Here is a 252,252-nt window from a genome sequence, read left to right as displayed (position 1 = left end):
CACTGCTTCTTGACACTTAACCCGGAAGCCAGCTGCTCCAATGTGTTGGAAGAAACACCGTACCCCTGGCGCCGTGTCAGCTTGCATGCGCCTGGCCCGCCATGGGAGTCGCTAAAGCGCGATGGGACAAGGAAATCTTGGCCTGCCAAACCCTCTCCTAACCTAGACGACACTGTGCCAATTGCGCGCCACCTCATGGGTCTCCCAGTCACTGCCAGCTGTGAAACACCCTGGGATCGAACCCGGGTCTGTAGTGACGCCTCAAGCCATGTGATGCAGTGCCTAAGACCACTGCACCACTCTGGAGGCCCCCGTAAATTGATTTTAACAAACAATTGATCCCCCAAAAAATGCGGCCCTCCGTTGAATTTAAAAATCCCAATGTGGCCCTCGAACCAAAAAGATTGCACACTCCTGCCCAAGAGGTTTTGTAACTGATTTAGCCTACTTGTCAATCCATATCTGAATATTTTATATCCTTTTTATTGTACGCTGTTAATAGCTAATCACTTAATGTCCTACTACAAGGATGTGGTCAGGTTGACACACTTCTGAGTCAATAACACAGAACACACACACCACAGATTGCGAGGGCAAGTACAATGAGCAGTTGGGGAAATTAAGTCTGCTGTGTGGGTTGCCCGATATACACAAGCACACACTTCATTTAGTTTAATGTGTAGTCAAGGCTTTTCCATTAAAATATTATTGTGCCTATCTTTCAGACCTGACAACCAGACTTGGTGGGTGTTTCCACCAAATTGTTCCAGGCCTGGAGTGGCACGCTGGAACTTCCAGAGGCTTGTAGACCTGAAGCAGTGTGATGTGGTCCAAAAAATGATCACACACGTAAACACACTCACTCAATCGCTCACTCTGTTTTGTTGTATCATTCGTTGTAAAATTGTGCCTCTCTCTTTTAGATCTGACAACCATATTGCAACCTCACAGCTGCAGTCATCTGCCCCTCCATCTGCTGCAGCGACAGGTGATACAGGTCATTATCACATGCATGTATGCACACTCTCCCTCACTTGGGGCTCTATTCAATCACGTCCGCTTTAGCCGACATCCACATAGCGGTTGTTTTGGCGGTGTCTGAGGTGGGACTGTGTTAGAGCTGTGAAATCCACAAGCGGCTCCTGGCGTTATACCTAAAGCCGACATTGCCATTAGCTGCACCGAGTTGCATCAACAGAAATCTCATGCAGCCCTGTTTACAAGTTTGAACACTGGAATGTGAGATGTAATCTACAACTCGATTAGGCTAATAGAAATCCTCATGATTTTGTTTAATGATTTTGAATTTGTGCATCATTATATCTATAGCCTTCACTTTCTCGTTCTGAACTTGTAACACGAGTAGGACGGGTTTGGCTTCATGACAATAATCAAGAGCTGCTGCTTACTGATTTGACAGATCCAACTCAGTTACCCCTCAGACACCACCAAAACATCAGCTATACGGCTGTCGGCTCTCGCCGGTTGACACTTGATCTGATTGGATCTCGGCCTCACACTCATCCAGTCTGTTTAGTTGTATGATTTTTGTCAGTTAAGAAAATTGTCTCTCTCTCTTTTAGATCTGCCACCCCCAGCATTTCAGCTGCAGGCACAGCAGTCCTCTGCTGTGGTATTTCATTTACCGGCTGCACCAGTTCCTACTACACTGGCGTGAACGGAGAAACTTGTGAGAATTCCCAGATGGATACAGGTAATTCAGAATTATATTACATACGCTGTATGTTATATTACATGAGCTGTAAACGAACCGCCCTTGCTGTCTCTGCCTGGCCGGCTTCCCCTCTCTCCACTGGGATTCTCTGCCTCTACCCCTATTACAGGGGCTGAGTCACTGGCTTACTGGTGTTCTTCCATGCCGTCCCTGGGAGGGGTGCGTCACTTGAGTGGGTTGAGTCACTGACGTGGTCTTCCTGTCTGGGTTGGCGCCCACCCTTGGGTTGTGCCGTGGCGGAGATCTTTGTGGGCTATACTCGGCCTTGTCTCGGGATGGTAGGTTGGTGGTTGGAGATATCCCTCCAGTGGTGTGGGGGCTGTGCTTTGGCAAAGTGGGGGGGGTTATATCCTACCTGTTTGGCCCTGTCCGGGGTTTCATCGGATGGGGCCACAGTGTCTCCTGACCCCTCCTGTCTCAGCCTCCAGTATTTATGCTGCAGTAGTTTATGTGTCGGAGGGCTAGGGTCAGTCTGTCACATCTGGAGTATTTCTGTTGTCTTTTCCCGTGTCCTGTGTGAATTTAAATATGCTCTCTCTAATTCTCTCTTTCTCTCTTTCTTTCTTTCTCTCTCTCGGAGGACCTGAGCCCTAGGACCGTGCCTCAGGACTACCTGGCCTGATGACTCCTTGCTGTCCCCAGTTCACCTGGCCGTGCTGCTGCTCCAGTTCCAACTGTTCTGCCTGCGGCTATGGAACCCTGACCTGTTCACCGGACGTTCTACCTGTCCCAGACCTGCTGTCCCAGACCTGCTGTCCCAGACCTGCTGTCCCAGACCTGCTGTCCCAGACCTGCTGTCCCAGACCTGCTGTCCCAGACCTGCTGGAACTCTGACCTGTTCACCGGACGTGCTACCTGTCCCAGACCTGCTGTTTTCAACTCTCTAGAGACAGCAGGAGCGGTAGAGATACTCTCAAAGATCGGCTATGAAAAAGGCAACTGACACTTACTCTTGTGTTACTGACTTGTTACACCCTCGACAACTACTATGATTATTATTATTTGACCATGCTGGTCATTTATGAACATTTGAACATCTTGGCCATGTGCTGTTACAATCTTCACCCGGCACAGCCAGAAGAGGACTGGCCACCCCTCATAGCCTAGTTCCTCTCTAGGTTTCTTCCTAGGTTTTGGCCTTTCTAGGGAGTTTTTCCTAGCCACCGTGCTTCTACACCTGCATTGCTTGCTGTTTGGGGTTTTAGGCTGGGTTACTGTACAGACATTTACATTACATTTAAGTCATTTAGCAGACGCTCTTATCCAGAGCGACTTACAAATTGGTGCATTCACCTTATGATATCCAGTGGAACAACCACTTTACAATAGTGCATCTAAATCTTTTAGGGGGGGGGGGTTAGAAGGATTACTTTATCCTATCCCTGCACTTTGAGATATCAGCTGATGTACGAAGGGCTATATAAATACATTTGATTTGATTTGATATAGTTACTGTCACTATGTGCATCACTCTTTCAGATCTGCCATGCACTCCACCATTGCCCAACAGCCTCACCCAGAAGTGCATACACTGGGCCTATCAAGACTGATAAAGCAGAGATGGTCGGCTGACAAGGAAAAATAAAATAAAACACAAAAAAACATGCACACACTCTCTCTCTGTCGCACACACACACATTATCCCCCAATGTAAAGAAATTGTAATTACTTGTTTATTTATGTATGCTCGAGTTTATTTTAGGATATCTATCTATCCATTGTCAATATTTACATAGTTACTCTAAATATCTATCAAATCAAAATGTGATTTATAATATGTACAGTTTGAGGAAATTCTGTGTGCTTTTCTCGGAGTTGAAAAACATGCCTCACTCTTACACACACACACACACACACACACACACACACACACACACACACACACACACACACACACACACACACACACACACACACACACACACACACACACACAATTAGACCCAATGTAAATACATTGATTCTTTTATTTATCCTCCATTTTATTTGAGGATTGTGTGCAATAAAGTACATTGACAGTTAAAACAGTTCGGTTTATAGGATATTTCTCTAATTAAAATGAATGACTGCAGTGGTAGACTTGATTAGTGGCCAATGATTTGAGTGGCCAATGATTTGAGTCTGTATGTTGGCAGCAGCCTCTCTATGTTAGTGATGGCTGTTTAACAGTCTGATGGCCTTGAGATAGAAGCTGTTTTTCAGTCTCTCGGTCCCAGCTTTGATGCACCTGTACTGACCTCGCCTTCTGGATGATAGCGGGGTGAACATGCAGTGGCTCGGGTGGTTGTTGTCCTTGATGATCTTTTTGGCCTTCATGTGACATCAGGTGCTATAGGTGTCCTGGAGGGCAGGTAGTTTGCTCCCGGTGATGCGTTGTGCAGACCTCACCACCCTCTGGAGAGCCTTGCGTTTGAGGGTGGTGCAGTTGCCATACCAGGTGGTGATACAGCCCGACAGGATGCTCTCAATTGTGCATCTGTTAAGGTTGTGAGGGTTTTAGGTGCCAAGCCACATTTTTTCAGCCTCCTGAGGTTGAAGAGGCGCTGTTGCGCCTTCTTCACCACACTGTTTGTGTGGGTGGACCATTTCAGTTTGTCCATGATCTGTACGCCGAGGAACTTAACTTAAAAACTGCATGCAGATGAAAGAAGGAGAGACCGTTAGTACCAATAGACATTGCAGGTGAAGGTAAAAGGAGAAGTATAGGAGGAGGGAGGCGGGGTTAGCTTTACCTGCTGAAATTATGCTACATTAGGAAAATTGCATGGCTCATTTTTGTTTGTGTTAAATGCAGTATGACATAGTATTTAAGCTGTAATATAATTTAGTATATATATTTATGTTACCTTGTACACAAGTGGTAGAAGATTCATTTATAGTTCATTTTTACATTTTACATTTCAGTCATTTAGCAGACGCTTTTATCCAGAGCGACTTACAGTAGTGAATGCATACATTTCATACTTTTTTTTTCTCCCCATACTGGTCCCCCATGGGAATCGAACCCACAACCCTGGCGTTGCAAACACCATGCTCTACCAAGTGAGCCACACGGGACCAGGCCCGTGTGGGCCTCTGAGGCAGAACGTAAAGCCTCTGAGGCCGAACGTTTTAGATGTGAGAATAACATTCCTAGGCCAGACACTGAACAATAGTGACATAAATTACTAATGAGATCGGTTGATGATTAGGTGTACCACCAGTGATGATAAATAGGTTTGTAAAGGTCACAGTTGGAGAGACTGAACATAAAGCCTCTGAGGCAGAACGTTTTAGATGTGAGAATAACATTTTGTGACAGATTTAACAATTAAAATGAAATGTTCTAAATTGAGGAGCATGGTATTTTGTGAAAAATACACATATGTTTTTGATTATCAAAAATCTCCTCTTACCATGAAGTCTGCTTTCTCCCCCAAGCATCATCATTTTTCCAACCTTTCCCATTCAGTAATACAATCCAAGGTCTACATCCTCAACAGTCTTGATTTTTAATGCCAATGACCTGTTGGCAATCTGTGCCTCGAAACAAAGATTGTGTTTACAGTTCCATCATTTAGAAACAGCAAAACGGCAGGAGTCTGCTCAGGATTGTGCTTCAACCAGGTTATCTCGTAATGGTAAGAGATATCGCAGTGACAAATGGCGATATCTCCAAGCTGGACCTCTCAAAAGACTCTCACAGACTCCTCCACAGACTGCCGTGGCCTGACGATGAACACGGTTTGATAGATAGACACATTAGGCCATTTTTTATTACAATCAAATAAAAAAACATGTGTATAATCAAATCAGGCTATTCATCAAGAAGACCCTCTGAAAATCCCATACATTTTACTGACAAATCATCAAGATAAACCAAAGAGATGACATTCTCTGTGTGCTGTTACTAGCAGAATTACAGGTCACAGGTTACAAGTTACAGTCTGACAATGGACAGTTTCATGTTCACTGGTAAAACCTCTAGTTCCGTGAAAGTTCCACTTCCTTTCAGATGTAGACCACTTTTATGAAAAAAAAGTGTTATCAGCTAAACTTAGGTTTACCATTTGCAAACCTTCAGTGTCCTACTTTAAAACATGATTTTATTTTAAAAAATGCCTCTAAGCCTCCTAAAATACAACAAAAAGCTTTGTCATACGTGGTAGCATGCATAGTGTGATGGTTTGGTGTTGGTTAGGTGTTGTACTCTCATTGGTGAAACAACAGTTGCTTCTGAGTTGGTGTGTTATGGACTGGTCTTGCAGGAAGTTGCAGCCACAGAAGTGTGTGGGTTGTAGGCCTAAGTGACCTTTCTCTCTCTCACTTCTGTTAACCCTGGAAACAAAACCACCAAAAGAGCTACTGCCTTTGATTGAAACAGACAAAGCCAGAGACAACGACGAAATCAAAGATTGCTTGTAACTTTCCAAATAGGCTAGGTAACGCATCTGTTGGAGTGTTTTTTTCTCTCTTAGGTTTTGTTGCTTTTTTTATCAGTTTGATAAAACAGTTGAATTGTCTCCAAAGTCTCAATAGATGTAAATATCATTGTCATCCTTATAATAACAAAAACCTGGCATTCTATTCCCTGTGTAGTGCATTCCTTTTGACCAGAGCCCTATGGGGAGCTCTACAATAGGGTGTCAGGGCCGCATACACAATGTCCATAACCTCGTTACTGAAACTGGGATAAAGCCAGTTGGTGGAGAGACCACAATGTCCCTGACCCCTGAACAGCTTATGTAGAGCTGGAATGCAATTTTTTTCCCCAATGGGAATTGCCTTTCTGACCCATGTCTGCACTTGTCAAAATGCCCATGTCCACTTTTATATAAACTTTTTTTCATGTATGTCTCTTGCTGTATTTGTGATTTTACATTGTATATTGTTTGTTCTGTCCTGTTTTTGTTAATAAGAAAATTTAAAAAAAGCACTGCCATAAATTGATCTACCGCCATAAAATAAAATAGCAGCCAATCGCATGTCTTTTACTGATGACGTAGCTAAAAAAGGTCAAAGTTCAATCACACATGCCAAGAGAAACAAACAACGGAACATCAACAAAGACCAGAGCGAGGTGACAGGAAATCCAAATTCTTATTTACGACTACAGTTTAGGTCCAACGATACTTTTGGGAGCGACACAGCAAGAAAAGTGGAATCAGCCACTTATAAGCTCACTGACTCAGTGGTCACGACGAATGCAGCTGAGAGTGAAGGTATGAGGCGAGGTGAAATGCTTTGGGTAGCTAACGGACGGTAACTTATCACCTGCGAGTCGTCGTAATCAGCTAACGTAACTAACTAGCTAGCTAACGTTAGTTGTCAAACCAGCTCTCAAACCGATGGGATCACGACCCGTTCGTTATATATTACATTGATACAGTCAGTTCAGTCATTTAACTAGCATAAGTGACACAACAAACTTGATTCTCTCTTTTCTTTCAACATTCCCAGAGTCTGAGTTTAGTTTCACATGAGCTGGCTAGCTTTCTGACTCTGGTTCTCTCGAATCTAGCCGATATAACTCAACTCTTGAGATTTAAGATGGAGGTGTGCGGCGACTCGTGTGGCCGTGGGCGGACTGGAGCCCAGACATCACATAAAATGAAGTTTATTTTTTATCAACAACTACTGCTTTCAGTAGGACTATTCTTTACCAGGGTGCGGAAATCAGTAGCTAGTTTGTGATAACGTCGTTGTATGTGACGTCGGAGCTCCAGTCACCGCTCAACTCTTATCGTAAATCGTTGAGTTTAGTCGGCTATCTCCAACCATGCCTGTTGACGACGCTAGCTAGCGTACATTGCCTTCCCTGCCAGCGGGCCCAGTAAGAAATGTTCCCTTTTACGTAAACTTCACCCATGAGTCCGATTAGCCTGCCTAGATCCCATCCAGGTTAACGTTAGATAACGCCAGCTTCTTGTCCAGCTTTGACAGTGTAACTTAGCTGCTTGGTATTTGCACCTGTCAGGCGTAGCTAACGTGATAGTAACAACAATAAATGCGTGTTTCACGTTGCTAGCTCTCGGGCCGTTGTGTTTTTAATTACATCACACATAACTAAGCTGTAACTGTAATTTCTTCAGCAGGATGGCAGGTGTTTTCGATATTGACCTGGAGTCGGACGACCTTAGCGATGCAGAGGTGGGGTTTGAGGACACTTTTTTGGGGGGGTTAAATTAGGGTACCTAACTAACTTGTTGTTAGTGTCAGATCAAGGCTGTGTTCAATGTAGTGAAGAAAAAGCCCAGACAATTGCAGCTAGTATAAACACAGCATATAAACTACAAAGAATGTTCCCCAAAATAAAAGATGAATGCATGTTCTGTGATATTAAATAATGCCATCTTCAGTCTATCAGCAGTGACCCTTCTTCACGTGTCTACAGTGCATTAACTTTGACATCCTCTCTTCTATCCCTCTTGTGCTCTGTAGGATGACATTTGTGACTTCACCGTAGCAGAGACAGACCTGTAAGTGGAACAATGAACTTAGTCACTTGTCCACCATTCTTGCTTGAGCCTATATTTTTTACTGAATCATATAAACTCACCCTCACTCATTCCCCTCTTTCTAACTCTCTCTTATCCCCTCTCTTAGTGTTCAGACAGAAGAGATAGAGCTGACCAGTGCCATTGTCAACAGAGACAGTGAGAGGATTGGACCAGACAGCTTTGAGCTGCTAAGTGTGCTGGGCAAGGGGGGCTATGGCAAGGTGTGTGTGTGTGTGTGTGTGTGTGTGTGTGTGTGTGTGTGTGTGTGTGTGTGCACACGTCAGTCATTCAGTGCGTTTCTAAGAATTTCAGTTCCACAATGTACTTGGATATACACCAAGCTCTTGATCAGAAACTCAATCCATTTGTCATCGATCCTATTTAACAATTGTATTTCTACTTGCAGGTTTTCCAGGTCCGGAAAGTGCAGGGTACACAGACGGGGAAGATATTCGCCATGAAGGTTTTAAAGAAGGTACGTACGATTCCTCTTAATAATTTTTTCGCAACCAAAAGTATGTTCTAAACATTGCCACGGTACCAGGGCAAAATGTAATATATCTAAATATACAACTTTCTCCACCTCCTTCCACCCATCCTTCCTTTCACTCATCCCTCTCTTTTTCTCCCTGCCAGGCGAAGATAGTGTGTAACGCCAAGGACACAGCCCACACGCGTGCAGAGCGGGAGATTCTAGAGACGGTGCGGCACCCCTTCATCGTGGACCTGCTGTACGCCTTCCAGACCGGGGGTAAACTCTACCTCATCCTGGAGTGTCTCAGTGGTGAGAGAGGGATGGGAGGGAGGGAGGAAGGGAGGGGGACCTGTTGTATGCTTTCGACCTCATCCTGGAGGGAGGGGCTCTGGGTAGGACAACCATGTCTCTCTCTGAACCCTTGCACTTCAACTTCGACACTTCTATCGCGTTATCTCCCTAATCTTGTTGTTTTTGTTTGTTTATCAGGTGGAGAACTGTTCATGCAGCTGGAGAAAGAAGGAATCTTCATGGAGGACACTGCCTGGTAAGAGGGAGAGAACCTGAAGCTGAGCATATCATTGGGAAAGGTTACAAGTGTGAGGCTGAGGCCATAAACAGCAGTTAATTTCCATGTGAACATTTGTAGAAGAGGAGGAGAAGATGAGAATAGCTTGACCGTATGTCTTGTGCATGCTTACGAGGAGGAGTGTTAATACATGTTTTTCCTTCTTTGACAAATAGTTTTTATCTGGGTGAGATTGTGCTTGCTTTGGGACACCTCCACTCAAACGGAATCATCTACCGAGACCTGAAACCAGAGAATATCATGCTGAACCACCAAGGTGTGTCTGTCTGTTACATAAACTCAGCAAAAAAAGAAACGTCCTCTCACTGTCAACTGCATTTATTTTCAGCAAACTTAACATCTGTAAATATTTGTATGAACTTAACAAGATTCAACAACTGAAACATACACTGAACAAGTTCCACAGACATGTGACTAACAGAAATGGACTAATGTGTCCCTGAACAAAGGGGGGGTCAAAAGTAACAGTCTGTATCTGGTGTGGCCACCAGCACTGCAGTACTTAATGCAGCATCTCCTCATGGACTGCACCAGATTTGCCAGTTATTGCTGTGAGATGTTACCCCACTCTTCCACCAAAGCACCTGCAAGTTCCCGGACATTTCTGGGGGGGAATGGCCCTAGCCCTCACCCTCCGATCCAACAGGTCCCAGACGTGCTCAATGGGATTGAGATTCGGGCTCTTCGCTGGCCCTGGCAGAACACTGACATTCCTGTCTTGCAGGAAATCATGCACAGAACGAGCAGTATGGCTGGTGGCATTGTCATGCTGGAGGGTCATGTCAGGATGAGCCTGCAGGAAGGGTACCACATGAGGGAGGAGGATGTCTTCCTTGTAACGCACAGCGTTGAGATTGCCTGCAATGACAACAAGCTCAGTCTGATGATGCTGTGACACACCGCCCCAGACCATGATGGACCCTACGCCTCCAAATCGATCCCACTCCAGAGTACAGGCCTCGGTGTAACACTCATTCCTTGGATGATAATCGGGAATCCGACCATCACCCCTGTTGAGACAAAACCGCGACTTGTCAGTGAAGAGCACTTTTTGCCAGTCCTGTCTGGTCCAGCAACGGTGGGTTTGTGCCCATAGGCGACGTTGTTGCTGGTGATGTCTGGTAAGGACCTGCCTTACAACATGCTTATAAGCCCTCAGTCCAGCCTCTCTCAGCCTATTGCGGACAGTCAGAGCACTGTTGGAGGGATTGTGCGTTCCTGGTGTAACTCGGGCAGTTGTTGTTGCCATCCTGTACCTGTCCCGCAGGTGTGATGTTCGGATGTACCGATCCTGTGCTGGTGTTTCTCGTGGTCTGGCACTGCGAGGATGATCAGGTGTCAGTCCTGTCTACCTGTAGCGCTGTCTGAAGCGTCTCACAGTACGGACATTGCAATTTATTGCCCTGGCCACATACCTTCTTGCAGCATGCCTAAGGCATGTTCACGCAGATGAGCAGGGACCCTGGGCATCTTTCTTTTGGTGTTTTTCAGTCATTTAAGTCATTTACATTTAAGTCATTTAGCAGACGCTCTTATCCAGAGCGACTTACAAATTGGTGCATTCACCTATAATATCCAGTAGAACAACCACTTTACAATAGTGCATCTAAATCTTTTAAGGGGGGGGGGGGGGGTTAGAAGGATTACATTATCCTATCCCAGGTATTCCTTAAAGAGGTGGGGTTTCAGGTGTCTCCGGAAGGTGGTAATTGACTCCGCTGTCCTGGCATCGTGAGGGAGCTTGTTCCACCATTGGGGTGCCAGAGCAGCGAACAGTTTTGAGTGGGCTGAGCGGGAACTGTGCTTCCTCAGAGGTAGGGAGGCGAGCAGGCCAGAGGTGGATGAACGCAGTCAGTAGAAAGGCCTCTTTAGTGTCCTAAGTTTTCATAACTGTGACCTTAATTGCCTACCGTCTGTAAGCTGTTAGTGTCTTAACGACCGTTCCACAGGTGCATGCTCATTAATTGTTTATGGTTCATTGAACAAGCATGGGAAACAGTGTTTAATAAACCCTTTACAATGAAGATCTGTAAAGGTATTTGGATTTTTACGAATTATCTTTGAAAGACAGGGTCCTGAAAAAGGGATATTTATTTTTTTGAGTTTAGAAATCAATGTCACTGAGATGAAAATATGATATTTTTTGTGGATAATTGATCTGCTATGGATTGGCTTATTGTTATCATTTACAATTGGCAGATATTGTATCTCTGTCTCCCAGGACACATCAAGCTGACTGACTTTGGCCTGTGTAAGGAGTCCATTCATGACGGTGCTGTCACGCACACCTTCTGTGGGACCATAGAGTACATGTGAGTAGTGTCATACTGATGTGAGATAAGGATGCTGTCTCTGAGTCAGCTGTCACTCTGAGACTGCACTTTCTTTGAATGACAGTAGGGGTTGCTGTAGTAATCATAGTTCAGATAGGTCTGGGTTCACCTAACTAGTTATAGTACAATTCTCCCCCTCCTCCCTGAAGTTAACTGTGCATTTAAAAACATTACATTTGTCCATGGGCTGCATGGTCTTCTACAATTATCCTTACACTAACTAAACTGGGCTCCCGAGTGGAGAAGCAGTCAAAGGCACTGCATCTAATGTGCAAGAGGTATCACTACAGTCCCTGGTTCAAATCCAGGCTGTATCACATCCGGTCGTGATTGGGAGTCCCATAGTGCGGCGCACAATTGGCCCAGCGTCGTCCGGGTTTGGTCGGGGTAGGCTGTCATTGTAAATAAGAATTTGTTCTTAAGCCCAGTTAAATAAATAAATCCATGTTTTTTTTTCAAACTTTTTATGTGAGTGAAGTCATACCGTATCAAAAAAAATAATCACGACAGCTATGATGGTACAACTTTATAAATGCTGACAGATATTTTGTTCAATTGACGTGATCTTTTTGTGTCGGTAAAATGAATCATACGAGACTCTTAAGAGCAAATATTGATATAATAACCATCATATTGAAGTAAACTTCGGAGTCACGAGATGATATGGTGTGTGTGTGTGGTCCTCCCACTACGACTCAGAAAAAACATGCAGTTTATTAGGCTACAGATGAAATGACTTATGATGAACTCCCCAGGGTGGTGAAAGTTCACATTGATGTTGATGCTTCTTTCCAATAAATAAAGAGTCAGATTCTGGTGACATGATGGTCGATGCTTGACTGCTGTTTGACAAATAAAACTATTTGTCGCTCTATCCATAATATAGTTTCATCATGTAGACTAGCCTACCTGCTCTGTAGGCCGACTGTATCGGAGTTCACGTGCCAAGACCAGAGTAGGCACATTTGTTATTTAACGCAACAGTTTTTGTGACACAACTGTAGAGTTGAAAATGCTATGGAAACGCATTGAACTTTTAGATTTTGATTTCGTACATGAAAACTTCAACGAAAACTTTTTATGTGCACTATGTCATCACACACTGATTTTTATCCGCACCAAGTCCGTTTGGTGGAAACACCACTGGTGGGAAAATGTGCTTATTTTCTTTATTCGGATTTTCAGAATATTCGCATATAAATCTGTCGCATATTGAATTCTCTTTCAATCCATGAAGGGGAGTGAAAAGTTCACACTTCTAGAAGGTTGATCATTGAATCACAGCCAATACTGTGATTCTTCTACTGAAGTGTCTCTTGCCTGCGCTCTCTATCCCCTCACTCTCTTTCTCAGGGCTCCAGAGATTCTGACCCGTACAGGACACAACCGGGTGGTGGACTGGTGGAGTCTTGGAGCCCTGATGTATGACATGATGACGGGCTCGGTGAGAGACGGGGAGGGGAGGGGGTCTAAAGAGGGATGGGTTGTACCATTTGAAAGACTTTTGACTCAAACCTCTGTGGTCTTCTCGCCTGTTCCTGTCACTCCCCCATAGCCTCCGTTCACTGCTGAGAACAGGAAAAAGACCATTGATAAGATCTTGAAGTGTAAAGTCAACCTACCGCCCTACCTCACACTGGACGCCCGAGATATGATCAAAAAGGTAAAGACGCCCACCCCTCCCCATCTCTCGTTATGTTTAAGAACATTTATCATCCTCAGAATAGAGGTCAAGACTCAATCTCGCTCTATTATTCTGTATTTCTCTCTCTCCTCTCTCCTCTCTCTTATATTTATATATATATTTCAATTTAAGGAATTTATTGGCATGGGAAACATGTTTACATTGCCAATGCAAGTGAAATAAACAATTACACTTACAAAGTTCCCCAAAAAATGTCACGTGCAAATGGTTAAAGTACAAAAGGGAAAATAAATCAACATAAATATAGGATGTATTTACAATGGTGTTTGTTTTTCACTGGTTGCCCTTTTCTTGTGGCAACAGGTCACACATCTTGCTGCTATGATGGCACACTGTGGTATTTCACCCAATAGATATGGGAGTTTATCAAAATTGCTCTGTTTTTGTTGTTGATTCTTTCCAATGTGTCAAGAATTTTCTTTTTGGTTTCATTATGATTTGGTTGGGTCAAATTGTGTTGCTGTCCTGGGGGTCTGTTTGTGAACAGAGCCCCAGGACCAGCTTTCTTTAGGGGACTCTTCTCCAGGTACATCTCTCTGTAGGTGATGGCTTTATTATGGAAGGTTTGGGAATCACTTTCTTTCAGGTGGTTGTATAATTGAATGGCTCTTTTCAGGATTTTGATCATTAACGGGTATCGGCCTAATTCTGACTGCATTATTTGATGTTTTACGTTGTAAAAGGGAGGATATTTTTGCAGAATTCTGCATGCAGTGTCTCAATTTGGTGTTTGTCCCATTTTGTGAATTCTTGGTTGGTGTGTGTGGACACCAGAACTATAAAGGGCAATGGGTTCTATAACTGATTCAAGTATTTTTACCCAGATCCTAATTTGTATGTCGATTTTATTTTTTGTTATTTATTTTTTACATTTAAAATTATAATTTTTTTAATATGTTCCTTTTGAGGACATAGAAGGCCCTTCTTGCCTTCTCTCTCAGATTGTTCACAGCTTTGTGGAAGTTACCTGTGGCGCTGATGTTTAGGCAGAGGTGTGTGTGTATAGTTTTTTGTGTGCTCTGCGGCAACGGTGTCTAGATGGTATTTGTGGTCCTGGCAACTGGACTTTTTTTGGAACACCATTATTTTTGTCTTACTGAGATTTACTGTCACGGTCCAGGTCTGACACAATCTGTGCAGAAGATCTAGTTGCTGCTGTAGGCCCTCCTTGGTTGGGGATAGATGCACCAGATCATCAGTAGACATTTGACTTCAGATTCTAGTAGTGTGAGGCCGGGTGCTGCAGACTGTTCTAGTGCCCTCGCCAATTTGTTGATATATGTTGAAGAGGGTGGGGCTTAAGCTGCATCCCTGTCTCAACCCACGGCCCTGTGGAAAGAGATTCGTTTTTTTCCAATTTTAACCGCACACTTGTTGTTTGTACATAAATGTTATAATATTGTTTGTTTTTCCCCCAACACCAATTTCCATCAATTTGTATAGCAGACCCTCATGCCAAATTAAGTCAAAAGCTTTGTGAAATCAACTAAGCATGAGAAGACTTTTTGTCTTTTTTTTGTTGGTTTGTTTCTTTGTCAGTTAGGGTGTGCAGGGTCAATACGTGGTCTGTTGGTGATTTGGTAAAAAGCCAATTTGACATTTACTCAGTATATTGTTTTGACTGAGGAAATGTATGAGTCTGCTGCTAATGATAATGTAGAACATTTCCCCAAGGTTGCTGTTGATGCATATCCCACGGTAGTTTTTGGGGTCAAATTTGTCTCCACTTTTGTGGATTGGGGTGATCAGACCTTGGTTCCAAATATTGGGGAAGATGCCAGATCTAAGGATGATGTTTAAGTATAGCCAATTGGAATTTGTGGTCTGTATATTTTATAATCTGTATATTTTGGTTTAGGATTGTTAGGTTCTAATTTTCAACTCAAAAAAAAACTCAACGGACATTATGAAAGCTTAACCAAGTTTATTCTTCCCAGAGGATCAATACAGCTGCATTAGACTAAACATGTTTATATATATATATATATATATATATATATATACACACATATACTCACTCACTCCAATTTAGGCACTGCTCATTCTCTCCAATCCTTACATCTATTATGATTCGACAGGAAGACAAAGTAATAAACCATAATTTCTCCCTTAAGGGGACCTGACCTCATTTTTTTAAACATTTTAGTCATTTAGCAGACGCTCTTATCCAGAGCGACTTACAGTAGTGAATACATTTCATACCATTTTTTTTTTCTTTTTTTGTACTGCCCCCCCCGTGGGAATCGAACCCACAACCCTGGCGTTGCAAACACCATGCTCTACCAACTGAGCCACAGGGAACTCCTGCAGCTCTGTCGCACGCTGGGTATGTACAGTCAATGGTAGGCTTTGAGGGCACTCTAAATAGTACTGTAGACTACTTTATCACTGACCTCAACCCAGAGTCTCTCAGAGCGTTCATTCAACCCCTCATTTGCCTAATCCACAGATGTCGGTACGTATCCCCTATAGCAATCCTGTGACTTCCTCCCGTCCACCCAGCATATTCTAAAGCCATCTGGTTCCTACAGATAACCATTAACTTCTGATGTAAAAACCACTCTAGGATAGCAATGTTCCATATTTAACCCAGAATCCAACAGGATACCGTCAACACCAGAGGCCTTTTTGGGTTGGAGAGTTTGTATTTTGTCCTGTAGTTCATTCAATGTAATTGAAAAATCCAGTGGCTTCTGGTAGTTTTTAATAGTTGATTCTAAGATTTGTATTTGATCAATTATATGTTTTTGCTGTTTGTTCTTTGTTATAGGGACAAAAATATTGGAGAAGTGGTTTTTCCATACATCTCTGTTTTGGATAGATAACTATGTGTTTTAGTGTTTTCCAATTTTCCCAGAAGTGGTTAGTCTATGGCTTCTTCAATTTCATTGAGCTGATTTCTGGCGTGCTGTTCCTTTTTCTGTTTTGTTTTAGTGATTCACCATAGTGAAGGCGTAGCTCAGGTTTTCTGGGTCTCTGTTTTTGGTTGGATTGGTTTCTCAATTTCTTTCTCAGGTTTTTGCATTCTTCATCAAACCATTTGTCATTGTTGTTCATTTTCTTAGGTTTTCTGCTTGAAGCTGAGAGGTCAAATATACTGTTTAGGCTTTCTACTGCCAAGTTTACACCTTCACTATTACAGTGAAACGTTTTGTCCAGGAAGGTGTCTAAAAGTGAAATGAATTTGTGGTTGTCTAATTGTTTTTTGGTAGCATTTCTTCATAATATTTAGTTCCTTTGGCTTTGATGCCTCATGATTTAAGTATTGCTCTGTTCAAGTAGACTGATTTTGCTTTGATCTGAAAGGGGTGTCAGTGGGCTGACTGAACGCTCTTGAGAGACTCTGGGTTGAGGTCAGTGATAAAGTCTACAGTACTATTTTAGAGTCCCCTCAAAGCCTACCATTGACTGTACATACCCAGCGTGCGACAGAGCTGCAGGAGTTGTGACCCGTTTTTGTTGGTTATGTTGTCATAGTTATGCCTAGGGGGGCATATGGGGGAGGGAATGCTGTGAACCAAAAGGCAGGTGTTTGTCCCCCCATGTGCTTAGGGGGTCAGATTATTGTCCAGTTCTGGCATTTTGGTCACCACAGACTGGTACATGTCCCAGGAAATTATTGATTTCCCCCTCCAGGATGGAGAAGCTGTCTTCATTAAAGTATGGGGATTCTAGTGGGGAGTGGGGGGGGTGTATAGGTAGCACACAGGAGGACATTTTTCTGTGGAGATCATTTCCTTTTGAATTTCTAGCCAAATGTAATGTTCCTGATTTTAATTTAACACAGTGAGTTACGTCTGCTGTATACGAAATTAGCGTACTGAGTCCCTTTCCTGTTTAACACCTGGTAGTTTGGTAGATGGGACTACCAGCTGTGACCTAGAGGGCAACCAGTGGGTCCATCTCCTCTATACCATGTTTCTTGTAGGATGACAATGTCTATATTTCTGATTTATTCGGTCCAGGTCCCTGCTCTTCAGGCCAATGACCTCAGGCCTTGGATATTCCAGGATGAGAGAGTGAAGGCTTTGTGTTCCATAGTGTCCAATGTTGTTAGTCGTGTGGTTTGGCCTCAGACCATTAAGTGTGATTATCTGGTACATGCCATTGGCTTGGGCTAGTGTAAGAATGGGGGGTTGGGCCTGTTTGCCTACTCAAGGTGTCTCTTTACCTCTCTCTCTCTCTCTTTACCTCTGTCTCAATTTAATTTGCTTTATTGGCATGATGTAACAATGTACATATTGCCGAAGCTTACTTTGGACATTTACAATATGAAACAAATAATCAAAATTGTCAACGAGACAACAGTAACAACAATAACCAAGGGTCAAAATAACCATGCATTTAACAATAAGCATTCAGTAGAGGATATGTGCAGGTTGATTGGTCTGTCAGACACTCTCCCTCATCTTATGGCAGGCAGCAATGTAGTGCGCTGCCAACCCACAGCTCTCTGTGCCCTCCCCCAACAGGACGGGTAGCCTATTCTCATCAGAGAGGTCTTTGAAACCTTGAATAAGGGTTTGGGGAAATGTTTTATATTTTTGACATTTTGTCAGGACATGCAGCTCTGTCTCAGGTTCTACTGTTGTGCAGTGGTTGCACAGCCTTTCCTCTACAGGGAGCCAGGTCTTCCTGTGTCTACCCTTCTCAATGGCAAGGCTGTGCTCACTGAGTCTGTACTTTGAATGTTTTTCTAAGGTTTTGATCAGTAATCATGGTCAAATAGTTTGCCATGGTGTACTGTCGATTTAGGGCCAGATAGCACTGCGTTTTGCTTTGTGCTTGTATTTCCCAATGAGCAATGTAGTTTTGTTTTGACTGTGTTTTAATTTGTTTTATTCTGATTGATTGGATGTTCTGGTCTTGATGCTTCAGTGTGTTAGTAGAACAGGTTTGTGAATTCAGCCCCAGGACCAGCTGGATGAGGGGACTTTTTTCTTTGCTCAGCTCTTGGCATTGCAGGGCTTGGTAATGATATGAGAGGGGAGTCACTGTATTTTAGATGTTTCCAAAACTAACTGAATTGTTCATTTTTGAGTTATTATTAGTGGATATTGGCCTAATTCTTCCCTGCATGCATTGTTTGTAGTTTTCCTCTGGACATGTAGTAGAATCTTACAGAACTCTGCATGCATAGTTTTAATGGGGTGTTTGTCCCATTTGGTTAAATCTTGTTTTGCAAGTAGACCCCACACCTCGCTGCCATAAAGTGCAATTGGTTCAATGACACATTAAATTCGTTTTAGACACATTTTAATGGGTATTTCAATTTTAATTAGTTTTTTAATGGCGTAGAATGCCCTGCGTGCTTTCTCTCTGTTCATTCACTGCATCATTAAGGTGTCCATTTGAGCTTATTTTTAAACCTAAGTAATTGTAGTGTGTGCAGTACTCTATATTTTGTACCAATTGAGAACATTGGTCTAATTCCCTGAGATCTGGATCTTCTCTGGAAAATCATTATTTTAGTATTTTTGGGTTTACTGCCAGGGCCCAGGTCTGGCAGTACTGCTCTAGCAGGTCCAGGCTCTGCTGTGGGTGACAGCAGACATAGGTCATCTGCAAGGAGTAGGCATTTAACCTCTGAATTGTGGAGACTAACACTGGGAGCTGAGGATTTTTCTAGAATAGTGGCCAATTCGTTGATGTAAATATTGAAGAGTGCAGGGCTCAGATTGCAACCCTGGCGAAGGCCCCGCCCCTGATTTAAATAATTCTCTTCTTGCCAATTTTAATGCTGCACGTATTGCCAGTATACATTGATTTAATTATGTCATATGTTTTACCCCCTACACCACTTTCAATAACTTTGTAGAACAGTCCTGTATGCCAAATAGAATCAAATGCTTTTTGGAAGTCGACAAAGCAAGCGCATATTTTGGTGGACATGTTTATCTATCAGGGTGTGTAGGGCTTAAATATGATCAGTCGTGTGATGTTTTGGTATAAATCCAAGTTGGCTTTTACTCTATTGTGCTTATTAAGGAAGTTTAGAACTGTTACATTTATAATACTACAGAAAACCTTCCTCAGGTTACTGTTCACACAAATGCCTCTGTAATTGTTAGGGTCAAATGTGTCTCCGTTCTTAAAGATTGGTGTTGAGTCCTTCATTCCAGATTGTTTAGGGAAATAACCTACACTCATGATCAAATGAAACAGTTGTAATATAGCCAATTGAAATTTTGCACTAGTGAGTTTGAGTATCTCATTTAGGATGCCATCAGGTCCGCATGCTTTTTTAAATTTGAGGGCCTGAAGTTTCTTTATGGTCAGTAGTTGGGGAGTCCAATGGATTTTTAATGTCCATTATAGCTTTTTCTAATCCATTCAACCTCTCAAAAATGTAGCAATTTTGCCAGAAGTTGTTTGTTTATGGACTCCTCAATTAGTCTCAGCTGCTTGCTGTTGTACTGTGCATTTTTGGTTCTGAGTGTACATTTTATAGAGTTTTAAAGTCTCTCACAGTAATGAAGGTGTAATTCACCATTTAATTTGGTCTCTGTGCTTTTGGTTGGATAGTGTTCTAAGTTTCTTTTCCTTATAATTTTACAATCTGCATCAAACCAGTTGTCATTTGTGGTCTTTTTTGTTTATTTAAAAAAAATCGATTTCAGTTGAGCTTCTTTTGACGTTTGCCTGAAAATACAAGTATGTATTTATACAGTTGAAGTCGGAAGTTTACATACACGTAGGTTGGAGTCATTAAAACTCGTTTTTCAACCACTCCACAAATTTCTTGTTAACAAACTATAGTTTTGGCAAGTTGGTTAGGACATCTACTTTGTGCATGACACAAGTCATTTTTCCAACAATTGTTTACAGACAGATTATTTCACTTACAATTCAATGTATCACAATTCCAGTGGGTCAGAAGTTTACATACATTAAGTTGACTGTGCCTTTTAAACAGCTTGGAAAATACCTGAAAATGATGTCATGGCTTTAGAAGCTTCTGATCATCATTTGAGTCAATTGGAGGTGTACCTGTGGATGTATTTCAAAGCCTACCTTCAAACTAAGTGCCACTTTGCTTGACATCATTGGAGAATTAAAAGAAATCAGCCAAGACCCCAGAAAAAAAATTGTAGACCTCCACAAGTCTGGTTCATCCTCGAGAGCAATTTCCAAATGCCTGAAGATACCACGTTCATCTGTACAAGCAATAGTACGCAAGTATGAACACCATGGGACCATGCAGCTGTCATACCGCTCAGGAAGGAGACACGTTCTGTCTCCTAGACATGAACGTACTTTGGTGCGAAAAGTGCAAATCAATTCCAGAACAACAGCAAAGGACCTTGTGAAGATGCTGGGGGAAACGGGTACAAAAGTGTCTATATCCACAGTAAAACGAGTCCTATATTGACATTACCTGAAAGGCAGCTCAGCAAGGAAGAAGCCACTGCTCCAAAACCGCAATAAAAAAGCCAGACTACGGTTTGCAACTGCACATGGGGACAGAGATTGTAAGCTTGCAAGCCGAAGAACACCATCCCAACCGTGAAGCACAGGGGTGGCAGCACCATGTTTTGGGGGTGCTTTGCTGCAGGAGGGACTGGTGCACTTCACAAAATAGATGGCATCATGAGGGAGGAAAATTATGTGGATATATTGAAGCAACATCTCAAGACATCAGTCAGGAAGTTAAAGCTTGGTTGCAAATGGGTCTTCCAAATGGACAATGACCCCAAGCACACTTCCAAAATTGTCGTTAATGTAAAATGTTGTGGCAAAATGGCTTAAGGACAACAAAGTCAAGGTATTGGAGTGGCCATCACAAAGCCCTGACCTCAATCCTATAGAAAATGTGTGGGCAGAACTGAAATGTGTGTGTGTGTGTGTGTGTGTGTGTGTGAGCAAGCAAGCAAGGAGGCCTACAAACCTGACTCAGTTAAACCATCTCTGTCAGAAGGAATGGGCCAAAATTCACCCAACTTATTGTGGGGAGCTTGTGGAAGGCTACCCAAAATGTTTGACCCAAGTTAAACAATTTAAAGGCCATGCTACCAAATACTAATTGAGTGTATGTAAACTTTTGACCCACTGGGAATGTGATGAAAGAAATACAAGTTTTCACATCCTTAAAATAAAGTGTTGATCCTAACTGACCTAAGACAGGGAATTTTTACTAGGATTAAATGTCAGGAGTTGTGAAAAACTGAGTTTAAATGTATTTGGCTAAGGTGTATGTAAACTTCCGACTTCAACTGTATATATATTTAGTTAGTTGATGTTTTTTACTGCTAGATTGATGCCTTCTTTACTGTGAGTGAATGTGGTATCCAGAAATGTATCTAAGAGTGTGTTGGATATTTTGGTTACAGGTTGCTTTCTGGTATTCTGTGCTGTTTTGGGCCCATCTGTATGAATTTCTGATGTTGCATAGCTTACTGGGCTGTGAATGTGTGGTTGTTTCCATGTCTGTTCTTTTGAGGAACAACGTCATTTGGCTGAGGTGTTAGTGGCTTGACAGTGAATGAGCTGAGAGAGAAAGGGTCAATGTCTGTAATCATATAGTCTACTGTGCTGTGGCCAAGATGTGAGCAATAGGTGCTCTGGACCATCACTACTCTGGACGGTTCTGATTTAGAATATGTGGACAACTATAAATACCTAGGTGTCTGGTTAGACTGTGAACTCTCCTTCCAGACTCATATTAAGCATCTCCAATCCAAAATGAAATCTAGAATTGGCTTCCTATTTCGCAACAAAGCCTCCTTCACTCATGCTGCCAAACATACCCTCGTAAAACTGACTGTCCTGCCGATCCTTGACTTCGGCGATGTCATTTACAAAATAGCCTCCAACACTCAAACAAATTGGATGCAGTCTATCACAGTGCCATCCGTTTTGTCACCAAAGCCCCATATATTACCCACCATTGCGACCTGCGGTCTTTGCTAGGTAAAGCTCCGCCTTATCTCAGCTCAATGGTCACCATAGCAACACCCACCCACCCGAGCTCCAGCAGGTATATTTCACTGGTCATCCCCAAAGCCAACACCACTTTGGCCGCCTTTCCTTCCAGTTCTCTGCTGCCAATGACTGGAACGAATTGTAAAAATCACTGAAGTTGGTTACTTATATCTCCCTCCACTAACTTCAAGCATCGGCTGTCAGAGCAGCTTACCGATCGCTGCAGCTGTACACAGCCCATCTGTAAATAGCCCATCCAACCAACTATCTACCTCATCCCCATATTTATTTATTCTGCTGTTTTGCACACCAGTATTTCTACTTGCACATCCTCATCTGCACATCTATCACTTCAGTGTTAATTGCTAAATTGTAATTATTTCGTCATTATGGCCTATTTATTGCCTTACCTCCTTACTCCATTTGCACACACTGTATACAGACTTTTCTATTGTGTTTTTGACTGTACGCTTGTTTATTCCATGTGTAACTCTGTGTTGTTTTTGTCGCACTGCTTTGCTTTATCTTGGCCAGGTCGCAGTTGTAAATGAGAACTTGTTCTCAACTGGCCTACCTGGTTAAATAAAGGTTAAATAAAATACTTTTTAAAAAAAAAATTTTAAAGTTGAATCTCCCCAAAGAGTCCCGGTAACCTACCTACCTTCTCTGTTTTTGATTTCTGCTGGAAATTTAAAAAGGGGGGGGTCTCTCTGTCTCTGGTGGTGGTGGTGCTGCTAGCGCTGCCTCGGTGGCCATGTTGCTATGGTTACCACCAGTAAACAGTTGGAGTTAGATGGTAAGCTAGCTGGCAAATTTGAATTTGGCTAGCTAGCACGATTTTAAGATTGCCAGAGAGGGAGTTAAGAGACCAATCTTTTCCTCCTGTGTTGATCTTCAGTTGTACAATTTGATTACGTATAAATCTTTTGCTAATTTAATCGTTTAACAATCAGAGAGTTATAAGTCAGGAGCTATTCTTCTGCATGACTTAACTTTCTTTTCTCTCTGCCGCGCTCTCTCTCTCTACCTCTCTCTCTTTACCACGCTCTCGCTCTACCTCTCCCTCTTTGCTCTTTACCGCTCTCTCTCGCTCTACCGCTCTCTCTCGCTGTACCGCGCGCTCCCCCTCTCTTTACCTCGCTTGCTCTCTTTGCCTCTCTCGCTCGTTCTTTTTCTTTACCGCTCTCTCGCTTTACCTCGCTCTCCTTTCTGTAGCTGCTGAAGAAGAGTCCTTCTCAGAGGCTAGGCTCCAGTGCGGCAGACTGTAAAGACATACAGGTGATACACACATCTCCCGTTCACTCCACTACTCCCTTTGTTTTCTATTGACATCATAAAGCTTTGTACTAGGCTTGGGGTCAATTCAGGAAGTGAACAGAAATGTCTACCTCTTTGAATTGACTGGAATGAAATTGCCTCCAACCCTGCTTCATGATCAGTGCTTATACTGATGCTAATTGAACAAAATCCAATAGCGCATAAGCCTAGACCTACACTGTACAGGGATGGATTCTAAGTGGAGCGTTTTTCTGCTGGTTTTACAGAAGCATCCCTTCTTCAGACACATCAACTGGGACGACCTGCTGAATAAGAGGTGTGAGCCGCCCTACAAGCCATGCCTGGTACGACCACTATTCTACTGTCACTGTCTCAATCGCTAAAATGTCAAATCTTAGCTGGGTCTTTTAAATAATTGAGGAGGTACCTTTTTAAGTTTCAAACTGTGGCGTACCACTCTATGAGCACGGTTACTCCATCCTGCTATCTGAGCATGGATACATGCACACAATAATATGATTTATTGTGAATAGTCAGATTTAATATAATAGTTTGTTTAAATGCTTTGCAAGAAACTATTTCCCTAATAATCCTGGCTAACTGATGGGACAAATGCAGAAAATCGCCTATCAAAATAAACATTCTACAGAAGTCTATTATATTCTAAGTTCAGACATAACGTTTATGAAAACTATAAGATGCAAAGTATTCAGACCACTTTACTTTTTCCACATTTTGTTACATTACAGCCTTATTCTATAATTGATGTTTTTTTCTCATCTACACACAATACCCCATAATGACAAATCAAAAAACAGATTTTTTTTTTACAATTTCAAAAATTAAAAATGGAAATATTACGTTTACATAAGTATTCAGACCCTCAGACTCGAGGCTGTAATCACTGTGTTCCGTGCTTCAACAAAGTACTGGGAAGAGTTTTGGTGGTTCCAAACTTTTTCCATTTAAGTATGATAGAGGCCACTGTGTTCTTGGGGACCTTCAATGTTAGAGAAATGTTTTGATACCCTTCCCCAGATCTGTGCCTCAACACTATCCTGTCTCTGAGCTCTACGACAATTCCTTCGATCTCATGGCTTGATTTTTCTCTGACGTGCACTGTCAACTGTGGGACCTTTATATAGACAGGTATGTGCCTTTCCAAATCATGTCCAATCAATTGAATTTACCACATCTCAAGGATGATCAATGGAAACAGGATGCACCTGAGCTAAATTTCGAGTTTCATAGCAAACGGTCTGAATACTTATGTAAGGTATCTGTTTTTTGGTTTTTAATACATTTGCAAAATCTTCTAAACCTGATTTAGCTTTGTCATTATGGGGTATTGTATGTAGATTGAGGATTAACAATTTTTTTTTGAATAAAGTAATAAAATGTGGAAAAAGTCAACGGGTCTGAATACTTTCCGAATGCACTGTGCATTGTTTTTCCAAACTCACTTCACTCGCGCATTAAACAGAGGCTTGCGCTGCTGGCACATGCACAGATCAAATACACTGCTGGAACACCAATTAAGCTGTTTACGTGTCCTAATAACTTAAATGATTACTCAGAAAACCAGGTGTTTTATTCGGCGTATACTTTGGTTTTGACCGTATGCTGATTTAAGTTAAGCAGAGTAAAATGTTTACACGAGTATTGCCATACTACGTAATCAGTTCAACATCAAATGATTCGTGTGCGTGTAAAGGTACACTCTGGCGTTTTTATTTTTCTTCTCCCACCATTTCTCTCTCTCTCCATTCAACCTGTTTCCCCTCTTTCTCCTCTCTCACTTCACCCCCGGTAGCAGTCGGATGAGGACGTGAGTCAGTTTGACACGAGGTTCACCAAGCAGACTCCTGTGGACAGTCCCGACGACTCCACAATCAGCCACCAGCACGAACACGCCTTCGCTGTGAGACGATTTACATTTTAGTCATTTAGCAGACGCTCTTATTCATAGCTACTTAGAGTAGTGGGTGCATACATTTTCCGTACTGGTCACACATGAAATTTGAACCCAGAACCCTGGCAAGTATTATTGAACACGACGCTGTTCTCACCTGGAACAAAACACCTCTTATTCAGGTATTTCCCCAAACAAAATAGAGTAGTGGAAGTGTTGCTAGAATTGCTTGTCATCCTATATAATTAATGAATGGATGTTGTCTGTCAGGGTTTTACCTATGTGGCTCCCTCTGTGTTGGAGAGTCTGAAGGAGGGCTTCTCCTTTGAGCCACGGACACGTCCTGTACGCAGACACAACAGCAGCCCACGCACCCCCATCAGGTGACACACACATATGCATGGGCTTACACTCACCTACATATGTATTCTGACTGAAGCTGAATATTTGAATTTGGCTCTATACTCCAGCATTTTGGATTTGAGATCAAATGTTTCTTATAAGGCGACAGTACAGAATGCCACCTTTTTATGAGGGTATTTTCACATATCTGTTTTACCGTTTTAGTCCCCCCATTTAAACATGTCATAAGTATTTGGACAAGTTCACTTCGTGTATTACAGTAGTTGACATTTTAGTATTTGGTTCCATATCTCTAGCACAAATCATACAGTGCCTTCAGAAAGTTTTCATACCCCTAGACTTATTCCACATTTTGTTATTACAGCCTGAGTTAATTTATTCTTTAAAAAAAATTCAAGCACGGTCACATTGGTTGTTTATCATTACCAGATAGCCATTTTTCCAGTCCTGCCATAGATTTTCAAGTAGATTTAAGTCAAAATTGTAACTAGGCCACTCAGGAACATTCACGGTCTTCTTGGTAAGCAACTCCAGTATAGATTTGGCCTTGTTTTAGGTTTATTGTTCTGCTGAAAGGTGAATTTGTCTCCCAGTCTGTAAAATCAAACTGAACCAGGTTTTCCTCTAGGATTTTGCCTCTGCCTAGCTTTATTCTGCTTCTTTTTATCCTAAAAAAACTCCCTAGTCCTTGCAGATGACGAACATACCCATAAGAAAGGTTTAATCTGAAATCCAAAATGCTGGAGTACAGAGCCAAATTAAAAGATTTAGCTTCTCTGTTCAAATACATACTTAGGGGAGTGTATATGCATACACACATTTATACATGCACGCTGTACACACACACACACACAACCCCACCCCATGATTGATATATTGATATGCATTTCCCTTATCTAATGTCTCTCTCCCCTTTTCTTTCTATTATTGTTCATATTCTCGCTCCTCAGTCCTCTCAAGTTCTCTCTCCCCGGGTCATTCGCCAAGTCCACAGGAGGATCAGGGGGAGGAGAGAGCGAGTCGGACCTTCTCTCCCAGACCTCGTTCCGTCTCCCGCCAACAACCCCGCCCACCGACAACGGCGCCACGCAGCCAATCAGCACACCAGGCCGGAACAAGAAGCAGAAGGGTAACCGGAGATGAACTGGAGTAAGCCGCGTCAGGAGGAGTCCGAACTTTTGGCCGCGTTCCAGGCCGACTACTTTGCAGACGTGCCTCGCGCATCCGCCAATGGCTGATTGCCACGTCATCGACAGTTGGGTGCAGGTTGCTATATCATACGATGTGGTTAGCTGATATGTTTAACTCCTATCCAGGCGTTGTGACGTCTGGCAGACGACTGCTAGTCCGTCTGGAACGCGGCCGTTCTCGGGGCCTTGTGTTTCTCACAGGCTGGGTCCCAAACCCCATACTGCACACTCGCTCCCTTCCCCCTATTGACTCATTCCTTTGAGGTCTGAATGGGGGGTGAGCTTAGTTGAAGAGCTACAGGGTGTGCAGCTTTTTGTTCCAGTCAAGCACAAACACCTGATTCAGCTCCCGGTCTTGATGATTAGTTTAGTAGAATCAGGTGTGTTGGTGCTGGGCTGGTGCCCACCTACCAGGGTTGTGACTAGAGAGAGTACAGCTGCAACCGGACGTGACTTTTCGTCGCAGGTTAGGAGAGCATTTTAGCTAATCCTAGCCCTTTTCCTAACCTGCCACGTTAATGATCCTAACCTGCGGCATAAATGTCACTTTCGGTCGTAGCTGTACTCCCTCTAGTCAGAATCACCTACCAGGGGTGGGGTCAATATCTGTTTACTTCCTGAATTGACTTGAAATGGAATTGACCCCAACTTTTCCTACGCTACCAGAGGACCAGCCACTGCTTTTGCATGTCCAGTTGCCACAGAGCCACAAAGGGAAGTCAACAAGGGTTTAGGGAACAGGTTATCAGTTTGGGATCCAGCCACTTCACATTTTTCTCAACCTGCCACATAAGCAAAGAGAACACCAACTACTGCCAAAGCATTTGACATTGCCATTATCAAAATGTTAACAGCTTTAAACTGTATAACTGATCAATGTGCCATCATACCAGGTTATTTAATGCTTTAAAACAAAACAATTTGATGAATAAGATATTTGACTATAGATGTGCCATTTCTTACTGATCTCTACAGTTTCTGGCTAAAATCAAATCATGTGAAATGATTTCCACATGCACTGGAGGAGTTACTGGCCAGCGTAGCTAATGAACTAGCAAGGTTGGTTGCGGCACGCCTGACCACAATAACACAGTGAACCACCAAAGGCACGGCCCATTTCTATTTGAAAATTGAGAAATAGGCAGAGTTGGACCGTATTTCGCGCCCGAAGTCGACCTTTAAATGGTTGGTTTTAGACTAGTGATCATTTTCATAACGCAGGAATGAAAGTATTGAATGACGCACATTTCTAAAAACACTGTATAAAATACTCCGCTTAAGATAATCTTTAAAATACTAAAAAGATGAGTATTTTTGATTATGAAAACGACCGCATTTATACATAAGCTCGTAGTACAGCTGTAAAGCAATCTGACTCATTTGAGTCCTGTGTGTCTGAAGCGATGTCCAATAAGCCTTTTATTTTTTAACAAGCACTCATACCATAACATTACTCATATCATGTAGAACCATAGATCTACAGAGTTCTAGCAAACTATTCTACATGTGGGCAGACCTGGGTTCAAATAGTATTTTTGTTTTCTTTCTTGAGCTAAGGTTTCACTTGATTGAGCATGTCTGGCGCAATGGGACCAATGGAATAGTCCAAACGCCATCCATCTGGCTCTCCAGTCAGGCTCAATCAAATGATCAAAGAAAATTGATACCGTTTGATTTTGGACCCAGGTGTGGTGCCAACATGGCACCCATTCACATTCTTCAGCTGAAACAGTTTGCCGGACTCTGTTTATCCGTGGCTCTTTCATCAACCATCCTGTCATACTATTGTGAGAACTAGCTTTGGAAGACAAGACCTCTGTATCATTGAAAGTCATATTTGCGTCTGGGGAGGGAAATAATATTTACACGTATTTCATTTAAAAATAGTATTATTTAATGGACTGATGACATGTTCTGGATCTAAGTGGAATGTTTTTATCAGGTTTTTATTTCCTGCGGCTAGTGTGGTTGTGAGGAAGATAGGGTTGCAGAATCCTGAAGAATAAAGACATTGAATGTCTGGACTCTGTGGTATGAATGTGCTATTAATTGTGGTTTAATGCAATGTCTGTCTGTCACAGGAATTGAACAACAGCCTCCATAGTCCAGTTGTAATGTAGGATATATTTCCCTAACTGGGTGCAGTTGACCTGTGGGTCAGTCCTAATAATTAGTTAATTTTAACACAATGATTAACAATCGCTGAAAAGCTTCTCTCTTTCTCTCTCACACAAACGGTTGCGGCCAAATACACTGAGTATACCGAACGTTAGGAACACCTTCCTAATATTGAGTTGCGCCCCTCCACTCCCCCCTTTGCCCTCAGAACAGCATCAATTCGTCGAGGCATGGACTCTACAAGGTGTTGAAAGCGTTCCACAGGAATGCTGGCCCATGTCGACTCCAATGCTTCCCACAATTGTGTCAGGTTGGCTGAATGTCCTTTAGGTGGTGGACCGTTTTTGATACACATGGAAAAAACCCAGCAGCGTTACAGTTCTTGGGACAAACCATTCACCTTCTGAATGGCACACATACACAAAGTATCAATTGTCTCGAGGCTTAAAAATCCTTTAACCGGTCTCCTCCCCTTCATCTACGCTAACTGATGTGGATTTAACAAGTGACATCAATATGGGATCATAGCTTTCACCTGGTGAGTCTCATGGAAAGCACAGGTGTTCTTAATGTTTTGTATACTCTGTGTATTTTGGCGCCCTTGCACTTTTTCCATGGAGCAGAATGTAATGTTCTCTTTACTAAACTGATTTGAATGGATATTTTAAACCAGTAGGCACCAGCAACTTACCACAGGTGAGAAATTACACAAACAAGAATCACTTACCTCCACCCAAATTAACTTTAATTTAGAATAGTTTCGTCCAGGACATGTTTTACTTTGAAGTGCATATCTGTTTTTTTAGGTGCAGTTGTAAATCAAACAAATACACGTGAACAAAGTTTTCTCAATGTCAACTTATTTTAAAAGAAATAGTGAATTGTGCAAAAGGTGACTATTTGACCTCATCTGTAATCTATTAGGGGGTCCGTCAGTTAATTAAAACACAGATGTAACAGATTACCAAAACCTATATTTGGCTGAAATTAACGTTGACACGCTTATGAAAAATATACTCCAATAGTAAGAGTGAATTGTGTCAAATGATCTTTAACACTTCATATTGTATCCCACCCTCCCATCGCCAGTTTAACCCCTTCCTCTCTCTTTCCTTAGAGTGCTGTGAGGTCACAAGTATCTCCCTCGCTTTTCTCTTCACTGGGGATTTCCCCTGTTCGCTCTTCTTCACCACCCTCCTTCCATCAGTCCTCTCCTTTCATGTTATCCTGGCCTCCCTCGCTCCCACTCTTCACTACCTTTTTTCCTCCTCATCCTCTAGGTTCTTGGCTCTCGTTGAGGTCAGTACCTTAACTGGAGTAGTCATCTGAGGAATCTCCTTCATCCTCCTCCCTCTGTCCCCCTCTCTCACTCCGACAGCAGCCTCTCCATCTCCACTCTTCCTCTCCCTCCTCCTCATCACCCACCACCACTTTCTTCCTGGGCCAGAGGCGGAGCCCCAGCCCTTCCTCCAGAGAAAGTGATTGTGTAGGGGGTGGGAGTGGTGTGGTCTTTTCAGTCTGCGGGGTTTAGCTACCTGATGTTGCGGATGTCTGATTATCTGTGGATGTACCATTCGGAGAGGGTTGTCATGACAGAATGATTACCATGCCATTCCTCTGTCATGCTTCTCAAGTGCGGATTGTTCAGTGGAGTTCCTGGTTTCATTCAAATGTCCATCTCTCACGCTCGTCTTTTCAGTTTGTCACTGTAGGAAGTTCAATCAGAGGCAGGCGTGGCTTCATGGACAAAGATCAGGACGACTAGACAGAGCGTGCTCAGAGCCAGGGTGATAAAATAGGTTACAACTTATTTGCTACTTTAAGTGTACAATAAAAGGGACTTAGTTAGAATATTATGTTCCGATTTATTTAATGTATCGGAAACACAAAAGTGTGCTAGCACGCACGCACGGACCGACACACAGGAAATGGCGGTGTGCCTCAGAAGCTGCTGTGACTCACCCGTATTAACAGGAACTAAAGACTACTTGTGGCAGAGCCCTGTCGTGCATCGTTCCTCATTTTGCGAACTGAACCACCATTTGACAACACATGCCACCAGTAGAATGGCACGAGAGGAAAAAGAATACCCAGTCTAAACATTCACATTACTGTCACAGATTCAAAACTGGCTGAATTTGCCCTTATAAGAAAGCAGAAATACTAAATAACCTAAGATTTAGACCACTGCAAAGCTTTCCAACGTTCTCTACATTCCTGAACAACAGCACACACGGAAGAGGTCAATAACCACTGTATGGCCAATTCACTTTAGTTCTCATCAACTCAAGTCATAAAGCAGAACTATAGATTATATAACCCCGTCAGTTGTCTGTCTAATCTCTAGTGCTTCAGTGGCTGAGTTGTGTGGTCGCCAGGCCCAGCCCACAGAGAACATTAATATCTAAAAACTGACAACTGATTGTGTCTGTTTGTTTCATCAGTTGGAACAATATACAAAGTTGGAATGGATTGGAATGACTATGTCCATCCTCAGGAGTCTGAATCCTCTTGAACAAACTTCTGAACAAAACCAAAATGATGAAGATAACTGTTTGCTTGGTCAATTCTCAATAGTGAAAAAACAGGAAGCAAGATCATCAATGGAAATATTTAGTCCTGCTTAAAGAGGAAGTGGAATGCAGAATGAGAAAAGAAGAAATCAAGTGTGGTCACGTAATGTTTTGAAGTGGTCGGGCCGAGAGGGAAGGGGGCAAAAGGTGTGGACATCGGGAGGAGCTGTAGAGATGGACAGCAAACGAGAAGGATGGAGAGATTGGGGGAAAGGATCAAAAACAAAGGCACAGAAAAAGACAGAATGAGGTCAGAGTGAGCAGAAATCATCAAACATGAATTACAATGAATTATCAAATTAATAAACATGATATAAAATCAAAGCTTTCAATTCACCTGATCAATGTAATCGATCAATTCTGAATCTGACAGGGAAATAAAACTGAATGAATGACACGGAAAGAAAAGAATGAAAGAGCGAGATTGGGCTCTTGCAAATGTGTACGAAACTCAGTTAGAGAAAAAAAAGAACAGAACGAGAAGGGTAAGACGCAATGAGACAGAAGTGTGAGTGTGAAACTGCAGAGAGAGGGAGAGATGGGTCAGATAAGTATTTTTTTTTTAAATGATACAGGACTAAGATCGAATCATACTACACCGGCTCCGACTCTCGTTGGATGTGGCAGGGCTTGCAAACTATTACAGACTACAAAGGGAAGCACAGCCGAGAGCTGCCCAGTGGCACGAGCCTACCAGACGAGCTAAATAACTTCTATACTCGCTTCCAGGCAAGTAACACTGAAACAGGCATGGGAGCATCAGCTGTTCCGGACGATGTGAGTAAGACCTTTTAAACAAGTCAACATTCACAAGGCCGCAGGGCCAGACGGATTACCAGGATATGCACTCCGAGCACACGCTGACCAACTGGCAAGTGTCTTCACTGACATTTTCAACCTCTCCCTGTCTGAGTCTGTAATACCAACATGTTTCAAACAGACCACCATAGGCCCTGTGCCCAAGAACACTAAGGTAACCTGCCTAAATGACTACTGACCCGTACTACTCACGTCTGTAACCATGAAGTGCTTTGAAAGGCTGGTCATGGCTCACATCAACACCATTATCCCAGAAACCCTAGACCCACTCCAACTTGCCTACCACCCCAACAGATCGGCAGATGATGCAATCTCTATTGCACGCCACCCTGCCCCTTCACCCCTGGACAAAAGGAACAGCTACAGTTGAAGTCAGAAGTTTACATACACTAAGGTTGGAGTCATTAAAACTCGTTTTTCAACCATTCCATACATTTCTTGTTAACAAACTATTGTTTTGGCAAGTCGGTTAGGACATCTACAGTTGAAGTCGGAAGTTTACATACACCTTAGCCAAATACATTTAAACTCAGTTTTCACAATTCCTGACATTTAGTCCTCGTAAAAATTCCCTGTCTTGGCAAACCCTAGAAACCGCTGCACTTCCTTTACCGTGGTGGGAGTCAGCCAATTACGCACGGCTGAAATGTGGTCACTCTCAATCTCCACCCCTGAAGTGGAAATGCGCTACCCTAGGAAGGAGACGGACTGTTGGAAGAACAGACATTTCTCAGCCTTGACGTACAGGTCATGCTCCAACAGTCGACCAAGCACATGCTCGGCGCGTGTAGCGGAGTATATCAGAATGTCGTCGATATACACCACTACACCCTTCCCGTGCAGGTCCCGGAAAATCTCATCAACAAAGGCCTGGAAGACGGATGGAGCATTCATCAACCCGTACGGCATGACGAGGTACTCATAGTGCCCGGAGGTGGTACTAAATGCCGTCTTCCACTCGTCCCTCTCCCGGATACGCACCAGGTTGTAAGCGCTCCTGAGATCAATTTGCTGAAGAAGCGTGCCCCGTGCATAGACTCGATCGCACTGGCAATGAGAGGCAGTGGGTAGCTGTACCTCACTGTAATCTGATTGATACCCCAATAGTCAATACACGGGCGCAGACCTCCATCCTTCTTCTTCACAAAAAAGAAACTCGAGGAGGCAGGTGAAGTGGGGGGCCGAATGTATCCCTGCCCCAGGGATTCGGAGACATATGTTTCCATAGCCGCCGTCTCCTCCTGTGACAGAGGATACACGTGACTCCTGGGAAGTGCTGCGTCTACCAGGAGATTTATCTCACAATCCCCCCCCGTCGATAGGGTGGTAATTGAGTCGCAAGAAGGTGAGAGCCAAAGAGGCATATTTGGGGGGTTGTCTGCTCCTGCTGACTCCATTTCAGGTGAGTAATTCTTTAATAAAGTCTGTGTGAGCTGGTGTGGAGGAGTCAGGCGCAGGACAGCAGATATGAGTCAAAAATGTATTTACTCAAAATACAAACAAATACAACGCAATAATGCGAGCCCACAATAACAGACCGTATTACATACAAACAATTACTCACAAACAAACATGGGGGAACAGAGGTTTAAATAATGAACAAGTAATTGGGGAATTGAAACCAGGTGTGTAAGACAAAGACAAAACAAATGGAAAATGAAAAGTGGATCGGCGATGGCTAGAAGGCCGGTGACGCCGAACGCCGCCCGAACAAGGAGAGGGACCGACTTCGGCGGAAGTCGTGACAGCCGGATGTCCCCCACCACTGTTTTAGATGGTTGAAAGCAATAGCGGACTGGCCACTGGGAGAATTCCACCATTTGTCACTATGTTGACGGTCCCTAACTGCTGTTGGTGGACGTGAAGAAAACTACAGTCGAATATCCATTGAATATCCAACCTGAATCTGTCTTTACCTCGTTATCACATTGTAGTTGTAAGTTTCGATTAGTAGACCTAGCCTAAATACATTATTATACAGAGCATTCTAGGCTACTGGGCTAGGCACAACAAGAGGTTTGCATTCGACCACAAACATGGTTATATTCTTTCACAGGTAATCAAAAATCAAGACATCAGATAACATGACTAACCTCACATTATTGCAAGAAATACATGTGACTCTCATAAATGGTTTCCATTCTCAATGTCTGGTTAGGCCTATTCATAATAAGGCTTTAGATTAGGTGACGGTGGACATAAAGAATTCGTATTTTTATTTAACCTTTATTTAACTAGGCAAGTCAGTTAAGAACAAATTCTAATTTACAATGACGGCCTACACTGGCCAAACCCGGACGACGCCCTATGGGACTCCCAATCACAGACAGTTGTGATACAGCCTGGATCAAACCAGGGTGTCTGTAGTGACGCCTCTAGCACTGAGATGCAGTGCCTTAGACTTCTGCGCCACTCAGGAGCCCTAACAAAGGGGTTGAACATTCATAGCGTTTTCTTTTCACTTTGACATTATGGAGTATTTTGTGTAGATCAATTACAAAAAAATCTAATTCCATTTAAATCCCACTTTGTAACAGAACAAAATGTGAAAAAGTCCAAGGGGTGTGAATATGATAGACACTGTGTAATGCTTTGTGTCACACAAATGACTAAGGTATGGGCATTGGGCCCCACATGAAACACTGTTAGAATGTATGTACACCACCGTTCAAAAGTTTAGGGTCACTTAGAAATGTCTTTGTTTTCGATTGAAAAGCAATTTTTTTGGTCCATTTAAAATAACATCGCATTGATCAGAAATACAGTGTAGACATTGTTAATGTTGTAAATGACTATTGTAACTGATCATTAGAAAACCCTTTTGCAATTATGTTAGCACAGCTGAAAACTGTTGTTCTGATTAAAGAAGCAATACAACTGGCCATCTTTAGACTAGTTGACTATCTGGATGTTACGAATACTCTTTGGCCCAGCAGTCTAGGGGGGATGGCAACGAGACCCATAACATAAATCATGCAAATTATAATAGTGAAAAAGTAACAGTGAGAACAAATAACCACAGACAACTACAATCTACCGTCAAACTAATGGTTTATTTATAAACACACGGTAATGGGGTGTGAGAAAAGGGGCTGAGCTGGACCCAAGCAAAGAAACAATAATCCATAAACACCCCTAAACTAGACTAGCCTACTTCAAGAACAGCTAGCTAACTAACCAAAAATACAGTGGGTGGTCCGCCCAGTTCTAACTAGGGTACTTAGACAAAGTATTCATACGGGTAATGTATGCCCATGGGCGACTTGTCTTGGTACCCACTTTTCCCACCAAACAAACAGTCAAACAACACTCACAGGATAACCGGACAAATGTGACATGTAGTTACAAAACAAAAGCGAGATCAATACAGAAAGAGAGCGAGAATGAGTTACAGAGAGAATGATCTGTTAAGAAAACAACTGACTGGGGTTTTAAACAAAGGGAAAGGGACTGTGATAGGGTAAATGAAAAGGTGCAGGTGTCTTCTGTTTGGGGACTGATTGATGACTGATTGGGGGAATGATGATTGTCACCTGTGAGGGGAGAAGGAGAGAAGGAGAGACAAGAAACACACAGGATACACAGGATACCTGTATCCGTAACACTGGAGCATCAGCATTTGTGGGTTCGATTACAGGCTCAAAATGTCCAGAAACAAATAACTTTCTTCTGAAACTCGTCAGTCTATTCTTGTTCTGAGAAATGAAGGCTATTCCATGCGAGAAATTGCCAAGAAACTGAAGATCTCGTACAACGCTGTGTACTACTCCCTTCACAGAACAACGCAAACTGTTTCTAACCAGAATAGAAAGAGGAGTGGGAGGCCCCGGTGCACAACTGAGCAAGAGGACAAGTACATTAGCGTGTCTAGTTTGAGAAACAGATGCCTCACAAGTCTGCAACTGGTAGCTTCATTAAATAGTACTCGCAAAACACCAGTCTCATAGTCAACAGTGAAGAGGCGACTCCGGGATGCTGGCCTTCTAGGCAGAGTTCCTCTGTCCAGTGTCTGTGTTCTTTTGCCCAGTCTGAGATATGGCTTTTTCTTTGCAACTCTGCCTAGAAGGCCCTCATCCTTTCAACAACAAGGACATTTCTAAGTGACCCCAAACTTTTGAACGGTAGTGTGTACAGTGAGGGGGAAAAAGTATTTGATCCCCTGCTGATTTTGTACGTTTGCCCACTGACAAAGAAATTATCAGTCTATTATTTTAATGATAGGTTTATTTGAACAGTGAGAGACAGAATAACAACAAAAAAATCCAGAAAAACGCATGTCAAAAATGTTATAAATTGATTGCCATTTTAATGAGGGAAACAAGTATTTGACCCCCTCTCAATCAGAAAGATTTCTGGCTCCCAGGTGTCTTTTTATACAGGTAATGAGCTGAGATTAGGAGCACACTCTTAAAGGGAGTGCTCCTAATCTCAGTTTGTTACCTGTATAAAAGACGCCTGTCCACAGAAGCAATCAATCAGATTCCAAACTCTCCACCATGGCCAAGACCAAAGAGCTCTCCGAGGATGTCAGGGACAAGATTGTAGACCTACAAGGCTGGAATGGGCTACAAGACCATCGCCAAGCAGCTTGGTGAGAAGGTGACAACAGTTGGTGCGATTATTTGCAAATGGAAGAAACACAAAAGAACTGTCAATCTCCCTCGGCCTGGGGCTCCATGCAAGATCTCACCTCGTGGAGTTGCAATGATCATGAGAACGGTGAGGAATCAGCCCAGAACTACACCGGAGGATCTTGTCAATGATCTCAAGGCAGCTGGGACCATAGTCACCAAGAAAACAATTGGTAACACACTACGCCGTGAAGGACTGAAATCCTGCAGCGCCCGCAAGATCCCCCTGCTCAAGAAAGCACATATACATGCCCGTCTGAAGTTTGCCAATGAACATCTGAATGATTCAGAGGACAATTGGGTGAAAGTGTGTGGTCAGATGAGACCAAAATGGAGCTCTTTGGCATCAACTCGCCGTGTTTGGAGGAGGAGGAATGCTGCCTATGACCCCAAGAACACCATCCCCACCATCAAACATGGAGGTGGAAACATTATGCTTTGTGGGTGTTTTTCTGCTAAGGGGACAGGACAACTTCTCCGCATCAAAGGGACGATGGACGGGGCCATGTACGGTCAAATCTTGGGTGAGAACCTCCTTCCCTCAGCCAGGGCATTGAAAATGGGTCGTGGATGGTTATTCCAGCATGACAATGACCCAAAACACACGGCCAAGGCAACAAAGGAGTGGCTCAAGAAGAAGCACATTAAGTTTAAAGGTAGACTCAGCCAGAGGAAGTAGACACACAAAGTACACTATAGTAGTGGGTTAATTTCAACAACAGCCAGGGCCCGGTTTCTCAAAAGCATCTTCAGTTCATTGTTCGAACCTTAGTCTGAGCATCGTTAAATCTCCAAGCTGTTTCCCAAAACCATGTCTCCAACCCCCATATCACACACTCACAAACTGTAAATATATGTCTGTACATGTAGCAGGAGCAGTTTTCACCTGTATGTACTTGTATGAAGTTCGTCAAAATATGATATTCTCATTCTAAAGGGAATAAGTTCCAAGATGTTGTCTCTATTCAAGGCTTTTATGCACCATTGCCGCCATATGAGTTACCTTTCATTTATGACTATGGCGAAGACGGTATGTAGAAAGTTGAGCTCAGCTCCTTTTTGTGATATAACGTCATAATCCTCATAGAAGTCTAACTGTATAAAGTGCCTTCTAAATGCATATGGATCAAACTGTGTGAAAATCAGACTCCAATATTTTTATATCTCAGTATCTTAATGTATTTTGTATCATAATGCTGGCTACCTACATGGCGCTAAACGTTCTGAATGTTTACTTTGATAGCTAATGAGGCGTGAAATGGCTAACGTTACCATGAGCAGTCAAAACAAAGTTGTGACTATTATATTTTCATGTAGAGGAGCTGGAAGAATGTACTTTTATAATAGATTCTAACTTGAACACCTACACTGTGTGCTTTATTGCCTGCTATGTTTTAGTTGATTTACTGTGTTGAAAAAGTATTTTTATAACGCTATCTCTGAAGCAGTGGAGTACGGCTCATAATGAATGGAACGGAGTAAATGGAATGGCATCGATCAAACACATGAAAACCATTCCACAAATTCCGCTCCAGCCATTACCACAAGCCCGTCTTCCCCAAATAAGGTGCCACCAACAACCTGTGTGTACTGAAACTATTCTATGTAAAACTATAAGATCACATTGTGTTATTATAGCCATTATTTTCCCCTTTCAGTTATGATTAGGGTGAAGACGGAGCTGGAGGATGTAGTAATGTGGTGGATTTTAAACAGCTAAATAACAATATTCAGTAACGTTGTAAGAGTTGTCCTTGACTCTTCCTTGAACATGCACAAGTACTTGCCTTGTTGGTACTTTAGGTACCCACTGACGAAAGTTACGTTGCCAGAAACAGCATTTTGTAGGGTTCTCAATGTACCTTCTGGCATTTAGCAACGTTGACCTAAAAATGTTTTTATATAACGTCTCCTAGGTGTACCTGTGGTGTGAGTTGACACAAGTTACGTCCCAAGTCACTTCAGGACGTTGAAATGAAGGGGCCCCTGAATATCTAATGACATTATAAGACACGTCATTTACTCTACCCTGAACATATACACAGTATCCTGTCAGTAGGTGTCCACTGACGAAATATGTAAAAATCCAGAAAATAAGTTCTCTTTTCTTTTTTTTTCTTTTTTTCTTTTTTTTTTAACTTAAACTGTATCACAATAGATTCGGAATCAAAATCACAGCAATTAGCTCAAAAAATAACAAGTCAGTAAAAACATGAACACTGCACTCCAATCAAGAACTGTAAAACTGCTTAAAGCTAAAAGTGAATAAACTATGTTATGTTTATTCAGGTGCTGCTGCTCTATCCTCATCCACTGTCGCTTCCTCAACCCGCTCCTTGAAGTCACAATAACACAAATTGGTCATTATTTTCAGTAAACAAATGATCAAAATGCTGGTTTAACGTCGACTCCCTTCTACATTCCATTTGTACAAGCACAATAATTTAGCTATACTGACCGACTGGATTAAGGTGAAGTAAGAAAACTAATATATATATATATATATATATATATATATATATATATATATATATATATAATAGTGTTCTTTTTAATCATACATTTCTCTTACTCTTACCGAGCTGGTGCATGTTTGAGAGCGTCTGCTATGTTGTCATCTACCTTTTGGTAGGTAGCCTTGGCGTGTGCTTTCAGGGACTCTCCTATGTTGTGAAAAGAAATTGAAATGGTACATTCCATGTCATATTATTACTTTTCCACCAATGCTGGCTGAGACAGAGGTTGGGTATTGTCCCCCTCTTCCCTCTTAGGCAGTTTTGGCCATGAGACCTCTCTCCTTCTACTTTCCCTCATCCTGTCTCAGATCATAACAGGTGGTCGGATTTCACATTTAGTTTAACTGCCTTGTTACTGATTTTAATTCATTTGACATTTTTATAAATACACAATTGACTTACCATCACTTGACCAATAATACTATCTACTAAATAATAAAAAATAATTATCTAAACTTGTGCATTTGCTTACTTGTGACAGCATCATAGATTGATAGCTCATTAAAGGCCCCTCTTCCCTTTCCTGCCCTTCAAGGAGTAGCCGGCCCACAGCTCCTCTGTCCCAATTTTTCTCATCATTCAAGTCCTCGGCATCTGCGACTTCAGAGAATATCACAGATGTCAAACCGTTACCACATTTACAGTACACGCTTAACATATTTTCCTGTCCATCCCATACAGTTGGTGGGAACAGAACTTTGAGAAAGTAGGCTCGTTTATCAGATTTGAAACTTTTAAAACATTATGTACCTATTGCAGACAGTCTGAGCACTAATGGAGGGATTGTACGCTCCTGGTGTAACTCGGGCAGTTGTTGTTGCCATCCTGTACCTGTCCCGCAGGTGTGATGTTCAGATGTACCGATCCTGTGCAGGTGTTGTTACACGTGGTCTGCCACTGCGAGGACGATCAGCTTTCCGTCCTGTCTCCCTGTAGCGCTGTCTTAGGCGTCTCACAGTACGAACATTGCAATGTATTGCCCTGGCCACATCTGCAGTCCTCATGCCTCCTTGCAGCATGCCTAAGGCACATTCATGCAGATGAGCAGGGACCCTGGGCAACTTTCTTTTGGTGTTTTCAGAGTCAGTAGAAAGGCATCTTTAGTGTCCTGAGTTTTCATAACTGTGACCTTAATTGCCTACCATCTGTAAGCTGTTAGTGTCTTAATGACCGTTCCACAGGTGCATGTTCATTAATTGTTTATGGTTCATTGAACAAGCATGGGAAACAGACCTCTTAAGGATTGGCCCCTTTAAAAAAGAAATTGCCTAAAATGACATAGCCAAATCTAACTGCCTGTAGCTCAGGACCTGAAGCAAGGATATGCATATTCTTGGTACCATTTGAAAGGAAACACTTTGAAGTTTGTGGAAATGTTAAAGGAATGTTGGAGAATATAAAGCATTAGATCTGGTAAAAGATAATACAAAGAAATGTTGTATTTTTTTGTACTATGATCTTTGAAACGCAAGAGAAAGGCCTTAATGCATTATGCCTGCCCAGGTGCAATTTAGATTTTGGCCACTAGATGGCAGCAGTGTATGTGCAAAGTTTTAGACTCATCCAAGGATCTATTGCATTTCTGTTCAAAATGTTGTATCAAGACTGCCCAAATGTGCCTAATTTGTTTATTAATAACTTTTCATGTTCAAGACTGTACACTCTCCTCAAACAATAGCATGGTATTCTTTCATTGTAATAGCTACTGTAAATTGGACAGTGCAGTTGGATTAACAGGAATTTAAGCTTTCTGCCAATATCAGATATGTCCATGTCCTGGGAAGTTTCTTGTTACTTGCAACCTCATGCTAATCACATTAGCCTACATTAGCTCAAGCGTCCCGCAGGGGACCCACCAATCCTGAAGAAGTTTAAACCCTTTACAATGAAGATCTGTGAAGTTATTTGGATTTTTACGAATTATCTTTGAAAGACAGGGTCCTGAAAAAGGAACGTTTCTTTTTTTGCTGAGTTTATTTTGTCAGACCGGTTTCCTCTCTTAATCATTGTTGCGCTGGCAAGATATGAGACACTGTTTAAAGTGAACTATTTATCCATCTCTTTGGCTGAAAAGGGTAAACCATTTAACTGATCAACTCACCCCGTCTCTCTTCTCCACCCACTGCTCTGGTACAACTTCAACAGTGTTCTCTTTTACAAAATGCACAACATAGTAACGCTGTGTGCCCTGTGCAGAAAAACAAAACACCAATTCCACACTGTTCAGTCTCTTGATTTACCAGCCAAGATAGTTTGCAAAACTAATACAGCTTGTGAACTTGGCTGTAGCTAAATGGGGCTTGCTACAGGCTGTGCAAGATGGTAAGCACAACACGAGTGCCATGGTCCTCCTCAAGTACAATAGCTCGCTTAACAAGACTGCTCTTTGCACTGAGATGCATTCATGCGCTCCTCGTAGTGGTGCGGAAAGTCCAATACAGTCTTGAGTCACAAGGACTCAGCGTGTAAGATTCCAAATGCTGAAACACCCTGCAGAGGCATTTTCTTGAGACACTTTGCACAAGTCGCCTCCTCCCTGAACAGACCATCTTCTTAAGTTGTTGCAAGTAGTTCTCAAACTTGATAGCTCTACAGTTGTCAAGGCAGCCGTGTTCGTCCGCATCAGCAGTGTGTTGCCAGGACAACAACCTCTCCCTCAACGTGACCAAGACAAAGGAGATGGTCATGCGCTACAGGAAACTGAGGGCCGAGCACGTCCCCATTCTCATCGATGGGGCTGTAGTAGAGCAGGTTGAGAGGTTCAACTTCCTTGGTGTCCACATCGCCAAAAAGCTATCATGGTCGAAACACATCAAGACAGGAAGAGGGCACGACAAAACCTATTGACCCCTCAGGAGACTGAAAAGGTTTGGCATGGGACCTTAGATAGACAAAAAGTTATACAACTGCACCATTGTTATTTTGTTGCTCTTTTTATTTTATTTTGTAACTATTTTCTTAACCAACTCTTGTTGGTTAAGGGCTTGTAAGTTAGCATTTCACTGTAAGGTCCACACCTGTTGTATTCGGTGCATTTGACAAATACAATTTCTCTCAGCCAGTCATCAGTCATTTGTGTGAGTGCCGTGCTTGTTGAATGTCATTCCCTATAAGCATGCCGAAAGTCTGTTGTTAATTTATTTACAGTAAAATAGCATTGTATCTGGTCAAACACCATTTTTGCAAAAGTTTTACTAAGGGTTGGTAACAGGCTGTTGGTAACAGCTCTGAGCCAGTAAAGGGGGCTTTACTATTCTTGGGTAGCGGAAAGACTTTTGCTTCCCTCCAGGCCTGAGGGCATACACTTTCTAGTAGGCTTAGATTTGAAGAAATGACAAATGGGAGTGGCAATATCGTCCGCTATTATCCTCAGTCATTTTTCATCCAAGTTGTCAGACCCCGGTGGCTTGTCATTGTTGATAGACAACAATATTTATTTTCACTTCTTCCACACTCACTTTACGGAATTCAAAATTACAACACTTGTCTTTCATAATTTGATCAGTTATACTTGGATGTGTAGTTTCAGGGTTTGTTGCTGGCATTTCATGGCTAAGTTTGCTAATCTTGTCAGTGAAAAAATAATTTCACTAATTGGCAATATATATGTGGGTTTTGTGATGAATAGAATGAATTCAATGAATTATGGTGCTGAGTTTGCCTTTTTGCACAACATTTCTCAACTTGCAGTATGTTGGCCAATCGGTTATGCAGCCATTCTTATTTGCCATTCCTTTTGCCTCATCCCTCTCAACCATAATATTTTATTTTTCTCATCAATCCATTGGGATTTAACAGTTTTTAAAGTAATTTTCTTAATTGGTTTTCATAAATGTGTCAAGTGCAGCATCTGGTTGCTCCTCATTACACACCACAGACCAACAAATATTTACTACAAAACTTATTGCAGGACCTCTTATACACTATATTAGGCCCAACCATTGGAACTTTGTTTTTCCTAGATATGGCTGCTATATTGTGATCACTACATCCGATTGATTTGGATACTGTTTTAAAATAAAAGTGTCGTAAACTATTACTCAAAACCACATCAATAACCTTGGTTCATAGGCACATGATTACTGCACACAATAGCTGTAGAATCAGCAGAGGTATTCAGGGCAGTTAGACGGACATACAATAGTTTACTACCATCATGGGACTTTTGTTAATTGTTTTATTCTATGTTGATACAGCATTCAACCTACATAATGCATGGTGCATTTACAGTGCATTCGGAAAGTATTCAGACCCCTTGACTTTTTCCACATTCTAAAATGTATTTTTTGGAAATTCCTCATCAATCTACACACAATACTCCAATGACAAAGCAAAAACAGGTTTCTAATCATTTTTGCACATTTATTAAAAATGAAAAATCACATTTACATAAGTATTCAAACCCTTTACTCAGGACTTTGTTAAAGCACCTTTGGCAGTGATTACAGCCTCAAGTCTTCTTGGGTATGACACTACAAGCCTGGCACACCTGTATTTGGGGAGTTTCTCCCATTCTTCTGTGCAGATCCTCTCAAGCTCTGTCAGGTTGGATGGGGAGAGTTGCTGCACAGCTATTTTCAGGTCTCTTCAGAGATGTTTGATCGGTTTCAAGTCCGGGCTCTGGCCGGGCCACTCAAGGAAATTCAGTGACTTGTCCCGAAGCCACTCCTGCGTTGTCTTGGCTGTGTGCTTAGGGTCATTGTCCTGTTGGAAGGTGAACCTTTGCCCCAGTCTGAAGTCCTGAGCTCTTTGAAGCAGGTTTTAATCAAGGATCACTTTTTGCTCCATTCATCTTTTCCTCGATCCTGACTAGTCTCCCAGTCCATGCCGCTGAACAACATCCCCACAGCATGTTGCTGCCTCCACCATGCTTCATTGTAGGGATGGTGCCAGGTTTCCTCCAAACATGACACTTGGCATTCAGGCCAAAGAGAATCTTGGTTTCATCAGATCAGAGAATCTTGTTTCTCATGGTCTGAGTCCTTTAGGTGCCTTTTGGCAAACTCCAAGCTGGCTGTCATGTGCCTTTTACTGAGGAGTGGCTTTCATCTGGCCACTCTACAATAAAGGCCTGATTGGTGGAGTGCTGCAGAGATCGTTGTCCTTCTGGAAGGTTCTCTCATCTCCACAGAGGAACTCTGGACTTCTTTCAGAGTGACCATCTGGGATTCTTTCAGAGTGTCACCTCCCTGACCAAGGCCCTTCTCCCCCGATTACTCAGTTTGGCTGAGCGGCCAGCTCTAGGAAGAGTCTTGGTGGTTCCAAACTTCTTCCATTTAAGAATGATGTTCTTGGGGACCATCAATGCTGCAGAAATTGTTTGGTACCCTTCCCCAGATCTGCGCCTCAACACAATCCTGTCTCGGAGCTCTACGGACAATTCCTTCGACCTCATGGCTTGGTTTTTGCTCTGACATGCACTGTCAACTGTGAGACCTTATATAGACAGGTGTGTGCCTTTCCTAATCATGTCCAATCAATAGAATTTACCACAGGGGGACTCCAATCAAGTTGTAGAAACATCACAAGGATGATCAATGGAAACAGGATGCACCTGAGCTAAATTTCGAGTCACATAGCAAAGTGTCTGAATACTTATGTAAATAAGGTATTACTGTTTTTTACTTTTAATACATTTGCAAAAATGCCTAAACCTGTTTTTGCTTTGTCATTATTGGGTATTGTGTGTAGATTGATGAGGGGAAAAATTATTTAATACATTTTAGAATACCGCTGTAAGGTAAACAAAATGTGGAAAAGTCAAGGGGTCTGAATACTTCCCAAATGCACTGTAATGTTTAAACAAATTATCAAAACCAAATTCGAAAATCGTGATTGTTTTATTCATCGAACTGAAACCGAACCGACCTCAAAAAGCACTGATCGCTTTGCACTTACTTTTGTATTTTTTTTGTTTCTCTATTTTCTATGAATTTTAAATAATTTTGTCAAAAATATTTATTTAAAACGTCAATACCTTCCACACTATATGACTTACATGAATGCAACCAACTGTCATTGTTTCATGGCTCCTCCCTCCAATCCACAGCAATTTCTTCTGTAGATTTTGACTTTGTCTATTTAAAAAATATATATTGACTACATTAAAAATACTTCTTTAAAACTTCAGTAGCTTCCACCCCATATAATTTGCATGAATACAACCAACTATTGTTGGTTCATGGACTTGAAATTACTTGTTATAAAAAAAAAATAGTGTTAGACTGGTTCTGCCCTTCATACGCTGTGTTTGGGAGCCCAATTCGGATATTTCTTCCACAAATTGGTCTTTTGACCAATCACATTAGCCCTTTTCACATATCTTTTTCAGAGGAGATCTTATTGGTCAAAAGGGGGGCTAGGGGCAGGGCACTGCCCCTTTCAGGATTCTTTAAAGGTCCTGTTAAGTCATCTTGTTTTCCATGTAAGATAGTCTTTGGGCATCAAAAACATGAACCACGATAAGAATATTCAAATAAAATGTTTAGAATTTGAGAAATTGTTGGTTTCTCTCATGCATATCATATGGAGTAGAAACTATTTCAGTTTTAAGTAAGTAGTGGAATTCTAGTGGAAAATGCTAGTGAATAGGATCCTAAACCATTTTAGATGAAAATTTGGTGTGTGGGTGAGACATAAACATATTAGGTTTATACCATATGCATACTTTATTATCATGTGCCTGGTGTATGTACACTGGAGGCTTCCTTCTGTTGAAAAACAGGCAGAACACGTTTTCTAAGCAAATTAGTATGCAAATCGGTGATGATGAACGTTATGTTCCTCTTTACCGATTTGCATAGCTCATTCGCTTAGAAAATATGAAAACAATGTTTTAGAAAAGCCCTATACAGTTACACTCTCAGGCCTACCCACCCATGCAGAATAACCCTCCCTTTTTCCAGTGTGATAGGCTGACATGGATCCGACAACTGTAACAGTTATGAGTACACCTTTAGTATTATTGAGAACTATACTATTCGCTGCGGTGGAACGTATTCATTGCAGTGGTATTTCACCACATAGGCCTGTGTGTGAAAGAAGGACTCCTGTACGCAGAGAAGACTGTTTAGGGCCGCTTCTCAGTGGGGTCAAACCGCTAGTAACATCTGACAGAGAAGACTGTTTAGGGCCGCTTCTCAGTGGGGTCAAACCGCTAGTAACATCTGACAGAGAAGACTGTTTAAGGCCGCTTCTCAGTGGGGTCAAACCGCTACTAACATCTGACAGAGAAGACTGTTTAGGGCCGCTTCTCAGTGGGGTCAAACCGCTAGTAACATCTGACAGAGAAGACTGTTCAGGGCCGCTTCTCAGTGGGGTCAAACCGCTAGTAACATCTGACAGAGAAGACTGTTCAAGGCCGCTTCTCAGTGGGGTCAAACCGCTAGTAACATCTGTCAGAGAAGCGCTGACCACACAATGTGACAGACTGATGGGAAAGGAAAGGAGTCTGTGTTCACAGTCACATATGTACGGTGGGATTCGGGAATTATTGGATGCCTTGATAAAGATTAGCAAAAAAGACTGTATGAAAGAAATAATACACACCATTGGTGTGCGTGGCCAAAGACCTCTATTTTCATGGCATCTGACCGTAGTGCTGCCTGGAGTTTGCTAAACGGAATTGGCACTTGGATTGAAACCGGTGCTACGGTTCATATGCCATGAAAATAGAACTCTTTCACCATGCACACCAGCGCTGGGTTTGGCTTTTGAAAGAACAATGCATATGTAGACATTTCCTCATCCCTACTGTAAAATATGGTTGTGGATCTTTGATGTTGACCTGACCTCTTGACCTGAAATCCAATCCGATCCTATTTCACCTTTGATTCCTATCCTTGTGATTGAATACCGACTGGTATTCAAACTCGTTACAAATGATTTCTCTCTTATTCAGTTTTGCTTCCACTTGTCCTGGGTCCTTGTTAAGGTCCTTGTTAAGCATCATGAACTTTACCAAGTACCAGGACGTTTTAGCCAAAAACCTGGTTGTCTCTGCCAGGAGGCTTGAACTTGGCCCCAAGTGAATCCTCCAGCAAGCCAATAACCACAAGCACACATCAAAATCATCCCCAAAGAAATGGTTAATTGACCACAAAATCAACATTTTGCAATGGCCATCTCCGTCTCAGGACTTGAACCCCATTGAAAACCTATGGTTTGAATTAAAAATGGCAGTCCATAAGAGCAGACGAAGGGTATCAAGGATCTGGAAAGATTCTGTATTGAGGAATGGTCTAAGATCTTTCCCATTGTGTTCTCCAATCTCATAAAACATTTTATAGAAAGGCTCAGTGTCGTTATCCTCGCAAGGGGAGGGTACAGGAGTATTGAAAACAGAAGATCCAATTATCGTGACCCCCATCTATTTAAGATTTTTTGTATTACTTGTTAAACAAAATCTCTTACTCTGAACAATTGTGTTAGTATTAAAATAATACATTGTTACATTTTTGGAGCATAAAATATAGTCATCTTTATCAAGGGATCCAATAATTCCCGACCACACTATATACCATTTTTACAGTTTTACACTATAGAAGGACAAATACATTATGTACATTAAGCTAATAACCTGGGTAAACTAATTGCTTATTGAGCCCACATGCCACATACAGTAAGCATATGTCTCTTCAAAGGATGTGACAATAAAACTAGTGCTTAATTTGAGAACAGGATCCGGTACCTCTCAGTTTCTGACTTTATCGTTCTGAAACCTACAGAATTTTACAGGATCCGGTATCTCTCGTGGCATGAACAGTGGCTACCCATCATTCAGGACAGGTGGGGCACAGCTTTGAGCCTCACCTATTTAGCTAGTGGAACTTGTTCAATATCCCTCTGTCATGTGCTTTTCAGTGATCCTTGATTTATTTTGATTTTGGAAAGAAAATAAAACAGTCATTTGGTGGAAGATTTTCCCTTGCTCAGAGAATGTATTTCCATGTGAACTCAATTTCAGACAGCATATTCAACTACCAGTCCTAAAACCTTGTTTCCTGATTTTCACCAACACATCGGGCCTGTTATTACCTAAGAAGAACTGTGATACTCAAGTCAATAGTGTTGTTCTAGGCGACTACATTGTAGAAGTGCTGCACAAATCAACTCATGATTGAATGTCATTGTGATTTACAGTCCGGCATCAGATTGCAATATCATATATGTTCCTCAGGGTTCCGTTTTAGGACCACTATTGTTTTCACTATATATTTTACCTCTTGGGGATGTCATTCGAAAACATAATGTTAAATTTCACTGCTATGCGGATGACACACAGCTGTACATTTCAATGAAACATGGTGAAGCCCTAAAATTGCCCTCGCTAGAAGCCTGTGTTTCAGACATAAGGAAGTGGATGGCTGCAAACGTTCTACTTTTAAACTCGGTCAAAACAGAGATGCTTGTTCTAGGTCCCAAGAAACAAAGAGATCTTCTGTTAAATCTGACAATTAATCTTGGTTGTACAGTCGTCTCAAATAAAACCATGAAGGACCTCGGCGTTACTCTGGACCCTGATCTCTCTTTTGAAAAACATATCAAGACTGTTTCAAGGGCAGCTTTTTTCCATCTACGTAACATTGCAAAAATCAGAAACTTTCTGTCAACAAATGATGCAGAAAGATTAATCCATGCTTTTGTTACTTCTAGGTTGGACTACTGCAATGCTGTACTTTCCGGCTACCCGGATAAAGCACTAAATAAACTTCAGTTAGTGCTAAATACGGCTGCTAGAATCCTGACTAGAACCAAAAAATTTAATCATATTACTCCAGTGTTAGCCTCCTTACACTGGCTTCCTGTTAAGGCAAGGGCTGATTTCAAGGTTTTACTGCTAACCTACAAAGCATTACATGGGTTTGCTCCTACCTATCTTTCCGATTTGGTCCTGCTGTACATACCGACACGTACGCTACGGTCACAAGACGCAGGCCTCCTAATTGTCCCAAGAATTTCTAAGCAAACAGCTGGAGGCAGGGCTTTCTCCTATAGAGCTCCATTTTTATGGAATAGTCTGCCTACCCATGAGATGCAGACTCGGTCTCAACCTTTGTCTTTACTGAAGACTCATCTCTTCAGTGGGTCCTATGATTGAGTATAGTCTGGCCCAGGAGTGTGAAGGTGAACGGAAAGGCTCTGGAGCAATGAACCGCCCTTGCTGTCTCTGCCTGGCCGGTTCCCCTCTCTCCACAGGGATTCTCTGCCTCTAACCCTATTACAGGGGCTGAGTCACTGACTTATTGGTGTTCTTCCATGCCGTCCCCAGGAGGGGTGCGTCACTTGAGTGGGTTGAGTCACTGACGTGGTCTTCCTGTCTGGGTTGGCGCCCCCCCTTGGGTTGTGCCGTGGCGGAGATCTTTGTGGGCTATACTCGGCCTTGTCTCAGGATGGTAAGTTGGTGGTTGAAGATATCCCTCTAGTGGTGTGGGGGCTGTGCTTTGGCAAAGTGGGTGGGGTTATATCCTTCCTGTTTGGCCCTGTCCGGGGGTATCGTCGGATGGGGCCACAGTGTCTCCTGACCCCTCCTGTCTCAGCCTCCAGTATTTATGCTGCAGTAGTTTATGTGTCGGGGGGGCTAGGGTCAGTCTGTTATATCTGGAGTATTTCTCCTGTCTTATCCGGTGTCCTGTGTGAATTTAAGTATGCTCTCTGTAATTCTCTCTTTCTCTCTTTCTTTCTTTCTCTCTCTCGGAGGACCTGAGCCCTAGGACCATGCCTCAGGACTACCTGACAGGATGACTCCTTGCTGTCCCCAGTCCACCTGGCCATGCTGCTGCTCCAGGTTCAACTGTTCTGCCTGCGGCTATGGAACCCTGACCTGTTCACCGGACGTGCTACCTGTCCCAGACCTTCTGTTTTCAACTCTCTAGAGACAGCAGGAGCGGTAGAGATACTCTCAATGATCGGCTATGAAAAGTCAACTGACATTTACTCTTGAGTTGCTGACTTGTTGCACCCTCGACAACTGTGATTATTATTATTTGACCATGCTGGTCATTTATGAACATTTGAACATCTTGGCCATGTTCTGTTATAATCTCCACCCGGCACAGCCAGAAGAGGACTGGCCACCCCTCATAGCCTGGTTCCTCTCTAGGTTTCTTCCTAGGTTTTGGCCTTTCCAGGGAGTTTTTCCTAGCCACCGTGCTTCTACACCTGCATTGCTTGCTGTTTGGGGTTTTTGGCTGGGTTTCTGTACAGCACTTTGAGATATCAGCTGATGTACGAAGGGCTATATAAATACATTTGATTTGATTTGAAATGGATGTGGTTACTGACATGTTGAACACTTATCCAGGTGTTGTGAGATTTAGTGTGCAACTGTTGGAATACTGCTATTGTGCTATTGTGTTGATATTGAGTGTCTCTCTGTCCACAGTACTCTGTGCTTCCCAACACACAGTCAAGTCTGAGACTCAGCGGGTGAATGGCATCGTGGGACAGTCGTTATCTTTTCCAGAGAGAGTGTTTAAAACTGGATATTTAAGGTATGGAGAAGACACTAATGCATTTGTGCTCAATGGACAAAGCCAAATAGATCCAGAAGAGAGATTTAAAAATCGACAGGATTATTCGGTCTGTGGAGAATAAAGATGGAAAGAAGAAGGGCACCTAAATTTAACCTCACTCTTTACTGTGTGTGTGTGTGTGTGTGTGTGTGTGTGTGTGTGTGTGTGTGTGTGTGTGTGTGTGTGTGTGTGTGCGTGCGCGCGCGTGCGTGCGTGCGTGCGTGCGTGATGTTTCCAAACCTCAAGTGACAGAGTGTGACAATGGCTCAGGTAGTGTGCTGTGACTTTGACCTTGTACAGGGGAGAAGAAGAACTAAACCAGACCAGCAGTCCTGATCTCACCACCGATCTACCTCTCCATTTGGAGGAAAAGAACTACAACTCCACTTACAGCTGTGTGGCTCCTATTAGCAATGAGACAGTCCCAAAATGTTGCAGTGAAGATGGTCATCCTCATGATGCAGGTAAAAGTATCAATTCTGGGGGTTGTTGTTGGCAAGGGGGTGGAGCATCGCAATTTTAAGACAATTTTTATCCATTTTTTCTCTCTCATTGCTGGTCTTAACAAGAGATGTTCACGGTTGTTTTATACGGGTATCCTTGATTTATTTGGCGTGGGCTACGGCCAAACAGTAGCCTTTGTTGAGTTGGGTTATTAAACCGGGAATTCGGAAACTCAATCCTCTGTCTGGACAATTGTTCATTTATGATCTAGCCTGATAATTACAGTATTATTATCATCTCAGACCTGTTTTATACACTTCTCTAAATGTTTCAAAAGCAGAAGGCACACACGCAAACACACTCACTACAATCATTACGTTATAGATTGGCTTCTATGGTGCCAGAAAGACCGTTCGCAGAGAGACGGGTAGCCATCTTAACAGTAGTCCTGAGTGTTTACAGAACCTGTCCGGGAGATGAGCATCTGTATGTATCTGTCGGTTAGTCACACCCCCACCTTATATTTACTTAACTTTATTTGTCTTCTTAGATTCATCCGAAAGAGTGCAAGTTGACGCTGAGTATGCAAACGATTACTTAGAAAAACAAACAGATAACCAGGTTAGTAATAATGCAACAGGCTGATAGACAATAAACCAGTTTTGGCAGCCTTCATGGCTACAACTGTAAGCTTTAGCGCTATGCAAGCATCTTCTATCTGTAGGTCTGACAGACTGAATAATCCCGTCACATTGTCCAAGTGAAGGCAATTTGTTTTTTTTAAGTCTTGAGTTGCATAGACCACCTGAGTTTGATACCCGGCCTGATGTCATTGCAACCATATGGTATGGTTGGGTTGCACAATGAGAAGCCACACAGCACATATGGCATATAGTAATGCCTTTGATCTTCACATTGTCTTTTAGAGCATTTGCAAAGTCTGTGAACTTTTTAAAGTTCGGCTTCGTGTTTCCTGCCACTAGCTTTAGGGAAGATCCTAGGTGTGTTGTGTTGACTGTTGAGCTACCTACTGCAGAACAATGAGAGTAGACAAGAGAGCATCAGGCTTGTCCTGTTTCCTTCCTCTGGCACAAAGTTTCTAATAAAGAAGCATAAGATCTTTTTTCTTATTCCTTTTTGTTGCTTTCGCACCCTTTTTCTCTCCCCTCTCTCTTCGCCTTTTTCCCTGTCCTTCTTTCCTGTACCTCTCCGTCTCTTTAGGAATGGTTCTAGATGTGTGTTGTGTTGACTGTTGAGTTACCTACTGCAGAACAATGAGAGTAGACAAGAGAGCGTCTCTTTCCTCTGGCATAAAGTATCTAATAATGAAACTATTATCCATATTATCCTTTTTTTTGGTGCTTCCCTACCCATTTTCTCTGCCCCTCTTTCCCTATCTGTCACCTGTGCTCCCTCTCCGGCCTCTAGGTCACCAGGCTGCTTGTTATGGCGCGCACCTGTCACCATCGTTACGCGCACCTGCGCATCGTCAGACTCACCTGGACTCCATCACTTCCTTGAATACCTGCCCTATATATGTCACTCCCTTCGGTTCTTTCCCCAGGCTTCGTTGTGTCTGTTCCAGTGTCATGTCTGTGCGTTGTTCGTGGTTGGTATTATGTTACGTTTATTTATTAAAACACTCACTCCCTGAACTTGCTTCCCGACTCTCAGCGCACACGTTACACTATCCCTTTTTCCCTGTCCCTCTCCTTCCTTCCTTATCTCCCTTCCTCCCTCTCCCTGCCTAGGAGGAGTGAAGAGGTATATCAGAACTGGAGTCACGTAGAGGCAACCCTGAACTGGCATCAGTTTAAGATACACTCCAGTTACATCGCATGGCTGCCAGCGGGGATGTTGACACGGCATGAAGGAGTGAAATGGGAAGTCACTGAGAGGCTGGAGAGGACGGTGTATCATTTAAACAAAATGTAATAAAAAAAATATTCACCCAGAAAACATTTTAGAGGCACACTTGTTATGGGAGAACATTTCTCTGGAACTGTTGAGGTAATGTTATATTTTCAGGCTTTTTTTGTGGGTCATTCTCACAGACCTGCCAAATAAAGGCCTCGATGACATCCACTGATACGGACCAATTCAATAACTATGCATTGAGTTATTAGCAGGATCTGTATAATCCCTCTTTTCAAGTGCCTTTTGTACCAAATCCCAATTTATATGTTGAAACAAATGGAACCCATATTTTAATACAATTCACCAGTGTGTTTGCTCGGGGTGCAACTTTGGTTTTAGAAGTGGGGGGGCATGACTTTTTATTTTATTTTATGGATTTTTTTCAAATCCAGTCAGATAAACACTCCAAACAGCCTACCCAACAGCTCGGAGGCGTCCTCATGGTCCTAAAGCACAAAAATGCTATTTCAGAATGTGGGGGGAACCCCCGTCCCCAGTGAAAGATGCGTCCCTGGTATTTACTATGCTACTGCTGGGCCAAAGCTTCTTTTCTGTACTGACTGTTCTGTTGTTTAATTGTAGGTCCCTCCCCTGCGTCTTTTTATAGCTGGTAATTGTTTAGCTTGCCAGTGTATAGCAGCTGTTTACATAAAAGAGCAGGCGTTTGAGATAAAGACACCTTCTCCTTAGCAGCAAAGGCTGTTATGGCTCGTGTTCACGAGCATGAGCTAAATTGCCGTGAGCCGCTTAGGCCGCCCAGAGTGGCTCGCTTGTGGGCGTGCTGGCAGCATTACATTTTACATTTTAGTAATTTAGCAGACGCTCTTATCCAGAGCGACTTACAGTAGTGAATGCATACATTTCATACATTTTTACTCTGTACTGGTCCCCCATGGGAATCAAACCCACAACCCTGGCATTGCAAACACCATACTCTACCAACTGAGCCACACGGGAACAGCATATAGCAGCGCGTTCGATTGTGCATCAAGAATTCATCATAGCAAGTTTGTATGAAGGTCTGGTTATGAAATGGGTAAGTAGTTTAATCCGTTATCAATTTTGTGAATTTATTCACCGGTAAACAGTGTTTAAAAATCAGAAAATGTATTTAATTGTTTATTTGCATATAATAGGCACATTTTCTAAAAGACAACATTATTGACACCTTGACACCGAACTAAGAGAATCTGCCTATAAACAGTGATTTCGTCCTCATATCTACTTCCGTCATGAAATTACAAACTGAGGAAACTCTTCGCTATTGCGGCGGTCTATCAACGTTGGAACCTGTAGCGACGGAGCTCCATGTGGGTTCACCCCATCCTGATGTCCCGCAGACGGTATATAGAGTACCGCCATCTGGTGCAGGAGCTGCGGTTTGACGATGCGATGTTCCAGGAGCTATTTCAGGCTTGATAAAGCCCAGTTCGATGACCTGCTGTGCAGGATGGGACCTTGCATTGCAAGGGAAGACACAACATTTCAGTGAGCTACTTGTCCTGCTGAATGTCTCGCCATTTGTCTAAGGCAGTGGTTCCCAAACTTTTTGTAGTCCAGGACCCCTTCGAACATTCAACCTCAGCACCAGGGTCAGCGCACTCTAAAATGTTGTTTTTTGCCATCATTGTAAGCCTGCCACACACACACACACACTATATGATACATTTATTAAACATAAGAATGGGTGTGAGTTTTTGTCACAACCCGGCTCATGGGAAGTGACAAAGAGCTCTTACAGGACCAGGGCACAAATAATAATAATCAATAATTGTGTTATTTGTTCATCGTAAATTGTTAATAACTCACAACAGGTTAATGAGAAGGATGTGCTTGAAAGGATGCACATAACTCTGCAATGTTGGGCTGTATTAGAGAGAGTCTCAGTCTTCAATCATTTTCCACACACAGTCTGTGCCTGTATTTAGTTTTCATGCTAGTGAGGGCCTGTAATGCTTAGGCGTAGTGGAGGAGGAATCAGACACAGGAAGCAGCAGTACGGGTGATGGCTTTTAATGAGCGACACAGCGAAACACCTGCCACCCCAAATAGCAAACACAGCGCACACAAAAATCTAAGTGCCCCAAACACAGGGGACAAAACACAGTGAGCGTAAACCCACACACTAGTGCTAAATACAATACAGCGCGTAACAAAGCAACCAACAGAGAAACAATCCCGCACAAAGAGCAGGCGGGCCAACTAGCTAATATAGCTCTGCTAATCAACCCAACTAAGGACAGGTGCAAACAATAACAGAAAGGGGGAAAACAAAAGGAATCAGTGGCAGCTAGTAGGCTGGTGACGACGAATCCACTCTCACTTAGATACGTGGTTGCAAAGTGTCTTAACAGCGCGATTTGCCAAGGCAAGAAACTCTGAGCGCAGCCCTATCCAGAAATCTAGCAGTGGCTTCTGATTAAATTACATTTTCAGATATCGGTAAGTGGACTGGAGGCAGGGCATGAAAGGGATAACGAATCCAGTTGTTTGTGTGGTCCGTTTCGGGAAAGTACCTGCGTAATTTCGCACCCAGCTCACTCAGGTGCTTCGCTATATCACATTTGACATGTCCGTAAGCTTGAGTTAATTTGCACACAAAAAATCATACAATGATGGAAAGACCTGTGTGTTGTCCTTGTTAATGCAGACAGAGAAGAGCTCCAACTTCTTAATCATAGCCTAAATTTTGTCCTGCACATTGAATATAGTTGCAGAGAGTCCCTGTAATCCTAGATTCAGATCATTCAGGTGAGAAAAAACATCACCCAGATTAGCCAGTGGTGTGAGAAAGTCGTCATCATGCAAGCGGTCAGAGAAGTGAAAATGATGGTCAGTAAAGAAAACTTTAAGCTCGTCTCTCAATTAAAAAAACGTGTCAATACTTTGCCCCTTGATAACCAGCGCACTTCTGTATGTTGTAAAAGCGTTACATGGTCGCTGCCCATATCATTGCAAAATGCAGAAAATACACGAGTTCAGGGGCCTTGCTTTAACAAAGTTAACCATTTTCACTGTAGTGTCCAAAACGTCTTTCAAGCTGTCAGGCATTCCCTTGGCAGCAAGAGCCTCTCGGTGGATGCTGCAGTGTACCCAAGTGGCGTCAGAAGCAACTGCTTGCACGCGCGTTACCACTCCACTATGTCTCCCTGTCATGGCATTTGCGCCATCAGTACAGATACCAACACATTTTGACCACCAAAGTCCATTTGATGTCACAAAGCTGTCCAGTACTTTAAAAATATGCTGTCTTGGTTTCAAGTGGTTTGCCGAAGAGGATGTCTTCCTTAATTGACCCCCATAAACATAACGGACATATACCAGGAGCTGTGCGTGGCCCACCACGTCTGTTGACTCATCCAGCTGTAACGAGATGTTTCAAAACATCTCCAGCCATGTCTCTGATGCATCATGAAACAGTGTTGTTTGATGAAGCTATTGTCTGTATAGTTCTTTTGGCCTTTTCCCCCAGCATTGTCCCAGCCATATCGGCGGCAGCAGGAAGAATTAAGTCCTCCACAATAGTATGGGTCTTGCCTGTCCTAGCCACTCGGTAGCTCAACATATAAGACACTTCTAGCCCCTTCTTATTAATGGTATCTGTTGCTTTTATACATGTCTTACTACACGAAAGTCATCTTTATTCTCGCTCAAAATACTCCCGTGGCTTATTTTTCAAATTGTCATGTTTTGTTTCTAAATGTCTGCGCAAGAGTGAAGGTTTCAGCACTGCAATTCATTACTCATATGCTGTTGTCCCTGCTCCACTGTTCTTATCTCTTTTCCCTTTCGGTCTTTGATACTCTCTCACACCTCTCTCCCCATCTTCTCTTTCTTCCTCTCTGTTTTTATAATGCACACCAGATGTGCGTTAAAGTACAGATTGAACTTGTATTCGTAATATATAAAATATCCCAATTGTAATATTAGTAATACATGTGTTATGCATTTGTAACACTTGGATAATGAACTTATTTCAATAAACCTGTTCACATTCTCTACTGGAATTGATTCACATTCTCTTCTGGTTGAAATTAAGTCTCGTTTGATGAAATACTACACCTATCCTGTACAGTATTTCCATGATGCATAGGAAGTGCAATGAACCGTCTTTTAAATTCTGGGCATATATATTTGAATTACAAATCAGCATTTTACTAGTTGAATCCTGTGTTCTAGCCTACTGCAGAGTTACAATGTGTGACCATTGATGTCCCAGGACCAGGATTGGTAAACATTGCTGGAGTGTATAATTGCAATACATTCAGTACATGCGGACACAGAATCACTTAAAGACTGGAGATTGATACTCCTGGTATTGGATATGACTGCAAAATGATGTTTTACAGACATTCATACGTGAACAACACCTTTATTTTCCATAACTTACAACAATAACGACAAACACACACACTAGTGATGTGCAGTTGGAAAAAGACTCTTGTCTTGACTGACTCGATAGTCATGATTCATTTTTCTGAGCGACTTGTTATTTTTAGTCATTTGTTTGACCTGGGTCTAGTGACAATGTGCAGCAACGGCTTGCACAAACAAGTGGTATTAAAACTTTGTGGATATTCAACTTTTAGGTAGCCGTGAACTTGACATCAACATCATGAACAGTGATCGTGAGCTCAGTGCAAAAATGACATTTCCAAGATAGAGTATCAATACAGGTTATTGTGTATTACAGTGCAATAACTGTATCCTTTTATCCTTAATTAACATTTCATACAGTGAGTGATCATCACGATCACCACGATTCCTTCAGCAAACATTCAAACCATTGATTCAATTCATTAGTTTCAATTTAGAAAGTATGTATAGTCGGGGGCCAGATACACACAGAGACACGACAGACACACAGAGACACGACAGACACACACACGACAGACAGACACACACGACCGACATGACAGACAGAGCTAGTCCTTCTTGGCCTCTGCTTCATAAATTATCGTATGGATGTGGAACCTGATGGCTGCTTTTTTGGCAATGGTCAGTAATGGATGGGAGTAAACTTTTTTTTTTTAAAAGCTCATCTTCATTCAGACAACGACTCTTGACAGAGGAGGCTTGTGGCTCAGCACTGGGAGGGAGCACTGAGTTGATTGTAGTTGACCACTTCCCTCACCATCACTATCCTCACTATCTGATGCTGCGGCTTCTCCTCCGTCTCTCCCTCTTTTTCTCTTGACCCTGCCGCTCTTCTCCTTCTGCCGCTGCTACTGCTGCTCCTCTCTTTGCTACTGCGGCTCCTACTTCTCTTCCTGCTGCTGCTACTGCTGCTCCTACCTCTCCTCCTGCTGCTGCTACTGCTGCTCCTACTTCTCCTGCTGCTGCTACTGCTGCTCCTACTTCTCCTTCTGCCGCTACTACTGCTGCTCCTACTTCTCCTGCTGCTGCTACTGCTGCTCCTACTTCTCCTTCTGCCGCTACTACTGCTGCTCCTACTTCTCCTCCTGCTACTGCTGCTCCTACTTCTCCTCCTGCTGCTGCTACTGCTGCTCCTACTTCTCCTCCTCCTCCTCCTGCTGCTCCTACTTCTCCTCCTGCTCCTGCTACTGCTGCTCCTACTTCTCCTCCTGCTGCTGCTACTACTGCTCCTACTTCTCCTCCTCCTCCTCCTGCTGCTCCTACTTCTCCTCCTGCTCCTGCTACTGCTGCTCCTACTTCTCCTTCTGCCGCTGCTACTGCTGCTCCTACTTCTCCTCTCCCTGCTACTGCTGCTCCTACTTCTCCTCCTCCTGCTACTGCTGCTCCTACTTCTCCTCTCCCTGCTACTGCTGCTCCTACTTCTCCTCCTCCTGCTACTGCTGCTTCTACTTCTCCTCTCCCTGCTACTGCTGCTTCTACTTCTCCTCTCCCTGCTACTGCTGCTTCTACTTCTCCTCCTCCTGCTACTGCTGCTCCTACTTCTCCTCCTCCTGCTACTGCTGCTTCTACTTCTCCTCTCCCTGCTACTGCTGCTTCTACTTCTCCTCTCCCTGCTACTGCTGCTCCTACTTCTCCTCTCCCTGCTACTGCTGCTCCTACTTCTCCTCCTCCTGCTACTGCTGCTTCTACTTCTCCTCTCCCTGCTACTGCTGCTCCTACTTCTCCTCCTCCTGCTACTGCTGCTTCTACTTCTCCTCTCCCTGCTACTGCTGCTCCTACTTCTCCTCCTCCTGCTACTGCTGCTTCTACTTCTCCTCTCCCTGCTACTGCTGCTCCTACTTCTCCTCCTCCTGCTACTGCTGCTTCTACTTCTCCTCTCCCTGCTACTGCTGCTTCTACTTCTCCTCTCCCTGCTACTGCTGCTCCTACTTCTCCTCTCCCTGCTACTGCTGCTCCTACTTCTCCTCCTCCTGCTACTGCTGCTTCTACTTCTCCTCTCCCTGCTACTGCTGCTCCTACTTCTCCTCCTCCTGCTACTGCTGCTTCTACTTCTCCTCTCCCTGCTACTGCTGCTCCTACTTCTTCTCTCCCTGCTACTGCTGCTTCTACTTCTCCTCTCCCTGCTACTGCTGCTTCTACTTCTCCTCTCCCTGCTACTGCTGCTCCTACTTCTCCTGCTACTGCTGCTTCTACTTCTCCTCCTCCTGCTACTGCTGCTCCTACTTCTCCTCCTCCTGCTACTGCTGCTCCTACTTCTCCTCCTCCTGCTACTGCTGCTTCTACTTCTCCTCTCCCTGCTACTGCTGCTCCTACTTCTCCTCCTCCTGCTACTGCTGCTTCTACTTCTCCTCTCCCTGCTACTGCTGCTCCTACTTCTCCTCTCCCTGCTACTGCTGCTCCTACTTCTCCTCCTCCTGCTACTGCTGCTTCTACTTCTCCTCTCCCTGCTACTGCTGCTTCTACTTCTCCTCTCCCTGCTACTGCTGCTCCTACTTCTCCTCCTCCTGCTACTGCTGCTCCTACTTCTCCTCCTCCTGCTACTGCTGCTTCTACTTCTCCTCTCCCTGCTACTGCTGCTCCTACTTCTCCTCTCACTGCTACTGCTGCTTCTACTTCTCCTCTCCCTGCTACTGCTGCTCCTACTTCTCCTCCTCCTGCTACTGCTGCTTCTACTTCTCCTCTCCCTGCTACTGCTGCTCCTACTTCTCCTCCTCCTGCTACTGCTGCTCCTACTTCTCCTCCTCCTGCTACTGCTGCTTCTACTTCTCCTCTCCCTGCTACTGCTGCTCCTACTTCTCCTCCTCCTGCTACTGCTGCTCCTACTTCTCCTCCTCCTGCTACTGCTGCTTCTACTTCTCCTCTCCCTGCTACTGCTGCTCCTACTTCTCCTCCTCCTGCTACTGCTGCTTCTACTTCTCCTCTCCCTGCTACTGCTGCTTCTACTTCTCCTCTTCCTGCTACTGCTGCTTCTACTTCTCCTCTCCCTGCTACTGCTGCTCCTACTTCTCCTCTCCCTGCTACTGCTGCTCCTACTTCTCCTCCTCCTGCTACTGCTGCTCCTACTTCTCCTCCTCCTGCTACTGCTGCTTCTACTTCTCCTCCTCCTGCTACTGCTGCTTCTACTTCTCCTCCTCCTGCTACTGCTGCTTCTACTTCTCCTCCTCCTGCTACTGCTGCTTCTACTTCTCCTCTCCCTGCTACTGCTGCTCCTACTTCTCCTCTCCCTGCTACTGCTGCTTCTACTTCTCCTCTCCCTGCTACTGCTGCTTCTACTTCTCCTCCTCCTGCTACTGCTGCTCCTACTTCTCCTCCTCCTGCTACTGCTGCTTCTACTTCTCCTCCTCCTGCTACTGCTGCTTCTACTTCTCCTCCTCCTGCTACTGCTGCTCCTACTTCTACTCCTCCTGCTACTGCTGCTCCTACTTCTCCTCTCCCTGCTACTGCTGCTCCTACTTCTCCTCCTCCTGCTACTGCTGCTTCTACTTCTCCTCTCCCTGCTACTGCTGCTCCTACTTCTCCTCCTCCTGCTACTGCTGCTCCTACTTCTCCTCTCCCTGCTACTGCTGCTCCTACTTCTCCTCCTCCTGCTACTGCTGCTTCTACTTCTCCTCTCCCTGCTACTGCTGCTTCTACTTCTCCTCTCCCTGCTACTGCTGCTCCTACTTCTCCTCTCCCTGCTACTGCTGCTTCTACTTCTCCTCTCCCTGCTACTGCTGCTTCTACTTCTCCTCTCCCTGCTACTGCTGCTCCTACTTCTCCTGCTACTGCTGCTTCTACTTCTCCTCCTCCTGCTACTGCTGCTCCTACTTATCCTCCTCCTGCTACTGCTGCTCCTACTTCTCCTCCTCCTGCTACTGCTGCTTCTACTTCTCCTCTCCCTGCTACTGCTGCTCCTACTTCTCCTCCTCCTGCTGTTGCTGCTTCTACTTCTCCTCTCCCTGCTACTGCTGCTTCTACTTCTCCTCTCCCTGCTACTGCTGCTTCTACTTCTCCTCTCCCTGCTACTGCTGCTCCTACTTCTCCTCCTCCTGCTACTGCTGCTCCTACTTCTCCTCCTCCTGCTACTGCTGCTTCTACTTCTCCTCTCCCTGCTACTGCTGCTCCTACTTCTCCTCTCACTGCTACTGCTGCTTCTACTTCTCCTCTCCCTGCTACTGCTGCTCCTACTTCTCCTCCTCCTGCTACTGCTGCTTCTACTTCTCCTCTCCCTGCTACTGCTGCTCCTACTTCTCCTCCTCCTGCTACTGCTGCTCCTACTTCTCCTCCTCCTGCTACTGCTGCTTCTACTTCTCCTCTCCCTGCTACTGCTGCTCCTACTTCTCCTCCTCCTGCTACTGCTGCTCCTACTTCTCCTCCTCCTGCTACTGCTGCTTCTACTTCTCCTCTCCCTGCTACTGCTGCTCCTACTTCTCCTCCTCCTGCTACTGCTGCTTCTACTTCTCCTCCTCCCTGCTACTGCTGCTTCTACTTCTCCTCCTCCTGCTACTGCTGCTTCTACTTCTCCTCTCCCTGCTACTGCTGCTCCTACTTCTCCTCTCCTGCTACTGCTGCTCCTACTTCTCCTCCTCCTGCTACTGCTGCTCCTACTTCTCCTCCTCCTGCTACTGCTGCTTCTACTTCTCCTCCTCCTGCTACTGCTGCTTCTACTTCTCCTCCTCCTGCTACTGCTGCTTCTACTTCTCCTCCTGCTGCTACTGCTGCTTCTACTTCTCCTCTCCCTGCTACTGCTGCTCCTACTTCTCCTCTCCCTGCTACTGCTGCTTCTACTTCTCCTCTCCCTGCTACTGCTGCTTCTACTTCTCCTCCTCCTGCTACTGCTGCTCCTACTTCTCCTCCTCCTGCTACTGCTGCTTCTACTTCTCCTCCTCCTGCTACTGCTGCTTCTACTTCTCCTCCTCCTGCTACTGCTGCTCCTACTTCTCCTCTCCCTGCTACTGCTGCTCCTACTTCTCCTCCTCCTGCTACTGCTGCTTCTACTTCTCCTCTCCCTGCTACTGCTGCTCCTACTTCTCCTCCTCCTGCTACTGCTGCTCCTACTTCTCCTCTCCCTGCTACTGCTGCTTCTACTTCTCCTCTCCCTGCTACTGCTGCTTCTACTTCTCCTCCTCCTGCTACTGCTGCTCCTACTTCTCCTCCTCCTGCTACTGCTGCTTCTACTTCTCCTGCTACTGCTGCTTCTACTTCTCCTCCTCCTGCTACTGCTGCTTCTACTTCTCCTCCTCCTGCTACTGCTGCTTCTACTTCTCCTCCTCCTGCTACTGCTGCTTCTACTTCTCCTCCTCCTGCCTTGCTACTGCTGCTGCTTCTACTTCTCCTCCTCCCTGCTACTGCTGCTCCTACTTCTCCTCTCCCTGCTACTGCTGCTTCTACTTCTCCTATCCCTGCTACTGCTGCTTCTACTTCTCCTCCTCCTGCTACTGCTGCTCCTACTTCTCCTCCTCCTGCTACTGCTGCTTCTCTCTCCTCCTCCTACTGCTGCTCCTACTTCTCCTCCTCCTGCTACTGCTGCTCCTACTTCTCCTCTCCCTGCTACTGCTGCTCCTACTTCTCCTCCTCCCTGCTACTGCTGCTTCTACTTCTCCTCTCCCTGCTACTGCTGCTCCTACTTCTCCTCCTCCTGCTACTGCTGCTCCTACTTCTCCTCTCCCTGCTACTGCTGCTTCTACTTCTCCTCTCCCTGCTACTGCTGCTCCTACTTCTCCTCTCCCTGCTACTGCTGCTCCTACTTCTCTCCCTGCTACTGCTGCTCCTACTTCTCCTCCTCCTGCTACTGCTGCTTCTACTTCTCCTCCTCCTGCTACTGCTGCTTCTACTTCTCCTCTCCCTGCTACTGCTGCTCCTACTTCTCCTCTCCCTGCTACTGCTGCTTCTACTTCTCCTCCTCCTGCTACTGCTGCTTCTACTTCTCCTCTCCCTGCTACTGCTGCTCCTACTTCTCCTGCTACTGCTGCTCCTACTTCTCCTCCTCCTGCTACTGCTGCTTCTACTTCTCCTCTCCCTGCTACTGCTGCTTCTACTTCTCCTCCTGCTACTGCTGCTTCTACTTCTCCTCTCCCTGCTACTGCTGCTCCTACTTCTCCTCTCCCTGCTACTGCTGCTCCTACTTCTCCTCCTCCCTGCTACTGCTGCTTCTACTTCTCCTCTCCCTGCTACTGCTGCTTCTACTTCTCCTCTCCCTGCTACTGCTGCTTCTACTTCTCCTCTCCCTGCTACTGCTGCTTCTACTTCTCCTCCTCCTGCTACTGCTGCTTCTACTTCTCCTCTCCCTGCTACTGCTGCTCCTACTTCTCCTCCTCTTGCTACTGCTGCTTCTACTTCTCCTCTCCCTGCTACTGCTGCTTCTACTTCTCCTCTCCCTGCTACTGCTGCTTCTACTTCTCCTCTCCCTGCTACTGCTGCTCCTACTTCTCCTCCTCCTGCTACTGCTGCTCCTACTTCTCCTCCTCCTGCTACTGCTGCTTCTACTTCTCCTCTCCCTGCTACTCTGCTGCTCCTACTTCTCCTCTCACTGCTACTGCTGCCTGCTGCTTCTACTTCTCCTCCCCCTGCTACTGCTGCTCCTACTTCTCCTCCCCCTGCTACTGCTGCTTCTACTTCTCCTCTCCCTGCTACTGCTGCTCCTACTTCTCCTCCTCCTGCTACTACTCTGCTGCTCTCTACTTCTCCTCCTCCTGCTACTGCTGCTGCTACTTCTCCTCTCCCTGCTACTGCTGCTCCTACTTCTCCTCCTCCTGCTACTGCTGCTCCTACTTCTCCTCCTCCTGCTACTGCTGCTCTACTTCTCCTCTCCTGCTACTGCGCTCTACTTCTCCTCTCCCTGCTACTGCTGCTCCTACTTCTCCTCCTCCTGCTACTGCTGCTTCTACTTCTCCTCTCCCTGCTACTGCTGCTTCTACTTCTCCTCCTCCTGCTACTGCTGCTTCTACTTACCCTCTCCCTGCTACTGCTGCTCCTACTTCTCCTCTCCCTGCTACTGCTGCTCCTACTTCTCCTCCTCCTGCTACTGCTGCTCCTACTTCTCCTCCTCCTGCTACTGCTGCTTCTACTTCTCCTCCTCCTGCTACTGCTGCTTCTACTTCTCCTCCTCCTGCTACTGCTGCTTCTACTTCTCCTCCTCCTGCTACTGCTGCTTCTACTTCTCCTCTCCCTGCTACTGCTGCTCCTACTTCTCCTCTCCCTGCTACTGCTGCTTCTACTTCTCCTCTCCCTGCTACTGCTGCTTCTACTTCTCCTCTCCCTGCTACTGCTGCTCCTACTTCTCCTCCTCCTGCTACTGCTGCTTCTACTTCTCCTGCTACTGCTGCTTCTACTTCTCTCTCCTGCTACTGCTGCTTCTACTTCTCCTCTCCTGCTACTGCTGCTTCTAACTTCTCCTCTCCCTGCTACTGCTGCTCCTACTTCTCCTCCTACCTGCTTACTCTCCTCCTCCTGCTACTGCTGCTTCTACTTCTCCTCCTCCTGCTACTGCCTGCTTCTACTTCTCCTCTCCCTGCTACTGCTGCTTCTACTTCTCCTCCTCCCTGCTACTGCTGCTTCTTACTTCTCCTCTCCCTGCTACTGCTGTTTTCCGACTTTCCTTCCTCCTGCACTGCTACTTGCTGGCTTCTACTTCTCCTCTCCCTGCTACTTGCTGCTCCTACTACTTCTCCTCACTCCTTAGACTACTGGCTGCTTCTACTTCTCCTCTCCTGCGACGGCTGCTTCTACTTCTCCTCCCCTGCTACTACGCTGCTTCTACTTGGGTCTCCTCTCCCTGCTACTCTGCCGCTCCTGAACTTCTCCTCCTCCTGCTAACTGCTGCTCCTACTGCTCCTCTCCCTGCTTACTGCTGCGTTCTACTTCTCCTCTCCTGCTACGTGCTGCCTCCGACTTCGTCTCCTCCTGCTACTGCTGCTAGTCTACTTCGCCGCTCCCTGCTACTGCTGCGGCTTACTACTTCTCCATCCTTCCGGCTACTGCTTGGCTTCTACTTCTCCTCTCCCTGCTACTGCTGCTCCTACTTCTCCTCCTCCTGCTACGTGCTGCTCCTACTTCTCCTCCTCCTGCTAACTGGCTGCTTCTACTTCTCCTCTCCCTGCTACTTCTGCTTCTACTTTCCTCCCTGCTACTGTGCTTCTACTTCTCCTCTCCCTGCTACTGCTGCTTCTACTTCTCCCCTCCTGCTACTGCTGCTTCTACTTCTCTCCCTGCTACTGCTGCTTCTACTTCTCCTCCTCCTGCTACTGCTGCTCCTACTTCTCCTCCTCCTGCTACTGCTGCTTCTACTTCTCTCTCCCTGCTACTGCTGCTTCTACTTCTCCTCCTCCCTGCTACTGCTGCTTCTACTTCTCCTCTCCCTGCTACTGCTGCTCCTACTTCTCTCTCCTGCTACTGCTGCTTCCTACTTCTCATCCCTACTGCTATGGCTTCATACTTCTCCTCTCCCTGCTACTGCTGCTCCTACTTCTCCTCCTCCTGCTACTGCTGCTTCTACTTCTCCTCTCCCTGCTACTGCTGCTTCTACTTCTCCTCTCCCTGCTACTGCTGCTTCTACTTCTCCTCTCCCTGCTACTGCTGCTCCTACTTCTCCTCCTCCTGCCTACTCCTCCTCCTGCTACTGCTGCTCCTACTTCTCCTCCTCCTGCTACTGCTGCTTCTACTTCTCCTCTCCCTGCTACTGCTGTCTCCTACTTCTCCTCTCACTGCTACTGCTGCCTTCTACTTCTCCTCCTCCCTGCTACTGCTGCTCCTACTTCTCCTCCTCCTGCTACTGCTGCTTCTACTTCTCCTCTCCCTGCTACTGCTGCTCCTACTTCTCCTCCTCCTGCTACTGCTGCTCCTACTTCTCCTCCTCCTGCTACTGCTGCTTCTACTTCTCCTCTCCCTGCTACTGCTGCTCCTACTTCTCCTCCTCCTGCTACTGCTGCTCCTACTTCTCCTCCTCCTGCTACTGCTGCTTCTACTTCTCCTCTCCCTGCTACTGCTGCTCCTACTTCTCCTCCTCCTGCTACTGCTGCTTCTACTTCTCCTCACCCTGCTACTGCTGCTTCTACTTCTCCTCCTCCTGCTACTGCTGCTTCTACTTCTCCTCTCCCTGCTACTGCTGCTCCTACTTCTCCTCTCCCTGCTACTGCTGCTCCTATCTCCTCTCTGCTACTGCTGCTCCTACTTCTCCTCCTCCGCTACTGCTGCTTCTACTTCTCTCCTCCTGCTACTGCTGCTTTACTTCTCCTCCTCCTGCTACTGCTGCTTCTACTTTCCTCCTCCAGCTACTGCGCTTCTACTTCTCCTCTCCCTGCTACTGCTGCCCTACTTCTCCTCTCCCTGCTACTGCTGCTTCTACTTCTCCTCTCCCTGCTACTGCTGCTTCTACTTCTCCTCTCCCTGCCTACTGCTGCTCCTACTTCTTCTCCTCCTCCTGCTACTCTGCTGCTTCTACTTCTCCTCTCCCTGCTACTGCTGCTGCTACTTCTCCTCCTCCTGCTACTGCTGCTTCTACTACTCCTCTCCCTGCTACTGCTGCTCCTACTTCTCCCTCCTCCTGCTACTGCTGCTCCTACTTCTCCTCCTCCTGCTACTGCTCGCTTCTACTTCTCCCTCTCCCTGCTACTGCTGCTTCTACTTCTCCTCTCCTCTGCTACTGCTGCTTTCTACTTCTCCTCTCCCTGCTACTGCTGCTTCTACTTTCTCCTCTTCCCTGCTACTGCTGCTTCTACTTCTCCTCCTCCTGCTACTGCTGCTCTACTTCTCCTCTCCCTGCTACTGCGCTTCTACTTCTCCTCCTCCTGCTACTGACTGCTTCTACTATCTCCTCTCCCTGCTACTGCTGCTTCTACTTCTCCTCTCCCTGCTACTGCTGCTCTACTTCTCCTCTCCCTGCTACTGCTGCCTCCTAACTTCTCCTCCTCCCTGCTACTGCTGCTCCTACTTCTCCTCCTCCTGCTACTGCTGCTTCTACTTCTCCTCTCCCTGCTACTGCTGCTCCTACTTCTCCTCTCACTGCTACTGCTGCTTCTACTTCTCCTCTCCCTGCTACTGCTGCTCCTACTTCTCCTCCTCCCTGCTACTGCTGCTTCTACTTCTCCTCTCCCTGCTACTGCTGCTCCTACTTCTCCTCATCCTGCTACTGCTGCTCCTACTTCTCCTCCTCCTGCTACTGCTGCTCTTCTACTTCTCCTCTCCCTGCTACTGCTGCTCCTACTTCTCCTCCTCCTGCTACTGCTGCTCCTACTTCTCCTCCTCCTGCTACTGCTGCTTCTACTTCTCCTCTCCCTGCTACTGCTGCTCCTACTTCTCCTCCTCCTGCTACTGCTGCTTCTACTTCTCCTCTCCCTGCTACTGCTGCTTCTACTTCTCCTCCTCCTGCTACTGCTGCTTCTACTTCTCCTCTCCCTGCTACTGCTGCTCCTACTTCTCCTCTCCCTGCTACTGCTGCTCCTACTTCTCCTCCTCCTGCTACTGCTGCTCCTACTTCTCCTCCTCCTGCTACTGCTGCTTCTACTTCTCTCCTCCTGCTACTTGCTGCTTCTACTTCTCCCTCCTCCTGCTACTGCTGCTTCTACTTCTCCTCCTCCTGCTACTGCTGCTTCTACTTCTCCTCTCCCTGCTACTGCTGCTCCTACTTCTCCTCTCCCTGCTACTGCTGCATCTACTTCTCCTCTCCCTGCTACTGCTGCTTCTACTTCTCCTCCTCCTGCTACTGCTGCTCCTACTTCTCCTCCTCCTGCTACTGCTGCTTCTACTTCTCCTCCTCCTGCTACTGCTGCTTCTACTTCTCCTCTCCCTGCTACTGCTGCTCCTACTTCTCCTCTCCCTGCTACTGCTGCATCTACTTCTCCTCTCCCTGCTACTGCTGCTCCTACTTCTCCTCCTCCTGCTACTGCTGCTTCTACTTCTCCTCTCCCTGCTACTGCTGCTCCTACTTCTCCTCCTCCTGCTACTGCTGCTCCTACTTCTCCTCTCCCTGCTACTGCTGCTCCGACTTCTCCTCCTCCTGCTACTGCTGCTTCTACTTCTCCTCTCCCTGCTACTGCTGCTTCTACTTCTCCTCTCCCTGCTACTGCTGCTCCTACTTCTCCTCTCCCTGCTACTGCTGCTCCTACTTCTCCTCCTCCTGCTACTGCTGCTTCTACTTCTCCTCTCCCTGCTACTGCTGCTCCTACTTCTCCTCCTCCTGCTACTGCTGCTCCTACTTCTCATCCTCCTGCTACTGCTGCTTCTACTTCTCCTCTCCCTGCTACTGCTGCTCCTACTTCTCCTCTCCCTGCTACTGCTGCTCCTACTTCTCCTCCTCCTGCTACTGCTGCTTCTACTTCTCCTCCTCCTGCTACTGCTGCTCCTACTTCTCCTCCTCCTGCTACTGCTGCTTCTACTTCTCCTCTCCCTGCTACTGCTGCTCCTACTTCTCCTCTCCCTGCTACTGCTGCTCCTACTTCTCCTCTCCCTGCTACTGCTGCTCCTACTTCTCCTCTCCCTGCTACTGCTGCTTCTACTTCTCCTCCTCCTGCTACTGCTGCTTCTACTTCTCCTCTCCCTGCTACTGCTGCTCCTACTTCTCCTCTCCCTGCTACTGCTGCTTCTACTTCTCCTCCTCCTGCTACTGCTGCTTCTCCTTCTCCTCTCCCTGCTACTGCTGCTCCTACTTCTCCTCCTCCTGCTACTGCTGCTCCTACTTCTCCTCCTCCTTCTACTGCTGCTTCTACTTCTCCTCTCCCCTGCTACTGCTGCTCCTACTTCTCCTCCTCCTGCTACTGCTGCTCCTACTTCTCCTCCTCCTGCTACTGCTGCTTCTACTTCTCCTCTCCCTGCTACTGCTGCTTCTACTTCTCCTCCTCCTGCTACTGCTGCTTCTACTTCTCCTCTCCCTGCTACTGCTGCTTCTACTTCTCCTCTCCCTGCTACTGCTGCTTCTACTTCTCCTCTCCCTGCTACTGCTGCTCCTACTTCTCCTCTCCCTGCTACTGCTGCTCCTACTTCTCCTCCTCCTGCTACTGCTGCTTCTACTTCTCCTCCTCCTCCTACTGCTGCTCCTACTTCTCCTCTCCCTGCTACTGCTGCTTCTACTTCTCCTCTCCCTGCTACTGCTGCTCCTACTTCTCCTCTCCCTGCTACTGCTGCTCCTACTTCTCCTCCTCCTGCTACTGCTGCTTCTACTTCTCCTCTCCCTGCTACTGCTGCTTCTACTTCTCCTCCTCCTGCTACTGCTGCTCCTACTTCTCCTCTCCCTGCTACTGCTGCTCCTACTTCTCCTCCTCCTGCTACTGCTGCTTCTACTTCTCCTCTCCCTGCTACTGCTGCTCCTACTTCTCCTCCTCCTGCTACTGCTGCTTCTACTTCTCCTCTCCCTGCTACTGCTGCTCCTACTTCTCCTCCTCCTGCTACTGCTGCTTCTACTTCTCCTCTCCCTGCTACTGCTGCTTCTACTTCTCCTCTCCCTGCTACTGCTGCTCCTACTTCTCCTCTCCCTGCTACTGCTGCTTCTACTTCTCCTCCTCCTGCTACTGCTGCTTCAACTTCTCCTCTCCCTGTTACTGCTGCTCCTACTTCTCCTGCTTCTTCTACTTCTCCTCTCCCTGCTACTGCTGCTCCTACTTCTCCTGCTACTGCTGCTTCTACTTCTCCTCCTCCTGCTACTGCTGCTCCTACTTCTCCTGCTCCTGCTACTGCTGCTCCTACTTCTCCTGCTCCTGCTACTGCTGCTACTACTTCTCCTCTCCCTGCTACTGCTGCTTCTACTTCTCCTCCTCCTGCTACTGCTGCTTCTACTTCTCCTCTCCCTGCTACTGCTGCTCCTACTTCTCCTCTCCCTGCTACTGCTGCTCCTACTTTTCCTCCTCCTGCTACTGCTGCTCCTACTTCTCCTCCTCCTGCTACTGCTGCTTCTACTTCTCCTCTCCCTGCTACTGCTGCTTCTACTTCTCCTCCTCCTGCTACTGCTGCTTCTACTTCTCCTCTCCCTGCTACTGCTGCTTCTACTTCTCCTCTCCCTGCTACTGCTGCTCCTACTTCTCCTCTCCCTGCTACTGCTGCTTCTACTTCTCCTCTCCCTGCTACTGCTGCTTCTACTTCTCCTCCTCCTGCTACTGCTGCTTCTACTTCTCCTCTCCCTGCTACTGCTGCTCCTACTTCTCCTCTCCCTGCTACTGCTGCTTCTACTTCTCCTCTCCCTGCTACTGCTGCTTCTACTTCTCCTCTCCCTGCTACTGCTGCTTCTACTTCTCCTCTCCCTGCTACTGCTGCTTCTACTTCTCCTCCTCCTGCTACTGCTGCTCCTACTTCTCCTCTCCCTGCTACTGCTGCTTCTACTTCTCCTCTCCCTGCTACTGCTGCTTCTACTTCTCCTCTCCCTGCTACTGCTGCTTTTACTTCTCCTCCTCCTGCTACTGCTGCTTCTACTTCTCCTCTCCCTGCTACTGCTGCTCCTACTTCTCCTCCTCCTGCTACTGCTGCTTCTACTTCTCCTGCTACTGCTGCTCCTACTTCTCCTCTCCCTGCTACTGCTGCTTCTACTTCTCCTCTCCCTGCTACTGCTGCTCCTACTTCTCCTCCTCCTGCTACTGCTGCTTCTACTTCTCCTCCTCCTGCTACTGCTGCTTCTACTTCTCCTCTCCCTGCTACTGCTGCTCCCACTTCTCCTGCTCCTGCTGCTCCTCCTCTCCCTCTCCCTGCCGCTGCTACTGCTTCTCTTACTTGTCCTCCTCCTGGCGCTCCATGGCTGTCTGTTGCTCCCCTAACCCCTCCAGCCATGTTGGAAGGGGTCTGGCAGGACTCAAGGAAGGGGTTGAGGAAACTCATGACAGCCATGAAGAGCCATGACCGGTGTTGCACTGCCCCTGCCACACTCAATTCCTTCTCCTTGTTTCTTTCTTTGACAAAAGTGAGCTGCATAAATGTTTTGGTACTTTTCCCCAGATCTGTGCCTCGACACAATCCTGTCTCTGAGCTCTATGGACAATTCCTACAACTCCAATCAAGTTGTACAAACATCTCAAGGATGGTCAATGGAACCAGGATGCAACTGAGCTCAATTTCGAGTCTCATTGCAAAGGGTCAAATTCTTATGTTTAAGGTATTTCTGTTTTTTATTTTTAATACATTTGCAAAACATTCTAAAAACCTGTTTTTGCGTTGTCATTATGGGGTATTGTGTGTAGATTGATGAGGGAAAAAATATGATTTTATTAATTTTAGAATAAGACTGGAACGTAACAAAATGTGGAAAAAGGGAATGGGTCTGAATAGTTTCCGAATGCACTTTTTTGTAAATTTAAATTCACCCCCTAAATAAATTCTTACAGTGTGGCTATGTGGTTGAGAGGGTAAAGTTCCAATGAAATGTAGTATCTTACTGCCCCTTTTGTTTCTGTCACGTTTGTCGTAATGATTGGACCAAGGCGCAGCGTGAGTAGCGTTCCACATCTTTATTATTACGTGAAACTTCAGCAAAATACAAAAACAATAAATGAATCAAAAGAAACGTCAAGACAGTGAAATGCAAACAGGCACCTACACAAAAACAAGATCCCACAACCACAGGTGGGAAAAATAACTACTTAAATATGATCCCCAATTAGAGACAACGATTACCAGCTGCCTCTAATTGGGAATCATACAAAACACCAACATAGAAAAATAAACTAGAACACAACATAGATATAGATATACTAGATCACCCCCTAGTCACGCCCTGACCTACTACACCATAGAGAAACAATGGCTCTCTATGGTCAGGGCGTGACAGTTTCCAATCTGTCTTAAACAAAGCATTGAACAAATATAGGTGGAATTCCACAAAAAATATTCTCAATAGGCCCTTATTATCAATAAATATTTAGGCTATAAACTATTTGCATTTCTAATCCATTGATTGTTTGAGAAATATATACTGCTCAAAAAAATAAAGGGAACACTTAAACAACACAATGTAACTCCAAGTCAATCACACTTCTGTGAAATCAAACTGTCCACTTAGGAAGCAACACTGATTGACAATACATTTAACATGCTGTTGTGCAAATGGAATAGACAACAGGTGGAAATTATAGGCAATTATTAAGACAACCCCAATAAAGGAGTGGTTCTGCAGGTGGTAACCACAGACAACTTCTCAGTTCCTATGCTTCCTGGCTGATGTTTCGGTCACTTTTGAATGCTGGCGGTGCTTTCACTCTAGTGGTAGCATGAGACGGAGTCTACAACCCACACAAGTGGCTCAGGTAGTGCAGCTCATCCAGGATGGCACATCAATGCGAGCTGTGGCAAGAAGGTTTGCTGTGTCTGTCAGCGTAGTGTCCAGAGCATGGAGGCGCTACCAGGAGACAGGCCAGTACATCAGGAGACGTGTAGGAGGCCGTAGGAGGGCAACAACCCAGCAGCAGAACCGCCATCTCCGCCTTTGTGCAAGGAGGAGCAGGAGGAGCACTGCCAGAGCCCTGCAAAATGACCTCCAGCAGGCCACAAATGTGCATGTGTCTGCTCAAACGGTCAGAAACAGACTCCATGAGGGTGGTATGAGGGCCCGACGTCCACAGGTGGGGGTTGTGCTTACAGCCCAACACCGTGCAGGACGTTTGACATTTGCCAGAGAACACCAAGATTGGCAAATTCGCCACTGGCGCCCTGTGCTCTTCACAGAAAGCAGGTTCACACTGAGCACGTGACAGACGTGACAGTCTGGAGACGCCGTGGAGAACGTTCTGCTGCCTGCAACATCCTCCAGCATGACCGGTTTGGTGGTGGGTCAGTCATGGTGTGGGGTGGCATTTCTTTGGGGGGCCGCACAGCCCTCCATGTGCTCGCCAGAGGTAGCCTGACTGCCATTAGGTACCGAGATGAGATCCTCAGACCCCTTGTGAGACCATATGCTGGTGCGGTTGGCCCTGGGTTCCTCCTAATGCAAGACAATGCTAGACCTCATGTGGCTGGAGTGTGTCAGCAGTTCCTGCAAGAGGAAGGCATTGATGCTATGGACTGGCCCGCCCGTTCCCCAGACCTGAATCCAATTGAGCACATCTGGGACATCATGTCTCGCTCCATCCACCAACGCCACGCTGCACCACAGACTGTCCAGGAGTTGGCGGATGCTTTAGTCCAGGTCTGGGAGGAGATCCCTCAGGAGACCATCCGCCACCTCATCAGGAGCATGCCCAGGCATTGTAGGGAGGTCATACAGGCACGTGGAGGCCACACACACTACTGAGCCTCATTTTGACTTGTTTTAAGGACATTACATCAAAGTTGGATCAGCCTGCAGTGTGGTTTTCCACTTTAATTTGAGTGTGACTCCAAATCCAGACCTCCATGGGTTGATAAATTGGATTTCCATTGATTATTTTTGTGTGATTTTGTTGTCAGCACATTCAACTATGTAAAGAAAAAAGTATTTAATAAGATTATTTCATTCATTCAGATCTAGGATGTGTTATTTTAGTGTTCCCTTTATTTTTTTGAGCAGTGTAGTTGGTGTGTTTTGATGCTGCCTTTTTAAATGCACTGAAACCCCCCAAAAGTGTTTCACAACACTTTCTTAAAAATTCTAATATTTAGGTTTAACACTGAACTTCTGTGTATTAAATCCCTTACATTGGGTTTACATACAAACACCAGATCTCAGCTTACTGCCTGCCCTCAAGGATATCAACAGCACCCGGTATCACAGGAAGGCCAAGTATATCATCAAGGACCTCAGTCACCCGAGCCACGGCATGTTCACCCCGCTATCATCCAGAAGGCGAGGTCAGTACAGGTGCATCAAAGCTGGGACCGAGAGATTGATAAAACAGCTTCTATCTCCAGGCCATCAGACTGTTAAATAGTCACCACATGCCGGCCTCTGCCCTGAACTTAGTCACTGTTACAAACCGGCTACCACCCGTTACTCTACCCTGCACCTTAGAGACTGCTGCCCTGTGTACAGTGTCTTTGAACACTGATCCCTTTAATGTTTGCATACTCTTTTACCCATTTCATATGTATATACTGAATTATGTATGCTGTACATACCTTTTCTATTCATATACTAAATGTCTAAACACACCATCATTGACATAAATATATATATTCCATACTCTGACATTGCTCGTTCTGATATTTGTTTTTTGGATTTGTGTGTATTGTTATAATTAGGGGGTAGTTAAACATTCATGTCACACTACATGTACAACCTGTACAAGTGTGAGGTGTGAAATGGAAATTAGATGGGAGTGGGGTTCACGGCAAGGATTCAGCCAATATTGACGGCGACCCTGGAGAAATTAGGGTTAATTGCCTTGCTCAAGGGCAGAACAACAGATTTTTACCTTTCGGTGACTGGCCCAATGCTCCAAACCGCCAGGTTACCGACAGTATTGCTCTTTTGGAGCTAAAAACATAAGCATTTCACTGCACCTGCGAAAACATCTGCAAAACATGTTCACGCAACCAATCGAATTTGATTTGATTTGATTTGTGATTGGGAACGCTACTTTCCATGGTTTCATTACACAGCCACGCTCTTTGAGACGTTCTTCTTTTACAGTGTAGTTTCGCACAGCAGCCGTCCCTAGTCTTTGCTAAGTCTCCACCATGGGGAAGAGACAAATAAAGCATTTACCATATCCTTATAAGGTCAAATTCTATACAATGAACGCTACCTTATTTGGCATTAACCCTTACTCTGAATCCACACATTTTAATACTTTCAACTCCTCTAGTTTGAACAGGTTTTTGGTGCTTGTCTGAAGCCATTCTTGTGATTATTGTGATTTGAAAACATTGTAATTGTTTGTTAGATACATTTTAGACTACAAATGCTATGATCGTATGTTATCCATTTGTTTGTCTTTTTGTATGTTCTTTGTATACCATTTTTTTAAATATTTGAGTTAACCAATGATATTAGGCCATACTTGGCCATGATTACAAACACCTGTGTGTCTCTTGACACTATATAAATGACTCATCTCGCAGTGTTTGTGATGATACCCTGATGAAGACAGCTTCACTGTCGAAACGTTGGTTATTAAATTGTTGCATCTGAGCTCTTAGAGTGTGCGGCTTTCCTTTATTTTCTAGTGTTCTACTCCGCTAGCCAGCACCTCGCCTTTATAGGTGTGCGTTTCTTTTTTCTAGATTGTTTTGGTGCTTGTCACCTTGGCCGTGTGGTTGATGCTATTAGTCAGAGATTGTGTATTTCTCCCTGCCCCCATTATCTATAATCTCTGTTTATCTGCAGCTGTATTCCACAGCAAGAAGAAGTTCGTTTAAAACCTGAACACATCTCAAACACTAAGACCCTGTCTCTCTTGCCCTCCTGTCTGCATGGCAACCACACTTTCCAGTTTCCGGCTCAGCCTGGCAAATCATTATTACCACACGAATAAATAACTTTTAAATGTTTTAATGCATTTTTTATGACCGTGATTGTGTCTCCGCATAGCAACATTTCCTACCGCACTCTGAAATGCCTTACTGACGGAGCTCTCTAATCTGACTCTCTCTATCTGTCTCTCTCTCGCTCTCTCATTGTATGTCTGTCTCTCTTTCCTCTCTCTCTCTTTCTCTGTCTCGCCTCTGAAAGTGAGAGGAGGAGCCATATCATGTTAAAATGTCATCATGCAGCTGGGAAGTCTATTCAGTATATATTGTAAAATCTTCATGGAATTTAGCAGACACTTTTATCCAAAGTTGCTTATATGTGCATACATTTTAGGTACGGGTGGTCTCGGGAATCAAACCCACTATCCTGGGGTTGCAAGGGCCATGAGCTATGGAAGACTATGCTACCCTGAGAACTAACAGAGGGACACTTTGATAACAGGTCCCAGTTGGAAGCCGTCCTATTGCCTCTGACCACAGAACCACAGCTGTCATATGTTCTGCTCATTTCCCTTTTAGTTCAGGTAAAACTAAGTTGAGGTTAAAGGTCAGGCACAGGAGTCCTTCATTTGACTAGTTTACTAGCACAGATCTGACTTGCACCGAATTAGCTGATAGAGGTTGTTTTGGAATGATTGTGATACTGTGGTTGTCTTACCTACTTTTAGTTGAATGCACTTACTGTAAGTCCCTCTTGATAAGAGTGTCTGCTAAAATGTGGGAGCAGGGGACTGAGAGCATGGTTTGTGGCGTCAGCTCTCTCGCTTGAGACGCTGTGCAGAGATAGAGGAAGGTACCACGTCTCCCATATAAGGAGAACGACAGCGACTGACCCATATAGGCGACCGACCTCAGAGAGAACAAATAAGCGATAACCACACGCTGACGTAAAGAAATCTACACGCACACACACACACACACACACACACACACACACACACACACACACACACACACACACACACACACACGCACTAACAAACACACAGACAATATGGGGGTGTTGTGGGGGTTGATGGAATCGATGTATGTTGACACTCGTTCATTTTGATACATGTGTAGCTTTACTTGAGATATAGCAACCACAAAGCTACCCCTCGCTCTCTGTTCGTGGGCGTTGCTTTGAGACAAACAACAGAGCCTTATTCAAAGAGCCTTGCTGAGTGATGTACACAAGAGGTGTCTACAGCATGTACTGGTCACGTCTGCTCATTACGATTCACACCTGGACTCCGTTACCTTCCTATATGTCACTCTCCCATGTTCACGCACCAGTTGGTACTGTTCCTGTGTATCGGCGTACTGCCTTACGTTAGTGTCGTGTTCTCGGTTTTGTTTTATTAAAACGTTGCACCTGCTTCCGACTCACCGCCCCATCATTACAGTTCTATAGAAGCACGTTTCTATCAGGACCACACCGTGCTCATAGAAAGAGACGTGCCAGTCTGATCTGATAGACGCAACATGGGTAATAACCTTTCAAATACAGTGCCGTTTACTCCCCCACAGTATTGAAAATGTATTTGATTTTGAACTGCGTTTATTTGTCTTGACAGATGAACTACCATTCTCTCTAATGGACATTAACATTCGGTGACCTTCACTGTAATCTACATAATACCCGGGCCTTCAGGCAGTTTTCCTTTCTATCTCTTGCATCATATTTCATAGGCTGATTGAAAATATAACGCAATAGATAAGCAGCAGGCGAAGGCTTTATCAATCTGTCATCCAGAGCAGGGTTTCCCAAACTCTTTTTTTCAGTGTATTTATTCAAACTAAAATCTTTGCATGTTTATACACAATTTGGGATTCACCTTTACAACAGTTCCTTGTACTGTATGTCATGTCGTATTACAGCTAAACAATAATACACAATGCTATACTCAGCAAAAAAAGAAACGGCCCTTTTTCAGGACCCTGTTTTTCAAAGATAATTCATAAAAATCCAAATAACTTCACAGATATTCATTGTAAAGTGTTTAAACACTGTTTCCCAACCTTGTTCAATGAACCATAAACAATTAATTGACTGTATGTTTCTTTTACTCCATGTGTAACTCTGTGTTGTCGTATGTGTCGAACTGCTTTGCTTTATCTTGGCCAGGTCGCAATTGTAAATGAGAACTTGTTCTCAACTAGCCTACCAGGTTAAATAAAGGTGAAATAAAAATAAATAAAACATTTCTGTCAGTCACATGTGTCTGTGGAACTTGTTCAGTTTGTCTCAGTTGTTGAATCTTATGTTCATACAAATATTTACACATGTTAAGTTTGCTGAAAATAAACGCAGTTGTCATGGGTGTTTGTACGGATGCGAAGTCAGGTGCAGGAGATCAGAAGGTAGTAAATAGGCGCACTTTAATTCCGGTCAAAAAATGACAGCACATAACCATAACCACATAAGCGTGCCAAAAACACGGAACTTAACAAAAGTACAGCGCCTGATGATACCCACATAAGATGTTGCTGTATTCCATAACAATAAACAATTACACACAAAGACATTGAGGGGAACAGAGGACTAAATACATGATTATGGAATGAAAACCAGGTGTGTATGGAACAAGACAAAACAAATGGACATATGAGAAATGGAGCAGCGATGGCTCGAAAGCCGGTGACGTCGATCGCCGAACGCCGCCAGAACAAGGAGAGGAGCCGACTTTGGCGGAAGTCGTGACAGCAGTAGACATTTCTTTTTTTGAGTTTTCTTTTACTGTATTGCAACACATCAGGGTTAACTTATGAAGAGAATGAGAGAATCCGAGACAGGTACAGTTATATGCAAATAAGATATGATACATTTATAATGTATAAAAAAATGTAAATTACATTTACATAAGCAGTCAGTATTTTGGTGAAGCACCTTTGGCAGCGATTACAGCTTCGAGTCTTGTTGAGTATGATGCTAAAAGCTTGGCGCACCTGTATTTGGGGAGTTTGTCCCATTCTTCTCTGCAGATCCTCTTAAGCTCTGTCAGGTTTGATGGGGAGCGTCACTGCACAGCTATTTTCTTGTCTCTCCAATGATGTTAGATCGGGTTCAATTCTGGCCTCTGGCTGGGCCTCTCAAGGACATTCAGAGACTTGTCCCAAAGCCACTCCTGCGTTGTCTTGGCTGTGTGCTTAGGGTCGTTGTCCTGTTGGAAGGTGACCCTTCGCCCCAGTGTGAGGTCCTTTGCGCTCTGGAGTACGTTTTCATCAAGGATCTCTTTGTACTTTGCTCTGTTCATCTTTCCCTCGATCCTGACCAGTCTCGCAGTACCTGCCGCTGAAAAACATCCCCACAGCATGATGCTGCCACCACCATGCTTCACCGTAGAGATTGTATTGACCAGGTGATGAGTAGTGCCTGGTTTCCTCCAGACATGACGCTTGGCATTCAGGCCAAAGAGTTCAATCTTGGTTTCAACAGACCAGAGAATCTTGTTTCTCATGGTCTGAGAGTCCTTTAGGTGCCTTTTTGCTTCCGTATGGCCACTCTACCATAAAGGCCTGATTGGTGGAGTGCTGCGGAGATGGTTGTCCTTCTGGAAGGTGATTGCTCAGTTTGGCCGGGCAGCCAGCTCTAGGAAGAGTCTTGGTGGTTCCAAATGTCTTCCATTTAAGAATGATAGAGGTCACTATGTTCTTGGGGACATTCAATGCTGCAGACATTTTTTGGTACCCTTCTCCAGATCTGTGCCATGACACAATCCTGTCTCGGAGCTCTACGGATAATTATTTCAACCTCATGGCTTGTTTTTTTCTCTGACAAGCATGGTCAAGTGTGAGACATTATATAGACAGGTGTGTGCCTTTCCAAATCATGTCAAATCAATTGCATTTACAACTGGTGGACTCCTAACAAGTTGTAGAAACATCTCAAGGATGATCAATGGAGAAAAAAAAACTGTTTTCAATTTGTCAGAATGGGATATTGGGTGTAGATTGATGAGGGGAAAAAACGATTTAATACATTTTAAAATGAGGCTGTAACGTAGCAAAATGTCAAAAAAGTTAAAGGGTGTGAATACTTTCCGAATGCACTGTATGTAATCAACCCCTTTGTTATGGCAAGCCTAAATAAATTCAGGACAAAATAATGTGCCTAACAAGTCACATGTTACCATGATTTTTGAATGAGTACCTCATTTCTGTACCTACAATTATCTGTAAGGTCTGTCAGTCGAGCAGTGAATTTCAAACACAGATTCAACCACAAAGACCAGGGAGGTTTTAGATTGCCTCACAAAGAAGACCACCTATCGGTAGATGGGTAAAAATATAAAAAACAAACATTTAATATCCCTTTGAGCATGGTGACGTTGTTATTACACTTTGGATGGTGTAGCAATACACCCAGTCACTACAAAGATAGACGTTCTTCCTGACTCAGTTGCCAGAGAGGAAGGAAATCACTCAGGGATTTCACCATGAGGCCAATGGTGACTATAAAACAGTTACAGAGTTTAGTGGCTGTGATAGAAAACGGAGGATGGATCAACAACATTGTAGTTCATCCCCAATACTAACCTAAATGACAGTGTGAACAGAAGGAAGCCAGTACAGAATACAAATATTCCAAAACATGAATCTTTTTTGCAATAAGGCACTAAAGTAAAATTGCAAAAAATGTGGTTAAGAAATTAACTTTATGTCCTGAATGCAAAGTGTTATGTTTGGGACAAATCCAACACAGTACATCACTGAGTACCACTCTTCATATTTTCAATTATGGTGGTGGCTACATCATGTTATGGGTATACTTGTCATCGGCAAGATCTTGGGAGTTGTTTAGGATAAAAAATAAAGAGAATAGAGCTAAGCACAGGCAAAATCCTAGAGGAAAACCTGGTTCAGTCTGATTTTCAACAGAATGGGAGACAAATTCACCTTTCAGCAGGACAATAACCTAAAACAAAAGGCCAAATATACACTGGAGTTGCTTACCAAGATGACAGTCAATGTTCCATGAGTGGCCTAGCTACAGTTCTGACTTAAATCGGCTTGAAAAAAGGCTGTCTAGCAATGATCAACAACCAACTTGACAGAGCTTGAAGAATAAGAATAATGTGCAAATATTGTACAATCCAGGTCTGCAAAGCCCTTAGAGACTTACCCCGAAAGACACAGCTGTAATCGCTGCCAAAGATGCTTCTACAAAGTATTGTCTCAGGGGTGTGAATATGTAAATAAGATATTTCTGTATTTCATTTTCAATAAATGTGCTAACATTTTAAAAAAAAACATGATTTCACTTTGTAATTATGGAGTATTGTGTGTAGATGGGTGAGAATTTAGGCTGTAACACAACAAAATGTGGAATAAGTCAATGGATATGAATACTTTCTGAAGGCACTGAATGTACAAAACATTAGGAACACCTTCCTAATATTGAGTTGCACCTGCCATCAGAACAGCATTAACTCGCCGGGGCATGGACTCTACAAGGTTTCGAAGTGTTCCACAGGGACGCTGGCCCATGTCGACTCTAACGCTTCCCACAATTGTGTCAAGTTGGCTGTATGTCTTTTGGGTGGTGGACCATTCTTGATACACACAGGAAACTGTTGAGCGTGAAAAACCCAGCAGCATTGCAGTTTTTGACACACTCAAGCCGGTGCGCCTGGCACCTACTACCATACCCAGTTAAAAGGCACTTACATCTTTTGTCTTACCCATTCACCCTCTGAATGGCACACATACACAATCCATGTCTCAATTGTCTCAAAGCTTAAAAATCCTTCTTTAACCTGTCTCCTCCCCTTCATCTACACTGATTGAAGTGGATTTAACAGGTGACCATGACATCGATAACGGATAATAGCTTTCACCTGGTCAGTCTATGTCATGGAAAGAGTACGTTTTCCTCATGTTTTGTCCACTCAGCGTATATACCATAATAGAACATAGAAGGCTACCTACCATACAAGATGATGCAAACTGTAAACAGTTGACAATGAAATTCTACATTTAGTCCACTAAAAGGGGGTCTTTAACAACCTACAGTACACTACTCTGGTTCATCACAACACAACAAATCTCCTAACCGCTCCCTCTGTCTCAAGAGCGATGGGTATTATAGTAGCTGATGGCAATAACGGATTATATGATTTCTCACACATGTTCTCCAAGGCCTCCATCTCCACAGGGTGTTGTGATGTTGATGGCAATGTTGTGATTACTGACAGGGTTGGCAGCCAATCTTCTCTCTCTAGTACCGGAGGGAGAAACATTCTGGTGATGAGATCGGGGTGTAATCATTAGTCCAAATTAGTGCAAGTGAAACGACAGGTTCTATTGGACAAATTCAGGTAGGTCCCTCCCTGTTTTGTTTGCTTCTGTTTAACGAATACACCCCAGAGGGTCTGGTTGAGTTTATTCTGTCCTCTGTGCACCTTTCAGGTTGTTCACAGTGCACACCACTGAACAGCTCGAGCTTTAGAACAATGAACCATTTGTTTGGATGGACGTTAATGCTGCTATATTTCGACACTGATGGTATGTTTCTTTTGTTACTGATTTGCTGTGTATGTGGGAGATGATAGATAAGTAGCCTAAACTTTATTTGTTTTAAATGTTCAATGTTTTAATTAGTAACTTTAGAAATGTATTTTTGTACGTTTGTTGTGGCTCCTGATAAGGGAGCCTAGGCTAGCAGCTGTAGTGCATGGAGCGCAGACCAAATGTCCCATGTGGCTCAGTTGGTAGAGCATGGTGTTTGCAACGCCAGGGTTGTGGGTTCGATTCCCATAGGAGACCAGTATGGGAAAAACAAATGTATGAAATGTATGCATTCACTACTGTAAGTTGCTCTGGATAAGAGCGTCTGCTAAAATGTAAATGTAATTCCCCAAATTGCAGTCCCCCTCTTATTAAATGTGTAAAGGCTAAATAATTTAAACAGTGTGTAGCCTGTTGCTAAGACTCAAAATAACATTCCTCTCTCTCTAGAGACATATCCTCCTGTATCCTGTCTGAGCGTTTGATAAATATTTACAGTAAGGGATAGATAATGACAGAGAGTAGGTTGTGTAACAGAGCTCTTTCATGGGAAGAAAGAGGTGGAGGCTATAAAAGTTTGCGGTCTAAACACCAACTACAGAGTAATACTTTGATGCATAGACTGATTTATATGAGAGATTAATGATCTTTTGGAAACAACAGGCTGACAACCTTTTATAATATCTGAGACAGAGACTGTAGCAAGTCATTTGAAACTAATTTGCATTACTATTTGCTTTTTTCCAACTGACAGAGCTCACAGCCTCACTGTTTTGACTCACAGTGCCTAATGACTATAGATGTGATAGTAAAACACGCACTTTTATGGTGTTGGGACTTGGGAATTCCCTCAACCGTGTTGAATCATTGAAGGGCAACGGACATGGCTTCGTCCCCAAAATGAAGAAATCCTTTCATGGATATCAACGTCTAAAAGTCATTAGGTAAAATGAACATTCAAACTCAGTGGTATTTAAGCTACATTCGAATGGTGCATTAGATTGTTCTTCTCTAAACAGGAAATGTTGGTGGTTTCCTGTGATTACGTGGTCAGTGGTTATCTTTCACGTAGATGGATTGAAGAGCGAGAGGCAGGTCGTTGGAACAGGCGATGTACTTTGTTAATAAAAAGGTAATGGTCTGGTCACTGATCTTGAGACACAGTAGCATGATGAATTTCATAGCGTGGGACAAAAAAGCGGTGTTTTTTTGTGTAGGGAATGAAGACGTTCAAGAGCAATAAGAGCTACGCTACATGGCCATAAGTATGTGGACACGTGCTCGTCGAACATTTCATTCCAAAATCATGGGCATTAATATGGAGTTGGTCCCCCCCCTTTGCCACTATAACAGCCTTCACTCTTCTGGGAAGGCTTCCCACTAGATGTTGGAAAATTTCTGCCGGGACTTATTTCCATTCAGTCACAAGAGCATTAGAGGTCTGGCACTGATATTGGGCGATTAGGCTGGCTTGCAGTCGGCGTTCCAATTCATCCCAAAAGTGTTCGGTGTTGAGGTCAGGGCTCTGTGCAGGCCAGTCAAGTTCTTCTACACGATCTTGACAAATCATTTCTGTATGGACCTCGCTTTGTGCACGGGGGGCATTGTCATGATCAAACAGGAAAAAGCCTTCCCCAAACTGTTGCCACAAAGTTGGAAGCACAGAAATGTCTAGAATTTCATTGTATGCTGTAGTTTAAGATTTCCCTTCTCTGAAACTAAAGGGGTCTAGCTCAAACCATGAAAAACATCCCCAGACCATTATTCCTCCTCCACCGAATTTTACAGTTGGCACTATGCATTCAAGCAGGTAGCGTTCTCCTGGCATCCGTCAAACCCAGATTTGTCTGTTGGACTGCCAGATGGTGAAATGTGATTCATCACTCCAGAGAATGCGTTTCCACTGCTCCAGAGTCCAATGGCGGAGAGTTTTACACCACTCCAGCCGACGCTTGGCATTGCGCATAGTGATCTTAGGCTTGTGTGCGGCTGCTCAGCCATGGAAACCCATTTCATGAACCTCCCAACGAACAGTTTTTGTGCTGAAGTTACTTCCAAAGGCAGTTTGGAACTCAATAGAGAGTGTTGCAACTGAGGACAGACGATTTTTAGACACTACGCGCTTTAGCACTAGGCGGTCCCGTTCTGTGAGCTTGTGAGGCCTACCATTTCGCAGCTGAGCCTTTGTTGCTCCTAGATGTTTCCACTTCACAATAACAGCACTTACAGTTGACCGGGGCAGCTCTAGCAGGGCAGAAATTTGACGATCTGACTTGTTGGAAAGGTGGCACCCTATGACCATTCCACGTTGAACGTCACTGAGCTCTTCAGTAAGGCAATTTTACTGCCATTGTTTGTCTATGGAGATTGTATGGCTGTGTGTCGATTTTACACACCTGTCAGCAATGGGTGTGGCTGAAATAGCTAAATCGAAGGGGTGTTCACATACCTTTGTCTACATAGTGTAATTAGGGGCCTACTTGTTCAGTAGCTTAATTAAAGTTGGATATTAATTAATTGTAAAAGAAATGTTTGATGTAACAGCATACTAATCAGCTACCAATTAATGTTTGTAGAATATGCAAGGGTGTGTATTCATGGATGCAAAGGGTAGACAAGCTTCCTCAAAAGAATAACCAAGAATAAAATAAACAAAATAATGTAGGCCCATCTTTCGTCTCGGTGCCAAACATCATTGAGAGAACTTCATTTGTTGCATCTCGTTATGTCTTTGTCCTCCGGTGGCTAGCTAGCTAAAATCAGCCCTTTCCAAAATTAGCCATGGATGTAGATAGGGATTAGGATTTGTTGTTTTACTTCATTCTCAGTACTGGCCAATGATTATAACGGCAATTCTGATCCAACCATAAATTCATACGTTGTGCTCCTGGCCTGAGAGGATGGAAGTTCAACATGTAGCTATCTAGATGTAGTAGGCATATAGACCTACTATAGGCTAACGTCAATTAGCTGGCCTGGCGCATCGTTTCCAATGAAGGGAAGTTAGGCTAGCCAGCAAGCGTTTTAGCCAGGTAGCCTAGAACAACCAAAACTAAAAGCGTCTAGCCTACTGTATGACAGAGTCATAGACCGTTTACAAAATGGAGGATGGCGGCATTGGCGCTTCTCTACAAGTAAGGTGCGTCAACATGTTTTCACGCACACACACACACAGAAATCAGTAACATGGACTGTCACATCATATTTAGCTTAAGTTGATTGGACTAAATAGTTGTTTTATATCTTTTAGGTTTCACTGTATTAGACTAAGCATACAGTTGAAGTCGGAAGTTTACATACACTTAGGTTGGAATCATTAAAACTCGTTTTTCAACCACTCCACAAATTTCTTGTTTACAAATTATAGTTTTGGCAAGTCGGTTAGGACATCCACTTTGTGCATGACACAAGTAATTTTTCCAACAATTGTTTACAGACAGATTATTTCACTTATAACTCACTGTATCACAATTCCAGTGGGTGAGAAGGTTACATACACTAAGTTGACTGTGCCTTTAAACAGCTTGGAAAATTCCAGAAAATTATGTCATGGCTTTAGAAGCTTCTGATAGGCTAATTGACATCATTTCAGTCAATTGGAGGTGTACCTGTGGATGTATTTCAAAGCCTACCTTCAAACTCAGTGCCTCTTTGCTTGACATCATGGGAAAATCAAAAGAAATCAGCCAAGACCTCAGAAAACAAATTGTAGACCTCCACAAGTCTGGTTCATCCTTGGATCATCCTTCCAAATGCCTGAAGGTACCTCGTTCATCTGTACAAACAATAGTACGCAAGTATAAGCACAACGGGACCACGCAGCCATCATACCGTTCAGGAAGGAGACGTGTTCTGTCTCCTAGAGATTAACGTACTTTGGTGCGAAAAGTGCAAATCAATCCCAGAACAACAGCAAAGGACCTTGTGAAGATGCTGGAGGAAACAGGTACAAAAGTATCTATAGGAAAACGAGTCCTATATTGACATAACCTGAAAGGCCGCTTAGCAAGGAAGAAGCCACTGCTCCAAACCGCCATAAATGTCGTTCGTCGTAGTGAGTGAGTGCTCATCTTAACTTTTATTGAGAACACGACTAATAAACAAAACAATAAACGAACGAACAGTCTTGTAGGCTCACACAGCAGTACAAAGAACAACCTCCCACCATTCCCAAAACAAACATACTCCTAATTATAGGACCTTCAATCAGAGGCAACAATAAACAGCTGCCTCCGATTGAAGGCCCCAATACCAAATACCTAAACATAGAATTAAACACCCTAGAACAGACATAGAAATATACAAACATAGACCAAAACCCTGGAATACATAAATCAAACACCCCTCTACATAAACACACACCCCAAACCATATAAAACAAATACCCCCTGCCACATCCTGACCAAACAATAATAACAAATAACCCCTTTTCTGGTCAGGACGTGACAGTACCCCCCCCCCCCCCCCCCCCCCCCCCAAAGGTGCAGACGCCGGATGCACCTAACAACAAAAAATATCTACAAAAATAACCCCTAAATTAAAGGGAGGGAAGGGAGGGTGGCTGCCGTCACCGATGGCTCCCGTGCTACACCCCCCCTCCCCAAACCTCCTACAGTGGAGGTGGCTCAGGCTCAGGCCTTAGTCCCCTACCTGATTAGTCAACCCCTACCGAATACCTCGGCCTGAAGCATGTCACTGTAGACCCTGGGCTGTACTCTGGGAGCTCCGGACTGTAGGGTGACTCTGGGAGCTCTGGACTGTAGGGCGACTCTGGGAGCTCCGGACTGTAGGGTGACTCTAGGAGCTCCGGACTGTAGGGTGACTCTGGGAGCTCCGGACTGTAGGGCGACTCTGGGAGCTCCGGACTGTAGGGCGACTCTGGGAGCTCCGGACTGTAGGGCGACTCTCTCGGTTCAGGACTGTAGGGCGACTCTCTCGGTTCCGGACTGTAGGCCGTATCACTCGGTTCCGGACTGTAGGCCGTCTCACACGGTTCCGGACAGTGAGCCATCTCTCTTGGATCTGGACAGTGGGCCGTCTCTCTTGGTTCCGGACAGTGGGCCGTCTCTCTACGGGGCACTGTCGCCGGAAGCTCTGGACGAGGCACTGTTGCCGGAAGTTCTGGACGAGGCACTGTTGCCGGACACTCTGGACGAGGTACTGTAGTCGGAAGCTCGGGACTGGGCTGACGCACTGGAGGCCTGGTGCGTGGGGCTGGCTTAGGGCGCGCCAGACTAAGGACACGCACCACAGGGCTAGTGCGAGGAACAGGAGCAGGTTGAGCTGGACTGGGCTGACGCACTGAAGGCCTGGTGCGTGGGGCTGGTAGTGGAGGTACCAGACTGGAGACATGCACCCCAAGGCTAGTGCGAGGAGCAGGAACAGGATGTACTGGACTGGGCTGATGCACTGGAAGCCTAGTGCATGGGGCTGGTACTGGAAGTACCAGACTGGAGACACGCACCCCAAGGCTAGTGCGAGGAGCGGGAACAGGACGTACTGGACTGGGCTGATGCACTGGAAGCCTGGTGCGTGGGGCTGGTACTGCAGGTATCAGACTGGAGACACGCACCCCAAGGCTAGTGCGAGGAGCGGGAACAGGACGTACTGGACTGGGCTGATGCACTGGAAGCCTGGTGCGTGGGGCTGGTACTGGAGGTATCAGACTGGAGACACGCACCTCAAGGCTAGTGCGAGTAGCGGGAACAGGACGTACTGGACTGGGCTGATGCACTGGAAGCCTGGTGCGTGGGGCTGGTACTGGAGGTATCAGACTGGAGACACGCACCTCAAGGCTAGTGCGAGGAGCGGGAACAGGACGTACTGGACTGGGCTGATGCACTGGAAGCCTGGTGCGTGGGGCTGGTACTGGAGGTATCAGACTGGAGACACGCACCCCAAGGCTAGTGCGAGGAGCGGGAACAGGTTACACTGGGCCGTGAAGACGCACTGGCGGTCTCGAGCGCAGTACTGGCTCCACCCTTACTGGCTGGATGCCCGCTTCCCCCTGGCAAATGCGGGGCGCTTGCACCGCACACACCGGCCTATGAACACTTGGCCTCGACGCCGTGCGCATCACTCCAAAGCACGGGACCTGACCAGTAATAAGTTGAGTGCTCATCTTAACTTTTATTGAGAACACGACTAATAAACAAAACAATAAACGAACGAACAGTCTTGTAGGCTCACACAGAAGTACAAAGAACAACCTCCCACCATTCCCAAAACAAACATACTCCTAATTATAGGACCTTCAATCAGAGGCAACGATAAACAGCTGCCTCCAATTGAAGGCCCCAATCCCAAATACCTAAACATAGAATTAAACACCCTAGAACAGACATAGAAATATACAAACATAGACCAAAACCCCGGAATACATAAATCAAACACCCCTCTACATAAACACACACCCCGAACCATATAAAACAAATACCCCCTGCCACGTCCTGACCAAACAATAATAACAAATAACTCCTTTTCTGGTCAGGACGTGACAATAAAAAAGCCAGACTACGGTTTGTACCTGCACATGGGGACAAAGATCGTACTTTTTGGAGCAATGTTCTCTGGTCTGATGAAACAAAAATAGAACTGTTTGGCCATAATGACCATCATTATGTTAGGAGGAACAAAGGGGGAGGCTTGCAAGCCGAAGAACACCATCTCAACCGTGAAGCATGGGGGTGGCAGCATCGTTGTGGAGGTGCTTTGCTGCAGGAGGGTCTGGTGCACTTCACAAAATAGATGGCATCATGAGGGAGGAAAATTATGTGCATATATTGAAGCAACATCTCAAGACATCAGTCAGGAAGTTAAAGGTTGGTCGCAAATGTGTCTTCCAAATGGACAATGACCCCAAGCATACTTCCAAAGTTGTCGCAAAATAGCTTAAGGACAACAAAGTCAAGGTATTGGAGTGGCCATCACAAAGCCCTGACCTCAATGCTATAGAAAATGTGTGGGCAGTACTGAAAAAGTGTGTGCGAGCAAGGAGGCCTACAAACCTGACTCAGTTACACCAGCTCTGTCAGGAGGCATGGGCCACAATTCACCCAACTTATTGTGGGAAGCTTATGGAAGATTACCCGACACGTTTTACCCAAGTTAAACAATTTAAAGGCAATGCTACCAAATATTAATTGAGTGTATGTAAACTTCTGACCCACTGGGAATGTGATGAAAGAAATAAAAGCTGAAATAAATCATTCACTCAACTATTATTCTGATCTTTCACTGGGGCTGGAATAAGGGAGGAAGCGCGTGTTTTGTTTGGGACTTCAAATCAAATTGTATTTGTCACATGTGCCAAATACAACACCTTACAGTGAAATGCTTGCTTACAAGCCCTTAACCAACAATGCCGTTTTAAGATAAATATCTAAGAAATAAAAGTAGCAAATAATTAAAGAGCATGTGCGGAGGTCAATGTGCTGGGGCACCGGTTAGTCAAGGTAATTGAGGTAATATGTACATGTAGGTAGAGTTATTAAAGTGACTTATGTATAGATAATAAGTGTTACAGCAGCGCAAAAAAAGAGGGGGGCCATACAAATAGTCTGGGTAGCCATTTGATTAGATGTTCAGGAGTCTTATGGCTTGGAGGTAGAAGCTGTTTAGAAGCTTCTTGGACCTAGACTTGGCGCTCCGGTATCGCTTGCTGTGCAGTGGCAGAGAGAACAGTCTATGACTAGGGTGGCTGGAGTCTTTGACAATTTTTAGGGCCTTCCTCTGACACCACCTGGTATAGAGGTCCTGGATGGCAGGAAGCTTGGCCCCAGTGATGTACTGGGCCGTACGCACTACACTCTGTAGTGCCTTGCGGTCGGAGGCCGAGCATTTGGCATACCAGGCAGTGATGCAACCCGTCAGGATGCTCTCGATGGAGCAGCTGTAGAACCTTCTGAGGACCCATGCAAAATCTTTTCAGTCTCCTGAGGAGGAATAGGTTTTGTCGTGCCCTCTTCACGGCTGTCTTGGTGTGCTTGGACCATGTTAGTTTGTTGGTGATGTGAACACCAAGGAACTTGAAGCTCTCAACCTGCTCCACTACAGCCCTCTCCATGAGAATGGGGGCGCACTCGGTCTTCCTTTTCCTGTAGTCCACAATCATCTCCTTTGTCTTGATCATGTCGAGGGAGAGGTTGTTGTCCTGGCACCACACGGCCAGGTCATTGACCTCCTCCCTATAGGATGTCTCGTCGTTGTCGGTAATCAGGCCGACCACTGTTGTGTCATCAGCAAACTTAATGATGGTGTTGGAGTCATGCCTGGCCATGCAGTCATGAGTGAACAGGGAGTACAGGAGGGGACTGAGCATGCAACCCTGAGGGGCCCCCGTGTTGAGGATCAGAGTGACGGATGTGTTGTTACCTATCCTTACCACCGTCAGGAAGTTCAGTATCCAGTTGCAGAGGGAGGTGTTTTGTCCCAGGGTCCTTAGCTTAGTGATGAGCTTTGAGGGCACTATGGTGTTGAACGCTGAGATGTAGTCAATGAATAGCATTCTCACATAGGTGTTTCTTTTGTCCAGGTGTGAAAGGGCAGTGTGGAGTGCAATAGAGATGGCATCATCTGCGGATCTGTTAGGGCAGTACATAAACTGAAGTGGGTCTAGGGTTTCTGGGATAATGGTGTTGATGTGAGCCATGACCAGCCTTTCAAAGCACTTCATGGCTACAGACGTGACTGCTTCGGGTCGGTAATCATTTAGGCAGGTTACCTTAGTGTTCTTGGGCACAGGGACTATGGTGTTCTGCTTGTAACATGTTGGTATTACAGACTCAAACAGGGACAGGTTGAAAATGTCAGTGAAGACACTTGCCAGTTGGTCAGTGCATGCTCGGAGTACACGTCCTGGTAATCCATCTGGCCCTGTGGCCTTGTGAATGTTTACCTGTTTAGGTCTTACTCACATCGGCTGCGGAGAGCGTGATCACACAGTCGTCCGGAACAGCTGATGCTCTCATGCATGTTTCAGTGTTACTTGCCTCAAAACTAGCATAGAAGTAATTTAGCTCGTCTGGTAGGCTTGTGTCACTGGGCAGCTCTCAGCTGTGCTTCCCTTTGTAGTCTGGCATGGTGTGCAAGCCCTGCCACATCCGACGAGCGTCGAAGCCAGTGTAGTACGATTCGATCTTAGTCCTGTATTGATGTTTTGCCTGTTTGATGGTTCATCAGAAGGCATAGCGGGATTTCTTATAACCTCCTTGAAACTGGCAGCTCTACCTTTTAGCTCAGTGCGGATGTTGCCTGTAATCCATGGCTTCTGGTTGGGGTATGTACGTACAGTCACTATGGAGACAACGTCATTGATGCAGTTATTGATGAAGCCAATGACTGATGTGGTGTACTCCTCAATGCCATCGGAAAAATCCCAGAACCTATTCCAGTCTGTGCTAGCAAAACAGTCCTGTAGCTTAGCATTTGCTTCATCTGACCACTTTTTTATTGACCGAGTCACCGGTGCTTCCTGCTTAAATTTTTGCTTGTAAGCAGGAATCAGGAGGATAGAATTATGGTCAGATTTGCCAAATGGACGACAAGGGAGAGGTTGTACGCATCTCTGTGTGTGGAGTAAAGGTGGTCTAGAGTCTTCCCCCCCCTCTGGTTGCACATTTAACATGCTGATCGAAATGAGGTAAAACGGCTTTAAGTGTTTAAGTGTGACTTGTGGTAACTCTCTGTAGTTCTAAATAAATAGTTGTTTAGTAGTCCGAAAATGTCAGAAATATTAACTTGCTTGACCATGCTGTAGGTCATGTAACTGTTTGTTACATGCAATATGTTTTGTGGACTTCACCTAACAGATGTTGCTTGCCGGTTTTGTGATGAAACAAAAGGTGTGGTTGAATACCGTAATTTCCGGACTATTGAGCGCACCTGAATATAAGCCGCACCCACTGAATTTAAAAAAAAATCTTATTTTGAACATAAATAAGCCGCACATGTCTATAAGCCGCAGGTGCCTATCGGTACATTGAAACAAATTTACACAGGCTTTAACGAAACACGGCTTGTAACAAAAATAAATAGGCTTTAACGAAACACGGCTTGTAACAAAAATAAATAGGCTTTAACGAAACACGGCTTGTAACAAATAATAAAAAATTAGCAGTAAACAGTAGCCTACCAAGAAAGTCATTGCTCCAGACCAAGCTCCCGTGCAGCAGCTCTATTTCCTTTTCCAACAGCCAGATCAATCGCCTTCAACTTGAAAGCTGCATCATATGCATTTCTCCGTGTCTTTGCCATGATGAGGGTGAGGAAATGACTACCGTAATCAGAATGATGGGAAGTTTGAGCGCGCTCGATTTAATCTAAACAGTAAACAAAAAAGTTGTTTGACCTTAACCCGTTCGGCAATTTCATTGGTCTAATGAAAGCTTCATGCCGCCAAAAAACTGAGCACGTCACAGAATGTGTTTTTTTTATTTTTATTTTTTTATTTGAAAGCGGGAAAAATCCATATATTAGCTGCATCATTGTTTAAGCCGCGAGGTTCAAAGCGTGGGAAAAAAGTAGCGGCTTATAGTCCGGAAATTACGGTATATCTGTTATTATGTCTTCTTATTGTCTCGGCCGTTGGCCTATAGGCCTTTATTCGGTTCTACATAGGACCTTGATTCTGTCCTATGTAGCAAAATTTGAAATAGTTTTTTTTTCATTTGATAAAATTAGAGACACAGAGCTAGAAAATGGCTTATCATACACTGCATTTGAGGAACAATGGGAAAGTAATTCTGTCTCTTTTACAGGTGAGCCCTGAATTACATAAATTACAGAAAATACACACAGGAAAAGAAAAATGCAAGCAGAAAGAAAGAAAGAGAAAAAAAACACAGTCATAAAAAATAAAGGCATTCATCCGTAAAAAGGTCCTCAATCAGCTTTCTGAATTGGCCTAGAGGCACCAAAACATAATATTTCAGAACATTTTGAAGATTGTTCCACAAATAAGGTGCAAAAAAGCTAAAAGCTGATTTAGCTAACGCAGCAGAGACCAAAGGAATTTCCAGGGTTAGCCATCCCTGAGACCAGGTGTGGTAACTCGTATGTCTAAAGTTTAGTAAAGATGTTAGGTACAGTGGAACTTTTTGTAAAGAGGATTTATAAATGAAAACATAGCAATGGGTCAACCTACGTGATATCAGAGGGCCAATCAACTTTCTGGTAAAGAATGCAGTGTTGACTGCTAAAATTGTTGCCTGTAATAAAGCACAGTGCGCTATGATAAACCGCATCTAACGACTTTAATGAAGTAGCAGCTGTGTTGAAATCGATGATTTTGCCATAGTCTAGGACCGATAGGAACGTCGACTGAATAATCTGCTTTCTCCTATTTATTGAGAGGCAGGACCTATTTCTATGAAAGAGCTCATTTTTATTCTCGGCTTCTTAATGAGCTCATGAAAACGCTTTTTAAAAGACCCTTGACCTGTCATTTTGCCTGCCCCCTGTCCTAGTAATTAACTTTTGTTACGTTGACACTGTCTGCATCTGGGTCTTCTCCTGAAACGTGATAGCACCTGTATTTGGGGAGTTTCTCCCACTCTTCTCTGCAGATCCTCTCAAGCTCTGTCAGGTTGGATGGGGAGCATTGCTGCACAGCTATTTTCAGGTCTCTCCAGAGATGTTCGATCGGGTTCAAGTCTGGGCTCTGGCTGGGCCACTCAAGGACATTCAGAGACTTGTCCCGAAGCCACTCCTTCTTTGTCTTTGCTGTGTACTTACAGTCGTCCTGTTGGAAGGTGAACTTTCACCCCAGTCCGAGGTCCAGAGCCCTCTGGAGCAGGTTTTCATCAAGGATTTCATCTGTCTGTACTTTGCTCCGTTCATCTTTCCCTCGATCCTGACTAGTCTCCCAGTCTCTGCCGCTGAAAAACATCCCCACAGCATGATACTGCCACCACCATTCACCATAGGGATGGTGCCAGGTTGTATCCAGAGGCCCTTCTCCCCCAATTGCTCAATTTGGTGAGGCAGCCAGCTCTAGGAAGAATCTTGGTGGTTCCACACTTCTTCCGTTTAAGAATGATGGAGGCCATTGTGTTCTTGGGGACCTTCAATTCTGCAGAAAAATGTTGGTAACCTTCCCCGGATCTGTGCCTCAACATAATCCTGTGTCGGAGCTCTACGGACAATTCCTTCAACCTCATGGCTTGGTTATTGCTCTGACATGCACTGTCAACTGTGGGACCTTATATTGACAGGTGTGTGCCTTTCCAAATCATGTCCAATCTATTGAATTTACCACAGGTGGACTCCAATCAAGTTGGAGAAACATGTCAAGGATGATCAATGGAAACAGGATGGACCTGAGCTCAATTTCGAGTCTCATAGCATAGGGTCTGAATACTTATGTAAATAAGGTATTTCTGTTTTTTACTTTTAATAAATGTGCAAAAATTACCACAAACCTGTTTCCACTTTATCATTATGTGGTATTGTGTGTAGATTGCTTAGGAAATTGTCACAGTATCCACAGAAAATGGTGCCCCTCCTCGGTCGGGCGGCGCTCGGCGGTCGTCGTCGCCGGTCTACTAGCTGCCGCCGATCTGTGTTTCTGTGTTCATTGTGTTTTGTCTATCTAGGTCCGCACCTGTTGTCATTTCTGTCATTAGTGGGGGGGTATTTAGTTTTTCCTTTGGGGTTGTGTGTTGTGCGGGATTGTTTGTTTGTCAGCGGGTTTACACTGTGGCCATGTCTTCTCTATCGTTTTTATTTTGGAGGATTTATTTTCTCGCCGGCTGCGCCCCGTGCGTGATTTTCCCTTTATGGATTACCTGTTTCCCTTTTGGGTATTGTGCACTCCCAGTGCCTTTTGATCACCTAGTGTTTGGGTGTGAATAAACTTCGAGCTACTGGACGATATCTCCTGCATTTGACTCTACTCCTTCCTCCTGCCCTATGTACCCGTGACAGGAAATAGTTTATTTAATCCATTTTAGAATAAGGCTGTAACGCAACAAAATGTGGAAATAATCAAGGGGTCTGAATACTTTCCCGAAGGCACTGTACGTAGTTTTACCTGCATTCAATACTAATTTCAGGTCAATAACGTTTTTCTGTAATAAAATGAAGGCAGACTGTAGTTCAGATAGAGCCTGGTCAACCATGGGGGCAATAACATCCACAACAGTATCATCGGCATACAAGTGCAGGTACATATTTTTTACAGACAAGGCGATTTTGTTAATGTAAACAACAAAAAGTATAGGACCCAAAATCGACCCCTGCAGGAGACCTTTCGTAATATCCAGGAAACCTGATTTAACACCATTAGTAGATGCACGTTGAGTTTTATCTGTTAAGTCATTTTTAAAACAGTTACACGCAGCCTGGTCTAGGCCTTTGAATTAGTAGTGAGTGATCAACAGTATCGAAAGCCTTTGACAAGTCAATGAAGAAGGTGGCTCAATGTTGCCTTTTATCCACACAATTAACCACATCATTTATAACTAGGGATGCAACAGAGATAGTGATTTGACCTGGTCTAAAACCCGACTGATGTACATTTTAGAATACATTTTTATCAAAGATAAGAAAGATCTTAATCAAGGATTGTAATATTTTAGCTAGGCAAGAAATTTTAGAAGTAGGCCGAGGGTCACAAGGGTCACCACTTTTGTGAAGAGGGAGTACATGGGCCGCCTTCCAAACCTTGGGGATAGTACCAGATATAGTAATCCGATTAAAAATATGGGTTAATTATTCAGCAATCAGGGGGCAGAGACCTAGAGCAAAAATAGATCAAACATATCAGCCCCAAGGGACATTTTTACGTCTTAAGCAAGTGTAACGATCGTCTGGAAGAGGGGCCCAAGATGCAGCGTGGTAAGTGGTCATAATGATTTTTAATGATACACTTCAAAAAAACAAACAGGGAAACCGAAAGCCAACAGTTCTGTCCGTGCAAACCACACAACAGAAACAACTACCCACAAAACCCCAAAAGAAAACAGGCTGCCGAAGTATGATTCCTAATCACATACAACGATAGACAGCTGCCTCTGATTAGGAACCCTACTCGGCCCAAAACAAAGAAATACAAAAACATAGAAAAAGGAACATAGAACGCCCACCCATGTCACACCCTGGCCTAACCAAAAACAGAGGAAAAAACCCTCTCTATGGCCAGGGCGTTACAGCAAGGCATCTAGCACATCACAGATAGTACATTTGCTGATATGAAAACAAAGATTCACTAGAAGATGACGTGTTAATCATCGAGTCGGCTAGAGGCTGGCATAGGGAAAAGCAGTTCATTGACTTACCAGGGTTAATTAAACCACAGTTTCTCTCAAATAAAAAGCCTGCCTAGATAAAATGATGATTAAAAGCATCTTCTTATCCCCTTCTCAGTTAAGATGACAGAGTCAGACAGAACTTTCTTAGGCAGGGAAGAGAAGGAATTTGTATGCTTTAGTGCATTTCCTGTTTTCCAAAATGTTTAAGGATCACCAGCCGAGTCAGAGAGAGCTTAACAAGTAGCTTGATTTAGCTTTCTTAATTGATATAGTAGATATGTTTCTCAATGGTCTAGAAAATGACCAGTCCACTCCAGCGTCAGTTTCCTTGCCTTGGACCAGGCCTGATTTTTCATCTGATTGAGCTCAGATAGATCCAACCCTTGGTTTTCTTCTGAGCTATCTTTCACTCTGAATTGTTTAAAAGGGCGTGTTTATCTGCCAGAAAAATAAATATGGAGGAGAAATTTTTACAGGAGACAGTGGCTAAATCAGACGAGAACATGTCATGTAAAAACCCTTGAGGAGAGAACTTTTAAAAATGTATCTTCTTAATTTAACCAGGATTAGTAATTTTCTGTTTTGTGTCTCTAACACATACTATGTGACATGATCACATTGTCGTGGAAATGCAACACCACGTCGTGGAAATTACCATCAGGGACACCTGAAGTCAATCTTAAATGAATCATTGTTTATTATCAACACGGTGGAGAGGTTCCAACCAACTCAATACACCAAGTACACATATCAATCAGGAGCTCCAACTGGGTTTTACATTCTAAAATACGTACACAAGGGATCTGTAGACTCAGAGGTGACTGAATCTCTCAATGCTTAACCATTGTTTACATAGCTCTTACCACAATCGGGTTGCGGTGACTGCCCCTGAGACATGTCAAAATACAAAGCCTGTAGTTTAAGAGCTAGGTCATTCTAAACTTGGCAAACAAAAAACAACCTTCAATTCTCACTCAAAGCTCTTATCCTTTAATACACCAAGGGGCTGTCATCACTCCTGCTATCGAAATGGGAGGGAGTAAAGTATTATCTGGCCTAGCAAAAGACAGTGGGCCTGTGTGTTAGTATAATGCAAACAATGCATGTTCCATCCCACCTAGAAATCATATTGACTTTCACAGGGAAGAGAGAATGTTATAACAGTTTCACACCAACGCTGATAAGAATGAGATTGGGGCAAGGTTAGCCCAAAATACATTCTAGAGGCTCTCCTCTCATTTTAGGGCATCGCTCTGTCACTCCTTCTCGTCTTTCCAAATCATAATTAGAACCCAATCAATTAATGAATTATCCAACCCAAATTTAGAATCACTCGAAGACCCTCAACTTAGCACACACCGACACTTGCAGAATGTACATTTATGTTGACATACAGTTTATTCATCTTATATTTCTATCATTAACTTCTTTCGGCCCCCATTTGTGGTAACGGCAGACTGGTATCTCAGTGCATTCTTAGTCTAAATTACTATAACATCCGCAGTGTGCAGACCTCCACAATCAACCTGATATCCCAAATAAACAATTTGACAAACCTAAATCAATTACAGGCACGGTTGACGACCCCCCTCCTTCACGTCCCTTGATAATGTCCCAATTTCAATATCTGGGGAATAATCCGATTTTCCCAGCAGACGAATCTCTCACCTGAGCCGCCACCATCCTTTACGGTCCATTATGTCAATTTTTCCGACCAGTACACCAGAAGCATGAGAGAAGTTTGGACGGAATCTGTCTCCATGCTGACTCCACGTGGACTCATGTCGCACTCCGGAGGGAAGGCGTGAGAAAAAAGGCAGTTGATAGCCTCAACTGGCTGGTGTGTACAGGTTGCTGGCTTGGACTCAGGTTTCAGGTGGTGAGGATCATCGTGAACGCCATTATCGCCATTACTTCAGCCGGTTAGAGGGGGTGAGGTTCACACTGTTCTCAGCAGAATTATCCCTTCCATGCATCTAGATACCATCTGTTGTCACCTTCGCAATCACCTCGACAGAAGACAAACCAGGACAACATTTTAGTTTAGGGCATTTCTGATTCAGGAAATCCAGACAAACTATTCACTAAATGACAAATTATTCACTGTGTGACAAATGATTGGTAATACAAATGTCTAAGACAAATGTCAAAGAGAATAGCAGCACACAGTTGAAACCATCCCCCTCCAAATTGGCTTATTCTCCCGTATCATCTTGGCAACCTCACTGCAGAGTTACAGGGTGAGGGAGATGATGGCAAATCCTTAGGGAGAAATTCCAACCATCCAGAAGACCCAATCTGGTGAGATTTGTATTGAAACAAGACAAAAACAAATAAACAACCCAACAACAGCAATACACTTCCTCATATAAAACTAGAGATGGGGAAAACTTCAATCAACACCATAGTGCCCTCAAAGCTCATCACTAAGCTAAGGACCCTGGGACTAAACACCTCCCACTGCAACTGGATCCTGGACTTCCTGATGGGCTGCCCCAGGTGGTAAGGGTAGGTAACAACACATTCGCCACGCTGATCCTCAACACTGGGGCCCCTCAGGGGTGCATGCTCAGTCCCCTCCTGTACTCCCTGTTACCCATGACTGCATGGCCAAGCACGACTCCAACACCATCATTAAGTTTGCCGATGACAAAACAGTGCTAGGCCTGATCACCGACAACGATGAGACAGCCTATAGGGAGGAGGTCAGAGACCAGGCAGTGTGGTCCCAGGATAATAACCTCTCCCTCAATGTAATCAAGACAAAGGAGATGATTGTGGACTACAGGAAAAGGAGGACCAAGCATACCCCCATTCTCATCGACGGGGCTGTAGTGGAGCAGGTTGAGATGCTCAGTCTCCGACCGCAAGGCACTACAGAGGGTAGTGCATATGGCCCAGTACATCACTGGGGCCAAGCTGTCTGCCATCCAGGATCACTATACCAGGCAGTGTCAGAGGAAGGCGCTAAAAATTCAGCCACCCTAGTCAGACTGTTCTCTCTGCTACATCACAGCAAGCGGTACCGAAGTGCCAAGTCTAGGTCCAAAAGGCTTCTTAACAGCTTCTAGCCCCAAGCCATAAGACTCCTGAACCCCCCCCCCCCAACCCCCTCTTTTACACTGCTGCTACTCTCTGTTTATTATCTATGCATAGTCACTTTACCTCTACTTACATGTACATATTACCTCAATTACCTCGACTAACCTGTGCCCCGCACATTGACTCTGTACTGGTACCCCCTGTATATAACCTCGCTACTGTTATTTTGTTGTTGCTCTTTAATTATTTACTATTTTTCTATTTTCTTATTTTTATTTTTTTATTTGGTTTATTTTTGTAAATACTTTGTTACTTTATTTTTTATAGCTTATGCTTTATTCGCCGTTAGTCAGCACCTCAACATAAAATCATTTTCTCTGGGTGTGCGCTAGCTCATGTTTTTTATTCAAGTAAATACTTTCTTTTTCTTAAAACTGCATTGTTGATTAAGGGCTTGTAAGTAAGCATTTCACTTGAAGGTCTACACCTGTTGTATTCGGCGCGTGTGACAAATAAAACTTGATTTGTTTTGGTAGGTGCTGGAGATGTCTGGGTCAGCTGAGATGAGATTGGCCTCCTCTCTCTTCTTGGAGATGCGGGGAGGTGGGGGGGGGGGCTTTGTTGCTGACCTGGTTTGATTGTGGAACTCTGCCTAACGTGGCATTCTTCAGGTCCTTGGCAAAGATTCTGACTCCCTCATGGTCCAGTTGTACATGGTCATACAAGTGTTCACATGTCAGGGTGTGGTGATGAGAGATGCTGACATTTGGTTGTGAGGAGCAGCTCCGTGGTGATTTCTTGGTAGACATTTTGGATAATTTGCCAGGGGAGATCTTTCCTTGGTAGAAGGGTGGATATAATCACGTTTCTCCTTGGGAACAGGGTGTGTGCTTTCTCTGCCACCTTTCTCACTTCCTCAGCTACTCTTTCACCTTTTGTGCGCAGGTCATTTGTCCAAGTATGTATGAGAAGGTTGTCAGGATTTTCCAGCTTGACTTAATAGAGCAGTTGTAGTGCACTGTCAGTTGTGGTACACCAGCATTTAGCCATCTGGTATCTGGGGAACAGTCTCCTATCTTCCAGATACTTCCTATTAGAGTCTATCAGAACGGGAGTTTTGGGAGGTATCCTGGGTTGAACTGGATCCTGTCCTCGGGAGGTGTTCGGCTGAACATGGTCAGACTGCTGGGAGGTTGGTGAGGCAGGGTAGGGTGTGGCAGGCTGGGAGGTTGGCAGGTCAGGGTAAGTTGTGACAGGCTGGGAGGTTGGCAGGTCGAGGTGGACCCTGTAAAATGTAAAAACAATGTTGTAACACTCCTGGGCCTACCCACCCAAGCAAAATAGCCTTCCTTTTCCAAGTGCAATTTGACTTTCACTTTTAGAAATCCAAAGACCCCTATCAGGTCTACATTGATCTGACAATTGTAAGAATTATAAGACTCACGACTAGACCTTTAGTGTTACTGACAACTATTATGTGCGCTTCAGTGAAAAGTATTAATTGCAGTGCAAACATATTTCACCACATAGGCCTGCATGTGAGACGGGAGTCCTGTATGCAGGTAAGACTGTGTGGGGCTGCTTCTCAGTGTGGTCAAACCACTAGCATGACATAAAAAGGCCGAACACACAATGTGACAGACTGAGGAAATGAGTCTGTGTTCACAAGCAGAGACACAGTCACATATTAATATGATTTGAACTTACAGCTGCAGGAGGATGACTGCCTGCTGGCCCCTGGTCTTCTTCCATAACATCATTGATGTGTCCTCATACAATGCCTTCGCGATATGGAACAAGATCAACCCTACCTGGATGGCTCATAAGAGGAACAAGAGGAGGGTGTTCCTGGAGCAGCTGGGAAAGGCACTTGTAACCCCACACATTCAAAGAAGGGAGCGGCTCCCCCGCACAGCAGCCTCTGCAGCGCTTGTGAAAGCTGTTCAGGGGGCTGAATATTGTCCTGATCCGCCTGAAGCTAAAGCTGGGGCAGGCAAGAGGAGGAGATGCCAATTCTCTCCCCCAAAGAAGGCCTGTAAAACAAATACTATGTGCTGCACATGTGAGAAATACATCTGCAAAGTCCATGCACACACGCTTGCATACTGTCCCACATGTGCTAGTTAAAATTGATTGATATATGTTCTTCAAGTTTTTGTTTTGTATCTATCTTATTTTATTCATATTTATTGTTGTTGTTTATACACCTTGTGGGTGGGGGCAATGGTTAAAAAAAAATGGGAGTAGACTAATATTTTGTAGTTGAATTCCTCATTGTACAGTATATAAGGATATATCACTATGTTGCCAAAAAAGTTCAAGACTGTTATTGTTTCCCTTCAATTAAATGCTTTCAAAACTACTTTCGGTATGTTTCTGCTACTATCTTAGGCTATACGAGTGCTATCTCTTGCTAAAAAATGTATGTTTACACCTATGCAGTACCTTTAGCAATAATAATAAACCTCTACTTTAGTAAAGAAAACAACTATGACAAGTGTTTTGTAATAAACATTTGTGGTGTCAACTGATTAAATGCAGTATTTCTACATTGTGAAGAGGGAAAACTCAGATATTCACAAAGTTTGTCATGAATGACAGGTTGTTTCTTCATGCAAAATAGATTTAGGGTTTAAAATTCAATTAACATGCTTTATTTTAGAGGTTTAGTGAAGGTGGATAATATTTTACCCTTAAGACAAGGGGAGTATACAGAATGTTAAGACTACACAAGGGTTAATTTAAGTAGTTTTTTTGTGGGGGGGGGTCTGTACTTTACTTTACTATTTCTCTTTTTGACAACTTTTACTCCACTACATTCCTAAAGAAAATAATGTACTTTTTTCTCCATACATTTTCCCTGGCACCCAAAAGTACTCATTACATTTTGAATGCTTAGCAGGACAAAGAAATTGTCCAATTCACACACTTATTAAGAGAACATGCCTGGTCATCCCTACTGCCTCTGATCTGGCGGACTCACTAAACAGAAATGCTTAGTTTGTAAATTATGTGTGAGTGTTGGAGTGTGCCCCTGGCTATCTGTAAATCAATCGTGCCTTCTGGTTTGAAATTATTTATACTTTTACTTTTGATACTTAAGTATATTTTTGTAATGACATTTATTTTTGATACTTAAGTTGATTTAAAACCAAGTACTTTTAGACTTTTACTCAAGTAATATTTCACTGGGTGACTTTCACTTTTACATGAGTAATTTTTAATTAAGGTATCTTTACTTTTACTCAAGTATGACAATTGGGTACTTTTTCCACCACTGATTATTGATATACATTACTTCTGTTTAGAAGATAATTACATTTGAGTAATTGAGCAGTCACTTTTCAACAGTCTGCAGCTGCTTATAATCAGAATATTTTTGCAGTGTCCATATGTACAGAATTCCTCCCTCTTCCCTACTACTAGTAGGACAACCGTCATGCCCCTCATCTCTTTTTCTGTGTTGTCAACACAAAACCTTGTTTCAACAAATAACACATAGGCTAACGCCTGCATTAGTCCTCTGTCATGCTGCAATGTTCCTCTGACCCTGAAATTCAAAGAATACAATCTAGGCTATTTAAGAGCCTGTCGTGGAAAATGACGTTGGGTGGTAATGAAATATCTCTGTAAAGTCATGTGCTTTTCCAGTGATATCCTTGACTTTTATTTTGGAGAAAAAAACAACAGTCAATTGGGGAAGAACTTCCCTCAGAGAATCCATTTCCATGTGAACTTAATTTCTGACTAAATATTAAACTACTCGTCCTAGCAATTATTTCCTGACCCCAACCATCACATTAGGCCTGTAAATAACTAAGAAGGACTGTGATGACTACATTGCAGACTTGCAGCAAAACATGTACTAATGATTGTATGTCATTGTCATCTTCAGTGCAGTCTGGCATCAGATCGCAAAATCACATGCATGCAGTTACTGACATGTTAAACACTTATCCAGGTGTTGTGAGATTTAGTGTGCGACTGTTTTACAGCCCCCGCTGGAATGCAGTCGTTGTGTTGATATTGAGTCTCTCTCTGTCCACAGTACTCTGTACTTCCCAACCAACAGTCCAGTCTGAGACTCAGCGGATGAATGGCATCGTGGGACAGTCGTTCTCTTTTCCAGAGAGGGTGATCAAGTCTGCCAATTTACTTTACGAAGACCTTGGCAGTATTGCAAATGTGTACCCTGGTAAAGAAGGCAAAATCACCCTCGAGAAGAGATTTGAAAATCGTATCAACTTGAACAGTGATACAAGATACTTCACTCTGTCAGACCTTAAGATAGACGATGCTGGGGTTTATACTGTGGAGAATACAGATGGAGGGGAAAAAAACAAATTTGAGCTCACTGTATACAGTAAGTGTGTGTGTGTGTGTGTGTGTGTGTGTGTGTGTGTGTGTGTGTGTGTGTGTGTGTGTGTGTGTGTGTGTGTGTGTGTGTGTGTGTGCCGTATATTACAAAAACATTAAATATAGCTTCCAATTCCAATGTATTCATAATTTTTCTTCCAGATTTTGTTTCCAAACCTCAGGTGACAGAGTGTGACAGCAGCCCCTGTCGTGTGGTGTGTTCTGTGGACAACGAAAAAGAGGTGACCTTGACTTTGTACAGGGGAAAGGAAATACTAAACCACACCAGCAGTCCTGATCTCACCAAAGATCTATCTCTCCGTTTGGAGGTAGAGGGAAAGAACTACAACTCCACTTACAGCTGTGTGGCTGCTAACCCTATCAGTAATCAGACAGTTCCTATCCCAAAATGTTGCAGCAAAGATGGTCATCCTAATGATGCAGGTAAGAGCAATTTTGAATGAAAGCCATCCAGAAAATAGCAATTACCAAGTGAAAGTGAAGTGTAGTTGAGCTCATTCAAAACATTTTACAAAACTAATTTCCTTGTGTCATTTATTTCAGACAGTGATGTTCGGGGTCGGGGTATTGTTATTATTGCTGTAATCTGCGTTTTGGTTGCCTCGGGGCTGGTTGGACTTGCAATCTATCTAAAGAAGAGTAGAAATGGACAACCAAAAGGCAGGTATTTATCTTTTAGAGGTGTGAGGTCACCCCCCAAAGTCAAAGCATGCTTAGCCTTTTTTCACGTAGCTTTTTAATATTTCTTTTTTGAATCAAGGGTAGTGTTTTGGAAAAGGTAGGAAATGTTTGCTTGAACACAGGATGCAGGTCAAGTAAAGTGGCACATCTTCCACACTTCCTCTGCTTGTTCAGACAGTGTCATTATTCCAGGCAACTTCGCTAAGTGTTGAAAAAGCAGAAGGCGCGCGCACACACACACACACTCTCTCTGACAATGATTACCTGAATAGCTTTGCTTTTCTGACACCAAAAAGACTGTAAGCACAGAGACTGATACCCATAGTATCAAATGAGTCCTGAGTTTACAGGACCTGTCCTGGGCGGTGACCTGTCCTGAGTGTTTCTGTCAGTTAGTCACACCTCACCTTAGGCCAATATTTACTTTCCTTTATGTCTCTTCATAGATTCATCTCAAAAAGTCCAAGTTGATATTGTGTATGCAACGATAACTCCTAAAAAACAAGCAGATAATCAGGTTAGTAAAAATGCTACAGGCTGATAGACAAGACAGCAGCATTTGCAGCCCTCATGGCGACAGGTGTAGGCTTTAGCTCTGTGCCAGGCATTAATGTGGTCTTGAGTTGCACAGACCACATGAGTATGATACGCAGCCTGATGTCATTGCAACCAGTTTTGCCCATATGATATGGTTGGTTTTTATTTATTTTTATTTATTTTATTTCACCTTTATTTAACCAGGTAGGCAAGTTGAGAACAAGTTCTCATTTACAATTGCGACCTGGCCAAGATAAAGCAAAGCAGTTCGACAACATACAAAAACACAGAGTTACACATGGAGTAAAACAACATACAATCAATGATGCAGTAGAAAAAAATAAGACTATATACAATGTGAGCAAATGATGTGAGATAATGGAGGTAAAGGCAAAAAAAATGCCATGGTGGCAAAGTAAATAAAGTATGGCAAGAAAAAACACTGGAATGGTAGATTTGTAGTTTGAAGAAAGTTAAAGTTAAAATATAAATATAAATAATATGGTGCAAAGGAGCAAAATAAATAAATACAGTAGGGGAAAAGGTAGTAGTTTGGGCTCAATTAAAGATGGGCTATGTACAGGTGCAGAGATCTGTGAGCTGCTCTGACAGCTGGTGCTTAAAGCTAGTGAGGGAGATAAGTGTTTCCAGTTTTAGAGATTTTTGTAGTTCGTTCCAATCATTGGCAGCTGAGAACTGGAAGGAGAGACGACCAAAGGAGGAGTTGGCTTTAGGGGTGACCAGAGAGATATACCTGCTGGAGCGCGTGCTACAGGTGGGTGCTGCTATGGTGACCAGTGAGCGGAGATAAGGGGGGACTTTACCTAGCAGGGTCTTGTAGATGACCTGGAGCCAATGTGTTTGGCGACGATGATGACGTGAAGGCCAGCCAACGAGAGCATACAGGTCGCAGTGGTGGGTTGTATATGGGGCTTTGGTGACAAAACGGATGGCACTGTGATAGACTGCATCCAGCTTGTTGAGTAGGGTATTGGAGGCTATTTTGTAAATGACATCGCCGAAGTCGAGGATTGGTAGGATGGTCAGTTTTACGAGGGTATGTTTGGCAGCATGAGTGAAGGATGCTTTGTTGCGAAATAGGAAGCCAATTCTAGATTTCACTTTGGATTGGAGATGATTGATGTGAGTCTGGAAGGAGAGTTTACAGTCTAACCAGACACCTAGGTATTTGTAGTTGTCCACAAATTCTAAGTTAGAACCGTCCAGAGAAGTGATGCTGGATGGGCGGGCAGGTGGAGGCAGCGATCGGTTGAAGAGCATACATTTAGTTTTACTTGTGTTTAGGAGCAGTTGGAGACCACGGAAGGAGAGTTGAATGGCATTGAAGCTCGTCTGGAGGGTTGTTAACACAGTGTCCAAAGAAGGGCCAGAAGTATACAGAATGGTGTCGTCTGCGTAGAGGTGGATCAGAGATTCACCAGCAGCAAGAGCAACATCATTTATGTATACAGAGAAAAGAGTTGGCCCAAGAATTGAACCCTGTGGTACCCCCATAGAGACTGCCAGAGGTCCAGACAGTAGGCCCTCCGATTTGACACACTGAACTCTGTCAGAGAAGTAGTTGGTGAACCAGGCGACGCAATCGTTTGAGAAACCAAGGCTACTAAGTCTGCCGATGAGGATGTGGTGATTAACAGAGTCAAAAGCTTTGGCCAGGTCAATGAATACGGCAGCACAGTAATGTTTCTTATCGATGGCGGTTACGATGTCGTTTAGGACCTTGAGCGTGGCTGAGGTGCACCCATGACCAGCTCTGAAACCAGATTGCATAGCGGAGAGGGTGCGGTGGGATTCAAAATAGTCGGTAATCTGTTTGTTGACTTGGCTTTCGAAGACCTTAGAAAGGCAGGGTAGGATGGATATAGGTCTGTAGCAACTTGGGTCAAGAGTGTCACCTCCTTTGAAGAGGGGGATGACAGCAGCTGCTTTCCAATCTATGGGAATCTCAGACGACACGAAAGAGAGGTTGAACAGGCTAGTAATAGGGGTTGCAATAATTTCGGCAGATAATTTTAGAAAGAAAGGGTCCAGATTGTCAAGCCCAGCTGATTTGTAGGGGTCCAGATTTTGCAGCTCTTTCAGAACATCAGCTGAATGGATTTGGGAGAAGGAGAAATGGGGGAGGCTTGGGCGAGTAGCTGTGGGGGGTGCAGTGCTGTTGAATGCAGTAGGGGTAGTTAGGTGGAAAGCATGGCCAGCCGTAGAAAAATGCTTATTGAAATTCTCAATTATAGTGGGCTTATCGGTGGTGACAGAGTTTCCTATCCTCAGTGCAGTGGGCAGTTGGGAGGAGGTGTTCTTATTCTCCATGGACTTTACAATGTCCCAGAACTTTTTAGAGTTGGAGTTGCACGAAGCAAATTTCTGTTTGAAAAAGCTAGCCTTGGCGTTTCTAACTGCCTGTGTGTATTGGTTTCTAACTTCCCTAAAAAGTTGCATATCGCGGGGGCAGTTCGATGCTAATGCAGAACGCCACAGGATATTTTTGTGTTGGTTAAGGGCAGTCAGGTCTGGGGAGAACCAAGGGCTATATCTGTTCCTGGTTCTAAATTTCTTGAAAGGGGCATGCTTATTTAAGATGGAGAGGAAGGCATTTTTAAAAAATAACCAGGCATCCTCTACTGACGGGATGAGGTCAATATCCTTCCAGGATACCAGGGCCAGGTCGATTAGAAAGGCTTGCTCGTTGAAATGTTTCAGGGAGCGTTTGACAGTGATGAGTGGAGGTCGTTTGACCGCTGACCCATTACGGGTGCAGGCAATGAGGCAGTGATCGCTGAGATCTTGGTTGAAAACAGCAGAGGTGTAATTAGAGGGCATATTGGTTAGGATGATGTCTATGAGGGTGCCAGTGTTTGCGGCTTTGGGGTTTGGGGTTTGCACAATGAGAAGCCACACAGCACAAATGGTATATAGTAATGCCTTTGATCTACACATAGTCTTTATCAGTATTTGCAAAGTCTGTGGGCTTTTAAAGCTTGCCCTTGTGGTTCCTCCCACTAGCTTTAGGAATGGTCCTAGGTGTGTTGTGTTGACTGTTGAGTTACCTACTGCAGAACAAATAGGATAGACAAGAGAGCATGTCCTGTTTCTAATAAAGCATAAGATCATTTTTTTGGTTTGTTACTTTCCTACCCCTTTAATCTCCCCTCTCTCTGCCCTGTCCCTCTCTGTCCTTCCCTCCCTCCCCTACCTCCCTCCCACTCCCTACACCTACTTCCCTCGCACTCGCTTTCCCTGTCTTTCTCTGTCCCTCTCCATCCCTCCCACTCCCTCCCATACCTCCCTCCCACTCCCTCCCTCCCACTCCCTTTCCCTGTCACTCTCCATCCTTCCCTCCCGTACCTCCCTCCCACTCCCTCCCTCCCACTCCCTTTCCCTGTCCCTCTCCATCCTTCCCTCCCGTACCTCCCTCCCACTCCCTCCCACTCCCTTTCCCTGTCCCTCTACATCCTTCCCTCCCATACCTCCCTCCCACTCCCTCCCACTCCCTTTCCCTGTCACTCTCCATCCTTCCCTCCCATACCTCCCTCCCACTCCCTCCCACTCCCTTTCCCTGTCACTCTCCATCCTTCCCTCCCGTACCTCCCTCCCACTCCCTCCCTCCCACTCCCTTTCCCTGTCCCTCTCCATCCTTCCCTCCCGTACCTCCCTCCCACTCCCTCCCTCCCACTCCCTTTCCCTGTCCCTCTCCATCCTTCCCTCCCATACCTCCCTCCCACTCCCTCCCTCCCACTCCCTTTCCCTGTCACTCTCCATCCTTCCCTCCCGTACCTCCCTCCCACTCCCTCCCTCCCACTCCCTTTCCCTGTCCCTCTCTATCCTTCCCTCCCGTACCTCCCTCCCTCTCCCTGCCTAGGAGGAGCGAACAGGTGTACCAGAACTGGATTCACTTAGAGACAAACTGACATCAGTTTATGATACACTCCAATCACATCGCATGGCTGCCAGCGGGGATGTTGACACAGCATGAAGAAGCAAAGCGGGAAGTCACTGAGAAACCGACATGATAATTCACATCCTGGAGAGGACGGCATATCATGAAGAGGATGTTGAAACAAAATGAAAGTAAAAAAATATTCGCCCAGAAAACCTTTTAGAGGCACAGTTGTTGAGAAAATTCCCCTGAAACTTTTGAGCTGATGTTATAATTTCAGGCTTTCTTTGTAGGTCATTCTCACAGACCTTCTGTCAAACAGGGGTCTTGAAGACATCCACTGGTACGGACCAATTCAATAACTATGCATTGAGTTAGTAGCAGGATCTGTATAATCCCTCTTTTCAAGTGCCTTTTGTCCCAAATCCCAATTTATATGTTCAAACAAATGGAACTTATATTTTAATCCAATTCCCTAGTGTGTTTGCTATGCTACTGCTGGGCCAAAGCTTATTTTAAGTACTGACTGTTCTGTTGTTTAAATGTAGGTCCCTCCCCGTATCGATTTCTAGCTAGTTATTGTTTAGCTTGCCAGAGGATAGCAGCTGTGTACATATTTTAAAAAGAGCAGGCGTTTGAGATAAAGCTACCTACTCCTTAGAAGCAATGGCTGTTAGGCTACTTTAGAAAAACAAAAGGTCCATAGATGTATTTTTTCCTTTCACCATGGACGTTGTATTGAAACATTTCTGAGGGTTGATCTTGATTTGCCGTTTGATCTTCAGTGACATTTTCCTCTTCTTAGCGTTTTCAACAAAATGCAGGTCTGGGTTGAATTGTAACTCTTAATTAGCTCATTTTGTTTATTATGATGGACCATCTATTGGTTATCCCTATCTATGTGTTTAAAAAATATATATTTAACCTTTATTTAACTAGGCGAGTCAGTTAAGAACACATTCTTATTTACAATGACGGCCTACCAAAAGGCAAAAGGCCTCCTGCGGGGACTGGGGCAGGGATGAAAAATAAAAATATTGTCACGCCCTGACCAGGTGAACTCTGCTATTTTGGTCAGGGTGTGGCATTTCTATGGTTTATTTTCTATGTTTTGGTTATAGCCTTTCTTTGTGTTTTATTTCTATGTTGGGCTCGGGGGTGATTTCCCAATCAGACAGCTGTCGCTTGTGAAGTCTGATTGGGAATCACATTTAAGTTCCTTTTAAGTTCCACGATGTTTGTGGGTTGTTGTCTCTTTGTTTTGAGCACGTAACGTATCGACAGTTTTCTTGATTTTGTGTACATGTTTAATTCCAGTGTGTTCAATAAACATGTGTTCGCTCCCAGCTGCGTTTTGGTCCGCTTCCTCGTCACCAGGCGACGATCGTTACAGAACAACCCACCGAACCAGGACCAAGCAGCGGGAGGAAAAGGAGCGCGAGAGATGGGCTCGCGAGGGAAAGGAGTTCTGGACCTGGGAAGAGATCATGTCGGGGAAAGGACCCTGGCGGAGGGATTCCCAGGTCGAGGAGGTGATGCCAGCCGGTGGAAGGAGTCGCAGGCGGCGGTCGAGGAGGCCCGCAAGACACCCCCAAGAAATTTTTTGGGGGGGGCTAATGGGGTGGTCCGGAAGGGCAGACGAAGAGCCCAGACCACTGCTCTCGTGGGGGATAACGGCGAAGGAGGAGGCAGAGATGTGGCAGGTCCTGGAGGACCTGCGTAGGGACAGCGTGGAGGAAGAGCCTTGGGTGGCAGAGGTGCGCACGGTATCGCCAGTGCGCCTGCACAGCCCAGTGCGCTCTGTGCCAGCGCCCCGCATTTGCCGGGCTAGGGGGAGTGTTCAGCGAGGACGTGTTGTGCCAGCTCAGCGCTCCTGGCCTCCGGTGCCCCTTCTCGGTCCGATGTATCCTGCGCCAAGGACGCGCACTGTGTCTCCGGTACGGCTGCACAGCCCAGTGCGTTCTGTGCCAGCGCTCCACACTTGCCAGGCTAAGGTGGGCGTTGAGCCAGAACGGGTGATGTCAGCTATGCACTCCAGACCTCCAGTGCACCTCCTCGGTCCAGGATATCCGGCGCCGCTAATGCGCACTGTGTCGCCGGTGTGTGGTCACGGTCCAGCACGTCCTGTGCCAGCACCTCGCCCTTGCCGGGCGAATGTGGTGCGTGTCCACAGTCCAGTCCGGCCCATCCCTGCTCCCCGCACCAAGCCAGTGGTGCGTGTCCCCAGTCCTGTCCGGCCCATCCCTGCTCCCCGCACCAAGCCAGTGGTGCGTGTCCCCAGTCCAGTCCGGCCCGTCCCTGCTCCCCGCACCAAGCCAGTGGTGCGTGTCCCCAGTCCAGTCCGGCCCGTCCCTGCTCCCCACACCAGGTTGGTGGTGCGTGTCCCCGGTGCTGTCCGGCCCGTCCAGTTCCCCGCACTAGGCCCACGGCGCGTGTCCACAGTCCGGCACGGCCTGTGTCCGGTCCACCGGTGACCAGTCTTGTTCCGGTCGGCGGCTCCGCTCCGGAGCCTGAGCATGCCGCTCCACCGTGGTCCAGTCCGGGCCAGAGGGGTAGGGCTAGGGTGGAGGCAGGGGGAGAAACACGCCCGGGGCCAGAGCCTCCACCGAGGGTGAGGCGCCCACCCGGGTCCCCCCCTAATAGACTTTAGGTTGGTGCGCCGGGAGTACGCACCGTTGGAGGGGGGGTACTGTCACGCCCTGACCAGGTGAACTCTGCTATTTTGGTCAGGGTGTGGCATTTCTATGGTTTATTTTCTATGTTTTGGTTATAGCCTTTCTTTGTGTTTTATTTCTATGTTGGGCTCGGGGGTGATTTCCCAATCAGACAGCTGTCGCTTGTGAAGTCTGATTGGGAATCACATTTAAGTTCCTTTTCCCCCACGATGTTTGTGGGTTGTTGTCTCTTTGTTTTGAGCACGTAATGTATCGACAGTTTTCTTGATTTTGTGTACATGTTTAATTCCAGTGTGTTCAATAAACATGTGTTCGCTCCCAGCTGCGTTTTGGTCCGCTTCCTCGTCACCAGGCGACGATCATTACAAATATAGGACAAAACACACATCATGACAAGACAGACACTACAACCCTACATAAAGAGAGACCTAAGACGACAACATAGCATGGCAGCAACACATGACAACACAACATGGTAGCAACACCACGTGGCAGTCGCACAACATGGCAACAGCACAAAACATGATACCAATATTGTTGGGCACAGACAACAGCACAAAGGGCAAGAAGGAAGAGAAAACAACACATTACGTGAAACAGCCACAACTGTCAGTAAGAGTGTCCATGATTGAGTCTTTGAATGAAGAGATGGAGATAAAACTGTCCAGTTTGAGTGTTTTTTCAACTCGTTCCAGTCTCTAGCTGCAGCAAACTGAAAAGAGGAGCGACCCAGGGATGTGTGTGCTTTGGGGACCTTTAACAGAATGTGACTGGCAGAACGGGTGTTATGTGGAGGATGAGGGCTGCAGTAGGTATCTCAGATAAGGGGGAGTGAGGCCTAGGAGGGTTTTATAATTAAGCATCAACCAGTGGGTCTTGTGATGGTTGTACAGAGATGACCAGTTTACAGAGGAGTATAAAGTGCAGTGATGTGTCCTATAAGGAGCATTGGTGGCAAATCTAATGGCCGATGGTAAAGAACATCTAGCCGCTCGAGAGCACCCTTACCTGCCGATCTATAAATTACGTCTCCATAATCTAGCATGGGTAGGATGGTCATCTGAATCAGGGTTAGTTTGACAGCTGGGGTGAAAGAGGAGTGATTACGATAGAGGAAACCAAGTCTAAATTTAACCTTAGCCTGCAGCTTTGATATCTGCTGAGAGAAGGACAGTGTACCGTCTAGCCATACTCCCAAGGACTTGTATGAGGTGACTACCTCAAGCTCTAAACCCTCAGAGGTAGTAATCACACCTGTGGGGAGAGGGACATTCTTCTTACCAAACCACATGACCTTTGTTTTGGAAGTGTTCAGAACAAGGTTAAGTGCAGAGAAATATGGAACGCCGTTTGGGTGTTTACACGTCAAACGACACAATTCTATAATAGAATGTTGTGTGTGATGAATTTGCACGTGCAAGCCAAGCGCCACCACTACTATCAGTAGCATTGTCAAAGCGGTACAAAAAGTCTGCAAACAAGCACACACTGGCCACGAACGATGTGTTTACAATACCGCGTTGGTAAAAAGGCATTATTTGTTCGACCGCAACTTCTTTAGTATTTAGCTAGCTTTAGCCTAGCTAGCACCAATACAACTTGTCGTTTTGCTGTGTTTTTTGGGGAAGAACATTGTTTGCATCAAATCCATCAGCTAGCTTGGGGAAGGGCAGGTGCGCGAGACAACTTTACCAGCATCATAGCGATATGTACCGATTAATCGTTGTGATATATGAAAGATGAGTGATAGTGTAATCAATGTGTAATAACTACGTAAAAAATGTATGAACGCGTTAAATTATTATGTGACGTGCAGTCATATTCAGGTCCTGATTGGTCAACAAGCTTATTTGACACATCAAATAGTGTTATTTGACACATTTTACATTTACATTTAAGTCATTTAGCAGACGCTCTTATCCAGAGCGACTTACAAATTGGTGCATTCACCTTAAGATATCCAGTGGAACAACCACTTTACAATAGTGCATCTAAATCTTTGGGGGGGGGGGGGGGGGGGTAGAAGGATGACTTTATCCTATCCCAGGTATTCCTTAAAGAGGTGGGGTTTCAGGTGTCTCCGGAAGGTGGTGATTGACTCCGCTGTCCTGGCGTCGTGAGGGAGCTTGTTCCACCATTGGGGTGCCAGAGCAGCGAACAGTTTTGACTGGGCTGAGCGGGAGCTGTGCTTCCTCAGAGGTAGGGAGGCGAGCAGGCCAGAGGTGGATGAACGCAGTGCCCTTGTTTGGGTGTAGGGCCTGATCAGAGCCTGAAGGTACGGAGGTGCCGTTCCCCTCACAGCTCCGTAGGCAAGCACCATGGACTTGTAGCGGATGCGAGCTTCAACTGGAAGCCAGTGGAGAGAGCGGAGGAGCGGGGTGACGTGAGAGAACTTGGGAAGGTTGAACACCAGACGGGCTGCGGCGTTCTGGATGAGTTGTAGGGGTTTAATGGCACAGGCAGGGAGCCCAGCCAACAGCGAGTTGCAGTAATCCAGACGGGAGATGACAAGTGCCTGGACTAGGACCTGCGCCGCTTCCTGTGTGAGGCAGGGTCGTACTCTGCGAATGTTGTAGAGCATGAACCTACAGGATCGGGTCACCGCCTTGATGTTAGTGGAGAACGACAGGGTGTTGTCCAGGGTCACGCCAAGGTTCTTAGCACTCTGGGAGGAGGACACAAGGGAGTTGTCAACCGTGATGGCGAGATCATGGAACGGGCAGTCCTTCCCTGGGAGGAGGAGCAGCTCCGTCTTGCCGAGGTTCAGCTTGAGGTGGTGAGCCGTCATCCACACTGATATGTCTGCCAGACATGCAGAGATGCGATTCGCCACCTGGTTATCAGAAGGGGGAAAGGAGAAGATTAATTGTGTGTCGTCTGCGTAGCAATGATAGGAGAGACCATGTGAGGATATGACCGAGCCAAGTGACTTGGTGTATAGTGAGAATAGGAGAGGGCCTAGAACAGAGCCCTGGGGGGCACCAGTGGTGAGAGCACGTGGTGCGGAGACAGATTCTCGCCACGCCACCTGGTAGGAGCGACCTGTCAGGTAGGACGCAATCCAAGCGTGGGCCGCGCCGGAGATGCCCAGCTCGGAGAGGGTGGAGAGGAGGATCTGATGGTTCACGGTATCAAAGGCAGCAGATAGGTCTAGAAGGATGAGAGCAGAGGAGAGAGAGTTAGCTTTAGCAGTGCGGAGAGCCTCCGTGACACAGAGAAGAGCAGTCTCAGTTGAATGCCCAGTCTTGAAACCTGACTGATTAGGATCAAGAAGGTCATTCTGATAGAGATAGCAGGAGAGCTGGCCAAGGACGGCACGTTCAAGAGTTTTGGAGAGAAAAGAAAGAAGGGATACTGGTCTGTAGTTGTTGATATCGGAGGGATCGAGTGTAGGTTTTTTCAGAAGGGGTGCAACTCTCGCTCTCTTGAAGACGGAAGGGACGTAGCCAGCGGTCAAGGATGAGTTGATGAGCGAGGTGAGGTAGGGGAGAAGGTCTCCGGAAATGGTCTGGAGAAGAGAGGAGGGGATAGGGTCAAGTGGGCAGGTTGTTGGGTAGCCGGCCGTCACGAGACGCGAGATTTCATCTGGAGAGAGAGGGGAGAAAGAGGTCAAAGCACAGGGTAGGGCAGTGTGAGCAGGACCAGCGGTGTCGTTTGGCTTAGCAAACGAGGATCGGATGTCATCAGCCTTCTTTTCAAAATGGTTGACGAAGTCATCCGCAGAGAGAGAGGAGGGGGGGAGGGGGAGGAGGATTCAGGAGGGAGGAGAAGGTAGCAAAGAGCTTCCTAGGGTTAGAGGCAGATGCTTGGAATTTAGAGTGGTAGAAAGTGGCTTTAGCAGCAGAGACAGAAGAGGAAAATGTAGAGAGGAGGGCGTGAAAGGATGCCAGGTCCGCAGGGAGGCGAGTTTTCCTCCATTTCCGCTCGGCTGCCCGGAGCCCTGTTCTGTGAGCTCGCAGTGAGTCGTCGAGCCACGGCGCAGGAGTGGAGGACCGAGCCGGCCTGGAGGATAGGGGACAGAGAAAATCGAAGGATGCAGAAAGGGAGGAGAGGAGGGTTGAGGAGGCAGAATCAGGAGATAGGTTGGAGAAGGTTTGAGCAGAGGGAAGAGATGATAGGATGGAAGAGGAGAGAGTAGCGGGAGAGAGAGAGCGAAGGTTGGGACGGCGCAATACCATCCGAGTAGGGGCAGAGTGAGAAGTGTTGGCTAAGAGCGAGAGGGAAAAGGATACAAGGTAGTGGTCGGAGACTTGGAGGGGAGTTGCAATGAGATTAGTGGAAGAACAGCATCTAGTAAAGATGAGGTCAAGCGTATTGCCTGCCTTGTGAGTAGGGGGGGAAGGTGAGAGGGTGAGGTCAAAGGAGGAGAGGAGTGGAAAGAAGGAGGCAGAGAGGAATGAGTCAAAGGTAGACGTGGGGAGGTTAAAGTCACCCAGAACTGTGAGAGGTGAGCCATCCTCAGGGAAGGAACTTATCAAGGCATCTAGCTCATTGATGAACTCTCCAAGGGAACCTGGAGGGCGATAAATGATAAGGATGTTAAGCTTGAAAGGGCTGGTAACTGTGACAGCATGGAATTCAAATGAGGAGATAGACAGATGGGTCAGGGGAGAAAGAGAGAATGTCCACTTGGGAGAGATGAGGATTCCAGTGCCACCACCCCGCTGGCTCGATGCTCTAGGAGTATGCGAGAACACGTAGGCAGACGAGGAGAGAGCAGTAGGAGTAGCAGTGTTATCTGTGGTAATCCATGTTTCCGTCAGCGCCAGGAAGTCTAGGGACTGGAGGGTAGCATAGGCTGAGATGAACTCAGCCTTGTTGGCCGCAGACCGGCAGTTCCAGAGGCTGCCGGAGACCTGGAACTCCACGTGGGTCGTGCGCGCTGGGACCACCAGGTTAGAGTGGCAGCGGCCACGCGGTATGAAGCGTTTGTATGGCCTGTGCAGAGGGGAGAGAACAGGGATAGCCAGACACATAGTTGACGAGCTACAGAAGAGGCTACGCTAATGCAAAGGAGATTGGAATGACAAGTGGACTACACGTCTCGAATGTTCAGAAAGTTAAGCTTACGTTGCGAAAATCTTATTGACTAAAATGACGAAAATGCTTGCTAACTAACACAACACTACACTAATCAAGTCGTTCCGTTGTAATGTAATAGTTTCTACAGTGCTGCTAGTCGGTAGAGGTTGGCTATTATACAAAAGCAACTTTGTAGCTAGCTAACATAACATAACACTAATCAAGACGTTCCTTTGTAACGTATTTAGTTTCTACAATGCTGCTCGTCGGTAATAGTTGGCTGGGTATGGAACAATGGCGTCGCGGGGGACGGAAATAGCTGGCTAGCTAACCTAGCTAACCTAGCTAGCCTCGATAATTACTAAACTACAGAATTATCAAGCTATGACAAAGACAGCTATGTAGCTAGCTAGCTAACACTGCACTAGTCAAATCGTTCCGTTGTAATGTAATAGTTTCTACAGTGCTGCTAGTCGGTAGAGGTTGGCTATTATACAAAAGCAACTTTGTAGCTAGCTAACATAACATAACACTAATCAAGACGTTCCTTTGTAACGTATTTAGTTTCTACAATGCTGCTCGTCGGTAATAGTTGGCTGGGTATGGAACAATGGCGTCGCGGGGAACGGAAATAGCTGGCTAGCTAACCTAGCTAACCTAGCTAGCCTCGATAATTACTAAACTACAGAATTATCAAGCTATGACAAAGACAGCTATGTAGCTAGCTAGCTAACACTGCACTAGTCAAATCGTTCCGTTGTAATGTAATAGTTTCTACAGTGCTGCTAGTCGGTAGAGGTTGGCTATTATACAAAAGCAACTTTGTAGCTAGCTAACATAACATAACACTAATCAAGACGTTCCTTTGTAACGTATTTAGTTTCTACAATGCTGCTCGTCGGTAATAGTTGGCTGGGTATGGAACAATGGCGTCGCGGGGGACGGAAATAGCTGGCTAGCTAACCTAGCTATTACTAAACTACACAATTATCAAGCTATGACAAAGACAGCTATGTAGCTAGCTAGCTAACACTGCACTAGTCAAATCGTTCCGTTGTAATGTATTAGTATCTACAGCGCTGCTAGTCGGTATCGGTTGGCTAGCTAGCGGTGTTGGCTAGCTAGCAGCTAGCAGCCAGCAGTGTTGACTACGTCAGGAGGACGAAAAAATAGCTGGCCTCGATAATTACTCTAATTACTCTAAACTACACAATTATCTTTGACAGCTAAGAAAAAATTGTTCAGATCAAACAAACCAAACCGTTGTAATGTAAAGAAGTGTAATATATACACATATCTTCTTTGACACGTAAAGACCCAAACGACGTTCCATAGAGAAAGCTTGTTGGACACTAAGAAAACTTTGGTGTAGATCGTTTAACACAAAATCCGGGGAGGGGCCAGCTGAGTAAAAGACTGTATCATCTGCATATAAATTGTCATGACGTTGCCCTCTTTGGGTACAGCGAGCACAGTTGACCCCCTCCCCCTGCACCTCCCCCTGCACTTCTTCACCATCTCCCTTTGTTTCCTACACCCAGGCTGCTGTGGTCAGAAGGGGTCGTAAATTCCTAAGAAAATGTCCCGCCTCATGGCCACAGTATAAAGACAGGGTGTTTTCATGGAGAGACAAAGGAATTCTTCCACCTCACAGGACTGGAGAACCGAACGACATTTATGTTCTGGAGAAGGTATAAAAGATCGGTGAAGAATCCAGCTACGAACCGGTCCGTTTGGTACAATTTTGTGAAACTCATGAGAGACAATACGGCCACATTACCATGGCTCTGTTTATATAATAGCCTCAGTTGTGAGTTGTGGTTGTATAAAATGAATGAATAAGGATGGAACTGTTTGTGAAATTGTGTAAATGTGATTTTGGGCTGTTTAAATCTAGACGTTCCGCTAGCGGAACACCTGCTCCAATATCCAATGATAGGCGTGGCGCGAATTACAAATTCCTCAAAAATACAAAAACTTAAATTTTTCAAACATATGACTATTTTACACCATTTTAAAGACAAGACTCTCCTTTATCTAACCACACTGTCCGATTTCAAAAAGGCTTTACAGCGAAAGCAAAACATTAGATTATGTCAGCAGAGTACCCAGCCAGAAATAATCAGACACCCATTTTTCAAGCTAGCATATAATGTCACAAAAAACAAAACCACAGCTAAATGCAGCACTAACCTTTGATGATCTTCATCAGATGACACGCCTAGGACATTATGTTATACAATACATGCATGTTTTGTTCAATCAAGTTCATATTTATATCAAAAACCAGCTTTTTACATTAGCATGTGACGTTCAGAACTAGCATTCCCACCGAACACTTCTGGTGAATTTACTAAATTACTCACGATAAACGTTCACAAAAAACATAACAATTATTTTAAGAATTCTAGATACAGAACTCCTTTATGCACTCGCTATGTCCGATTTTAAAATAGCTTTTCGGTGAAAGCACATTTTGCAATATTCTGAGTAGATAGCACGCCATCACAGGCTAGCTATTTTGACACCCACCAAGTTTGACCCTCACCAAACTCCGATTTACTATTAGAAAAGTTTGATTACCTTTCCTGTTCTTCGTCAGAATGCACTCCCAGGACTGCTACTTCAATAACAAATGTTGGTTTGGTTCAAAATAATCCATAGTTATATCCAAATAGCGGCGTTTTGTTAGTGCGTTCAAGACACTATCCAAGGGTGACGAAGGGTTACGCACCCGACGCGTTTCGTGACAAAAATTTCTAAATATTCCATTACCGTACTTCGAAGCATGTCAACCGCTGTTTAAAATCAATTTTTATGCAATTTTTCTCGTAAAAATGCGATAATATTCCGACCGGGAGTGGTTGTTTTCGTTCAAAGAGAGAGAAAGTAAACATGGAGTCGACTCGTGCACGCGCCTCAGTCTCATTATACTCTGACCGACCACTATCCAAACGCGCTAATGTTTTTCAGCCAGGGCCTGCAAAGCCACCATTCAGCTTTTTGCCGCCTTCTGAGAGCCCATGGGAGCCGTAGGAAGTGTCACGTAACAGCAGAGATCCCCTGTTTTGGATAGAGATGATCAAGAAGGCCAAGAAATGGTCAGACAGGGTACTTCCTGTACAGAATCTTCTCAGGTTTTGGCCTGCCAAATGAGTTCTGTTATACTCACAGACACCATTCAAACAGTTTTAGAAACGTTGGAGTGTTTTCTATCCAAAGCTAATAATTATATGCATATTCTAGTTTCTGGGCAGGAGTAATAATCAGATTAAATCGGGTACGTTTTTTATCCGGCCGTGAAAATACTGCCCCCTATCCATAACAGGTTAATGAAGGAAACTCAAATTCCCTTTGGAGTCTTAACTAAGTCCTTGGCACGCCCCCAGGGACACAGACAGGACCTGGCGTCATGAGACAGCCTTTTCTATGTTCCGAATATAAACCCCACCCAGATTTTCTATCACCAGACCAGCTTACTCGAGAACGAGAGGGCCAAGGTTTGACCATGCATTCCTCGTTCTGAACTTTAACCATACCACGTGGTTAAACTCTTAGACTATTGATACCGACAGAATAATAACAAGTCTTTGATATTAATTACTAGTCTGCAGCTAGGAATTCGGTATCATTGAATGCGAAGACTGACAAAACATCCGTCCTATAACGACATTAATGAATGTCACTCTGAACTACCTATTCTAACCACGACAGAGAGAGAGAGAGGGCGGACAGACTCTCCAACAGAACAAAACTCTCCAACAAAATCCCGACGACACACTGAGCGTAAATATATATATTGATTGCAATTGTTCCCGAATGAGTGAGCATTCATGTGCAAAGGATTAGCATTTCAATTATTAATATTTATTAACCTGTTGGGGATAGGGGGCAGTATTTGCACGGCCGGATAAAAAACGTACCCGATTTAATCTTGTTACTACTCCTGCCCAGTAACTAGAATATGCATATAATTGTTTGATTTGGATAGAAAACACCCTAAAGTTTCTAAAACTGTTTGAATGGTGTCTGTGAGTATAACAGAACTCATTTGGCAGGCCAAAACCTGAGAAGATTCCAAACAGGAAGCGCTCTCTCTGACTATTTCTTGGCCTTCTTGATCAACTCTAACCAAAACAGGGGATCTCTGGCATAACGTGACATTTTCTAACGCTCCCATAGGCTCTCAGAAGGCGCCAGAACGATGAATGGTGACTTTGCAGGCCATGGCTGAAAAACATTAGCGCATTTGGATAGTGGTCGATCTGAGGACAATGAGACTGGAGGTGCGTGCACGAGCCGACACCATGTTAACTTTCTCTCTCTTTGAACGAAAACAACGACTCCCGGTCGGAATATTATCGCATAAAAATTGATTTTAAACAGTGTTTGACATGCTTTGAAGTACGGTAATGGAATATTTTGAATTTTTTTGTCACGAAACATGTCGGGCGCGTCACCCTTCTTTACCTTTCGGATAGTGTCTTGAACAAAACGCCGCTATTTGGATATAACTATGGATTATTTGGAACCAAACCAACATTTGTTATTGAAGTAGAAGTCCTGGGAGTGCATTCTGACGAAGAACAGCAAAGGTAATCCAATTTTTCTTATAGTAAATCTGACTTTGGTGAGGGCTAAACTTGGTGGGTGTCTAAATAGCTAGCCTGTGATGGCGAGCTATCTACTCAGAATATTGCAAAATGTATAAAGGAGTTCTGTATCTATAACTCTTAAAATAATTGTTATGTTTTTTGTGAACGTTTATCGTGAGTAATTTAGTAAATTCACCGGAAGTGTTCGGTGGGAATGCTAGTCACATGCTAGTCACATGCTAATGTAAAAAGCTGCTTTTTGATATAAATATGAACTTGATTGAACAAAACATGCATGTATTGTATAACATAATGTCCTAGGAGTGTTGTCTGATGAAGATCATCAAAGGTTAGTGCTGCATTTAGCTGTGGTTTTGGTTTTTGTGACATTATATGCTAGCTTGAAAAATGGGTGTATGATTATTTCTGGCTGGGTACTCTGCTGACATAATCTAATGTTTTGCTTTCGTTGTAAAGCCTTTTTGAAATCGGACAGTGTGTTTAGATTAACGAGAGTCTTGTCTTTAAAATGGTGTAAAATAGTCATATGTTTGAGAAATTGAAGTAATAGCATTTCTAAGGTATTTGAATATCGCGCCACGGGATTGCACTGGCTGTTGAGTAGGTGGGAAACCTAGCCCATAGAGGTTAACTCTGTAGTGCCATTCTCAGCTGACCCACACTCCCCTTTTGTCTAACAAGCCGCCATGCCGGTTTAGCCCACTAGGGCACATTCTCCTATCATTTCCTTGTAAACATATCTGTTTGTTATGCATTTCTGTGAATTACTTAGATTAGTAAATCAATTATTTTAAGACAATTGATGTATGGATTACTCATAGTGAAGACTGGGTTCGTGCAGATAACCAACAATTTACGACGTTTGGAATGAGACTGACGAGGTAAATAACACATCAATAATCAGGAGACTAATCGATCAGATATTATAATATCTGAAAGTTATATTAGGAAAATTCTCAATTGAAGGCAGGTGTTTTCTCTTTTGCCTTTGATTGAGAGTCCCATATATGAGGGTGTGTTTGTGTTTGTCACTTGTGGGAGATTGTTCCGTGTTTAGTGTGTGTCAACATTACAGGACTGTCAGTTTATCGTTCGTTCTCTTTTGTTATTTTGGCGTTCATTTTGGAGTGAATAAATCTCAAGATGAGCTTACTCATACCTGCTGCGTTTTGGTCCTCCTTCACCGACGTAAACACGACAAAATGGATGAGAGGGCTTCTTACTGCCTGAGTGAGCTATGTTGTTGATGTAAATTGAGAAGAGCGTGGGGCCTAGGATCGGGCCTTGGGGTACTCCCTTGGTGACAGGCAGTGGCTGAGACAGCAGATGTTCTGACTTTATACACTGCACTCTTTGAGAGAGGTAGTTAGTAAACCAGGCCAAAGACCCCTCAGAGACACGAATACTCCTTAACCGGCCCACAAGAATGGAATGTTCTACAGTACTAAAAGCTTTGGCCTAGTCAATAAAAATAGCAGCACAACATATGTAGCACATCATCCCTTAAAAATACAATCACTCCCTCCTGCAGACTCCTGCTGACACTCCTGCAGACACTATACACTCTCCTATCAGAGCATTTTGTGGTCCACCTACATTAGTGCAACCTTTGTATGGATCTGTGCCTGCAAAGTTTACTGTGACCCGAAAATATCAAATCTGTCTACCATAGTGAGTTGTTGCACTCTAGGCCATTTCATTTTTATGCCACTCAATTTCTGAGTAGTTACTGAGACTGAAAATGAAGACATATTTACCCTTTTCACTATTTTAAAATAACCTCATGACTTATTCAAACTGATGAAAATAAACATGTTGTACTGAGCTTCAATATATTAAGTCAAAGGCTTACCCATACCTTTCAGTTAAAGTCATACATTGTGTATATTTCCTGATGTTTAAGTCATCAATACATCAATACCCATGCTTGCAATATATACATGTTTTACGTACCCTATCGCAACCCAAAATATGATTACTCTATTCTCCATTCATGTTTTTGTTGTCATTTAAATCTTTGTAAACAAAGTGTGTATTGCTTCAGAATACCTGTATAAACTGTCATTCCTTGAAGCCAAAGCTGTCTCTATGAGTTTGAGAGGGGAAACATTTCTCCAGAGACATTTCTCCAGAAACACAACTTCAGATTGTGGTTTTAATGTAGCCTACTTCTAGGGTCAAATAGGAGGGATCACGATAATGGTTTGGTGGTTTCTCTATTTTAGTGACTTTAATTGTGTGTGACCTTTTGTCATGTCACTTTGCATGCCAGGTAGCCGCACATTTGTAGACAATAATGACTGTAAACAGTGATTTACTCATTTGTATTTCAAAATCCTATACAATTTCAAGCATTGTTTAGAGAAAACTTTGGCCTTTTTTTCCAATCCTTTCCCCCCATCTAGTGGTTGAATGTTTTATACACTGCTCAAAAAAATAAAGGGAACACTTAAACAACACAATGTAACTCCTAGTCAATCAAACTTCTGTGAAATCAAACTGTCCACTTAGGAAGCAACACTGATTGACAATACACTTGACATGCTGTTGTGCAAATGGAATAGACAACAGGTGGAAATTATAGGCAATTAGCAAAACACCCCCAATAAAGGAGTGGTTCTGCAGGTGGGGACCACAGACCATTTCTCAGTTCCTATGCTTCCTGGCTGATGTTTTGGTCACTTTTGAATGCTGGCAGTGCTTTCACTCTAGTGGTAGCATGAGACGGAGTCTACAACCCACACAAGTGGCTCAGGTAGTGCAGCTCATCCAGGATGGCACATCAATGCCAGCTGTGGCAAGAAGGTTTGCTGTGTCTGTCTGTCAGCGTAGTGTCCAGAGCATGGAGGCGCTACCAGGAGACAGGCCAGTATATCAGGAGACGTGGAGGAGGCCGTAGGAGGGCAACAACCCAGCAGCAGGACCGCTACCTCCGCCTTTGTGCAAGGAGGAGCAGGAGAAGCACTGCCAGAGCCCTGCAAAATGACCTCCAGCAGGCCACAAATGTGCATGTGTCTGCTCAAACGGTCAGAAAAAGACTCCATGAGGGTGGTATGAGGGCCCGACGTCCACAGGTGGGGGTTGTGCTTACAGCCAAACACCGTGCAGGACGTTTGGCATTTGCCAGAGAACACCAAGATTGGCAAATTCGGCACTGGCGCCCTGTGCTCTTCACAGATGAAAGCAGGTTCACACTGAATACGTGACAGAGTCTGGAGACGCCGTGGAGAACATTCTGCTGCCTGCAACATCCTCCAGCATGACCGGTTTGGCGGTGGGTCAGTCATGGTGTGGGGTGGCATTTCTTTGGGGGGCCGCACAGACCTCCATGTGCTTGCCAGAGGTAGCCTGACTGCCATTAGGTACCGAGATGAGATCCTCAGACCCCTTGTGAGACCATATGCTGGTGCGGTTGGCCCTGGGTTACTCCTAATGCAAGACAATGCTAGACCTCATGTGGCTGGAGTGTGTCAGCAGTTCCTGCAAGAGGAAGGCATTGATGCTATGGACTGGCCCGCCCGTTCCCCAGACCTGAATCCAGTTGAGCACATCTGGGACATCATGTCTCGCTCCATCCACCAACGCCACGTTGCACCACAGGAGTTGGCGGATGCTTTAGTCCAGGTCTGGGAGGAGATCCCTCAGGAGACCATCCGCCACCTCATCAGGAGCATGCCCAGGCGTTGTAGGGAGGTCATACAGGCACGTGGACCTCATTTTGACTTGTTTTAAGGACATTACATCAAAGTTGGATCAGCCTGTAGTGTGGTTTTCCACTTTAATTTTGAGTGTGACTTCAATTCCAGACCTCCATGGGTTGATAAATTGGATTTCCATTGATTATTTTTGTGTGATTTTGTTGTCAGCACATTCAACTATGTAAAGAAAAAAGTATTTAATGAGATTATTTCTTTCATTCAGATCTAGGATGTGTTGTTTAAGTGTTCCCTTTATTTTTTTGAGCAGTATATTTCAGTATACTGTAAATATTGCACAAAGTTTTGTTCTGAGACAGTGTACTGTAAATTGTGTAAGTGTAGCTTAAATCATGTGCAACCAAAAAGTTATCTAACCTTTCTATGCTTTGGACTGTGATCACGCATGTTTGTGCCATTTATTGTAACGTTATTATAACAATTAAAACAGTTGTGAAATATGCCATGGCGATGCTATTTTTATTGTTTATATCACATTTGGTAGCAAAACATGAGATGCCTCATTGATCATTCTGTGTAGCCTATGTATGTTCATTTTAATATTGTTATATTACTGTGTTAGTGATTTTGTATTATAGATATGCTGTGGTGTAATAATATGTTGTGTTATGTACTGTTTTATTTTGTATGTAATTGCGTAATGGTGATTGGACCCCAGGAAGAGTAGCTGCTGCCTTGGCAACAGCTAACGGGGACCCGGAATAAATACAAATGCAAATGTCATTTTCCAAGAAATTCAGATTGCGCCATGTTGTAATTTGTTAAATTCCAATGTTTCATTACAGGAAATTAGTAACATTCCTGTATAAAACACACATTAGCTTTCAGTCTGTAAGTTTATTTATTTTTATTTAACTTTTATTTAACTAGTCAAGTCAGTTAAGAACAAATTCGATTGAAGAAGTCTCATTTCATACAAACGCATTTTCCTCCACTTTCCCTGTCCTCGCCACCTCTCCTTAATTACTTTTGACCTTTTTCAAAAGCCCATAGAGGACTGCGGAGAGAGAACGCAAGAATTGAGCAAATCCGATTGAGAAAAGGATCCCTTGTGTTTATGCTAGAGACTTTCTGTTTATTTGCATGGGCTGCGTCACATTGAAAAGGGTGCAAACAAGGTCATGCATGGCATTTATCTGTTCCTCTGTTGCATCTCAGGTTTGTCCTATTAGCTGTAAATCAGGGTTGACTCCCATTCAACTCATGAGTTGGAATTCACCACACCCCTACACTCTCTAAAGGATGTAGAATTAGAATTTATGTTTGAGTAACAGGAAGTGAATTTAATTCAGTGCAATCAAATATTGTCTATTATATTGACAAGATAGTCAAGTGAACATTCTTAACAATGGAAATACATGTCCTCAAACATGGAAGGCAGGTGGGAGGAGGCGAGATGAGTCCTCTATCTATCTCTATGACAACAAGCACAACTCTGATATAAAGTTGTTTTTTTCAAAGTTGCCGAAATGCAATGTGCATTCATAACAACCTAACCATTACGAAACTTATATTAGATCAAATAAGTCTCACGTAGCAAATTAGTAATTACATTTTTTGTTGGCCAAATTCAAAACTCATTGACCTCAACACAAAATGTTCTCACTTCGTGGGTTTATTTTCATGGACAGATTTTGTGGGCGGAGTAAACCTCTTGTTTCGTCTCTTCCTCTCTGGTGCAATTAAAATATATTCCACTAAGTTATTAAACAGGAGAGTTTCATTGAATCGGACAGGTCACTCTTCCAGATACCAAAGAATATATCACTTTTCTCTGGAAAAAAATGTAATATACTCTTTTAACCTTAGTGCTTAGAATAGCCAATTAATTATACTTCCACCAAATTTGTTTGGCTTCTTCTTGTAAGACCTCAGGCCAGGGTCAACTTGTGGGTTAAACTAATGTATTTTGGGAAATGTAGAATTTTTCCAATATTGAACAAAATGTAAGTGATGAATTAAATATAATTACTTTGAATATTTGCATGCAGGTTTTGTCATTTTAAGAGTTTGTCCTGAAAATCTATTGTTTCAACAATATTTTATATGCTTGTACTGTATATAACGGCATGTTTGATGTTTTATGTAGAAGTATATTTGTATAGACTACTACACCTAATATGTATAAACTACTACACCTAATAATAATACAACACCCGTTCTGCCAGTCACATTCTGTTAAAGGTCCCCAAAGCACACACATCCCTGGGTCGCTCCTCTTTTCAGTTCGCTGTAGCTAGTTTTATCTCCATCTCTTCATTCAAAGACTCAATCACGGACAGTCTAACTGACAGTTGTGGCTGCTTCGCGGGATGGATTATTGTCTACCTTCTTGCCTTTGTGCTGTTGTCTGTGCCCAATAATGTTTGTACCATGTTGTGCTGTTGCCATGTGTTGCTGCCATGCTATGTTGTTGTCTTAGGACTGTCTTTATGTAGTGTTGTGGTGTCTTGTCGTGATGTGTGTTTTGCCCTATATTTCTATTTTTAATCCCGGCCCCAGTCCCCGCAGGAGGTCTTTTGCCTTTTGGTAGGCCGTCATTGTAAATTAGAATGTGTTCTTAACTGACTTGCCTAGTTAAATAAAGGTTAAATAAAAAAGATAATACGATAATAATAATATAGAATAGTAGAGGCATTTTACTTTAACTGAATTAATTTATATTTCCTTTAATTAAATTCCTTATCCTGTTTACTAATTCGATTGGAATTCAATTCAAATTCAAGAATTTAATTGGAATTTGAGGCATTCTCAATTCAGTTCTGAATTGAGCCCAACCCTGTTTTGCTATGGAAGATTGACAGTATTGTTTAAAAAATAAACTGATATTCCCATTCAAGTCAGCGTTGTCTGATAGGTGTGTGGCCCTCCAACCATCTTTGAGGTACCATTTGAAAGTTGAAACTTCTATTGTATTCCCATTTTAGTACATTTAACTGCCAAAACATGACTCCCACCCTGTATTCAAGAGCATGCTGAATTGAGCCCAACGCTGCTGTGAATCTCTTCTGGGAAGACTTCACATTTGTACCCTATAGATTGTGACATTAGCCTGGCTCAGACTGGAATGACGGATTCTGGCCAAAAGGGGGAGACCCTGCCACACACCGAGGGAGAACATACAACCCTTAGTCAGAGGAGTGAATGTAGGTACTGAATCTCTTCATGATTTTCATATGCCTGGACCTACAGTGCATTCGGAAAGGATACAGACCCCTTTACATTTTCACAATTTTGTTACGTTACAGCATTATTCTAAAATTGATTCAATTATCATTTTTTCCTCACACAATACCCCATAATGACAAAGCGAAAACAGGTTTTTAGAAGAAAAAAACCCAGAAATACCATATTTACATTTTATTCAGACCCTATGAGACTCGAAATTGAGCTCAGGTGCATCCTGTTTCTATTGATCATCCTTGAGGTGTTTCAACAACTCGATTGGAGTCCACCTGTGGTAATTCAATTGATTGGAAATGATTTGGAAAGGCACACACCTGTCTATATAAGGTCTCACAGTTGACAGTGCATGTCAGAGCAAAAGGTTGAAGGAATGAGGTCGAATGAATTGTCTGCAGAGCTGCGAGACAGGATTGTGTCGAGGCACAGATCTGGGGAAGGGTACCAAAACATTTCTGTAGTATGGAAGGTCCCCAAGAACAGAGTGGCCTCTATTATTCTAAAATGGAAGAAGTTTGGAACCACCATGAGTCTTCCTAGAGCTGGCCGCCCGGCCAAACTTAGCAATTGGGGGAGAAGGGCCTTGGTCAGGGAGGTAACCAAGAACCCGATGGTCACTCTGACAGAGCTCGAGAGTTCCTCTGTGGAGATGGGAGTACCTTCCAGATGGACAACCATCTCTGCAGCACTCTACCAATCAGGCCTTTATGGTAGAGTGGCCAGATGGAAGCCACTCCTCAGTAAAAGGCACATGACAGCCCGCTTGGAGTTTGCCAAAAGGCCTCTAAAGGACTCTCAGACCATGAGAAACAAGATTCTCTGGTCTGTTGAAACCAAGATTGAACACTTTGGCTGGATTGCCAAGCGTCACGTCTGGAGGAAACCTGGAACCATCCCTACGGTGAAGCATGTTGGTGGCAGCTTCATGCTGTGGGGATTTCTTTCAGTGGCAGGGACTGGGAGACTAGTCAGGATCGACGGAAAGATGAACGGAGTGAAATACAGATGAGAACCTGCTCCAGATTGCTCAGGACCTCCGACTGGGGGTGAAGATTCACCTTCCAACAGGACAACGACCCTAAGCACACAGCCAAGACAACACAGAAGTGGCTTAGGACAAGTCTCTGAATGTCCTTGAGTGGCCCAGCCAGAGCCCGGACTTGAACCCGTTCGAACATCTCTGGAAAGACCTGGAAATAGCTGTGCAGCGACTCTCCCCATCCAACATGACAGAGCTTGAGACGATCTGCAGAGAAGAATGTTTAGAAACTCCCCAAATACAGGTGTGCCAAGCTTGTAGTGTCATATCCAAGAAGACTAGAGCCTGTAATCACTGCCAAAGGTCCTCCAACAAAGTATTGAGTAAAGGGTCTGAATACTTATGTAAATGTGATATTTCAGTTTTTTAGTTTTTTAATAAATGTGCAAGAATTTCTCAAAACCAGTTTTTGCTTTGCCATTATGGGGTATTGTGTGTAGATTGATGAGTGAAAAAAAAGGATTTAGTCAATTTTAGAATAAGGCTGTAACATAACAAAATGTGGAAAAAGTCAAGGTGTCTGAATACTTTCCGAATGCACTGTATATACTTAATCTACTTCGTACTGACATTGCTTCTGTAGCTCATCTCACTGTACACACAACAGTTAGAGCTAAGTTCACTAGAGACAATAGATTTAGTTTAATTCAGAATGTTTCTCTCTTGTAGGCATACATACATGCATACATACATACATACGGTATCTCTTCATTATTTAGGCAAAAATGCCTAAACAATCTAATCTGAATTCCCTGTCTCTCTCTCTCTCTCTCTCTGTGTGTGTTCCAGCAGTAGGAGGAGTCAGAGAGAAGCTCCAATCAGAGCTTAGAGGGAGGTGCACGTCATTGTGTGATGGAACCCCAGCAGGACAGGAGGTGCAGAGCCACTGCCTCACACACACCTATGTGGAACTCCTCATCACAGAGGGCAACGTCCAATGGTTTGACGACAGACATGCTGCCTCGCGATCCGTAAGGCCACCATCAGATATGCCTACTGCCAATGAGGAAGCAACAAACAAGCTTGACGACGTCTTCAAACCGCCTCTATCTCCGGATCAGCCTCAAGTAAAAGCCGTCCTGAAGAAGGAACCCGCGGGCTCAGGGAAGATGGCGAGTGTCCAGAAGTTTGTTTTGAACTGGGCTAAGGACAGAGCCAAATCAGGACGTCGACTTCATGTTTGTCTTTCCCTTCAGTGAACTCAATTGGCTGATAGACCGGTGCTTCAGTCTGAGTGACCTCATCAACCACTTCCACTCATCCATGACGTCGGAGAGCGAGACCCCTCTGCGTCCTGTGCCAGACACCGTTGTGCTGTGAGATGTTGGCGGCCATTTTAGAAAACACTGAGGGAGAGTGTGTAGAGACAGACACTCTGACACAACTATACACTCACTTTTTGCTTGTTCAGATCGGTTTGAAGAACAATCAAAATGGTGAACATTCAGAATCAATCAGAGAGGTTGTTCATAAGCTATGGAAGCTTGGTTTTCTACAACTGGAGAGAGGAAGCCTCATATTCAGCGAGAGGGATGGGAAGGAACACGGAATCGACGTCTCCAAAAGTTCCCCATTCCACACGTTGTCTAGGCCGCTCATCGCAGGGTGTGAGATGTACCTGGAGGAAATGTACCACTTTGCGTACACGGCATTCAAGACTACCTAGCTGCTATGCACGTGTTTCTCACCTACATAAACAAAAGGAGAAACATACTACTCCAAAATACTACAATCTTTGATCGATTGAAAAGGACGTTCAGGAGAGCAACTCTTTTAGACATCCGCAGATGCTCTGTGGACAGGGTTTTACGGAATACGCAAGGAACTTATGACCTCTTCCTCTGCTTCCTCCTTGGCCTCTCAACAACACAAAACCAGACTCTTTTAGATCTATCATGTCTAGGAAAAAGTTTAAAGGTCACAGGCTCCAAGGGGATCACAGAGATCACGGCAGAGTACATCAAGCAGGTGATCGAAGCTGAGTCTTACCCTCAGACCACCCCAACGCTTTTCCGTGGTCTGCGAGAGCTGGGGGACACCTCGCTGGGCAGGGAGGTCCGACGATACCTGGCCTCCGAGTCCCGTGGGGGTTCCTGCTGGAGCCCGACCAATGCTGGGAGCTGGCGGACATGCTTTGCGCAGGCGTGGAGATGGAGGGGGAAGTGTTTAGGGAGATGGAATGTTTGAGTTGGACTCGTCGGATAAGCATGTGGGGCTTTTGGAGGATGCAGACCGTACTGAGAAACAGACACTGACAGGTCTAGTAGAAAGACATCAATGCTGTATGAATGGTCTACTAGGGAGACATCGCCATGGACTATACTGCCACATCTACCAAATGTAGAGTTTAGAGAGATGTATAGGTACATTAGGAAGGTAGGTGAGTTTTTTATATGTAGAGAGAGAAAAAAAGTGATGATTGCAATCCATGTTTATGGCTCTGAGTAGTGGGTAGTAGTGGTTACTGAAAAATATTTCAGTTAATCAATTAATCGATTCTTCAAACAAACTTTATTTGCTTAGAGTTTGTACAAACTGACTTGCCGTTCACATGGCAGACTTGCCGTTCATAGCGCTTTTGAGGTTGGTCATAGTGCCAATAGACTCCAGGTAGAAGTGCCACATCAGAGCACTTCCCCATTTGTTAGGTACCTTCTTTACCGCCACCACCCTGAACAGCTCGTAGGGTGGCACCAGGACATTGAGGCCTGAAGAGGAGCGGCAGTGGTGCGAGTGCGAGCGGGGCAGGATGGTCAGGTCAAAGCTGGAGCAGTACCGCCGCGTGGACTCCAGGACGAAGTGCCCGGTGCGCACCTGATCCCCCACCTCCCCTCGCAAGTTGTCCCTGTGCCCGCTGTCAGCATACACCAGCAGGCAGCCCTTCCCATCCTGCTCCAACTCTGCCTCCGCCTCCTCCCGCCCTATCAGGAGCCGCAGGGCATCAGTCAGCAGGAAGTGGAGGGACTTGAACAGGAAGTACCGACGGTAGACATTGGCATCGGGGCCCAGAGATCCGGCTTCCATGTCGAAGATCAAAGGGAAGGTGCGGTTGTATGTGTTTGTGTAGAGGGTCAGCGCTGTGACATGGAGGTCAGTGAGGTTCGCCATGGTCATTTTGTAGTGTTCAGCTTGCGACCAGGCGGTGGAGAAAGGGCCTGGCCTGGCGTTCCCTGGTCAGCAGGTCGCCTGCGGTGATGTTCCCCGTCATCTCCTCCCTGCACGGCGGGTAGCGGTCGTCCACCAAGCTCAGTTCCATGTTCAACCGCTCCTCGTCACTGGCACTGCTGAGGACAGCTATACAGCATTAGAATCATTCTGTCACTGCTGAGGACAGCTATACAGCATTAGAATCATTCTGTCACTGCTGAGGACAGCTATACAGCATTAGAATCATTCTGGCACTGCTGAGGACAGCTATACAGCATTAGAATCATTCTGGCACTGCTGAGGACAGCTATACAGCATTAGAATCATTCTGGCACTGCTGAGGACAGCTATACAGCATTAGAATCATTCTGGCACTGCTGAGGACAGCTATGCAGTGTTAGAATCATTCTGGCACTGCTGAGGACAGCTATACAGCATTAGAATCATTCTGGCACTGCTGAGGACAGCTATACAGCATTAGAATCATTCTGGCACTGCCGTGGAGAGCTATACAGTGTTAGAATCATTCTGCCGCTGCAGATGACAGCTATAAAATGTTACAATCATTCTGGCACTGCCGTGGAGAGCTATACAGTGTTAGAATCATTCTGCCGCTGCAGATGACAGCTATAAAATGTTACAATCATTCTGGCACTGCCGTGGAGAGCTATACAGTGTTAGAATCATTCTGGCACTGCCGAGGACAGCTATACAGTGTTAGAATCATTCTGGCACTGCCGTGGAGAGCTATACAGTGTTAGAATCATTCTGGCACTGCCGTGGAGAGCTATACAGTGTTAGAATCATTCTGGCACTGCCGTGGAGAGCTATACAGTGTTAGAATCATTCTGGCACTGCCGTGGAGAGCTATACAGTGTTAGAATCATTCTGGCACTGCTGAGGACAGCTATATACAGTGTTAGAATCATTCTGACAGCTATGCAGTCATATATATACTGTATATGGCTACATATATAAATACAAAGCTCTGGCTTCCTGTAAATTGTGTCACCAATATATTCAAATAATATGTACAACTGGGGTCACCCACCTCTGCACTGTTGACTGTAGTGAGCATTGTTGCCAAGAGCAACATGACTCCTGTCAAGTATTCCATAATAATGCAGGTTGACAGCAAAACAACCTGTTGATAGAATGTAGAAAAATAATCACTAATTTCCTAATACTGGTATTTTTACAATGAAGCAACATGACTGATGAATCTTGGTCAGTCAGTCATAACTGCTAGAACATGAGGTTGATCACATAATGTGGAGTTGAAACACAATGTGTATATAATTCAATAGGCTTTCAAATGTTGTGTTTTCTGATTATTATCCATTGGGGTGGTGTGTGTCTGTACCAGCAAGTGTGTGTCCTTACCGGATCTCTGTCCTCTTTGTCCAATCCTCGTCCCAGATAGTTTTAGCTGACACTTTAGGTCTATCCTGTTAAGTCAGGCTCTGAGACAAACGGCTTCACAGAAATCACCTTACAATAAATGAATGATCTGAGCTTGTGCTGGGTCGGACACTAGTGTAGACTACCCACAGATACAAACTATTCTCTTGAAGCCAACCTCCTTCACTGTGTGTATCCCAGTAGTCATCGGTGGCATCCTCTCCTCTGCTTCAAATGCACTGATCTGAAACATGGGATAGGTGAAAGTAATATTGTGGATGTATTTGCTTTCAGCAGTTCTGTTTTTTACCCACAAGAAATCAGATGAAGGAAAAGGAGACTGAGATTCAACTAGTGTTTGACCCAGCATGCACTGACCCTTAACGCCCACACATGAATTGGCCAACATCACCCACACTCACTCTCTCCCAATCCTTGCGAGTTGGTTTCCCAAAGTCCAGAAAAATATATTGTGCATGCCATAACTTAATTAATATAACTTTTAAAATCGTGGGTGTATTTTATATGGTGACAGACTTAAAAATATGTATATACAACCCAACAAAAAAAAAAAATCACATGAGCAAATTAACAATCAATGCATTTATTTTCAGAATGCTGGATACAACAATGCAAGAATGTAGGACACACTGAATATAATCACTACTGTTTTCTTAGCTTACGAAATGTACAAAGCATTAAGAACACCTTCCTAATATTGAATTGCACCCCCTTATGCCCTGAGAACAGCCTCAATTCGTCGGGGCATGGACTCTACAAGGTGTCAAAAGCATTCCACAGGGATCCTGGCCGATGTTGACTCCAATGCTTCCCATAGTTGTGTCAAGTTGGCTGGATGTCCTTTTGGGTGTTGGACCATTCTTGATATACACAGGAAACTGTTGAGCGTGAAAAACCCAGCAGCGTTGCACACATACACAATCAATGTCTCAAGGCTTAAAAATTCCTTTAACCTGTCTCCTCCCCTTCATCTACACTGATTGCAGTGGATTTAACAGCTGACATCAATAAGGGATCATAGCTATCACCTGGTCAGTCTATCTATGTCATGGAAAGAGCAGGTGTTCATAATGTTGTTACATCTGCTCCTGCCACGCCCTCTATTTCTCATCCTGTCTCCCTAACCTGCCGTCACTCCCCCAGTGCTCTCTCCCTCTTTTTGTGTGGGTGTATGTTATTGTGTGAGTGGAGACAGGTGTGCTGGAGGCAGAGCGGATCCCCACCAGCTGCACCATGTTCCATAATCAAGACCTCTACAAATACTCAGCCCTGCCACTTCCACACTGCTAGATCGTAGCATCTGCTCAGTCAGTCTGCATTTCAAGCCATTTGTTCCTGCTTAGAGCTTGTTATCCTATTGTGCCAGTTTTCCCCCCTAGCCTGACGCTGTTTTTCTCTCCGCTACAGTTACGTCCGCTCTGACTTTGGTCCCTCGTCTCATCAGTCCTTCTTCCCTGCACTGGCCCCCCCTGCTCTACTGCTTCTTTGGATTCTGCTCCAGACCTGCTTACCCTGCCCCTACTCTCCTTGTCTCAGCCTCTGTTCCTGGTTCCCTGCTACCCGCCCAGGCTTCCCCTGGCCTGCACCCCATCTCTCCCCCCCCCCCCCCCCCCCGATTTTCAATAAATATCTCTGTCTCATCTGAATCTGCACTTGGGTTCACCTGTTCTGCCCCCCCTAACAAATGTTTTGTACACTGTGTTTTTTCTATAATATTATCACTTGACATTAACTCAATTATAATTTGTGCATACTACATTAGCTATAATATTAAAATTGCAGTACTAATTGCCTTTCAATAAAACCAAAATCAAATTTACTGATGTTGATTATATTATTCAAATAACATTTTAGTCAATCTAGGCTAAAGCGAGTGCCAACTCAAAAGGACAATTGCATTAGATTTTTGTACAGTGAAAGGATGTTATCGTACATTATGAAACTCACTGTGCTCTCGCATACCTATTGATTAGTCTGTGAGCAAGGCTTGTCACTCCATGACCGAATAGATCCAAATTAGGGTGAATTATTGAAACTGTTAAAAGTCACACAATCCTCACTACCCAGATGATAATTTGTCTGTCTTCAGAAAATAAGAACGAATATGTTAAGAGGGAGATTATATTAAGTCTTCAGCATTTAGTACAAGAACCAAATATCTACAAGATCCATCTGTATTTTACTCACTGTATTGATTGTAGTGGGAGTTGTTCCATCCACCCATTTCCAGGTCCCTTCCTTCACTGACTCAGTCAGACCAATCCAGAATTTCAGATTGTTACCCAATTTATTCAGAAACACCTGGGGAAAACATAGTTGGTGTGTTTATCTCTGCCTGTCTGTATCTGTCTCTCTCCCTCTCTTTCACCTGTTTGTCTCTACTGTTTACGACCTCAAGGTCCGCTCCTCTCTTTATTCATTCTGCTATGCTCTGACTCCAAGTTTTCTCCTCAAAAGAGAGGTAATAACAGCTAGACTTGAATCTCCTCCAACCGACAGGACAGCATCCTGCAGAAGGAGAGCATGTCAGTCAATACAGTCATATAACTTCAATATATCATAAAACCTTTTTCAAGTCAACTTAAATTCACAGTTATTAGCACAATACACATACTCACCAAGTTCTTCTGAAATCGTTCTTTCCAGCTCTGACATTTTCCTTTGTAACTGGTATTTCTCTTCAGCCAAGGTGTTAAAACGGGTCTGTAACTGGTCTCTGTCAATATTCAAGGCATTGAAAGAAGTCTCCAGCTGGTCTCTCTCCTTACGTCAGGTTTTCGGAACTAGTCTGAAGATATTCCTTCTCTGAAGTATGGTTGGCCGGAAGAGAAAGAGTTCTGGACAGGTGATTGTAGTCATCGTCATCTGTGATGGAACAGAGAACAAATGTATCATTTTATGTTATTTCACACACACACACACACACACACACACACACACACACACACACACCCTACCACCTGTGATTGTTGAATACTCAGTCTACAGAGAGACTTATGACTGCGGTCAGCAAGAGAACACACAGCAGTCCCAGAGAAACTGAGGCCAGTCAGTAAGGCTGACAGTTCTGATTCCCAAGTTTCAGTCCTGCAGGTGTAGAAAAACAAATGTAACATACACCTGACTTGGTACTACTGTATGTATCATAGTCTTTCCAGCGGACCAGTTTCTCCCTCATAAACCAATGCTGTTCTGATACCAAGAGGAACTAATGCTGTGGTCTTCAACCACACACAGACAGACAGTAACAGCAATTCTGTCCTTCTCTACTACCATTTCCATTAAATTACTTGGTTCCAATTTAAAAGGAATTTGTTTTTGAGAAATTGAGAAAAGGGGCCTAGCCCTAAGAAGATTTATTAACTAAAGTCAGATAATGTAATAATGAGACTTGCTCCCTCTGCTAGAACACCTCCCCTTTGTCTAAGATACTGACTCAATATCCTGTTATTTAGCAGTAGACTGAACTAAGCTGTGAGAGACGAGCAAGACAAATGGTTTAGATTCTTTTGAGAAACAGTGTTGAGACAATGAGCACTGGGAAAGGGTGTGCCATTTCTCAGCAAGACCTCACCACAGGCCAACCGCAGCCTCTCAGTTCCATAGTTCTTTGGCTGTACCTTTGGGTCATCAACCAATGCTTCCCCACGGCTATTGTTCTCTCTGGTTGTCACACCACCTAAAAGGGAGTTGTACTTTCTAGAAAAGCTGAGACCGAACTCAATTTCTTTGGGCTTTTAACTCTGCACCTTTTGAGTGATTGTTAACCGCTCCAGATTTACAAATCTTACAATAAAAGAAGTTGTTTTGAAGAATCTGCAATCGCTTCCTTTTTGGTTAGAGTTTCCACGACAGAGCCAAAATTAATTACTAAGTAGCCTATAATTATCATCCCATTTGACAAAGAAACAAACCCAAATTGAAGCATGGCACTTGCCTTGTTCGCAATTTACTGCTAGATGATTAGACTTGACACTGCATGTCACTTCACTACATTAGCTTTCAGATCAGAGTTGCACTTTCATAATACTATGGTTCTTTATAAGCAACTCTATATTATATAAATTCAATCATTACAAATTATAACTACAATCATTACTATTCAGAACTAATGTTATACTGTAATTTATTTAAATTACACTACAACAATAATTTGTGATAATACAACTTCTAACTCAAAATGGAATTCAGATATTATTCTCCCATTGTGGACGTAATTCATTATGCTATGACACTTTAGGTGTGCTCTCACATACCCATTGAGTAATCCCTGAGCAAGGCTGGTGTAATGCGTGTATATGGGAGGCGAAGTCAAGTGCAGGAGAGCGGAGTATAATAAACAGGCGCACTTTAATACCGGTTAACAAACGACAGCACATAACACATAGTGCCAAAAACACGGTCTAAAACAAAAGTGCAACGCCTGACAATAATCCACGTAACAAATAACAATCACTCACAAACACAACATGGGGAACAGAGGGTTAAATAATAAACAAGTGATTGGTGAGTGAAGCCAGGTGGGATAAGACAAAGACAGAACAAATGGAAAATGAAAAGTGGATCGGCGGTGGCTAGAAAGTCGGTGACGTCGACCGCCAAACGCCGCCCGAACAAGGAGAGGGACCGAATTCGGCGGAAATCGTGACAGCTGGCCATTCCCTAACTCAATAGTTGCCCAGGGCACAGACAGATCAATAAACCTGTTGAAGACCACAGAATCCTCGTCCCCACCGGCATTATTAGGTTCTCCTCCTCTCCAGAACCTAATAACCAGTTCAGCAGAAAATCATTTCAACATGATATTAGTAGAAGAATCAATACGCTTCAAAAAAGAAACAAGTATATGTAACGAAGTGCGCTGAGAGTCGGGAAGCAAGTTCAGGGAGTGAGTGATTTAATCAATCAATAAACGAAACGTAACACAAACACACGAACAACGCACAGACATGAAACAGAATCAATGACGCCTGGGGAAGGAACCAAAGGGATTGACATATATAGGGAAGGTAATCAGGGAAGTGATGGAGTCCAGGTGAGTCTGACGACGTGCAGGTGACAGGTGCGCGCCATAACGAGCAGCCTGGTGACCTAGAGGCCGGAGATGGAGCACATGTGAAAGTATAGGTAAATATTACTCACATTGTTGTTCCATCCACCCATTTCCAGATCCCTTCCCTCTCTGAGTAAGAGACAGACCTATCCAGAAATGCACATCTTTCCCAGTTTGTTTAGAAACACCTGATAATAACATACAGTTGAAGTCAGAAGTTTATATACACCTTAGCCAAATACATTTAATCTCAGCATTTCACGATTCCTGCCATTTAATCCTAGTAAAAATTCCCTGTCTTAGGTCAGTTAGGATCACCACTTTATTTTAAGAATGTGAAATGTCAGAATAATAGTAGAGACAATGATTTATTTCAGCTTTTATTTCTTTCATCACATTCCCAGTGGGTCAGAAGTTTACATACACTCAATTAGTATTTGGTAGCATTGCCTTTAAATTGATTAACCTAGGTCAAATGTTTTGGGTAGCCTTCCACAAGCTTCCCACAATTGGTTGGGTGAAGTTTGACCCATTCCTCCTGACAAAGCTGGTGTAACTGAGTCAGGTTTGTAGGCCTCCTTGCTCACACACGCTTTTTCAGTTCTGCCCACAATATATACACATAATTTTCCTCCCTCATGATGCCATCTATTTTGTGAAGTGCACTAGTCCCTCCTGCAGCAAAGCACCCCCACACCATGATGATGCCACCCCCGTGCTTCACGGTTGGGATGGTGTTCTTCGGCTTGCAAGCCTCCCCCTTTTTCCTCCAAACATAACGATGGTCATTATGGCCAAACAGTCCTATTTTTGTTTCATCAGACCAGAGGACATTTCTCCAAAAAGTACGATCTTTGTCCCCATGTGCATTTGCAAACCGTAGTCTGGCTTTTTTATGGCGGTTTTGGAGCTGTGGCTTCTTTGTTGCTGAGCGGCCTTTCAGGTTATGTCGATATAGGACTTGTTTTGCTGTCGATATAGATACTTTTGTACCTGTTTCCTCCAGCATCTTCACAAGGTCCTTTGTTGTTGTTCTGGGATTGATTTGCACTTTTCACACCAAAGTACGTTAATCTCTAGGAGACAGAACGCGTCTCCTTCCTGAGCGGTATGACGGCTGCGTGGTCCCATGGTGTTAATACTTGCGTACTATTGTTTGTACAGATGAACGTGGTACCTTCAGGCGTTTGGAAATAATCTGTCTGTAAACAATTGTTGGAAAAATGACTTGTGTCATGCACAAAGTAGATGTCCTAACCGACTTGCCAAAACTATAGTTTGTTGACAAGAAATTTGTGGAGTGGTTGAAAAAACGAATTTTAATGACTCCAACCTAAGTGTATGTAAACTTCCGACTTCAACTGTAGTTGGTACGTTTAGTCTGTCTGTCTGTCTGTGTGTTTCTCTCTCTGTTTCTCTCTCTCATGAGTTATTTCCCGCTTTGTTTCTGCTCCTCCGCTCTCTCACCTGTTCCTCTCCGCTGTTTATGATCACCAGGTCTGCTCCTCCCCTTATACAGTCTGCTCTGCTCTCACTCCAAGTTTTACTCTCAGTTGAAAGGTAATAACATCTACATCCGAATCTCCTCCAGCCATCAGGACAGCATCTTGCAGAAAGAAAATACGGTGATGAATATAGTCATACATACAGAAAATAATTATTCAACATGTCGTAATCAACTCAAATTCCCAGTTATTATCATGGAATTGATACTCACCCAGGTCCTCTGATATATTTTTCTCCTGCTCTGAAATTGTCCTTTGTAAGTGACGTCTCTCAGCGCTGTAGCTGGTCTTTAACAGGTTTATCTCTCTAGTCATGGTGTTGTAACGGATGTGTAATTGCTCTAGTTATGGTAATATAGTGGGTTTGTGACTGGTCTCTTTCTTTAGTCAAGCTGCTATAAATGGTCTGTAACTGGTCTCTCTCCCTCTCCAACTGGAGATGACTGTGGTTAGTAGGAGAACACACAGCAGTCCCAGAGAAACTGTAGCCAGCTTGTAAGGCTGAATGTTCTGATTCCCATGCTTCAATCCTGCAGGTGTAGAACAATAAGTGGTTACATACACCTGACCTCCTCCTATCTATAATATTCTACCACACAAACCAAGGCTGCTCTGATACCAAGATAATTCTGTCCTCTACTCGGTCTCACTTCCATAAGACTGAAAATAAATTCAAACCAGAGGTGTCATGCCCACCCAGATTTGTCATGTACAAAATATATATATATACAGTGCAATGAAAAAAAGTGTTAAACAAATCAGAATATATTTCATATTTTAGATTCTTCAAAATATCCACCCTTTGCCTTGATGACAGCTTTGCACAATCTTGGCATTCTCTCAACCAGCTTTATGAGGTAGTCACCTGGAATGCATTTCAATTAACAGGTGTGCCTTGTTAAAAGTTAATTTGTGGAATTTATTTCCTTCTTAATGCTTTTGAGCCAATCAGTTGTGTTGTGACAAGGTATAGGTGTTGTGACAACTGCATACAAAAGATAGCCCTATTTGGTAAAATACCAAGTCCATATTATGGCAAGAACAGCTCAAATAAGCAAAGAGAAACGACAGTCTATCATTACTTTAAGACATGAAGGTCAGTCAATACGGAAAAGTGCAGTCGCAAAAACCATCAAGCGCTAGAATGAAACTGGCTCTCAGGAGGACCGCCACAGGAAAGGAAGACCCAGAGGTACCTCTGCTGCAGAGGATAAGTTCATTAGAGTTAACTGCACCTCAGATTGCAGCCCAAATAAATGCTTCACAGAGTTCAAGTAACAGACACATCTCAACATCAACTGTTCAAAGGAGACTGTGTGGAGACTGCTGCCTCCACAATCACCCGACATCAACCCAATTGAGATGGTTTGGGATGAGTTGGACTGCAGAGTGAATGAAAAGCAACCAACAAGTGCTCAGCATATGTGAGAACTCCTTCAAGACTGTTGGAAAATCATTCCTCATGAAGCTGGTTGAGAGAATGCCAAGAGCGTGCAAATCTGTCATCAAGGCAAAGGGTGGCTACTTTAAAGAATCTAAAATAGAAAATATATTTTGATTTGGTTACTTTTTTGGTTACTACATGATTCCATATGTGCTATTTCATAGATTTGATGTCTTCACTATTATTCTACAATGTAGAAAATAGTAAAATAAATAAAAACCCTTGAATGAGTAGGTGTGTCTAAACCTCTGGCTGGTACTGTATATATAGTTTCAATTGTTACTTTTTTGTTGTTGTTTCTCTGTAATACTACTAGTCACCTAGCAATTTTATGGAGTTGGTTTTTCGCTTGGCCAGATAGGTTCCCAATCTCCCAACTTCAGAACTAGCACCCTACGGAATCTGCCATGTCTTTGGACTCTTTAGAGTAGCTCCTATTATTGTAGTTCTGGTTTACAGATTCTTATTTACGATCAACGATATTTACGTGCGTGTGTGTGTGTGTGTGTGAGAGAGAGAGACTGTGTGTGTGTCACTCAAGTCATGATAACTCTCAGTAAGAATCTGTAAATCACACCTACTTGTTCCAGCCTCTAGACTCTGGTGTAGTCTCATAACCTACAGCCAGATCATCACAGCCTTTCATACAGACCTCCTCTACATTGGCATTGTTGTCCTCTTCTATCTCCATATCTCAATGATGATAATAACAGGTACTGTGTGTATAGTCTGTCTCTTTCTTTGTATGCTGTCTGTCTGTCTCACTGATGCTCTGACTTCAGTCCAAATGGCAATGAGGTGACAAAGGTCAGGTGTTTATGTACTCTGTGTGTGTATGTGCGTGTGCATGTGCGTGTGTGTGTGTGTGTGTGTGCGTGTTCGAGAGGTTTCTGTTCCCTATGGTATTAAGAACAGAAATATATCGCAGAGTTGAAATAAAGACAAATTATTAAACTTGTCTTCTTTGTATTTTATTCTAAATCATCACATAAAAAATCTGATAATATCTTATTGATTAAAAAAAGATTTAAAAACATAACATTACATTTCACATTTTAGTCATTTAGCCGACACTCTTATTCAAAGTGACTTACAGTCAATGCATTCTGTTTCAATATGCTTGGTGTTGTAGTCATGACAGACAAAGATATATAGTTAAGCAAACTTCACTAGGCATGTTGTCAACCAGCACATTAATAAAGTAAGTAACAACTGGTTTCCGTTTCCTGTGTAACGTCAATATGAGTAACATCAATATTGCTACATGTTCTCTCTCTTCTTTTTTTTTACAACAAAGGCAGATTCCACCTAACTTTGGCTTGTAGTCCATGTCTGCAATAAACTGGAATGTGAACTGAATGTTTGTTTCCTTACTGTCCATGACTTATTATTATTATTTTTTACCTTCACACAAATTCTTTCAGGTGTATAGGTCTTCGGACGGCCCTACCAGACCTTGCGTGGGGAGTGTTGATTACATCAGGAGGTGCTTGACCTGAGATGTTTGGATCTTCTTGTTGAGGTGCAGCGTTCACCTCTAGGTTGTGTTCAGCACCCTGCTGGGCGTCAGCTGGTGCTCTGTTTACTGGCTCTGTGCCAGGCTCCTCAACAGTGGGGAAATCCTCCTTTCTCTTCTCTTCCTCAGGTCTCTCCTGTTCCTCCTGAAGACTTGTCCCTGTTCTGTCTTCACCTCGTAGGACCTTTGCTCCACAGGTCTGACTACTGTGGCCCTCTGCCACCACTGTTTCTGTCCTGTGAGTGGCTGAACTCTCACCCTGTCATCTCGTTGCAGCTCTGTGAGATCCTTAGCAGAGGTGTCATAGTACTTTGCCTGTTTCTGCTGTCTTCCTTTAAACTTCTCCAGCTGACAGTTTGCCATCCCCGGTGTCAGAAGATTTTCACTCATTATAAGTAGTGTCTTTGTACGTCTTCCCATGAGCACCATTGCAGGGCTGCTGTCTGTTCCTTGTGACGGGGTATTTCTGTGATCCAGTATGGCCAGGTAAGGGTCAGCACCTGCTCTCTTTGCTTTTGCCATCAGTCTTTTGGCTGTTTTCACTGCCGATTCCACTTTCCCATTACTTTGCGGGTATCCTGGAGACGATGTTTTGTGTGTAAAGTCCCAAGCCTTGCTGAAACTTGGGAACTCGTCTGAAGAGTACTGGGACCATTGTCTGAGTACAGGATGTCAGGTATACCATAGCGTGCAAAGTGTGTCTTCAGTTTTCGAATGACCGTTTTCGACTGTGTTCTCCAAATGGTCCACTTCCCAGAAGTTGGAGAGATAATCAACTGTGACCATGTAGTCTCTGTCATTGAACTGGAACAGGTCAGTCCCTATTTTTTTCCCAGGGACACTTTGGTGCTTCGTGTGGCCTCAATGTTTCTGTCTGTTGCTTCATACCCCATGCAGTGCAGGTGCTACATTGTGCCATGTATGTTCTCATCAGTGCATTGCCTGGCCAGTAGACACACTCGCAAGCTCTTCTCAGACATCCCTCTGTTCCTATGTGTGAGGAATGGATTCTCTGCCTTATCTCTGACCTGAGGGTAGTAGGCACAACTCTCTCACCTCTGAAGATAACTCCATTTTGCACACTCAGCTCATCTCTGTTGTGAAAATACATGGCTACTTCCAAAGGTACATGCCCTTTCACTTCAGGCCACCCCTGCAGGATCACATTTTTCAGTGTCTGGAGCTCCCGGTCCAGCTCAGTGGCTCTCTGGATGTGCTTTAGTCTCTCACTTGACACATGGAGGTAGTGTATCATATTGATTGATTCCACTTGGACCTCCACAGGGCCTCTGTTGTCTTGTTCTGTGAGGTACGCTCTGCTCAGGGTGTCGGCCAGCACCACAGGTCCTCTGTTGTCTTGTTCTGTGAGGTACGCTCTGCTCAGGGTGTCGGTCAGCACAACAGGGCCTCTGTTGTCTTGTTCTGTGAGGTACGCCCTGCTCAGGGTGTCGGTCAGCACCACAGGGCCTCTGTTGTCTTGTTCTGTAAGGAATGCCCTGCTCAGGGTGTCGGTCAGCCCCACAGGGCCTCTGTTGTCTTGTTCTGTGAGGTACGCCCTGCTCAGGGTGTCAGTCAGCACCACAGGGCCTCTGTTGTCTTGTTCTGTAAGGAATGCCCTGCTCAGGGTGTCGGTCAGCACCACAGGTCCTCTGTTGTCTTGTTCTGTGAGGTACGCCCTGCTCAGGGTGTCGGTCAGCGCCACAGGGCCTCTGTTGTGTTGTTCTGTGAGGTACGCCCTGCTCAGGGTGTCGGTCAGCGCCACAGGGCCTCTGTTGTCTTGTTCTGTGAGGTACGCTCTGCTCAGGGTGTCGGTCAGCACCACACGCTTTCCCGGAACTACTGACCTCGTAGTTTTGGAGTCTCATGAGCATGCGTTGTAGTCTTTTTGGTGCTCTGAGGAGAGGCTTTGTCATGACGCTCTCTAGAGGCTTGTGATCTGACTGCACGTCGACAGTTCGTCCATATGTGAATTGGTGGAACCTCTCCATGCCAAACACCACTGCGAGCAGCTCCTTCTCTATCTGTGCATACCCTTTTTCAGTCTCTGTCAGGGCTCTGCTGGCGTATGCTATTGGTTGTCCTCCCTGCATCAAGGCTGCTCCTAACCCACTCTCTGAAGCATCACACTGTAGTACAACCTGCTCTGTTGGGTTGTAGTATTTCAGCACAGGGGTCTGTGCAATGGTATCCCTGATTTTATTGAAAGCCTGCTCATGTCTCTCTGACCACTCCCACCGTGAGTCCTTGTGTGTTAGCTGTCGCAGTGGCTCGCAGAGCTCCGTGGCGTGGCTGCAGAACTTGGCTAGGTAGTTTACCATGCCCAGGAAGCGCTGCACCCCCTGCACATCTGTAGGCCTAGGCATCTGTTTGATGGCTGTCACTTTTCCTGGGTCCACTTTCAACCCCTCTGATGTTAGCAGGTGGCCAATGTAGGGCACTTCCTTCAGCCTGGGCTGCAGCTTCTCCGGATTCAGCTTGATATTGAGCTTCCTGCATCTGTCCAGGAGCATTTTCAGGTTTTTGTCATGGTCCAGAGTCGCCGCTTCATCATTGTCTCCTTCTCCCACAATCAGGATGTCGCCTGCAACGATTTTGACTCCTGGAAGACCTTCCATTGCCTGGTTCAACTTCCTCTGAAAGATCTCTGGGGCTGGACTGATTCCCATTGGCATGAGCAGCCACCTGTAGCGTCCCATGGGAGTAGAGAACGTGGTGAGATAGCTGGATTCCTCCTCCAGTTCCACATGCCAAAATCCGTTTTTTTTACATCACAAACAGAGAACACGCGTGCTCTGTTCAGATCTGGCAGCACGTCTTCAATAGTGGGAAGTGGGTAATGGCTCCTCTTGAGCGCCTTGTTGAGAGGTTTCGGATCAATACACACTCTTAGTTTTCCAGACGGTTTCTTCACTACGATCAGGCTGCTAATCCAATCTGTGCTTTTTTCCCCAACTGCTTTTATCATCCTTCTTTTCTCCACAAGCTCCTCTTTGAGTGGTCTATATAGTGCTACTGGCACTCTTCTCTTTGGCAGCTGGACGGGATCCACTCGCTCATCCACTTCCAGCTTCAGTTTGCCGGGTAAGCATCCATCTCCCTGGAATACATCAGAGTACTCCTGTTTAATTTACTCTTTAGTCCAGGATCCTGTGGTTTCCTCGATGGCCAGGATGTTGTGATGCTGCACAGTAATCAACTCCATTGCCTGGATAGCCTTACTGCCAAGAATGGGCCTGTGCACATTCTTGTTGACTTCTTATTGCGTGGATTGATCTCTTTAAGTGTGCACTTCCCCAGTGGCGTCAGAGTACTCTTGTTATACATCACCAATACCTGACTGCAGGGCTCTAGGTGACTGGCTTTTATGAGGTTTGCAGGGATAACATTACAACTAGCACCACAATCTAGCTGAAATCTGACTGACTTTTTGTTGACAAACATGGTTGCAAAGAGAGCTGCATTGGGGTCTATGGTTTTCTCCTGCACCACGTTGATGCTCTCTGACTTTGGCCCTAGTGTAACGCACAGAACATCCTCACCGCTCTCTGAGTCAGCTGACGCATTTTCCATTGCCAGGACTCTGTTTCTCTTGCTGGTCCCTGCACTTTTGCAGAGAAGTGATTGTTTTTTCCACGGGATTTACATTTTTGTCCATATGCAGGGCATTTTTCCTTTTTTCTCTCATGTGTCCGTCCACAGTATCTGCATTGTATAATGCTCTGTCCCTCTGTAGGGTCTCCTCTCCCTCTCGGTCTCTCTTTCTGTGTTACTGCATGCACTGCTACAGGGTCCTGCACATTTATGACTTTAGCTCTGTGTCTGGACAGTTCTGCAGCTCTTCCAATCTGTATGCATTTCTCTAAACTGAGATCAGTCTCTCTGAGTAAGCGCTCTCTTAAGTGTGGGTCACACGTCCCTGTCTGTGATTACTCCAAAGTTGCAGGTGGCCACTAGAGTCCTCAATTCAGTGAGATATTTGTCTAAACTCTCATCTTGGCCCTGACTTCGCATGAAAAAATGTATCTCTCTCAATTGTTTCATTTTTCTTGGGATCACAAAATGCATCCAGTGCTGCAAGTACTTCCTCAACAGAGAGATTGTCTTTTGTACTGCCCACACATAGGGTCTCACAAATCTCTCCGCCTTCTTCTCCAATGAGATAATACAGCAGCTTCACTTTGTAGTCCTCGGGTTTTTCTCTCATTGTAAGAGCCATGTACAAATTGAATTCCTTTTTCCATCTTTTCCAGGCCAGTGCTAAATTACAATCATCAAAGTCTATTTTTCCCGGAGGTTTCAGTGCATTTTCCATGGCGATTTATTTGTAGAATGGAACGTTAGCTACTCACGAATCTGCATGTATCCAATAGCCAGCTAGCTTTTATCATAGAGTCACTCACGATAGCCAGCTAACGTAGACGTGCGGCGCGATGACTAGCCCGTAAACGCGGCACTTTTTCAAACTGCCGCCTGGGATGTATTCTTCATTTACATCGATGAGATCCAGGTTCTTTTAAGTACCGCTGCCACCATGTTTCAATATGCTTTGTGTTGTAGTCACGACAGACAAAGATGTATAGTTAAGCAAACTTTACTAGGCATGTTGTCAACCAGCACATTAATAAAGTAAGTAACAACTGGTTTCCGTTTCCTGTGTAACGTCAATATGAGTAACATCAATATTGCTACACATTCAACTAAGGAAGTTAAAGACAACCACATCACAGTCATTGCAAGGAAAATCCGTGCAAAATCAGTGCCAGTGAGAAAAACAGGTGCGAGTGCAGAAAGACAAATACAAGAGTAATGTGCTATAAGTATTGAGTAAAAATAATCATCAAACATAATAATACAACTATTTAATTTACCCCTGAGAAATGATCTATGGACCTCAGGGTTGGGGTCAATTTCATTTCAATTTAGTCATTTCTCAAAGCTTTTCCTCTAAGAAAAATGTCAATTTGAATGTCAGTTTACTTCCTGCCCCCAACCCTGATGGACAAACAGCAGCACAAGGGCTACAATGACTACTATCTCTACAACTTCCATAAAATGGCCAAAATGGTCAAAGTGATGACCAGGGAAACCCCTAGGATGACGCTAAAGACTTTGCAGCATCTGGTACACCGTTTTCTCAGCGATTGTCCTGACTGGGACGTGGTCGGGTCCTGCTCTGGATCCCAAGGGTTCCGGACCAAATTGTCCCAAGTTGTCTGGTCTGGACGAGATTGTTTTGAGGGTTATATATATTGTATATATATATATATGGGGGGGGGGGGGGCAGCTTGCCTGTTTTGCATGTTATTTTGGTATTAATGCGTGTCACATATCAGTTTGCAAACAATGTAAAAATATATATATATATGTCATTGAGTTATTAAAGCCGAATACAAACAGGCAGCTCCAAAATGCAGGGGTTTCAGCCTAGCTCAGTGCTATCTGTGGTGTTGGGGAAGGCCAGCAGAAAATAGGAATATTGCATTGTGATTATCTCAGTGTTTTGTCACTCATGGGACACTACGTTACCCGCCTTTAGTAAGGGGAGACAGTAGGAATGTGAGCCCTCTGGTGTCCTGCCATATACTTAGACTAGAAGTGCCCTTCCAAGAAGGATCAAGGTCATTGGCCACAGAAATGACATCAAATCACGTTATATGTACAGTAGCTTTGATTGGACTGATGATGTCAGCATCTTACTTTCACAATCTTAGCTAGCAGTCAACATCATGATTCATGACTCAAGTCTACTGGCAAGTCCTTTTTAATCCTTGTCATATGAAGAGAAAATATAGATAAAACGTATAGGTGCTCATCAGCCATTGGACACAAACATTACACAACAATTTGGAAATCGCAAATTCAACAATGAGTTGTTTGGAAGGAATCGGTGACAGTGGCTAACCAGAAGTCAGACTGGGAAAATATGTTTTGAACGGTCATCCAACACAGAAGTGTAAATCTTTTCCTTTGATGACAAAATTTGCCAACGAAGGACCACCGCGCACAACAAGGTGAATCCAAAAATGTCTTATATGCTGCAAAAATGATGTAATATGCCAGGGAGATATGGTCAGCCATATCAGCTATGTTTTTTTAAAATGCAGTAAACGAGGCTGAATGAACTGTTTCGCTGTCAGACAAGGCTCCGCTGATAGCCAGGTGTAGCAGTGGTAAGGATTCACTCCATTTTGCTGGAAAGAAAGCTCTGCTGTTGGGACAGCTTAATGAAGACCCTAACAGTTTGTGGGCACCTCTTGTCGCTGTTATAGTGCAATTAATGTATTGTTTAGCGTTGTGTATTGGCTTTGCTGACATGCATCTAAAAAAATTGTTTGCTCCACCAAGATTTACATGCATATAGTCATGTTCATAACACACTGTTGCATAGGTAAACCCTACGCACACGCAAGCACGGACACACACACACACACACAGTGCTTGACTTGGGCAGGAGCTCACCGGAGCTGAGGACCTCAAATTTTCCACTGCTTGAGCTCTTGTTCCTCTTATAGAACATTTGCTCAAAAGTATTGTGGCACTCCAGCACCTAAATATAAACAGTACCTGCACTGAAAATGAGTACCAACACCGATTTTGGTCTAAGTCAAGCACTGCATAGACATTCACAGACACACGCACAGCCTGCCTCGTCATTACTTTTTGAAGATGTGGTGACAGGTCTGCGTCTGTGACAGATTGATTATTCACATAGACTTATGCAATGGACTGATTGTTGCCTAGGTGAGAGGTGAGAGGGAGGGACTACCATGGAAGGGTTCATCAGGCTGAGGAAACCACACTAGAAATTGTCATAAGAACCCTGCTCAGGACTATGTGGGTTTTCATGTCTGCATTAGCTTTACTGTGTACTGAGTACTGTAAGTGCACAATAGTGTTTCAGGTCACTTTGAAGGCAAGATTAAAATGTATGTCAATGGACCTTGCACCTAGTCAAACATAATAATACATTGCGTGCACTTAAACGTTGTGGTGAATCGCGCGTCGCAGTCTCTCCCTGTGTGCGTACTCGTGCACATGGACTTGGCCGCGATCCCCAATGCTGCGTAATTTGCGCGCCGCCTTCCACCAGAGACACTTGGGAGAATTGTACCTTTCGCGGACTGAAGATAACGTTACATGTTCCGTTTTCAGGTGAGCAGTGTTTTGATTACCTCTGGCAATTTCTCTATACAGTTTAGCTAGCGTTCCCTCAAGACGAGTTGAAATGTGGCCATTTTCTGGGGGATTTTGCCTTTTACTTATCGACTCCGTTGACAAAATTCCTCCGTGCGGCCTACCAAGCTTTCCCTGGCTAATTGTCCCCGGCACCTTGTCCCCCACCGTCACAGTCCTGGGTGTCCAGTGAACGGAGTATGGACATGGCTGTCGGGTTCAACATTTTACCTTAAAAGAAAAATACTAAAGAATGGTGGATTTTTATTAGGAAATGTTCCAAGTTCGATACTATCGACGTGGATCCCGTGTGATGTAACCTAGCTAGCTAGTTTGCGCAGCCTTCCCCTGCTAACGTTAGCTAGCTTTTCTGGTTCGCTATTTTCTCTGGGAAATATTGTCTTGATAGGTGATAAGATGGCTAGCTAAGTCGCTAGCTAGGTGGCTCATGTTTGACAGTACATTTAAAAGGTTCAGAAGTATAATAGCTATGCCACTTTTCTTTGGAATGGAAATACAGTGTATTGTTGACAAGTGAGTCGATTGATAAAGCCAAGGTGACTTGGATCACTCTGCCTGTGAAATGCTGGACTGTTCTTCTCCCTCCGAATTATCTTCTAAACTAACGTTAACATTTTCATAGACGTTAATATCTTAACAGTAACGTTACATCTTTGGGCTAGCTACTTCAACTAGCTGGCAGCATTGACTTCCTCCATCCACGTGGGTTCACGAAATACTCACAATATAATATGTACAGGGTTCTAATCATTCGCTATCAAATTGAGGGAAAGCTGTAATTTCGTTCCTATTGCACCCAGAGTCTCACCTGCGGATGAAGTCAATATTTTTGCCTGAGGAGCTTGCTAAGAAACCTGCTTAGACTATAATTATCTAAAAAAGAATTTGACATTTGTTGAAAAACAATATTTTGCATGAGGAAAAACAACATTCTAGACTTATTTCTTAAATCTTTAAATTTCTTGACCTCATCGCATCCCCTCCCTTCAACAACAACCAATATATCTCTTGTTGCTTCTCTTTCTCTCCCATAGCTCCTTTCTGTCATCCTTCCATATCTCACTCATACCTTCTTTCTCTCTCCTATCCCTCTCGCCCGCCTTCCTCCCTCTCATCCCTCCCTCCTTACTCTCTCTCATCCCTCCCTCCTTACTCTCTCTCATCCCTCCCTCCTTACTCTCTCTCTCATCCCTCCCTCCTTACTCTCTCTCTCATCCCTCCCTCCTTACTCTCTCTCTCATCCCTCCCTCCTTACTCTCTCTCTCATCCCTCCCTCCTTACTCTCTCTCTCATCCCTCCCTCCTTACTCTCTCTCTCCTCCCTCCCTCCTTACTCTCTCTCTCATCCCTCCCTCCTTACTCTCTCTCTCATCCCTCCCTCCTTACTCTCTCTCTCATCCCTCCCTCCTTACTCTCTCTCTCATCCCTCCCTCCTTACTCTCTCTCATCCCTCCCTCCTTACTCTCTCTCATCCCTCCCTCCTTACTCTCTCTCATCCCTCCCTCCTTACTCTCTCTCATCCCTCCCTCCTTACTCTCTCTCATCCCTCCCTCCTTACTCTCCCCCTCCTTACTCCCTCTCATCCCTCCCTCCTTACTCCCTCTCATCTCTCTCTGTTCTCTCTCCCTCCAGTCCCTTGATGAAGATTGTACCCTGGAGAAGGAGGAGGGGCTGGTAGAAGAAGAAGATGAGATTGACCAGTTTAATGACGACACCTTTGGAGATGGGGCCATCGGTGAGTCACTTGCCCATCTTTCACCAACTGACTGACAAAACACATTAAACTGAATAATCTAACAAAATATTAATATTTTATACAACTAAAATGAAATACAAACTAGCAAACCGGGCCTGAAAACTAACTGAAACTAAACTGAATTAAAAAAAATGATGGGCAAATATAAAATAATAAACTTGGGCCATTGGACGTCCCCTTTAGCCTTGTGAGGGAAATGTCCTCTGTATAATCACAAATACAACTCGCACACTTTACAGTTTTGGAAACATTTGAAGCGAAACTTTCATATGAACATGGGGGAAAAAATGTTAAATACAAAAGATGCACTTTCTGTACGTAGTTTAGCAAAGTTGCACACAGCTCTGTTTTGACTAACACCTGCTTCTGACCAGAAATATGGAAATGCAAGTGCAAGGTGAGAGGATGTTTGGTACCTCGGCGGGGATGCAACTTTGCTAAACCGCGTACAGTAAGTGTAGCGTTTGTATTTGAAAGATTATTTCTCGCTCGTACTAAAGTTAAGTTCCAATGGTTTCTAAAACCGTAAGCAAGGATTACGTTAAAACAAAGCGTCAGGATTGTAGTTCACATGGAGCATCTGAGAACACCCCCCCGCTGTTTCGCCTAGGTTAAAGCTGCTTTTGAGAAACAGGCCCATAAAGAATAGGAAGTTCACGCATTGTAACGTTTTCTGTTTTGTAGGACTGTCTCAACTAAGAAAAAAGTTGTCTGTTCTTTCGACCAATCGATAAAATCAACTATGTGTAGGCTACTGAGCTTGTCTGATGCTTTGAGCACACTGTGATTAAATAATTTAGACATGCAAATGAAGAGAACCTGTTCCCGACTCTCTCCCTCCCACTGCGCCTGGCCTTCGCTAATTCTGCTGTTACGCTCCTAATAGGCTACACCAGGCATCGGCAGCCTATTCCATTTGGAGTGCCAATTTATCTTACCATTTCTACCGATCTGCGTGCCAGTTATGATTTTTATATGCACATTTTCGTGGAACAGTTTAATTTATAATAAAGTGTTCATATCGCAGTCATCATGTGGTTAATCAAAATTCTAAAAGTAACTTCTATTGCCAACTATGTAAAAATATCCTATAAATCCCAATGGCTAGGTATGGCCTGTCTGCCACTAACTTGAAACATTGTATCAACTATTAATTACTTGGGTCGCTGGAAGCTGGCACGAGCAAACATGCAACATTGCATAAAATATTCTGTACCCTCAGTTTCCTGCTCTAGACCGACATAGCTGTAGGTGTAACAGTATAGCTTCCGTCCCTCTCCTCGCCCCTACCTGGGCTCGAACCAGGGACCCTCTGCACACATCAACAACTGACACCCACAAAGCATCGTTACCCATCGCTCCACAAAAGCTGCGGCCCTTGCAGAGCAAGGGGAACAACTACTTCAAGGTCTCAGAGCGAGTGACATCACCGATTGAAACGCTATTAGCGCGCACCACCGCTAACTAGCTAGCCGTTTCACATCGGTTACATAGGCTGTTTTGTGCAAGGGATAAGTAGTAATCAGGTAGGCCTATTTTATGACATTTCCACCAGATCAGAGCATGATATTTAATTCCCCTTTCGTGCTGAGTGGCTATGAAAAGGGAGAGAGCTGGGGAACTAATTGTCATTCTCAATGAATGTAAAAACAGACTGTTTACTTGCTGTTTGAAGTGAAGAAAAAATTGCTTTGAAGTTCCACAGTGGTGGTGAGTTAAGACAATCAGAAATGTTATCAGATCTCCAAATGGGCACATTTTATAGGCCTACATTTATGCACAGGCTAGGGAGCCTGGGCCTACTTCTATGTATAACTCTAACAGATTATCACCTGGACACCTGCTTGAGGCTAGCAATCAGTAGCTACAGTGTTTTCTCCACTAAAAGTTTTGTGATAATGCTACGGGACTTAGAGGTAATTTGTGGTTTAGTATGGTACCCTGCGTCACCACTTCATTGCTCCAGACCAGCGCAAGGGGGAGTTGGAGCACTGATTATGCTTTTGGGTCCTACTGTGTCTCTGACAATGAATGGGCAACATAAACCTAAATAGAAACTGATAATTGTGCACAACTTCAGTATTACTTACTAAAACTGTTGTTACACGAAGGTTTTTATTTTATTTTAAGATTATTTTGCTCTTACTGTAGTACTGTAGCCCACTCCCGACCAGTCACGTTGTACAGCTCCTGTGTGACGCAACTGTCTAAGACACTGCATAGCAGTACAAGATGTGTTGCTACAGATGCTGGTTCAATACCTGTGCTGGCCTTGACTGGGAGACACATGAGATGACTGTAGGTTTTCGGTTTCTTTCCCTCTAAAAACAGAAATAATTCTAAATAATAAACAGGCTTTTTTTTTTTTTTACAATTAGTTACAATGTCTCACCCCATGTTCAAGAATGGCCTTTTTCTCACTCACTTTAGGTTATTTGAAAACTAAATCTCCAAAATGTTTTTTTTTTAAACAAAGCTATTCTTATTTCTTATTATTAATTTAGAATTATATAAAAGCCCCTTGGATATTCTCACAGATATATTATTAACCCTGTTATTAGCAGGACAATATACAGTTGAAGTCGGAAGTTTACGTACACTTAGGTTGAAATCATTAACTCATTTTTCAACCATTACACAAATTTCGTGTTAACAAACTATAGTTTTGGCATGTCGGTTAGGACATCTACTTTGTGCATAACACAAGTCATTTTTCCAACAATTGTTTACAGACAGATTATTTCACTTATAATTCACTGTATCACAATTCCTGTGGGGAAGAAGTTTACATACACTAAGTTGACTGTGCCTTTAAACAGCTTGGAAAATTCCAGAAAATGATGTCATGGCTTTAGAAGCTTCTGACATCATGGGAAAATCTAAATAAATCAGCCAAGACCTCAGAAAAATAATTGTAGACCTCCACAAGTCTGGTTCATCCTTGGGAGCAATTTCCAAACGCCTGAAGGTACCTCGTTCATCTGTACAAACAATAGTACGCAAGTATAAACACCATGGGACCACGCTGCCGTCATACCGCTCAGGAAGAAGACACGTTCTGTCTCCTAGAGACACCCTTCCACACTGGGTAGCACAGAGCAACACATTTTAGGGGCATTGCACTAATAATGGTGCTTACTAGGGAAACGTTCCTTCTGTTCTTGGTGCCAGTCTGCACGTTCAAACTAAAACAATGTAAACAAGAATGGCATCTTAATGCTTTCGTTAATAAAATAATGATGATAAATACTCTTTCAAAATGCCAAGGTTTTAGTTATGGATCCATAACGAATTACTATGGGAATAAATCACTGAATTACAGAAATATTGGAACAAAGTTGTCTAATGAAGGTAAACAAATTGTTGCTTACTGGAAAATACTTTTTCAAACACACAGTGATGTTGTACAATGCCATTATGGCTATTAGCAGGTGGCTGGACAATAGACTTGCCTAGAAGGAGGGTGGAGGGAGAACTCTATCGTCAAATGTATTTCTTAGTATCACAACCGGCCGTGATTGGTTGCCAATTTCAGTTTAATCCACCGGAAAAAGTAGGCCGCGTTAGGAAGAGGGTCTGGGCACCCCTGGTCTAACCTATTCTACTATATTTAACATTGCTCACACAAATATTTATATATTCTTAAATCCTTTACTTTAGATTTGTGTGTGTTGTGAAATTGTTAGATATTACTTGTTAGATATTATTTTACTGTTGGAGCTAGAAACACAAGCATTTCGCTACACCCTCAATAGCATCTGTTAAACACGTGTATTTGACAAATACATTTGATTTTGGTTTATGGAATTATGTAGTAACCAATAAAATGTTCAACAAATCAAAATATATTTGAGATTCTTCAAAGTAGCCACCCTTTGCCTTGATGACAGCTTTGCACACTCAAAGCATTCTCTCAACCAGCTGCATGAGGTAGTTAGCTGGAATGCATTTCAATTAACAGGTGTGCCTTGTTAAAAGTTAATTTGTGGAATTTCTTTCCTCAATGCGTTTGAGCCAATCAGTTGTGTTGTGACAAGGTAGGCGGGGGTATACAGAAGATAGCCCTATTTGGTAGAACACCAAGGCCATATTATGGCAAGAAGAGCTCAAATAAGCAAAGAGAAATGACAGTCCATCATTACTTTAAGACATGAAGGTCAGTCGCAAAAACCATCAAGCGCTATAATGAAGCTGGCTCTCATGAGGACCGCCACAGGAAAGGAAGACCCAGAGTTACCTCTGCTGCAGAGGATAAGGTCATTAGATTTAACAGCCTTAGAAATTGCAGCTCAAATAAATGCTTCAGAGTTCAAGTAACAGGCACATCTCAACATCAACTGTTCATAGGAGACTGTGAATAAGAACTTCATGGTCGAATTGCTGCGAAGAAACCAGTACTAAAGACACCAATAAGAAGAGGAGACTTGCTTGGGCCAAGAAACATGACCAATGGACATTAGATGGTGGAAATCTGTCCTTTGGTCTGATGTCAAAATTTGAGATTTTTGGTTCCAACAGCCGTGTCTTTGTGAGATGCAGATTAGGTGAATGGATGATCTCCACGTGTGCTTCCCACTGAAGCATAGAGGAGGTGTGATGGTGTGCTTTGCTGGTGACACTCAGTCATTTATTTATAATTCAAAGGCACACTTAACCAGCATGGCTACCACAGCATTCTGCAGCGATACGCCATCCCATCTGGTTTGCTCTTAGTGGGACTGTCATTTCTTTTTCAATAGGACAATGACCCAACACACTTCCATGCTGTGTAAGCCTCCACAATCACCCGACCTCAACCCAGTTGGGATGAGTTGGATCGCAGAGTGAAGGAAAAGCAGCCAACAAGTGCTCAGCATATGTGAGAACTCCTTCAAGACGGTTGGAAAAGCATTCCAGGTGAAGCTGGAAGAGAGAATACCAGGCGTGTGCAAAGCTTTCATCAAGGCAAAGGGTGGCTACTTTGAAGAATCTCAAATATAAACATGTTTTGTTTAACTGTTTTTTTTGGGGGGGTTACAACATGATTCCATATGCGTTATTGGGTAGTTTTGATGTCTTCACTATTCTACAATGTAGAATATAGTAAAGGGAAAACCCTTGAATGAGTAGGTGTGTCCAAACTTTTGCCTGGTACTGTATATTTTAGACTGCTTGACTAAAGAAATCTTGGTTGACCAACAGCCTATCGACCAAACAGTCGACTAAATGGGGTGAGCCCTACTGTTTTGAGACTGTCAGAATGCAAGGCACATGGTTAGCTTAGCTATAGCATGTTGTTTGATGACATACTAAGAGCATGAAAGACGGAGCCAACCACAAACTCTTCTTGTTCTGAATGACAAAGGCACAGAAGGCGTTACCATCTACTGAAGCACCTCCGCAACGTGTTATATTCTCGCCAGCAGAACTCCTTTGTCGGCGACTCTTTCGTCCGCCCACGTGTGCGCGATTGGCACTAAACGGCTGCTGGATGTTTTCATATGTTTTCTGTGCTTCGGATTGGACACCTAGTCCACTATTGCGCAACACCCATCAGTATTTTCTTTTCCTTTATTCATGATGTTTAGAATGATGACAAATGAGTCATCTAGTGGGCTTTAAAAATAATATATCTGGTAATCAGGTCATGAAATGCCAGGACAAAGTTTTTGTCCTAGATTTATTGTTAGACCCAATGTGTATCGCCTTTAATGTCAATTAATACATGGTGGGCAATCGAATTGGGAATGTGACTTGATTCAATTTGAATAATGTGAATAACCTGATGGTGAGAGCCCAGTAACAAATTGACTGTTGTAGTCCCCTTAAACATCGGCTGTTGTTACATTGTCTCTAAAATCACGATGTCTCCATTTCTATAGTTATGTGAGTCTTTTGAAAAATTGAAACGTCCAAATGTCGGCAAATCTGCAGTGCACACACTATATCCAAGCCTTTTGTGCATACAATACATGCAGGATATGCAAGTCTGTTTCTGCTTTAGCTAGCTTCTATGCTGTGGTCATGGTAAAATCTCTGTTGTGGTAAATTTGCCAATGAAAAAGAAATTGCCTAAAGCAGAAACACACCGGCACCCAAGGTTAGTAAAAAATATCGTCCTTTACCTCATCGCTAGTGTTACCATTCACAGTTAATATCCCCCATTTGTCAGTCAGTCTTTATTACTTGGATGGATGACACCTGTGATAACAGAATGACTTATTACCTCCTACAGACGATGACTGGCAGGAGGAGCACAAGCGGCTAGCCGAGCTCGAAGAACAAAAGAACGACGGACTCGGAGGTTTAGGACTAGGGGCACTAGGGATGGGGGGAATGGGAGGAGGAAACGCCTCCGCTGTTCACCTTCCTCCTCCCGCCAGCCGCGTCCCCCACCCGTCTTCCCTCCCCCCACCACATCACTCCCTCTCTTCGATGCCCCCTCCGGGCCTGGAGGAGAGGGGGGGAGGCGACCTAGCCGAGTCCCTAGCCATGTTGATTCTCGGGGCGGACCCGGCCATCGCCAGTGTGGGTGGTCCAGCCGGGCCTGGTGACCGGTCCACTGGTCTCCCTCCTCCCCCTTCCATCCCCCAGCAGCACCACCACCCCTCCCAGCTCCCTCCACACCACCAGCTGACCACGTCGGGGCTACCCCCCGGCCCACCGCACCCCTCCCTGCTTAGCTACCAGCAGCATCAGCACCTCCTACGCCGAGGGGCAGCCCCCATGCAACAGGTGAGACAGTCTAGTATATTATACTGTAGTAATGCTGCAGATCATTGTATCTTGTGCAGTGGTTCTCAAGCCTCTCCTGGGTACCCCCAGCCGTTCCATGTATTTTATCTATGCCAGAGTTAGGCACACCTGACTCAACTTGTCAACTAAATAGCAAACTCTTGACTAGGTGAATAAGGTGAGCTGGTTCAGAGCTACAACATCATTTTGAAATGTCTGGGGGTCTCCAAGGAGAGGTTTGAGAACCGCTGATCTAGTATTCTGTAGCTCTATATGCTGCATAACTACGTTATAGTTCCTTCTCCAAACCCTATCAGCTCGTTCAATGAGGGACGATTATTATTTATCACTAGGGGAGCGGTGCCTTCTGACACGCCTTCTCTTCCTCTGCTTCTCTCTTTCAGATGAACTCACACAATATCTGGGAGAACAACATGGGATTTGGGCCTGTGAGCATCACCCCTGGACTAATCACTCAAATGGAGGTAAGACAACTGCCTGTTTTGAAACCGGCTGTAACAGGGATGTACTTCCTGAATTTGTCAAATAAGAAATAAGAACATTGCTTTTCGGTTACGAACTGTTTAGCTACGTTGTGCCTTGCGGAATGTGGCCCTGTACTTTACATGAAAAACAACATAGCTGGCACATTTGCCCTCTGAATGACTTACCATATCTTGTTTAAACCAATTGTATTCATTATTGATTGTAGACTTTGATCCAAAAGTTAAACTCTCTTCTTCCCCATCTTTCCAGGACAGTCCACTTATGTCTATCATCAAAGAAGTGGGGCTGCCCAATCGGCCCCCGCCAATGATGAGCGAGGATGGGCGGGACTTGTCGGAAAGGGCCCCCCCGCCTCGCTCGTCCTCTCCCGTGATTGGTAGCCCACCAGTGAGGGCTGTGCCTATCGGGACTCCACCCAAGCAGCCGATGAGTCATGCTTTGAATCATCAGCAGCAGGTCAGTGGGAGAATTCTGCCCTTTCTCCCTCTTTTTAGTAATCATTATGGACTGTTACCTCATCTTCTGTCTGTATGCAAAATACTCCCACTTATATTTTAAATAGTTATTTGTGTAATTTTGGCTATTCCTTGTGAACTGTGTATGCCCTTCTCAGTGTAGTTTTGTATAACATGGAATTGTTCTGCAGAAGTAACTACTGTTCATAGTTATTAGACCAGTGATCTCAAACTTCCAGTTCACGGGCCACATCTGGCCCCCGAGTCACACTATGGTGGCCCGCGGGCCTGGAGTTTGAAACCACTGTATTAGACTATTAGTAACTGCTTGATCCTCCTGTTTCTGCCTCTACTCTCTTCCTATCTGTTGCAAAGCTGGAGTTAACCCTCTCTCTGTGTACAGTTATAGGCTAATGAGTTGTATTGAAACCCTCTCTCTACTGTGTGTTGCAGATCCACCACCCCACCGCTGTTCATGTGCGAGCCCCGGTCCACCACCAACACCGCTACCCCCCTTCCTTCCCCGAGCGCATCTCTCCCAACACCCTCTTAAACATCGCTGTGAGTCCTACCTCTCCGGCCTTCGCTTAATTTATTAGGTGGGGCATGTGAAGTTGTGGAATCTAAAGATTTTTTATTTTGTTGGTCTGTTGTGGTGTTCTTGACCAATTGTTGAATGAGTGTTGACTTCTCATGGTCAGTTACTTCCGTGAGGGTGGATATATAAGTACAAAATATTAATTATTCCATAGCAGCTATCTTGGTTTTGGCTCAATAGCTTGGCTCATGGATGGACTCTAGCTCACTGCAGATGCAGGTTCCAGGTCAGTGTTGGTTCTGAGTTGGGTTCTCTCTCTCTGTTAGAACTCTCCTCTGTGTCGTCCTCCGTTCCCGGCCGGCGTGGGCCCCGTTCTGTCCCAGATCCAACGCGCCCAGATGCTCAACTCTCAGGTGAGACGCAACCAGTGGCAACCTGTCATTCAGGTTAGGTGGGGCAGAGTTTAGTATGTTATTTTGGCATTAATATGTGTCACATACCAGTTTACAAACAATGTAAAAAAAAAATAAAGTCATTGAGTTAAAGCTGCATACAAACATGGTCTCTTTTTTGCTTTCTTGAGTAAGGCAGCTCCAAAATGCAGGTGTTTCAGCATAACTTGGTGTTTGCTGTGGAGGTGGGGCAGCCAGGCGAAAATACGGAGCGTAGGGGTTGGGAATGTACTCTAGTTGCGCTGTGATTGGCTCAGTGTTCTGTCACTCATGGGGACACTACGGCACCGCAAAATCTACAGGGAGAACTCGAAAATTCAAGGCGCTTGGGTGCTGCCATAGAGTTACATTAGAAGTGCCCATCCAAGAAGGCTCAAGGTCATTGGCCACAGATAAAATTAGGTCAAATCACGTTATGTCTACAGTAGCTTTGATTGGACTGATCATGTCAACAACATACTTTCAAAATCTTAGCTAGCAAGCTAGCAGTCATCCTCATGATTCATGAATCAAGTCTACTGGCAAGTCCTTTTTAATCCTTGTCATATGAAGAGAAAATATAGATAAAATGTATCGGTGCTCATCGGCCATTGGACACAAACATTACACAACAAGTTGGAAATCGCAAATTCAACAATGAGTGGTTTGTAAGGAATCAGTGGCTAACTGCAAGCATTGCAAAGCAAACATTAGCCTGCCATTCAGTGGAGTAAACATTCAACATTGGCCATGCTGTCAATTCAACATGACTTCTGCCGCTTTCAAAACAACTGGAAACTCGTAACTGGGAAAAATCTGACTTCAGTGAGTTAACGACAACTGGGAACTCTGGGGGAAAAACGAGCTCCGACTGGGAAAATACATTTTGAACGGTCATTCAAGTCAGGAACTCTGCCTCTTTCTAGAGCTCCGACCTGAAGATCACTAACGTCATGATTCAACCTTGTTTTTTTTCCGGAGTTCTCAGTTGTCTCGAAAGTACCATGAATCCAGAGAATGCCAGACTTTGATGACTAAATTTGCCCACCAAGGACCGCCGCGCCACCTTCCAGTTCAAGTGAGCACAGAACCAACAAGGTGAGTCCAAAAATGTATTGTATGCTGCTGCATAAATGATATAATATGCCAGGGAGATATGTATACTGTAGTTAAGAAAGTAATACTAAGTATGTTAGTAGCCCATGTGCCTCACCCTAATAATTTGGTCCCTGAGCCTGTTTCAGATAAATGTCATCGAATATTGTAAATGCTTTCATTGTCTGCTTCTATGCCTCCTTTATCCTGTGGTTCTGACTTGGTGTACAGGGAGAATATTGTAAGAACGGCCCATGTTCTGAATTCTGTTGCTATATGTTTCTGAACAAATGGTTATAATCGACTATGTCCGTCCTAGCTCGCTCATTTGTATTAATCGAAATTACGGATTGCCACTTATTCGCTCGTCGTCCCCTTATGCCACAGTTTGTACATCTCAATTGTCATTAGTAACCACATTTGTTTAAGCAATTCGGCCATATCAGCTATGTTTTTTTTAAAGGAAATAAATGAGACTGAAGGAACTGTTTCGCTGCAAGACAAGGCTCCGCTGATAGCCAGGTGTAACAGTTATAAAGCTGTCCCAACACCTTACGTAGGTTCTAACAGTTTGTGGGCACCGTCTGTCAACGTTATAGTCCAGTGATGTGTAGTGGCTTTGCTGGTATGCATCTAAAAACATTTTTGGGAGTTTGCCCCACCAACACTTACATGCTAAAATAGTCACTGGACTCAACACCTGGACTAAACACTCACCTGTGTTCTCATCTGTACACCTGAATGCACTCGCCTTGAGCCGTCTCACTCACAAATTTGGCTACCTGGGGTGTATTCATTCGTAAGTGCACACCATACCAAAAAGTGTTGTAACATATTGGCTAATGAGGGGAACTCTAGGTAGTGTACTATGCTTTGTGTGCATGTGGGGTGGTTGTGAGAGATGTCCGATTGGCTTGTTGCGCTGTGTTTCATCTGAAATTTGTCCCAAATACCTTCTTTCCCATTAGATCAGACCACTGTAAAATGTAATTTTGGTGGTTTTATACTTCTGTAACACTTCTTTGTCTTAATGTTTCATCATTTTATCTTATATTGCTGTTAACTTTTGATGTGGTTTTTGCTGTTATTTTTTTTCATGTAATATTTCTGCTTATTATAAGTCTTGTAAAACCATTTTTATCAATAAACATATTGTTAAAAAAAAGTGTTACAACGGAAATGAGCAATTATATAATAAGGTAATTTAGTTTCTTCCTGTTTCAGACCTTTTGCTTCCGATTGGTGCGTAGGGAAATCACCGCATGCTCACTCCCTATGAGCAGAAATGTTTCACATGTACAACATATCTATGAACGTCTATACATACTGTTATGTGAAATGGGAGGGAACATTTTGTCTGAAGAGATCCTTGAATTGTACACACCTCTCACTCTATCTTGGTTCGTGCAGGTGACTGTGACCACCTCAGACCAATTGGCAGTACGCCTTGAAACTGGGATCCTTCTCAGTTTCAAGGTCCTAACTTTGAGAGAAGCCTCGTCAGTCAAATGCAGGAACCAACGTTAATAATGTAAATCATGCTTATATAACTTGTTTGTGGAGCAGTATATAAGGACTGAAAGGGAACCCCCCCCTTTTCAGAATTTTCATCAAGCTTTGATTGAACTTCCCTGACGTGGTGGTGATAATAAATTGATTCATTTACATTGAGTTTGGGTCCTTTAAATTTCCACGACACACATTCAATGACAGCCTCCCTTCCTTTCCTCTAAAATATATAGATTTTTTTCTTTCCTTCTCCCTCTCTCAGGTTGCTGGCTTCCCTAGGGGCTGTCAGGGTCCCCCGTTGCTGCCTGGTGGCGGAGGCTTCAGGCCCTTCTTCGGCCAGCCCCCTCCCCACAGGATGGGTCCCCACCCCGGCGGGCCCCCTCCCAACCACGTCCCCTGTCCCATCATCCGGCACAACACCACGCACCTGCACCCCCAGCACCGCCGCATGCTCACCCAGAGGATGCAGAGTAGAGGAGGGTATGTAGACTGAAGTGTGTGTGTGTGTGTGTGTGTGTGTGTGTGTATAAATCATTTGAGTTGTCCCAGCATCCGCATGTCTCCTCCATATCTATCCACAGTGCTGTTGCCATAAACTACCGCACGAATTTCCTTGAATTGCTAATGCTTTACGTTCAGCTAACCTGCATCTGAAGCAGCTGTGGAGCCTCTTTCTCACTTTGCCTCCCCTATCGTCTTTCTCCCCAGTGAGCGTGGCGGGCGTGTGGGGGACTGGCGGAGCAGGGACCCCTACAGTAACTTGATGACCCAGAGGGAGAAGGAGTGGGTGGCCAAGATCCAGATGATGCAGCTGCAGAGCACTGATCCCTACCTGGATGACTACTACTACCAGGTCAGTACAGCCAAGTCAATGGAAAAAGCGCGGCCCTGTTCATTAGGTACCAAACGGAACAAAATGGACTGAAATAGGGAGTGAGTAGTTGGTCCTATAAGAAATGCCTGTTTTTGTTTTCTGGTGCAAAATTGTAACTTTTTTTGTTCTGCGTGTCCTAATGAACATTACCCCGGGTTGTATTCACTAGGTGCAAAGGAACCAATGCAATAGCCCCAAAAGTGTAAACCTGGCCTAAATAGGAACCAATGCAATAGTCCCCAAAGTGCAAACCCTGCCCACTTGGTACACCGGGTAGTGTGCCAAACGCTATTTAACTGCGCAAGAAAATGGATTGAAATGGGGAATGGCTACCTGGACTTGGCCCAATTAACGCTCGGCATTTTCCGCTGCAAAAATGTTTTGCTACGGTGTTCCCTAATAAACATTGCCCAGGTCAGTGCAGGGTTATGTGCAGGAGGGCGTGACGTTCTGAACAAGGCAGATAGAAACGTCAGTTATAAACCTGACGCAACCTCTTGCAGAGATGCATGTCGGCTTTAGACAGTCCGTTTCTATCCGAACGTTCCATTACCTTCTGTCCTACTGACCAACCTAGAATGAGATTAAATAGGAATGTCATTTATTAAGCTGACACGAGTCCTTACATTGTGTTTCCATCTGATCGTTACCAGGCTAGACGGACCAATCCAGAATGGGATAAGGAGGGAGCATGTCAAAAACAAGTTCATAATGTACACCAGGGAAACAACTGTTCCAGTCCTGTCATTCAGATCCTTTATTAGTTCCACTTGGCGGTCATCCTCAATCTAATCCCTGTTCACCTGCTTCTAGGGACCAATAGGTCTTGCTATCCTTTGACCTTTGTCAGAGCTCCACCTTTTAATTGAGTGTTAATAAATAGTTTTACTATGGATTATCCTGATAGTTTTTTTCAGTAGTTGTCCCTGTTTATGGTGGATTAAATGCAGAAATATGTAACTAAATGGATGCCAATTTTGTGTTGCCTGGCAGAATTACTTTGAGAAGATGGAGAAGAGGCAGGAGCGAGACAGAGACGGCGTGAGGAAGGAGCACACCACCAAACTCATCACCCCCCAGGTGGCCAGGCTGGAACACACCTACAGACCAGGTAACGCATGAATGATGATCATAAAACTAGGATGATACATGATCAATTATGAAATCCAGACCCGAGTTCAAATAGTATTCGTTTTCAGTTAAATAGTGTTTGGCACACAACCTGGTGTACCAAATGGGCAGGGTTTGCACTTTGGGGACTATTGCGTTGGTTCCTTTGCACCAGCCAAGCTCAATCAAGTATTAAAAAGAGAACCAATACTATTTTAACCAAGGATTTGATCAAATGAATAATCATCACATCCCCTTGTGTGTTTTTGAGGATGTATCTGTGACATGCGTGTGTGACATGCGTGTGTATCGTTCTCCCCCCCACAGTGCAGTTTGCAGGCTCGCTGGGTAAGCTGACTGTGTCCAGCGTCAACAACCCCAGGAAGATGATCGACACGGTGGTGACCAGTCGCACTGACGACGAGGTACGTACTACACACACATACACCACAATCTCTCCAGACTCCCGTGTCTCACGAGTTCTGCCATTCTATCTCCTGCTGTTTTTGTCTCTGACGTATGTTCCCCGTTCCTTATCACGCTCTGTTCTTATTATATTGCTTTTGTCTCGCTATCCAGATGTTACTGTCAGTTGTTTGGTCTATCCTTCCTGCATTGATATGGAGACAGGACAACATTAGTTATTTTCAGGAACTTGTTGGTTCCTTTTTTCTGGGCTCCGTTATTTACTTAACAAATAAGAAATAATCAAAATGTGCACTTATAAATCATAACAATTTTAATCAAAATACAGCTGTAGACAGAAATCAAACATACAACTGATGTCTCTCCTGAGTTTTGCAAAATAGGAAAAGTCCAAGTTGCTTTTAATATGCTTGCAGTCAACCCCTAGTGATGTAACTGCCTAGGTCAATACCTCCTACTCATGAGACCAAGCCCATGCATATACAGTTTTACAAACTTGCAGGAGAGACACTAGTTCCAGTGTTTTCTAAGGGCTCAGCAGTAATTTTCCACTCCCCAAGTTACTTTATAGTGGTATGTCTGACTAGTCTCTTATCTCTTTCACTCCCTACAGGGTTCACTCCCTACAGGGTTCTGTGTCTATGAATCTCTTTTAGCCTTGAGGCGCTTTCTCACAGACACCCTGTTTTGACTGCAATAACTCACACATCTCTGACCGTTTCTTTATGAGGCAGAGACTAGAAGAGAACTGTGAAACAATATTAAACCTTATAATGTGTGTGTGTATATGTATGTATCTGTAGTCTAGGACCCTATACATGTAGTGGGGGGAGGGGTCTTATAGCCATTCCCCTTAAATTAATACAACATAAGCCTAATCAATTATTATAATACATAAAACATTTGGTGCAGCCCCTATCATGACCCAAAGTTGACCCCATCAAACTTATCTACTGAAATAAAACCGCTATTATGGGTATTGTAGTACAGTGGTAACCAATGTTTTTTGGGTACTGTACCCCTAAAACACTTTGACCTGCCTGAAGTACCCCCTCATGCTTGTGTGTCTGCCGTGATTCCAAGATTAGGTGTAAATTTGACTAAATTAGGTTGAATATCAATATTAGTCATTTAACTGAGGATGATGATGTATTACTATGATACTAATGTACACTTAACATCAGTTTTATCTTTATATATATATATTTTTTCAGATAAATTATACAATAACAAAGCTCACATTTTATACACATACTCCCAATACATGTAACCCATATTTATAGACTTGTGTATGACCAAATGAGGACTCTCCAATCAATGAGAGAGTTTATGCTGTCTCTCACTCATAAGCTTTGTCAGTCTTGGGGGCCATGTGGCAACAGCAGTGATCAGGCTTTTCTCCAATTCGAGTCCCTTCTTGTGCATGGTCCTGATTAGGGTCATGGATGAGAGGGGGGAGGGGGGGGGTGCGGGTGCGAGTGCTCAGACAGAAAATCACTTCAGCCCGCAGCTCAAAAATGCCTCCGTAGTGTTTTCCCTCTGGGTAGCCAACGGATGTCGGTGTGAAGCAGTAGCTGCTGCTACTCAGTCCCACTGTCATCACAGAGGCTTTCAAAACAAGTCGGTGATTCGGAGGACTGGACTGGGTAAAGTGAATCACTTTCACTGCCTTTTTCTAAAAACATCATGGAACTCAGGACTCATTCTCTTGCTGGCCAATGCCTCCATGTGAATTCCATTCAACGTCCGGGGTTTACTTTGTGTGGGCAATTGATCCTTTCATTCTCCCAGTCATTGATGCCGCACCATCCGTGCACACATGAACACAGGATTTCCAATCCAGATTGTGTTCTGAGGAAAAAGCTGTTAACGTGAAACACCTGTAGTTAAGCTTCTCACAGGACCGAATGTGCTCATTCATTTCCTAAATGTCTCAGTATCGCACAAATGCAATCAACTCAGTTTTTAAACAGACATCTGTCCGTTCGTCCAACTGCAGCTCAAATGAACAGGAATTGAACTTTCCCACCACTTGAGCAATAATGTCAACGCCCATGTCGTCGATTGTACAGCACACCGTGTTATTTGACAATGGTACAGTCTTCAGTGCATCAGCTGCTGTCTTATCAGTCATAGTTTCAGTTAGGATAACAGCAGCAGGCAAACTCCTCAGCTATAGTGAATGGCTTTTTTGACTTGGCCACAAGTAGCGACATAGCATATGAAGCCTCCAATGCTTTGGTTGACACTAGTCACTTTCTTTAATTACTCTTGACTTCCCTTAAATTCTGACTGCTTTCCATGGAAAACTCTGTGGTCTTAGCCACACAGGAAAGAGGCTTGGTGCTGTTGTAAATGGGTTAGTTTCATGCTATTATTTGAGAGCCCGTCGCCGCAGAGGAAACACGAGGTGAAACCGAAAGAGGACGTACTGTTCATGAAATTGACGTTACTTTGATCTTTCTTTTTCCCACGGGTTCACTTGAGCTGGCGCTAGTGCTGCTTCTGCTGCTTGAAACAGTGCGTTTCAGCCATTGATCCATAGCTAGTTTCTACTCAAAGCTAGCTGTTAGCTGAAATGGTGAGCCACTAGTGTAAAGTAGAGGGTCACATGCACTTGGGCGTGAGCAGAGGATCAACAGTCGGGCAGAGGCCAGGGAGACCGAAACTAAAGTTTAAAAAAAGTAGGCCTATAAATATAAAATAAACTGGAGATTTCACCCCAGCGACCTCAGTAAATGTTTTCCTGATATTTTTTGTTGTTGCACATTTTGGAATAATGTCCCACGTACCCCTGGGGACTGCCCGCCTACCCCCGGTTGGGAAACACTGCGGTAGTACAGTACTCTACTCCTCTAACCGCTCCCTCTATCCCACGTAGGAGAAGAGAGAGAAACAGGTGTGGAATAAGAGACGGCAGATCCTCTACACTGTGGAGAAGGTAAAGACAAGGAAGGGGGAGGATTACTTTGTCTCTACAGCTCTGTGGTTGCATTCATTTGTATTACCTTCATTTTTAACTTCCTCTGCCTGTTTTGAACTCTGCAGTGCTCTCACTTTTAACATGTATTATATCTGTCTACACTCTATTTTCTCTTTGTAACCATCTTGTGTTAGTACCATCTTGCGAAGCTAGCTAGCAGTAACTATGTGCCTAAACGTTGGTGATGCCTATTAAATTATTGGGAGCATATATATTGTGCAATATCTTTATTCATTTATTCTATTTATTTTTTCACATTTGTAAGAATTTACTACTACCTACTCATCTATGAAACTCTGCACTAGAGGTCGACTGATTAATCGGAATGGCCGATTATTTAGGGCCGATTTCAAGTTTTCATAACAATCGGTAATTTTTGCCCGCCGATTTGCCGATTTTTTTTATTTTTTTTGTTTTTATTTTTTCAAATTTAAAAAAAATGATTTTTTTTTTTTACACCTTTTTAACTTGGCAAGTCAGATTAAGAACACATTCTTATTTACAATGATGGCCTAGAAACGGGGGTTAACTGCCTTGTTCAGGGGGGATTCGTTTTTGCAACCTTCGGTTACCAGTCCAACGCTCTAACCACCTGCCTTACATTACACTCCACAAGGATTAACAGGCTGACTACCTGTTACGCGAGGGCAGCAAGAAGCAAAGGTAAGTTGCTAGCTAGCATTAGACTTATAAAAAACAATCAATCTTAACATAATCACTAGTTAACTACACATGGTTGATGATATTACTAGTTTATCTAACGTGTCCTACGTTGCATATGATCGATGCGGTGCCTGTTAATTTTCATTGAATCACAGCCTACTTCGACAAACGGGTGTTGATTTAACAAGCGCATTTGCGAAAAAAGTACTGTCGTTGCACCAATGTACCTAACCATAAACATCAATGCCTAACAGGAATATTTAGACTTAGCCACCCGTTAGATAAAATACGGAACGGTTCCATATGTCACTGAAAGAAAAAAAACTTGTTTTCGAGATGATAGTTTCCGGATTCGACCATATTAATGACCTAAGGCTCGTATTTCTGTGTGTTTATTATATTATAATTAAGTCTATGATTTGATAGAGCAGTCTGACTGAGCGGTGGTAGGCAGCAGCAGGCTCGTAAGCATTCATTCAAACAGCCCTTCGCTGTGCTTCATTGCGCTGTTTATGACTTCAACCTGGGTGGGTATAATTTGTGGAACGTTCCAACAGGAATCTATTCCAAAAACTTCGTAAATAACAAGGTTTCCAAAAAACACCCCTTCAAGCCTATCAACTCCCGAGATTAGGCTGGTGTAACCGATGTGAAATGGCTAGCTAGTTAGCCGGGTGCACGCTAATAGCGTTTCAAACGTCACTCGCTCTGAGACTTGGAGTAGTTGTTTCCCTTTCTCTGCATGGGTAACGCTGCTTCGAGGGTGGCTGTTGTTGATGTGTTCCTGGTTCGAGCCAAGGTAGGAGCGAGGAGAGGGACAGAAGCTATACTGTTACACTGGCAATACTAAAGTGCTTATAAGAACATCCAATAGTCAAAGGTATATGAAATACAAATCGTATAGAGAGAAATAGTCCTATAATTCCTATAATAACTACAACCTAAAACATCTTACCTGGGAATATTGAAGACTCATGTTAAAAGGAACCACTAGCTTTCATATGTTCTCATGTTCTGAGCAAGGCACTTAAACATTAGCTTTCTTACATGGCACATATTGCACTTTTACTTTCTTCTCCAACACTTTGTTTTGCATTATTTAAACCAAATTGAACATGTTTCATTATTTATTTGAGGCTAAATTGATTTTATTGATGTATTATATTAAGTTAAAATAAGTGTTCATTCAGTATTGTTGTAATTGTCATTATTACAAAAACAAACTAAAAATAATCGGCCGGTTTAATCGTCATCGGGGGTTTTGGCCCTTCAATAATCGGTATCGGCGTTGAAAAAGCATAATCGGTCGACCTCTACTCTGCACTATTACCACGCATCCCTAAAAAAAACACTCTAGAGAGCTTGGCACTCTGGGGACCCTAACACGATCTCCCTCTCTCTTTCTCCATCAGATGTACAGTCTGCTGCTGGAGGTGCAGGACTTTGAGAAGCGCTTCATGCAGACGCCGGAGGAGCAGAGAGAGGCCCTGCTGGAGCAGCACAAAACCCACACGCTGCAGCTCTACAGCTCCCTCAAGGAGAAGGAGTGGGACGACAGGTGAGATGGAGGGATGGGTAGGTGGGGGAGGAGGGAGAGGGACAAGACCCACACTCTACAGCTCCCTCAAGGAGAAGGAGTGGGACGACAGGTGAGATGATGGGTAGGTGAGGGAGAGGGACGACCCACACTCTACAGCGCCCTCAAGGGGAAGGAGTGGGACGACAAGGTGAGATGGAGGGATGGCTAGGTGGGGGAGGAGGGAGAGGGACAAGACCCACACTCTACAGCTCCCTCAAGGAGAAGGAGTGGGACGACAGGTGAGATGATGGGTAGGTGAAGGAGAGGGACGACCCACACTCTACAGCGACCTCAAGGGGAAGGAGTGGGACGACAAGGTGAGATGATGGGATGGATAGGTGAGGGAGAGGGACGACCCACACTCCACAGCTCCCTCAAGGGGAAGGAGTGGGACGACAAGGTGAGATGATGGGATGGATAGGTGAGGGAGAGGGACGACCCACACTCTACAGCGCCCTCAAGGGGAAGGAGTGGGACGACAAGGTGAGATGATGGGATGGATAGGTGAGGGAGAGGGACGACCCACACTCTACAGCGCCCTCAAGGGGAAGGAGTGGGACGACAAGGTGAGATGATGGGATGGGTAGGTGAGGGAGAGGGACGACCCACACTCTACAGCTCCCTCAAGGGGAAGGAGTGGGACGACAAGGTGAGATGATGGGATGGATAGGTGAGGGAGAGGGACGACCCACACTCTACAGCTCCCTCAAGGGGAAGGAGTGGGACGACAAGGTGAGATGATGGGATGGATAGGTGAGGGAGAGGGACGACCCACACTCTACAGCGCCCTCAAGGGGAAGGAGTGGGACGACAAGGTGAGATGATGGGATGGATAGGTGAGGGAGAGGGACGACCCACACTCTACAGCGCCCTCAAGGGGAAGGAGTGGGACGACAAGGTGAGATGATGGGATGGATAGGTGAGGGAGAGGGACGACCCACACTCTACAGCGCCCTCAAGGGGAAGGAGTGGGACGACAAGGTGAGATGATGGGATGGATAGGTGAGGGAGAGGGACGACCCACACTCTACAGCGCCCTCAAGGGGAAGGAGTGGGACGACAAGGTGAGATGATGGGATGGATAGGTGAGGGAGAGGGACGACCCACACTCTACAGCTCCCTCAAGGGGAAGGAGTGGGACGACAAGGTGAGATGATGGGTAGGTGAGGGAGAGGGACGACCCACACTCTACAGCTCCCTCAAGGGGAAGGAGTGGGACGACAAGGTGAGATGATGGGATGGGTAGGTGAGGGAGAGGGACGACCCACACTCTACAGCTCCCTCAAGGGGAAGGAGTGGGACGACAGGTGAGATGATGGGTAGGTGAGGGAGAGGAACGACCCACACTACAGCTCCCTCAAGGGGAAGGAGTGGGACGACAAGGTGAGCAAGGTCCAACAATAACTTTTTTCTGTCACTGGCCCTGTCGGCCAAAAATCTATTGGCCCCAGACTTGGGGTAGTTAAAATGCAGTAAGGTCATGCAGGGCCTATAGATTTGGCATGCTTTCTCTCTATATTCAGCTAGTAATAGGCTACGTATTGTTATTATGGCTTGAAAAAGCTGTGTAATATAATTTAGGCAATGTAAGTCATTACATTGTATTAGTTGCAATAGTTGTTTCTAAAGTATGTCATTTTGAGAATATATTTTTTTGTACATTTTAAAAGAGGACGCTTCCTCCCAGAAAATAGATCTCTGGCTCCAGTAGGCCGGTCAAGATGAATGCTAGGTGTTTTTGTAGCTTTCTTTTTGAAGCCTATCAACAGTAGCCAGCAGTAGGTTCACTTTAGTAAATCACTTCCCTTAAAATAAAGAAGCCCAGCGAGTGGATTGACGAGCGCTTCTTTTTGCTCTGGACAGCCCGCGTGTGCTGTGTGAAGGCATCAGCTCATATTCTGCTCAAGCAGTTGTGACTTGCGAGGGGGGTGGTGGTCCTTGAATGAACGGCCAATCATTTTGCGTGTGGTTTTGCATGTGCTAGTAGACTGCGACAGAGCATGTAAATGTTGAACTGGAACGCAGAAATGCGCCGAGGAGTTGACGAGATCCACTGGGCCGACACAATTTTTTACTGGCCCCGGGGCAGCGGGCCGTCGATAACGTCGGCGCTTGGGTGAGGAAGGAAGGAAGGAAGGATGGAGGGAGAGGAGGGGAACGTGGGTCCCTCAATTCCGAATGGACTCCGAGCTCCTCCTCCCTAGATACTTGTGTAGATCTGAAGGGTTGTGATAGGTGGAAGAAATATGGTGGAAATGACTATTGCTTATACCAATCCAATCCTTTCAGATCGACATGAGTGCCTAGGGTGAAGGGGCTAGGGAACGATTTGGAATTAGGGGTAGGGAGGAGAGGAAGGGGTGAACATGACCTCCCCATACCCTGCAGCTTCACCGCTCCCTCAGCCAACCGGCAGTCACTAATGTTCAATGTTTAAGTTTCAAGTAGTCAACTTTTTTTCCCCCCCCAGCGATATTTGACGGAAACCCCTAATTGTCCCGAAAAGCTTTGCTTCCCCCGTCACTAATATTTCACCACAGACTCACTCGCCTCTTCTCCTCCATCTGTCCACACATCCTGCAGAGTGAGTGACGAGCAGTGCCTGTTGATCATGTCGGTGCGTAAGGGAAAGCGCCTCATCTCCAGGCTCATCCCTTTCCTGCCTCCGCTGCAGGCCGCCACCGTTGTCATGGGGATTGCCCGGAACCTGCCCGCCCTGGCCAAGAAAGACAAACAGGACCAGGTATAGATAGAGGCACACATACACACAAAGTTGGTTAGCGTCAGGTCTTTATTGCAAAAAACAATGTTCTCTATGAGATACTCAAGCCCACACACCCAGAGACGCAAACACACACACACACATGCATACATAATCGCCTACATAGATATTTTTAATGCTCATAAGTGGTCTATAATTGCTCTTCCCCTGTCCCCCAGGTGCTGTGCTGGTTGGTGGAGCCCATTGCCGTGGTGATCTCATCCCTATCTAGCGCCTCCCTCACAGATTTGCTGCAGGAGCTGCAAGGCAGCGAGGGTCAACTGTCCAGAGTGTTACAAAATAAGGTACCTGCACTGACCCACTATACAACCTGCCTGCTGTTAGAATGATGCAAAATAGTGCACCTTACCTTTCTCTGTCCAGCAGTGATAATGGTTCAGGTTCAATGACGATAAATAAGGCCATGATGGCATTGATGTTATGAAGTCAGTGCGCTCACTTTTCCTGTCCCCGTCTCTTCTTTTCTACCATCTTTCCTTTTCCTCTCCATCCTCCCAGTTTGGTGTGACACTGCTTTACCTGATCCTGAGTGAAGGAGAGAGGATGCAGAGCTCCAACCCCACCTGTCAACTCATGGATGACAATCGATGGTGAGCACAGCCCGCGTTTTACAAGTCAGAAACCGCTGTGTGATTGGCAACATTTAGAATGGCTGTTAGATTTTTACATTCATCAATATTAGCTAGTATTGTTCCATCAGAAGCTAAAAAAAAATAAGATGCCAGTAATGGCTAGCGATGCATGGTCAATGTCTCCACCTAGCGGCAGGTTTGGGAAACACACACAGCAACTACAAACCTATACATCTTTTTTTGATGTTGAAAACAGTTTGTTTATTGTGGTTGCAGTCTAACTCTCCACCTTGTCTGTGTCCTTTCGCTTCTTGCTTTCCTTCGCTCTCGCAGGACAGAGTTGGTGTTCTCTGTGACCAGGGAGCTGCTCATCGTGCCCTCCTCGTCCCTGTCCCCTCCTCTCTTCACCCCTCCCAACCTGCTCTCTCTCTTCTCGCGCTACGTAGACCGACAGAGGCTGGAGCTGCTGCAGGAGAAGTTACAGTGAGTGCAGTCTCACGCGTCCTTGGCCCAATTTAAATTCTCCCTGAAGTGTGCTGCTCCGCCCTCCCCTTCAGTGATTTGAAAAGCATGGATGGTAAACAAGTTCACATGCACAATGCTTTGGCGCTTTTTGAGTACATTGTGTTAAGGTGCTGAGGGTTGTGAGTTCGCATCCCAGTCGGATGTGGAGTTTCCAATTTGTCACACACTTCAGGGTGACTGAGGGCGGCAGTTAGCCTAGTGGTTAAGAGCGTTGAGCCAGTAACCTAAAGGTACCTGGTTCGAATCCCTGAGCCGACTAGGGGAAAAATCTGACGTGCCCTCGAGCAAGTTAAATCGCTTGTGATAAGAACGTCTTCTAAATTACTCAAATATGCAATGGGAGGAGTTGGATTTAGTACACACACGTTCTTCTTTGACCACCGGACATTTACTTTGGACTCCGTCTGTTCACTACTTTCTCACAATAAACCCTCCTTCCTTTTCTCTTTCTCAGGATCTCCGCATTGTCCAGGTAGAGGCGACTACAGACATCAAGAGAAGCCCAGTTGAAGCGTGTGTGCGCGCACTATTGTACCTAGAAGAGTAGGATGTCTACTAGGGTTGATACTGATTTTAATCCAGCAGAATCTCTTGTCATTTTTCTTTGTGTCCATTAGGTGTGTATGGGGATGCGCGTGAGTGAGCGATGAAACTGAGAAAAAATAAAATCTGCTTTTTTTATTCTTGTTAACGTTGATGCCTGTGATAAAACATCAAATTAAAAGTATTTCTATTGTATACACCTGTTTGTGCTGGTTTGTTTCACTCTTCGTCTCATTTGTTAAAGACTAGCAACCAACAAGGTGGCGCTACCAACGCCAAGGTTGTGGGTTCGATTCCCGCAAAGGCCACATGAAAATGTATGCACTCACTCTACTGTAAATGGCTTTAAATAGAAGGGTATGATGAATTTCATAAATTAATGATTCCAACACTATAATATATCATTCAATAACCTTGCCTGTCACGTGTCAAGATTCTGTTGCAGGATTCCCATAAATAGCAATACTGTTCCATCAGAGAAGCTGGAAATAAGATACCCATAGACCCCTTTCTGTGTTTGCAAACATTGCCGCACTAGGGTGAGGAGTTGAAAGTTGGTGGCAGAACATGGGAGTTCTCAAAGTACTGCAGCAAAAAAAGACTACATTTACATGTTACTTGGATTTTAAGGCTTGTATGAATGTCCTGCTTAATATGCATTACACTTCAACCAGTAAAATGCCTGATCGCTGACCCTACCATCCGGCAGGTGAACAGGATAGGTACATTAGGATAGATGCAAGTAAAACGAAGTGCATGCTCTTCAACCGATCACTGCCCGCCCATCCAGCATCACTACTCTGGACGGTTCTGACTTATAATATGTGGACAACTACAAATACCTAGGTGTCTGGCTAGACTGTAAACTCTCCTAGACTCACATTAAGCATCTCCAATCCAAAGTTAAATCTAGAATCGGCTTCCTATTTCGCAGCAAAGCATCCTTCACTCATGCAGCCAAACATACTCTGGTAAAACTGACCATCCTACCGATCCTCTACTTCGGCGATGTCATTTACAAAATAGCCTCCAACACTACTCAACAAATTGGATGCAGTTTATCACAGTGCCATCCGTTTTGTCACCAAAGCCCCATATATTACCCACCACTGCGACCTGTACACTCGTTGGCTGGCCATCGCTTCATACTCGTCGCCAAATCCACTGGCTCCAGGTCATCTACAAGTCTCTGCTAGGTAAAGCCCCGCCTTATCTCAGCTCACTGGTCACCATAGCAGCACCCACACGTAGCACACACTCCAGCAGGTATATCTCACTGGTCACCCCCAAAGCCAATTCCTCCTTTGGCCGCCTGTCCTTCCAGTTCTCTGCTGCCAATGACTGGAACGAACTGCAAAAATCTCTGAAGCTGGAGATTCATATCTCCCTCACTAGCTTTAAGCACCAGTTGTCAGAGCAGCTCACAGATCACTGCACCTGTACATGGCTCATCTGTAAATGGCACATCCAATCTACCTCATCCCCATACTGTATTTATTTATTTATCTTGCTCCTTTGCACCCCAGTATCTCTACTTGCACATTCATCTTCTACACATCCTACCATTCCAGTGTTTAATTGCTATATTGTAATTACTTCGCCACCATGGCCTATTCATTGTCTTACCCCTCTTATCCTACCTCATTTGCACATGCTGTATATAGATTTTTCTACTGTATTTTTGATTGTATGTCTGTTTATTCCATGTGTAACTCTGTTGTATGTGTTCGAACTGCTTTGCTTTATCTTGGCCAGGTCGCAGTTGCAAATGAGAACTTGTTCTCAACTAGCCTACCTGGTTAAATAAAGGTGAAATAAAAATAAATATTTTCCCTATAACCATGTAGTACTTGAGGACAGTGCGATGCCCAGTGCTTGCTTTGTAAGTAAGCTAGGTGTGAATCTATCTTGTGATTAAACATAGACTTATTGTAGGTTCTTTTACTGATTTAAAGATTGTGGACTATTTTTCTGTTTTATATTAGGATACTTTTTTAATAGATTTAAATAACGTTTCCATATCTCAGTATCTTTAGAGTATCCTGTGAGGCAGATCAAAGTGCCCTATGGTCAGGAGGGGAGCAGCTTCTTGAAGGTTTTGGGGAAACATTCCCCCAGATTAATCCAAATGTAGAGACCTTTAAGACAGACAGGAGGAGACTTGTTCCCCTACAAAAAAAAAACAGATTGTTGTCAAGACAATGGAGGACAGAGATGGTGTGGTTGAATTGGTGGCTCAACAATTTATCCAAGGGAGCATGCAGGTGGCCTTGGAGCAGTATGTCAACTCTGTCATAAATCTGTGAAGTACTTGTCATTACCTCCTCTGACATAAGTATTTTTAATCAGTCCACCCCCCTAAATCAATACACATCACTATATTGTCCTTAACACTTATTTTAAATATACATACTGTCTCTAAACCATGACAGGTTCAAATATGGTCTCAACTCTCTTGGGCTGCTCAAAGCATTAGGGAACCATCCGGACAGCTTCCGAGCACTTTTTGTGGACTCCATAAAGCCTCCCACTGCCAGGGACCCGCGGGACCTGTTTAAAGTAACCTATTCCATACCTGGTGGCAACCGGCGGTGTTTGGAGAATGACACCATCTGCCACTGGTTCAACTGGCTGGCTGAGGTGCAAGGTAAAATAGTAAATCGTTCAAGTTTATCGGTAACTGCATATTATTCAATTTTGTGATTTAAATGTGTATTTGAAATGTTTTACTGTGTACTCAGATGGAGAATGTCCTCCTCTAACAGTGGCGATGGTGTTGGAGTTTGCTACTGGGGCAACGGTGGTGCCACCCCTTGGGTTTGAGAACACCCCGACCATCGAATTCCTCCACACAGCGCGAGGGCGTCTCGCTGGGCAGCAGAAGAAAAAGTACCCAGAGGCAAACACGTGTGCTGTGACACTAAGGCTCCCTCTTCATAGCACCTACAATGCCTTTAGGGAATTCATGACCTCCGGTATTGTGAATTCCCCCACATTTTGGTGTTGCATAAAAACATTTTTACGATACATAATTGTATCTAGTAGCACTAAACTACAGTAGCAATTGAGTGTTTGAAAATATAACTGCACATCAACATTTAAGCGTTTATCTACTTACATCTGTATTGCTTGTACGGTGCATTCGGAATGTATTCAGACCCCTTGACTTTTTCAACATTTTATTACGCTACAGCCTTATTCAAAAATGGATACAATTTTTTCCCCTCATCAATCTACACACAATACCCCATAATGACAAAGCAAAAACAGTTTGACATTTTTGCAAATGTATAAAAAGAAGGAAATATTACATTTGACCCTTTACTCAGTACTTTGCTGAAGCACCTTTGGCAGCGATTACACCATAGTCTTCTTGGGTATGACGCTACATTTTAGAATAAGGCTCTAATGTAACAAAATGTGGAAAAAGTCAAGGGGGTCTGAATACTTTCCAAATGCACTGTATTTCCATATTGGCTGTTATTGTGCACTTAATGATAATTCAAATTAAATTATTACAATCCATATTGCTTGTCTTGGTGTTTAGTTTTTTTAGAAACACTTTTGTTACACTTCACTAATAACCAATATCCTTTGCTGATATTGACTGAAGTACTGCTGCCATATTGCAGCCAACTCCTCCAAATCTGATCATTTGATGTCCTACATTAAGAACAATAACTTCAGCCATCATTTAATTACAACTACATGCAATAAGGCTTCCCATCCATTGCATTAAGTGACAGCTCCACTTCTGGGAACTGCACCTTCGTAGTGACTTATCGAATTTCAAATGCATTGATCTAAGAACTAGATCCATTAGTCCAAAGCTCTCCAACCCTGTCCCCTCCTGAAGGTTTACATCAGGGCTCTCCAACCCTGTTCCCTCCTGAAGGTTTACATCAGGGCTCTCCAACCCTGTCCCCTCCTGTAGGTTTACATCAGGGCTCTCCAACCCTGTTCCCTCCTGTAGGTTTACATCAGGGCTCTCCAACCCTGTCCCCTCCTGTAGGTTTACATCAGGGCTCTCCAACCCTGTTCCCTCCTGTAGGTTTACATCAGGGCTCTCCAACCCTGTCCCCTCCTGTAGGTTTACATCAGGGCTCTCCAACCCTGTCCCCTCCTGTAGGTTTACATCAGGGCTCTCCAACCCTGTCCCCTCCTGTAGGTTTACATCAGGGCTCTCCAACCCTGTTCCCTCCTGAAGGTTTACATCAGGGCTCTCCAACCCTGTCCCCTCCTGTAGGTTTACATCAGGGCTCTCCAACCCTGTCCCCTCCTGTAGGTTTACATCAGGGCTCTCCAACCCTGTTCCCTCCTGAAGGTTTACATCAGGGCTCTCCAACCCTGTCCCCTCCTGTAGGTTTACATCAGGGCTCTCCAACCCTGTTCCCTCCTGAAGGTTTACATCAGGGCTCTCCAACCCTGTCCCCTCCTGTAGGTTTACATCAGGGCTCTCCAACCCTGTCCCCTCCTGTAGGTTTACATCAGGGCTCTCCAACCCTGTCCCCTCCTGTAGGTTTACATCAGGGCTCTCCAACCCTGTCCCCTCCTGTAGGTTTACATCAGGGCTCTCCAACCCTGTTCCCTCCTGAAGGTTTACATCAGGGCTCTCCAACCCTGTCCCCTCCTGTAGGTTTACATCAGGGCTCTCCAACCCTGTTCCCTCCTGAAGGTTTACATCAGGGCTCTCCAACCCTGTCCCCTCCTGTAGGTTTACATCAGGGCTCTCCAACCCTGTCCCCTCCTGTAGGTTTACATCAGGGCTCTCCAACCCTGTTCCCTCCTGAAGGTTTACATCAGGGCTCTCCAACCCTGTCCCCTCCTGTAGGTTTACATCAGGGCTCTCCAACCCTGTTCCCTCCTGAAGGTTTACATCAGGGCTCTCCAACCCTGTCCCCTCCTGTAGGTTTACATCAGGGCTCTCCAACCCTGTCCCCTCCTGTAGGTTTACATCAGGGCTCTCCAACCCTGTCCCCTCCTGTAGGTTTACATCAGGGCTCTCCAACCCTGTCCCCTCCTGTAGGTTTACATCAGGGCTCTCCAACCCTGTTCCCTCCTGAAGGTTTACATCAGGGCTCTCCAACCCTGTCCCCTCCTGTAGGTTTACATCAGGGCTCTCCAACCCTGTTCCCTCCTGAAGGTTTACATCAGGGCTCTCCAACCCTGTTCCCTCCTGAAGGTTTACATCAGGGCTCTCCAACCCTGTCCCCTCCTGTAGGTTTACATCAGGGCTCTCCAACCCTGTCCCCTCCTGTAGGTTTACATCAGGGCTCTCCAACCCTGTCCCCTCCTGTAGGTTTACATCAGGGCTCTCCAACCCTGTTCCCTCCTGTAGGTTTACATCAGGGCTCTCCAACCCTGTTCCCTCCTGTAGGTTTACATCAGGGCTCTCCAACCCTGTTCCCTCCTGTAGGTTTACATCAGGGCTCTCCAACCCTGGTCCTTCCTGTAGGTTTTCAATCCAACCTCAATTGTACTAACCTGATGAACTTATTAAGCAGGTAATTATTAAAATCCGGTGCACTAGATTAGGGTCGGAGTGAACCTACAAGACAGTAGCTCTCCAGGAACAAGGTAAGGAGCCCTGCAGTAGTCCATCTTCAACCACATCATTTGAGCTGTCACAATGTGTCAACAATGTTATGTTACTAACTTTAATAGGTTTCTGTTAATCACAGTGATATAAAATGTAACGGGGGTGAACCACTATCTTCATAGTTTATTTTTTTAACTATAGGGAGTTCTCCAAACAATTATTTATTTTAACAATTTATAAAAGTCCCGATTGGGCATTACAAAAATGTAAGTTCTGTTTTAATAATGTCCATTCAGAATGTTCTGTTGTCCTCCCACAGCAGGCACGCTCTGAAGGCTCCAAACCAGTGCTTGCAGTAGGCCTCTCCTGGGTCGTGTTGTACTGAGTGGAAGACAAATATTGCGTCAGCAGATGGAATGCTGTGCTAAAGCGCCATAGAGCAAAATACAATAACCATATGCCGTATATCTTAACAGTACCTGAGTCTCTCCAAATATGACCAAACAGAATCGTACTGGAATGGGGAAGTACTTAACTTTTGTTAAGGCCACCTGTGTCTAAACTCTGTTCCCCATCCGTTTAGAGTTGAAGATGTCTGTCGTACCTTTCTAGAGAACAAATCCTACAGTGTGTGAAAGTGGGGGAATGTTAGTATTATAAAATGTATAATAGTATTATAAAAATGAACTGATTCAAAGGAACGAGTGGCGCTGAAGATATAGCGTCCAATCCCTCATCCCAGTAGGGGAGTATCAGGGGTGTAGTAAGTCAGGTTGGAGTAGGAACGAGTGGCGCTGAAGATATAACTGCCATAACCCTCTGTAGAATGTCAACTCCCAGGCTGCCTCTGGGGCCTTCCAATGGAAGTACTGTCCACAACAGTTCCATCTGTGTGTTGCTGATGGTGAACTGGATTTGTGGCACAATCACCCATTCTGACCAATAAAGAGCTGCAGCGCCAGTGGTTGGGGGAGCTGAGGTGGTGGTTGGAGGAGCTGATGGTGGTGGTTGGAGGAGCTGAGGTGGTGGATGGAGGAGCTGAGGTGGCGGATGGAGGAGCTGAGGTGGCGGATGGAGGAGCTGAGGTGGCGGATGGAGGAGCTGAGGTGGCGGATGGAGGAGCTGAGGTGGCGGTTGGAGGAGCTGAGGTGGCGGTTGGAGGAGCTGAGGTGGCGGTTGGAGGAGCTGAGGTGGCGGTTGGAGGAGCTGAGGTGGCGGATGGAGGAGCTGAGGTGGCGGTTGGAGGAGCTGAGGTGGCGGATGGAGGAGCTGAGGTGGCGGATGGAGGAGCTGAGGTGGCGGTTGGAGGAGCTGAGGTGGCGGATGGAGGAGCTGAGGTGGCGGTTGGAGGAGCTGAGGTGGCGGTTGGAGGAGCTGAGGGTGGTGGTTGGAGGAGCTGAGGTGGTGGTTGGAGGAGCTGAGGTGGTGGCTTGAGAGCTGATGGTGGTTGATGGTCAGATTGGCCCTCTGCATTGCCAGGGAACCCGAGACGAACAACTGCAGAGGTGACTGCCGTTGTTCAGCCCATGGTGGTTCCACTGACTGGCAAACACAGCAAGATCTCTGTTCACCCGTGGCAGGAACACAAAGTGCAGTGCCCACAGGTGCACCTCATTGTTGATGTCGATGATCTGCTCCGTCTCCAAGAAGGTGAACAGGTCATGGTAAACGTTGGAGACTCCATGCCAGACGTCCCCACACAGCCACTCTATCCTCTGGTTGTGAGTGCCCCTTCCTCGGAGGGCACTTCCCCTCACCACCCCTGAACTGCTCCATGAAGGCACAGATATGGTTGTTTTCACCACCCCGGTCACATCTCACCTGGGATGGTACTCCGTAGCTGGTGACGGCTGCTTCGAATGACATCCATGACTGTGGCAGTCCTATTGTTGTCAGAGGCCTTCAGAAACAAGTCTGCTGTAACCATCCACAGCACCATGGATAACAATCCTCCACCTAAAAAACAAGATGCGTTTGTTTTACAAAAATACATTTGTTTTCTCTCATAGTGACGCCATTCTGTTTTTATTGATATCAGCTCTTTGATCCTCTCATCCAGCTGAGTGTCTGACAACAGTGAGTAGGACCTGAAAAGCTGAAAATGACTAAATACAAAAAGAACACAAAAAGATACATCAATCAGGAACGTGATCAAATCTAGAGGGGATGTAGAGATCTCCCTCATGTGTTACAATTGCTTTATTCAATTACAATAACTTACCTCATGTGCCGCTTGACCAGAGAGTGCGACAAATTGAGAACATCTGCCATTTGTCTGATGGTCATATGACAATCTATGAGGAACTCAAGCTGCTCCTTGGTGATGTGATACCGCCTTCCCTCCAAAGGCGCTTGATAGGATACTGAAATAAAAAATACAATAGATAATGAATTACAAAATACACTCCTAAAAACTTTAGATTAAAAAATCACCCTATAGAATTTAAAAACAGCATTGTAGGCCAACCAAATGTTTTTTTCATTGATTGACTTGACACAGGAGACTAACACAGGACAAGTAAAATGATACAATCTCAGCCTTTGCCACTCATGCCATATAAACAAAATGATACAAATGTAACATGCCATTTTAGTAAGGTTCCCGTTGTTGGATGTCATTTTGCCTCTTGTAGGAACTCCTCTCCTCTGGCCATCTCTTCATCAATCAAATGACCGCTTGCCCACCGAAGGCTCTGCAACATAGCCTGAAATATAGAAAGCAGACCCGATTGGTCCAGTGACATTTTATCTGTATGTAGTTAACCCCTACAGTGTTCTCTTGTCTAAACTGTGCCAACTCTGAGCCTCCGACCTATGAAGACAACCGTGCATTGACAGGCGATGCAGTTTTAACTAACGTACTTTAGCTACAAACTAGCTAAAAAAAAAATGGCTCTTCATACAGACATCGCTAGCTAGCTAACGTTACTGTACAGCAGTAACTAGTTAACGTTTTATGTATTCCATAATTAACGTTAGATTATGAACAAATAACGTTAGCTAGGTATCTGAGTTCAGTTAAATATCAATGGCAGTCAGATCTAACGTTAGCTAGCTAACGCCGTTCGAGAAATTGGGCAGCCATCGTTAACTAGCTAGCTAATTTTACCTCGGAAGAACAGAAGTTCATCAGAAGTTCATCAGTACCTGAGACTTGAGTCCAAACGACCTTTATGCAAATGTTATCATCAGTGACAAAATCGATGACTCATAGCATACGTCTCGGTGAATCGTTGTGACATATGAAATACAAGTGAGAGTGTAATCAATGTGTAATAACTACGTATACAATTAATGAACGTGTTAAATTATTATGTGACGTGGAGTCATATTCAGGTCCAGATTGTTAAAGAAGCTTATTTGACGTGTCAAATAGTGTTATTTGACGTGTATCTTTTTGACACGTAAAGACCCAAACGGCGTTCCATATTATACGGCCGAAATTCGCGCGCATCTGTGTTTAACGTCACGTTAGTGTGTCGTGTACTGAAAAGGAGTCTATCAGCCCATAAAGTACATGGGCAATGTCTCTGCCTAGCGGCATGTTTAGGAAATGCACAAATTAGCCCCACATCTAGAAACGTTCACCAGACAGCCTTGAAAGTGATATTCCAATCAAATCCAGTCAAAGTAGACTCCTGTTCTGTATTTATTATTGACTATTACATAATTACAGTTTGGCGGTCTTTAAAACTGGTAAATACAAGAAACGGACCTTCCCGAATACAACGAATTAGTGTAAACACAAGAACGCAATTTAGGCTGAGTCCTCAAGGTGCATGTGAATTCAAAATTCTTGTTTAGCCACCTAGATAGCTAATGAAACATAGTTAATATTTAGCAGGTAAAAGAAAATAAAAAGAATCGCCCGAACAGGGACTTGAACCCTGGACCCTCAGATTAAAAGTCTGATGCTCTACCGACTGAGCTATCCGGGCTCTGGCTACAGCACGTCATGTACGGTATTTCAACATATTTCTAAGACTCTGTTCCAACTTCGTTTCATGGTCTGACGCAAATTTCTAGTTGTGACAATCAATCATATCGCCGTCTGCAACCAAAACGTAACCAAGAATTGCACTCGCCAACCAATCCGAGACGCCAGTGCAACCAAGAAGTAACCGAGAATTGACCAATGAGGATAGAGCTATGGCGGGACGTTTAAACTCTAGAAGAGGACCATGGAAAAATATATTTCCTCAGGTAATTTTGTTCGCGAATTATCTTTATTTTCTGAAGTAACGTTAGCTACAATGTTTTGCTGTCTGCTGTTTTCATTGATCATCATCATTGATCGGAATATCTAGCAGGTAAGATCAGTAATATTAGGCTACAGTAATATGCTAGCACGGTTTAACAATATTTAGTGTAGCTACAGTAATGCTATCTAACGCGTTAGTAAACTGGTGTTTTGACACTGACACAGGTTACCAAAGTAACGTAACGTTAGCTAGTTCAACGTCCGATGACTCTGACCATCAAAATAGTCTGTTAACACAACTATTTTCATGCTAATCTGGAGTTATTATTTTAATTAATGATTATGTTTAGTTTATGGCGATAATAGATACGTAAAACAAAGGATAGTCATTTGATGGTGTTTAATCTATTGATCTAATTAAATGAATAGTTCTACTTTTCAGCCCTTCCTGTCTGTATTTGAAGTATTTATAGTGATGACTTGCATTTTAAATGATATACTAGGCCTACACAGTATGTCTCATGTGATATGATGACCTGATCTTTGGGGGATTTATCATCAATACATCATTACTCGTGTGGGGATATTGTTGTCTTTTGATTTCAGGGAGAGACGTATGCCTTCCCAAGGGATGACAACGCATTTTGCCTGATGTGGACCATACGTGGGTGTCCAAGGCGTTGTTCAGGTGGTCGGGGAATGGGATTCCAGAGATGGACTTTGCCAGGGTTGACAAAATGTGGTGGGACCGCCCTCCACTACCATCTGCAGCTCAGTAGAGATGGAGATGTACTTTGCCCGTCCTCTGCTGCTCTGGATGCCCAGGAAGCTCAGGCAGGTAAAGCTGTATTGCCCGCATTCTGTGAACATATGGCTCCTTACACTGTTCCACGCAAATACACTGGTAATGGCAATATCATTTTGATGTAATTAATAATCTAATGCATCTTTTATATTTAATAGAAACAGCAACACATTTCTCTTTGTGAAATGTTAATATAGAATTATTCCATTCTCAGTCCAGTGTATTCTCATATTTATGTCGTTTTTTATCTTTGGGTGAGCTGATCGGTTACATGACAAGGGCTATATTGAGAGGTAGCTTGCAAGTAAGCATTTCATTGCACTGTTTACACCCCGCTGTATTCTGTGTATAGGATTAATACAATTGGATTTGATTTTTGACAGTAAGGATGCTGGCCATTTCAGGAGCCAGTTCTAAAAGAGAGTACACCAGGGCTATAGCTCTGGATACATTTGGCCAGGAGGGCTGTACTGATCCGAGTTGGCAACCCAGCAACAAGGCAGTTCAGCCTTTAGAGGAAGCAGACCTTCAAGTAGGTTGTTGAAAATGCACTGTGGTATGCTGGGTATTCGGTGGCATTGATGAAGAGTGATGGAAAAAACATGCTGCCAATCAGATGACTTTGTAGGTGTCCTACCATCCAGCATCCAGTCCACACCTCTAACCGCATCAGTCCTCCGCTCCTGTACGGACTACTCCACCACCAGCTGGTTCTCTGTCCGTGGCCTTGACACCTGTGCCCTGCTGGACCTCTGTTCATGATCTCCACATCTGTGCCCGGCTGGGCCTCCGTTCATGATCTCCACATCTGTGCCCGGCTGGGCCTCTGTTCATTATCTCCACATCTGTGCCCGGCTAGGCCTCTGTTCATGATCTCCACGCCCGTGCCCGGCTGACACTCAGTCAGCCCTGTCCTCTGCTCCTTATGGGCTGGGCATTCTGATGGAGCCAGCAATCAGTCGCTCTCCATTTTCAGTTAATTATATATAATTGTAATTATTTGTGTTCAATTGTTTGTCCCTCTGTGGTGTTTATTTAATTGTATATACAGCATCATTTGTCATTGATGTATTACTCATAAGTATTCTCCCCTGACTCTTAATTCACTCTGAGCACAAAAGCCCTTTTAGAATTAGAATTCTCTAATTACATTTTGTTCAATTAATGACAGTCTTCGAATGCTCCATTGTGTAAACTATTTAATTGTCCTGCTTGTGTGCCTTGTGGACTGATTTCAAACAATTAAGAGTATATTTGTCATTCTCACGTCTTCCTCCAATTCTGTCTTCAATTACTTCCTTTATTTACATTAAGTTTTCGATGTGAACTTGATATTAAATGTATAAATTAAGCTAATTCTCTTATTTGAGATAAACAAGATTCCTGGGGTGTTTAAGCTTAACACATTTAGGCTACCCTTCTATAAATTCGAATCCTGAAGAGGGTGAGCGGTTTGACAAAAAGAGACAGGTTTTCATATTAAAAAGTTACAGATGATGATGACAGATTTACAGGCTGAGAGGAACGAGGATTTTCGGATCAAGCCCGATACTTTTCTACTCATAGATTGTCACGGTAAGGAAAATAAATCATTAAAAATGATTCAAGGCTAAATACAGCAGCAGTGTTGGGATTCGTTACAGGGTCGGCATCAACGAGTATGTTGGTTCTTGGTAGAAAATGCCCCTCATTCTTTAATTCCTGGTGTCGCAACCTCGACTGAGCTATGTCCTTCGGATTGGTTGGTGAGTGCAAATATTGGTTACTTGTTGGTTGCAGATAGTGATATCATAGCTAGGTTGTCGCAACCAGAAATGTCATCGACTCACTGTTGCCAGGGGGATGCTTATATAGCTACAATGCCAGTTAGCACAATATATTCGCTTGTTTCACTAAACAACATGGCATTCTTGCTCTATTGACAAACCGAAAGAGCGGTCCCTTTCTGTTCAATTCACTGCATAACGCGTCCGTGGCAAGAAAACGCTAAACTAAAGCGGTTTCACATCTCACACACCAACCCACAGCAAATGTTTGTTACTCAATGCATACTACAGCAATATTATCCCACTTCTGACACCAATGTAATGAACAGGCAAGCAGGGAGCAGGTCTCGAACCCTCGACCTTCAAGCCCGAAATCCGGCGCGCTATCGACTGTGCCGCAAAAGCATACTCGAGCGGCAGAGTCGATTTCCGCGCTTATAAACCCAGGGTCGTTACACTATATTATACTTTGTTCACTTACAATGTACACGACATCTATACTTGTCTTTCTTCACATATGACGTGACCATTGTGACGTCTTTATTAACCTGTGTACACAGAAAAGCCACGTCAAATGCGTTATGACTACGTAAGGTTTTTCGGGACGCCTCAACGTTATATAGGCTAGTGCGAAACCTATCAACAGGTGGCTCCGTGGCGCAATGGATAGCGCATTGGACTTCTAGTCAAGCACTTGAGGAGTGATTCAAAGGTTGTGGGTTCGAGTCCCACCGGAGTCGCATCTTTTGCGACTAACTTCAAACACAAAACCACGCTATTTTTCGTAATAAGCAACCGGTCTTTATACTCCACAGGGCATATCAAACATAATTTTCATGTCTATGCGTTTGTCACGTTAAGTTGTTTACTTGATATAACCATTTTTAATAGCATATATCTAAATAACATCACAATAATAGTTATGGCAGTCCATTATAATCCAGATAACAAATTACTTTGAAGGTTTTAAATGTGTTTGTCACGTCAATATCCAAGGTAGGCCTATTTCAATTCATGGGAATTAATGACAAACACTACTGGGGACATTTTTCCTTTGAGTACACTGCTTTAAACCTCTGTGAAAGCTGAGCACCACCCCGTAGTTTTAAGGAAATCCTGGGACTGTTCTTATGTCAGAAGATTTTGGTGTTGTCAAAAGATTTTATTTTAAAAGAAGCAACTATTAATGTTAATTTGAAAGACTCTGATATTATGTTTTATTTTGAACCAAATGATATGGACCCTGATTTAACTTTCGTTGTTAATTTGTTTATCTTTCATGGAAGATTCTTTGTCCATAAAATGAAGTGGGCAGAGAACAAACCCCTCTTCACATTATTTAAGATAGGATTGAAATATTATTTTGAAATGATCAGTAAATGTAAAAACAAAAAAGCAATACGCACCATAAAAGTATTTAACAAATTGAAAATGAATCTTGATATGTAATACTCCTGTCTGTTAGGTTTATGTACTCTTGTTTGTATATTTCTGTTTTTTTGTTTTCGTTGTGTTCATAATAAAAATAAATAAAAAAATTTAATAAATAAAAGTTTTAAGGAAAGGGTTAAACTAATATATCTAGAATGCTATTATCAACAGTGCCATCTAACATAACATTATAAATAGTATAAACCCAATGATGGGCAAGCATAAATTAGAATGTTAGAATTCCTGTTAGCATGCGGCTAATTACACTAGCATGCTAATATAAACTAGGCTATGAGGGCCGCCATCTTGGAATGGTCACATGACAATAATAACCACTGGAAGCGACCATTTTAGGCCTATAGGTTTCAATGGCAAGAAGTAGTCATATCAAAAGTGTACAAAGCAGGTGATGTAACATGGCATATTACATACAGGTGAAATACTAACCAAGTTATACTGTATAACAGTTAGGTATAGTTGGCTAGTGACAATGTAATAAAGGCATTGTTACATAGGGAAAAGGAATACACAATATGTGGGCCTATACAACTTGAAGTAATAAAGGCACTCTGGCTCCACAAAGTCCACTTACATGAGCAGTGAAGCAAATGTGGTTGTAGGACAGAGGTTGTCCACAGGTGGAAGTCCTTGGATGGGAGAAATCCTGAGGTGAAGGGCACAGCACAGAGATACAGCATCTACTCTCTCTGTGTATCTGGTGGAGACAGGTAAAAGTAGCCTAAACGGTCTTAACCAGGTAATTCCTACAGCTGATTGGCTAAATATGTCTGGTGATCAGAATAATAGTTGCCCAGCAACATGTCAACCAATCAGAGGTCAGTTGGCCAAGGTCAGGGAGATGAGAGAGTTCAATAGCTAGACATCTTGGCACCAGAAGAAGGAGGGTGTCAGAGTGAGCTGCAGAAAGTTCTTTGTTTTGGTGGAGCCCCACACCTGTGCTGTGAGAAACTATTATATGTGTATGCAGTGCATGTGGAGGACGTTGTTTAGCGTCATGTCATTTTATCAATGCTATATAGAATCCATCCTATCTTTTAATATTTTTGGGGTGGTTTGGTGCTCTATGGAACACTAGTCAGATTGATAAGGGTAATAGAAATCTGTGGGAAACATCATTGGAGAAAGCCAGGAACCCCTCAATGACATCTATACAAAACAAGTGATAAAGAAGGTGGAACAAATAGCCTTGGACACACACTCCCGCATTGTGGCCCTTTGTCCCGCTTACCACAACCAAGTAATCATGTCCCGCATTTAATCAACAAATTCGAACGCTTTTATTTAGAAAAAAAGGTTGATTTGTCAGGTATAGACATTCCACCTGTCTCTTGGAATCACGTTTCGCTTATGACAAGATATATATCATATATATCATATATGCCAAGATGTAGGCCTACTGGTGATATTAAACACTTATCCAATCATTGTTGAGATCTGATATTTTGCGCAATGCAAGACTAGAGGTTGGCCAATGACATTTCTCAAATCCTTCCAGGTTAAATTCCAGCTACATTTAGAGGACAGTTTGGACTAACAAAGCCTACTTACAACCAGTAAGTAGGCTTTGTTGTCAGTAAGTTTCCTTGTGTCACGAATCCCACCGAAGGAGGAGCTCCTCTGGGAATCGGGATGGCAGGCAGAGCACTCCTCGTTCACCCCAGGTGAGTAAGCACCAACCTCACCCAGAGCTCCCTGTTGGCCATATGTTTGTACTTATAACTTTCCCTGAGTTTTCTCCCTCTTTTCAGCACAAGGCGCTAGTCGATTCAGGCGCAGCTGGAAACTTTATGGATCGTGGGCTCGCATTAAGGCTAGGGATTCCCCTGGTGTCATTGGACCAACCTTTCCCTGTGCACTCCTTAGATAGCCGACCATTAGGGTCAGGGCTGGTCAGGGAGGCCACGGTTCCACTGGACATGGTAACGCAGGGGGATCATGGGGAACGGATTAGTCTCTTCCTCATTGATTCGCCTGCGTTTCCGGTGGTGCTGGGGATTCCCTGGCTGGCCAATTACAATCCTGATATTTCGTGGAAACAGGGGGCTCTCAGAGGGTGGTCAGAGGAGTGTTCAGGCAGGTGTAAAGGAGTTTCCATCGGTGCGACGACGGTGGAGAGTCCAGACCAGGTTTCCACTGTGCGCATTCCCTCTGAATATGCCGATTTGGCTATCGCCTTCTGTAAGAAGAGGGCGACCCGATTACCAGCTCATCGAAGAGGGGATTGCGCGATAAACCTCCAGGTAAACGCTACACTTCCCAGGAGTCACGTGTACCCATTGTCACAAGAGGAAACGCTGGCTATGGAGACATATATCACGGAATCTCTGAGAAAGGGTTACATTAGGCCCTCCATGTCATGTTAGGCCCTCCATGTCTGCGTTCGTGCATTGATTATCGAGGTCTAAATTCCATCACAATGGGGTTTAGTTACCCGCTACCTCTCATCGCTATGGCGGTGGAATCATTTCACGGAGCGCGTTTTTTCACGAAACTGGATCTCAGGAGCGCTTACAATCTGGTGCGTATCCGGGGAGGAGACAAGTGGAAAACCGCGTTTAGTACCACATCGGGCCACTATGAGTACCTCGTTATGCCGTATGGGTTAAAGAATGCTCCAGCCGTTTTTCAATCCTTTGTCGACGAGATTCTCAGGGACCTGCACGGGCAGGGTGTGGTGGTGTATATTGATGACATCCTGATCTATTCCGCCACACGCGTCGCGCATGTATCCCTGGTGCGCAAGGTGCTTGGGCGACTGCTGGAGCATGACCTGTACGTTAAGGCTGAGAAATGTGTGTTTTCCAAACGCGCCGTTTCCTTCCTGGGGTATCTCATTTCCACCTCGGTGATGGAGTGTGACCGTGTTAAGGCCGTGTGTAATTGGCCGACTCCGACCATGGTAAAGGAGGTGCAGCGGTTCTTAGGGTTTGCCAATTACTACCGGAGGTTTATCCGGGGCTTTGGTCAGGTGGCTGCTCCCATTACCTCACTGCTGAAGGGGGGTCCGGCGCGCTTGCGTTGGTCAGCAGAGGCGAACAGAGCTTTCAGTCATCTGAAGGAGCTGTTTACCGACGCTCCCGTGCTGGCTCATCCGGACCCCTCTTTGGCATTCATAGTGGAGGTAGACGCGTCCGAGACTGGGGTGGGGGCCGTGCTATCACAGTGCTCAGGCACGCCACCAAAACTCTGCCCTTGCGCTTTCTTTTCTAGGAAGCTCGGTCCGGCGGAGCAGAACTATGACGTGGGGGACCGGGAGTTGTTAGCTGTAGTCAAGGCTCTGAAAGTGTGGAGACACTGGCTTGAGGGGGCTAAGCACCCTTTCCTCATCTGGACTGACCACCGTAATCTCGAGTACATCCGGGTAGCTAGGAGACTGAATCCGTGTCAGGCCAGGTGGGCCATGTTCTTTACCTGATTTTGGTTCACAATCTCCTATCGGCCAGGTTCATTAAACATGAAGGCCGACGCGCTGTCCCGCCTATATGACACCGAGGAGTGGGCCATCGATCCAACTCCCATCCTCGCAGCGTCATGCTTGGTAGCACCGGTGGTATGGGAGGTGGACGCGGAGATCGAGCGGGCGTTACGGTTGGAACCTGCACCATCTCAGTGTCCAGCAGGTGTTCAGTACGTGCCGCTTGGTGTCCGTGATCGATTGATTCGATAGGCCCATAATCTCCCCTCTTCAGGTCACCCTGGGATCGAGAGGACAGTGCGGAGCCTGAGGGGAAAGTACTGGTGGCCCACCTTGGCAAAGGACGTGCGGTTTTATGTTTCCTCCTGCTTGGTGTGCGCTCAGAGCAAGGCTCCTCGACACCTGCCTAGAGGGAAATTACAGCCCCTCCCCGTTCCACAGCGGCCGTGGTCGCACTTGTCAGTGGACTTTCTCACCGACCTTCCCATATCTCAGGGAAACACCACAATCCTGGTCGTTGTGGATCGGTTCTCGAAGTCCTGCCATCTCATCCCGTTGCCCGGTCTCCCTACGGCTCTGCAGACTGCGGAGGCCCTGTTTACCCATGTCTTCCGGCACTACGGGGTGCCCGAGGACATTGTTTCTGATCGGGGTCCCCAGTTCACATCCAGAGTTTGGAGGGCGTTCATGGAACGGTTGGGGGTCTCGGTCAGCCTGACCTCGGGTTTCCACCCCGAGAGTAATGGGCAGGTGGAGAGAGTGAACCAAGAGGTGGGTAGGTTTCTAAGGACGTATTGCCGGGACCGGCCCAGGGAGTGGGCGAGATACGTCCCATGGGCAAAGGTAGCCCAAAACTCCCTCCGTCACTCATCAACTAACATGTCACCGTTTCAGTGCGTGTTGCGCTACCAGCCGGTCCTGGCTCCATGGCACCAGAGCCAGACCGAGGCACCTGCAGTGGAGGAGTGGGTGCAGTCCAAGACGCACTAACAAAGGCGAGTGGACGGCAGAAGAAGAGCGCTGACCAGCACCGCAGTGAGACCCCTGTGTTTGCACCAGGGGATCGAGTCTGGCTCTCGGCTTGAAACCTATTGTGTTGTCGTTGACCGTTTTGTACCGGGAAAAAATAAATTCATTATTTCCTTACCTTTGCTCTCTGCGCCTGACTCATACCACCACTCCTAGCAATTCGTGACACCTTGGCCAAATATACCCAGATTTTCATAAAACATTCACACATGTGGTCTCGTTTCTGCATCAACATATTTTGCGCGAGGCAAAAGAGTTTTCTAGGTGCGATTCAATTAGCTCGTTTGGTTCAGCGGGAGCAGAGATGTAGTGTTGCTGGAGCGCACCCGACTCTCTCTTCGCCACTTCTTACTACGGTGCTCGTTTAGTAAAGTTAAATCAAAGCTGAATCAACGCCTTGGAAGATCACATAATGATTAATTAGTATTCTACATAACAGAAACAAATATAATAATATTGTATGAAACGTTAGTTACACCAAAAACCTAATTTCTTATGAGATTTTAGGATGGTTGAATAGTAACACTTTTTTTCTAAGCAGAATGTGATTGGATTGAAACAAAATACAGGAAGGCTTTAGGATAGGCTATAGTTTATCACCATCTGCTCTAACTGGTTCACGAAACAGTAATTCAAGAATATCTAAATCCATACGTATGTCCATGAAACTGATTGAGATCCAATGACTGGCATGAAGATGCAGTTAGTTTGGATGTTTCATTGGTAAAATGTGAACAATTGACATTGATTACAACCTATTTTGAAATTAGGTGTGCCTAACTTCGTTTTTGAGTTTATTGAAAATGTTCTTCAGAGAATATGTGTGGACATAGGCAGGCGTTGGAATTGGAGGATGCATTTTATGCATATTACACACTGAACAAAAATATAAACTTTTCATGTAAAGTGTTGGTCCCATGTTTCATGAGCTGAAATAAAAGATCCCAGAAATATTCCATACACACAAAAAGCTTATTTCTCTCAAATGTTGTGCACAAATTTGTTTACATCCCTGTTAGTGAGTATTTCTGCTTTTCCAAGATAACCCATCCACCTGACAGGTGTGGCATATCAAGAAGCTGATTAAACAGCATGATCATTACACAGGTGCACCTTGTGCTGGGGACAATAAAAGGCCACTCTAAATTGTGCAGTTTTGTCACACAACACCACAGTGCAATTGGCATGCTGACTGGTGAATGCACCAATTTGTAAGTCGCTCTGGATAAGAGCGTCTGCTAAATGACTTAAATGTAAAAATGTAAATGTAAATGACTGCAGGAATGTCCACCAGATCTGTTGCCGGTGAATTGAATTACAATTTATCTACCATAAGCCGCCTCCAACATTGTTTTAGAGAATTTGGCAGTAGGTCCAACCGGCCTCACAACCGCAGACCACGTGTAACTACACCAGCCCAGGACCTCCACATCCGGCTTCTTCACTTCCGGGATCGTCTGAGACCAGCCACCCGGACAGCTGATGAAACTGTGGGTTTGCACAACCGAAGAATTTCTGCACAAACTGTAAGAAACCATCTCAAGAAACCATGCTCTGGATTGACTTGTACGACAGCGTGTTCCAGTTCCCGTCAATATCTAGCAATTTCGCACAGCCATTGAGGAGAAGTGGGACAACATTCCACAGGCCACAATCAACAGCCTGATCAACTCTATGCGAAGGAGATGTGTTGCGCTGCATGAGGCAAATGGTGGTCACACCAGATACGGAATGGTTTTCTGATCCACGCCCCTACCTTTGTTTTTAAGGTGTCTGTGACCAACAGATGCATATCTGTATTTCCAGTCATGTGAAATCCATAGATTAGGGCTTAATGAATTTATTTCAATTGACTGATTTCCTTATATGAACTGTTAACTCAGAAAATTATTTGAAATTGTTGCATGTTGCATTTCTATACTTTTTTCAGTGTATAATGAGATTCAGTAGGCTACATCTGCTCCTGCCACGCCCTCTAGTGCTCATCCGGTGTCTCCTTGACCTGCCGCCACTCCCCCAATGCTCTCTCCCTCTCCCTCTCTGTGTGTGTGTGTGTGTGATTGTGTGGGCGGAGACAGGTGTGCTGGAGTCAGAGCAGATCCCCACCAGATCCCCACTTCCACACTGCCAGATCGTAATCTCTGCCCAGTCAGTCCATGTTTCTAGCCGTTTGTTCCTGTTGTGCCTGTTTTCCCTTGACTGATGCTACAGTTCTGCCCGCTCTGACTCTGGTCTCTGTCTCCAGTCTGACTTCTCGTCAGTTGTGCTACTCTGTCCTGGATTCCCCACTCTACGCTCCCTTGGATTCCCCTCCGGACCTGCTTACCCTGTCCCCACCTCTCGCTCCAGCCTCAGCCTCAGCCTCTGCACCTGGTTTCCAGCAACCCGCCCGAGCTTCCCCTGGCCTGCACTCAATCTTACCCCCATGTTTCAATAAATACCTTGGTTACCTCATCCCAGTCTCCTCGTCTGAGTCTGCTGTTGGGTTCACCTGTTCCACTCAGCGTGACAGCTGCCTCCTCAAAAAATGTCATGTAGGCGAGACTGCGAATGTCCTGCAAAATCATCCTGTTGTCCTGCATTTGAATATTTTAAACGTTGTCACCCTAGGCCCTTTACACAGACAAAGAGACAACAATTACGATTGGACAATATATCTAATAACAGAGCTTGCTTTATGCAGGGTTGCATCATGTAGGCCTTTGCATCTGTAATTCAAAAGTTAGTCATACAGTATGTCATCACTTTTATGCTGGTTGATTCATTCCAGTCAATAATTTGAAGGGTAACTATAGGCTTCCTTTTTCAACCTAAGATATCTCTCTTACCCTCTGTTTCATTCGCTGACACTATCTTGTTTTTTTTCTCTCTCTCTCTGTCTCTCTTTCTGTCTGTCTCTCGCTCTCTCATATGAAAGTCTAGCTTAAATCATATCCAATCTTGTCAATGTATTCATTTTAAATTAAATGCTTTATTTCAATCCTTCCCTGCCTTGTTTTCAGTGTTTTATGTATTTTAATGTTTTATGTTTTTGTATGAACAAAAAATATATAGGATGACTATAATTCAGTATATACATATAAAGTGGGTAACAGTATGTAAACATTATTAAAGTGACCAGTGTTCAATGACTCTATGTACATAGGGCAGCAGTCTCTCAGGTGAAGGGTAGAGTACAGGGTGGTAGCTGGCTAGTGACAGTGTCTAAGTTTCAGGGCAGGGTACCGGGCGGAGGCGAGCTAGTGATTCATGTTTAACAGTCTGATGAAGCCGTTTCTCAGTCTCTTGGTCTCAGCTTTGAAGCACGTGTACTGTCTCCACTTTCTAGATCAGTGGTTCCCAACCAAGGGTACTGGGCCTATCCACAGGGGGTACTTGAAGACTCATGAGACCATAAGCTTAGTGGTAAAATGCACATGAGGGGGTACTTCAGGGGTACTCTGGTTAGAACAAAATTCAGTTGGTGGTACAGTAACCGGAAAAAGTTGGGGACCACCGTTCTAGATCCTAGTTGGGTGAACAGGCTGTGGTAGAGAAAATTTCCATGTAATAATTTAGCTACAACAACTACATTAAATGAACTTCCACCGACGAGGATGGGATTCAAACCCAAGCGTGAAGAGCACTTGGCCGAGTGGCCTTAACCACTCGGCCACCTCGTCATGTCGGGTGTTTGTTAGGTTGGTTTTTGTTGGGGTTTTTTTTGCTCCAAGGGGTAAAAGATAACTTAAAATTAGTTACATGTTGAGGGTTTGATCGAGACTTTTAGAAATAATTTAGCCACACACTCAAATTTTTAACAGTTAAAAATAAAACAAATGTTAAAAATATGTTAATTTTTTTTTATTGGGGGTAGATCAGCTTTAATATTGCTGATAGATTGTAGCTTCCATCAATGCAGTTGTCTGCATCACAACCAATCCCCCATATATTTTTTTGCAAATATATATATACAGTTAAAGTCGGAAGTTTACATACACTTAGGTTGGAGTCATTAAAACTCATTTTTCAACAACTCCACAAATTACTTGTTAACAAACTATAGTTTTGGCAAGTCGGTTAGGACATCTACTTTGTGCATGACTGTCACGGTTGTCGTAGGAAGGAGAAGCGGACCAAAGTGCAGCATGTGTGTCGTTCCACATTTTATTTACACTGTGAAACTATGCAATACATAAACATAAACTAAAGAACAAAACAACAAACCGTGACGGAGAGGTGAAACATACACTACTCAAAATCTCCCACAAACCCAGGTGGAAAAAACCCCTACTTAAGTATGATCTCCAATTAGAGACAACAAGGACCAGCTGCCTCTAATTGGAGATCATCCCAAACAAAACCCCAACATAGAAATACAAAACTAGAACCTGACAACATAGAAATAGAAAACATAGAGAGAAAAAACCTGTCACGCCCTGACCTACTCTACCATAGAAAATAACATCTTTCTAAGGTCAGGACGTGACAGTACCCCCCCCCCCCCCAAAGGCGCGGACTCTGACCGCACCTAAACAAAACAACAACAAACCCCCCCCTCCCCCCCAAAAAAGGGAGGGTAGGGTGGGTAACTACTGTCTATGGCAGCTCTGGTGCAGTACACATAACCTTCTCATCCCGCGGATCCTCCAACAGAGGAGGCAGCTCCGGTTCGGGGCGTAACCCCCGCTCCGCCCGCTGATCCCTCTGCTTCTGTGCCACTGGACCGTGGATCGTTGTCGGAGGAACCGGACTGTAGATCACCGCCGGAGACTGGGCTGCAGGCCGTCGCCGGAGGCTCCGGACTGGGGAACGTCGCCGGAGGGTCCGGACTGGGGAACGTCGCCGGAGGTTCCGGACTGCTGGCCGTCTCAGGAGGTTCCGGACTGTGGGCCGTCTCAGGAGGTTCCGGACTGTGGGCCGTCTCAGGAGGTTCCGGACTGGGAACTCTCGCCGGAAGCTCCGGACTGGGAACTGTCGACGGAAGCTCCGGACTGGGAACTGTCGCCGGAAGCTCCGGACTGGGAACTGTCGCCGGAAGCTCCGGACTGGGAACTGTCGCCGGAAGCTCTGGACTGGGAATGCGCACTGGAGGCCTGATGCATGGGGCTGGCACAGGTGGCGCCAGACTAGTAACACGCACCTCAGAGCGAGTGCGGGGAGCAGGGACAGAACACCCCGGACTGGGCAGGCGCACTGGAGGCCTGATGCGTGGGGCTGGCACAGGTGGCGCCAGACTGGTGACACGCACCTCACGGTAAGCATGAGGAGTTCGACATACCAATTGGGATCTGGCTAAAAATATTTGAATCAGTTATAGAACCCATTGCCCTTTATGGTTGTGAGGTCCGGAGTCACCAACTAACAATTCACAAAATTGGACAAACACCAAATTGAGAATCTGCATGCAGAATTCTGCAAAAATATCCTCAGTGTACAACAAAAAACAGTCCAGAAAAGAGACGTTAAATTCTACAACCACCTAAAAGGAAGCAATTCCCAAACCTTCCAAAAAACAGAGCAAACTAGAATGCTATTTGGCCCTAAATAGAGAGTGCACAGTTTCAGAATACCTGACCACTGTGACTGACCCAAAATGAAGAAAATATTTGACTATGTACACAAAATGAGGTGGAAACTGAGCTGCACTTCCTAACCTCCTGCCAAATGTTTGACCATGTTAGAGACACATATTTCCCTCAAATTACACAGACCCACAAAGAATTCGAAAACAAATCTAATTTTGATAAACTCCCATATCTATTGGGTGAAATACCACAGTGTGCCATCACAGCAGCAAGATTTGTGACCTGGTGCCACAAGAAAAGGGCAACCAGTGAAGAACAAACACCATTGTAAATACAACCTATATTTATGTTTATATATTTTCCCTTTTGTACTTGAACTATTTGCACATCATTATAACACTGTATATATACATAATATGACATCTGAAATGTCTTTATTCTTTTGGAACCTTTGTGTAAATGTTTACAGTTAATTTGTTATTGTTTATTATCTATTTGCTTTATCTACTTGCTTTGGCAATGTAAACATATGTTTTCCATGCCAATAAATCCCTTAAATTGAAATTGAATTGATTGGTCCTTGCAATACCGGTTCCTTGGGACTTCCCTGCCGCATTGAAGTTGAAATAAAAAATGGTTCGGGTTAGGTACCGTTATGATTGGGTTAACCGTAGGGGTTCATTTTAGGGTTTAAAGTAGGGACGTCCCAAGGATCTCGGATAACACTAACCCCAAATGATTGGCCAGAACAGAAAAGGACTTGCCCCTGTATTAACCACGTGATATTAAGACAGACGTTACAAAGTTAAAAACAGACTTTGTTTATTTTCTAGGTTGCTGTAGAAAGGTCCACGGATTATTTTTCTCTTTGCGCATCGGTTTTTCCCCCCCATGCTCTTGTCAGATTTATTCTGAAACGAGTAGCAGATATATATTCCATTCATTAAAAAAAGTGTCGAATTTATATGACATTAATTTTGCTACGGCATTTCATGTCTTTTGGGGTATTATAGCTGACGTTATATAGCACGAGCAAGCAAGCTGCTTGAGGGTGAGGATTATCGTATTTACAATTTTTGCCGTGCATGTGCATAACATCAATGTTTACTTTCGATGCACATTTCGTTTGATTGTTTGTTCACGCCGTTTTGCACGCTTCTGCTATCTGTTTTCGTGACAGGCCAAACGGTGTGGATCGCTATCAAAACGGTAAACAACCATTTCAAGAGAGCGCCATGGCGACCGAAGTGGAGACGTGGACCACCGTTCAAAAGCACGACGGTGAGTTATTTGAATAGCATATGCACGAATGCATGCTTATTTCAAGGCAGTGAAGTCGTTTGCATTGAACGAGGGAAAAACATGTTTGCCCACTTCGCCTATTGTCTCGAAGGGTTGGGCTGCAGTTCCAGCCACGTTCCACCATGTGCTCGAGCACTTGTATTAGAGCGAGCAATGAAGCTAGATAGCTAGCGAGTTCATTCGACAGCCAACTCACAAATTGCTGGACGACGTATTTGACTATGCATTGTTTATTTTTATGGACCATTGTCTCGCTGGGCACATGTGAAGACGCACTCTAATATTTAACCCATTCGAGACTTGTTTGGCAGTGCATTAACGTACCTTCTTCCTCTTTGGCGAAAGGCTACCGTATCTGGCTAGCCAGTTAGATAGCAATATGTCATCAACATAACGTTACTGTAGTACACCGTTGTTGCGCAGTCAACCACTAACAGTTATACACTGTCCTGTCGAATGTTTAAATTACGGACATTTGCCTACACATGTAGTTGTATTAAAGGGTGTTTTTGTGATTTAATGTTACTGCTTTGAAGAACACATTTCCTTTACCTCTAGTCTGGAATGTCCTTAAACATTGACGCAACATTGCTTTCATTCATGGCCAATGCTATCGTGTTTTTATTCATAATCTCGGTCATTTGACTAAATGCTATATACCCTGACAAACATCTTTGTTTGCATAAGCATGCGGTCAAACGACGAACTGAATTTATGTTGTCAAACACCACGCCCCCTTACCAGACGTGCAATCCGTTGCGTGCAATCACATTTTTATTGGGCTACATGAAAAATACTGCAATGAACATCAATGAACTTTTATGCATATGTAACCGATGTGAAATGGCTAGTTAGTTAGCGATGGTGCGCGCTAATAGCGTTTCAATCGGTGACGTCACTCGCTCTGAGACCTTGAAGTAGTTGTTCCCCTTGCTCTGCAAGGTCCTCGGCTTTTATGGAGCGATGGGTAACGATGCTTCGAGGGTGTCAGTTGTTGTGTGCAGAGGGTCCCTGGTTCGAGCCCAGGTTGGGGCGAGGAGAAGGACGGAAGCTATACTGTTACACATATTGGTTAAATATAACGTGTTGAATAGCACAGATTCGTTAATAAGGAGCCCAAATCATCCTCTATCGCATTGACATGAATATCCCCACTGAGCAAAATGGTCGCATGAGGTCTTGCACTGGCCGAAGACATACTGTTACATGTGGCTATGGACTTCTACATAATAAATGTTTTTCTCCAGCAGAACTCGAGATTAGTAGACAGATGCACAACCCTGTCTAACCGATGACTGACGACTCATGCGGAGTTGATAACCAGTGGGAATTTACCACCATAGAGTTAGAGGACTCTCTAGATCAGGGGTGTCAAACGTCCGGCCCGCGGGCCGGATCAGGCCCGCAAAGGGGTTTAATCCGGCCCGCGAGATGATTTTGTAAAGTATAAAAATGAGCTGCAATTTCTCAAAATAAACTGCTGTTCCAATTGCATCCACTGGATGGCGCAATAGCAATTGTGTTAAGCAAGCAAACTGTTTATACCGGAGCAGAGCAAGTAGGTCAAGCAAGTGCAGCCAGTCCGGATGAGCTACTTTGTTTTGCCCGCGATATTTATTACGACTTCTACTTTTAACATTATTTGCTTTGGCACCCTCATTGCCCCAATATGTCTCTGTCAAAAAAGAGAAAAGTGGACGCGGGTCTGGCGGGTCTGAAGAAACAGCAGTCTGTGTTTACTCACAGCCGAGACATCAGTGACGCTGCAGTGAAAGCTAGCTATCTCATTGCTAATGAAATCGCAGTGGCTTCAAAACCATTTAGTGAGGGTGAATTTGTAAAAACATGCATGATGAAGGCAGCGGAGATTGTGTGCCCTGAAAAGCGCCAGGCTTTTGCAAATATCAGCCTGACAAGAAACACAGTTGCAGACAGGATTTCCGATCTTTCAGTGGATTTGGACAGCCAGTTGAAGCAAAAAGTAAAGTCATTTATTGGGTTTTCAGTTGCAATTGATGAAAGCACGGACATTACAGATGTTGCACAACTGGCCATTTTCATCCGCGGAGTTGATGACACATTGACCGTCACCGAGGAGTTCATGGAGTTGGTGCCGATGACAGATACAACGACAGCAGCTGATATTTTCACCGCACTCGTCGGCGCGCTGGACAGGGTCGGAGTGGACTGGTCCCGCGCTGTCAGCCTGGCTACAGATGGTGCGCCCGCAATGATCGGGAAAAAAGCAGGCGTTGTGACAAAGTTCAGAGAGAAAGTGCAATCTGCAAATGGAGGACGTGATTTTTGGACTTTTCACTGTATTTTGCACCAGGAGGCTTTGTGTTGCAAGTCATTAAAGATGGATAACGTCATGAAGGTGGTCATCCAAACTGTTAATTTCATCCGATCCAGAAGCCTGAATCACCGTCAGTTTGACAGCCTTCTCAGAGAGAAAGACCACATCTATGGCCTGCCATACCACACTGAGGTAAGATGGTTAAGCCAAGGTGCTGTGCTTAGGCGTTTCTTTGATTTACGAGAAGAAATTGAACAGTTCATGGAAGAAAAGGGCAAACCAGTGTTAGAATTTAATTCCGCAGAATGGATGCAGGACCTTGCATTTATGGTGGATGTTACAGAGCACCTGAATAACTTGAATAAACAGCTGCAAGGGCGCAACAAAGTCGTCACGCAGTATTATGACAGCATACGTTCTTTCAAGTTGAAGCTGTCATTGTGGGAGACGCAACTCGCCGGTGGTGATGCAGCTCACTTCTCCTGTCTGAAAAATGTGTGCGCGACCCAACATGTGGCAGACATGAAGCGGTTCAAAGATAAAATAACGGGACTGTTACGGGAGTTTGAGCAACGCTTTCAGATTTTTGGTGAACTGGAGAAAGACTTCAACATTTTTTGCTCGCCATTCACCGTGAATCCCTCTGATCTGCCCGTCAGCTTGAAATAATAGACTTGCAGTGTGACTCGGATATGAAGGGCAAATTTGCCGCAGCTGGCTTGGACACATTTTATCAGAATCTCTTGCCAGGTTACCCCAACTTGACAGCCCTCGCTGCAAAACTGTTGTGCATGTTTGGAACCACATATCTTTGTGAGCAAGTTTTCTCTGTAATGAGCATAAATAAAACAAAGCTGTGCTCAAGGCTCACGCACAAGCACTTGAATCACATCCTGAAGTTGGCTGCCACTCAGGATGTGACGCCTGATATTGATGCGCTGGTGAAAGCTAAAAGATGCCAGGTATCAGGAGTCAACTAAACTATGCAACCCCACTTAAAGTGCTGCATGAGACACCCTGATATAGTTCTGTGATCTGTGATATACTTCTGTGAATCACTGAGGCATTGTGTGTTTGTGTGTTCTTTTTCTTTAGAATTTTCAAATAAACTTGAGGTGTTTTATGATTAATAGTGATGTTGTGCTTGTACTATTGTGGACACACTGTCCTCAGGCTCCAGCTTTATGTTGATCGTATTAAAACAAAGAAAACAATCTGAAGTTGTTGTTTTTAAGTTATATATACCATGATTTTACCGGTCCGGCCCACTTGGGAATAGATTTTCCTCCATGTGGCCCCTGAGCTAAAATGAGTTTGACACCCCTGCTCTAGATGATTAACACAAGTTTTGTCATGTACATTGCCATTGAGGGCTTCACTATTATTATTTTTTTTTTAAGTAGTCAACTGGGTGGGACTTTCTATGGGTGAAGCAAGGATCACATGATTCCATCTGGGTCATCAGGAGGGATCCGCCAATATCAAATACAATGTTATGTCACATGCACCGAATACAGTTGTAGACCTTACAGTGAAATGCTTACTTACCAGCCCCTAACCAACAATGCAGTTAAAAAAATTTTAGAATAAGAATAGATTATACTTGTGAGGCAAATATTCCATAACTGTAGGTGGCAGTAAATCGCCATCCTTGGCTCTTTACCTGGTCAAACAGCACACTCTGAATGGCAGTATGCACCCTTTCAGTTTGTTTGCTAACTCGTAGTATTAGAAAAATGTACTACTTCAAAATGGAGATGGCCTCAATCGCGCTGCCTGTGTGCTCACAGATGCCATAATGGGACATATACCAAGATGATATCTTTATCGTTCTCTATGTTGACCACATACGACTGGGGAAATCTATTTGAACATCCCACCAGCTGGTAGAGACTAGTGGGGAAACTAGTCGATCATCCTTGAGCTCCAGGTGGGAGGTGGAAATGTACCATTTTGAAGTCGTAAATACCAGTTGGATGCATTTGCGTGCTTTGAACTCATTTGAGAAACACCCAATTAGCTAATGGCCAACAAGCTGTGTCAACCATAAACTAAAAGTACAGCTATCAGGCTTGTAAACAAATTATAGGGTTCAAAAAACCATATGAATAGATTGCTTTAAAAATAATGTTTTGAGTTGCTTTTATCGAGAGAATTTCCTTAGAAGGTAACGTCAAGAGGTCACCATGTGGGAGAAGTCGGAGCTCAGCGGCGCTAGATGAGGTAACCACAAGGAAGTACCAGTTGGAGGGCCGTTCAGATGTTTTTCCCCCCAGTCGTATGTGGTAAACAGTCTGATAGATATCATCTTTATATGTCCCAATGTGGCGTCTGTGAGCGCAAGGGCAGTGCCAGTAACGCAATCTCAATTTTGAAGTAGTATAATTTCTTATCTACTACTTCTGAGTTGGCAAAAAAACTGAAAGGGTGCATACTGCCGGTGTGTTGCCTTTATACCTGTTCAAACAAGGGTAGCAATTTACTGCCACCTACATTTTTTTGAAATGTTTACTTGCGTGTATAATTCATTGGCTGATGACCTGGATGGAATCATGTGATCCTTCACCCACTTTAAAATGGTGGAAGCCCTCAAGGGCAATGTCCATGTCAAATGTGGTTTTATCTATCTAGAGTTTTATCTATGGTGGGAAATTCCCACTTGGTTACTAACGCAGCATCAAGTTTTACAAGATTAATGACGTGGGCATGTATAGCTCGCTATATAGACCAATAGAATTACTTGACATAATGCATGTGCTTAATGTGAAATGGATGACATTTTTGTTTGTGTATAGATTACTATGGTTTGGAGATCAGGGTGCAATTGTCTCATTTACAGTTCCTACTTGCAATATCTGATAAGGATTCAAATAAAATTACTACAATTCACAGTGAAAATATTTATTAATAAACATTAAATCCAACAAGTGTTCAGCAGAATTAAACCCTGGGTTTCATCCTTGTGTCACGTCAAGTTATTGCCAAGTACGTACATTGGAATGTCCCACCCCCCCAAAAAAGTAGTGTTGAGCAATTAGTGTTTGAGGCCATTTAGAATTTTTTTTCTTCTACAATAAATTCATTATGAAATATCAATTTAAAAAATTGAGATTACTGTGAAATAATACTATTTCAGTTGTATTACTTTTTTCACTTGTGTTTTTTTATTCCTAAAATTAATCTCATCTCTGCTCAGTAGCAGCCAGACAACGTTCTCTGCTCCCCATACTGTACTGTCTTTAGGCCTTCTATTTGGCTAGTCATGCTGCAGAGCTGTCTGACAATCATTTTACTAGCTCTTCAAAGTAGATCGGATATACTTTTAGGAGTTGTCTTTTTCCCTTCTCTTGATTGTGGTGTTCCTCTCTCATGTGGTCTGTGTGTATCTAACATAGCAGGTGTAAAATTGTACCCAAATTTAACTGCCTGTAGCTCAGGACCTGAAGCAAGGATATGCATATTCTTGATACCATTTGAAAGGAAACACTGAAGTTTGTGGAAATGTGAAATTAAGGTAAGAGAATAACACATTAGACCTGGTTAAAGATAATGCAAACCAAAAACATGTTTCTATTTTATTTTTCCCATCTTTGAAATGCAAGAGAAAAGCCATAATATAATGTTGCAGTTTAGGTGCAATTTAGATTTTGGCCACTAGATGACAGTAGTGTGTGTGCAAAGGTCCAGATTGATCCAGTGAAGCGTTGCAATACAGCACAGTATTTTGTATCAAGTCTGCCCAAATGTGCCGAATTGGTCAGTTGATACATTTTCAAGTACATAACTATAGAGAACATATAAAAATGATATGGTAATACAAAATGTAAGTTTACACACTCCCAGGAATGTCATGCATGATGGATCATTAGCTTATACACAACATTTCACACATCTAGATGGCGGGGTGGGTGAGGAGCCAGAGATGGCATGGGTTCAAACTGTTGAACCCAGTTCCTACATTTTGAATTAAAAAAAAATGGATTTTATTAAACAAAACTATGCTACATTTTATCTCTGGGACCCTCAGGATGACAAATCAGAGCAAGAACACTGAATATAACTGCATTATTTAGTTTTGTTGTTGTGCACTCTCCTCAAACAATATCATGGTATTTTTTTCACTGTAACAGCTACTGTAGATTAACAAGAATTTAAGCTTTCTGCCCATATGAGACATGTCTATGTCCTGGTAAGTTTGCTGTTACTTACGTCATTCTAGTCACGTTAGTGCACGTTAGCATCAACCGTCCCGGTATAGGGACACCAATCCCGTAGAGGTTAATTAATGAAAACTACAACTCCCTTCAGCCCAGCGTCCCACATACAGTACCAGTCAAAAGTTTAGACAAACCTACTCAATCCAGGGTTTTTCTTTATAATAATAGTGAAGACATCAAAACTATATTAAATAACACATTTGGAATCATGTAGTAAACGGTGTTAAACAAATCAAAATATATTTGATATTCTTCAAAGTAGCCGCCCCCCCTCAAATATGTAAGGCAAGGAATGTGCATTTTAATGGTACACTCCATGCTTGAGTCATAGTTGTTTCCCATACTGGTGGATACATCTGCACATATGGGCTGTTGCTCTTTCATATGAACTCTGTTGGCCCTAGTCTACTCTGAATGCCTGTCGTGCTTGATTAAATAGCTCAGCTGCTGTGGTGGTGGTAACACTCCCAGTCAAAGACGCCTTTGTGTGTGGGTTGGAGGAGAAGCCCTCCCACAAACAGAGGCCTATGTGCGTCTATTGAGTTCAACAACACTGTCAGTTAAATAATTTCACCCCTGAAATGCTGCAATGTCCACACCACTGGTGACATGTCTTGCATAGGCATTCATATAGCCTAGCAGCAACTGGAAGAAATTGCATTTGAATTATTTGTTGTGTACTTGTTTGTGAGTTGACATTCTGGTTATACCTGCTTTGGCATGTCTTTTTTATTTTATTTGATTATCTGATGCAAGTGTAGCATGTAACCCATCTTTTGAGTGGAGCAGCAACTTGCCTATAGAGTATTTACATGATAGGCTGCAGTGTTTATTTAGCAGCATTGTAGGGTACTTCCTGTCCAGAACATTTTATATCGATAGTAGACCAGAGGTAAATACAGGCGGAAAAGTAGAGTATAATGGAGCATGCACTACACTGAAATGTCAAGCCGGATTTGTTTATGGCCTACTGACTACACATAATAAGGACCGAAAAACGAACCCAGCTGGGAACAGATATGGCCAGTACGAAGTGACACCCTATTCCCTATCACCCTATGCTATGTGGGATGCAGTTCATTGGCTCTTTTAGTGCAACAATTATTTACTTAAAACAAGGACGTGTCAATTAAGGGAGGCCAAAAACAACACTTTTAAAACGCCTAATTCAATAATAGACCTAATGGGGAAATCGTCCAATATCTTCCCAGTTAAGCTTATTCTTCCCAGTCAGCTCTGTAGCTAACTTGTCTTTCTGTCCGCCCCTTAGTGACAGTTGAACCCCCCCCCCAGGACAGAACCACCAACCAACCACACCCCTCGCTCTCCCCCCTTAACCCAACTGTAACAACACACCAAAAAAGTCTGATTGTCCCGGATTAAGCCCCATAGAGTGCTTGTTGGTGTTCAGCAGGGCACATTGTATAAAGACATTTAGCAACAGAAAACAATTTGTCTTGTAGGTCCAGGTTGTAGCACCTCCCCTTTACACCCGGTTTGGAGACAAATTTTCCACACCAAACACAGCCTTGTGAAGGCTCCCTCCCTTGCCTTGGCTTTAGGGTTGAAAAACTTTGGTAGCTTAACCAAAATGCCTAGGTTTTCTAGACATCCTGGTTGGAGGATTCCTGGATTTCTTGCCTATTGCTTTTTGATTCTGTTAGTCTTCCAACCAGGATTTTGGGGAGTTTCGAGAAAGTTTACAGAATTATTTTTTTTTTAAAACCTACTTTGCATCCATTACCCCACTGGCGCCAATCTGTTTGGCTGTGAGTGACCTTACTGAACTGCCACCTCACACCAAGCATCCATTAGAACTGTGGAACTGGGTCAATTCTCCCAGCTCTCTGAAAACTTTGCTCCACTGACCCCCAGGGCTGAACCTCTCACCACTTCCAAGCCAGTGCCAGGCCTAAACAGTGTACACACACACTAGGGATGTGACAAATGAAGAACAATTTTGCTTAACATTTAAACGGCCAATTTTATACTTTTTCCCCCATTTTAAAATGCTAAGAAAAAAATATTAAAATCCCACGTCTATTCACAATGCAGAATAATGGTCCTATTACATATGTATGACCACTAAGGCCGGGAAATGAAGTTATCTACCACAGTCAAATATCCTTGAATGCACCTCAGCTACTACATGTTTGCTTGTCTGCAAGGGTACTCTACGTTTAAAAAAAAATGAAGACACGAAACCTTCTCTGGAGATAGTGTCGAAGCACCACTGAACGGGCATTTTACTTGTCTGTGAAGGAATGTCGCTTTTGAAGCAGGACGAACACGTCCATCACTAGGCGACCAGAACTGTCAGTCAAATATTCTTGAGCTGCCTGCGCGCAGCTAGACTGCTGCCTGCTCGCCGACCACTCTTTCCTGAAAAAGTACTTTTAAAGTTAAATACTGTGAGTTACCAAGTCATTTAGTAGAAAGAGAACCTTTTCTGCTAGGAATCGACTCATAAAGCCCTATTTTAACAAGATAAGTTTACCTGAGCTCCCCCAGTAAATGTAATTATGTGCACGAGCACAACATCTGTAATTTTAGTCCCGCCCGAATCTGCTATGTCAGTAGTTTTTACTTGGCAGGAAGGTTATCCCAATCCTAAAAACCTACTGTTTTTCAGCCAACTCTCAGGTCCTCTGATAGTACTTATCCTGTGTATCGAGGGATATTATAGTTAAACAGGTGCTGCACCCAGTTTGGGTAAGAACATGGGAACAAATTGATGCCTAAAACAAATTGGTATGCGCGTAGTCCACAGATAAATGATCCGTTTTGTCAAATATCATCTTTCCTAGTGCCATACTTATCTTTTAAAAGATTAAGTGGATAATATCGTATCAATGAATTGATAAATTGCCAAATACGTCAGGTTAAAGTTCATGGTTGTTATTGATATGCATTATGACCTTTTATGAACTGAAGGCCATTAGGCCAATATTAGGCTATTCCTAGACGTTTGAAATGTGGACATCCCTGCTGTTATTGTGAAGTGGAAACGTCTAGGAGCAACAACGGCTCAGCCACAAAGTGGTAGGCCAAACAAGCTCACAGAACGGGACTGCGTAGTGCATTAACATCGTCTGTCCTCAATTGCAACACTCACCACCGAGTTCCAAACTGCCTCTTGAAGCAAAGTTTGGACAAGAACTGTTCGTCTGGAGTGATGAATCATACTTCACCATCTGACAGTCCGACAGCCAACTCTGGGTTTGCCGGATGCCAGGAGAATGCTACCTGCTCGAATGCATAGTGCCAACTGTAAAGTTGGGGGGAGGAGGAATAATGGTCTGCGACTGTTTTAAACAAAAATAAAATATTGTTCGGGCTAGGCCCCTTAGTTCCAGTGAAGGGAAATCTGAACGCTACAATATACAATGACATTCTGTGCTTCTAACTTTGTGGCAACAGTTTGGGGAAGGACCTTTCCTGTTTCAGCATGACAATGCCCCCGTATACAAAGTGACGTTCATACAGAAATGGTTTGTCAAGATCGGTGTGGAAGAACTTGACTGGCCTGCACAGAGCCCTGACCTCCACTGCATTGAACACCCGGATGAATAAGGAAACGCTGACTGCGAGCCAGGCCTAGTTGCCCAACATCAATGCCCAACCTAACTAATGTTCGTGGCTGAATGGAAGCAAGTCTCCGCAGCAATGTGCCAACATCTCGTGGAAAGCCTTGACAGAAGAGTGGAGGCTGTTTAGCAGCAAAGAGGGGACCAACTCCATCTTAATGCCCAAGATTTTGGAATGAGATGTTCGACGTACAGGTGTCCACATACTTTAGGCCATGTAGTGTATCTTCCTGCCTGGAAGAGCTTCCAGGCTTCTTCAAAATGGTCAATTGAATGTTTGGTTAAACTAATCCCGTCGGACCTGCTCGGGTAAAAGCTACATAACCGACGTTCTTAGTTCCCGTACTTCCGTGACAAACATGCGCATTAGAGGGGGACTGAAAGAGGGGAGGGGGACTGAAAGAGGGGAGGGGCACAGTATAGGCAGGTCGACCACCAGACAAACTGAATCAGAACCGTGTACTAGGCCTATCTATCAGCAATCAAAAAGCTGTATCTCAATGGGATACTGTATTTTCTTGCTTGCAATGTCTCGCAACGTCAGTGAAGCAGGGCCTATCCTCAATGAAATGGCTAGGATAAATCACATTTTATGAACAGGCGTAGACTTTACGGTGAAATACTTACTTACAAGCCCTTAACCAACAATGCCGTTTTAAGATAAATGTAAAAAATAAAAGTAACAATTAAAGAGCAGCAGGAAAATAACAATAGCGAGGCTATATACAGGGGGTACTGGTACAGAGTCAATGTGCGGGGGCACTGGTTAGTCGAGGTAATTGAGGTAATAGGTACATGTACACTACCGTTCAAAAGTTTGGGGTCACTTAGAAGTGTCCTTGTTTTTGAAATAAAAACACTTATTTTTTGTCCATCAAATTGATCAGAAGTACAATGTACACATGAATGTTGTAAATGACTATTGTAGGTGTAAACGGCAGGAGAAAAAAAGAAGCATTTAATAGGCGTACTGAGGCCCATGATCAGCAACCATCACTCCTGTGTTCCAATGGCACGTTGTGTTAGCTAATCCAAGTTTATCATTGAGTATTGGCGCATCAGCATTTGTGGGTTCGATTACAGGCTCAAAATGGCTAGAAACAAAGACCTTTCTTCTGAAACTCGTCAGTCTATTCTTGTTCTGAGAAATGTAGGTTATTCCATGTGAGAAATTGCCAAGAAACTGAAGATCTCGTACAACGCTGTGTACTACTCCCTTCACAGAACAGCGCAAACTGTGTCTCACCACGACCGTTAGTGGTAGATGGTGGCATTCTGTCATTGCACCACACTATCACAAGGGGGAGATCAGTGTTCTATCGTTAGTCTAACCTGTGGCACAAATTGACTATCTGTTCGTAAATTAATGGAGGTGTTTTCGGTCTGATAGTTTTCAATAAATGTTTTGACCAAGTTAATCTGCTCATGTTGTGTTCAATTATTTTCCGTTCCTCCTGAAAGCCCTAATTAAAAACAGTCTGTCACCCACACGTGCTTTAAACATTTGTATAATAAAGCATATTGAAGATATAAGCCGCCTCGTAATGAGTTCCAAGAGCTGATCTGTTATCCAACAAGTATTCTTTTTATTTTGTATTTTTTTTACTTACTATATTACATATTGGATCACAAAAAAATATTACTTTTACATTACCATGTAGTTTACCAATAAAATGGACTGACAGGGATGTGGACATACTCCGTATACATGTCCCAAAAGAAATGCATTTATTTTGGGAAATGTATACTGAGTCAAAACAGTGAAATGCATTCTCTCCTTCGACCACACACACTTGGATAATAAAGCATTTAAAGGCTGACATTGGTTCATTTTAATACTTCTGACAGTCAAAGTTCTAGCTCCACCCATAACTTTTGGACTTCTAAACATTCCCAGAAAGCATGGATTATTATAACCTACTGCAGGCCTAAAACCTATGGGTGCAAACAACGTTTCCATGATGGGCTATTAGCAGGACAATACTCTTCAACCTTTACAAAAGGATCGCTCGGCTGGGCGTGAAAAAGATACATTGCAAGTTGGGGGGTATAAAAAAAAAAAAATGTATTAAGTACAAGTTTTAGATTTATAACTACAAACATCATGCAATCGCAAAATGTTGTAAAGCATAAACTGTACAGTATTTTTTTTTCATCAACATCTTTATGCTTTCGTTAACTTCTTTGGGATAGGGGGCGGTATTTTGACGTCCGGATGAAAAGTGTGTCCGAAGTAAACTGCCTGCTACTCTGGCCCAGAAGCTAGGATTTGCATATAATTGGTAGATTTGGATAGAAAACTCTCTAAAGTTTCTAAAACTGTTAAAATAATATCTGTGAGTATAACAGAACTGAAATGGCAGGCGAAAACCCGAGGACAACCCTCCCCCCCAAAAATACTTCATCCTACCACTGATTTCAATGGCTGGCACTTTTATAATAGGGTGAAATCATTCCCGATTGCAGTTCCTAGGGCTTCCACTAGATGTCAAGTCTTTAGAAATAGTTTCAGGCTGGTTTTTGGAAAAATGAGCCAGAAATTGTAGTTTTTCTAGGTGGCTCCCATTTTGGCTGTAGTGTTTCCAAGCGTGTAAATGAGAGCGCGTTCTTTGGTATTTTTCTCCGGTAAAGACACTAACGATTCTCCGTCTTAAATTTTGTTTATTTGCGTATTAGGGTACCTAATGTTTGATTATAAACGTTGGTTGACTTGTTTGGATAAGTTTATTGGTAACGTTGGATTCATTTTGAAGGAGGGAAACCGAGTCAATTATTGACTGATGTGCAAAACAAGTCAAAATACATTTATATTTAATCCTCAGATACTATAATATTTCTTACGGAAAGAAGTATGTCCAATAGGAAAACGATATTAGCAGGTGCGTGTCCTCTTCATGGCGCGCGCATACACTGATTTCTAAGTCTGTGTCCCTGTATCAAAACTCATTATTCTTCCTCGTTTGGGAAGAAACAAGCCTGAAACCTTGAACAAAGACTACTGACATCCAGTGGAAGCCATAGGAATTGCATACTGGGAGCTAGATTAAATGTTCTACCTATATGTTCCATTGGAAGAGCATGGGCTCTCAACCAACCGGAAATTCTTTTTTTTTTTTCTTTGGAATTGTCTCCTACCATATCTATTGTGTTATAGTCTCCTATATTATTTTAACACTTTGAAGTTTGGAGAAATGTTTTCTTTCCAATGGTACCAATTATATGCATATCCTGGCTTCAGGGCCTGAGCAACAGGCAGTTTACTTTGGGCACGTCAGTCAGGCGGAAATTGAGAAAAATAGACCCTATCCTGAAGAAGTTTTAAGAATACAAAAGCCATGCACCCTTGATGGGCTATCAGGACAATGGACTCTTACCGAGTTTACCAAATCAATTGTTTTCTAACCACATCTGGATGGCTCATAACGAATTACTATGTGAATAAATATCACTGAATTACAGAAATAAAGTAGGCTAACGAAGGCAACATTGTGGCTTACTGAACACCCAAAGTCATCAAATTGTTACAATAGGATTTGAAGCAATAGCCTACCTGCGTGTGGTGAACTATTTCAGCACCGTTTCACGCTGCTCTGAGACAAGCATGGGGACTGGTCTTGATAAATCAGTGAGATTCTTTATTTTCACTGAGTCTCCGTTTGGGTATTGGTTAGCCTACAATTAGGGTGTGGAAATGTTAGGATTATTTTGCTCTTCACTTGCAGTCACTTAGTAGCCTACTCCCGACCGGTCACGTTGTACAGCGCCATATTTTCCTAATATGAATAAAATTAAGCCACGTTTATTAATCAATCCCATATAATGTTCTTACAATTTCTTTTAAATTCTCTATTACAGTCCATATTAAAAACAGTCAAATGCTTCTCAAAGATGCCCACTGGTGGTCAAGCTAGCACTAATTAGCATTAATGGTAACAATGGCTGACACTTAAATAACGTGCCATAGAATTCTGCGGCAGCCCGCAAGCTGTGCTGCAGTGCAACACAAATTTTAAGGGAAGAAAAACTGTACGTGCATTATCACGTAGCACAGCGTGTACTTTGTTCTTGGGGATTTTCCATGTTTCAAATGTCATTGAAATGGCAGCAGCGGTATGAGAACCAGCACATTCTTGTGCATGCAATTCACTGTGCTGTCACTCAGCATGCTCATGGGGCTGACATCGCGGGCCCAAATGTCAGTCGTGAAGCTAATAGCAGTGACGCCCATAGCAAGTAGCTCATGGATGTGCGTTTCAACAATGCTGTGTATCTCCGATAGGGCAACATCTGAAAAATGGCGCACTTGGTAGTGTATACCAATGCTTGCTCACCCACGACAGAGAACGGTTGATTGTCATGGGCATTGAATTCCATTATCTTGGCTTTAATGGATTTCGCCTTTGAGTTGTCTCGCTGACATTTTCTTACTCTTTTTAAAGGACTTGAGCTTGTTTAGTTGTTGGAAGCGCTTAGTATATTTCTGCTTTTGTTCTAAGTAGTCGCTGAACATCTGGGGGTGATACACTTTCAAATTAGTAATTAGGTTTGTGGTATTGCAAGATTTCACTTTCTCCCCTCGGGAAATAATAGCAGCACAAACGTTGCATATGGCCTTTTTTTTGTTGTCTTCCTTTGAAACTTCAAAATATATCCACACAGCAGACATTGTGGGCTAGGTTAGGAATGCTGTGTTGCACGTGTAGCTCTGTATTTTTCGTGGCGTCATTATGCCATCTACCTACGTTATACAGGTATGCACGTCAGCTTTGACATCGGTTTTGCACATCGGCGTTAAACTATACATGGTGCCGACGTTGGCATTTTTTGCTAATATCGTCCGATTCCGATATGCTTACCGATATATCGTGCATCCCTAGTTTGGACCATGACAGTTTGATGTGGACACCAAGGGACTTGAAGCTCTCAACCTGCTCCGCTACAACCCCGTTGACGAGAATGTGCTCTGTCCTCCTTTTCCTGTAGTCCACAATCATCTCCTTTATCTTGATCACGTTGAGGGAGAGGTTGTCCTGGCACCACGCGGCCAGGTCTCTGACCTCCCTTACAGTCCCCTAACCAATTGTAAACCGGCAGCCACCACCTCCGGCGCCGTTATATCGTACATGCGACAGACTGAACACATGCTCGCCTCATTAGTGAAGAGATATGGCAGGCGAGCCAGCTGCAATGTGATTTTAACATTTTTGTGGGGGAAAACCCTGTTTTTAGTTTGGCATCCATAACATTCAGAAAAATCCCTATTTCGTGTAAACGTTCACACGCCTAACACACGGAATACCTTTACACACCTAGAGGGAGTTGATCTAACGATTACTCATGTAGCCTACAGGCTACTAACACAGGAATACAAGGGGTTGTTTTTGACAGCAGTTCCCTGCTGACCTGGATCAAGCCCAAAGCTTTTAGGAGGATCTGAGTTTCAGACTGGGGGGGTAGCCTATGGCCTAGTAATCTTTTTGTCTGAGTATTGGTGTCTGTATTAAATAAAGAGCGCAGAAGGGACGTGTCAGTCATCGCCATGCGGAAACTGTGTTACTCGCATTTTTTAAATATTTTATTTGAATCCACAAATCACAACACAGTCGCCAGATTCAAGCATTTCAAAGGAGATATCTGGACACTTATGGATACAGATAGCACTTTCCATACAACTAGGCTGCCTATGGTAGACACACTTGTAAAAAAAAACAACAACAAAAAAACACTGAAGTAGAAAAACTAGTTTCTAGCACTTTCAGTTCCCTATGCAGTCCGTGACAACCAACATGGCCTCAGACTACAGATCATTGCATTACAAATGTCAAAAGGCATGTGGCCAGTACTAGCTACTCAGAGGTATAAAGTTACCTTTGCTTGTTAGGTAGCACATTTTTAGTTTTTCTGGTTTGCAATGCTTGACTTTGCAGAACCCTAGTTTCCTCTCTCTGCTCTCCTCTTTTTCTTCCTGTTCCCAATTGGCCAGGCCTATTTTTGGCTGGTTGACATTAGGGGAAGATCAATTTACTGCTCTGGCATGTGCCTATTTGAAAGGAGTTGGAGGACGACGAGAGACTTGGTCAGTTGTTTACAGCTTTGCAGGCCCAGGGAGTGTTTCTGACCGACAGTAGGCCGGCCCACGCTTGTTTAGAATCAGATAGCGAGGACTCTGCTGTACAGTATGCACAAACACTGGAAATCTGTTAGACCTTTTACACCCCGTAGGAATCTTGTTCACTTGATCCATGTACAAAACGTCTCACTGACCGCTAGCTCGTTTGAATAATTGACGTACTTGTGGGGGCCTGGCTCATCTAGCCCTTCTAGGAGAGCTTTATCGCAAAGTGCACTACTTTTAAACCGGGCCCACTGGGCTTAGAAGTAGTGCAACATCTAGGGAACAGGGTGCCATTTTAGATGCAGGCACACACAGCACTCATGGCCAGTAAATGTAGTTTGGTTGGTGCGAGCTCCACTCCAGTCTCCAGACAATGCCGGATCTGCTCTGTGGTTAGGCCGCCCTCCTCTTCCCTGTAATCTATAGGGCCGTGTCTCCTCTTAGGGCTCGGCGGTGGACTTTGTAGGAGGGCTCTGGGGGTATTCGTTACATCCTGAGATGTCATTTGACTGCCTGTGGGCTAGCACTGCCATATGTAGTCAGACCCACGCTGAGTGGTAGTGTCGAGATGCAGACTTGAAGTATAGGGGAAAAGCGCTCACGTCAGCATACCCCACCGCACGAGGGAGCAGAAGGGAATTGACATTTTTTGCTAATCCTCTAATAGTCTTAACTAGCTATTGCACCTGTGGCCTGAAAGGCGCGCGTGTGTGTGTGTGTGTGCGCGCGCCTGTCAATGTGCGGCTTGTGGTGTGATCAGTCTCCATAATAAATTGGGATTAGTGGGTTGCCCTGGTGTTGTAAGGGCAGAGGCCTTTTAAGTCTTCTGTGTGCACACGCTACCGTGTGCCTGCTAAACAGTTGTGCGTCAACACTTTTTTAACATATGGAAGTGGGCCAACTATGCTTGGGGTAGTCCTGGTAGTAAGACGATGTGACTTCATGATGTGACCAGCATAAAATGCATTTTAGCTCTTCTCCTGGTCTGTTATTGTAGCTCAACGGTGTTTTTAGACTTTTAGGCACGTTTCGGTTCGCATATGTTGTGTCAGTGTGGACTTGCCTCTGTAAATCACCTTATTAAGCTATGTAGTGTGAGCAGCCAAGAGGGCTTCTAACAGCTGGTAACGTCCCACACCGCCTGAGCATGCTCTGCTGTTTGAGCTGATGGTAGAACTGGAGAGATTAACCTCTCTAGGGTACGTGGGACGAAATCGTCCCACCTACTCAACAGCCAGTGGAATCCTGTGGAGCGTTATTCAAATACCTTAGAAATGCTATTACTTCAATTTCTCAAATATATGACTATTTTTACTCCATTTTAAAGACAAGACTCTCATTAATCTAACCACACTGTCCGATTTCAAAAAGGCTTTACAACGAAAGCAAAATATTAGATTATGTCAGCAGAGTACCCAGCCAGAAATAATCAGACACCCATTTTTCAAGCTAGCATATAATGTCACAAAAAACAAAACCACAGCTAAATGCAGCACTAAACTTTGATCTTCATCAGATGACACCCCTAGGACATTATGTTATACAATACATGCATGTTTTGTTCAATCAAGTTCATATATCAAAAACCAGCTTTTTACATTAACATGTGACTAGCACGTGACGTCTGCTGACGTCAGCAAACCGCTCGCCCACATGACGCCATACACATGGTCTGCGGTTGTAAGGCCGTTGGAGGCAGCTTACGGTAGAGAAATTAACATTCAATTCTCTGGCGACAGCTCTAGTAGACATCTTGCAGTCAGCATGCCAATTGCACGCTTCCTCAACTTGAGACATCTGTGGCTTTGTTGTGACTAGTGATGCACTGATATGACATTTTTGGCCGATATCCGATATTTTCCTTGCCAAAAAAAAGAGAAACCGATATTTAAAATTTTAGCAACCTTTTTTAAAGCATTTTAGTACAGTTAAATAGTTAACACACGCACATGGACGCAGCGGTCTAAGGCACTGCAGCTCAGTGCAAGAGGCGTCACTACAGTCCCTGGTTTGAATCCAGGCTGTATCACATCCGGCTGTGATTGGGAGTCCCACACGGCGGCGCACAATTGGCCCAGCGTTATCCGTGCCGTCATTGTAAATAAGGATTTGTTCTTCACTTGTAAATGTCCAAACTTACCACAAAAATCACAAGCTCCTACCTTATACAGTTGAAGTCGGAAGTTTACATGCACCTTAGCCAAATGCATTTAAACTCAGTTTTTCACAATTCCTGACATTTAATCCTAGTAAAAATTCCTGTCTTAGGTCAGTTAGGATCACCACTTTTTTTTTTTTTAAGAATGTGAAATGTCAGAATAATAGTAGAGCGATATATTTCAGCTTAATTCTTTCATCACATTACCAGTGGGTCAGAAGTTTACATGCACTCAATTAGTAGTTGGAAGCTTTGCATTTTAAATTGTTTAACTTGGGTCAAACATTTCGGGTAGCCTTCTACAAGCTTCCCACAATAAGTTGGGTGAATTTTGGCCCATTCCTCCTGACAGAGCTGGTGTAACTGAGTCAGGTTTGTAGGCCTCCTTGCTCGCACATGCTTTTTCACTTCTGCCCAAAAATGTTCTATGGGATTGAGGTCAGGGCTTTGTGATGGCCACTCCAATACCTTGACTTTGTTGTCCTTAAGCTATTTTGCTACAACTTTGGAAGTATGCTTGGGGTCATTGTCCATTTGGAAGACCCATTTGTGACCAAGGTTTAACTTCCTGACTGATGTCTTGATGTTGCTTCAATATATATCCACATTATTTTCCTTCCTCTTGATGCCATCTATTTTGTAAAGTGCACCAGTCCCACCTGCAGCAAAGCACCCCCACAGCATGATGCTGCCACCACAGGGCTTCACGGTTGGGATGATGTTCTTCGGCTTGCAAGCCTCCCCCTTTTTCCTCCAAACATAACGATGGTCGTTATGGCCAAACAGTTCTAATTTTGTTTCATCAGACCAGTGGACATTTCTCCAAAAAGTACAATCATTGTCCCCATGTGCAGTTGCAAACCGTAGTCTGGCTTTTTTATGGCTGTTTTGGAGCAGTGGCTTCCTCCTTGCTGAGCGGCCTTTCAGGTTATGTTGATATAGGACTTGTTTTACTGTGGATATAGATACTTTTGTAACTGTTTCCTCCAGCATCTTCACAAGGTCCTTTGCTGTTGTTCTGGGATTGATTTGCACTTTTCGCACCAAAGTACGTTCCTCTCTAGGAGATAGAACGCGTCTGCTTCCTGAGCGGTATGATGGCTGCATGGTCCCGTGGTGTTTATACTTGCGTACTATTATTTGTACAGATGAATGTGGTACCTTCAGGCATTTGGAAATTGCTCCCAAGGATGAACCAGACTTGGGAATGTCTACAATTTTTCTTTTCTGAGGTCTTGGCTGATTTCTTCTGAGTTGTCCATGATGTCATGCAAAGAGGCACTGAGTTTGAAGGTAGGCCTTGAAATACATCTATAGGTTCACCTCCATTAGGCTAATTGACATAATTTCAGTCAATCAGAAGCTTCTAAAGCCTTGCCATCATTTGCAGGAATTTTCCAAGCTGTTTTAAAGGCACAGTAAACTTCTGACCCACTGGAATTGTGATTCAGTGAAATAATCTGTCTGTAAACATTGTTGGAAAAATGAGTTGTGTAATGCACAAAGTAGATGCCAAAACTATAGTTTGTTAACAAGAAATGTGTGGACTTGTTCAAAAACGAGTTTTAATGACTCCAACCCAAGTGGATGTAAACTTCCGACTTCAACTGTATGTATACCGTTGAGCTAGATTGGCTATCTTTGTAATTTGTTTTTTCGTTTGCTCTTGTTAGCATGTTTAGCTAGCAGCCCCCGTGGGAACTAAAACTCACATTTCTATGTGAATTTTGTCGTGTTGCACGAAAAGTTACATATTGCAGCTTTGTGGCTCAGTTGGTAGAGCATGGTGTTTGCAACGCCAGGGTTGTGGGTTCGATTCCCACGGGGGACCAGTACGGAGAAAAGAATTATGAAATGTATGCATTCACTACTGTAAGTCGCTCTGGATAAGAGCGTCTGCTAAATGACTAAAATGTAAATGTAAGCTATGCAGATAGGATACGGCAGTCACTCTAAACTACCAGTTGCCTTGCAAGGTGCTCCTAACTCAAAGCAAAATACATTTAGTACCATGTGAGCCTGTGTCTACTGGCCAGTTTTGGCATGATAATAGGCTAGATTTTTATGTGACCATTGAATGAAAGAGATTAGCTTAGTTATCACTTGTATGCAGTCGAACTGTGAAGTTATCTGCAATTTTTATAGATGTTGTAGACATTATTCTAAGGATAACAGCTGTCCCGTCCATAAAAAGCCACCAGTCTCAATATACACTAGACATTGTCCATGGTGCCAAAATAACAACAAATTCTCTCATACCTGCAAGTCATTCTTACAGCTATGTTATCTGTAAGGGAAATTAGTGTCTTTGAACATCCTCCAAGCCCTTGGAAAGTTTTGCATATTTTCCTTGATTTACTGGCTCTCTGTAATCCGTCCCACCTGCGGGACACACTATTCAACAGCCAGTGAAATAGCAGGGCGCCAAATTCAAAACGACAAAAATCTCATTCTAATTTCTCAAACATACAACTATTATATCCCATTTTAAAGCTAAGATTCTCATTAATCCAGCCACTTTGTCCGATTTCAAAAAGGCTTTACGGCGAAGCATAATATTAGATTATGTTAGGACAGCACGTAAACAAGAAAAACCACACAGCCATTTTCCAAGCAAGGAGAGGCGTCACAAAAACCAGAAATACAGCTAAAATGAATCACTAACTTTTGATCTTCATCAGATGGCACTCATAGGACTTCATGTTACACAATACATGTATGTTTTGCTCGATAAAGTTCATATTTATATAAAAAACATTTTTACATTGGCGCATGATGTTCAGAAAATGTATTGCCTCAAATTTTCGGTGAATGAGCACATCAATTTACAAAAATACTCATCATAAACGTTGATAAACTTCACAACAGTTATTGAAAGAATCACAGATACACTTCTCCTTAATGCAACCGCTGTGTCAGATTTCAAAATGGCTTTACGGCGAAGCACATTTTTCAATATTCTGAGTACAGAGCTCAGCCATCAAAGCAAGCTATACAGTTACCCGCCAAGTTCTGGAGTCAAAAAAAGTCGAAAATAGTATTATAAATCTTCACTTACCTTTGCTGATCTTTGTCGGAGTGCACTCCCAGGACTCCTACGTCCACTTCGTTTTGTTTGCTAAACTCCATATTTATGTCCAAATACCTCAGTTTTGTTCGCACGTTCAGTCGAGTTATCCAAATGCGCCATGCTTGCGCATTTTGTTGAGACAAAGTCCAAAAAGTTATACTACAGTTTGTAGAAACATGTCAAACGATGTATAGCATCAATCTTTAGGATGTTTTTATCATGCATCTTCGATAATATTCCAACCGGACAAATCCTTTGTCTTCAGAAAGGAAAAAGAAAGCACCTCGCGCTGACAGCCACGCGCATGAATGATCTAATGGCACTCAGCCAGACACCTGGTTGAAATGACTGTCATTCCCTTCCAGGTCACAGTAGAAGCCTGTAACAACATTCTAAAGACTGTTGACATCTAGTGGAAGCCTTAGGAACTGCAAAATGACCCCTAAGTCACTGTAGTTTGAATCGGGAATCAATTAAAAAAACTACAAGCCTCAGATTTTCAACTTCATGGTTGGATTTCTCTCAGGGTTTTGCCTGCCATATGAGTTCTGTTATACTCAGACATCATTCATCATTCAAACAGTTTTATAAACTTCAGTGTTTTCTATCCAAATCTACCAGTAATATACATATCCTACCTTCTGAGTCTGGGTAGCAGGCAGTTTAATTTGGGCACGCCTTTCATCCGGACATCAAAATACTGACCCCTACCCTAGAGAAATTAATTATTATAATCTCATGATTGTGACTGGACACGCTTCTCATACTTGGGGATTCTGATTGTGTAATTTGTAGTTGAAGTGCTGGCAGTTGACATGTTTCCACAGACCTCCAACTTGAATATCCATCCCCATAACTTGCAACTTAACAATGTAGCTTACAAAAACAAATCCATACCTCGTGTTGTCAATGGTGCATTCTGCAGTCTTTGTCCCCCTGTGGCCACTAGAAGAACTGCAAACATTGTTTAATAAAAAATAAAACAACTATGCAGACATGTATTTAAGCCAACCAGGGTGCGGTCCGGTTATTAATATTTACATGAAATTTATTAAACTCACACTGCCTGTCCTTGTATCCAATCGCAGGGGTGTTATCCTTTGACGACGATGTGGATATGGACCATCCCTATTGCGATGAGGACGAGGCGGCACTCGAGGCGGAGGTGAACGGCAACTGGACGCCACAGGAGAAGGCGCTCCACGAGGCGCGGCTCAAGGCCAAGGCCAAGCGGCGTGTGCGCAAATCGTCATCCCGCAGCGAGTCGCTCTCAGAGTCGCTGTCGGGTGAACTGGCCGACGGCGACTCCCACAGCCCCAAGGGCAAGGTGCCCGTCCCCAACGACCGCAAGTCCAGGACAGGCAAGGGCCGGGGCCTGCCTAAGAAAGGTCTGTGCTATGCTAATAATGGCTGAGATAGATGGAAGTCATCTACTCTGTAAGCGCTGGTGGTCTAGTACCAGTTTTATTCTGGGGCCATAAGTTTTTGTTTAGGATTGAAGTCTGGTAAACTGATCATAGAGCAGTGCTTATGGCTGAGGTAATCTCCCTGGGTTCACAAAACCTTCTATTCTAAACGTGTCTCTAGTGCTAACTGACTAGCTCTGATGTGGTCTTTACACTACAGGTGGCGCAGGGGGTAAAGGTGTATGGGGAGCAGCAGGTATGGTGTACGAGGTAGAGGAACCAGATGTCAAGGACCCCAACTACGACGAGATTGCACAGGTAAAAGAGGGGGCACGGGTGAGGTATGCGTGTGTAAAGAACATGAGCTCTCTCCGACCCCAACCAATACAATAGAGCCTCTGCACGCACCCCTCTCTTCTCCTGTACACCAGTGTCCCCACAATCCCTGTCCCAAATTGTTACTACAAAGACAACAGTTGCTTAGATGAGGGGGCCAGGGTTGGGTTCTTTCTGTAGTTGTTTTTGCGCCGAGCTCTGTTTTTGGACTAGCTTTGTTCAGAAGTGGCCAATCGTCACAAAGCCGCAGATGTGTTGGATCATACCACTTAATGGGTTGTGGGAAATAAACATGCTTATGGTGACTGCTGGGATTGGCGGTGAATGCAGGGGCCACATGCTCCCAGACAAGCAGATATTGTCCATACAAAGTCCACAACTGGGTCATGCTCATCAGGACACATTTTGTAACTGAAAACTAAAACCAGCGTTTCTTATTGGACAGATGATACCTCCCCACTAGCTCTTCGTTTCGGACTGCTTTCTTCCCTTTCGTGCCGACTGAACACAACCCTGCTGTCAACAGCCATAATTATGACTGGCTTAATGAGTCGTACATCCTCTTGTATCTTTTTGAATGGGATCAGAATAGACCATTTATTTGTATTCTTTTCTGGGTGAAATATCTTCCGTTTAATCATGAAGGTAGGCTTGTTCTGTCATAGGCCTTTTATGACAGTCATTTCTTATATTCCACCATACACCTTAGGAATGATCTATGATGGCGAGGGTTTATTTTTATTTATACTTTTTTTCTAAACTTTAAACCACAGTATCAGTTAAACGTGGATGTCGAAGGCATTCTTTGCTATTCTGTGTAGTGAGAAAGTGCCTCCAAGGCTATTCCTCGAGAGAGAAACCTAAAAGAAACAGCACTGGAGCAGTAGGTCCGTGGTAGCAGGTAACTAGGACAGAGTTGGCGACACTGGATACCGGCCCACTTGACCTCTAAAAGTAAATAGCCCGATGGGCCTGGCCCTGGTCAAAAGTAGTGCACTATATAGGGAATAGGGTGCCATTTTGGGATGTCCCGTGCTCTTGGAGCACACATGCCTGTCTCCAGTATATCCCAGTAGTGGTGCGTCTGGGATCCCTACTAGCTAGGTGGTTTGTGTGGTAAGGGTCATATGGGTCCTGTTTCAAAACTTAGAAGTATGCATCATCCTCCTCCCTTCCTGGAAGTGAAGTTAAATGGTGTAATCAAGTAAGATCAATGGTTTCTTTAAGGAAGGGAGTTGCAGGACAATACCAGAACAGGTCATTGGTGTAGTCTGAACATTTTTTGGTTGTTCTTAAAGGACAAGCATACTTCTGAAACCTGGAGGGAAAACCGGAAAGTGAGTCAGTGCGTTGGGTAATTGCAGAAACCCCGACTGTATGTCGGCAGCACTTGGCACAGAACTGCTATCATGCTGTTACTTTTGCCATATCCTGGCCATTCAGCCTAAATATGATGGCAGTTATTGACCCCTGCTCTACCTTAAAGGCCCAGTACAGTCAAATGTGATTTTCCTGTGTTTTATATACATTTCCACAATAGGTTGGAATAATACTGTGAAATTGTAAAAAAAAATATGATTATCCCCTTTTTTAGCAAAAAACATTGTTTGAAAAGACCACCAGAAATTTCTGCCCGTTTTGGTAGGAGTTTAGTTTTGGCCTTCCATGGTGATATCACTATGTGGTAAATTAGTTAATAGACCAATAAGAAAGGGTTCCAAATCTAATTTTCCATTTCCCCCTCCCCACTCAAACCACTCCGACAGACCTAGCAAAACTTTTGCTTGAGAAATTGCTCTTTGCTAAGAAGCTATTTATTTTTTACAATTGAACTATCACAGTAAGGTACTTAATTGTTACCCAGAAATTATTTGATTTTGAGATAAAAATGGCTGCATTGGACTTTTTAACAAATGCACCAGTAGCATTTTAGATTACAGCCTAATCCTGCCTAATGAGCCGGCCGGCTGTGTTGATGTTATTAGATTGCTATTCCTGACCTATGTCTGTGGTTTCATTTTAAAGGGAGACACCGTGTATGCCACTGTTGTTCCAGAGCTGGACGAGAGGGAACTGGAGAAGACCGTCAACCCCATCGTACAGGAGTACTTTGAGCACGGGGACACAAAAGAAGTCCAGGTAAGTGTTTTGAGGTTGGATGGAGGGTTGGTTATTTGAAAAGGCCTTTAGGTGGTGGTGCGTCTTTTCTGTTTCTGTTTTGTCTCAAAACCATGCAGGGTCCCGACATATATCGTTTTACTTCACGTTAACTGTCTTTGTGCGTGTTTCTCTGTGTACACCCTACCCCCTCTTCCACTCCCAGATGCTGCTGAGAGAACTGAACCTGGGCCACCACAAGTACGAGTTCTCCAGCCTGGCTGTGTCCCTGTCTTTGGAGGGCAAGGCCAGCCACCGGGAGCTCACCTCCAGGCTGCTCCGTGACCTAGTCGGCAAGGAGCTCTCGGAGTCCGACATGGCCCGCGCCTTCGACAAGATCCTCAAAGAGCTGCCCGACCTTATGCTGGACACGCCAGAGGCTCCACAGGTAACGGATGGGGGAAGGACTTGTTAGAAAAATACATTTGGCACAAATGGCACCTTATTCCCTATTTAGTACACTACTTTTGACAAGGGACCGTGGATCTCTGGTCTGAAGTAGTGCACTATATAAGGAATAAATAGGGTGCCATTTGGTATGCAATCATTGTACATTTTCTTTCAGACAAATGATAATTTGTCATGCTGCTTTAAACCCAACCCCCTTTTTAATTTAAAGAGAATGACCGATCATCCACTCTAGGTTTTACCTTTTTAATTCTCTTGAACTCTACAGATGCTGGGACAGTTTATTGCCCGAGCCATCGCGGACCACGCTCTACCGATGGCATTCCTGGACCGCTACAAAGGCAAGGTGGACTGCGACCACGCTAGGTGAGCAAGGGATAGGATAATAAAAAAAGATGGGCATTGATTGGTGGAGGGGTGATTTAAATTCAAAACTTTTTCAGTCCTTAGAATACTTTTTAGGGCTAAAGCAGTGCTTCAGACAAACAACAGACTGGCACAGACAGTAAATGGACAGCAACATTAGAGACAATGATATGAGTCATGTGCAAAAGGCAGGGAGAATTAGTTAATGTTGGTAATTTAGGGTGAGGAGAATTCAGATGAAGTTGCCCTGTCAGTTTTGCTCACTATCAGTATTCTCTAAGGATTAAGGAAGAAACTGATCTTAGATCTATTGCCAAAACATGGTGGAAAAGCCCACTTCACATCAAAGCAGCCTGAAGTGGTTACATATCTCTGTTGCTGATATCGTCAGTTAATCGCTCAACAACCGCCTGATGAGGGGCCAGGGTAAATGTTGGCGTCTTCTCACCATGGAAGCGTTGTCATTCTCCAAGCAACTGATTGATCCCCTTCCAGAACTGATGACGACCCTTATTTGGTTTCACCTAATGTTTTGGAATCTCCCATTTTCTGTTTTTAAAGATATACTACTCCAACCTGAGAATGTGAATTCCAATGCAAATTGTACTGTTATATTTATTCTGATGAGTTGGGGAAAGTCCATTTTGTAGTTAACCTGCTGTTACCTGACATTTCCTTTTTTTTTAAATAGATTTTTTTATATACCCTGTCTTACTAGGCAATTTTATTCAGAAAGTCATTTTGTTGTGAATTCATGTGACCGTGTTCAATATCTAGCTGTGACTTGACACATTCCCCTTTTCTCATTGCATCTCTCTGTGGTTGTGGTCATGGCTGTTGCGGTTATTCCCTTCCCCGCAGAGCTGCGTTGGACCGCGCGGCGGTGCTCCTCTCCATGAAGAGGGAGATGGTGCGGCTAGACAACGTGTGGGGTGTGGGCGGTGGCCTCAGACCTGTCAAACACCTCGTCAAAGAGGTAAGAGGCAGTCTCTGCCAAGTAGGCGGGACCTGGCGCCCATCCCGCCAATCATCACATGCCTGTGTTGTGTCATTGTGTGACTCATCAAAACATTCCAGTTATACAAGCAACCTCCCATTCCGGATGTTCTCTCTGCATGCATGAAATGTGATGTGGTGCTGGAAGTGACAGGAGACACCTAATGAGAATCAAATATGGATAAATGGCAACAGACCCGGGTTCTGTTAATATTATTTGATCCCAGGTCTGAATGGCAAGTCAACAAAACCTATATTCAGCTAACACCCATCCTATCAGAGCTAGAAACATACAAAACCAATCAAAGGAGAGCTTTGTTCTATTTCTCTGCAGCCTTCCATTGTGGGTCAACTGTATTTACACACAGTGGAGATGACCTTTTTGTTCCCTCCACCTGAACCCAGACTCTCAGTGCAGAGAGATGGGCGCTGTCTGGTTGTTTCCCAAAATGGCACCCTATAAAGTAGTGCACTAAATGGGGAATAGGGTGCCGTTTGGGACATCTCCTGTCTGTCTGGATCTGTACTCGTGTGTTATGTAAACACAACAAGGTGGAGAGCACTTCATGCTGGGAAAAGTGCTGTGGGGAGCCCTGCCAGGCCGGTGTCAGCACAACGCTGTCCCTCAGAGCTTGGCTCTGACTGCAAAGCCTGGAACAAAGAGGCCGATGCTCACACTTACAGGGACACGCCCGTAGGGACACATGCGTGCATGTATGTACGTAAACAGATGCACAGGGACGCACACACAGACCTGAGTGCAGGTTTTCAAGTCATGAGAGGTGTGTGTGTGTGTGTGTGTGTGTGTGTGTGTGTGTGTGTGTGTGTGTGTGTGTGTGTGTGCATTTGTATATTCTAGAGTGGTCAGGAGTCTTTGCTCCCTGAACTAAAGGGATCATTTGGCACCCTCGTGTGTGTGTGAATGTGCACGGTTGCACACACACGCTTGTGACGATGTAGCAGAGCAAGAGTATTGTGTAACCCACCGTACGTTAGTCTCTGTAGCCTGCAGACTCCCGACCAGGTTTGATTTCCTGCCTGTCCTTGCTGGGCCTCAGGCCCTGATCGAGTGGGTCTACACTGGGCTACAGAGGGCACACACAGCCTGCCAGAACAGGAGCTCCTAGTGTGCGTCCCAAATGGCACCTTATCGCCTGTATACTGCACTACTTATGACCAGAGCCCAATGGGTCCTGGTCAGAAGTAGTGCACTACCATAGGGTCATTAGGGAAACAGATTTAGCCTCCTCTGGGTTTGATCAAATCACTCTGCCAGAGACGACATCTGAAGTCAGAGTATGTGTGTGAAGAGCAGTTTGAATAGCAGTATCCCCCAGGGCGTTTTCACATTTGGCACTGTGGTGAGGTTCCCTGGAGTGTTCTTTCACAAGACCTGGAAATAACCGTTTCAGGGTGTGAGTTGACAACATGCTCCAAGAACCGGCTCATACAGGGTTATGCGTGTAAGAGTCAGACAAGTTCCCTTATTCCCCTGCTGTCACTTTTGTATAGTGCTTTTGGCCGTGCATAGTTATCAGAATTGAATACAGGGGGGTGTGTGTGCACAGTATCTTTGTAAACAAAGCTGCCTGTGACTACTGCACAAACATTAAGCTAGGGTTGATTGGATACTGAACCATCGCACACACAAACCGAATAGGACTGATAAGTCAGTGCTGTGAGCGACTAGGAGACTAGTGGAGTCCTCCAGATCAACTTGTTTTATCCCAAATGGCACCCTATTTCCTTAATAGTGCACTACTTTTAACCAGAGCCCATAAGTAGTGCACTTTAAAAGGAATAGGGTCAGGGTGCCATTTGGGGCACAGCCCGTCTGTCTAGCTTCTCTTAATCTGGGCTTTAGAAAGGCTGCCTATTATCCCCCCACCGGCCATGCCCTTATTCTCACCACTTAAACACTGTCTGTCAGCGGACTGGATTGGTATGGTTTGGCAGTACCGTGCTCACTGCTCAGGGGTGAAGCCTTGGTCACGCTAGGGTCATCGCACGCGTCAGCGAGGTCGTGCACCAGTTAAACCCCCCCCTAGCGGCGGCAACCGCTGGAACCCTGCCCCCATTTCACTGCTTCACCATGGAGAGGGGTAGTCGGCAGTGTGCCTGCTCCAGCTGAGGGATGTTTGGGAGGTGCTAGGGGTTCTCTCCTCCAGCGCATTCCATAGGAGATTGTTTACAGCTGGAGATGTAGAAACAGAACCAGTCCCTGACAAAATAAAAAAACCTTGGTTGATTGAGTCTCTGGTCAAAAGAACAATCTATTGGTTAAAATGTATTTTTTTCATATATAGACACATCCTGTGTTTTAATCAAATGTACTATATGCACTGAGCTTGTCTGATGCTTTAAGTGCACTGTTTTGATTAAATAACACACAGATAACTAGAGGGAGTCCGACCACAAGTGATTTGATTGTACCGGGCTCAGGCTTGCTGTGCAAAAAAAAAGACTGCCCCATTGTCTCTCTCTCCTCCCTGCTGCAGCGACCGCCACAGAACATCAAGTGTTTATTGCACTGTACATGTTGCTGAACCGGCAAAATAATTACAGCCATTTCTGACAAAGGTTCTGTGGCCGAAATCATTTGTTTAGGATGGTTTACGCAAATTATTCAAGGGTCGTTTTGTTATTTTACAACTAAAATGCTTGATTGCATTTCAAATCATGAATGAAATGTATTTATAAAGTCCTTTTTACATCAGCAAATGTCAGTGCTTCTACACCTGCATTGCTTGCTGTTTGGGGTTTTAGGCTGGGTTTCTGTACAGCACTTTGTGACATCAGCTGATGTAAGAAGGGCTTTATAATTACATTTGATTGCTGTAGAAGTACGGGGGCTAGGAAAAACTCCCTAGAAAGGCAGGAACCTAGGAAGAAACCAGGCTCTGAGGGGTGGCCAGGCATCATCTTGCGGTATCCCGGGTAGAGATTATAAGAGTACATGGCCATTAAGACATTCAAGATGTTCATAGATTACCAGCAGGGGTAAAATAATAATAATCACAGGGTTTGTAGAGGGTGCAACAGGTCAGTATCTCAGGAGTAAATGTCAGTTGGCTTTTCATAACTGAGCATTCAGAGGTCTAGACAGCAGGAGAGGGAGAGTTGAAAACAGCAGGTCCCGGGACAAGGTAGCACATCCGGTGAACAGGTCAGGGTTCCATAGCCGCAGGCAGAACAGTTGAAACTGGAGCAGCAGCACAACCAGGTGGACTGGGGACAGCCAGGAGTCATCAGGCCAGGTAGTCCTGAGGCATGGTCCTAGAGCTCAGGTCCTCCGGGATGGGAGGGAGAGAGCGAATTAGAGGGAGCATACTTCAATTCACACAGGACACCAGATGAGACCGGAGAATTATACCAGATAAAACACTGACCCTAGCTCACCGGCACAGACTATTGCAGCATAGATACTGGAGGCTGCATAGATATAACCCCAGACAGGGCCAACCAGGCGGGATATCACCCCACCCACTATATACAGCCCCCACACACTAGAGGGATATCAGACAACCAACGTACTACCCTGCGACAAGGCTGACAATAGCCGACGAAGAGCTCCTCCACCGCACGACCCTGAGGGGGTGCAAAACTGGACATGAAGATCATGTCAGTGACTCAACCCACTCAAGTGACGCACCCCTCCTAGGGACGGCATGGAAGAGCACCAGTAAGCCAGTGACCCAGCCCCCGTAATAGGGTCCGATGCAGAGAATCCCAGTGAAGAGGGGGGAGCCGGCCAGGCAGAGACAGCAAGGGCAGTTCATCGCTCCAGTGCCTTGCCGTTCACCTTTGCACTCCTGGGCCAGACAACACTCAATCATAGGACCTACTGAAGAGATGAGTCTTCAATAAACACTTAAAGGTTGAGACCGAGTCTGCGTCTCTCACATGAATAGAGAGACGCAGACTCTGTTTGCTTAGAAATTCTAGGTACAATAAGAAGGCCTGCGTCTTATGACTGTAGGTATGTACGGCAGCGACCTCTATCCAACGCAGGAGAAAATATATCAAATGATATTAGTGTTGCACCATTGTGCTTATGTATTATAATCCTATACAATTTCAGTAGCACATGTCTGATGGACTGTGCCATCCCCACTGCCTCCACAATGGATTAGTCTACTCAGAAAGGCGAGAATCAAACAGGTGTCTTGTACACAGTGACTTTAACAACAACAAAAAATGGCTATATGCTCAATTAAAGAGGCTGTTGGTCGACCAACATTTATCGCCCCCCCAAAAAATTGACTAAATGGGGTAAGCCTGAGTCACCAAGGGTTTGCGGAATTGCAGCTGCACTCACGATTCATAACTGAACAGAAACATGAGGGTTGAGTACTACACACAAAGCAGACATTGTTTGAGCAAATAGTCAATCACGATGCTCAATGACCAATTTGTCCAGCCAGTGATCGCTTGGGAGTCCTCTAGCCGATTCATGACTTCCTGTATTAAACAGGAAAAACCCTGCACTACCAAATAAACAAGGTCCGGTTGTCACTGCTGAGAAATGTCTGAAACTATAGATAAGATGCATCTTTTATCTATTGGGACATAGGCTTTAGCTCAGTGGGATAAGTCTAGAGAACCAGGTTTGAAACCTTATTGGTCAAATCTGTATTGGGCAGTGTTTTATCCATGGGTGGTGAATGATGGTTGGTATGATGGAGAGATTGATTGATTCATACTTTATTGATATGCGTTTCAGATGAACTTGCTGCTGAAGGAGTACCTTGTATCGGGAGAGGTGAAGGAGGCGGAGCGCTGTCTGCGTGACCTAGAAGTACCTCACTTCCACCACGAGCTTGTCTATGAGGTAAAAAATACTAAAAGCGCTTTGTGTCCTGTTTGGGACACACTGTATCAAAATGTTTTGCAACGGAAAGCAAAAATATTTTATTGGACAACTGCATGGAGTTTCTCCATACTGAACATGGCCTTTGTTGTCAGCACATAAGGATATTGATAGCGGATCAGTGATGGCTCTACTGTACTTTCAATAGTTATATAGCTAGTTTGCGACGTATGGTGTAATCTTACTTGCCTTTTCACTATTGGTAAGACTATAGTGTTGTAGTGTTTACTGTCATTAAATGTGAAGACTTATATTTCTCAAATCAATTCTCTGAGTAATTATTCCATGATTAAACGAGTCACAGAACAGTATTTCACTAGGAAGTTTGGGCACCATGGGAAAGTTGTTTAGAGTTTCAATTTCCCGACTATAATGCTTCAGATATTTTCTTGTCGATTTTGTCTTCTATTAATGTATTGATACCTCAGTCTCATTCTTGAATGTTACAAACCCTAACATGAATCAGCAATATACAAATTGGCTTAATTATTTATTTACTAACTAATCAATCACAGAATTACATAAACACACACAATTAGTTATACATTGGTTACTGACATGATACACTGAAAAGTCCCTAGTGGGCTAAGCCTATATGATGGCTTGGTAAACAAAGGAAAGGGGTGTGGCCAGCTCGAGCGGGAAACTCAGTGGACCCCATACATGCGCTATACTCCTGGAAATGCTTATACTTTGAACAACTGCTCATTTGAAAATGGCAATTTACAAATTTACGCTTTGTATGCCTTTGTTGTCCCCCTCTGCGATCGCCGGTCCGTCTGCTGGATCGATTGTCAACAAAGTCTCTGGTCCACCAGAGATCAGTCTTTCGGAGTTGTAGCTTGTTATGATGGATACGTCAGAGTACCATTCGACCGGTTGCGTTTACCAGACTAAAGTACTTAAACAGCTGCAGTCTGAATAATTGTTATTTAGATTGAAATGGCTAAGAAATCTACAATGTGGGAATGCTCTCCACGTTCTCTGGTCTTGTCCTTTGGTAGAGTTGAAGTTTGAACCACCCGGCGTGTTTTGGTCTCGAGTAGTAGCCATTTCAACGTGGGGACACTGTCCCGGCATTATCTTGACTATATATTTAAATCGCCAACCATTTCAACATGTAGCGTGTTTTTTTTTAATCTAATGTACATTTTGTCGGGAGTCCTTTAGAAGTACTTGCCTTGGAGGGCGATTCCATGATGTTTGGGTATAATGTCTGTGCTCACGGGGGCGTGGCCACTGACTAGTTGAAACCTTAATTGTGTTCATATCTCGTTTTAGAAGGCTAAAATCGCATTACATCTTAAATAGTTTCATATTTTATACAACATTCAGATGCAAACCCCATAATTGAAAAGTGTACACAACCAAAAAGACAGTAATGTGTGTTTCCTGTCCTTCATGAGATCACCAAATTTAACAAACTCAACATGACTGTCCCTTAAGTGTCCACCGACCATTTCAAGTAGTTTGAATACAGAAATATTGTTACATTATTCAACCCTTTGAAGGTTACCGTACTGCAAAGTATTTCTCTGTGGTAACAAAGGGATTCTCAACCTTCATTTTGGCAGAGTGGGGTAAAGAGTTTTAGGTATTTATGACCATCATAAACCTGTGGTGGGAGGGAGAGAGGGGGGGGGGGCTGCTATGATCCTCACCCAAAAAGGGTGCGTCGTGACCATAGGTTACTTATTTTCTTATACTTATTTTCCACCATAATTTGCAAATAAATTCATTAAAAATCCTACAATGTGATTTTCTGGATTTTTTTTCTCATTTTGTCTGTCATAGTTGACGTGTACCTATGATGAAAATTACAGGCCTCATCTTTTTAAGTGGGAGAACTTACACAATTGGTGGCTGACTAAATACTTTTTTGCCCCACTGTACTTGTCCTCTTGCTCAGTTGTGCACCGGGGCCTCCCACTCTCTCTATTCTGGTTAGAGACTGTTTGTGCTGTTCTGAGAAGGGACACACTGCGTTGTACGAGGTCTTACGTTTCTTTGCAAATTCTCGCATGGAATAGCCTTAGTTTCTCAGAACAAGAATACTGACGACTTTCGGAAGAAAGTTTTGTTTCTGGCCGATCTGTGCCTGTAATCGAACCCATAAATGCGGATGCTCCAGGTACTCAACTAGTCTAAAGAAGGCCAGTTTTATTGCTTCTTTAATCAGTTTTCAGCAGTGCTAACATAATTGCAAAAGGGTTTTCTAATGATCAATTAGCCTTTTTAAATTGATAAACTTAGATTAGCTAACACAACGTGCCATTGGAACACAGGAGTGATGGTTGCTGATAATGGGCCTCTGTGCGCCTATGAAGATATTCCATTAAAAAATCTGCTGTTCCAGCTACAATAGTCATTTACAACATTAACAATGTCTACACTGTATTTCTGATAAATTTGATGTTAAAAACAAAAACAAGGTCATTTCTAAGTGACCCCACACTTTTGAACGGTAGTGTGTGTTACCTTCATGTTTATGGTCCATGCTGCTGTGAAGAAAGTTTGATTTATTGTTTTTGTCTGACATGTTATCTCGCAAATCATTACCAAACATTATTCCACCAACATCCTAGATACTAATTAAATGCAAATATAATCAGTTACTCAAAATATTTCATGCCAAATTCATTCACTGTGGTGAGAATTAAAGCAATGCTGCCCCAATGTGGTTAAATAAGGGATTGAAACCTCACTGAAAATATTTTACTAGTCTGAAAATGGCAAAATTACCAGCGCCTTTTATTGTGTCAAATAATTCTTCCTTCAGTCTCATCTTGGTCAAGCTGCCGCTGCACATAATGGAATATTTAAGACACTGTGTGCATGACATAACCGGCGTTCCAAATTGCACCTTATTCCCTTTTTATAGTGCGCTGGACAAAGGTAGTGCACTATATAGGGAATAGGGTGCCATTTGGGACAGAACTTTTCCAATCATTTTGTACATGAACATCCTGTTCGTAGACATTAGCACGAAGTCCAATGCATTTTCTCCTTCTCTCCTGGCTGGTCACCAGGCTGTTGTCATGGTGCTGGAGTCCAAGGGGGACACGGCTGTCAAGATGATGTGTAAGCTCCTCCAGGCCTTCTGGAAGATTGGCCTCGTCACAGTGGACCAGATGAACCGGGTACGTCCCCTTAAGCACCAGAAAGTAGCAACAAATTCACTGGTAGCACTAGCACAAAAAAATACTTTTAAACTTCTAAAAACTATTTTCAGTGATAGGACTGCAGGTTTTTCTTTTCCAGCACTACAATTAACATAGCATGACTCAAATGTTAAACCAGTATTAATTGTCAACGTCAGACCTTGTGGATTTAAACCCGTCTGTAGACCCATCTGTAACTACTCAGTCAAGGCCTATTTTCTGTTGCTGATATAGTTACAGTATTTGGCCATATTCTCTCTAGCTATAGCCACAGTATATATTGTGATATTCTCTCGTGTCACTGTCAAGGCATATTCATTTGTTTCCTGACAAGCTCAAGTGACAGAATTGAATCATGTCTTATGATTGAAAGTGTTCTTTGACTGTAGGATTTGCTTACTCTGACTTCTTGTAACAACCAGGGCTTCCAGCGTGTGTACGATGAGCTGCCAGAGATCACCCTGGATGTGCCCCACGCCCACTCCATCATGGAGTCCTTTACGGACCTCTGCTACCAGGAGTCTGTTATCACCAAACAGTTGAGAGACTCCTGTCCCTCCAGGTCAGTCCCAGTGTTGAGTGGCGCAAACTCTCATTTTGTCTCTTGGGTATAGTCAGTTCCTGATTCTGCGATCGCATTTGTTTTATGCAAAAATCAATAATTCCCTGCATATTATGCGAGGGCTTGCAAATTTGACCAGTCACTGCACTATTTCTGCATGAAACTAAAAATGTTGACCCATCACCACAATACAAAAATAGGGCTTGTGATTTCAACCAATCAACGCACATTTACCGCATAATTATTCAATCAAGCCACACGTCAACAAACCTTTAACCTAATTTTCTTCACAACTTGGACAAAATTATTGCATTTTTTCATACAAAAGGTCAGAATTGCTGCTTCAAAATAAAGCATGTTTACCTGCAAATATCACAATCTCTGCCAAATCCTGGAGGGGCTGTATAGTAAAGTCATTATGTTTTTGATAAAACTAGACTAATCAGAGTATGCATACTTGTGTTTACATTAATAATGCCATAGTCTTGAGTAATATCAAGTTATTAGCGTACATGTAACCCCACTCAATATGAGTATATTAATTACTTTATGTATAGCTTTTCACTAGGCCCCAAGTGTTTTTTGCATTGTAAGGCTGAGGACTCATATCCTCAACTCATTGGTAGCCTATGAAGTACTGATTCGCCTGTTCTGTCTGTCCACTAGGGGACGGAAGCGGTTTGTGAGTGAGGGAGACGGGGGCCTGATCAAGAACTAGTGTGGAGGAGGGGGGGTGCTCGGCGTCCCTCTGCCCCTCCAAACCGCAGGCCTGAGGCTGGGCAGGCTCGCGGTCAGACTCCCCTGATTTATCTCCGGCCCTTCGTTATCACCACCCACTCACTCACCCACACCAACGCTGACTTCAGGTGAAGGAGGACCAAGGAGACGGGCAATCTTTTACTTTTTTTTTTCTGTCATTTTTGTCATTTCTTTTTTTTAAATTCCCGGGGTTGGTGATCATTCTTTTCGGTCTGTTCTTTGAGTCTGAGTCAAGGCCCTGGATAAAGGGGGGTCAAATGGAGTCACTTAAGCTGGGGTTAAGGGTCAATGGGAAGTGGAAAAGGGATTATGTATTGTCTTGTGCTGGGCACGGGTTATTTTTGCTTGTTTTTTTTGCTACACCGGTGACTGTCTTTCTCTAATTTTCTTTTCGCTTTGCATGTATTACGCTCATAAAAATACAAAGCGCTTGTCAAAAAAAGACAACTCGTCATCGGCATATTGCATCGCAAGCTCTTATGAACTGAATCGCTCTTTGGAATGACATGGACCTCTGCATTTGTTTGGCCAAAGGTTTCTGTAATTACACAAAGACAAAGTTATATGGTTCTTAATTTTTATTTTTGATGGTGATTTTGCTCTGTCAGTTGGGTTATTTATCTGTCCACTCCACAGGCAGGGTGGTTCAACTGTTCCTAGGCAGGGTTCTTAAACTGTTATAAGCACAGCAGCAGTCACAAAAGCCTGTCAGGTTTATAACTAGAGCCCAGATCAGGGCCTTCCTTCTTCCCCTTAGTGGAAGGCCTCTCCCTTCTAGTACACTAATTGAGTGTCAGAATGGGAGGGTTAACGTCTCTCTAAATATACAGTACAAATATGCAGGGTCTCTAGAACCCCTTCCTTTCGCTGAGCTGTTGACAAACTGGAACACCTTGCAGGCTTTTGTGTTGGTATTGTGATGTTTCATTCTCATACTCCAGCTGTTACATGTCATCTAGTGGAATCTGTTTTAGGCAGACCTGGGTTTAAAAAGTCAGTTTATCAAATACTTTGCGCTGGATTAGACTTGTCTGGCACAATGAAACCAATGAATTTAGTCTCCCTACCTTTCAGGCACTCCAGGCAGGCTACATCAAACGCTCAATAAGTAATTGAAAATACATTTGAACCCAGGTCTGGCCCTAGGAGAGCGCGAAGGAAACGGAAGTCTTATCGCTGATCTAGGGTCTCGTATGAGAATGCAATGAATTTTTCCTGCCTTTGTTGACCAATATGTAAAGTAATAAGCTCAATCGTAATGTGAGAGTTCAGGATGGGGGAACATTGATTGATTTAAAAAAATAAAATAAAAAAATAAACAACTAGTGAGGTTGAGTGTGTCATCACCCCTGTTTTGTTTACGTAAACTGGTTTGGGAATGGCTTTAAGAATGAGCTAGAAGTGAGTGGTCATCGCCACCTAGGGCTGAGAGGAGGCGCCTGACGTCAGCGTTTACTCCTACTCATCAGCTCGGAGCCACACGTTCCTAATTGCCATTCTCCATTTCACTTACTATACAGCGTTTTGTTTTGAAAAGTTCATAGCTGATACATTTAGGAAAATCCTTAACAGTTTTATTACATGTACAATCACACCAACTACAGTTTATGGATTTCAATGCATTTGTGAATGCATCGCAAAAAGAAAACGTGGGTTTTTACACACAAGCCCCACAGAGCCATCTTTGTATTACTGTGTATTGCTATAAAACACTTTAAAAGGTTCAACTGTTTCCAACTCCCTTTCTCATGCAGTTCATTATACAATAATTTCAATAAAATTCCATATTTCTCTTCAGTGTAATATTCTTTGGGGACATTTTTGTATAACCAGTTTCTGTTACATGCTATTGCTAGGCATATGACAATCAAATAAATGCTCGTTCCATACTGGTTAGCAAATTGATGTGCTTGAATGATAAACAATGATCAACACTATAATGCATTGCACAACCTGGCCCAATTCGAATACATGAATTTGGACTTTAATATCTGCATATTCTGGTTCAGTGAACACACTTAGAATGGCATAGTCCCAAATGTCATAGTCAACTACTGATGCAATGGTTCAGGTCTGTGTACAGCATGTCCAAAGTATATATTTTTCAGCCTGTTCCTTACAGAATAGAATGGTGTGCATGGATTGAATGTTGTGGCCTCTGGCCAGACAACTCGAGCTGTGGTGTAATCAGAGTTGCGGACGTTCCGTTTAGCAACAAACGAGTTTAAAGTCGACTAATGCATGTAGGTGTTACGTTTTCTTCCGCGTAAGAAACATTTTGCAACAGAATGGGCGTAATGAATATGCCCCTGACGTGGCCCGTCAACACGATGTACACGTCAGTGTTTCACGAGAGCGAGGGGATCAGGAACTAGCGCGAATTATGTGCCGCTGATATTCAGTTCATTTGAAATGTGAGTTTGACGTTTACTGTCCATATTACAGGATGTATAGTACATTTCTCGGTGATTTATGTGCTACATTATTGGCATAAAAGCTCGTTTAAAAATTCTGCGAACTCGTGCTAAAACAGGTCTGCCCGATAGCTTAGTGACAGCCACCGATTTGCTAACCATTCATTAGCCAGTTAGCTTTAGCCGAAAGGTTAAAATGTATGCTTTGCCTAGCGCAGTTCCTAAAAAAAATTAAATAAAAAATTGTAATAGCTTTAAAAGGTATTTATTTATGCAGCTTTGCAGGTTAATCATTTTCATAGTCGACGAGGCAACATTACATTTGCTAGCTAGGTAGCAAACTACTAGCTAGTTGTGTAGTTGCAGTGGCAGGTGCATTATAATTAGCCAGGCTAAAAGATGACGTCGAGGTAGCTAACTGCTTTTAGAAACGCTACTATTTACACACTGGCGTTGTTGGCAATTAGCTTACAAAATAACTGAATAGCCCGCCAGAAGTGTGAAAATTCAATTTCCTCTGTAGATTGACTGTAGGCTTTGTCCTTATGCAGGCGGAATTCCAGAAGAAGAACAAAAATCTAATGGGATGTATAAATGAAACAGAATTCCCGAACGTAGGTCTGTTGTTGACCCATGCAGTTCCTCAGCGAGATTTGCCTGACAACTCCAACTGAATTATTCTGCTGGTCTGTTTGCTACATAATTCAGTAGTTCTTGGTGACGTGAAAATAAGGGGTGTTGTACAACGCAAGTCATCAGCAATTGGGGTATCAAAGCCAATTTAATCATTTCAAAATGCTGCTTTACCCACGTGTGGCTCTGGCACAACCCATCGGTTTCTGTGACCAATTAGAACGGTTAGAATGTGTTTGCTTTCTGGAAATCATTGGGGATGTACTCAGATCCTATACCCGATTCTAGTTCTGACCGTGCAGTAATATCTAACAATTTCACAACTGCCTTATACACAAGTGTAAAGGAATTAATATGTACATATAAATATATGGATGAGTGATGGCCGTGCAGCATAGGCAAGATGGAGTACAGTATATACATATGAGATGAGTAATGTAGGGTATGTAAACATATGAAGTGGCATTGTTTAAAGTGACTAGTGATAATTTATTACGTCCAATTTTTTTATTATTAAAGTGGCTAGAGATTTGAGTCGGTATGTTGGCAGCAGCCACTCAATGTTAGTGACGGCTGTTTAACAGTCTGATGGCCTTGAGATAGAAGCTGTTTTTCAGTCTCTCTGTCCCAGCTTTGATGCACCTGTACTGACCTCGCCTTCTGGATGATAGCGGGGTGAACAGGCAGTGGCTAGGGTGGTTGTTGTCCTTGATGATCTTTTTGGCCTTCCTGTGACATTGGGTGGTGTAGGTGTCCTGGAGGGCAGGTAGTTTGCCCCCGGTGATGCGTTGTACAGACCTCACTACCCTCTGGAGAGCCTTACGGTTGTGGGCAGAGCAGTTGCCGTACCAGGCGGTGACACAGCCTGACAGGATGCTCTCGATTGTGCATCTGTAAAAGTTTGTGAGGGTTTTTGGTGACAAGCCAAATTTCTTCAGCCTCCTGAGGTTGAAGAGGCGCTGTTGCGCCGCCTTCACCACGCTGTCTGTGTGGGTGGACCATTTCAGTTTGTCCGTGATGTGTACGTCGAGGAACTTAACTTTCCACCTTCTCCACTACTGTCCCGTCGATGTGGATGGGGGGATGCTCCCTCTGCTGTTTCCTGAAGTCCATGATCATCTCCTTTGTTTTGTTGACGTTGAGTGTGAGGTTATTTTCCTGACACCACACTGTAAGGGCCCTCACCTCCTCTCTGCAGGCCGTCTCGTCGTTGTTGAGGATCAGCGGGGTGGAGATGTTGTTTCCTACCCTCACCACCTGAGGGCGGCCCGTCAAAGTCCAGGACCCAGGATCTAGAGCTTAATGACGAGTTTGGAGGGTACTATGGTGTTAAATGCTGAGCTGTAATCAATGAACAGCATTCTTACATCGGTATATATACAAGGCTGTGATTATAATCGAAGAGAATTCTCTTGGTAGGTAATGCGGTCGGCATTTGATTGTAAGGAATTCTAGGTCAGGTGAACAAAAGGACTTGAGCTCCTGTATGTTGTTATGATCACACCACGACTGGTTAATCATAAGGCATACACCCCCTTCTTCTTCTTACCAGAGAGATGTTTGTTTCTGTTGGCGCGATGCGTGACGAAACCGGGTGGCTGTACCGACTCTAACGTATCCCGAGTGAGCCATGTTTCTGTGAAACAGAGAATGTTACAATCTCTGATGTCTCTCTGGAAGGCAACCCTTGCTCGAATTTCGTCTACCTTGTCAAGAGACTGGACATTGGCGAGTAGTATACTTGTGAGCGATGTGCCCATCTACAGAGCCTGACTAGAAGACCGCTCTGTCTGCCCAATGAGCGACGAAGGGACACGAACAGCCGAAAACCAAAACCAACAAAAACGTCACAATGTTGTCATATAATACAATGCCTTGAAAGTATTCATACCCCTTGACTCCCGAGTGGCGCAGCAGTCTAAGGCACTGCATCTCAGTGCAAGAGGCATCACTACAGTCCCTGGTTCGAATCCAGGCTGTATCACATCCGGCCGGGATTGGGAGTCCCAAAGGGAGGCGCACAATTGGCATAGCGTTGTCTGGGTTTGGCCATTGTAAATAAGAATTTGTTCTTAACTGACTTGCCTAGTTAAATAAAGGTTAAGTAAATAAAAATGTAAATCCACATTTTGTGTTGTAGCCTGAATTGAAAATGGATTAAATAGATTGTTTTTCTCACCCATCTACACACAAAACCCCATGACAAAGTAAAAACATGTTTTTAGACAGAAATATCTAATTTACAATAGTTTTCACACCACTAAGTCAATACTTTGTAGAAGCACCTTTGGCGGTGATTACAGCTGTGAGTATTTCTGGGTAAGTCTCTAAGAGCTTTTCACACCTGGATTGTGCAACATTTGCCCATGATTTTGTGTTTTTCTTTCATCTGGCTGCCAATTCCTGATCTTCTGAGAACATCATTTGAGGAGTCACCTGAAGCGTGAGAGGAATGGGAGCTACAGGTATACAACAGTGCTGCGACAGTAGTGAGGACGACTGGCTACTGTTTTGAACTTTGTGTGGTGAGCTTTCTGACGCCCAGAGCTACTGAGGCATCACAAGTGGGTGCTACACTGAGTGGAAGAGGAGAAGTCCAGTGGCTGTAAGACTCAGGCTGGTTCCCAGACTTGCCCTCTACAAGATCATCAGCAGACTCCATCATCATCTACCATCCTTTGGCTCCCTCTCCTCAAGCCATGAACCTCTCCATCGTCGGAGGATTGCAGCTTCCAAAGACTTGGCCTATTTTGGTTGACCTGTCGTGATATATTGCTTTTTTGTTTTTTCCACTTGAAGCGCTTTGAAATTCTATGAAAAGTGCTATAGAAATGTTATAAATTATTATTAAAAATTCTTCAAGCTTTGTCAAATTGGTTGTTGATCATTGCTAGACAACCATTTTCAGGTCTTGCCATATTTTTAAGTGGATTTAAGTCAAAACTGTAACTCTGCCACTGTTTTCTTGGTAAGCAACACTAGAGTAGATTTGGCCTTGTCTTTTAGGTTATTGTCCTGCTGAAAGGTGAATTAATCTCCCATTGTCTGGTAGAAAGTAGACTGAACCAGGTTTTTGCCTGTGCTTAGCTCCATTCCATTTATTTTTTTATCCTGAAAAACTCCCCAGTCCTTAATGATGACAAGCATACCATTTTCATTTTAGTCATTTAGCAGATGCTCTTATCCAGAGCGACTTATAGTACTGTTTTTTTTTTTTTTTTTTTGTACTGGCCCCCTGTGGGAATCGAACCCACAACCCTGGCGTTGGACACACCATGCTGGCGTTGCAAACACCATGCTCTACCAACTGAGCCACAGGGAAGGGGCATTAGTATGCATTATTATACCCACAACATTATGCAGCCACCACTATGCTTGCAAGTATGAGGGGTGTACTCAGTAATGTGTTGTATTGGAATTGCCCTAACAAGACAAAAAGTGAATTGCTTTGCCACATTTTTTTGCTGTATTACTTTAGTGCCTTGTTGCAAACAGGATGCATGTTTTGGAACATTTTTTATTCTGTACATGCTTCCTCTTTGCTATGTCAATTAGGTAAGTATTGTGGAGTAACTACAATGTTGATCCATCCTCAGTTTTCTCCTATCACAGCCATTAAACTCTGTAACTGTTTTTTAAAGTCACCATTAGCCTCATGGCAAAATCTTTAAGCGGTTGCGTTCCTCTCATGCAACTAAGTTAGGAAAGACGCCTGTATCTTTGTAGTGACTGGGTGTATTGATACACCATCCAAATTGTAATTAATAACTTTACCATGCTCAAAGGGATATTCAATGTCTGCTTTTAAAAAATGTTTTTACCCATCTACCAATAGGTACCCTTCTTTGCGAGGCATTGGAAAACCTCCCTGGTCTTTGTGGTTGATTTTGAAATTAAATTCCTGCGGAATATTCATTTTTTTTGCAAGCTAATTCCAAGCAACGCTAGTGTGTAAATGATAGCATTGCTAAAAGCAGTTAAGGTCTAGGCCGGGGATGGACAACATTGATGGGGGTGTGGCCCACAAAAAAAAACAGAATTCATCATGAGGGGCCGCAGTGGGTCTGCGTACCCACATCCATTGGTCCGCCTTCAAAAGAAGGGCCGCCAGTTGCCCATCCCTGGTCTAGGCTAATGTTTATATGGTAATGACTTTGTCCCTGTTATTCTATAAACTAAGAGCACTGGCATGTCATTCTTTTTATGGTAACCAAATATGATAACATACTGGGTAGAACTTATACACGGCTATGAAAATAGTGTAGACATGTTCATATTACCTATAAACGTGGAGAGCATTCCTTTCCTCGTGTCCTCTCCTCGCTTCCCTCTTTGTTGAGAAGGACGTGAGGAATTGGAGAGAAATTTGACATTCACCCACAGTATCCTTCTCTTCCTCCTCAGCTGGAAGGATGGGCAGGCAGAGGAAGAGAGTGGTGACCGGCGAGGCTGACCCCCCTCTCACAAGGAAAGACGAGAAACCTGCCACCCTACAACGCAAGGAGAAAAAAAAAAAGCTTGACATCGGCAAAATCTTCATCAATATCTCCATCGGCCTCTGCATCTTCAGCCTTACCTGGTTCTTCTATGCCCTTTACATGCGTTCCTCGCTGGCCAAACGGGTGGTAACTCTCCACCACTCGCCGCCCGTCCTCGATGCCAACAGCACCAGTGCTGAGGTGTCCCCTGAGAGGTTTTGGGGCTCCTACCGACCCCAGGTCTACTTTGGGATGAAAACCAGGAGCCCCAGATCTGTTGTCACAGGTACAAGACTGTCGTTTCTCTACATTCACCCTTAAATATTTGCTAATACTATTGACTAAAGTGGCAGCTGGAAATAACTCTGTATGCTATGTGGCAAGCGGTACTAGCCTGTTTGCTAAACACCAGAGGAACACAATGGAAATAAGTTGTATAACTTATTGTGTTATCCTCATATTATATGTAGTTTATATCAGGGTTTATGTTACGACTCTACCTCTTAAGGAGCCTACCTTTACTCCTTAAGGTTCAAGGATCTTATGTTATTTTCAGAGGTAGACTGGCTCTGGCAGCCAAAACTCTTATCTAAACGTGAATTGATTCTTAATTGCGATATGGTTCTAGAAACATTTTTATTTAACCTTTTATTTAACTAGGCAAGTCAGTTAAGAACACATTGTTATTTACAATGACAGCCTGGGAACAGTGGGTTAACTGCCTTGTTCGGGGGCAGAAAGACGGATTTTTACCTTGTCAGCTCGGGGGTTTTGGTCTAGCAACCTTTCGCTTACTGAAACATAAAGCCCTTTTACTTTCATCTCACATCAAAATCATTTTACAAATGCAAATTATACTGTACACTTTTATCCGGCTTTATCACAGTTGCAGCCAACAGTATTTTTCAGTGACAACACGTTTCTGGTGGCCTTCCATTACACACAGGTGTTCAGAGCATGCTAGATAGCTAGTTAGTACAGGTGGTCTCTCTCTCTTCCGTAGACACTCGCCGTAACATGGCGATATGGCAGTTTGGAAGACTAAACCTAGTCCTATATTTTTATTTCTCAATTGGTAATTCAAGCGAGCTTCCCATTCGCCATTCAAGTGCATAGACAACTTGGCAGGCTTCAGCGCATCACACACCGCGTTGCAATGAGCTGGAGGCAGTATGCATTTTGAAAACATACACTTAATTGTTTGAAACCTTAACGTTTTGCTACATAGCATGAGGCATGTCTTACCTTGCTTCACAGTAGCCTAGCCAAAATCCAACCAAACGTGCAGGTAATCATTTTTTTTACAAAGACTTCCATATGCCATTGAAACCAACGTTCTTTCATTGTGCTGTTGGAAACAATCTTAGTCATATTAACAAACCCGGCTAGTTGTCTTAGATCTCCACTCTTTCAACATTTCTAATGGATGTTTTCATCTCTGTCTCATGAAAACGCTGATTGCATTAGGGAACGAACATTCGCGTGTAGCCTACTGCCATTTGCGCATTGCTGCGCTTATAATGTGAATAAATAATATTTGATTAACATTTTAAACTAAACGTGAGCCTCATTGCTTTTTTTGTGTTTTTTTGGAATGTAGTCTGGGCCTACTGGTTGTATAAATGTGGTATCTATCGTTGAACAACTGTCCCTCTCTGTTTGGAATAGTCTTTCTTTCTCGCACAGAACGACAAGCTGACCAATAGAATAGGTCATTGTTTTCTATTATGGGGATAGTAGATTGACAGGCTAGTGATTTTTGTTTTTCGTTACTCGTCTTGTTGGCGGAGGAAAAGTAAATGTGGACAGTTATTCTTCAAATTGCTCATCAGAATTCGGTAGGAAGGACACGCTTTTGCATCCTCGAATGGCATGTTTTGTTAAAATGAATTACCATAAAGTAAATGCCATTTCTTTCCATCTGAGCACTGTGGGTGGACGCTCTAATCAGGTTACGCACCCAATGCATATGGATCCGGTACATTGCTTAAATGTCCCGTAAATTAAAATGCCGGCCAAATGTCCAGCGCCACATTTTTCTAATGGAAACCCTGGATTATATACGTAATCCATTTACATGTTTAACATTTAATATTTTTGGGAATGATTTAAATAAATTAATAAATTCTGTGTGTCCCTTTCTCTACATCCCAGGGATGATGTGGATGCGCCAGTTCTCTGAGGTGGATGTGAACCTCAGGCACACATGCGAGCAGGGCGACCGGCTGCAGGGCTACGGCTGGCTGATGCATGATGGCCTCAGCTTTGGTGTGCAGGAGATCCATGACAGCGACTTTACGCTCACCACGGAGTTCGTCAAGAGGATGGGCGGTGAACACGGAGGGGACTGGACCTGGAGGATCACAGCCAAGCAGCATGTGAGTGTGGCGGGATACATTCACACACCTTTAAACCGGGTGGTGGGATACATTCACACACTTTTAAACCCACCTGGCAATTAACCAGGAATATTTTGTTCCGATTATTTGTCTTACATTGAAAGACATTTGAGTTTTGAAACTATTCATATTGTCTCCTGGTATTGAAAAAAAATTAAAATAAATGAGAATGCTACTGAGCACAGAGTTTTTCTCTCCCATTTCACTAGGTTTCAAAACGTTTTCTCCTTCTTACTGAACATGACCCAGCTCTTCCTTCCCCCAGAGTTCGGCTCCCCACGCGCCAGTCATCTCCCTGATGTTCTATGCTGCTGCCGACACCCAGGGTTCCCTGGAGGCCCACGTGGAGGAGAGGAACCGTCTGGGTTCCATCACTGGGTTCTCAGAGGAGCTGGGGAACTTCAAGATCACCTTCCGCAAGCCTGTTGCCGGGGAGTCCTCCAGTGCCAAATATGCCAGGTAGGCACTCTCCCAAACTGCTAACGTTAGCATTTTCGTACCCAAAAACCAATAGAACTCAATGAATGTACCCCAAATTAGCAATAGCATGCTTTAAAGGTCATTCCAAAAACAGAGACTTTTGCAAACAGTGGACAAATGTGCCACACTAGTCCCTATTAACTCATATTTAAATAATACCAAGCAATATTAAATATCTGAAGAAAATGTTCTAAGTGAAAAAATGTATTATGTGCCATTTCTATCTTTTTCAATAAAATCTGTGAGCCTGTCAAGAGAGAAACATGATATGTGACAGAAATCATGCAGTATGAAACAAAGCATTGCATATTAATAAAGGCACAACTGCTACAGCAATGCATTGAGAAACAAAGCAGTAATGGGACATGTCCTCAGTGTCTGCGGTGAAGATGGCCAGCCAAACTGCTGTTCTGGCTCTGATATAAAGGTTCTGTTCAACCTTTTGAGGGACAAAACAGAGAGACATTGATCTGTTCCAGTGGTGAGGACAAGGTCAATAGAGACTCCAATGCATAGAAATTGAAGGGACAGCAAGGTTTCATGAGGAGGTTGCACAATCAAGCCATAACGCAGGCCAGAAAAGAGCTTTGAATAGAAGGTAGGAAGAGCAGGAACACAGCAAGCAAACAAGCCTATCACAAGTGTGTCTGCCATTTAGACAAGAAAGAACTGAAAAGGAGCATTGTTTTCATTCAACATAACACATCGGTCAGTATGCGGTACTCTTTATCCCTGACCCTTGGCTGAAGTAGTATGAAATCACAGATGTAGGTTTAAGGTCATGCCACTTTCCAGGAGGCCACTGCACTCTAAAGGGTATAAAATCCTATGGTGACGGCAGGCCAAGGGTATTGGTGCCTTGCTCCAATTCTGAGAGGAAGCTTTGGCAAGACGAGAACATGAGAGATTCCTACTACCTTCAGGGTGGTTCACCTTCGTCTTCTCTCCTCCTTTCCTTAGCTACAACTACCTCCAGACCTTGTCGCCAGGCTTGGAGAGGCTGACGGACATCGTGAGGAATAGCTTGAACCGCAGATTCGTCTACAGCCCCCCCTCTGGCGAGAAGAGGCAGTACATCGCGGTGGACACCTACAAGCCCCCGCACCAGCCGAAACCAGCCGACCTCAGAAAGGAGAGCGACTTTGTCCTGCACCAGGTCACTGTCCAGATGCCCTTCCAGATTGAGGTCCTGTTCGAGTCCGGTAGCTTCCGCAACCGTCCCAACCAGCTGTCAGCGGCGGCCATGACGGAGGAGCTGGGGGAGAGGAAGGCGGCGTTCGACGCCAAGTTCGAGAAGACGTTCGGCCTCCAGGCCAAAGGCTTGGGCCATGCCCAGGTGAAGTTCAGCAAGGCGGCGCTGAGCAACATGCTGGGCGGGATGGGTTACTTCTACGGCCAGTCGGTGGTCCAGTCGGTGTACAACGAGTACCCGCTGCTCTACCCCGAGGGTGCCCTGTTCACCGCTGTGCCCTCACGCTCCTTTTTCCCCCGGGGGTTCCTGTGGGACGAAGGGTTCCACCAGCTGCTGCTCAGCAAGTGGGACCCCCAGGTGACGCGGGAGGTCACGGCTCACTGGTTGGACCTGGTCAATATGGAGGGATGGATTCCCCGGGAGCAGATCCTGGGCGATGAGGCACGCAGCAAGGTCCCTGCTGAGTTTGTGGTGCAGCGCAACGAGAACGCCAACCCGCCCACCCTCTTCTTGGCCCTGCAGAAGCTGGTGGAGCAGCTCCAGGCCAATCCGGACGCGGAGTCCTCACGGCCCACCCTGCCCTTCCTCCGCAGGCTCTACCCCCGGCTCCAGACGTGGTTCGAGTGGTACAACACCACCCAGACAGGCCCGCTGCCCAACTCCTACCGCTGGCGGGGCCGCGACAAGGACACCAACCTCTTCCTCAATCCCAAGACGCTGACGTCCGGCCTGGATGACTATCCGCGGGCCTCGCACCCGTCAGCCGAGGAGCGCCATGTGGACCTGCACTGCTGGATGGCCCTGGCGTCGGGCATCATGGCCAGGGTGGCCCGGCTGCTGGGAGAGCCCCACGAGGAGTATGAGCGCACCCACCAGACGCTCAGCGACAACGCACTGCTGGACGAGCTGCACTGGTCAGACCAGCTTCGCTCCTTCAGCGACTATGGAAACCACACGCAGGCGGTGTCGCTGCAGCAGGAGAAGGTGTACGTGCCCCCGGGGCAGCCGAGGCACCAGTTTCTCGTGGCGCGCCTGGTGCGCTCGGTCCGCCGGGCCCCCAAGTCGCAGTTCGTCAATGCTTTGGGCTACATCAGCCTATTCCCCTTCCTGCTACACGTCCTGACGCCCGACTCGCCCAAGCTAGAGCACATCTTCAGAGACATGAGGGACGTGGACAAGCTGTGGACGCCCTACGGCCTTCGCTCTCTGTCCAGGGCCGACCCGCTCTACATGAAGCGCAACACGGAGCATGACGCCCCATACTGGCGGGGCCCCATATGGATCAACATCAACTACCTGGCCGTCAGGGCCCTGCACCACTATGGCAACACTGAGGGGCCATATCAGGAGAAGGCAGCCGCCCTCTACCAGGAACTCAGAACTAATATCATGAACAATGTTTACAGAGAGTATGCAGAGACTGGGTATATCTGGGAACAGTACAATGACAGCACGGGCAGTGGGCAAGGGAGCCACCCCTTCACTGGCTGGTCGGCACTAACTGTTTTGATAATGGCTGAGCAGTATTGACACTGATGCTAAAAAAAATCTCATCTCGCTTTTTGTAAGATGTTCTCAAAAAATGTGCCATTTTTTTAAATTTTTTACGTCAACAGATGTTAAGTCAGTGGGCCAACTCTAATGTTCCAATTCTTCCCCTTTAACTGTCTCAGTGAGAGTTTGTACAAAGCCCATACCCTAAAGAACGGATGAAAGGTTATTTTTGAATACCCCATATACTTATCAATGAACTCCCCAAGTGCCACCTGACTGAGAGAAGTCTGTTTGATGGCAGAAACCTTTTAAGAAATAGTATATTCCGTCTTAACAAATATCTGATCCCTAGGTTAATTTTGTTTCTGGTTGCTTTGTCCCCTCATACAATCTCATTTAAGCCAGTATAAAATTGAGAAATAAGTTTTGTTTTTGCCAAATGTTTTGCTGCTGTACACAAACGGTTTCCTGTTCATTTTATCAATGCAAAAACACAGATGTATCTCCACTGGTAGCAGATATCCTGAGTGGCACGGAATAACATGAGTAACTTCATTGCGTTGGTTTGTTACATCTTCAGTGAAAAGAACAATAAATGTGTCAAAGCCTTGTGCTGATTACTTTTTTTCTGTGGGAAGGATGTCATTATCGCCTTTTAAGAAGACACTTGTTTTCTCAATATGTACTGTTGTGTGGTGGTGTTACTCTAGCCTCTGGTTTTGGTAACCAATCATGAAATATTAGAAATTCAATGAAAGTATATATTTTTTGTGTAGTTTATAGCAGTGCTTATTAAGATGTATTAAACTACAGCTGATAATGTACACTTCTGATAGGAGTGACCCTTCAGATCAGTAACCGGTGCCTGGGTCAATTTGTCTTGCTTTGATTCCTTGCATCCTCTCTCCTAGCCTTCTCAACCATATTGGACGAGATGGTCCATGGACCCTTCCCTGGGAGCTCCTCCTTCGATGGGTTTTAAGAAAGGCGAGGAGAGATGATGCGAGGAATCGAGGAAAGATGAGTTGAGAAAGAGCCACTGTCAGAGCCTGATCCTGGTCCTTTGTCAGACTGCGACACACGAAGGACAGCCGCTGACGTCAATCCGCCGAGAGTCATTGTTTCTGCGGCGCCCGGTTACCATGGCGAGGCGTCGTTGTGAAGGGGCCCAATGCTGAATTGGATAAAATGGAGAGGCTCGGAGTGCATCGCCGGTGTCAACTTCTTTTCAAGCGTTGACATGCAGAGAGTCGAGACGCATACAAACACGACAGGAGCATAGTGTTCAGTCGCTAGATCTTTATTAACACAGCAGTGTGTGTACACCATTACAGAGGGCCTGGCTCCTGAATGCACTGATGTTGGTTTACAGCTTCCGCGTGACCCTGGGACAGAAATCTTTCTGGCTTTCATGTTATCACAGCCTTTTGAATAGATGTGTATTTCAAGGTCGGTCTTGTCGCAGTCAGGTTTGCAGTTCTATAAATAAGCCTATGCTCAGGAGGAAGCGGCACTGTCTTGTAGCTAGTTAGAGAATGAATGTAAAAGGTGAAAAACCTAGAAATACTGAATGTTGCATTGATCTTTAAACTAT

At 44.2% G+C, this 252,252-nt stretch overlaps 5 protein-coding genes, 6 long non-coding RNA genes and 2 other non-coding genes across 17 annotated transcripts; 9 read left to right on the top strand and 4 right to left on the bottom strand.

Annotated features, from left to right (window-relative positions):
* Window positions 1-6,722: 6,722 nt before the first annotated feature.
* On the top strand, window positions 6,723-29,015 carry LOC115202102 (ribosomal protein S6 kinase beta-2). 4 transcript variants are annotated; one of them, XM_029765984.1, is made up of 16 exons: window positions 6,723-6,936; window positions 7,807-7,864; window positions 8,156-8,193; window positions 8,321-8,435; window positions 8,621-8,689; window positions 8,851-8,998; window positions 9,179-9,236; window positions 9,434-9,534; window positions 11,500-11,590; window positions 12,965-13,055; window positions 13,167-13,274; window positions 23,454-23,516; window positions 23,783-23,860; window positions 25,330-25,437; window positions 25,699-25,811; window positions 26,742-26,934. In XM_029765984.1, the coding sequence occupies exons 2-16, from the start codon at window positions 7,811-7,813 to the stop codon at window positions 26,932-26,934; spliced, it is 1,428 nt and encodes a 475-aa protein (XP_029621844.1). In that variant the 5' UTR covers window positions 6,723-6,936; window positions 7,807-7,810. The 4 variants fall into 4 exon arrangements, with proteins under 4 accessions (XP_029621844.1, XP_029621845.1, XP_029621846.1 ...); XM_029765985.1 differs by having other exon boundaries at window positions 6,729-6,936; window positions 7,810-7,864; XM_029765983.1 differs by having other exon boundaries at window positions 6,776-6,794; window positions 26,742-29,015.
* Window positions 29,016-50,873: 21,858 nt separating this feature from the next.
* On the top strand, window positions 50,874-51,931 carry LOC115202028 (uncharacterized). The gene is made up of 2 exons (XR_003879875.1): window positions 50,874-51,130; window positions 51,452-51,931. It is a non-coding gene; the product is annotated as an uncharacterized LOC115202028 (long non-coding RNA).
* Window positions 51,932-82,373: 30,442 nt separating this feature from the next.
* LOC115202101 (SLAM family member 5) lies at window positions 82,374-109,695 on the top strand. The gene is made up of 7 exons (XM_029765982.1): window positions 82,374-82,521; window positions 82,613-82,708; window positions 104,051-104,365; window positions 104,521-104,802; window positions 104,923-105,039; window positions 105,507-105,577; window positions 109,478-109,695. Exons 2-7 carry the CDS (start codon window positions 82,657-82,659, stop codon window positions 109,589-109,591), a joined length of 951 nt encoding a protein of 316 aa, XP_029621842.1. The 5' UTR covers window positions 82,374-82,521; window positions 82,613-82,656; the 3' UTR covers window positions 109,592-109,695.
* Window positions 109,696-136,683: 26,988 nt separating this feature from the next.
* Window positions 136,684-137,079, bottom strand: LOC115202099 (uncharacterized). Its single transcript, XR_003879908.1, has 2 exons — window positions 136,934-137,079; window positions 136,684-136,823 (listed from the first exon to the last, which is right to left on the bottom strand). It is a non-coding gene; the product is annotated as an uncharacterized LOC115202099 (long non-coding RNA).
* A 3,713-nt stretch (window positions 137,080-140,792) lies between these two features.
* Window positions 140,793-141,399, bottom strand: LOC115202100 (uncharacterized). The gene is made up of 2 exons (XR_003879909.1): window positions 141,086-141,399; window positions 140,793-140,974 (listed from the first exon to the last, which is right to left on the bottom strand). It is a non-coding gene; the product is annotated as an uncharacterized LOC115202100 (long non-coding RNA).
* Window positions 141,400-150,850: 9,451 nt separating this feature from the next.
* LOC115202097 (protein PAT1 homolog 1-like) lies at window positions 150,851-176,283 on the top strand. The gene is made up of 18 exons (XM_029765980.1): window positions 150,851-150,985; window positions 152,659-152,761; window positions 158,997-159,496; window positions 159,901-159,981; window positions 160,253-160,459; window positions 160,912-161,019; window positions 161,323-161,409; window positions 164,294-164,511; window positions 164,740-164,884; window positions 165,899-166,016; window positions 166,343-166,440; window positions 169,323-169,382; window positions 171,500-171,645; window positions 174,250-174,409; window positions 174,607-174,732; window positions 174,947-175,038; window positions 175,354-175,503; window positions 176,000-176,283. Exons 1-18 carry the CDS (start codon window positions 150,971-150,973, stop codon window positions 176,019-176,021), a joined length of 2,436 nt encoding a protein of 811 aa, XP_029621840.1. The 5' UTR covers window positions 150,851-150,970; the 3' UTR covers window positions 176,022-176,283.
* Window positions 171,914-173,881, top strand: LOC115202098 (uncharacterized). The gene is made up of 2 exons (XR_003879907.1): window positions 171,914-172,004; window positions 172,830-173,881. It is a non-coding gene; the product is annotated as an uncharacterized LOC115202098 (long non-coding RNA).
* Window positions 176,284-181,790: 5,507 nt separating the features above from the next.
* On the bottom strand, window positions 181,791-183,985 carry LOC115202095 (uncharacterized). Its single transcript, XR_003879904.1, has 3 exons — window positions 183,849-183,985; window positions 183,449-183,583; window positions 181,791-182,249 (listed from the first exon to the last, which is right to left on the bottom strand). It is a non-coding gene; the product is annotated as an uncharacterized LOC115202095 (long non-coding RNA).
* Window positions 183,986-185,492: 1,507 nt separating this feature from the next.
* Window positions 185,493-185,565, bottom strand: trnak-uuu (transfer RNA lysine (anticodon UUU)). Its single transcript has one exon. It is a non-coding gene; the product is annotated as a tRNA-Lys (tRNA).
* A 175-nt stretch (window positions 185,566-185,740) lies between these two features.
* LOC115202096 (uncharacterized) lies at window positions 185,741-187,984 on the top strand. 2 transcript variants are annotated; one of them, XR_003879905.1, is made up of 3 exons: window positions 185,741-185,830; window positions 186,435-186,666; window positions 187,017-187,984. It is a non-coding gene; the product is annotated as an uncharacterized LOC115202096 (long non-coding RNA). The 2 variants fall into 2 exon arrangements; XR_003879906.1 differs by having other exon boundaries at window positions 185,825-185,937.
* A 1,063-nt stretch (window positions 187,985-189,047) lies between these two features.
* On the top strand, window positions 189,048-189,139 carry trnar-ucu (transfer RNA arginine (anticodon UCU)). The gene is given in 2 exon segments: window positions 189,048-189,084; window positions 189,104-189,139. It is a non-coding gene; the product is annotated as a tRNA-Arg (tRNA).
* Window positions 189,140-200,614: 11,475 nt separating this feature from the next.
* On the top strand, window positions 200,615-239,371 carry LOC115202094 (programmed cell death protein 4). The gene is made up of 12 exons (XM_029765978.1): window positions 200,615-200,853; window positions 200,983-201,083; window positions 223,636-223,935; window positions 224,174-224,271; window positions 226,315-226,428; window positions 226,613-226,834; window positions 227,123-227,220; window positions 228,082-228,196; window positions 232,940-233,047; window positions 236,116-236,226; window positions 236,670-236,809; window positions 237,476-239,371. The coding sequence occupies exons 2-12, from the start codon at window positions 201,038-201,040 to the stop codon at window positions 237,525-237,527; spliced, it is 1,404 nt and encodes a 467-aa protein (XP_029621838.1). The 5' UTR covers window positions 200,615-200,853; window positions 200,983-201,037; the 3' UTR covers window positions 237,528-239,371.
* A 488-nt stretch (window positions 239,372-239,859) lies between these two features.
* Window positions 239,860-251,668, top strand: LOC115202092 (mannosyl-oligosaccharide glucosidase). The gene is made up of 5 exons (XM_029765976.1): window positions 239,860-239,982; window positions 245,020-245,379; window positions 247,248-247,471; window positions 247,758-247,951; window positions 248,933-251,668. Exons 2-5 carry the CDS (start codon window positions 245,028-245,030, stop codon window positions 250,692-250,694), a joined length of 2,532 nt encoding a protein of 843 aa, XP_029621836.1. The 5' UTR covers window positions 239,860-239,982; window positions 245,020-245,027; the 3' UTR covers window positions 250,695-251,668.
* The last annotated feature ends 584 nt before the right edge of the window (window positions 251,669-252,252 follow it).

This window comes from Salmo trutta, chromosome 11 (assembly GCF_901001165.1).
Source record: "Salmo trutta chromosome 11, fSalTru1.1, whole genome shotgun sequence".
Lineage (NCBI taxonomy): Eukaryota > Metazoa > Chordata > Actinopteri > Salmoniformes > Salmonidae > Salmo > Salmo trutta.
Note: the sequence above shows the minus strand (reverse complement) of the source record. Positions and strands in the feature narration are given on the sequence as shown.

Excerpts from the sequence above, each read along its gene's own strand:
- LOC115202102 (XM_029765983.1), top strand. The coding sequence starts at position 7,811 with ATGGCAGGTGTTTTCGATATTGACCTGGAGTCGGACGACCTTAGCGAT. Across the intron at positions 9,237-9,433 it reads TTCATGGAGGACACTGCCTG|TTTTTATCTGGGTGAGATTG; the intron begins GTAAGAGGGAGA and ends TTTGACAAATAG. Across the intron at positions 23,861-25,329 it reads CGCCCTACAAGCCATGCCTG|CAGTCGGATGAGGACGTGAG; the intron begins GTACGACCACTA and ends CACCCCCGGTAG.
- LOC115202101 (XM_029765982.1), top strand. The coding sequence starts at position 82,657 with ATGAACCATTTGTTTGGATGGACGTTAATGCTGCTATATTTCGACACT. Across the intron at positions 104,803-104,922 it reads TGGTCATCCTAATGATGCAG|ACAGTGATGTTCGGGGTCGG; the intron begins GTAAGAGCAATT and ends CATTTATTTCAG. Across the intron at positions 105,040-105,506 it reads TAGAAATGGACAACCAAAAG|ATTCATCTCAAAAAGTCCAA; the intron begins GCAGGTATTTAT and ends GTCTCTTCATAG.
- LOC115202097 (XM_029765980.1), top strand. Across the intron at positions 161,410-164,293 it reads CCCAGATGCTCAACTCTCAG|GTTGCTGGCTTCCCTAGGGG; the intron begins GTGAGACGCAAC and ends TCCCTCTCTCAG. Across the intron at positions 166,441-169,322 it reads CCAGTCGCACTGACGACGAG|GAGAAGAGAGAGAAACAGGT; the intron begins GTACGTACTACA and ends TATCCCACGTAG.
- LOC115202094 (XM_029765978.1), top strand. The coding sequence starts at position 201,038 with ATGGCGACCGAAGTGGAGACGTGGACCACCGTTCAAAAGCACGACG. Across the intron at positions 226,835-227,122 it reads ACACGCCAGAGGCTCCACAG|ATGCTGGGACAGTTTATTGC; the intron begins GTAACGGATGGG and ends TGAACTCTACAG. Across the intron at positions 227,221-228,081 it reads GTGGACTGCGACCACGCTAG|AGCTGCGTTGGACCGCGCGG; the intron begins GTGAGCAAGGGA and ends CCTTCCCCGCAG.
- LOC115202092 (XM_029765976.1), top strand. The coding sequence starts at position 245,028 with ATGGGCAGGCAGAGGAAGAGAGTGGTGACCGGCGAGGCTGACCCCCCT. Across the intron at positions 245,380-247,247 it reads CCCCAGATCTGTTGTCACAG|GGATGATGTGGATGCGCCAG; the intron begins GTACAAGACTGT and ends TCTACATCCCAG. Across the intron at positions 247,472-247,757 it reads GGATCACAGCCAAGCAGCAT|AGTTCGGCTCCCCACGCGCC; the intron begins GTGAGTGTGGCG and ends TCCTTCCCCCAG.